This window comes from Leucoraja erinacea, chromosome 20 (genome assembly GCF_028641065.1).
Source record: "Leucoraja erinacea ecotype New England chromosome 20, Leri_hhj_1, whole genome shotgun sequence".
NCBI lineage: Eukaryota > Metazoa > Chordata > Chondrichthyes > Rajiformes > Rajidae > Leucoraja > Leucoraja erinaceus.
This window is the reverse complement of record NC_073396.1, coordinates 22,938,888-23,185,286: the sequence shown is the minus strand read 5'-3', so window position 1 is coordinate 23,185,286 and position 246,399 is coordinate 22,938,888. Positions and strand designations below refer to the sequence as shown.

Genomic DNA, 246,399 nt, shown 5'->3' with positions numbered 1-246,399 from the left:
GGGAAGAAGCTTTTCCTGAGTCTAGTGGACGAGTTTTCAACCTTCAGAATCTACTGCCCAATGGGACCAGGGCGACAAAGAAATGACTGGGGTGGGACAAGTGTTTGATCATGTTAGCTGCTTTCTTGGGGCTAACATAATCAAGGATCTAACGTACCATGATCATTCCTTCTTCTCCTTTCTCCAATCCAGAAGAAGGTACAGCATCCTGAGGTGCGTGCCAACAGACTTAGAAACAGCTTCTTCCCCTCTGTTGTCAGACGTCTGAACAATATTCCACACGCCGGAGTATTGTCCAACCTACCTCATTGCTGACAATTGATGTTTTCTCTCGAACTGTTACACTACAATAATGAGAACTATATTCTTTACTCTGGTATCATTTCCTTCACTACCTTTTACATGTGTATGACTTGATAGTCAAGGGCCGAAAAACCCGGGGGGGGGGTGGGGGGCAGAGGGGACACGTCCCCCCCATGTTTTGAGAGGTGGGGTACATCCCCACCAAGTTTTTGTGATCCGGATTTTAAAATCTCCGCTTTCCGCAAGACAGTGGGGGTGAGTCCAGACAGGGCTATAGGTTAACCCGGTGAGACAGGCAGAGTTGAGCTGCATTTAGCACTGGATTGAGCCTCCGAAGCCTCGCGTGTGTGTGTGAGTGTGTGCATGCATGCGTGGCCGCCAAAAAATTGTGTCCCCCGTCCCCTCCATGTTTTGATAGCGAGTTTGTATAATATTATCTTATTTGATTACTTAGCACACAAACGAAACCCTGTGACTGCACCTCAATACATAAGATAACAATAAGCCTAAACCCAAAATAGGAGTATGTAGAAAAAATGTCACAAAGTGCTGGAATAACAGCAGTTCTCTGGAGAAAGACACGTAACTCAAGCTTCTGTAACTGGCAGCAGAAGGAATGGGTGGCATTTAGGGTCGAGACCCTTCTGGAGAACATGGATAGGTGATGTTTCAGGTCGAGGCTCATCATCAGACAGTTCAATTGAACCTATAAATTTTCAATAAAACTGAAATGGAATTATTATCCTGAACTTACTGGAATATCATACAATACTACACTCAAAAGGTCATGTTTAACGGTTGTCAGAACGGATTGCAATGTTGATTCAAAAGAGACAGCTAGGTTCATCAAAGTTAAATTATAGAAAGGATTTTTCAACAATAGTCCATGTGATCTATCCTTGTACACAAGCTGTTCCAACTGATCAAATGGACAGAGTTTCAATGGGAGTCATTTTTTGGTTGCTGCCTTTTTGTCAACACAAGTTCCTTCAAAGCACTAACAAAGGCCTTTAAAAAAGATGTCAGCAGTAGGAGCAAAATACAGAGTTGCATTCAGGTGAGAAGCAAAAGCGCAATCATTGGAAGCTAGTTGAAAATAAAAAAATAAAACTGCAGATGCTTGAAAAATTGAATTAAATGCTTTTCTGTTTATATTTCATAACGATTCCAAGCTTGCTTGAAACTCACAGTAATAAATATTATTAAGCTTCTGCTTAATGCAAATGGATATCTGTGTCTCTCTTACATATAACATTGAAAATGCCTCAGAAGTATTTAATTTGTGGTAAAGGAGTTTAGGTCATCCTAAGGTCATGGCAGACAGTGCATAAATCCGTTCATGCGTCACATAATTTCAATCCATTTAAATTAGAGGATTCAATGTCATGCTGTGTGAGCATACAATTTACAATAGTCCATGTGATCTATCCTTGTACACAAGCTGTTCCAGCTGATCAAATGGATGTTGGCTGCAGCTAGATCAGGAAGACACACTCAGATAACTGATGCTTTAGAGTATATATTTCTCAAGAATACAATAAAATCAAATGAATGGGAAGAAAGTGAATATTAATTCGATGAGAAAGAATATTCAGCCTTTTAAGATCATATACAGTTTACTTTTGAATACAAAGTGTTGGAGTTACGCAACAGGTCAGGCATCATCTCTGGAGGAAACGGATATGCGATGTTTCGGGTCGGGAGCCTTCTTCAGATTCTTGGGAACAGATGTGGCAAAATTGTGAGGATGCAGCAGAGACTGGGAATTTGAGAAATTAGTTTAGTTTAGTTTGGAAAAGCAGTGTAGAAATGGGTCCTTTTTTCCATGTCAACCATCGATCACCCATTCACACTAGTTCTATATTATCCCACTATGTTATCCCACTTTCTCATCTACTTCACACACATTAAGGGCAATTTTGTTTTTACCTAGGCCTACAAACCTGCACATTCGTGAGATGCAGGAGGAAACTAGAAAACACAGAGGAAACCCACACGGGCACAGCGAGAAAATACAATCTCCGCAAACATAGCATCTAAAGTCAGGATCAAACCTGGCTCTCTGGTGCGGTGAGGTAGTAGTTCTAACAGCTGTGCAAATGTGCCAACCAAATGACATGTTTATCGTCTGTACCTTCCAGATGACATGAGATTTTTGTTTTTTTTATTTTTCGCACACTATTTATTTATTTTGTCTTGTGGAATTTACATGTCATTTAGGTTGAATTTACCTATACTTTTTTTTGTGTTGTCCGAGTCCATTTGCCTGTGATGCAGGTGCAAGCAAGATTTTCTTTGTACCTATTCCTCACCATATTTGGGCACGACATTAAACTCACCTTGACTTGATTTAATTACACAAAGTCATCCTTACTAACATTTAGTTTTGTTTATTGTCACGTGTACCAGGGTATAGTGAAAAGTTTTTTTGTTGCGTGCTATCCAGTCAGAGGAAAGACTGTACATGATAACGATCGAACCATCCATAGTGTACAGATACAGGATAATGGGAATAATGTTTAGTGCAAGATAAAGTCCAACAAAGTCCGATTAAAGATATTCTGAGGGTGTCTAATGAGAGTAAATCAGGTCCTTGAATCTGGAGCTCTGCGTTTTCACACTTCTGTACCTCTTGCCTGAAGGGAGAGGGGAGAAGAGGAAGTGACCGGGGTGAGACTTGTCCTTGATTATGCTGGTGGACTTACAGAGGGGACGTGAAGTGTAGATCAAGTCAATGGAAAGGAGGTGGTTTGTGTGATGGTCTGAGCTGCATCCACAACTCTCTGCAATTTCTTACGGTCTTGGATCCCCAAACCATGCTGTGATGCATTACTCCTCTACTAATGCATCTTAATCTTCCAATCCAGAATTGGTTGAATGGATTCAGAACTGGCCTATTGATAGAAGATAGAGGGTTGTGATGGAAATTGTGATTTTCCCATTACAAGAAGGGTGTAGAGGCTTTGGAGAGGGCGCCGAAAAAGTTTAGCGGAATGCTGCCCTGATTAGGGGGAATTAGCTCCATGCAGAGGTTGGTCGAACTTGGATTGTTTAGACATTGAGTGTCAAAATGTCAAAGACTAGAGTATAACTTTATGGTGGGATTTAAAAGTGGAATAACATAGAACTAGTGCGAACAGGTGATCGCTGTTCAGTGTGAAATCGGTAAGCCAGAGGGCATGTTTCCATGCTGTATCTTTCAATCAATCAATCAATCAAGAGTGTTATGCTTGAACAGTCTTATGGACTCAGGATGCACGGAAACAAGCCATACAGCTAAACTTGCCCAAGACGACCCATCTACCCTAGTCCCACCTGCCTATGTTTAGCCCATATAACCCCCATTACTTGTCCAAATATGTTTTGATGTTGCTCTAAAAACTGCCACAACTCCTCTGGCTTGTTTCTATGCTGTTTCTGTAAACTAAACTAAACCAGGCATTTCATTAAACTTCCCCCGAGCTATTATTATAGTAACAGTGAATATATTCTAATAGATAGTGTGGATAAAAGAAGCATGGGCTGTGTGTACAGGGATAGCGCAGCAGGGGGAGCAAAGAGTCTTTGCACCGGCTTAGACTGGAAGAAATCAGATTCCGTTCACAGCCAAACATCTTGGACGGGAAGAGACCATTCGGTAGCGATAGATGCTTCTTCTCCGTGTTGTCCCTCTCCTACTCCTTGCTTGGCAGGAGACACTGCTAGCCAGTCAGCGCCCGGGAGGGGAATCTCCGACACTGAATCGAACGTTGCAACATTTCTGAATGTTGTAACATTTCACCGAGTCGATACATTTCACCAGCGCGGGAATTAAAGGGGCCGCGACCGCGAACTTTTGCCTCATTCACCTCAAAGGGAAACCCACCATGGCGGTGTCTCCTTACTTTGCACCGGGGGTATTGACTCGGAGCATGAGCCGGGGGCCCTGCTGGCCCGGCAGAGGTAAGGACCGCGGCTTCAGGTTGGGAAGGAACCTCAACAGGTTAGCTCAATCGGGACCAGACAATTCCCGGGACTATGAGACAGAGGGGACCGCCGCAGAGAGCCAGGTGACGCAGTCTGTCCCCAAATGTACGCGGAAGAACAAGAGGAAGAGCGTGAGCAATTCCCAACAAGTTAGCCTGGAGGCGAAGGCCGAATGGGAACCGGAACGCTGGAGCGAACAGTTGAATAATATCAGGGAGATGAGGAAGGACAGGAATGCGCCCGTGGATCACATGGGAGCAGAACACTGCTTTGATAAAACGGCTGCCCCCGAGGTAATGTATTGATTATAAAACATCTAAGTCCATAACTCACTGAAAATGGCAACACAAATCGAGTGGTAAAGATAATGTATGGTATGTTCACCTTCATTGGTTGGTACATTGAGTATAAGAGTTAACAAACTGAATTGCAGCTTTATAAACATCAGGAATTGCAGATGCTGTTTCACAAAAAAGATACAGAGTGTTGGAGTAACTCAGCGGGTTAGACAGCATTAGGGTTTCCAACTGTCCTGTATTAGCCGGACATCCCGTATTTTGGACTAAATTGGTTTGTCCCGTACAGGACCACCCTTGTCCCGTATTTGACTGCTACTACTCGGGTCGAGGGGACTGTCGAGTCGGAGCACCACATCCGGCCCTGCCTCAGCTGTCCCGACGTAGTGCAGCCTATGGAGTGCAGCAGCAGCGCCTCGCCCGTGGCCACGTCGGTCGGCAGCCCGGCCAGCTGTTTGTCCTTCGGACCTTTGCTTACCGCCGACACCACCACCCCTCCTCATGCTTGATCATCGGTTCATGAGTTGGATGGGGTGCCGGACTTTGCGAGCGACATCACGCAGCCAGGGCCAAAACGTTTCAGCTGGCCCGCCGGCTGGGCTTTGTGTAGAGTCCAGCACCCGGGCCAACTCATCATTCACCCAGCCATGGCCAAGTCAGTCAACGAATTGCCGTCGGGAATTAGTCCCTTATTTGGGAGTGAGAAAGTTGGCCCACTCCGACCAGCGATCACCCCATACGGTACCACTATCCTACACACTAGGGAAAATTTACAATTTTTCCAAAGCAATTAACCTACAAACCTGTATGTCTTTGGAGTGTGGAAGGAAATGGGAGCACCCAGAGAAAACCCACGTGGTCACAGGGAGAACGTACAAACTCCATATAGACAGCACCCGTGGTCAGGATTGAACCCAAGTCTCTGGCGCTGTAAGCGCAGCAACTCTGCCGCTGCGCCGCTATGCCGCCCCTGTAGAGGAAGTGGGTAGACGACGTTTCAGAAGGGTCAAAATGTCACCTATCCATGTCCTCCAGAGACACTGCCTGATCAGGCATAATTTTAAGATGAAAAGGCAAAAATCAGGGGAGATGTGTCGGACACATTTTTACACAGAGAGTGGTGGATTCCTGGTGGTGGTGGAGGCAGATACCATAGTGGCATTTAAAAGGCTTTTGAAGAGGCACATGAATGTGCCGGGAACATGTGGATCAAATGCAGACAGTGGAGATTCGTTTAACCTGGCATCATGGCCTGTTCAGCATGGACATTATGGACCAAAGGGCCTCTTCCTATGCTGCATTGTTGTATGTTCTATGCAGCTATTTTCATCAGCTTGGGTCTCCCCAACTCAAATGTAACTGAGAGATTAATGATAAGGTGTAATGGCACCAGAATACTACAGTACAAACTTCCAGACAGTAGTAAATGAAGAGATGATTAGTTTCACACAAACATAAATATAACTTAGGAGCAGGAGAAGGCTATTTGTCATTCATGCCGATCATAGATTCTGAAATACCCATTACCTCCAGTAATCATTCACTCCCTTATTATCCAGTCTCTACGTCTGCCTTAAAAATACAAAATTCATCCTTCGTCCACAGCCCTTGACGAAAGAGTTCCGAAGACTCACGACTGCATGAGAAGAATAACAGTTGCTTCGTTTCTGTCTTAAATGGGTGACCCTTTATTTATTTACAGTGACCCACAGTTTTAACTCGTCTCAGTAGAAAAAAATTATAGAGCCCTGGAGTCATACAGCAGGGAAATCAGCCCGACACATCCATTCCCAACAAGATGTCAATCTGAGCTGGTCTCATTTGACTGCATTTGGCCCATATCCCTCAAAATCATTTCTATCGATGAAACTGTCCAAATATCTTTTAAACATTGTAATTATACCCACCCTTCTACAGCTTCCAACATTGCTTCAATATCCTCTCCTCGTCCAACTTGTCAAATTATTTGGAATCCTGTAGAGACAAGGAACTGCAAATGCTGGTTTATACAAAAGGACACAAAGTCTTCTTCTTCTTGCGTATGGCGTGCACAGGCTTGTTCTATACGATCTTATTTGATTGTGCACATCAGGTTGATTGCATTCGTCGAAACAGGACGGACCATGTGAAGGTTGCAATCTCCCACCCCTAGGACACAAAGTGCTGGAGTAACTCGGTGGGGGTCAGGCAGCATCTCTGGAGAACATGGTTGGGTGACATTTAGGGTTTTGACTCTTCTTCAGGAAGAAGGGTCCCAATCTGAAACGTCACCTGTCCATGTTTTGCAGAAATGCTGCCCGACCTGCTGAGTTACTTCAGTACTTTGTTTAGTTTATTATTGTCACATGTACAGTGAAAAGCTTTTTTTGGAGCGTGCTATCCAGTCAGGAAAGACTATACATGATTACATTCAAGCCGTTCAATAAGGTACACACACGATAAAAGGAATAACATTTAATGCAAGACAAAGACCAGTGAAGTTCAATTAAAGACAGTCTGAAGGTCTCTGAGGTAGATGGTAGTTCAGGACAACTTAGTTGGTGATATGATGGTTCAGGTGTCTGATATTTGCAGGGAGAAAATTGTGTCTGAATCTGGAAGTATGCGTTTTGACAATTCTGTACCTCTTTGCTAATGGGAGAGGGGAGAAGACGGAGTGGCCGGAGTGAGACTCGTCCTTGATTATGCTGCTGGCCCTGCCGAGGCAGCGTAAAGTGTAATGTGCCGTTTCTTTGGAATGTTACCTGCTTCAATCAAGTCCTTCCTCACTCCTCCGAACTTCAGCTATACAAACCTGCCTGTTCTTTCATCACAAGGCAATTTCCTTTTTTTAATGAGCCAATTTCAGGTATTAGTCCAGAACTTCAGAAAGAGCTCATAGACCAGGAATTGCTGGAGTTACTCAGCGGATCAGGTAGCATCTCTGGAGGACTTGGATAGGTGGCATTTCAGGTCAGGACCCTTGTATCGTCAGAAAGACCTTTCGACTTTAGAGGTGCAGGTGAAAGGCACTATCCTACACATTGTGGAAAACTTACAATTTTACCAAAGCCAATGAACCTACAAACCTGTACATCTTTTGGAGTGTGGGGGGAAAGTGGAGCACCCGGAGAAAACCCACAAAGTAACGGGGAGAACGTATAAACTCCGTACAGACAGTAGGATTGAACCCGGGTCACTGGGCTGTAAGGCAACAACTGTACTGTGCCACCCAGTTGTACTACTGCTGCTCTTAAAATATTGCATCGCAGGATGCACCTTGGGGAGCATTGGTTCGATGGATCAACCAAAAGATCCTATTTCCAACTGTGCAAAACACAAAGTGTTGCAGGAATGTAGCACGTCAGCCAGCATCTGTGGAAGGAAAGGACAAACAATGTCTGGGTCAAACCTGTCCATTCCCTCCACAGTTGCTGTCAGACATGCTGAGTTCCTCCAGCACTTTGCATTTTGCTGAAGATTCCAGCATCTGCAGTTCCTTGTGTCTCACTTCCACTGTGCTGCATTTTTTAAACACAATCGCTGGTTTGTTTAGGTCATCCCAGTGAAGACATTTAAATTCTCTCTACCAGTCACTGAGGCACAACCTCCTCATGGTATTTTTGATGCTTTTCCCAAATCTTGGCTGTTGGCTTGAGAGATAGTGGGACCCATTGGGAAGATGTTAGCTTGTCTGAGAGTGGCGCGCCCCTAGAGTTACTGCCTTACAGTGCCAGAGTTCTGGGTTCGATCCTGACTACGGGTGCTGTCTGTATGGAGTCTGCACACATTGCCTTCAGGAGATTGGGGATGGGAGGAATATCGCTTGTGGGTCATTAACTTCAGATGTTTATCAAAGATCAATTCTGATATACGGTAAAAGTTGAAGATCGACACAAAAAGCTGGAGTATCTCAGCGGGAGAGGCAGGTTTCGGGTGGAGACCCTTCGTCAGTCTGAAGAAGGGTCTCAACCCGAAACATCACCCATTCCTTCTCTCCAGAGATGCTGCCTGTCCCGCTGAGTTACTCCAGCTTTTTGTGTCTAAACCAGCATCTGCATTTCCTTCCTCCACAGGTAAAAGTCGATGGTTAAAATGGAACACTCTGCTTCATATTTAGGAGATTGAGAGGGGATCTTATAGAAACTTACAAAATTCTTAAGGGGTTGGACAGGCTAGATGCAGGAAGATTGTTCCTGATGTTGGGGAAGTCCAGGAAAAGGGGTCACAGCTTAAGGATAAGGGGGGAAATCCTTTAAAACCGAGATGAGAAGAACTTTTTTCACACAGAGAGTGGTGAATCTCTGGAACTCTCTGCCACAGAGGGTAGTTGAGGCCAGTTCATTGGCTATATTTAAGAAGGAATTAGATGTGGCCCTTGTGGCTAAGGGGATCAGAGAGTATGGAGAGAAGGCGGGTACGGGATACTGAGTTGGATGACCAGCCATGATCATATTGAATGGCGGTGCAGGCTCGAAGGGCTGAATGGCCTACTCCTGCATCTAATTTCTATGTTTCTATATTAAGTTGACACTGACTATTCGTTTTTTTAGTTTAGTTTAGAGATACAGCGTGGAAACAAGCCCCTCGGCCCACTGAATCTGTACTGACAAGCGATTCCCACACACTAACACTATCCTACACACACTGGGGACAATTTACAATTTCACCATGTCAATTAGCCTACAAACCTGTACAACGTTGGAATGTGGGAGGATAACGGAGCACCCGGAGAAAACCCATGCAGGTCATAGGGAGAACGTACAATCTATGTGCAGACAGCACCCATAGTCAGGATCAAACTCTGATCTCTGGTGCTGTAAGGCAGCAGCTCTACCGCTGCGCCATCTGATCTGTCTTTTTTGGAATTCTGCAGGTGATGAGATATCAGGTCCTTCTGTCGCTCATGTTGTCCAGTCAGACCAAAGACCAAGTGACTTTTGCCGCGATGAAACAACTGAGGGAACATGGCTTGACTGTAGAAAATATTCTCAAGATGGACGACAAGACACTGGGACAACTTATCCATCCAGTGGGATTCTGGAGGGTGAGTTCACCAGTTACAGCTGCTTAATTACAGTATTATAAATTAAACCTCCTCAGTACAGTGACACAATCTTCATGGCTTCATCATGGCAGCTGTAGTTTAGCTGTCCAGACCGTCAGCTGTGGAATTCCCTCCCAATATCCCTCACTACTTCCCTTCATAAACAGTATAGGAACAGGCCCTTCAACTCACAATATCCGTGCCGAACGTGATCCCAAGTTAATGTATTGTCTTTCCGCTGACTGGTTAGCATGCAATAAAAGCTATTCATTGTACCTCGATACACGTGACCTTAATCCTAACTCGACTAATCCCCTCTGCCTGCACTTATTCCATATCCATAACACTCCATTCCCTGCATATCCATGTGCCCATCTAAATGCTTCTTACATGCCACTATTTTATTTGCCACAGCCACAACCACTGGCACCACGTTCCAGGCACCCATCACTTTCCGTGTAAGAAAAACTTGTCCTGCACATCTCCATAAACTTTGCTACCCATTTTAACTCCCTTGCCCATAATGACCTTTCTGTCCTTGGCCTCCACCATTGCCAGAGTGAGGCCATACACAAGCACCTTATTTTATGTTTGGACAGCTCACAACCCCAATAGTATGAACATTGAATTCTCCAATTTTAAGTGTCTAACCATCAATAACCCTTTTGAAGAAGGTAACTCAGCGGGTCAGGCAGCATCTCTGGAGAAAATGGATAGGTGACATTTTGGGTCTGAATTTAGTCTGAAGAAAGATTCCAACCTGAAATGTCACCTATCCATTTTCTCCAGAGATGCTGCCTGACCCGCTGAGCATCTTGTGTCCATCTTTTGTATAAACAAGCATCTGCAGTACCTTTTTTTATTACAGCAATAGCCCTTTCCTCTTTTCCCATCCCCTTCCATCTATATCCTTCCTCTGACTTCACATTTTGTGCCTCTTCCCTCCTTATCTCCTAGCCATTTGCCTTCCCCTCTGTGGCCTCCATCCACCCATCTATCTATCTCATCACCTGTATCCACCTATCACTTGCCAGGGTTTGTCCCACCCCACCTCTCTTCCAGCTTTTCTCACCCACTCCCCTTCCAAATTACAATCAGTCTGAAGAAGGGTCCTGACCCAAAATATCACCTTTCCATGTTCTCCAGGGATGCTACATGACCTGCTGTTACTCCAGCACTTTGTGTCTCTTTTTGTTTTTTAATCATTGTCGGCTATTTTCAGCCATTCATCAATGGATTCCTTGACAATGTTCCCAGCAAGGCAAAAGAACTTGGTCAATAAATTGCCTCAGAGGCAGAGGTGTTCCAGGCAGTAAGTGTGGTCTTTAGATAACATAATTAAAACACAGATGAACAGCAGAATTACGAATGTCCTTCTCCACAATATATTGTCGTTCAAAATGTCGCCAGGCACAACAACAAAGAGATTATCAAGGAGATGTAAAAACAAGGAACTGCAGATGCTGCTTCACAACTGCTTGAGTAATTCAGTGGGTCAAGCAGCATTTCTGGAGAACACAAACTATCAAATAACATCTTGTGGCCTGGGATACATGGAAGATACATGCCCAGTCCATCATGTAACTTCCAGGTTCAGGAGCAGCTTCTTCCCTACAGTCATCAGGCTTTTAAACACTACAACCTCCAAATAAGGTCTGAACTACGTAGACTTGGGAGCATTGCTTTTGTTGCTAATTTTGTTTGTTTGTTTGTTGTATGTATATCTGTATCATGTAATATACACAAACACATGTTTGTGTGTGTATGTCTGTATATATATATATATATATATTGTGAATTTTTCATTTATTATTATATTTACAGAGTACTATGTTTACATATTCTGTTGTGCTGCTTCAAGTAAATATTTCATTGCCCTGTTTGGAACCTATGACAATAGACCATTTTTGACTCTTGAATATTTAGACAGGCGACATCTGCTGACTTTGAATATACGGGATTTACTAGTTAGATGTACAAATTAAATCGCTGTATCTGACTCCTGCTCTGGGCAGTGGATGGACCAGCATTTAAGAAAGCCTGGTATCTTGGAAAGCCATTTGCCTGGGAATCAACATTTTCCCTCTACCCACCCCTGTGAAACTTCTTTTGTGCATATTGCAACTGAATGGTTCAATCATGTTTTAATTTAGAGATACAGTGACGCAGCTGTGGAGTTGCTGCCTTACAGCACCAGATACCCAGGTTCGATCCTGACTATGGTGCCATCTGTATGTAGTTTGTATTTTCTACCTGTCACAGCGTGGGTTTTCTCCGGGTGCTGCGGTTTCCACCCACACTCCAAAGACGTACAGGTTTGTAGGTTAATTGGCTTAGATAAAAATTGTGAATTGTCCCTAGTGTGTCGGAAAGTGCTAGTGTACGGGGTGATGGCTGGGCGGCGCGGACTCAGTGGGCTGAAGATCCTGATTCCATGCTGTTTCTCTAAAGTCTAAAGCAAGGAAACAGATCAATGGTCGGTGAGGATCCTATACAGCGATACAGCGTGGAAACAGGCCCTTCAGCCCACCCGAGTCCATGCCGACCATTGATTACTCCTTCACGCTAGTTCTATCTTCATCGACATTATCCAACTTTCTTATCTACTTATACATTAGGGGCAATTTACAGAGGCATATTGTCCGACAAACCCGCACATCTTTGCGATGTGGGAGGAAACCGAAGTACCCAGAGGAAACCCACGCGGTCCTAGGAACATACAAACTCCACGCAGACTGTGCCCGAGGTCAAGATGGAATACGGGAATCTGGCGCTGTGAGGCAACAGCTCTTCCAGCTTCACCACTGTACCGGCCAACTCTCTTATCTAACTCCCTGGTGTGATTTACTTGCGCAGAGCAAAGTAAGATACATCAAGCAGACCACGGCGATCCTGAAGGAACGATATGGCGGCGACATTCCCAACACCGTCAGTGAATTGCTTCACCTGCCAGGAGTGGGACCAAAGATGGCACATCTCATCATGAAGTTAGCCTGGGACCATGTGTCTGGCATCTGTAAGTACTTTTGCCAACAGCAGCAATGCAAAACCAAGGACTCGGGCTGCTAACTGCATACTTTATACGAACCAGGAGGTCTGAAATCTACTTAGGACCAGGTCTCAGCCATCCAAGTCGGGCAATGTCGATTCATATAGGAAGTCTAGGTACAACCTTGATAAGGCCATCAGAAAGGCAAAAAAGGTAGTTTCACTCTAACTTGGAGGGTCTAAACAATGATATTATACACCTCTGTATCTCCCCTCGGGTGTATTAGAGTCTTTAGACTTCAGAGACACAGAGGCCCTTCGTCCCACCGAGTCCACGCCGAACAGCAATCTCCTCGTACACTAACACTATCCTACACACTGGGGACAATTTACAATTTTACCAAAACCAATTACCTTACAAACCTCCACATCTCTGGAGTGTGGGGGGGAAACCGGAGCGCCCGGAGAAAACCCATGTGGTCACAGGGAGAACGCACAAACTCCATACAGACAGCACCTGTAGTCAGGATTCGAGCCAGGTCTCCGGCATTGTAAGGCATGAGCTCTACTGTGACGCCCCAATCCCAGAGACAGAGTTACACAGCATGGAATCAGGACCTTCAGCCCAACTTGTCCATGCTGGCTAAGATGCCCCTCCCTCATTAGTCCCCGTTGCACGCCTCTAAACCTTTCCTATCCATGTACATATCCTAATGTCTTTTATATATTTTGAGAATGAAAGGGGGCGGAATTTAATAGGAATCTGAGGGGTAACCTTTTCACACAAAGGGTAGTGTGTGCATGGAATGAGCTGCTGGAGGAGGTAGTTAAGGCAGATACTATTGCAACGTTTCAGAAACATTTAGACAGGTAGGACAGGTTTAGAGGGATACGGGCTAAACATAGGCAGCTGAGACTAGTATGGACATATTGGTCGGTGTGGGTAAGGTGAGCCCAGGGCTTGTTTCCACACTGTATGACTCTGACTTCCCATCCCACTAGTGGAGAATTCAAAACCACCACTGTCATCTGGATGACGCAACTTATTCTCATTTCTTCTCTGAGCGACTGACCCCTTTATTTTGAGACTGTTACCCCAGATTCTAAAGTCCCAGGTGATGCGAGATATAAATTCTGCATCTATTGTGTCGAGCCCCTTCAGGCTGCTGTGTCTTTCGATGGGATCAAATGTCACTGATATCTAATGTGCTGTGTGTGTAAACTATACCATTGGGTGGAGCTGCAGTGCAGACTGACTACAGAGATAAGGGGATTGATCCAGCGAACTTTTGCTAACCCAGTGAAATGCAGAAACACATCAGTAAACAAACAGCCTACAATGTCTATTTGAAGGCACAAAGGGGTGTAGACTTCAGGAAGTTCCTCTGCTGCCTGAGATCAAAAGCTTAGAACATTTTCTCCAATCTGCCTGGAGGCTGATTAATTCTATCACAATAAATAGTCTGTAAAACAACACCATGATTCAAAACGATCACGTACTCTGTCCAAATTTTGCACCGGCTTCTCTCTGGATACTAATTGGAAGGTTGGCACAGAGCCGCAGCTGTTAGCCGCTGCCTCACGGTGCCCGCCACCCGGGTTCAATCCGTACCTCGGGTGCTGTATGTGTGTGGAGTTTGCACATTCTCTCTGTGACCGCATGGGTTTCCTCCGACATCCAAAAGAACGTCCGGTTTGTAGGTCAATCAACCTCTGTAAATTGCCCCTAGTGTGTCGGATAGTGCACGGGTGATCGTTGGTAGGTGCGGACTCAGTGGGCCGAAGAGCCTGTTTCCACGCTGTATATCTAAACTAACCATGTATTGAGCCATCCTGCATAAAAACAGGCCCTTTGGCCCAACTCAACCATGCTGACCAAGATCCAGTTTCCTCCCACATCCCAAAAAACGTGCAAGTCTGTAGGTTAATTGGCCCTCTGTGCATTGCCCCTAAAGTGTAGGGAGTGGATGGCTGATCAATGGTCAGCATGGACTCAGTGGGCCGAATGGCCTGTTTCATGCTGTATCTTTAAACTAAACTAAGTGAGGTGAATCCTTAGTAATTTCACACAGACGTTGAAGGCATAAACCAGGGTCCCTTCAAAATATTTAGAATTATTTGGCAATAAATGTTTCAAAAATTTGGAAAGAAATATTTAGAATCGTCAAAAATTGGAGTTTGGAGATTTAGAGTTCTGTTTCTTCTTGTCACCGAGGTACAGGGAAAAGCTTCTTTGTGGCGTGCTATCCAGTCAGCGAACCTGGAGTTAACTATTTCACTTCATCAAAAAGTCTGCTGGCTCTTTAATGATAAGTGCTGCCATTTATTGGTACACTGGGACTAGTGAATGTAAACTAAGATTACTAAGTAAACTAATTAAGTAATCTCAGTGAAAAAAATACAAACTGTGGCAGTCTCCCAATAAAAGTGCAGCAATTTCATGAGAGAACAACTGCATGTCAATTAATGAGCATAAAATTAATGAGAGTAACGTCCATGCGTTTGATTGGGTAATTACTTAATCATCTCCACCCTAGTTGCCTATTATGTTTTGACTAAATGCAACCTTTGATACATTAGGTGATTGGTAATTTTGCAGAAGACAATCCAGATAGGGGATGTAGGAAGGAACTGTGGATGCTGTCAAACCCTGACGATAGACTAGTGTAACTCAGCGGGAAGAAGGGTCTTGACCCAAAACGCCACCCACTCCTTTTCTCCCGAGATGCTGCCTGACCCGCTGAGTTACTGCAGCATTTTGTGTCCATCCAGAATTTCAGGGCAGCACGGTGGCGCAGCAGTAGAGCTACCAGAGATCCAGATTTGATCCTGACTACGGGTGCTGTCTGTATGGAGTTTGCACATTCTCCCTGTGACCGCGTGGGTTTCCTCTGGGTGCTCCAGTTTCCTCCCACATTCCAAAGACGTGCGGGTTTGTAGATTAGTTGGTTTCAGTAAATTGTCCCGAGTGTGTCGGATGGAACTAGTGTACGCTGTTCGGCTGTGGACTCAGTGGGCCGAAGGGCCAGTTTCCACGCTGTATCTCTAAACTAAACACAGAGGGCTACAGTAACTATGCAGATCAGGCAACATCTGTGGAGGTTGATAGGCATTCCCTCCGCAGATGCTTGCCTGAGTGACTCCACCATTTTGTGTTTCACTTCAAAAGCAGTATTGAGAGAATGCTCCACTCCCAGAGATTAGCAATGTGAATGATACTGTATAATACACAGTGCTTTTCTGGTAGCCGGTATGCACAATTAATCTCCATGTGTGCCAAATGGCTGGTAAATATAATAGGGATGTTTAACTTTTTAGAAGTGCCGATATGCTGTACCAGTACGTAACGTCACAAAAACAAGCACTGATAACGCATGCCTTTATTTACAATTCATGAGGATGTTGCCAGCACTCGTGGGCCTGAGCTACAGGGAGAAGTTGTTCAGACTAGGACTTTATTCCTTGGAGCGCAGGAGTCTAGGGGATGATCTTATAGGTGTATAAAATCATGAGGGGAATTGATATCCTGGCCAGGGGAATTAATAACCAGATGACATAGGTTTAAGGTGAGGGGGAAAAGATATAATAGAAACCTGAGAGACAACTTTTTCACTCAGAGAGTGGTGGGCACATGGAGCGAGCAGCCAGGGGAGGTAGGTGAGGCAGGTACTATAAAAACATTTAAAAGGCAGGTACATGAATGGGGAAGTTTTCAAGGGATGTTGATCAAATGTGGGCTACTAGGAATTGCTTAGTTGAGGCATCTTGATTGGTATGGACAAGTTGGGCTGAAGGGCCTGTTTCCATGCTGCACGACATCTAGGACTCTATGGCAACCCTGCAAACTGCTGGCTCTGCATTTTATCTCAAAACAATGATCACTAAACACACCATCAATCACATAAGTTGTTTGTGACGGTTTAATCTTCCAGACTGGCTAGCTGTAGTATGACCTTGACAAGAGAAATTGAGCTTAATTTTGTAACCTTGTTCTGAGTCTAAAAAGGAGAAAGAAGGGTGTATTTGTATCGCATTATTTCTAACCTCGCACTGTTCCAATTATGACTAGTAAAATTATTTTGAAAAATAGCGAATGTGTTGTGAACAGCCATCAAATCTTTATTTAATCCAAGTGGCATACTTCAATTCATTTGTGCTATATCTCCCTACTTCACTGTCAATATCTCTCCCTTCCCTTTTGCCTGACTAGTCTGAAGAAGGGTCTCGACCCGAAACGTGGCCTCAACAGATGTCTGTGGCAATGAATTCCACAGATTCAACACCCTCTGACTTAAGAATCCCCACCTATTCTCCTTTTTAAGTTATGTTCTTTTATTCTGAGGCCATGGCGTCTGATCTTAGACTCTCCCACTGGTGGAAACATCCTCTCCACATCCACTCTATCCAGGCCTTTCATTACTTGGTAAGCATCAACATGGACCCGGCCCCCTCATCTTTGTAAACTTCAGCAAGTGCAGGCCCAGTGCCGTCAAACACAATCATTCCCACCATCATTCTCGTAAACCTCCTCTGGTCAATTGTCTAGAATGTTCTTAGTAAATATATTTATAACATTATGAATTGGTCCTTTCTTTAATCAGGATGCGAGACATTAGGTGTGTCAATTCTCAATCAACAATATTTAATTGTCACCTGATTATTTTAAATCGGACTTTACTGGACTTTATCTTGCACTCAAAGTTATTCTGTTTGTATTGTATCTGTACACTGTGGACGTCTCAATTGTAATCGCGTATAGTCTTTCCGCTAATATGTTCGCTATACCTCGGCACACAAGACAAAAAAGCTCATTTCATAAGTTTATAGGAGCAGAATTAGGCCATTCGGCCCATTGGGTGTACTCCGCCATTCAATCTAGGCTGATCTATCTTTCCCTCTCAACCCAATTCTCTGACCTTCTCCCCATAACCCTGACACCTCAGAGGCGAACAAGGGGGGAGAGAAAAATCAATGAAGCAAGCAAACGTGCATTTACGTCGCACCTTTCGCATCGGCCCGATAGTCCAGTGGGCTTTTGCAGTGGAGTTACTTTGGGTGAGGTGCCTCGGTTTGTAGCCGAGCATTTTGATTGCAGCAGAACAATGGCTGGTGCGGATCTGCACACAATCAAAGGGCTGGGAACAAATTGTTTTTGCCAGCAGGAAATAAGTGGTTATCAACATGACAAACCTATTGTCCTTCGTGGAAGAATTCCAACTCACGTCCACCATTGGGAAAGTTTCTATTCCATTTGCAAGGCTGGGTTGTGCAGTCTGTCACGATGAACTTGTTTTGCTTGAAGTTTTTGTTTTAAAGTTCCCCTCAGGACATGTATCGCGGGTGATGTTGACACTTATAGTCTATCCCAAATCGAGAACACGTTTAAGACCTGACCACATCAACACAGCAGAGTGCCACAGCTGCCTCACAGTGCCAATAAACTCTCTGCAGCCCAAACCTCAGTCCCTCGAGTCCTGGAAATACGCTTGTGAAATTTAGGCTTGACGTTCACCTTTGGCCCTTGCACGCCTTCGTCCAGCTGACTTTAATCCTCGACCCTTCTCCTTTACAGGTGTTGACACCCATGTACACAGGATCGCAAATCGGCTGCAGTGGCTCGGAAAGGAGACCAAAACTCCTGAGAAAACCAGACTGGCACTGGAAGAATGGATGCCACGGTAAGTAGGGTTCGGGGAGCCCACATCCAAACGCAATAGGGTGGATGGTGCCCGGAATGCAGCCACATATAACGCAAACAACATTGTAAGCAGGGGGTACAGGAGTTAGCAGCAATATCATCCATATACAGTAGCCATTGATTCAGTATCAGACTAGGTAGAGACTTTACTTTAGATTTTAGAGATGCAGTGTGGAAGCAGGCCCTTCGGCCCACCTCGTCCACGCCGACCAGCAATCACCACATACACTAACACTATTCTACACACCAGGGACAATTTACACTTTGTACCAAAGCCAATTAATCTACAAGCCTGTGTCTAGAGTGTGGGAGGAAACTAGAGCACCCCGTGTAAACCAACGCCTTGATGATAATTGTCCAAGCCCTCTATATCAGCCATCAAGCAACGGAACTGAACCGTCCTATTGCCAACTAGAGAGCCATCCAGAGCTACCATCCTCCTAATTGGAGACCCTCGTATGATCTCAAAACAGTAAATCAGTACAATCTCTAAAGTACGACTTTATCTTGCTTTAAACATTATACCCTTAATCAGACACTGGACGGCTTGATTGGATGGTTCAGTTTCCGGATAACAGCTGAACCATCCTCTCACCAACTAAGAAACGGTCCTGACCTCCCATATACCGCATTGGAGACCCTCAGACTAACCATCTTTAATCAGACTGGCATTTATCTTGCACTATATGCTATTCGCTTTATCTGAACACTCTGGACGGCCTGATAGTAATCATGTATAGTCTTTCCGCTAACTGGATAGCACGCCACAAAAAGCTTTTCACTGTCACAATAATAAACTAAACCAAATCCCCACCTGTATTAATGATAGACACAAAGTGCTGGAGTAAGTCAGCAGGTCAGGTAGCATCTCTGGAGAGAGAGGATGGGTGACGTTTTGGGTCTGGACCCTTCTTCAGACCCTGTATTCAAAGGTTCAAAGGGTATTTTATTGTCACGTGTACCAATTAAGATACAGTGAGACTCGAATTACCATACAGCCATACTAAAAGAAAAAGCAACAAGTCGCACAACTGCATAAAAGTTAACATAAACATCCACCACAGTGGATTCCCCACATTCCTCACTGTGATGGAAGGCAATAAAGTCTTATCTTCTTCACTCCTTCGAACCATCTGCAGTCGGGGCGATCGAAGCTCCTGCGGCCTGGAGCTCCCGAAGTTGATCTCTAACCAGGGACCGCGAGCTCCATGATGTTAAGTCCGCAGGCTCCCATGATTGTAGCTCGATCCCCAGCGAGAGGCCGCAACTCCTCGATGTTATGCCGCAGCGCAGACGGAGATACGATACGGAAAAAATTGCATCTCCGTCGAGGTAAGAGATTTTAAAAAGTTTACGCCAATCCCTCCCCACACATAAAACAAAGCTAAAGAGCACTAAAACACACATTTAACACATACTAAAAAAACAATAATAGGAAAAAAGGACGAGACGGATTGATGGTGAGGCAGCCAATGATGCCCCTCCATGAGGTACATATGTTGCCCCCTCCTATTTCTCTTCCAGGGAACTGTGGAGTGAGACAAACTGGCTGCTGGTGGGATTTGGTCAGCAGATCTGCCTGCCAGTGAATCCTCGCTGCTCTGGATGCCTCAACAGAGATATCTGTCCCGCAGCCAAGAACAACCTCGGGAAAACAAATCGCAGGCTCTCTCCCAACTCTCCGCAACAGCCGTGCCAATAGCAGCAATAATTAAATCCTTGTGTTTAAAATGTTCGGCCCGGTATAAATTATTCAGAGGATGGGAGATGTTTGTCCCATAGTCAACTCAAACAAAACTGTGCCTGATGTTGCTGATGGATTCCAGTCGCTGCCAGAACATTGAAGACAATAGAATAATGACGTTCACAATGAGAGCAGCATGCAGGACTTAAAGAGGCATCCTTAGACTGACTGGGTTTCACAGCCTGGTAGAAAGAGTCTCACACTGACACAGCCAGACTTGTTTCTCACACTTATCAGTCACTGCACAATCCCTTACGAGGAAACCGACCAATGAAATACTGCTGAGCCAACTCTCTGCTTCACAGTTAATGGGATAAATCCTTGTAACTTTTGTGATTCGTTGCATTAACTAATGTTTCTAGTGATTTACCCACGTATATTAACCAGTGCTTTGCAAAGGAGAATTTCAACCATTGCTCCATGCACCAAAAATAGATACAAAGTGTTGGAGTAACTCAGCGGGTCAGGCAGCACCTCTGGAGAACATGGTTAGGTTTCAGTCCGAAGAAGGGTCCCGGCCTGAAATGTCACCTATCCATTTTCTCCAGAAACGCTGTTGGACCCACTGAGTTACTCCAGCATTTTGTGTCTATGTTTGGTGTAAACCGGTATCTGCAGTTTTATTATTCAATGCACCTATTAAGCTTGTTTGGAATACATTTTTGTTTAAGTATGCAGAAGTATAAATGTAATGACTTTTGATAGAGATGTCTTTTGAGTTGTGAATAAAACATTTAGCAGTTTCTTCCATCTCCCTCATCACATCATTCTTTCATTGTTACGTCTCCCGTTCTCAATGTTCCATCTGGGAAGAGCTTAAGACCTGACTTCAGGCCTCTGCGTATCTTTTAGTTTAGTTTAGAGTTACGGCATGGAGACAGGCCTTTCGGCCCACTGAGTCCACGCCGACCATCGGTCATCCGTTCACGCTAGTTCTATGTTATCCCACTTTAGTCTCCACTCCTTACACACGGGGCAGTTTTACAGAGGCCAACTGACCTACAAACCCGCACATCTCTAGGATGGGAGGACACATGGTGAACGTGCAAACTCCACACACAGCATTTGATGTAAAGATAGAACCTGGGCCTGGCCCTGTGAGGCAGCAGCTCTACCAGCTACACCACTGTGCCATCCCAGCTCAGTCCAATGGCAGGAGAATGTGAGCAACTTGCTGTAGGCTGCCAAGTTTGCCTTTATTTCTGGAGCTCTCCTTCTCACGTGCTGTACTTTTCTTGTTTCACAGTACATATAACTGTACAGGAGTGAAATGTACATTACAGGAACAGGCCCGTCAGCCCATGGATTGTTTGAGTTGACCCAAGGTGAGGAGTTTAGAAGAATGAGGGGAGGGGGACCTAATTAAAACGTACAGAACAGTGAAAGACTTGGATAGAGTGGATGTGGAAAGGATGTTTCTACTAGTTGGAGAGTCAAGCCTCAGAATTAAAGGATGTTCTTTTAGGAAGAAGATGAGGAGGAATTTATTTAGTCAAGGGTGGTGGATCTGTGGAATTCTTTGCCACAGAAGGCTGTGGAGGCCAAATAAGTGGATATTTTTAAGGCAGAGATTGATAAATTCTTGATTAGTACGGGTGTCAGAGGTTACGGAGAGAAGGCAGGAGAATGGGGTTAGGAAGGAGAGATAGATCAGCCATGATTGAATGGCGGAGTAGTCTTGAATGGCCAAATGGCCTAATTTTGCTCCTATCATTTGATGATATGACAAACATCTCCTGTCTTCACTCATCACCTCCAGCCTCGGTTACGACATCCACCCTTCTCTCCCACAATTGCCTCCCGACCGACGTGGATCCACCTAAAACTTGGCAGCTCTTGCATACTTCCCACCCCCTCCCCCCATTTTCCTCACCAGCACCCTCTACTCCAGTGTCGAAGAAGGTTCCTGATCCGAAACATTGAGCGTCCGCCCCTCTCCGCTAAAGCCGCCCGCTCTTTCTTTCCACCCCTTCCCACGATGAGTGCACTTACCTCGGAGTTGGTGAAGCAAGTGAGACTTCTTCTCCTGTAGGAAGCAGGTGCAGAGAGGCTGGAGGTGGGGAAATTTAAGCGGAGGGTTACAGAAGGGACAGAAGCTGTCTGGAAAGCAGAGCTACAAATATCCATCTACTGGTGGAAGTTGCTCTGCATTCAATGGTTCCTTTATCCCTCTCAAGAGAAAATATAAGCTAAAAATGTCTTGGATAATACCGGCCAGTGTTCGGATATTTTTCCTTAGCTATTTTTTTAATGCATTTGGCCAAACCTTTATTCATTAACAATTCATTAACAGGATGAATATTTTAGTCACATTTGACTTTCTTTTGCCGGTATCATTGCGACTGATTTCTAGTCCATCATTTGATTAACTGGTGGATTGTCTATATTCTGGAAGTAAGATTTAACAGGAATCCGAGGGGCAACTTCACCACCCCAAAGGTGGTGGGTATACGGAACAAGCTGCCCGAGGAGGTAGTTGAGGCAGGTACTATAACAGCATTGAAAAAATACTTGGAGAGGGGCATGCATTGGAAAGGTTTAGAGGAATATAGGGTAAACGAGGGCAAACATGACTAGCAGAAGAATAAGTTGGGCCAAGGAGTCTGTTTCCACGCTGTTTGACTATGTGACTAGTTAAGTTAAATGCAGAGGGTTTTTTTTTTAAAGTGTATCCATTGCTGTAGATGGGCAAAGCAAATCAGCTGGAGGAACTTGTAGTGTCAGGCAGTGTCTGTGGAGGAAGATGGACAGATGATATTTCGGGTTAGGACAATTCTTCAGCCCATTTCCCCCCACAGATGCTGCCTGACCTGCAATGTTTGTTTTTTTTACCTGTGAGGAGAGTTTTTTTGAATGGCACAAAGGCCAGAGTTGAAAAGATAGAAGGTGCGAGACAAACAATTTGAAGAGTTGCAAATTGTGAAGCTAGAGGAAGGAATGTAGGTTTAGTTCAGAGATGCAGCGTGGACCCAGGCCCGTCAGCCCACCGACCAACGATCACCCATACCCTACACTAGATCTATCCCACATCTAGGGGCATTTTACAGAAGCCAATTAATCGACCAACCTGCACGTCTGGGATGCGGGAGGAAACCGGAGCACCCGGGGGAAATCCCGCACGGTCAAAGGGAGAACGTACAAACTCCGTACAGACAGCATCTGAGGTTAGGATCGAACAGGTCTCAGAGGATTGTGGAGGCTGGATCGTCGTAGAATAAATATTGTAAAAAACCAATTCTGCAATTGTAGTAAATCTAAAATCAAAACAGAAAATGCTGGTCAGGCACATCTGTGGGAAGAGAAGCAGTCAATTGAGTCATCAAAGGGAAAAAGGTAAAAGAAGGCCTGGGTTAGATCAGCAAAGGTCATATTGAATGACGGGGCAGGCTTGATGGGCCTTTGGGCTTTCTATGTATCATACTTTTAAAGTTCCATACTTTGTGGCCAATATGAATTGATGTTACTTTGATTCTAGTTGTACTGTACTTTCACCACTTTGACCGTTTTAACTCTTTGTAATGATGTAACCATAGGAATAGGGTGATTTCACCAAATGTCAAATGAGCGTAGATCCCCCCTCACGTGACCGAAAATTTTAACTGGAGGACATATCTCAGTTTGGTACATGTTAGTGAATGGGGAAACATGCACTTTCCCACCCGTTAAAAACATGGAAAACGGCCGATTTTGGAGCTGAAATTTTCTGTGCTAGTCGGGGTGACCGTGAAGCACAACGACCTAAATTGTCAGGCAAAAAAAAAGATAGAAAGTGAGGTAATTACAAGAGGGAACTGAAGGTAGAAAACAGCGGAAGTGAACAGCCGACATTTGCCGTGATGATTTACAGGTCCAAAATATCGGGAATTATCGCGTTTGCTCGCTGAATTTCATCAAAAGTAAGGAACTTACAATCGGCCGTTTTCCATGTTTTTAACGGGTGGGAAAGTGCGTGTTTCCCCATTCACTAACATGTACCAAACTGAGATATGTCCTCCAGTTAAAATTTTCGGTCACGTGAGGGGGGATCTACGCTCATTTGACCTTTGGTGAAATCACCCTATAGACGTATGGACCTGTGTCCTCTCTTCCCGTCCAGATCAAAGATCACTTTGTTCCAGACGCATGTTCACACCACGTGGTCCGCTGGACCCTCTCTCCCATTCAACTCCACTTCATCCGCATGCCGCCATATTCCTCCCAGGTCCGCTGGCCACCTCGTCTTGCTTCACAGGCAGTAGACAAACAAATGCTGGAGAAACTACGCGGGTGAGGCAGCATCTACGGAGAGAAGGAATTGGCGACCTTTCGGGTCGAGACGCTTCTTCGGTCGTGCTTCGCGTTGAGTGGCGCACTCCTTGGTTGGACATCACTCAGTCCGCTCCGCCTTCTCTCGTTCCAGTCTGAAGGGTCTCGACCCGAAACGTCTCCCATTTCTTCTCTCTAGAGACGCAGCCTGTCCCGCTGAGTTACTCCAGCATTTTGTGTCTACCTTCGATTTAAACCAGCATCTGCAGTTATTTCCTACATTGCTGTTGTGCTGGTCTCTGTTCACTTTCACATTTTACTATGGGTGGGGGGGAGCTACTTCAATTTTGAGAAGACACTAGTGTTGGAGCGGGCCACGCAGCATCACTGGAGTAAACTATCACAAATAAATGGGTCGGGATGGATTTCGTAGTTATCATTCTCTAACGCATCGCGTTTATCTAATAGAATCGTAGCATGTGAAAAATGACTGGGTTCGGCCTGTTGGGATGAGACGAATGCCTATTACCCTCATTCTTTCTGCCTCATAATGTCTGTAGCAAAAGCTCTGCTCTATAATCTTTGGTCTGTAGCGCATCACTTTGCTCCGACGCCTCCGCTCTGTCCGCCCTACTCGGTCCGCTCGCCCTTCTCTCTTTCAGGTCGGCTCCAGCTCCACTCTGCCGGGTCCGCACCCTGTCTTCCAACTCCACTGCGATCATCTCGCCGCCTCTACACTGTCGTCACCGTGTCCCGTGTGTCATGGTAATACAGTAATACAGTGTGGAAACAGGCCCTTCGACACCGGGGAAGTAGAAAGGGGAGAAGTTGTTTATGGGGGGGGGGGGGGGATAACTAGGGTATGAACCACACGTATAGACCCTTTACTGTAGCGCACCCCTCGGTAGTGGTGTCCTCGCACGTCCATCCAGTCTGCTACTCATACCACGTGGTCGGTTAGGCCCTTTCTCCTTCAGGTCCGCTTGACCATCATATTCCTTTCAGGTCCGCTTTTCCAGTGGCCAGTCCACCCTACTCGGTCCGCTCCCCTGCCTAAGACCTCTATCTGTGCTTTGTTCCGACGACCCTTCCCCCTATCAGGTCGGCCCCAGCTCCACCCTGCCGGGTCCGCACCCAGTTCGTCTGTAGGAGGGACCAAAGGTAGGAGGGACCCGACCCAAAACGCCACCCCTCCATGTCCTCCAGAGATAGCAGCTGGCCCAGTAAGTTACTCCAACACTTTGTATCAACCTGCAGTTCCCAGGGGAAGCCCACAGGAGCCATAAGACGACAGCTCTAGGCTATTTGTAAGTGAGAACATTTCCAAATAAACATGTTTTAAGAAAGATCAAAATAAAAAGTCTGTGATAAGGCATGAAGGCTGGATAGATAAAATGACAGAGCAGGGGTGAGGGGAGTCGAAAGTAACAAAAAGCTTTTCTCTGTTCCTTGGTACACATGACTAAACCTTGAGAAATTAATTGGCCACTGCAAATCACCTCTGATGTGCAGGCAAGGGGGGAATTGAGGGGAAATACAATGGGTTTTGTCTAAATGAATGCTTAATGGTATGAGAATCTAATATACGGCTATTTCAAGTATTCAATGTAATGGACTCTACTATTACCTTTGTCCACAAGCTTCTCACTTGCTTCACTCCCAGTCAGCATTCACTTTTCCATCAGTTGCTTCCCCTCAAACTATCACAGCCTAATTCGGCAACTCCAGGGGCTGAGAAGAAGATTCCAAAAAGTGGTTAAGACTGCCTAGTCCATCACGGATTCTGACCTCTCCAACATCGCGTGATCGACAGGAGTCACTGCCTCAAAAAGGCAGCCAGCATCACACCACCGGCCACACTCTAATTTCACTCCTGACATCGGGAAAAGTGTATCAGAGCCTGAAAACTAACATCCAGGTTCAGCAACAGTTTCTTCCCCAACAACCATCAGGCTATTAAAATAGGCTCTGAACTTTATTGAACTAATTTGCACTATTATTGTCTATGTATCTGTTTTTTTTAAATATATATATATATATGAAAATATATATATATATGAAAAAATATATATATATTATATCCTAAACATTGTTGTTTATCATGGATTTTACAGAGTACTATGCTTACAATTTTGTTGTGCTGCTGCCGGGAAGAATTTAATTGTTCCGTTTCAGAAACTCTCTTGCCATTTTCCGCAACCACTACCTATTGTGGCCAGTTGCATAGCCTCAGAACTATCGGTAGATTGTTCCTCTGCAACATCTATTAGAAACATAAAAAATAGGTGCAGGAGTAGGCCATTCAACCCTTTGAACAAGCACCACCATTCACTATGATCATGACTGATCATCCAACATCATTACCCCGTTCCTGCTTTCTCCCCATATCCCTTGATTCCATTAGCCCCAAGAGATATGTCTAAGACTCTCTTGAAAACAGTGAATTGGCCTCCACTGCCTTCTGCAGCAGAGAATAGTTGAATTGCTGCATGTTGATGGCTCTATTATATTTACGAATAGAAACAGCTGTTCAGTTCTGTACTAATTTTAAAGATCTCCCTTTTTCTCCAGAGCAAAGTGTCACATCCTGATCAGTTCTTCCTGAGCGTTTATAACCTTCATTTCTGGCAACACCCTTATGATCTAACAATGTCCAGTACTCTTGATTTCTACAACATTGAAAGGAACGGACAAGGAAGGTGATGTCTGAAGGAGGATTCCAACATGAAACGTTACCAATGCATGTTCTCTAGAGATGGTGCCTGACATATTGAGTTAATCCAGCATTTTGTGTTTTTCTAAGGAATTGCAGATGCTGGTTTACAAAAACAAACATATTCTCCAGCATCCCTGGACAATATGGTGGAAGGGTCTTTTAGAAGGATTCCAACCCAAAACCCAGTTTGAAGAGGGGCCCCTGAAACGTCACCTATCCATGTTCTCCAGAGATGTTGCCCGACCCACTGAGTTACTTGTGTGTTTTTTTTGTAAATATGCATTTGCAGTTCCTTGTGCCTCCGTTGTATTGCTCCTCTGCAAAATATTCTCAAGCTATGCCTACTTTAAAGTCTTCCTCCTGTCTCCAAGGATCCTCGCTCACTGCTCCCACTAATTTCTGCTGCTCTTTGACCAGGTCGAATGGAAGATCTCGACCCTGTAATTGAAAGGCACTAATGGTAGCATCTAGGACCAAAGGGTACAGAATAAAAGGACGTACCTTTAGAATGGAGATGAAGAGGAATGATTAAGTGTTTCATTGTCCTGTTTAGGACATGACAATAAAACACTCTTGACTCAGGATTTCTTTAGCCAGAGGGTGGTGAATCTGTGGAATTCATTGCCACAGACGGCTGTGGAGGACAAGCCATTGGGTATTTTTAAAGCAGAGATTGATAGGTTCTTGATTATGAGGGCATCGAAGGATACAGGGAGAAGGCAGGCAAATGAGTTTGAGAGGAAAAAATAGATCAGCCATGATTGAATGGTGGAGCAGACATAATGGGCTGAATGGCCTAAATCTATTCCTATGTCTTTATGGTCACCTATCCGTGTTCTCGAGAAATGCTGCCTGACCCGCTGAGTTACACCAGCACTTTGTGTCTTTATTTGTAAACCAGCATTTGCAGTTCCTTGCCAGTCTCTCTGATATATTTGCAGCTTCTGGAGACAGTGACAGTTCAGTGAACTGCAGCAACAACCGGCTTTCATACAGGAAGTGGAAAGTGGGATCTAATCCACCCCTCAAACCTGCATCGCCATTCAATGTCATCATTGTTCCTGAGCTCCAAGCCCACGTTATTCTATGGGACCCACTAGAATTCCAAAGTCTATTGATTGTAGCATCTATAACATGGCATATGTCCCAAGGTTTGGTACAGGGGTAATTAAGTTATGCCTTTAAAGGCTGATTAAGAAAGATTTACCAAATGAAAGAAAAATGCACTACATCTCTTGTAAATGATATCAGTTGCCAAAACCTCGTACCTTTCAAAATTGGACAAAATTATTAATGTCACATGCACCGAGACACAGTGAAAAGCATTTGTTCGCATGCTAGACAATTGAGAGAAACACTGTACATAAATACAATGAAGCAAAGATATCCACAGTGCAAAGATAAAGGATTATGCACCCGAGGGGCAAGTTATTTTTTTAAATAAAAGAATGGTAGGTATATGGAATGAAATGCCAGAGGAGGTAGTTGAGGCAGGAACCATCACAATGTGTAAAAAAACATTTAGACAGGTAGACAAATAGATAGATTTAGAGGGAAATGGGCCAAATGCAGGCGGGTAGGACTAGTGTAGATGGGGCATGTTGGTCGGAGTGGGCAAGTTTGGCCAAAGGACCTGTTTTCACGCTGAATTACTCTATAATTATGATAAGTGGGACAACATTTAGTGCAAAGATGTAACATTGAAGTCTGTTAATTAGATAAAATAAAGTACAGCCTGACATGATACTGAAATGTTCTCAAAGACTCACAAGGGTCTATTTTCGGCTTTGTTGCTTCCAAGTGTTGTTCTGACACTGGCAATAGCCAGAGGCTGTTGAAGGGGAATGTAAACCAGAGGAACAATAAGTCCATTTAGATCACTCAAATTTGCCAAATGGTCTAGTTTGCTCAGCTCTCACATTCGGTTAGACGGATTAGAAATTAATTGTCAAGAATCAACATGTGAGATTTTCTGTCGTACAACTACCATTTCATAGAAAATATACTGTCGGGTAGCATCACAACTTGGTTTGGGAACAGTTCTGCCCAAACAGACTGCAAATAAATTACAGAGAGTTGTAACAGCAGAATTAGGCCATTTGACCCATCAAATCTACTCCGCCATTCAACCATGGTAATCTATCTTTCCCTCTCAAACCCATTCTCCTGCCTTCTCCCCATAACCCCCGACATCCGTACCACTCAAGAACCTATCTCTGCCTTAACAATATCCATCGACAGTCTCCACAGCCTTCTGTGGCAATTAATTCCACAGATTCACCACCCTCTGACTAAAAAAATTCCTCCTCATCTCTCCTTCCTAAAGGTACGTCCTTTTATTCTGAGGCTGTGGCCTCTGGTCCTAGACTCTCCCACTCATGGAAACATACTCTCCTCATCCAATCTATCTGGGCCTTTCACTATCAGTAAGTTTCAATGGGCTGTGGGAGGAAACAGTGCCCAAAGAAAATTTGTGTTCACAGGGAGAATGTACAAACTCTGCACAGACAGCACCTTCCGTCAGGATTGAACCTGGCTCTCTGGCACTGTAAAGCTACAGCTATCGCTGTGCCACTGTGCCATCCTAGTTTACAAAATAAAAGACAAATGCTGGAGTAGTTTTACAATATATGTAATGCTTTCCATGTGATCGTTGATTGTTGGTCTCAACACTGCCAGCTCCCGTAACTGTGGTAAGATAATCTTTTTTACACTTGTTAATGGGGAGATTAGGTATAGTCCAGAACACCAGGGAAAAATGCCCCCAGTTCTTCAGAATATTAAAAGTTTCCCCCAACTCTGAGGCCAGAGAGGTGTCTCAGTGCGCAGAGGCAGTCAGGCGAGGAGAGGGACGTGGGTTTGCAGACCAAGCCGGTCAAGGGTGACAGAGGATGCCCTGCAGGAGTCTGGGTTTACCTGGATCAGGGCACTCCAATACTGCCAGACTGTAGACTTTGGACTTTTTATTTTTGTAAATGGTGCCAAAGTATGGCTGCTGTGCATGTGTGAGCTGTGCAAAAATAATTTCACCGCGCAGTGTATATGTGACCAAGGGCGGAACTCACTATCAAAACATGGAGGGGACGGGGGACACAATTTTTTGGCGGCCGCACGCGCATGCGCACACTCACACACACACGCGCGCGAGGCTTCGGAGGCTCAATGCAGTGCTAAATGCAGCTCAACTGTGCCTGTCTCACCGGGTTAACCAACAGCCCTGTCTGGACTGACGGGATACCAGCGTTGCTTCTCTGCGCTGGCCATATTTCCCGCAAGCCCAGGCAGGTTAACCTGGCGGGGATGTCCCCCACTTCTCAAAACATGGGGGAGACGTGTCCCCTCTGGCCCCCCCGGGTTTTCCGCCCCTGTATGTGACAATAAACTATTGAAGCACAGTAACACAGTGGTTGCATTAATACTTTACAGAGCCAGAGACCCGGGTTCGATCCCGACTACACGTGCTGTTTACAGATTTTGCACGTTCTCCGTGATTGCGTCGGTTTTCCCCAGGTGTTTCGGTTGCCTCCTACATTTCAACCACGTGCAGGTTTGTAGGTTAATTGGCTTTTCCAATTGCCCTCCAGTGTGTAGGATAGAACTTAGGGGTGATTGTCGATCGGGAAGGACTTAGTGGGCCAAAGGGCCTGTTTTCACTCTGTAGCTCTAAACTGCAAGAGACGTGTATTGAGGTCTCCTTTGAAAGGGAACACCCCCAATTTTGCAGTACTTCCTCGATTTTGCTCTGGAATATGCTGACGGGATTTGAACTCTCAATATTCTGACTCAAGAACCGAGGTTGGGTTGCCAGCTGAGCCACGGCTGACGTATCACAATAAAAGACTGTGAAAAGAATGTTAAATTGGACAGTGCGTACTCCAAACTAAAAGATTCTGGCTGTTAAACCGAAGCTGGCAATAAGCCAACATTCCTGACCTATCATAATATGGAAAAGACCTTAACAGAGTCAGCTGGTGACAATCTCCATGCCAATAAAAATCAAAGCCATGTATCCCACAGCACTTTCACACAGCTAAAGATTGAGAGCACAACATACAGTGCCCTCCATAATGTTTGGGACAAAGACCCATCATTTATTTATTTGCCTCTGTACTCCACAATTTGAGATTTGTAATTTAAAATCACACGTGGTTGAAGTGCACATTGTCAGATTTTATTAAAGGGTATTTTTATACATTATAGTTTCACCATGTTGAAATTACAGCTGCGTTTATACATAGTTCCCCCCCATTTCAGGGCACCATAATGTTTGGGACACATGGTTTCACAGGTGTTTGTAATTGCTCAGGTGTGTTTAATTGCGTCCTTAATGCAGGTATAACAGAGTTCTCAGCACCTAATCTTTCCGCCAGTCTTTCCATCACATTTGGAAACTTTTATTGCTGTTTATCAACACGAGGGCCAAAGTTGTGCCAATGAAAGTCAACCAAGCAATTTTGTGACTGAGAAACAAGAATAAAACTGTTGGAGACATCAGCCAAACCTTAGGCTTACCAAAATCAACTGTTTGGAACATCATTAAGAAGAAAGAGAGCACTGGTGAGCTTACTAATCGCAAATGGACTGGCAGGCCAAGGAAGACCTCCATAGCTTGTGACAGAGGAATTAACTCTCTATAATAAAGAAAAATCCCTAAGCACTTGTCCGACATATCAGAAACACTCTTCAGGAGTCGGGTGTGGATTTGTCAATGACCACTGTCCGCAGAAGACTTCATGAACAGAAATACAGAGGCTACACTGCAAGATGCAAACCACTGGTTAGCCGCACAAATAGGATGGCCAGGTTACAGTTTGCCAAGAAGTACTTAAAAGATCAACCACTGTTCTGGAAAAAGGTCTTGTGGACAGATGAGATGAAGATTAACATATCAGAGTGATGGCAAAAGCAAAGTATGGAGGAGAGAAAGAACTGCCCAAGATCCAGAGAATACCACTTCATCTGTGAAACACAGTGGTGGGGGTGTTATGGCCTGGGCATGTATGGATGCTGAAGGTACTGGCTCACTTATCTTCATTGATGATACAACTGCTGATGGTAGTAGCATAATTACTTCTGAAGTGTATAGACACATCCTATTTGCTCAAGTTCAAACAAATGCCTCAAAACTGATTGGTTGGCAGTTCATTCTGCAGCAAGACAATGATCCCAAACATACTGCTAAAGCAACAAAGGTGTTTTTCAAAGCTAAAAAATGGCTAATTCTTGAGTGGCCAGGTTAATCACCCTATCTGAACCGAATTGAGCATGTCTTTTATATGTTGAAGAGAAAACTGAAGGGGACTAGCCACAAAAACAAGCATAGGCTAAAGATGGCTGCAGTACAGGCCTGGCAGAGCATCAACAGAAGACACCCAGCAACTGGTGATGTTCATGAATCACAGACGTCAAGCAGTCATTGCATGCAAAGGATATGCAACAAAATACTAAACACGACTCCTTTCATTCACATGACATTGCTGTGTCCCAAACATTATGGTGCCCTGAAATGGGGGGGGGGGGGGGGGGGGGGGGGGGGGGGGGGGGGACACTATGTATAAAGACAGCTGTAATTTCTACATGGTGAAACCCAAATGTATAAAAATGGCCTTTATTAAAATCTGACAATGTGCACTTTAACCACATGTGATTTTTGTTCTATTACAAATCTCAAATTGTGGAGTACAGAGGCAAATAAATAAATGATGGGTCTTTGTCCAAAACATTATGGAGGGCACTGTAAACAGACAGTTAGCAGGCATTTTCTTTGGGCTGGATATCTAGAAATAGTTTATTTGACAGTGCTTAATAGAGCTGTTACATAGAACGACTGCAATGCAAAATTGGCTAATTAAAAACAAATTAAATATTAACAGGGCAGTATGGAATGCAGATGAAATGATTTCATAGTGATTTCATACACAAAGAACTGCAGATGCTGGAATCTTGTGTGGAAAAAAGTGCTGGAATAACACAACAGGCCAGACGGCATCTCTGGAGAAAATGGATAGGTGATGTGTCAGGTTGAGACCCTTCGTCAGTCTGACCCAAAACATCTCCTATCCATGCAGTCTGAAGAGGGGTCCTGACCCAAAGCGTCATGTATCCTTGGTCTCCACAGATGCTGCCTGATCCACCGAGTTACTCCAGCATTTTGTGTCCCATCCAAGTTAATCCCATTTGCACACTTTGTCTCATAACCCTCTTAACCTTACCTATCCATGTGTGCTGTTATAACGACGACCAGGCATATAGAGAGGAGGTGGAACAGCTGGTGAGCTGGTGCAGCAGGAACAACCTTCTCCTAAATGTGAACAAAACCAAGGAGATTGTCGTCGATTTCAGAAGGAAAATTTAGCCCAGTCACACTCCACTTTGCATCAACAACTCAGCAGTGGAGCAGGTGAAAAGCATCAAGTTCCTGGGGGTGCATATAACGGACACCTTAAACTGGTCCACAAACATTACATCTCTGGCAAAACGGGCACAGCAGCGGTTGTACTTCCTCCGCAGGTTGAGAAGTTTACACCTCCACCCTCCCATCCTCGCCACTTTCTACAGAAGCACAATTGAGTCGGTCATGACCAGCTGCATCTCTACGTAGTGCGGCAGCTGTACAGCTGCGGACTGGAAGTGCCTTCAGAGAGTGGTGAGGACAGCGGAAAAAATCATTGGGACTTCTCTTCCTTCCATCATGGACATGGGGTACAAGCGCTGTCTGATTAAGGCATTACCAGAGCCCCCATCACCCACAATTTGGACTGTTTATACTGCTTAACTCTGGGAGGAGGTACTGCAGCATGAAGAGCGGGACAACCAGGTTCTGCAACAGCTTCATCCCCCAGGCCATAAGATTACTGAACAATCAAAAAAACCGAGGCTAGAACTTTTTAAATATCGACACTTTTTAAAAACTTTTTATATATATTTATTTTACAGAACCATGCACATGAGGCATTTTTATGGACGCACCTAGCACTTTTTACTATTACCTGATTTTGGAGAGTCAAATGCAACGAAATTTCGTTCAAGGTGCACTGTGTCTAGGTGTATATCTGAATGACAATAAAGTTTTCATTCATCCATTCATCCATTCATTCATTCATTCATTCATGCATCCATCCATCCATTCATCCATTCATTCATTCATTCATCCATCCATTCATTCATTTATTCATCCATTCATTCATTCATTCATTCAATCATTCATTCATTCAATCATTCATTCATTTATTCAGTTATTGTACCTACCTCTACTTTCTGTAGGAACGCACTGCAGATGCTGGCTTACACCATATACTGACATAAAATGCTGGATCAGCAGGTCAGTCAGCATCTGTGGGGAATAGGAACAGTCCACGTTTCAGGTTGAAGGTATTCGACCTATTCCTTTTCTCCAGAGATGCTGCCTGACCCGCTGAGTTACTCCAGCATCCGTATACCCGCCAACCCAATTCTTCTCTTGCACATCAGTGTCATTGAATATTTGACCACATTTAAGATGAGAGCCAAATGCAATGCGGTCTGGATCACACCCGACCACGGATAATTAAAAATACCTAAAATAAAAGTTAAATAAATCCAAAACAGACGTCCATCATGCCGAAGTACATTTATTAACAATATACAGTATGCACAAAGCACAATCTATAATACAAGTTACTGAAATGTGTTTATTTGAGACTGAAACTAAATTAAGTGTAAGGCATAATAACGGCACTGGAATCAGAAATCTGCAGGTTTATATCAATGTTTATATGCTTTCCTTTAAATGGCTAACCATCTTACGTTATTAACTGCAAAGTATTCAGCAAGAAAGCAAAAATAATTCCTGTCCGCAGAGATGGTTGAGACGTCACTTTAAACATTTCAGCGCAGAGTCCATAATTGTATACCTTCCACTTAAAAAAAAAACTTTTTTCCTAGCTTTTTTGTTTTGTTTTCAGGAGTACACTTCCAGCATTTCATACAAGTGTCAAAAAGAAGAGGAGGGGAAATTGCAGATTCACAAAATCGGAGACAAGCAAAGGAAAAGAAAATGCTAGAAATACTTTACCCGCTGTTGGCTATGGAGGAGGAAACCAAATTAACATTTCAGGTCTACGACATAAAATTAAAGTTGGACGGAGAGGTTGGAATGCAAGACAATTTACCTGAAATGTTAGCCCTCATTCTGCCCTCAAAGTTTCTGCTGTGTATTTCCACCAATTTAATCAAACAATTTTCACAGTTCGTCCACTTTTTCAGCACTAAATGCTAAAAAGGTCTTGTCTAAACTGGACATATAATCCTCAACTCACCCCTCCTGTGTGATGGTCCTAGTTGATCAATAACAGCGACTCCTACATGTGGCACCTAGATTTGGCCTTGGGTTAAAACAAAATAAGTGGTTCAGAGATTGCGAGATGCAAGAGGCAGAAAGAATGAAGCACAGTCCCCTGGAAAAAATCGTTAATCCACAAAGTGCCGATTACTGCACAAGAAACCTCTTTTCAGCGGGAACAGAAGTGAAATGAATGATTTCTTACAGCATAATATTGCAGCTGTAAAATTCGGAGAAATTAGCAGTGACAAGGGACTGATTAGACCAACAATATCCTCTTAAATGTGGAAATCCATCCTCTTTACAATTTGCAACAATTCCAACAAATCCATCAACAACAATCCCAATCGCTTGTTTTTTCTCCCCTCAGTTCTCCCCATCTCAAATGGTCACAGACTCGCAGGGATCACACAAAGTGTCAATAAATGTCACCATTCCATTCAATGGGTAACAACTTGAGTATTGACTGAATGTTATCAAATTTGGGTTAATGCCAAGATCTTTCCTCTTTGAGCTACCAGATTGAAAAAAAAGTGGTCAAATTAAGCTTACTTCTGGATTTTCTATTACTCTAAATACATTGGGTGATTGAGCGTTTATTTATTGATAACCAGTAAAAGAATCAAACGCATTTTGCCAACTTGTGACAGTGTCTACCAATAGGCCAACATTTAATCTCAATGAACGCTCAAATGTGCTCCCTCTCGAAATAGTTCACTTCATAACTATCAATAAAAACCGAATGAAAACATTCAAAGGGAAAGAGTGTAAAAAAATATTTTCGGTGCTGCTTAAAACAGCAGTTAGCATACAAAGAAAAAGTTAATACATGTCTTATGTGCAGTAAACTGATCATCTATATAGTGCCTTACATTAAGGCTGTAATGCTGAGGGATAACCAACTCTTTTCTTACCCACCTCACAATATCTAAGTTGTCATTAAATTTAATAAGACTTTGCAATTAAACCACTGTCTGGTGAAATGAACTTGTGACAAGATGAAAGACAAACAGTAGGTAAGCCAAGATGTTGCAAACCAAGCATCTCGTCAGACACTTAAAAGATAAAGTCATACACTGCCTCTGCAAATGGTTTCATAGCCTGCAGGTCAATAGGATCAAACGAGGGTTTTAAATGCTCTAAATTCATAAAATACTTTACAAAATGACACCCCCCCCCCCCCCCCCCCCCCCCCCCCCCCCCCCCCCCCCCATACCATATAATAACAGAATAATTCTATCCCATTATCCTGGCCACTTAGTGTATCAAAATCTGGGTCAGGAACACAAAAAGAAGAAAAATAATGGATGGAAGACAGACCAGATCTCTGGCGTGTATACGGTATGTATCTTAAACCCATACTACAGCAGATCTGTTGCTAGTCGTATTCTATGCACAAAGCAAGTAGCTAGCTTGAAAATAAAGAGTAAAGCTTTGGTCACAGTGTTCTATCAATCACGTTAACAGGCAACGTTTACTCTGCCGTGACAGCAAGTGGATGAGTGAAGATTAATTAACTGAAGATCAGGGTCACTGAAGAGTTCCATGGGATAGTCCGTTAAAAGTTGCTGAAGATTTCATGCTTCTTGCTCCAATCCATCGGAGGTGCCCGCTTGTTCCTGCGCTTCGCTTGGACTTTCTCCCTGGTCTCAGCTGCTGTGGGGCTCAAATTCAATCCACTCTCTACGAATGGGTCGCTGTTCCCTTCTCTTTTCACCTACAAGATCAAGGAGAACAAGGTGGGGTGGATGGGGAGAACAGGTAAATAAACAGAGATAAACATTGTATAGGATAAAAGGTGGAGAGGGGACTAACATGAGGGGGTCTTTAAAACTGGTGACAAGGTTGAGGAGGGTAGATATAGAATCATGGAGTCATACAACTCAGAATCAGGCCCTTCAGTCCAACTCATCTATGCCGAACAAGATGCCCCATCTAAGTGAATCCCATTTGCCTGCATTTTGAAAGTTGAAAATTGCCCTTAGTGTGGAGGATATTGCTAGTATATGGGAAGATCACCGGTCGGCATGGACTAGATGGGCCAAAGGACCCGTTTCCGCGCTGTATCTCGGATGTCCAAACTCTAAAGACCATCAATTCCCCATTCTCACCAGTTCTGTGTTATCCCACTTTTACATCCACTCCCAACAAACTCGGAGGGAATTTACAGGGGGGAATTAATCTACAAACCAGGGATATGGGAGGAAACCGGTGCACCTGGAAAAAGCCCACACGGTAATAGGGAGAACGTGCAAACTCCACATGGACAGCACCCGAGGTCAGGATCGAACCCGAGTCTCCGGCGTGGTGATGCAGCAGCTTTACCAGCTGTGCCGTCCTATCAATCAAATGAATGTATCAATTCTGATGAGCTGCTGATCTCTTATTAAAAAAAAAGCCATTCTGAAATGCTTCGGGGGGCACTGGGGAGGAGTTGGGAACCACTAATCTAATCCTTCTACACCTAACCTGTCTTTTAGACCTCTCTACCAAGAGGAATCCTTCCTACCATCTTTGCACTCATCCTAACCGTCCACTTTGAGTGTTGGAAATGCTGTGCTATGCAGCTGAGAAAAGGGCCCATTCTAAACAAACTTGCAAAGTAGAATTTGATAATGTTCCAAGAGATCAAAGTTTCCAATTGTGACGCTATTCATAGAAGCAAACTGCCTGAACACACAAGCTGGTTTTACAGCTTTAATTAGGGTGCTGTTCCATTAACATACATATCGCAAATGTGTTACATTTTTAATTAAGACCCTTCGACAACCCAATTCATATTATTAGTGTATCTTTAGGTTATAATTGCTATAATTTAGCTATAAGAAGAATATGAAAAACACGCTCAGAAATAATCACTCCTCCCCATACAGTATGAAACGCCTACAGAGAGCTGAGACTGCCAAGGGCTACAATTATATTTGCTCCGATTCTAAAATAACTGGGCTTTTAGTGACACACTTGTTACTGCAAATATGCACCTCAATTTACAAGACAACGTGAGATTATCCACCCTCAGGCTAAACGTTAAATTGGGAAAAGTATCGCAAAACTGCCACCGTTTCAGCATTTCAGATTTTTTTTGTGAAACACTGGAAGGAATTGTTATGTAAAACTCCTGATCAAATAGATACATAGAAAATAGGTGCAGGAGGAGGCCATTCGAGCCATGCTCATGGTATTAATGTGAATTAGACCAAGATGGCTTCTCGCTGCAACAAAACTTCCTTCAAACCAAAGATGCAATTGTATTGCAGATATTGAAGATAAGTCGCTGTAGTAACTCAATGGGTCAGGAGGCATCTCTGGAGAAAAAAAGTGGGCGACATAACGGGTCGGAACCCTTCTTCAGACTGAAAAGCTGGGAGTTGCTGGGGGTGGTGGTGGTAGGTAACAAACCAGGGTTGCAGATACGATAGGCACATGGATGTGCTGGGGTGGAGGGGTATCATAAGACACAGAAGAAATAGGCCATTCAGCCCATCGGGTCTGCTCTGTACACAGTGGGCAGCTTGATTTTAAGTCGCGTATAATCTATTCACTAACTGGATAGTACGCAACAACAAAAAAAAGCTTTCACTCTCCCTCGCGACACTAATAAACTAAACTGATATATTTTTCCCTCACAACCCCATTCTCCTGCCTTCTCCCCTTAACCTTGGATCACATGCAAGCGGAAGGGATTAGTATAACTTGGCATCTTATTCGGCACAAACAATGCAAGAGTGTGGATGAGCAAGTGGGATAACGTAGAACTAGTATGAAGGGGCAATCAATGGTCGGCATGGACTTGGTGGGCCGAAGGGCCTGTTTCCACACCATTTGACTAAATAGAAAATCTTTGATAATGACGGCATTTGACCCTGCCTCTCTCCAATTAAGAATGTGACACTAACATATCTGTGCCAAACAGTAGGAAGAATCATAATAACACATTTCTTTTAGCAAAATGGTCAATTCCCTAGATCACAGGAGGGAAGATCAAAAGTTTACCTCTGTCCCCTCATTGGGGCTGTAGTAGCCATGGTTGATGGATGCGGGAGATTCTCCATTAACCTGTTGAGAAATAAATAAAAGCAGCTTAAAGATCTTTGTGCACTGGGTTTTTTTAAACCTTTAAAGAGATGGCAGGTTACTGAAGCTGCTAATCTCCGCAAGGACAAATAATAACAGCAAATATGTGCTACATGCATGAACATAGAACATGGAACAGTGCAGCAAACAAACAGGCCCTTCAGCCCACAATGTCTGCGCTAAACATGATGCCAAGACCAACACTTGGGTGGCAGTGGTAGAGTTGCTGCCTCACAGCACCAATGACCTGGGTTTGACCCTGACTACAGGTGATGTCTACGGAGTTTATCCATGTTCCTGGTGACTATGGGTTTTCTCCAGGTGCTCTGGTTTCCTACCAAACTCCAAAGACGTGCAGGTTTGTTGGTCGATTGGCTTCTGTAAATTGACCCGAGTGTGTAGAACAGAACTAGTGTGAATGGATGATCGCTGGTTTGGGTGATCAGCCATTCGCTGTATCTATAAACTAAGCTAATTGCCTGCTCATAATCCCAATCTGTCCATTCCCTGCATATCCATGTGCCTATCCTAAAGCTCTTAAGCACCACTGTTGTAATCACCTATACCATCACCTCTGGCAGTGCATTCCAGGCACATAACACCCTCTGAGAAAAAGAAAAAACACAAAAAAAAACTTGTTCTGCACACCTTCAAAAAACTTTCCCCCTCTCATTTTAAAGATATGCCCTCTTGTATTTGATATTTCCATTCTGAGAAATAAGGTTCTAACCATCTATCCTATCCAAGCCTTTCATAATTTTATTTACTTCTATCAAGTTAACCACCAGCGCTCCACTGAAAACAACCCAAGTCTGTCCAAATTCTCCTTATAGCCAATTCCCCCTCAATCCAGGCATCATTCTGATAAACCTCCTCTGCACCTTTTCGAAAGCCTCCACATCCTTCCTGTATTGGGGTGACCAGAACCACAACCAAGACTCCAAATGCAGCCAAACCAAAGATCTATAACACTGTGTCATGACTTCCTAACTCTTATACTCAAAGCCTTGAGCTTTGAAGGCAAGCATACCACATGCCTTTTTTACCACTCTATCTATTGGATTTGCTACTTTCAGTGAGTTAAGGACCTGGACCACAAGATCTGTCTGTATATCAATGCTGTTAAGGGTCTCACTATTAATTGTATATTTTCACCTTTCTATTCAGAGACAGTTTCTTCCCAGCTATTATCAAGCAACTGAAGCATCCTATCACCAACTAGAGCAGTCCTGACCTACCATCTACCTCATTGGAGATCCTTGAATTATCTTTAAATCAGACTTTACTGAACTTTATCTTGCACTAAACATTATTCTCCTGATCTGTACACGGTGGACAGCCCGATTATAATAATGTATAATCATGCATAGTCGTTCTGCTAACTGGACAGCACGCAAAACATACACTTCACTGTACCTCGGAGGTTTCCAAAAAATGCTGGAGAGACTCAGCGAGTGCAGCAGCACCTATGGAGCGAAAGAGATAGGCAATGTTTCGGGTCAAAACCTTTCTTCAGGCCTGAAACGTTGCCCATCTCCTTCGCTCCATAGAAGCTGCTGCACCCACTGAGTTTCTCCAGCATTTTTGTTTACCTTCGATTTCCCCGCATCTGCAGTTCCTTCTTAATCACTATACCTCGGTACATGTGACAATAAAGTAAACGAAAGACAGACCATGCAGTTTGCAGCAATCAAATACTATGCTTCAAGCACCTCAGTAACCCTTCTACAAGACCAGAATCCTTCGCAGGTCAACATTCTGACCCCGCACTGCATCTGGAATGAATTTATTTAGAGTTGTTGATTTTCCCTCGGTACAATTGATGACCCAGCTGACAGCCTATCTGGGAAACACATTTATCTTCAGGGAAGGGGGTTGGGCAAGCGAGTCACCTCACTGACTGATCTGCAAACTAACTGGGTCACTACCATGGGGCATCTGTACATGCTCACCTTGGTTCTCCGAATTCTCTCTCAATCCCTTCTGCTGTGCGAGACGGACACAGAGAGCGAGAGAGCGAGAGAGAGAGAGAGAGAGAGAGAGAGAGAGAGAGAGAGAGAGATAGAGAGAGAGAGAGAGAGACACACAACGCCAGACACACGCATGCATAGACCCGCATGCAAACGATGGCTCACCGTGTCCGCACCAACCATCTATCACCCCCGTATCCTAACACTATTTGCACACTCGGGACAATTTTACATAAACTAATCAACATGTTGGTGGCTGCAGGAGTCAGTACTTTAGAAGCTATCCTAAGAAATCATATGTATAAATTCATTTGCAGGATAAATGACTCTAAAAATGTAATTATTGTGGCCTTGTCAAACATAAGGTTTAGCACTACACGCTACGAATCCCAGCTGTGGAGACACTGGTATCATTGTCTCGTTGTAGGACATTGATCATTCTTTTATTCTGGATTTTAATTCATGTATTGTGTTTTTTTTTTTAATATATAATTTATGATGCTTTTATAAGTGATATACTAAGATTTTATATGTACTTTATGATATTTTTTAATATGCAATGCATTTTTATGTAATGTTGCCCCTTGTCTGGACCTTGAGTCTGAAATAAAGTATTATTGTTTATTATTATTATTATTATTAACCTACAACCCTGTACATCTTTGGAGCATGGGAGGAAACCTGGGCACCCAGAGAAATGCCAAGCGGTCATGGGGAGAACGCACAAACTTCATAGAGACAGCACCTGTAGTCAGGATCGAACCCGCGTCTCCTGCGCCATGAGGCAGCAACAGCAGCCCAGTGGCACCCTGAGGGCCATGTCCCGGGACCTGCGAATTCTGCACCGCTACAAAATTCCTGTATTCTTTCCCCAAATAATCTAATCTACAGGTATTAGAATTTATGTGTAAGGAGGAACTTCAATTGCTGGTTTACACTGAAGATAGACATAAAATGCGTCAGTAACTCAGTGGGTCAGGCGACATCTCCGGAGAAAAGGAATAGGTGATGTTTTGGGTTGAGATCCAGAACTGCAGAAGTATTTGCCAGCCACAATTTCCCAAGGAAGTTATAGAACTGAAATGACTCCACAATTAGGAGCAAACACCTTTCATTGACTCACCTGTGTCCGTGGAGATCCGTTTGCAAGTGGCTGCGAAAACCCTAAAAAAAAATACAATGCTGACGTAAGATGAAAGCATTAAAACATTTCAGTAATGTTGCAAACGTTTGTCCTGAATCTCACAGGAGCTGCTGCCTCACAGCACCAGGGACTCGGGTTCAACCCTGACATCGGGTGCCATCTGCGTAGAGTTTGCACGTTCTCCCTGTGACCGAGCAAGTTTCCTCCGGTGATCCAGTTTCCTCCCACATCACAAAGACGTGCGGGTTTGCAGGTTAATTGGCCTCTGTAAATTGTCCCCAAGCATGCAGGTAGTGGATGAGAAAGTGGGATAACATCGAACTAGTGTGAGTGGGTGAATGATGGTCGGCATGCACTTGATGGGCTGAAGGGCCTGTTTCCATGCTGTATCGCTAAGCGCGAAATACTAAACTAAACACAATATGTCTCTGAATCATTATTTTGTTGTTGAGATGCTGATACAAAAGGGGGGGGGTGCTGAAAATATTACTAAACAAGTGCAGTGACAGCAGTGAACTCTTGACAGAGTAAATTATAGTGGTTCTATGGTATTTTGTAATAATTATAGCATTTGATCACCAACCTGGAGAAAATGCATCTCCTGTGTTTTCAGTGGGAAATGAGCAAAACTTAACAAAATTGAATTCCAGTGTATTATAGAAAATGGAAACAGCCATTCGGCCCACCTAGGCCATGCTGACCATCAAGCACCTATTTAAACTAATCGCATTTTGTTTTGCCCTCCAGTCCATTAACACCCTTCCAGACTGTACCACACACCTCCACACTTGGGTCAATTATCAGTGGCCTTTTAACCTACTCATCTACACCTCTTTGGGGTAAGGAGACAGACTTGAGCACCCACACAGTCACAGGGAGAACGTGCAAATTCCACACAGGCAGCAGCAGAGATCAGAGTCAAACATGCGTCACTGGAGCAGCTCTACCAGCTGCACCACTGAGCCACCCTCCAGGTCATGACATTGAACAGAATAAATCTCAAACAATGGGAATTGAAGTATGATTTAGTTTAGTTTATTGACACGTGCACCGAGATACAGTGAAAATCTTTTTTTGCATGCTATCCTGTCTAACCAAGATTACAATCGAGCCATTCACAGTGTACAGATGCAGGATAAAGGGAATAACGTTTAGTGCAAGATAAAGCCCAGTAAATTCCAATTAAAGATAGCCTGATGGTCTCCAGTGAGGTTGATGGAAGGTCAGGACCCCTCTCTAGTTGTTGATAGAATGGTTCAGTTGCCTGATAACAGCTGGGAGGAAACTGTCCCTGAATCGGGAGATGTGCGTTTTCACACTTGTGTACCTCATGCCTGATGGGGGAGGGGAGAAGGGGAAGAGTCTGGGGCGAGACTGGTCCTTGATTATGCTGGCGGCTTGTCGAGACAGCGTGAGGTGTAGTTGGACTCAATAGAAGGGAGTTTGGTTTGTGTGATGGTCTGGGCTGCGTCCACAATTCTCTGCAATTCCCTGGAGTCTTGGGTGGAGTTGTTTCGTACAATTTAGCTTACAGATAGAGCTTGGAAACCGGCCCTTTGACCCACTGAGTCCATGCCAACCAGCGATCGTCCATTCACACTGGTTCTGTTATCCCATTTCTTACACACGAGGGACAATTTACAGCGGGCCAATTATCCTTCAAACCCTCACGTCTTTGGGATGGGGGGGGGAACATGCAAACTCCACACACCCAAAGTCAGGACTGAACCCAGGTCTCTGTTGCCGTGAGGCAGCAGTTCTACCAGCTGTGCCACTGTGCCACCCTAGTAGTGTGGAGCATTAGATTGAACAAACAAACAGTGTTGCAGCACTGAGTGCTAACATTGTTGTGGAAACAGCCTTCTATTACAGAGCCGGCGAAAGCGACCAGTACAGCTGACTTGCCTCACTTGCACTGGCCTTCTAGATTTACATAATATCCTTAGCTCCTCCTAATCAGGTCTCTTGATTTGGTGGGGGGGGGGAGAGCTTATACTAAAGGCTCAGTGTGGTTCGATGGTTCGATGACCTGCAACTAACACTGTAAATCGTTGCACGTACTGCACGCTGGTTTCAATGCTGTCACAGAGTAAATGAGCTTAAGATGAGCGCTAAGATGGGAACAACACAAATCACTTGGCTTGTAACGTTAACTCTCCAACTGCATTTGTAAATAAAACATGGGCTACCTCACAGCACTAGAGACCTGGGTTCAATCCCAACGACGAGCGCTGCCCATAAGGAGTTTGCACGTTCTCCCCGTGGCCACATGGGGGGTTTTATCCGGGTGCTCCGGTTTCCTCCCACATTCCAAAGACGTGCGGGTTTAGAGGTTAATTGGAATCTGTAATCTAGTGTCCCTAGTGTGTAGGACAGAGCTAGTGTACACCTAGCCTGCCGGCGCAGACTCGGAGGGTCGAAGGGCCTGTTTTCACGCTGTGTCTTGAAACTAAACAAATGTCTGAGCTTTGATTCTTTCAAGAATGTTTTGATAAATGTGGTGCCAGTGTTGGGCTCGACTCATTTTTTTTATTTCTGATAAAACTCACTACAGTATGAACAAGGTCTCCGAATCTCACTGGGGCCACGTGCTGAGAGTTCTGAAGAGATTTAGAATAATCTCACTTTACTTTTTGCCACCAAAGAACACAACATAAATTTATTAATTGCAGATATGCTCTGAAACAGTAATTTCAATTAGCATCATAAAATCAGAGAGAGACACAGCACGGGAACAGGCCTTTGTTCCCATCATATCAACTATCAGGATTACCTGGATCGGGGGCACTCCAGTATTCCCAGCATGCGGACTGGACTTTGGACTGTCTCCTTTGTAAACGTGACCAAAATATGGTGACAGTGCATTTGTGGATTGTGCAAAAGAATTTCACCATGCTGTGCATACGTGACAATAAAGAACCATTGAGCCATTTTACAAGGTTCAGAGGCAGCTCCACCACAGGTGTTCCTCAATGAAACCCCAAAATTGCATTGGCCAAAGATCTACTAGGATGTTGCCAGGACTCGAGGGCCTGAGCAATAGGGAGAGGTTGGGAAGGCAAGGACTTTATTATTTGGAGCGCTGGAGGATTAAGGGTGATCTTAGAGGTGTACAAGATCATGAGAGGAATTGATGGGTTGAATGCATTGTTTTTTGTCCAGAGTAAGGGAAATTTAAAAACCACAGTAAGGAGCAAGGATTAGTATGGGTTTCAGGGGTTAAGGGGAGAAGGCAGGAGAATGGAGTAGAGAGGGAAAGAAAGATCAGCCCTGATTTAATGGAGTAGACTTGATGGGGCCAAATGGCCCCATTCTGTTCCTAGAGTTTATGAACACGAGGTGGTAGTTGAGGCAAAGGTATCATAGGTCTTTTATTGTCACATGTTCCAATTAGGGTTCAGTGATAAGCAAATTACCTTGGAGCCATACGAAAAAAAAGCAACAAGACACACAACTACATAAAAGTTAACAAAAACATCCATCACAGCAGATTCCCCACATTCCTCATTGTTATGGAAGGCAAAAAAAGTCCAATCTTATTCCTCTTTATTCTCCTGCGGTCAGGGCAGTCAAACCGTCCGCAGTCGGGGCGTTCGAAGCTGCCGCGTCGGGGCGGTTGAAACTCCCGCTGCTTGGAGTTCCTGAAGTCGGACTCTGACCAGAGACCGTGAGCTCCGTGATGTTATGTCCGCAAGCAGAGCTCAGAGATTGATCTCTGGCAAAGGGATCACGGGCTCCACGATGTTAGATGCAAGCACCCGCTGTGGAGCGCTCAAAAATCAGTCTTAAGTGTAAACAAATAAATAAATAACGCATCTTCGTCAAGGTAAGAGATTAGAAAAAGTTTCCACCCACCCCCACATAAAACAAGCTAAAAACAACATTTAACACACTATTAAAACACAAAGAAGGGTCAGACAGACTGTTAGCGAGGCAGCCATTGCTGGCGCAACCCGGTGGTCACCCGGAAGGTACCATTATAACGTTTGAGTGATATGGACCAAAAACAGGCAGGTGGGATTAGTATAGATGAAGCAGAAGATCGACACAAAATGCTGGAGTAACAGCTGGTTCAGCAGCATCTCTGGGGAAAAGGAGTACATGACGTTTTGAGTCGAGACCCTTCTTCAAATGGGACACATTGGTTGCCATGGGTAAGATGGGCCGAAGGGCATGTTTCCATACGGTGTGCCTATCAGGAGCTGTGGGAGAGGTGGAGTCTGAGGTAGAGGAAATCCAATTATATTATGAAGCTCAGGGGGTGTGGATTGTCACCTGTGGCTTCCTCCGTACAACACCAAACCCAATCAATGCCAACTCACCTTTCAGATGCGATTCGGTTGGAGTTATTCCCAGTTTCTTGAAGTATTGGTCGGTCTCTGGATCCACCACCAGCAGTCTGGCTTCCTCTTCACTGGCCTTGATACAAGCCACAACCTCGCTGTGTTTCTTCCCTTCAATGTTAACACCGTTCACCTACAGATAGAAGATGGAGGCATTATTCTCCCCCAAAAGCATCAAGGTCCCAACTTAGTTTAGTCCAGTTTAGACATACAGCGCAGAAACAGGCCCTTCAGCCCACCGAGTCCGCACTGATACAGCGATCACCCGTACACTTGTTCGATTCTACAAATTAGGGAAAATTTACAGATGCCAATTGTCCTACACACCTGCACGTCTTTGGAATGTGGGAGGAAACTGGGGCACCAGGTGAGAAACCATGCAGCCACTGGGAGAATGTGCAAACCTACCGATTAATCTGTCATTCAGCCCATCACACAGTGCCAGCTCAGAATCCAATGCCATTCACCAACCAATATACCCTGCGATCTATTCTCTCTGCATTCCTGTCAACTCCCTTCTCCATTCTACCACCAACCTACGCACGTGGGGCAATTTACAGCAGCCAATTGTCCTACCAATCTGCCCCCATATTTGGGAAGCTAAAGGAAAACCGAGCATCAAGAGGTGAAAATGGCCACAGGAAGAATCTCCACAGGAGCACCGGAGGTCGGGATGGAATCCCGGTCCCTGGCGCTGCAAAGCCATGAATCTTAGGAATTCTCTGCCTCAGGGGGGCGTGACGTTCAATGCACTTAAGCCGAGATTAATTGACTTTCATGGCGTGGGCTCTGGAGAACATCCATGAAAGTGGCCTCCTGACAGGGTCAACTGAATGATGGATGGATGCAAAGACCCGACTCCCACTTCTGCTGTTATAAATTCATAAGATACAGGAGCAGAATTAAGCCATGTGGTATCTGTACACTGTGGATAGCTCAATTATAATCACGTAAAGTCTTTCCGCTGACTGGTTAGCACACACCAAAAGCTTTTCACTGTACCTCGGTACATATAACAATGGGCTAAACTCAAATTAATCATGCCATGAATAATAAGGGCAATAGGCAAAAAGGTTTAAATTACATTGATAGGAAAGACTTACAGGACAAAAGGCAAGTTTACCAATAGTACAGGAGGAAATTATGAGGGGCATAGATATGGTAGACAGTCAGAATCTTTTTCCCTGGGGTGGATGAGTGAAAGAATGCAGGGCAGAGCTTCAAGACTGAAAACATTCAGTTGATTTTGATCATTGGGAAACGATTGAGTTACCTCCACAACTCTGTCCTGAGGGCGTAAGCCAGCCTTGGCTGCACAGGAGTCTGGATCGACGGATCGGATGTACTGTCCAGGCTTTGCTTTCTCACTGTGAAGATTAAATCCATAGCCATTAGGGCTCTTCTTCATGCAGCAGAGTCGTGGGCAGGGTTCCTTGGCTTGTCCATTGAGTTCCTGCAGTAAAATGAAACACAATGGGCGGCAATGAGTGACAACGTTATCCCCATCTGAGCGAAAACGTCCAGGTGATGCCCTCTCTGTAATTGCCTTGTAAACTGTGCTGCTCTAGGTGTCGGGCATCAACGTTGCGTTCAGCTATCCTCCACCCGCTGCATTTTTCTTGCTCAAATCACCGTGCGTGCACGTGGCGACATTTTGACTTGGCGGTGTCGGCACGATTAATCGGGCAGGGTAACGCAAGTTAGCTCTACTTTTGGCAGCCTAATGTCAGAGAGAAAAGGGAGTCAAGTGTTTAACTGTCACATGAAGTGACAAAGGAACAATGAATATCAGTTTTAAAGTGACATGAGAAAGGTTCATTATGAATGTGACGGGCACATTTTTCCCCCACAGAGGGTGCTGGGTATATGGAACGAGCAGCTAGAGAAGGCAGGTTAAATAACATTTGAAAGATATTTGGGTAGGTACATGGATCAGAAAGGTTTAGTAGGATATGGGCCAAACGCAGGCAGGTAGGGACTAGTGTGGATGGGGCTTCATAGTCAGCATGGACAAATTGTGCCGAAGGGCCTGTTTCCATGCTGTATATAACTCTATAACTATTTAGTTGCAGCAGCATAACAGGCCTGTAAACACAATACACATAGATAATATAATGAACAAAATGTAACAGTAATCCCAAAACTACTGAATAAAAACCCAAAGCCAAAACCAAAGTTCAATCTAAAGCAGCCCGTAGTTCATAGTCGTGGTCAGTGTCTTGTAGTGTTCAACAACCTTATGGTTGTTGGGAAGAAGCTGTTCTTTAATCTGGTGTTCACAGTCCACAGATTGCTTTACATTCTTCCTGATTGTAGGAGCGCAATGAGAGCGTGACAACAGACCTGCACATCCCTGCAATGAGGGGAAACAGGAGAAAACCCACTCCGTCACATGGAGAACGTGCAAGCTCTGCACGGGCAGCACCCATAGTCATGATTGAACCGTGATCTCTGGCGCTGCGTGGCAACAGCTCTACCAGTTGTGCCACCACTTAAAAAGCTAGAAAATCACTTATCAAACCACACGTCTGCGCATTTCCCATCTTGGACTCACACTCAGAAAACCAAGAGCACCTCCAAATACCTTTAAACTCTATGTGTAGGAAGGAACAGCAGATGTGGTTTTAAACCAAAGATAGACACAAAAAGCTGGAGTAACTGAGCGGTACAGGCAGCATCTCTGGAGAGAAGGATTAGGTGATGTTTCGGGTCGAGACCCTTCAGATTCCAGCTTTGTGTGCTTTAGACACAGCACAGAAACAGCCCTTTCGGGCCACCGAGTCCACACAGACCAGCAATCACCCCGTACACTAGCACTATCCTCCACCCTAGGGACAATTTACAGAAGCCAATTCGCCTACGTATAAACCTGTATTTCTGGAGTGTGGGGGGAAAACCGGAGGACCCGGAGGAAACCCGTGTGGTCATAAGGAGAACATACAAACTCCACACAGACAGCACCCGTAGTTAGGATCAAACCCAGGTTTCTGGCTCAGAGGCAGCAACTCTACCACTGTTACACCGTAAAGATCTGTGTGCCTTCCAATTATCTCACTTCTAAACATTATGAATTTTGATTAATTTGTTCAACGGTTGAAACGTCAGACGAAATGCATAAAATAGTGGATTTGTTAAACAAAATGAGGCAGCAACTACATTCTGCAGTACAGTGTGAGATCAAAATTAGTGAGTAACACACGGAGTCAGGCACAGCTTATCTGTGCAGTGCCTTATGTAATCACAGTCGCTTGAAATAAGCTACGAACCAACGCCGTTATGTGATTGCATTGCTCGTTCCCACCATTAATACTCAAGCTAATCCCATCTGAGATCAGCTAATGATGTGTGACCACTGCAGAGATATGCTCTAGCGCCAAGCAATGCTACTATCTAAAAGCAACAACACACCCGGTGGACCACGACCTGCAGGGAGGAAGCCGCTGAGCTGGCCCGTGTTAGTTTAACCGTGTTAGCCAGACGCTCCACCCGCCTAGACGGCCTCTGTTCCGCCCCCAAAGAGCCAGAGACCAGGAGGATGTGACGAACAAGGCTGGTGGGAGAGCTGAGGGAACAGGTTGCAATTGGTGCTGCCAGGGTGAAGGTGGACGGGCGAGGAGAGGAACATGGCATCCAAGGAAGATGCCCGCAATGGCCTGGAGCTCGTCTGGAACAGGCACCGCTCATAAGAACTAGAGTGCGGACTGGACTTTGAAAATGGCACCAAAATATGGCGCCTCTTGCATGCAGGATCAGTAATGAACTATCTGTACATGTTGCTAATCGATTATGTGCTTGGGTATGAGAATACTGTACTGGACTGTATGTAAGAAAATTATCTCATTGTGCATTTGCATTTGACAATAAATGTACCATTGGATCCCCACCATAAATTTTCAAAGCCAGTTCCCCATAAGGATGTGTTCAGTCCCCTACAATTACACACTCACAGCTCTGCCCTGAAATTCTACGATCTCCATGGACAAGTTTGCAGTGGATCACGAACGATAGCAAAAAAATGGCATCGGGACAACATCCTCTCCCTCAGTGTCAGCAAGACAGGTATCGACTTCAGGAAGCACAGTAGAGTACATGCTGCAATCAGCATTCATGGTGCTGAAATGGAAAGGCTGAGAGCATCAAGTTCCTTGGCGTTATTATTATTACCAATGTGAGCCAACCACATTGAAGCAACATCCTAGAAAGCACAGCACGCCTCGACAAATCAAGGGTTATGGGGAGAAGGCAGGACAATGGAATAAGGAGGCAGAGATCAACCATGATTTAATGGCAGAGTAGACTCGATGGGCAGAACGGCCTAATTCTACTATAACGTGAATTTCCTCAGGAAACTGAGAAAATTTGTCACGTCCCCAATGAGTCTTACAAACTTCTACAAATGTACCGTAGAAAGCAGACTGTCAGGTTGCATCACAGCTTGGTGTAGAAACAGCTCTGCCAAAGATCGCAAGAAATGACAGAAAGTCGTGGTTGCAGCCCCGTCCATCACAGAGACCGGATTCCCCACCATTGACAAAATGTGTATGAAAGAGCTGCAGATGCTGGTTTAAATCAAAGATAGACACAAAATGCTGGAGTAACTCCACGGGTCAGGCAGCATCTCTGGAGAGAAGAATGAGTGGCGTTTTGGGTCCAGAAGACAGAATCTGAAGAAGCGTCTCAAGCCGAAACGTTACCCATTCCTTCTCTCCAGAGATGCTGCCTGTCCCGCCGAGTTCCTCCAGCATTGTGTGTCTCTCCCCACCATTGACTCTATCTACACTTCACATTGCCTCAGGAATTAAACCAAAGGCCATTTCCACCCTGGTCATTTTTCCTTCTCCCTGCTCCCATCAGCCGGAAGGCACAGAAGCTTGAAAGCACGCACCGCCAGACTCCGGAACACTGTCTTCTCCTCAGTTATCAGGCTTCTGAATGGTCCTTCCATGAACTAGGGTACTGCCCCAATACTCCAAAGTACCTGATTGCTGACAGGGAGAGTTTAGTTGTTCGATTCATACCCCTGCTTAGGCTAAGGTATACATGGACAGTAGTTTAATTCAATCAGAGTACTTCTGGGAGTCAATCACGCACTACGGAAACAGGCCCTTCAGCCCGACTTGTCCATGCTGACCTTGCATTTGGCCCATTTCCCTTTAAAAACATTTCATATCTATGTTCCTGGCTGAGTGAGAAGTTGGGCAGAATTAAGTTCCAAAGTGTGTTTATGATTGACCCATATTTTGTATTGATCATTAAAGGGGCAGGTCATGATTTGTTGATTTAGGTCCATTGTCAAGGTACGTGAAGCCAACAGTTGTGAACCTGGGTTTTAGGATGGACAGTGACTTTAAATTAGATCGCCAAATATGCGCGGTGGTTAAGTCCAGCTTCTTTCACCTAAGGAAGCTGGCGAAGGTGAAGCCCATTCTCGAGCGGCAGCATTTTGAGACAGTAATCCATGCCTTTATTACATCTAGGCTGGATTACTGTAACGCGCTCTATTTTGGTGTTGCTCGTTCTTCACTGGCTCGTCTCCAGTTGGTTCAGAATGCTGCTGCTCGCCTTCAGGGACTCGAAAGAGGGAGCACATATCGCCAATTCTGGCCTCCCTACACTGGCTCCTGGTGCACTTTCGGGTTCATTTTAAGTTACTGTTATTTGTTTTTAAATCTCTGAATGGGCTCGCCCCGCCTTACCTCTCTGAGCTGCTCCACCCATACACTCCTGCCCGGTCCCTCAGGTCAGCTGGTCAGCTGCTCCTGGAGGTACCGAGGTCTAGTCGGAGGCTCAGAGGGGATAGAGCCTTCTCTGTTGCTGCTCCGGCACTCTGGAACACCCTGCCGCTGCACATCAGACAGGCCCCCTCACTGTCCATCTTCAAATCCAGTGTTAAAACGCATTTGTACTCCCTGGCTTTTGACCATGCCTGAGGCTTTGCTTCTGTTTGTGGTGTTTTTGATGTTTCTTTATTTTACATGTCTTTTCCTACTATTTCTTTTGATTGTTATTTTTGGTGTGTATTAACTTTTTTGTCAATGATTAGTGATGTACAGCACTTTGTTGCAGCTATGTTTGTTTTTAAAGTGCTCTATAAATAAAATTATTATTATTATTATTATTATTATATGAGTATTGGAGACACAAGAGGCTGCCGATGCAGAAAATAAATTGCTAGAGTAATTGCAAGTAAGGCAGTGTTTAGTTTAGAGATATAGGTGGGCCCCTCAACTCACTGAGTCAATACCGACCATCGATAACCCATTCATACTAGTTCTATGTTATCCCACTTTCACATCCACTACCTACACACTAGGGGCAATTTACAGTCAAATTAACCTACAGACCAACAGATCTTTGGAATGTGGGAGGAAACCAGAGCACCCGGAGGAAACCCATGCGATCACAGGGAGAACGTGCAAACTCCACACAGAGAGCAGCTAGAGTCGGGATTGAACCGGGGACTCTGGGGCAGAAAGACACAAAGTGTTAGAGTAACTCAGTGGCTCAGACAACATCTCAGGAGAATGCGAGTAGTTGATGTTTCAGATCAGAATCCTTCTTTAGGCTGTTAGTAGGTGTGGGGGAGGGGGGGGGGGGGGGGGGGGGGGGGGGGGGGGGGGGGGGGGAAGGAGGGGAGGAGGGGTTACACAAGAAAGCTGGAAGTGAGGAAGGCAAATCCTGGCAGGCTTTAGGTTGATACAGATGGGGGGTTGATATGCAGATGGTTGGACTAAGGCTAAAGATGAAAAGACAGAAGGTGCTAACAAAAGGTCACCTAGCCATGTTCTCCAGAGATGCTGCCTGACCTGCTGAGTTACTCCAGCATTTGCAGTCTCTATTTATGGGTAATGAATGCTAGCTTTGAACTTTTGTCAGCAAAAAATAAAAATTCCCCCTTCTCTATCCTACATGTTTACCAAATCACAGATAGCCGAGAACCTTCCCCACACCCTTCTGTTTCCTGGAGACTGCTAAACAATTCTGCAGAATCGGAAACATTCAAGATCGGAAATTTTCAGTTTCCGATAATAACAAGGGCGGCAAAGTAGCGCAGCTGGTAGTGCTGCTGCCTTGCAGCGCCAGAGAGCCAGGTTCAATCCTGACCTCAGGTGCTGTCCGTGTGGAGTTTGTCTTTTCTCCCTGGGGCCATGCATGTTTTTTGCTCCTGGTGCTCCGGTTTCCTTCCACATCCCAAAGACATGCGGGTTTGTAGGTTAACTGGCTGCTTGTAAAATTGCCCCTAGTGTATAGGATGCAAAAGTAGGGTACCATAGAACTAGTGATCGATGGTTAGCTTGGACTCGGTGGGCCTGTTTCCACTCTATCTCTGAACTAAACATTATGTTTTGCTCAAGGGCTAAAGTGGCATTGGCGTTAAAAAAAAAAGCTCTTGGTGATGGTCAGTGCAGACCCGATGGGCCGAAGTGCCTTTACTGTGCTTTCTCACTCCGCGATAATCGGATTCCATGAAAACACTACCCCACCTCATTCTCCCTCCTCCACTGATGCAACTGTTAACAAAATGAAAACTCAATTATAATTTTGGAAATCGTGCCCGTTTGTGTTTTCACTCCCAAGTTAGTTAATTTGATTTTGGAGAACTTTCAGCATCACACCATTCTGTGGTTGAAAAATAAATCTGGTCAGCTTATTGTTGGTGACGACTCCTTATTGAAATAGAAAATCAGCCAAGACTGTGCTGTCATCCTTCTCCTCACTGCTTGGTGATTCAGGATTAAAACCTTTGCCTTCACTGACGTTGATTTATAGCACCATCCTACCCTTTCACAGAACATTGCTGACTTCACTGGACTGACCCAAATTCCTCTTTCTTTCCTCCTTTTCAATAAAAAAGTTGGCATCCTTTGCCGATTTTTTTTTGCTGCAGGATGCATCGTTTATAATTTTGATTTGCATTAGCGACGCTCAGCAAACTGCACGGTTTTCATCTGCAGAATAAAATAAATCTAGTCAAAGCCAGAACGTATTGCACTCTCAGTAAACAGGAGGTCACGACCTATTTCATGGCTTGTGTCCCATCTCATGTTGTCAATCTATTGCCACTGATTTCCGGTTACATAATATGTTCATTTTAAAATTCCCATGAATTCAAACTTTCAGATTCAGGGACAGTGTCTTCCCAGTTGTTATCAGGCAATTGAACGGCCCTCTCACCAGCCAGAGAGTGGTCCTGACTTTCCATCCACTTCCGTGGAGATCTTTGACCCATCTTTAATCAGACTTTATCAGACTTGCACTATATGTTTTACCCTTTATCTTTTTAGTTTTAGTTTAGAGGTAGTGTGGAAACAGGCCCCTCGGCCCATTGAGTCCGCACCGACCATTGATCACCCATACACTAGTTTTATCCCACATCTTTGGATTGTTGGAGGAAACCAGAGCCCATGCGGCCATAGGGAGAATTCCATACGGACAGCACCTGTAGTCAGGGTCGATCCTGGGTCTCAGGCGCTGTAAGGAGGCAACCCTAGCAACTCAATCTTAACATTGGTTTCAACTGGAGTAGTTAGCTCCAACAGTATTTGTATCTTTTGTACTTGTATGCTGAATTTTATTCTCTCTCCAACTTTTGCTAGTTCATCAACATGAAGCATTTTTCTCTCCACAGATGCAATATGTCCGACTGAGTATTTACGGTGTTTTTCACTTTTATTTCAGATTTTCCGTAACTGCCGTTTGATCATTTCTATTTCTGTAGCTGAGATTTATTTAAGGCAAGTTTATTTTTAGATAGAGAAAAAGTTAAATGTTGAAACATAGCAACAAAGTGGTTGTATGATCCAAGGACACAAGAATTCAGGAAGAACAAGAAACAGCAATAACTTTTGTTCCAATACAATTAATGAACTATATATTCTGGACGGCACAGTGGCGCAGCAATAGAGTTGCTGCCATACAAGCCTGAGACACGGGTTCAACCCTGACCTAGGATGCTGTCTGTGCAGAGTTTGCACGTTCTCCCAGTGAGCGTGCAGGATTTCTCTGAGTGCTCCAGTTTCCTCCAACATTCCAAAGATTGGCAGGTTTGAAGGTTAATTAGCTTCTGTATATTATAAATTGTCCCTAGTGTGTAGATAGAATTAGTGTATGGATGATCATTGGTCTGCAGAGACTCGGAGGGCCAAAGGGCCTGTTTCCACCTCAGCAGGTGAGGCCGCATCTCTGGAGAATCTGGATGTTCAAACTGAAGAAGGGTCTTAACCCAGAACGTCACCCATCCATGTTCTCCAGAGATGCTGCCTAACCTGCTGGGTTACTCCAGCACTGTGTCTTAAAATGAAATTTTTACTTGCAGCAGCATAACAGGACTGCAAGCAGAATACACATGGATAATATATAACTGACAAAAAATCAATAAACTATTAACTCAAATACTGTTGCAAAAATAAAGGTTCAAAATGCAACCAAAAACAGTCAAAAATTCATAGTTGAGGTTAGTGCTGTGCAGTGTTCAAGAGCCTGATAGTTGTTGGCAAGAAGCTATTCTTGAAGCTGGTAGTCATGGTTTTCAGATTCTTATACCTTTTTCCAAATGGTACGAGAGAAATTAGATAATGGTCAGGGTGGTGTGGGTCTGATGATACTGGCTGCCTTTTTGATCACTGATGAATGGAAGCTTTGGGATATCCTAACGGTACACGAGGCACTACAGATATGCAAAGGTAGACAAAAATGCTGGAGAAACTCAGCAGATGAGGCAGCATCTATGCAGCGAAGGAATAGGTGACATTTCAGGTCGAGACCCTTCTTCAGACTGAAGACTTCAAATTTCTTAAACACTGTCTACAGATAAGCAAGATGGATTGATTCAGCATTGAAACTGGCCCCACGACCCACCGTCCACGCCGACCATCGATCACCCGTCATCTACATTATTTCTACGTTATCCTACTTTCTCATCCACTCCCTGCAGTTTTACAGAGCCAATTTTAGAGCCCAATTAATCTACAAACCCGCACGTCTTTGGGATGTGGGAGGGAGCTGGAGCACCCAGTGGAAGCCCACACGAGAACATGCAAACTTCATGCAGAGGTCAGAATCGAACCCAGATCTCAGACGCTATGTTTAGATGGAAAAATTTACTTGCAGTGGCATCACTCATCGGAACGCAATGTATCAATGATTGGCTGATGTAGTTGTAACATGTTTGGCAAACAGATTCAAGGCAGCTACATAGGGAGAAATAATAATGTGCTAAAAATGTCACTGCATAAGAAAATAGCCAACGGAAGCAATCTGATCTTCCGTAGGGAGTTAAATGTTACACTAAAGACCTGTTGTCTTTTCAACAGCAGACTTTTGCCATTCATTTGGTTTGGTCGAAGCACTGGACATACTCCAGAAATTCCAGTCCAGAAAGGTCACTGCAGCAGAGGGGGGTGTGAGCTGCATATCTTCAGTATAATGAAATACCATTCTGCGGCCCGCAGAATGTCCAAACATAAACGGTGCAGTGAATGAGAAAATACTGTGGCCCCAACCACTGTAAACACTCAATGGCGGAAGCTAAGAAGTTGCCCGACTGAGATTTATAAACCCAACGTTTCGGTTTTGAACAAGGTGGCACACAGTGCCACAGCTGGTGGAGCTGCTCCCGCATAAGTCCATGTTATAGAAGCAGAATTAAGCCATAATCAAGTCTACGCCATTCAGCCATGGCTGATCTATCTCTCCCTCTCAACCCCATTCTCCCCATAACCTCCGACACCCTTACTAATCAAGAATCTGTCAATCTCCACCTTAAAAATACCCAATGCCGTGGCCTCCACAGCAGTCTGTGGAAATTTATTCCATAGATTCACCACCCTCTGACAAAATTAATTTCTCCTCATCTTCTTTCTGAAGGTACATCTTTTTATTCAGAGGCTATGGCCTCCAGACCTGGACACTCTCACTAGTAGAAACATCCTCTTCACATCCACTCTATCCAGGCCTTTCACTATTTGGTAAGTTTCAACGGGGTTCTCCATGTCATAGAAAGATAGAAAATAGGTGCCAGAGTAGGTTATTTGTCCCTTCGAGCCAGCACCGCCATTCATTGTGATCATGGCTGATCATCCACAATCAATAACCCATGCCAGCCTTCTCCCCATATCCCTTGATTCTGCTAGCCCCTAGAGCTCTGTCTAACTCAAGCAAATACAGGCCCAGTGCCATCAAATGCTCATTATGTGTTAACCAATTGATTCCTGGGATAATTCTAGTACACCTCCTCTGGACCCTCTCCAATGCCCACACATCCTTGCTCAGATATGGGGTCCAAAGACTCACAATACTCTAAATGTTGTCTGACCAGTGCCTTAAAGCATCAGCATTACATCTGAGACCATCCACCTCACAGCGCTGGAGACCCAGGTTTAATCCTGATCTCGGCCATTGCCTGTGCAGAGTTTGCATGTTCTCCCTGCAACCGCAATCGGTTTCCCCTGGGTGGGCGATCCGGCTTCCTCCCACACCCCAAAGACGTGGGTTTTTATGTTACACAAAATGCTGGAGTAACTCAGCGGGTGCAGCAGCATCTATGGAGCGAAGGAAATAGGTAACGTTTCGGGCCGAAACCCTTCTTCAGAGGGGTTTTTATGTTAATTGGCCCTCTGTAAAATGAGGATGAGGAAGTGGGATGGCAGAGCTAGTGTGAATGGGTGGTTGATGGTCAGCATGGACTCGATGGGCTGAGGGGCCAGTTTCCATACTGTATCTCTAAACGTAAAACAGTAAATGGAAGCGTCATCACAGCAGTGTACCGTGCAAAGATGCTGCTGATCTGCTGAGTTAGTTTACTTTATTATTGTCAAGTGCACTGAGATACAGTGAAAAAATGTTTACTTGCATGCTATCCAGTCAAAGAAAAGACAATACACAAAGGCTACACATGCTGGACACAAAATATGATAAGGGCATAGATACAAAGTGCTGGAGTAACTCAGTGGGTCAGGCAGCATCTCCGGAGAAAATGGATGGGTGACATTTCGGGTCGGGCTCCTTCTTCAGACTGATGATACAATTAAGTCTGAAGAAGGGTCCCGACCCAAAACATCAGCCATCCTTTTAACCCCCAGAGAAAGCAGCCTGACCTGCTGAGTTACTCCAGCACTTTGTGTCAATCTTTGGTATAAACCAGCATCTGTAGTTCTTTGTCTCAACAAGGTGATAAGAGGAACCATTAGGGTGGACGTGAAGGAAAAGCGGAAACAGAAGCCAATTTGAAAGTGGACAAAAATGGGAGGAACAGTGCAAACTGCTGTCAGCACACTACAGAATCACTCAACATCATTCGTTGTAGGTCAATCACACCTCATTACAAGGCAAAGGCCTTTTGGAATATAATATCCTCCACGATCTGTAACCCATGTACAACCTGGTCCATTCCTCCACAGTACAATTGCCTCATCTACACCAGGGATACCCAAGGGATTACTTATGGAGGAGTTTCGTGAAGGGTGATCTTACAGAGGGGTACAAAATCATGAGAAGAATAGATGGGGCGAATGCATGGAGTCTTTTACCCGAGGTAGGGTGCCTTGCAAAAGGATGTCATTGAGCTGGAAAGAGTGCAGAGAAGATCTCTCTCTCTCTAGTGAGAGATAGGCTATCGCTCCCTGTAGCTCGGGGCCTGAGAGGGAGTCAAAATCATGGGAGGAACTGATAGAGCGAATGCACAAAGTCTTTTACCCGGGGCAGTGCCTTGCGAAAGGAAGCATGTCATTCAGCTGGAAAGAGCGCGGGGAAGATTTACGAGGACGATACCAGGATTTGTGGGCCTGAGCTATAGGGAGGGGTTGGGCAGGCTTGGACTATATTCCGTGGAGTGCAGGCTAAGGGGTGATCTTGAGAGGACTGGATAGGGTGAATGCACAGTCTTTTACCGAGGGTAGTGGAATCAAAAACCAGTGGAAGTTTGGGGTCAGGATGTTGAGAGTCTGAAGAAGGTCCCGATACAAAGTGTCACCTATCCATGTTCTCCAGAGATTCTACCTGACCCGTCGAGATACTCCAGCACTTTGTGTCATTTTTATTTTGCAGGCAAATGAGACAATCTTATATCTTGGATGACATGGAATAGTTAGGTGAAAGAGCCCGTTTCTTTGCTGTATGATTATCATTATCTCCTCTGACTTGTTTGCAACCAATGTACACATCTGGCATTAATTTGTCATTTTAGCCGGGAAGTTCACCCCCCCCTTGTCTAAACGGTAACTACCTACTGCACAGTATCAGGCTCCGTGAATGCCCACTGACCTATAAATTATAAAAGTAATTAGACAATGTATAAAAGCGGTGCTCTCATTTGGATACATTTAACATATGGGTCCCTAAAGCTTTAAATAAACATGTGTGTGTGCATTTCCTGTGTGTTGATCTAAATTCATAATCAAAGGCTGTGATTACAGGACAATGGCTGGTCACTGTCAAAACACGCACGCAGAGCAGGAAACCAAACTGAGCAGTGAATCACTGGAATTCATTTAGTTTAGTTTGGAGAAACAGTGCAGAAACAGGCCTTTCTACCCACCGAGTCCGTGACGATTGGCGATCACCCCATACACTAGCACTATCCTGCACCCTAGGGACAATCTTACCAAAGCCAATGAACCTACAAACTTGTACATCTTTGGAATGTGGGAGGAAACTGGTGCACTTGGAAAAAACATGCAGTCACAGGTAGAACGTACAAACTCCATCCAGACAGCACCCGTAGTCAGGATTAAACCCAGGTCTCTGGCGCTGTAAAAGCCCCGTCCCACGGTACGAGTTCATTCCAAGAGTTCTCCCGAGTTTGCTCTGATTTGAACTCGGAGATTTACGGTAATGGCCACTCGTCGGTACTCGGGGCTCTCGTGGACATTTTTCAACATGTTGAAAAATCTTCACGAGTCTTCCCATGCTTACCTGCCGTTAGCGAGGCTTCCCGAGTACCTGCAGTTAGCGTTACGAGCCGCTAAGAGACGGTCCCCGAGCTCCGACGTACCCGCTACGTTCATTCTCCGGGCTTACCACGAGTTTGATTTTTTTTAAACTCGGGAGAGCTCTAGGAATGAACTCGTACTGTCGGACAGGGCTTTAAGGCAGCAACTCTAATGCTGCACCACCGTGCTGCATACTGTTCCAAGATATTTATAGGAGTCAGATTCATTCAGAATTAAAGGCCATTCGGCCTATTAATCTATCCAAGCTCCATCCATCCCTCAGACCGATGTTTTCCTGCAAGTGCTGATATAATTGTCTCCATTGCCCTTACAGACTGAGTACCCAATCATGGCTACACTCTGAATAAAGTTGGAGTCCTGGAGAGATATAGCAGGGAAACATCGAGTCAATATTTGTATTGTTATTAGTATTATTTTATTATTGTCACGTGTACTGAAATACAAACGATAAACAATCAAAACCATACAAGAGTACAACTAGTGCAAAGAGGAATGAAAGAGGGTAGAATATAATGTTACAGCCACAGAGAAACCCATTGAAACCAATCCTAACCTGACCCATTTTATTCTCCCCCTGATATTCCTATCAACTCCCTCCCTTCCCGACAACCTGTAAACCAGGCGCAACTTGCCTACCAACCCATACATCTTTGGGTTGTGGGAGGAACATAATCAAATATCCAACATAATCAAAAGACTCGCCACACCCTAATCATAGCCAACGTAATCAAAAACTTATCCCACTTCAGTCACTCCTCCCTGCTCCCACCAGCAGACGGTACAGAAGCTTGAAAACGTGCAACACCAGACTCGGGAACAGGCTTCTGAACAGTCCTTCCATTAGCTAGGGCACTGTCCGATTCACCTCAGCGGGCATTGAACTTTGTCTATGGCAATTCTGAGAACCCATATTCTACACTGTATCATCCCCTTTGCTCTACTACTTGATTTTATTACCAATGAATCGTCCAATCTGGTCCGATTGGAGAGCATGCAAAACAAAGCTTTTCACTGCATCTTGATACACGTGCCAATAATAATAATAATATTAATAATAATAATAATATCATTTATTGTCATTGCACATAAGTGCAACGAGATTTGGTATGCAGCTTCCATCTGATGTCATAACTTAAATAACTAATAAAATTTAGATTTAGATACCCCTAGAAACATGGTTTGTAAAAAGAACATTACAACAGTCAAAACAGTTCAAACAGACTAAAGTGCAGATGTGTCTGTGCGACGTGACCATCCGAGGGAGACAGTACATGGGGGGTGGGGGGCACCCAGAGAAAACCCACACAGTCTCAGGGAGAATGTACAAACTCCGCACACAGACAGCACCCAAGGTCGGGATTGAACTAAGGTCATTTAACATGAGGAGGTAACTCCATTAGCCACACCAGTTTGCTGCCACAGATTTCCTTACCTGCCACAAGGTCTTAAATCTGTGCCCTCTGGTTATTGAGCCATCCAGTGTTGGGTACAGCTTGCCTCTGCGCACTCTATTTAAACCACTCATCATCTTGTCCAATATTCGCTCCTCAAGGAAAAGAACTTCAGCCTCTCCGGACAAAATCCCACATTCCACGAAGCGCCCTCCACCCTCCGAGACCTTCAGATCCCAATGAAGACCGAGGTCACCAGGACCGAACGCAGTGCTCCAACAGTGACCTAACCCGCGTTCGACGTAACCTCCCCGAGTTCAGAGGCCAGATAAGAGTCAGCTAAAAGGGGAACTGCTCCAAGCCTTGAGCAAATGTGCTAACTGTACAAAACACCATGTACTGCTGATCACAGCATCTCACACCAGGACGGAAACTTTTTCACAAATATAGCAAGTTACTTTCAGCCCGGCTCCCGCTAACTAACCCAGTCATTAATTCAAACCAAATTAGTTATTTTGCTATATTCAGCTAGATATAGCACAGTGAAACAAAAGTAAATTCCTGTGGATGGTGACAATTGCGAAAACATAACATGCTGGAAACACTCAGGAAGGTCATGCAGCATCTCTGCAGAGAAACTGTCAACACTTCACTAACATGGGGGAATCCAGAACCAGAGGAAAGAGACTTGAGGTGAGGGGGAAAAAGATTTAATACAAATCAGAGGGGTAATTTTTTCACATGAAGGATGGAGGGTGTATGGAACGAGCTGCAAGAGGAGGTAGCTGAGGGAGGGATTATCGCAATGTTTAAGAAACATTTGAACAGGTACATGGATAGCACAGGTTAAGAGGGAAATGCAGGCAGGTGGGACTAGTGTAGATGGGACATGTTCGTTCATCAGTGTGGGCATGTTGGGCTGAAGAGTTGTGGGAACTTTGAATGCCAGGGGTGGTGGAAGAAGCACGTAGTTTAGTTTAGAAATACAGTGTGGAAACAGTGTGGACCCTTCAGCCCACCAAGTCCGTGCCGACCTTCAATCACCCCCGTACACTAGCTCTATCTTAGACACCAGGGACAATTTACAGAAGACCAGTACAATTGACCTACAAATTTGTATATGGGAGGAAACTGAAGCACCCAGAAAAAACTCGCGTGGTCACAGGGAGAACCTACAAACGTCATACAGGCAGCACCCGTAGTTAGGATCGAACCCGGGTCTCTGGCGCTGCAAGGCAGTAACTCTACCACTGGGTCGCCCCTGTTATATGATAGTTATACTCATGTACCAATCCAAACAGCTTTTGGATTGGCCCATCAATATGTGGGGAATAGTGGCAAAAGTATCAGGTAGATGAGACTGGTTTGACTTGGAATCATATTGATGGGCATGGACATTATGGGCCGAAGGGCCTAGACTTGCGATGCACTGTCCCACATTCTACATTAATATACTTTGAGCAAAGGAAACGATTAAGTGTTTCATCCCCTTATTTATTAAATCCATTCATAACCCGGGTTGAACTCCAATCCATTAATATGAAAATTTAAAAAAAATAAAAAACCTTTAAGCAAAATTGCTTGCTGTCCTATTTGATGTTATTGCAATTTAGTTTTAATCAGAAAAGAACTTTCCATTAATTAATTGACACCATGAAGAAAATCAGAGCATTCAGGAAGAATTGGACTTGGCCATAATCTTGAAGAGTCTCAATATAAATGATGAATTAATCCAGAAGATGAAATTAATAATTTAACCTATGGGGTATGCAAAAGCCATTTGTATAATCATAGAGTCATACAGCATGGAAAGAAGCTCTTTGGCCAATTCCTTCCTGCCGATCAAGATCTAAGCTAGTCCAATTTGCCTGCTTTTGCCATTTACCTGAATTTGGTCCCTCTAAACCTATCCATGTACCTGCCCAGAAGACGACACAATGCTAGAGTAACTCAGCGGCTCTGGCAGCATCACTGGAGAACATGGATAAGTGACATTTCGGGTCAGGATCCTTCTTCAGACCATTCCTCGTTTATGTTTATATACATATATATATATATACACATATATATACACATATATATACACATACATACATATATATACACATACATACATATATATATACACATACATACATATATACATATACACATATATATATATATATACACATATACACATATATACATATATACATATATATATATATACACATATACATATATACACATATACATATACACACATATATATATATATACACATATATATATATATATATATACACACATACACATATATATACACACATATACATACACATATATATACACACATATATATATATACACACTATACATATACATATATATATACACACATATATACATATACATATACACATATACATATACGCATATATACATATATACATGTATACATATATACGCATATATACATATATACATGTATACATATATACATGTATACATATATACATGTATACATATATACATGTATACATGTATACATATATACATGTATACATGTATACATATATACATGTATACATATATACGCATATATACGCATATATACATACATATATACATATATACATACATATATACATATACATATATACATGTATACATATATACATGTATACATATATACATACATATACACATACACATATATACACATATATATATACACACGTATACATGTATACATATATACGCAAATATACAGTATACATATATACATATATACATACATACACATACACATATATACACACATATATATATATACACACATATATACACACATATATATATATACATATATATACACATATATATACACACATATATACACACATATATACATACATACATGTACACACATACATATACATACATACATATACATACATACATATACATGCATATACATATATACATACATATATACACATATACATATATACACATACATATACACATATACATATACATACACATATACATACACACATACATACACACACACATACATATATATACCTGTCCAAGCTGTTGTTATAGTGCCTGCCACAACTACCTCCTTTGGCAGCTTGTTCCATAGATCCACCACTTTTGCTTATTGTGTTTCAAGACTACATAATATCTCAAAATATTTTTCACACAATTAAATACTTGGAAGCATTGTCAGTGTTGCATCTAGGGGCGGAACAGTGGCGCAGGGGCAGAGTTGCTGCTTCACGGCACGCAGAGACACGTGTTTGATCATGACCATGAGTGCTGTCCGTACACAGTTTGTATGTTTTCCCTGTGACTGTGTGGCCCTGTTTCCACACTCATTCTCTCTCTCTAAACTCCAGGGCCCTTGTTCCAGCCGCACCAATTAATATCATGACTAACTCTGAGCTTCAAGCCAACATTTTAATTAAATTCCCATAAAATGCATTGTGCTTGGCCTCAAACACAAAATGACACAGCATCCAGAGTCCTCAGGGAAAGAGCCCTGAAGTTCATAAACTCTGAAGTCAAAAGTCCCCACATTCTCAAGAGCAATAGATTGGAAGTGCCAGAGGATTCTTCTTCCAAGGACACCATTATGTTGACTGGAGCATTACACGCAAAACCACAAGGTCTGGGAACACAAAACCACATGCTCAGCTTAACCAAAGTAGAAATAAATGTAAAAGTTGTCAGGTTAAGAATAAAATAGGCTGAAACTGAATGAATTCCATTGATTGATCACTGGATTTTGGCTCGGGTGCTTCCAACTATGCCTTGTTTGACCTACAGATGGATTGCAGCTGGTAAATCTTCCTTTTGCTTCATTGCTCTGAATACAGAGTAGAAAGAGGCCCTTTGGTCCAGAAAGCCCATCCTAACAGGGCAGTGGCAGAGTTCTGTCTTACAGTGCTGGAGACCCGGGTTCTATCCTTACTGTGGGTGCAGTCTGTACGGAGTTTGTATGTTCTCCCTGTGGCCACATAAATTATCTCCGGGTGCTTCAGTTATCCATTCCCTCCACAGGTGCTGCCTGACCCACTGATTTCCTCCAGCAGTTCGACATTTTGCTCAAGATTCTCGCATTTGTAGTCTCGTGTGCCAATATTCTTTAATTGAAATATACATCATGAGCTAGATGTTATGTTGAACAATTGCCATGACAAAATGTTAAAATTCATTTTCAATTTGTTTATCTCATCGCAATTTTCCCCATCAGCTTAAATTCTTAATAATTTTTGTTGTTGGAAAATTCTATGCAGCTGTACATCCAATCAAAGATGCTCAACATGACGGACAATATCGTTTACATAAATATTTTAAATAGCACAAATGGCAGAGAATGATTTTCACTGCATGCATGATGGGCAGAGTTCAAATATTGTTTATGGAAATATGGTGCAGGGTTAATCCAATTAAGGCATTTCAGATTTTCATTAGGACAATTACAGAAGAGTTGAAAGTCATTTGTATCCAACAATATTTTTCCAGGTAAATAAGGAGGGACTGGGGAAGGAAGGAGAGGCAGGGTGGTGGAAGGGAGGGAGGAGGGGGAGTGGGATAAATGAGGAAGAGAGTTGAAAGGTCATCCATCACAGGTACAGAAGATAGACACAAAGTGCTGGAGTAACTCAGCGGATCAGGCAGCATCTCTGGAGAAATGGAATAGGTGACATTCCGGGTTAGAACCCTTCTTCAGACCCTCTCCGGACAGGTACTGACCTCCCCACTTTCAAAGACATCTATAGGAGTCACTGCCTCAAAAAGGCAGCCAGCATCATCAAGGACCCACACCACCTTGGCTAAGCTCTCACTTCACTCCTGCCATCTGGAAGATGGTATAAGAGTGTAAAATGAGCAGGTTCAAGACCAGCTTCTTCCCCAGCAACCATCTGACTCTTGAACACTACAAACACCAACTAAACTATGAACTGTCTTTCTTGCACTAAGGACTTTGAGCTGTTTGCAATAATATTCAGGTTTTCAATTTATTGAATTATTTTCTTTATTGTGTTTTTTTATGAATATTATGTTTACAGGCCTGTTATGCTGCTCAGAGTAAGAAATTCTTTGTTCCATATTCAGTATTTATGCCAATTAAACAATCTTGACTCTCAAAGAAGTGGGAGGAAACTTGAGCACCCAGAGAAAGCCCATACAGCCATAGAGAGAACGTGCAAATGCCACACAGACAGCACCCACAGTCAGGATAAAATCCAGGTGTCTGGCACTGAGGCAGCAACTCTACCACTGTGCCATCCTATTATTAATGAAGAATAACAAATACTTATATTCATCAACAAAACAATTATCTTCCAGTTACTTCACAAACACACAAGGAATTCAAAACTAAGCATTGACATGGAAGGTTTCAAGGGTAGTCCAATGATCACAGTTGAGTTTAAAGCAGGGTTGTAGAAGTTGAACGAGATGAGGACTGGATCGTGAAAGCCAGGTGGCTAAGCTCGAGATACAAGAAACTGCAGATGATGGAATCATGAGCCAAACACAAAACACTGGAACAGCATCAGTGGAACGGTTGGACAGGCAACGTTTCAGGTCGGTACCCCACTTCAGACTTATTTGCAGTGGGGTATCTGATTCACAGTGTCACTTTGCAAATGTTATAATTAAAATACAGAGAACATAATTCAATAAAATGCAATAATTTATCTGCTCAATCATGGTACCGGTGAACATTGGTTGGGGCGGACTCAGTGGGCCAAAGGGCCTGTTTCCACCCTGTATGTCTAAACTAAAAGGATGCAGAGCATATTTTACGAGAACGTTGCCAGCAATCGAGGGCCTGAGCTATAGGGCGAAATTGAACAAGCTGGGAATCTTCCTGGGAGCACAGGGGCAATCTTATATACAAAATCATGAGTAGAATAGATCAATTAGATGCACAAAATCTCTTACCCAGAGTGGGGGAAATCGAGAAACAGATGGCATAGGTTTAAAGAGGGGGGGGGGAGGGGGGGGGGGGGGGGGGGGGGGGAGAGAGAGAAGATTTAATAGGAATCCGAGGGGTAACTTTCTCCAGACAAAGAGTGGTGGGTGATTGGACAAGCTGCTGGAGGAGGTAGTTGAGGCAGGTACTATCACAATGTTTAAGAAACATGTAGACAGGTACATGGATCGGACAAGCTTATATGGGCCAAACACAGGCAGGTGGGACTAGTGCAGATGGGACATGTTGGCCGGTTTGGGCAAGTTGGTCTGAAGGGCCCTGTTTCCACGCTTTGAAACTATACCAAACCATAAAACCTTTATTAGATAGTAGTTTGTTTCCTTTATACATACTTTGAAATTATAATGGTGACTTCACCTCAGGGGTAGCTTGTTGGTTATTGGAGAGCTTAGGAATTTGTGAAAGGCACTGCATTTAGTCAAGACTTCTCTGGTAATGGAGAATACAGCTTTATTCAATGTCCCAAACAGATTAAGAGATCAGATTGGATAGTTTACTCAGGAAATGCATCAGGCTGCAAAAACAAGGCGGTAGGTTCACTAAACAGAACTGCCACTTCGTCACCAGAGAATTACAAAGCTAGGCCTGTTGAGGATAACCTAGATTTATGGCAGTCCTTGGTACACAATACTGTTTGTTAGCTCCTGATCTGCTGCCAAAGTCCATGAACTGACCAAGACATTGAAGCCCGTGAGAGAGTTGCACAAGCACATGAATTAGTCAACTGCATGCAGTCATGATACTGCCTTTCAATGCAACGCAAGTCAGAGCAAAAAAAAAACAACCCGTTCAGATTTCACCCTCTGCAGCTCAGAGGAGGGGGAGGGGGGGGTGGGGGAGAAGAAGACACAGATTGGAATGGTTAAATGAATGTCAACATCAACATGCTGGGAAATTCAAATTAAAAATTACAGCTCCATGTAAAGGAAAATCAAAGATCACAACTACTGTTGTTAAAGAACTAAAGGAGGACCCAGCTTGGGGGGGGACTGCCGTGAGGGGGGAGAAGAACAATGAAGGACCCGGCTTGGAGGGACTGCCAAGAGGGAGGTGTGGTGGGGGGGGGGGGGGGGGAATACAATGGACAATGGGGGGGGGGGGGGGGGGGGGGGGGGGGGGGGGGGAGGGGGAGGAGGGGGGGGGGGGGGGAAACAAAGGGACCCAGCACGGGGGACAAAAGAAGGAGCCGGCGTTCTTTGTAACTTTGTCAGTGCCGTAGGTGGCTGCTATTTGTATATATATATTGTGTATGCAAGCAAAGAATTTCACTGTGCCAAGTCACATGTGACAATAAAGTATTCCTATTTCTATTGCTATCCCAAAGGATGCAACAAACTAAACCAGTCACTCCCATTCAACTGTCCCTATACTGGCACATTCCACCTAGTGCATGGAACAGGTACAACTACCTGTCCCACTGAGTTACTCTGGAGTTTTGTGTCTACCTTGGGTAAAACAAACATGCTTTTACAAAAAAAAAATCTATCAGCCCTTGTGTCTGACTATCAATCTATGTGTAGGCGTGTGTGCATGCACGTGCACACACTTTGTGCGTGTGTGTGCACCCATGCATGTGTGTTTCTGTGTGAATGTGCATGTGCGTGTGCATGTGCGTGTCATATGTGTCTGAACGTTACCTGCATTATACGTGTGTGACAATGTAGAAACAAGAAACTGCAGTTGCTGGTTAATATAGAAAATGACACAAATTGCTAATGTAACACTGCAGGTCAGGCAGCATCTCTGGAAAACATGGATAGGTGATTTTTCAGGTCGAGACTGAAGACCGATGTATTCTGCTCTATGCGCGCCAGTGTGCAAGTGCTGTGAGGAAGACAGCCCCTTCTCCCTCTGAACGCAGGTAAACTCAAGAACAAAAATGGACAGTGATCTCCAGGCAGATTAAATTCTGCGACACTTTCATAAATTATGCACACACACAACACAGCACCTTTGGAAACCACAGAAAGCAGTTCTGTGGGATACATCAATCGGACTGTACAACAATTCCCCAAAGCCAGAACATTTCTACATCAGATACTGGGCTAGTACCAGCTGGCTTGGTTTAGCTTGCATATGTAAACACACTAAAACTGCACTAATCTGCTTAACTGAATTTAAAGCAGAGACCTTCATCAATTTGGTAATCACTTTGAATTAAAATTGGATTAAGATGTTTAATCTTTGCAGAACAAGGACTGGACCAGATTTAAAACAAAATACTGAAGCAGGCAAATTTAAGTTATTTAGGGTGTGATTACATTCTCCTGAAACTGTCTAGATTATTCTACTTCAGTTTTCAAAAGGTCCATTAGTCTTTGAAAGTTTCATTGTAAAATACCAGCAACAGAATTCAGGATTTTATTTTAAATCGTAAAGAGCACTCACTTTCCTTCCCATATTACTTCAATTAGAAATCTGTCACCTACAAGAGTCGTATAGCACTGAAACAGACCCTTCAGCCCACATGTCCCAACCAACCAACAAATACAAATTCCATTTCCCAAGCGCTTGGTCCATAGCCTGCTACACCTTGGGTAGCACAGTGGCGCAGCGGTAGAATTGGTGCCTTATTGTGCCAGAGTCCCGGATACGATCCTAACTATGGGTGCTGTCTGTACGGGGTTTGCACGATCTCCCTGTGATGGCGTGGGTTTTCTCCTGGTGCTCCAGTTTTCCCCCACACTCCAAAGATGTGTGGTTTTGCACGTTAATTGGTTTCAGTAAAAATTGTAAAATTGTGCCTCGAGTGTAGGATAGTGCTAGTGTACGGTGTGGTCGCTGGTCGGGGCGGACTTGGTGGGCCGAAGGGTCCGTTTCCACACTGTACTTCTAAACTAAACTCTATCGTACCGTATCATATCCCCTCTGGAACAGAGGGAGTACAAAGATATCTGACCACATTGGAAGTACTTTGGGAGCTTGTGAAAAGCAGTATAGTAATAAGAGTTTATTTTTCCTTTACTGAGTTTCCTTTCCTCTTCCGTCCAAACACCAGGTGATAAAAGTTTTATTGCATCGAATTAACCAGGGAGTGTTGGATTGAATTTCCTGGCTTGATTATTCCCACATCTATTGCGTTCTACCAACAGCACACTTTCTATTTCCAAAAATAGCACAATAGACTGCAGGAAATCCTCAGTTTTCATGACTGATGTAATGCGCACAAATTAAAAAACAAACCTGAAGTGCACTATAACCACATTTGACCCACCTCGCAATGTTGCAAATTCAGGAGTATTACATTGCCCATGTTGGCTACAAAGCTCCACAGATGCGGAACCCCCCCCCCCCCCCCACAAACCTGGATCCCAAATACTTACATTTAATTTTGGATGTATTTGGGGCCCAAATTTGTGTTTTAGCCTTCCGGTCATATTTGTCACTGATGTGCTACAATGCGAGTACATTCTGCAACTTATATCTTCCCCTTCGTTCTACTTATTGAACTCGAGTTTGATGAGTGTGATACAAAATGCTGGAGTCACGTAGCAGGTCAGGCAGCATCACAGGAATAAAAAAAGTGACATTTTGGATTGGAACCTTTATTCAGACAGTCTGCAGGAGGGTTCCAAAATGAAATGTCACCTATTCTAACAAATCGCATCTTTGGGATTTTGTGTTTAGTTGAGAGAAACAGCGTGGAAACAGAGTCTTCGGCCCACCCAGGTCTTTGGCGCTGTGAGGCAAGGCATCTACTGCAGCGCCACTGCGCCCTTATACCCTTCTCCAAACCTGACCAGAATTTAATGCAAAGGTAATCTCACAAGTCTGCTAGTGTACGTTACTTCTTGCATACTTCCCAGAGCCCCACATACCCGAGGGAAGTGCATACCAGAGTTTAAGGACCTCTGACCTTGTGTACGTTGGATAAATTCTAAGTTTTCGTGCAGGAAACCAAGAGGAAAAAAAACAAACCTCAAGAGCCTAATCCAAACACGAGAGAGTATCTGTGTATACATTGGGGCAACATCAAATATACAGCTGCACTACATTCTTCTTAATGTAAAAATGATCCTAAGGGGAGCTGTACTTGTGATTGTAATGGTTGCTATGGACCAACAGGGTGGTCAAGCCCAAAAAAACCCCCATCTCACCTGCACCCAGCGTGGTGCATGCAGCGATCTATATAATTACATTCAAGAACAAGAGGACTGTCATTAAAACCAGCTGCTTTTACACTGCTTAGCAGCAGCTTTCAATGATGAATAAAGATGAATATTAAAGCCATAAGGTCACACAGAATGCACACAGGCTCAGACGGTACTGACCATCAATCACCCAATTACTATCACAGCATTTCAAAGGAAGGTATATGGATAGGTGATGTTTAGAGGGGTGTGGGCCAAACACAGGGCAAATGGGTCTAGAGGCACAGTGGCCTCACAGCGTCAGAGCTGGGTTCGATCCTGACTATGTTGTACATTCACCCTGTGACCAAGTGGATTTTCTCCAGCTGCTCTGGTTTCCTCCCACACTCCAAAGACATGTAGGTTTGTAAGTTAATTGGTTTCTGTAAGTTGCCCCTTGAGTGTAGAATGCAAAACTGGGATAACATAGAACCTGTGCATGGGGGTGGGTGGCACAGGCTCGATGGGCCGAAGGGCCTGTTTCCATGCTGTATCTCTAAACTAAACAAACCCTCACGTTTTTGTGAGGTGGCATCCAGAGGAATCCATCGCAGTCACGGAGAGAACATGCAATCCCCACACAGGGAGCACCCAAGTTCAGGGTTGAATCTGGGTCTCTGGTGCTGTGAGACAGCAGCTCTGCCAGCAGTGCCACTGTGCTGCCCCCTTTTGTATTCTCCCTACATTCTCATCAACTCCCCCTCCATTCTACCACTCACCCACACAAAAGGGGCAATTCACAATGGCCCATTAACTAAAGCAACTCATGTCCTTGATAGACAGAAGAAAACTGGAGCACTTGACGGAAACCAGTGAGCTTGCACCGAGAACGTGCAAACTCCACATTGACAGCAGAGGTCAGTATTGAACAGATTTCTTGAGCCTTTTATTATTATCTATTAGCAGCACATGTCTTTGAAGTATACAAAATTAGAGCCAGAGATAGGACAGAGTCCGTATTTTTTTTACAAGGTGGAAATGTCACAGACAAGAGAGCAAAGCTTCATGGTGAGCGATGCAATGTTTAAAGGAGATGTGTGGGAGCAGGTTTTCCCCCCACACACAACTCACACATTCAGTGTCGGGTGCCATAATCCCACTGCCAGGGATGGAGGTGGTGGCAGATACGATGGTAGCGTTTTAAGAGGCTTTTGGATAGGCAGATGGATTTGCATGTAATGGAGGGATCTGGATAACAGGCAGAGGAGATCAGTTTAATGTGGCATCATATTCAGCGCCTGTGCCTGTGCTGTAATCTTCCTCATCAGTCTGAAGGATCTTAACCCGAAACCTTCAACCATTCCTTCTCTCCAGAGATGCCCCCTGTCCTGTTGAGTTACTCCAGCATGTTGTGTCTATCTTCTGTAGTGTTTTTTTTTTCTTCAACCTGGATCTCATGGCAGTACCAACATTTACCTCCCATCCTAAATTACCACTGACCTGCTTAGGCAAATAAAAATCAATCATACTGGCAGGGCTGTGACAGAATGGGAATGTATTCCAGATTTCCTTCTCTGCAAGTCATTTAGGAATCAAGTGTTTTCACAGTAATCTGGTAGTAACATTTTATACAAAATTTATCTTGCAGATTTCCCCAAGTTATTTGTATTTAAACTTCACAGCTGCTAATACAAGATTTGAACTCAAATTATCAGATTAGGCTCTGGATACAAGACCAATTAGTTAGCCACTACAGCACCCCATTCATTAATTCAATTAGATGAAGGTCTAATGCGTGAAAATATTTAAAAAAATACTGCAGATGCTGAAAATCTGAGAACAAAATAGAAACAGCTGGAAGCACTCGGCAGGTCAGGCAACATCCATGGAAGGAGAAAAGGACAGAGCTTCAGATCAAAGATACTTTGTCAGGACGGTCCGGTGGTGCAGCGGTAGAGCTGCTGCCTTACAGTGCCAAAGACCAGAGTTTGATCCTGACCAGGGATGCTACCTTTGCAGATTTTTACGTTCTCCCTGTGACTGCATGGATTTTACCCGGGTGTTCCAGTATCCTCCTGCACGCCAAAGACAAGTTTGCAGGTTAATTGGCTTCAGTAAAGATTGTAAATTGTCCCTCGTGTGTAGGATAGTGCATGTGTAACGTAAATCACTGGTCGGCAAGGACTCGGTGGGCCAAAGGATCTGTTTCCGCACTGTATCTAAACTAAACTGGAAACAATGCCCGTTGGGACTCATTTGGACACCTTCCCCAAGTCAGAGGGCTTGAGGCCTAAATGGTAGAGCTGCTGTCTCACTCTGCCAGTCATCCAGGTTCAATCCTGACCTCGGGTGCTGTCTGTGTGGAGTTTGCACCTTCTCCCTCTGACTGTCCAGATTTCCTCCTGGTGCTCTATGCGTTGGTGAAACATCTGAAAGACATGCCATGGTACGAGTCAACCCCCCTCTCCCTTATGAAATTTATTGAGTTAACAACCAGTATATATCAAGTTTGGACCAATTATATCCCGTTTCATAAATAAAAGGGATCAACATGGCCCAACTATGATAACAAATAAAGCAAAGAGGCCTCCTTTAAAATCAGAAGGAAAAAAAAAAATCAAAGTGATTTTGTCTGTTTTGTGTTGAAAAGCATGGAGGGAGTGACAGCTATAGGAAAGTGGGCTGACTAAATACTGGACAGGCACAATGGAACGCTTTGTATTGGGATGCCTAGGGGAAAAACACATTGTAAATATATTTTGGTTTAAAAAAGTCTTTCAGAGACCCAACTGGATTTTAAAAATACATTCACAGCTGTGCCATATTGTAAATTCAAGTTGATATGCAAGGAACATTCCTTGGGTCGGACTTCAAGTTTTTTCTTTTAAAGGCCCTTCAGCCCACTGAGTCCATGCTGACCATCGATCACCCTTCACACTAGTCCTATGTTATACCACTTTCGCATTCACCCTCTACATACCAGGGGTAATTATGCTGCAAACCTGTACTTCTTTGGGACTTTCAATGGAAAGCTGTTTCCCTTTATTCAGCTTTTACAGCACCGTTACCTAGAGAAATAAAAATTAAGAAATCTCCACTTCTATGCCAAGAAAACAATCTGATGCTGTTAGGTTAATTGTTTGAAAGATATGGCATAAAAACAGGTCCTTTGGCCCACTGAGTCCATGCTGACCGTCGAACACACCAGGTCTATGTTATCCCACTTTCATATCCACTCCGTACACACTCAGGACAATTTTTACAGAAGCTAATAACTTACAAACCCGCACATCTTTGGGATGTGGGAGGAAAGTGTAGCACCCAGAGGAAACCCAGGCAGTCGCGGGAAGAACGTGCAAACTCAACACAGACAGCACCCAAGGTCAGGATCTACGCCCAAATCTCGGGCACCATGAAGCAACAGCTCTACCAACTGTGATACTGCGCCGGCCTTTTTCAATTCTCAAATCTAAAAGAAGTTTTTCAGGAAGGGTTGCAGCGATCGCTGCCCCACTGCTAAATCAGTAATGGGGGAAACAAAAAACAAAACTGGGATTGCATCAATCTTTTTTGGACAAGAGCTCAATGTTAACCCACTTGCACAACCACTCCCTACACACGAGAGACATTGTTTACAGAGGCCAATTAACCTACAAATCCGCACATCTTTTGGATGTGGGCGGAAACCAGAGCACCCAGAGGAAACCCACATGGTAACGCAAAATGCGCAAACTCCACACAGACACCACTAGAGGTCACAATTGAACCCCAGGTCTCTGGTACTGAGGTAGTGGCTGTACCAGCTGCACCACTGTGCCGCCCTGATAAAGATAAATACGTACTGAAGGCAGCCATAGAGCCGTTCAATTAAACCACGGCAAGCCCTCACCATAAATTATCGTTCCCAAAATCACTTGATCGTCATATTCCTCGATTCTACTCTTGTCCAAATCTCCATGAACTTGAACCTCGATTATGCCGAGTAAGCACGTACAGCCCTCGGGAGTAGGTGAACTCCAAAGATTCAGAACTCCGCAAACAAAGGACGTCTCTCATCTCAGGCGACATGGTGGTGCAGCAGTAGAGCTGCTGCCTTACAGCCCCAGAGACCCAGGTTTGATCCTGACTATGGGTGCAGTCTGTACGGAGTTTGTACGTTCCCCCCCCCCCCCCCCCCCACCCATTTTTCCCCGGGTGCCCCCACACTCCAAATTAGGGTTTGTTGATTAATTGGCTGCGGTAAGAATTGTAAATTGTCCCTAAGTGTGTAGGATAGTATTAGTGGTCGGCGTGGACTCGGTGGGCTGAAGGGCCTGTTTCCGCACTGTATCTCTGCACTAAACCAAACTAACATTCAAGTCGTAATCCCAAGTTCAATTCTGGATTTGAGAGCCAGTGAGAAACAGGTTGCCCAGCATCTAGCAATCAAACTCCCCTGGAATTTTAACAGTTTCTTTAAAATCAACTCTCATTTTTCTAAACACCAGGGAATACAGGAGCAGCTTCATCAAATTTTCTTCATTGGCTATTCCTCGTCAGACGAATTAACCTCAAGAACTAGGTTTAGGTTTACTATTGTCACGTGTACCAAGGTGCAGTGAAAAGCTTTGTTTTGCATGTGAACCAACCAAATCAGATAATCTAATCCATGAATACAATCGAGCCAATCAACTATTTGACTCGTGGATCAAGACTTGTCCAAAAATGTGGCACTTGAAGTCAACATCTTCACAATTAATTAGGACTGTCATTGGATAAACTTCCTAAGAACTTTGTGTTGCCATTCTAAGGCGGGTATAGTTCTATAAAAGCTAAAACTTACAGAACAGGTAATAACACATTAAATGTAAGTGATACACAAATGACCCAAGTGGAGCAAAAATATTTTATAGGTTTAAGTTTATTATTGTCACACGTACCGAGGTACAGTGACAAGTGTTATGTTGCATGTTATCAAGCAAATTAGATAATACTATATTTAAATACAATAAAGTCAAACTCGAGTACAATAGGCATAGAGAAGAGGAAGATACAGAGTGTAGAATATAGTTCTCAGCATTATAGTGCACCAGTTACATAGTCCAATGTCCGCAATGTGGTAGAGCTGAATCAGACAGTACCCAAGCTTATGGAAGCCTGTGCCTTCAAGCTTCTGTATCTGCTGCCTCACAGGAGCATAGAGAAGGAGGAATGACTGGGGTTGAACAGGTATTTGATAATATTGGTTGTATTACCAAGGTAGTGTGAAATGTATATGGAATCAATGGTGGAGCGTTGCATACTAGGTCAGACGATCCTTGCTCGGGTAAAGAGGTAGCCAACTGACAGATAAGAATCATTGAGTTGATCACCAATGTTGCCTCTCCTGCAGAGTTCTTTAGACTTTAAAGATAAAGTGCCTTTCGGCCCACTGAGTGCGTGCCAACCAGCGATCACCCCATACACTAGCACTATCCTACACACTAGGGACAATTTACGATTTATTTACTAATGCCAATTAACCCTCAAACCTGTACGTCTTTGGAGTGTGGGAGGAAACTGGAGCACCCAGAGAAAATCCATGCAGTCACAGGGAGAACATACAAACTCTACATAGATAGCACCCGTGGTCAGGATCAAACCCGGGTCTCTGGCGTTATAAGGCAAGGGTTGCTCCAGCTCTTTGTGTATTGCTCAAGGTCCCAGCATCGTGCCTCACCATCCTACTGCTCCACCGTGAAATCCACTCAAAGTATTGCTACTTTGAAGAAGTTATCCTCATTAAAGTTTGTTTAAACATTGTTATTGTATCTGCCTCAACCACTTCATCTGGCAGCTCATTCCATGTGTATTTTATAAATCCCAAGGAGTACATGAGAATTTACTTGCTTTGGACTTTAAAAGGATGAATTGTAGTTGTGTCGTTGACAGGTCAGGGTTCAAATTTACAGCGTTGAATGCCGTTAGAACCATCAGCCCAACGTCAATTCAAACAAAATGCCGGAAACACATAGCAGATTAGGCAACATCTGGCAAGAGAAATAGAGTGAAGGTTCAGGTCAAAGATTCCTCATCAGAATTGGAAAAGTAAGACAACTAGTTTTAAGTTGCAAGTTTTGGGGGAGGGTGTGAATAGCTTAAAGAGAATGTCTCCGGTTGGTTGAATCCACAGGTTGCCAAGCTAATACTGATGTCTGCAGAGCTTATTGGTTGATCGATCAATGTGGAGTTATTTATTCCGGGTGCTCAAATTTCCTCCCACACTCAAAAGACACACAGGTTTGTAGGCTAATTGGCCTCGGTAAAAAAAAAGTGAATTATCCCTAATATGTAGGATAGTGCTTGTGCATGGGATGATCGTTGGTCGGTGAGGACTCAATGGGCCAAAGGGCCAGATTCCACGCTGTATCTCTAAAGTCTGAAGTCTAAAGAAGAAACAAAGAACTGCAGATGCTGGTTTATACCAAAGATAGATACAAAGTGCTGGAGTAACGCAGCGAGTCAGGCAGCATCTCTGGAGGATGGGTAACGTTTTGCTTCGGGAGCCTACTTCAGACGCAAGTTAAGTCTAGTGAATTGCGCAAGGTAGAGAATAAAGGGTTATGACAACAGATCTAGCCATCAAAAGACGAGGAAGTTGAATGGAATAAAACACCCAGCATGGACATGTGTAGAATGACTTATTTATACACAATTAATACAGAATGAAAGATACAGTGAGTAAAGCAGAAAGACTTGCCCTGGGCCTCAAAGAGGGCTCTCGACAAGGATCCAGGAGTCTCTACGCTAAGATCCTCCCCCCTTATCTATGCCAGATGTCTGATTTCAGTTCTAGAGATCACTGGAACACCTCAGCTGTGTTTCATACATCTGGACGAACAACCAGTCACGTTAAAGAACACTTGCAGACAGGAAACTAGAAAGCAAACTTTAACTAACTATTATATATTGCTATATGTGCCATATATTGAAGCACACACAAACAAGGGAGGAGCCAAGATTTATGTACCTACATTATATAAAAAATAGATTAATATTACCATCCACTTGCATAGAGTTGGTTCAGGAGTTTGCGGGACTGTTAAAGCACCATCAAAAATTCATTTAGACTTCCGGCCAAATTTTAGGCTACTGAAAAACACGGCCGATTGTTACACACCTAGGTTTCATGTAAATTCAACAGATTATCTTTGACTGTTGCAGTGTAGGCATCAAATAATACAACCAATGGAGGAATTACTGACACCGATTTTGACTGGGTGATCACTAAGCAGTGTACTACCCTTCCTTTAAAGTGGACAAAAGTGCATAACGATCAATGAGTGAACGGCAGGGAGTGTTATAGAGTAAAGCGATCTTGGAATGCATGTATATAGTTTCCTGAAAGTGGCATCACAGGTAGATGGGTCGTCAATAAGACGTTGGTGAGGCCACGTTTGAACTATTGTGGTCAGATTTAGTCACCCAGCTATAGTGAAGATGTCAAAACAAGGAACTGCGGATGCTGGTTTACAAAAAATACTGAAGGGTCCTGAACTGAAATGTTACCTATCCATGATTTCCATAGATATTACTTGACCCACTGAGTTCTTCCAGAATTGTATCATTTTATAGGAAGACTGTTAAGCAGGAAAGAATGCAAAGAAGTTATAGGAGGATGTTGCCAGGACTTGATGCCCTGTGTTATAGAGAGAGGTGGGGAAGGCTAAAAGCTATTTCCTTGGAGCACAGGAGGCAGATGAGTGACCTTGTGGAGGTGTATAAAATCCTGAGGGGAATAACTTGATAAAATATTCTGTGCTTTCACCCCGAGTAGGGGAATCAAGAACCAGAGGATTAGGTTTAAGGTTAGGGGGGGGGAAAAGATTTAAATGGAACACGTGGAAACTTCAAGTATGATGGGCATATGGAACGAGCTGCCAGAGGAGGTAGTTGAGGCAGATACCACAACAGCATTTAAAAGACACTTGGACAGATAAATGAATATATTGAGGGATATGGAACATTCGTGCTGGTGGAATGTGTCGATGGGGCATCTTGGTCAGTATGGGCAAGTTGGGCCAAAGGGCTTGTTTCCATGCTGTATGACCATGTGTGAATGCGTCCTCTGATCTCATCTTCGTTTAGTTAATCTCACCGCACAATGGATTGAAGAAAAAAACAGCCAGTCTTTCATCGATCCACAGATAGGTCAATTCTTTGTTTACTGGAGGCAACCACCCCATAATATATTGGAACAACAATCAAGGGGAGGTCACAGTAACCAAACCAAATCAATTACCACATTTCAAGCTGTCAATGACCCCATTTTGGCTTTACTCCAGCATTTGTATTATGCCATACAATAGCTTGTTTGTTGGATAACGCTTGGCACTGCGTGTTTCAAAAAGTATCCAAACACAATCCAACTATCACAAAATCGGATTGGAATCCAACAAGGCACTGCAAACCTTCCGAATGGCCAGAGACTTTGTTTCACAGGGTGATCAGACATTTCCTTCCAAGATTTGCCTCAGTTAAATTTCTTAGCAACCAAATAGGGAACTTGTTGCTCAATTAGTGCCTCCTTGTGCCAAGAAAAAAAATAGCTCGATTACCTAGCATGTAATTCCATACCAGCTTGCGCTTGGTAATTCAGTGAAGCTTCGTTTACTTTAGTTTAGAGATGCAGCGTGGAAACGAGCCCTTTGGCCTACCGAGTAGGTACCGGCTGCCGGTTCTGTCCAACACACTAGGGACAACTTACTGCATTACAGTGCCACCCTTTCTTACAAAAGCCTTAGCACTTAGCAGAAATAAACTAATTATTTGTGCCTGGTGTTAATCAATCCACAGACTTGGGTTCGTAAACTAGAAATTAACTGTTTTTTAATATTGCACAACTCAATAAATCCAATACTGCAGAAATAAGTAACTGCGGATGCTGGTTGACCAAGGAAAGGTGCAGGTCAGGCAGCATCCCTGGAGAACACGGGTAGGTGACGACCCAGGTTGAGACAGATCAGTCAAGTTCTCCAGGGATGCTGGCAGGCCAGCTAAGGAAATCAAATATTGTTCCTTTTAATAGGCCACAAGCAAACTTGAGGTACAGCACCTCATATTCTGGGGGCTGCTTCTTGCCCCCCCCCCCCCCCCCCCCCCCCCCTGTTTTCACCTTTTACGTGCCACATTTTGGTCTGCCCCTCTATTCTTAGCTTCTCTCTCTCCCCCCCCCCCCCCCCCACCCCACCCGCAATCAGTCCAAAGGGTCCCAACCCAGAACATAATCTATCCATTTTCACCAGGGATGCTGCCCGACTTGTCGAGTTACTCCACTGTTCATTGCTGGATCGAGGACTTTTGCCCAACCTTTAGTTTTCATTCATTTTAACGTTTAATCTGGGGTAGAGCCAGACTGAATCTAGCCGCGTATTTAAAATAATGAAAGGGATTGATTGGTTAAACATATAGAGAAAAAAAAAATTCTTGGGAGTTGCCCAAAATTAGGGTGCCATAAAATAATCACGGCCACCATTAAATTCACACTAAAGAAACCGCACATGTATGGAAGTATGGAAGTTATTACATTGAAGTGCAGTTGAGACGTCTTTGTAAAGAAGTACAGAAGTACATGAGGGAAAAAGGAATGAAGATAGTGTTAGACGGAGTTGATGCCTGGCGTAAGGAGGCTTGAGGGAAATGAATGACCAATCTAGGAGTTATCATAGTTTTCATACACAGCCTGAACCCAAAAGAGATGAAACCAAAACACATGCACCACCATAGCCAAAAAAGCACAGCAACACCTCTACTGCATGGTGGCACAGCGGAACAGCTACTGCCTTACAGCACTGAAGACCCAGGTTCAATCCTGACAACGGGAGCTTATCAGTACGGAGTTTGCAAGTTCTCCCCGTGACCTGTGTGGATTTTATCTGAGATCTTCGGTTTCCTCCCACTCTCCAAAGACATGCAGGTTTGACAGATAATTAGCCTAGTATAAAAGCAAATTGTCCCTAGTGTGTGTAGGATGGTGTAAGTGTGCTGGGAATAGCTGGTTGGTGCGGTCTTGGTTTCCACGCTGTATCACTAAACTAAAACTAAAAGCTAAACTAAAGACTAAAGGAAATTCAGCACGTCTCCAATGACTTACCAATTTCTACCGATGTAACGTTAAACATGGTGAAGGAAATCCCGGCGAGCCGTGGCCACATCACAAAGGCAGATCTGGTTTTGTTTAAACCAGTTTAGTTTTACACAAAATGCTGGAGTAACTCAGCGGGTCAGGCAGCATTGACCTATGCTACCTGACCCACTGAGTTATTCCATCATTTTGTGTCTATCTTTGGTGTAAAACAGCATTTGCACTTCTTTCCTAGACATAGTTTTTAGATTAGTTTATTATTATTGTGTGGCGAGGTAGAGCAAAAACCTTTGTGTTGCGTGCTATCCAGTCAGCACAAAGATAACGAGAAGTCTCAAGAAATGTTCTGACCCGACAAGTCACCCATAATTTGTATCCAGAGATGCTGCCTGATGTGCTGAGTTACTCCAGCACTTTGTGTCTATCATCAGTGAAAAGGCTATAGATACTGTAACTACACTCAAGCCATAATGGAGAAATACGGGATAAAGAGTATAATATTTAGTAAATAAGATAAAATCCGGTAAAATCCAATTAAAAATAGATCCAGGGTCTCCAATGAGGTAGTTGGGAGGTCAGGACTGCTATCTAGTTGGTGAGAGCTCAGTTCAGTTACCAGATAACAGCAGGGAAGAAACTGTCCCCGAATCGTAAAGTATGTGTTTTCACATTTGTGTTTTCGCCTCGCCTCTTGCCAAATGGACGAGGAGACAAGAGGGGGTGAAGGAGTGAGACTCGCCCTTGATTTTTGCAGGTGGCCTTGCCGAATCAGCATGATGTGCAAATGGAGTTGATGGAAGGGAGGTTGGTTTGCACTATGGTCTAGGCTGCATTCACAACTTGGATGGAGCCATTCCCAATGGGTGCTATTTATTGGTGGAACAAAACCTTGGGCCGGGTAATCTAAACTAACATTTAACATCAACACCCCATCCACACACTCCTTCAAGTTCCATCCCTTATGATCAGCAACCTCCCGTGTCCCACAAACTGCAGAAATGCAGGAAACAACACACGCACATAATCGGGAAGTGAATTCCACCAACTCCTTCAGAGGAATTTATGTTTATTTCCTCCGTCATAAACATCTACATGGCTGTAATACAGGATTGATGAATGGGGCGGCATAGTGGTGTTGCAGTAGAGTTGCTGTTTTACAGTGCCAGAGACTCGGGTTTGATCCTGACAATGCTGTCTGTACAGAGTTTGTACCTTCTCCCTGTGTCTACATGGGTTTCCTCTGGATGCTCCAGCTTCTAAAGACAAGTAGGTTTGTAGGTTTATCGGCTTTTGCAAATCACCCCTAGTGGGTAGGACACAAAACTGGGATAACACAAATAGTGGATGGGTGATTGTTGGTCGGCATGGACCCAGTGGGCCGAATGTCCAGTTTCCACACGGTATCTCTAAACTGAACCAGTGAAAACCCAGGCGGTCACAGGGAGAACGTGCAAACTCCACAGAGCCCGCAGCCAAGGCCAGGATCGAACCAGGGACTTTAGTGCTGCGAGGCATCAGCTCTACTAGCATGAGCAGCTGCCGATCAAAGCTCCTGACACACAGCGACAGCTATGAGGAGCACACCGACATACAAGGCTACATCCCACATCTGCATCAGGCCAGGAACATCTTGTTTGTCCAAGGCAGGCGGCACGTAGCAAGGCCACTAGACAGGCGTGGCTTATCTATCAGCCCAAGCATATGGGTTTAACCGGTTAACTGGTCACACCCAAAAGAAATTCAAAGAATTCCACTGGAGCAGAAAAGGGTGTCAGCGGATTCTTTCCTGCTTAAATGTAGGGGTCATTCAAGCAAGTTTTCCAGCATCTGTAGTTGCCTATGTCTCCATTCTACAAACCAAGAGCAGCAGCTATTTGTGAAATAAGGTCAAAAGCAAGTCTCATGAGCTGAGACTTCAAGCCCTCATTACTCCTTCAGTGGAAATAAAGTTCTGGGAGGGTTGTTTAAAGGGTAGCCAAGTAGCGATTGCCAAAATGTATACCGTAACCAAGAGATAAAACACTCAAGAAGGACTCAGACCCAAAACTTCACCCAATTTCTCCAGAGATGCTGCCTGACCCACTGAGTTACTCCAGCCTTTTGTGTCTATCTTTGGTGTAAATCAGTATCAGCAGAGGCTTTTTTTTACATTTTGACTGCTCCACTGCAAAGTCTCTTCAGGGTATGCCTACTTAGAAGAAGTTCTCAGAAGAAAGGCCGGGACCAGAAACGTCACCGATCCATGTTCTCCAGAGATAGTGCCTGATGCGCCAAGTTACTCACTACAGCATTCTGTGGCTGTCTTCGAAACACTCCCTCCCCGATTCAGACATCAAACTTAATTTAGCTCTGAAAAGACTAAACACTGGCGGTATATGAGACCTGAACATAAAGAGGAGATTTGAGAAATATTTACAACATCAGTCAGCATCTGTGGAGAAAGAGATTCAGCCTTCACTACACCTTTCATTTCCTAATCTTACTTAGTTCTGATGCAAGGTTATCAATCTGAAAATGTTCTCTCTCTCAGACCCACTGCCTGACCCTAATATTGTGGATGGAGCCCAGTCCATCACAGACCATACTCCCCACCATTGACTCCATCTACGCCTCACGCTCCATCATGAAAGCAGCCGACATAAGGGGCGCCGAACGATGGCTGCCTCGCCAACGGTCCGTCTCGTCTTTTTCCTTCTTTGTATTTTTAGTTTGTTGTAAAATGTATATTTTAGTTTATCTTTAGTTTTGTATTATGTGGGGGTTGGGGGAAACTTTTTAAAAATCTCTTTCCTCGACAGATGTGACTTTTTCCATGTCGTATCTCCATCTGCACTGCGACCTAACCGTGGAGCTGGCAGCCTTTTGCCGGAGCATCAACCACGGGAGCCTGCGGACTTTAACATCATAGAGAGCGCAGTCCCTAGGTTAGGGACCGATTTCGGGAGCTCCAAGCTGCAGGAGCTTAGACCACCACGATCACGGAAGCTTCGAACGCCCCGATGTGGAAGCTTCAATCACTTCGACTGCGGATGGTTCGACTCCCCTGACTGTGGGAGAAAAGGAGGAAAAATAAGGCTTTATTGTCTTTGATCACAGTGGGGAATGTGGAGGAGCCGCTGCGGATGTTGATGTCAAATTTTTATGTAGTTGTGTGTCTTGTTGCTTTTTTGGTGTGACTGTATGGAAAACCAAATTCCTCATATGTTGCAAAACATACTTGGCTAATAAATTAGCATTATGATAATTAAGGATCTTTCCCTCCCCAGTCATTTTTTCTACTCCCCACTCCTGTCAGGTAGAAGGTACAGAAGCTTGAAAATGTGCACCACCAGATACGGGAACAACATCTTCCACTCTATTGTAAGACTTTAGATTAGTTTAGAGACACAGCCCACTGAGTCTGCACTGACCAGCGATCACCCACACATTCGTTCTCATCCTACACACTAGGGACAATTTCATCATCCAGTTCATCTACAAATCTGCACGTCAGAATATGGGAGGAAACCGGAGCATCTGGAGAAAACCCACGTGGTCACAGGGAGAACCTACAAACTCTGTACAGACAGCACCCAAGAGGAGAATCGAACCCGGATCTCTGGTCCTTTAAAGGCAGCAATTACCGCTGCACCACTGTGCTGTCCCCTCTCCTAGTGGTCCTTCTATAAGCTAGGTGACAGTCCCAAAATACTTTCACTGCTCTTCAGTACACATGACAATAAACCTAAACCTATTTCTTGCAGTTTTTGATATGGTTTCATCTTGTGTTCTGCTGTGCTTGTCCTGCCTCATGTTCATTAACCCCACTGAGTTACTCCAGCACTTTGTGTCCAACAGCATCTGCAGTGTTTAAGAAGGAACTGCAGATGCTGGAAAATCGAAGGTAGACAAATGTGCTGGAGAAACTCAGCGGGTGCAGGTGCAGCACAATGGGGGGGGGGGGGGGGGGGGGGGGGGGGAGAAGAAAGGAGAAAGGAAGAGGAGTCCCGAGGGCTGAGGAAGAGCTGAGTAGGAGAGGAGACAGCAAGGGCTCCCGGAAATTGTAGAAGTCAATGTTTATGCCGCTAGGGTGCAAACAGTCCAAGCGGAATACGAGGTGCTGTTCCTCCAATTTCTGGTGGTGCTCACTCTGGCCATGAAGGAGGCCCAGGACAGAGAGGTCGGATTCAGAATGACAGGGGGAGTTGAAGTGCTGAGCCACCGGGAGATCAGGTTGGTTATTGCAAACTGAGCGGACATATTCAGAGACTGACATCGAGTGCTGCTGGAGGGTCATCAACTTGGTCAAAGACGCTCTTTGGTCTGCCCGAGCGTTGCTCACCACCCAGCAGAGCGAGATGTCCGTCAGGGAATGTTGCCGACTGGCCCACTGCAGACTGCAGGAGTACGTGCTAAGGGACTCGCTGAAGCTTGGTGCAGCCAACGCCAAGGCTCGGTGGGGGAGGACCACAGTCTAGGGTCCTTCCGCTGCTGGACATAGGGGGCACGGTATGGTGGAGACGCCCCTCAAATTAAGGGAAGGTATCCCACGCCAGGGGACCACATGAGTGGCACGAGTGGGGGACATTATTTGTGGAAGTGAAAATGTCAAATGGAATTTTCGCACTGTATACACTGTATATATATATTTTTTTAAAACTTGTATAGTCTCCGAAAATGTCGGATGAATTTTGTTTGTTTGAATGGTTCAGGAATTGTATATATTTATCAATGAATAAAGTCTATTTTGAAATTTAAAAAAAATTGCAAACTGAGCGGAGGTGTTCGGCGAAACGATTGCCAAGCCTACGCTTGGTCTCACCGATGCATCTTTGCGGAAAGCAGACAAGGGGGGGGGGGGGGGGGGGGGGAGATGGGAAGATGTGGCGAGTGGTGGGATCATGTTGGAGGTGGCGAAAATGACGGAGGACTATTTGTTGTATGTGACGGCTAGTGGGGTGAAAGGTGAGGACTAGGGGGATTCTGCCCTTGTTACGAGTGGGGAGAGAGTGCACTGTTATGGGGTATTGAAGAGACCCTGGTGAGAGCCTCATCTATAGTAGGTGAGGGGAACCCCTGTTCACTGAAGAATGAGGACATTTCTGATGCCCTGGTGTGGAGCGCCTCATCCTGGGAGCAGGTGCGGCGTAGAAGGAGGAATTGGGAGTAGGGGATGGAGTCCTTACAGGAAGCAGGGTGGGAAGAAGTGTAGTCTAGATAGCCATGGGAGTCAGTGGGTTTATAGTGGATGTTGGTCAGAAGTCTATCACCTATGATGGAGATAGTGAGGTCAAGAAATGGTAGGGAAGTATCGGTCCAGGTATATTTGAGTGCCGGATGGAAGTTAGTGGTGAACAGCATCTGCAGTTCCTTGTTCCTACATTCTCCCTCCTTACCCATGTGCCTATCCTAATGTGTATCTTAAATGTCACGATCATATATGCCTCCACCACCACCCCCGGCAGCATGTTCCAGGCACTCACGACCATCTATGTAAAAAAATAATAATAAACTTGTTTGGTATGGTTCTTTAAACTTTGCATCTCTTTAAACTATCCGTCTCTCACCTTAAAACTGTCTTCTAGTATTTGATGTTTCTATCCTGAGAAAAAGGTTCTGACTGTCTACCCTATTTATGTACCTCATAATCTTATAAACTTCTATCAGGCAACTTCTGGCAGCTGAATAGAGGGAAAACTGTTCAAATAAGCAGTCAAGAATACATGGAGGAACTGTTTTGTTTAGAGATACGGCACAGAAACAGGTCCTTCGGGCCATTGAGTCAGCATCGACCAGCGATAACCTGGGTCTCTGGCGCTGCAAGGCAGCAACTCCACTGCTGTGTTACTGTGCCACTCTACAACTGTTGAAATAGCAATGATGAAGTGTCTCTTATCTTAAACCATTACTGTAGTAGGTATAGATCCATCTTCAATTTGAATTGTAATGACCAGAATGTAAATCAAAAAGAAATGGGAGAGAGCTTCAGAACATAGAAAATAGGTGCAGGAGTAGGCCATTCAGCCCTTTGAGCCAGCACTGCCATTCAATATGATCATGGCTGATCCTCCAAAATCAGTACCCCGCTCTTGATTTCTCCCCATATCTATTGATTCCATTAGCCCCAAGTCAAGTCAAGTCAAGTTTATTTGTCACATACACATACGAGATGTGCAGTGAAATAAAAGTGGCAATGCTCGCGGACTTTTGTGCAAAAGACAAACAACAAAACAACCAAACAAATTATAAACACAATCATAACACACATATTATTTTAGACCCAAGACCTATAACTAACTCTCTCTTGAAAACATTCAGTGAATTGGCCTCCACTGCCTTCTGTGGCAGAGAATTCCACAGATTTACAACTCTCTGGGTGAAAACGTTTTTCTTCATCTCAGTCCTTAATGGCATACCCCCACATTCTTAAATTGTGACCCCTGGTCTGGACTCCCCCAACAAGGGGAACATTTTCCCTGCATCTAGCCTGTCCAATCCCTCAAGAATTTTATATGTTTCTAAAGTATAAGACCCCCTCTCATCCCAAATTCCAGTAAACGCAAGCTGCTAACTCATTGCCTCACAAGTAAAAAATCAGTCCCAGTGAAACTTTACAAATGCAGCCAAACTCAGAGGAAACTCTTATCCAGAAACATTTCTGGTCTATTAAATAGTGACTTCACATCTGTTACTACTTACCAAGAGGGGTGGAGGGGCAAAAAGATATCAGATTTCTATCAAGTATAGAGGAATCAGACACAGGAAGTTAAAAAAAGGCTCAATGCTCTTAGACAAAGTGGCCGATGCAAACAAATCGCACTCCGAGTCTTAATGCAAGACTTGTTTGCGAAATTTCAATTCACATTTGCTGCAAGTTGGTTACATTTTGCAGCAGTTTGCAAGCACCCAGAGAGGCAGGCTTAGCATCTGTTACTCGGGAAAACCCACGCAAATGATCTTTGAGGACCTTGTGTGCAAATGTGGAATAGCTTAATTTAGCAAAAGGGCAGCATGCATGTGTTCAGGAAGAAGAGATCACATTTAATTAGCCCACAGGAGGGCGATTTTAATTTCAGAAAGGAAACGGTCTCGTGGAGTGGCAAATCCAATCAAATACAAGATTAATTTTTGGAAAGTTTGGCGCCACTTCACAAAAGTAATTTGTAATTGAGGAGAGGGGTGGGGGAGGGGAGGGCAGAGAGGAGAAGGTTGCATGGGATGAAAAGTAGCATTAAGAGGCGAAAACCAAAAACATTTTTCAGCAGAATTTTTCAGGTTGCAGACAGTAGACCAACAAGTTGAGCCTTCTCAGCGAAGGTCGCCAAAATTAGTGATCTTACTCAGAACCTGCAACATAGAGCACTTTCAAAGCTGCAGGAAACACGGCAGCCAATATGTGCACAGCAAGATCCCATTACAATCTCAAAACAAGAGATACAAAGTGCTGGAATAACTCAACGGATCAAGTAGCATCTCTGGAGAACATGGATAGGTGTCATTTCGGGACCCTTTTTTAGATAGAATGTGGAGTGGGGGAGGGGGAGTGGAGAAAGAGGAAAGAAAGCAGGAAAATGGGAGTTGACAGGGGGATGTGGAAAGGGGGACGGAATAGTGGGAGACATGGGTGCAAAAATCCAGTTCTTCCCCCTACTACAATTAGTATGAAGGGTCTTGATCAGAAACCTCACCAATGCAGTTCTTCCAGAGATGCTGCCTGACCTGCTGAGTTACTCCAGCACTGTATTTTTTTTTAATGAACCAGCATCTGCAGTTCCTTGTGTTTACATTATATAACAATGTGGTGTGTGGATGATAAATAGTATGGCACTAGATAATATACATCCACATCAAAGCAGACAATCTGATTGACAGGTACTTCTCCCCCCCCCCAACAATCAGGCTGAAGAATCCCAACCCAAAACATCAGCTATCCACATTCTCCAGAGATGCTTTCTGATCAGCTGAGCTACTCCAGCACTGCGTATTTTTTTATTTTGTAAACCAGCATCTGCAGTTCCTTGTTTCTTCACTATAACCCGTTACATAAATCTATTTAAGCGAGGTTGATGGAGCCTCAGCTGGTGAGGTCTTCCCGACACCAATTTGCTCCGAGCAAACCAGGATCTAGTTTTTATTTTTCATTCATGTGAAACGCCAGCATTTATTGTGTGTCCCTCATTGCCCATGAACTTATCACAGTCAACCATGTTGGAGGGCCTATTCTGTCACTTAGATTGGAGACCCTTGAACTGTCCAATCTTTTATCCACTGGGACTCGGACAATCTTTAATCAGACTTTACCTTGCACTAACCGCTATTCCATTTATCCTGTGGACAGCTTGATTGTAATCACGTATTGACTTTCCGCTGACTGGATAACACACAACAAAAAGCATTTTACTTTATCTCGGCACACGTGACAATAAACTAAACTGATAATGCAAGAGAAACAGGAGAAAGACACTCGGCCCCTCAAGACTGTCCCACCATTCAATGTGATCATGGCTGATCAACTCCAGGCTTCAACTCCTCTCTGTGCCAGCTCCCCATTGCCCATCTACCTACCACGGTGAATACTAAGGAGTTTATTTTCATTTGCTAAAATGAACATTACTCAGGATAAATATATACAAAATAAAAACTGCACAAAATCTTTTCAGACTACCCCAGACATGGGCAATTCCAGAGATTTTCTACCATGTACAAGAAATATTTTTTACATTCATAGGTTTTAAGTCCCAACCGATGAGCGATTTTTTCTCTGACAATTGTGAACCATCTGGGTTTTTAATTACAAGCTATGAATTCCATGGTTACATATACCAAAACTAGCATTTATCCCAGCTTTATTTACTCAAATTTAAATTCCCTCGATGCCGTTGTAGGATTCGACCTCTTGTTTAGGGATCCGAATGAGAAGTCGTGGGATTGTCAGCCTGGATTTCAGATTAGTGTCTCCAGAAAGGAACTCGAGATCATGTCCTTTGGCCTGGGAGCTGGCAGGCACCAAGCGAACCCTGACGGACGCAGGCGGGGAGAAAATGACAACAATGTTGACGGTGAGGGCCAGATAAACAAAATAAACCAAGTCTGAAGACTCAAAACAGTGGGCAGGGCAGACAATTAAACAACAGTACAGTTGGTCTGTAGTACAGTACAGTCTGAAGAAGGGTTTCGGCCCGAAACGTTGCCTATTTCCTTCGCTCCATAGATGCTGCTGCACCCGCTGAGTTTCTCCAGCTTTTTTGTGTAAACAACAGTACAATTCTGGTTGCCCCAATACAGGAAGGATGTGGAGGCTTTGGAAAGGGTAGGGAGGAGGTTCATCAGAATGATGCATGGATTAGGGTATTAACTACAGAGAGAGGTTAGGCAGACTTGGATTGTTTCCTCTAGAGCGAAGGTTGTGGAGAGACCCAATAGAAGTATGTATATTTATGAAAGGCATAGATAGGGGAGACAGTCAAGATCTTTCTCCCAGGATGGAAATACAGTATCATATACTAGAGGGCATAGTTTTAAGGAGAGATGAGAAAAGTTTAAAGAAGGTGTGTTGGGATTTTTAATTTTTTTTTTAAAGGACCGGTGTCTGGAACGCGCTGCAGGGGGTGGTTGTGGAGGCAGAGGCGATAGTGGCATTTAAGACCTTTGGTTAGGGGCATGGATAGGAGGGAATTGTTGGGATATAGTGTGGAGGGATATTGACCAAACACAGCCAGTTGGGACTAGTGTAGGTGGGGCATGTTGGTTGGCATGGGCAAGTTGGACCGAAGGATCCGTTTCCCGTTGTATGATTCTACAATATGAATAATTAATTACAATCCGAAATATATTTTGTTTAAAATTTGCCATTTGTAAAAACTTGTCCTTGGCACAGTGGAGCAGCGGTAGAGTTGCTGCCTTAGTGACAAAGACACAGGTTTGATCCTGACTATGGGTGTTATCTGTATGGTGTTTGTATGTTCTCCCCATGACCACGTCGGTTTTTCCCGGGTGCTCCAGTTTCTTCCCACACACCAAAGACATGAAGGTTTGTAGGTTAATTGGCTTCGGTAAAAATTGTAAATTGTCGCTAGTGCGTGCTAGTGTAACAGGGATCGCTGGTTGGCAGGAACTTGGTGGGCAGAAGGGCCTGCTTCCGTGCTGTATCACTAAACTGGTCAATAAATGACTGATCTCAAGTTTCATCAGAGTTCAATTTCAGGCACATACATAGTTAATCCTTAGTGTATAATTTTGTTTTTTAATAATTCAATAGGAAACGTGATAAACTGTCCAACTGCTTCCTTCAGATTTCATACTGCCGTTTTATTTTTTAAAAAAACTCTGAAACTTTTGTAAAAGGAAAAATCTGCAGGGGAATACTATGATGAGGAAAAAGCAGGCAGTCCAAAATACTGCAATGCCAAAATGCAGCGGAATTGGAAGATGCAAAGGGAAAAAACACCATCCCGAGGGTGGTGCAAGGATCTTGCCGAGGCAGTGGGAAGTGAAACCACTTTGTCTGGCTCATTCATTTACTAACGCAGTCAGGCACGAACAGCCTCTTATGATGACACCTCATCTTTGTTTGGTTTAGTTTAGCTTTGTTCATTGTCACATGCACCGAGGTACAGCGAAAAGCTTTTTTTTTGCATGCTAGAGTCGACAGCAAGGGTATTATATGATTATAATCAAACAGCCCACATTGTACATATAGGATAAAGGGAATATTTAGTGCAAGATGAAGTACAGGAAAGCCAAACAAATAAAAATATTACAAAACATCATCGCCTGAGGCAAAGAACAAAGGAGGTAGAAAAAAAAGCACAAAATCTCACTGGAAGAGACATTTTTTCCCTCCCTCCCTCCCTCCCCCCCCCCCCCCCCCCCCCTCCCCCCCCCCCTCCGCATGAAATATTGCAGCAAATTTAGACTGCACCAGAATAAACTGTAAATACAAGGAACTGCAGATGGTGGTTTTACAGAAAAGGACAGAGTGCTGGAGTAACCCAGCATAGTCAGCATCTCTGGAAAACATGGACAGGCAATGTTTCAGGTCTTCCTCAGCCCTCAAAGACATATCCCGAGGTCAGCATCAAACCTGGGTCTCTAGTGCTACGAGGCAACAGTTCTACTGTGCCAACCCTTTAGTTAATTGCAAAGTTACCCAGCAACCTGATCTGCCAACAAAAAACAAAGTGCTCGAGTAACTCAGCGGGTCAGGCAGCATCTCTGGGGATCATAAATAGCCCCATTTTGGATCATGTCCCTTCTTCAGACTCAAGATAGACACCCTACATGAACAATCACCGATCCAGAGGTGCTGCCTGGCCTACCAAGTTAATCCAGCACTTTGTACTTCTTTTGGTAAACCAGCATATGAAGTTCTTTGTGTCCACATAAAGATGAGAGAACTGGGAACAATGAAGTAGGGGTCTATTCGGCACATCAAGTCTACGCTGGCTCTTTGAACATTGAAGTGTGGTGGCCGGAAATAGGCGTAATACATTAGAAGAGAATAAACCGGTGCATGTTAGAGGTTCAATGTTAAACTGTTTTGTGACACAAATCATGGGAATACACACTTGTGATTAGGAACCCAGATTACGAGTGCTGAGGACCTTTAGTTTAGAGATAGTGTGGACACAGGTACTTTGGCCCGCTAATTTCACGCCAACCAGCCATCCCCGTACACTAGTTCTATCCTGCACACATACGTACAATTTACAGCAGCCAGTTAACCTACAAACCTGCACATCTTTGGAATACGGGAGCAATCCAGAGAAAACCCATGCAGTCAAAGGGAGCATGTACGGACTGCGCCCGCAGTTAGAATCAAAGCTGTTCTATGGCACTGCAAGGAAGCAACACTTACTGCTGCGTAACTGTGCAGCTATGTTATGGGTGGGTGTTTTGAGGGTGTCCATTTTTCCCCTCACATTCCCTTAAAATTAGCATATCACGCAGTCTTGAAAAAATTCTAGGAAAGGTAGCCAGTGGGAACAAAGAAGTCCTAACTTTCAGAGGAAGCACAGGAACTTTGACAAACAAGAGCCCATAACGAGCTGCTCATCGACCAATGGTTCTGCCAAGGTCTGCTCCAGCTAGCTCTTACACAAAAAGCCTCCATGCCAATCCTTTGGGAACTTAGATTTTGTGCTAATCAACAATGGGAAAACATTTTAAATAAAATTAAATTGTACTCGCGTCCCAAATGGTTGGGTGGGGGAAATACTTTCAGCTACACCCAACAGGAAATAGAAATTGGACAGAATTTCCTCTCATGTTAGTTATGGACACCAGATTCAACTACCCAACCAGCTTTGGTTGGTCAAACCAACACAGTGGGAGGTTTTGATATGCAACAAACTGCATTCTTGATAGACACAAAGTGCTGGAGTAACTTAATGGGTCATGCGGCATCTCTGGAGAAAAAGGATGGGTGACATTTTGCGTCGGCACCTTTCGTTAGTTTGAAGAAGGGTCCTGACCCAAAACATCCATCCATTTTCCCCAAGAGGTGCTGCCTGACCCACTGAGTTACGCTAGCACTTAGTGGCTATCTTTGGTATAAACTAGCATCTGCAGTTCTTTGTTTCTACAAGAATTTCATTGTTCCGCTTTCGCTACATATGACAATTAAACACTCGTGACTCTCGTTATTATAAATGCGGGGGGAAAAAGTTGGTCAAAGAAACAGCTCGAAAACCGGCCCTTCGACCCAAAGTCGTCCATGCCAGACCCATTTGCCCATCTTTGGCCTGTATCCATCTAAGCCCGAGGCATCTCAGAGAATCACAAAACTGGAGGTTACAAAGGTGAGACCATGGATGAAAATAAGGACTGAATTGTTAAAATGGAGGTAGCAGAAAGAAGCTAACATTGGTACATGGGACAGCAAGCACTGGAATAGCAGGGAAACAAGATGGTGTGGATCACAAAGTGGGCAAGCTCGTGTTTATTGAGGCTAGGAGAAGTTTGAAAAAATTAGTATTCATCTGTGCTCCAGAAGAAAGTGTTTAAAAACCTTATATTGATTCTTTATTTAGGTCCATAGAATGAATATGAAACAGTGCAGCACAGGGATAGGTCCACATCCAACCTGCCAATCAGCACAGAAGTCCCGATAAGGTTGGGATTGGCCACCTCAGGGGGACTGCCAGAGGGGATTTCAAGTGCACTCGAAATTTTGTCTGGATTATAGGAAGTGCCAGACTACCAGTTGCTGGAAAAAAAGTGGTGGACTTATAGTAAGAATATCATTGAATTGTATGCCAAAAAAAAAAAAAAATCACTGAACATGGGTGCATGAAAATAAAGTACCATTAAACTATTCGCTGCTTGCACATCATCCATATTCCTCCATCCCCTCTTTATCCAAGTGCCAATCTTAAAGTCCATTAAATACCACTATCATATCCGACTTCTCCACAACCACACCTGGCAATGAATACCAAGCACCCAACTGTGTAACTACATCCAGATCCAGAAATAACTCCCCCCCCCCATATCTCCCTTAACTTTGCCCCTCTCAGCTTACGACTACGTCCTCCAGCATTTAATTTAACCATCCTGGGAAAAAGGCTCTGGCTGTCCACCCCATTGCAGACATTGAACTTTGTCTATGGAAGGGCCGTATGTTGGTGCCTTACATACCAGAGACCCGGAATCGATCCCGACTACAGGTGCTGTCTGTACAGAATTTGTACATTCTCCCTGTGACCACGTGGATCCCCCCCCCCCCCCCCCCCCCCCCCAAGTGCTCTGGTTTCCTCCCACACACCAAAGACATACAGGTTTGTAGGTTAAATGGCTTCGGTAAAAGTAGCAAGTTGTCGCTAGTGTGTAGGAAAGTGCTGACCCCTGGTCGGTGCAGTGTGCTGAACTGCCCAATTCAGCACTGCATCTCTAAAGTAAAGGAACTGATGCGCTACAATGCTCAGAACCATATTCTGCACTCTGCATCTTCCCCTTGTTCTATTTATTGTCTGCAAGTTTGACTTGATTGTATTTATGTACAGTATTAACTATGGATAGTATGCAAAACAAAGCTTTTCACTGTACCCCTGTGCAAGTGACAATAATAAACCTTAAACTTGTACTAGGAGCTTTAATTCAAGCAGCAGTGTACAAAACACACACACACTCTTCAGAATTGAAGCTCCCCATGGCCTAGAGTAACATTTCAGGAGCTTCAGGAGATCTGGCAAGTTAGATTGCCCTCCTAAGGTCAACATCAGAGTTAAGTTGTTAACATTCCAGCTTCCCCTCTCCCAGCAAAAAACCTTATTTGCCTTTGAAATCCAGTCACAGCTACTCAATAGCACGTTTTTCAGCTGGGACCTTTATGCTTTTGGGTGGTTTAATTCACAGTGCTCTCATAACTAAACACAAGCTCTTGCACAGATCAAATTTCTTCCGCTCCTTTCCATATATTTTCAGTGGGATTTCTCTGGTGCTTTCGCACCAACATGTATATGAATTGAAAACTCATGGACTGCCGATCACAGCGCATTCTCCATGCAACCATGCGTATGCTCACTTTCTTTAAAAAAAAAGTAGTATTTGTAACTTTCCATCGAAAGCCGTTTGCCTTTGCTCAGCTTTTACAGCACTCTGTAAGCATTACAAAGAGAAATGAAAATTGAGAAATGCCCACTCCTTTGCATAGATAACAATATGATGCTTTTAGGTGAATTGATTTTAGGGGCAGCACAGTGGTGCAGCACCAGAGACCCTGGTTCGATTTTGACTATAGGTGCTATCTGTATGGAGTTTGTACGTTCCCCATGACCTTGTGGGTTTTCTCCAGGTGTTCCGGTTTCCTCCCACCCAAGGACGTCCAGTTTTGTAGGTTAATTGGCTTCGATAAGATTGTAAATTATCCCTAGCGTGTAGGATAGTGCTACAAGCGAGGGTAATCGCTTGTAGCCACAAACTCATTGGGTCAAAGGGCCTGTTTCCATGCTGTACCTCTAAAGTCCAAAGTCTAGATTAAAACATACAGCATGGAGTCCAAATTGATAGTAAGGTTACATGAGAACTTACCAGTTTGAAGTTTGATTTTTATTTTATGAGGAGTTACGATGAGGGATTACGTGAATGCCGTCAGCTCGCATGAGCGTCAATCTTCAAAGCAGCGGTGTGAAATCACAGATAGTAGTAGTTGACCTGAACATGGTAAGATTAGAGAGGACTATAACCTACCAGATGACCTGTATAATATGAGAGTGGGAGCGGAGGGCACGTAATCCCTCATCGTAACTCCTCATAAAATAAAGATCAAACTTCAAACTGGTAAGTTCTCTTTTAACCTTAGATTTCACTTTGGAGTCACGTGAGTGACTAGATGCAAGATGGCAGCGCTGGCTTAACAGCTGCGGCCCAGCTGCAGTCCGTCTGTTTTTTTTCTTTCTCTTTGTTCATTTGTCATGTTTTAGTTAATTTTGTTTTATTAAGTTGTGTATGTGTGTGGGGTGGGGTGGGAGAAACATGTTTAGGTCTCTTCCTTCGGAGGATGCGACTTTTTTTCTGTCGTATTCCCCGTCCCCGTCGAGTCCTAATGGTGGAGCTGGCTGTGGCGGCGGCAGCGGTGACCCGACTCGGCCCCGGAGCTGTGGCGGCAGCAGCAGCGGAGACCCGACTCGGCACCGAAGCTATGGCAGCGGCGACAGTAGCGGCAGCAGAGACCCAACTCGGCCCCAGAGCCGTGGCAGCAGCGGCAGCAGAGACCCGACTCGGCCTCGGAGCTGTGGCGGCGGTGGTTGAACCGCGGGATTTGCCATCACCGGTGAGATCACAACATCTGAATGGATCGCCTCGGCGCAGAGGAAGAACAATAGAGGGAAGAGACAGAGACTTCAAGATTTTGCCTTCCACCACAGTGAGATGTTTGGTGAACTCACTGTGGTGGATGTTAAATTTGTGTTGATTGTGTGTTTGTCATTTTTTATTATATGTATGACTGCAAGGAAACGAAATTTCATTCAGACCAAAAGGTCTGAATGACAATAAACAAATCTAATCTAAAGTGAAGACTTTGAAGCTCTGTGATTTCATGCCGGAAACGAGTCCAAGCTTCACACTGCACCAATTGACCATGGATGAGTGAGAATTATTTAAGCATTCAGACATGACGAGATTGTTAAAAATAATTCTGATGCTTTAATTATCAAAAAGAAAAATAATAGTGACCCCTCCCATCCTTTGGGGAAACGATAAGACAGAACTTAAAACGAAGCTGGCAAAGACTCCTGGTCGGCAATGGGTTGATTGTAAAATCTCTGAAACGTCTGTTCATTGGCCCATCCTGCAGCCGCTAGGATGACGTCGAAGGAGATGTTCATTGCCCTTGCTGCTGGCGTAGATGTAGCCCTGGTGGCGTGAGATTTAAGTGTCAGTGTCCACTCCTGTATTGGCCAGGACCTCTTAGCCATCTAGAGATGGTTTACACAGATACCTTTTTGTACGGTTTTTTGAAGCTAATGAGTACAGATAACGCTGTGCCTCTAAGGTTCTTGGTGACATTGATATATTGAAGAATGTGTGTTACCACACACACACAACCGTGGGTCCATGGGGTATGCTAAAAACACTAATTTGAGTCCTGACACCCCCGGTCTTCTCCGTTTAACTAAATCATAAATGTAAAAAGTAATATTATTGACAGGTGTGGCCATGTTGTCCAGTTGTAATTTGTGTAGCATCTGGACACATTGTGCTGAGACCAGCGCCTTTAGCATGACCATCTTGAGGGTGAGTTTGGATAAAGGGAGGGACGAAGCTGGTGCCCACTGGCGAAGCAGTGTTATCTTTAAGAGGGAGTTAGATGTGGCCCTCATGGCTAAAGGGATCAGGGGGTATGGAGAGGGCAGGTACAGGATACCGAGTTGGATGATCAGCCATGATCATATTGAATGGCAGTGCAGGCTCGACGCTCCGTTCTGATAATCCGAGCCTCAGGTATGGTCTCCTCAGAATCTGCAAAACAATAAATTGATCCGGTCATGAAGTGGATGGCTATTCCCCATTGCTGGGTGAACCAGCAGATTCCTGCTTTTGGGAACAGCCACAAAAGGCTATGTCATCATAGCCAGGACTAGTGGAAACCAAGACTGTGTCGGCCAGTCATGTACTACTAAAAACACCTGAGGCGTTGACTTGCTTGATTTTGCCTAACAGCGACTGAAGCATACAGAAATATTCCTCCCCAGTGTGGTGAGAATGCATCTACTGCCACCGCTCCTGGGTCTGCTTCCCACGATACATATTTGGGTAGCTGGTGATTTAGCCTGGATGCAAATAAATCAATATCCGGTATGCCATACCGAGCAACAATGTTTTGAAATACTTCATGACTCAACATCCATTCTGAATCGTCATTAAATTTCCGTGATCTAGTGTCCGCCACCATATTGTATCTACCTGGTAGATAGATGGCTGAAACCCAATTGTTCCTCGTAATACACCAGTGTCAAATAAGGTTAGCCAATTTGCCACCAGATATAGTCTTGATTCCACTCATGTGATTAACATATGCCACCGCTGTAGTATTGTCCATTTGTGGTTGAACATGCACATGCTGCATATTAGTGCAATCAGCCTTCAGCCCATAGAGTGCTCCAAAACCTCTAAGTAGTTAATACCATGTTGCTGAAGAATTAGTGACTCTAGCACATTCCACCTACCACCGCAGCTAGAGGTGGTATTGGTAGCTCCCCAGCCGAGGGCGCTTGCATCGGTTTGTAAAATAACAGATGTTGAATTGATTAAAACCTTCTGGCGCAATCACAAATATTCGTTACCCATCATTGTAATTCAGTAGTGGCCTCTGCTGGCAATCGCATCGGTCTACCGTAGTGACCTGCACGGAGTTTGAGTGCCTGCTCCTTGGCACATTGTAAATATGATAGTGCAAAGGCCCGAAATTGTTCTGCTGGAAAAGGCAGCCACTAGTTTGCCAATTACACTAGCTACTTGTCTAATCGTATGCAGCTGTTTTAACAATGAGATTGTTACAAGCTTTTATCAAATCTGATCGCTTATCCCAGGGCAGAGTCACTGACATGTTAGTTTAGTTAATGGTGAATCCCAGGTAATCAATTACCCTGGCAGGTATCAATTTGGACTTAACTGGATGGATGAGACACCCCAATCTTTCAAGCACGAGCTTGGTGGCTGAAGCAGATGATTCAGCTAATTTCATAGTTTCCCTTATGACAAGATGTCATCCAATATGCCATGACAATATGATTCTGGGTTCGAAGTAGTCCCAGTACTGGTTTCAATCATTTGTGAATAGACTGGGGCTGAGGTTAGGCCATTAGGCAATGCTTTAAAAACTGCCACAATTGTCCCATCCAGTTAGACTTCAAATATCTCCAATGCTCCCTGTGAACGGGTACCGAGTAGTATGCATCTTTAAGGTCAATGCATGCCATATAACCTCCTTTAGATATCAGTTGTATGGCAGTAACAAAGTTTATTCATTTTAAAGTGTTTAAGCTGCACAAAAGTTGTTGAGCTCAGTCAAGTCTAGGATGATACAGCATCCTCCAAATTGGCAAGGTTCATGAGATGACCTCTCAATTACCTCTTTCTTATGTAAAGTTTTCAATTTCAGTTTGTACCTCCAAACTTTCTTATTGTGAAAAAACACGTGTGGTGGGGTGAAATTGTGAAGGGATTCTATTTGGAACCTTGTATACTGTGCGGTATAAACGGGTCTAGAGAGATCCAACGCCATTTTTGCAGAATATTGCAATCTTCCCCCAACTTGTGACTGAGCCATGTTTGACGTGTTCCATAAGGAACTAGATTGACCTACCGCCGATGTTAATGGTGGTAGGGGGCCGGTTTCCGCTCCTGAGATTTGGGGGTTAGTCCTGATAGCGGGTGCCCTCCCGCGCATCCTGGATGTTGCCCGGCTTGGGCCTTGCTCTAAAAAAAGGCTTCTGCGTCTTCCACCGGTGTATCGCCTGGTGTTGTAGGGAGCGTAGGGGTGTTGCCGCTGGTATGATGAGACTCTAGGCGTGGTGGGGACTTTCATTAGGCACACCGTCTTTGCCTCATCTAGCTCCCGGATCCGTTTAGTCAGGTCTTCCCCGAACTGATAGTTTGCCGGTTGGATGTTGCTGGCCTTGCACAGTGCAGCAAATTTGGGGTTTAGTGCCGGCAGGATGGCATTCTTCCGCAGGCAGTTAATTTCAAAATATGCATTGCACACGAGACCCATGGCGTCTTGCTGAGTGTCTGATAGTCTCCCCATCCACTGACCTGGCGAACGCCGTTATGCCCGAGGCGAGCAACTTTAAAATCTTTTGGAGCCTTATGTCCTGGGCTCTGATGCCCGCTCTAATGATGCCCCAGATAGAGTGGTTCACGACTGGCACATTTAAAGGTGAACAATTGGCAGGAGCATGATATTTATTTATTGTCTCCTCCATGGCCAGGTCTTGTAGCTGGTGAGATGCCGGGTAATTTATACCACTGGCTAGGTCTTCGTCGAGTGGTTCCCCAGATTGCGACGGGATGGCAAATTTTGATGCCAATACTGGCACTTCTACCTCGTGCCCCGAACTCAGAGTCAGCTCGATACTGACCTCCTGTGCTCCCTTCCCCAGAGAGGGAGACAATGTGCAGCCCTGTGACGGGTGCCGCTGGTGCAGTCCTCCATGGAGATCCGCGCTGATACAGCTCCCTCCTTCGGAGCATATCATTTTGGAACCACCTCTCCAATAGGTGCTCCTTGTGGGCGAGTCGTCCACTGGCGCTCCCCAGTGTAGGAGGGGAATCCTCCTGGTCCGAATCATCCGAGTCCATGGGCCTGGCAGACTTATGTGTGGCTTTCCGCCCAAGTGGTACTGCCACGGTGCCATCTCCTGGCACCAAGTTTGCTGTCGTAAACTTCAGCATCTGAGCCATCGAGGAAGGCTGGGCAGGCTAGGACTTTATTTCATGGTGTGCAGGGGGCTGTGGAGATCTTATAGGAGTGCATAACTGTTCCTGCTATAATTTTTGATAATCATCTTCACTGTCTGCAAAACCACCCAGTTTATTGTCATCTGCAAAGTTCTCTCTCTGGCACGAAATTAAGCATGAATGAATGCAGGCTGGGCCACATGGAGATTGAAAGGCAAACCACAGGTTTGATCTGTGATATTGAAGTCAGTGGGAGGCATCAACCCATTTACTCTGAAGTAACAAATGGAAATTTCAAACAGCACTTTCAGCCGAATACCATTACACCACAAAACCATACCATGACAGCCAGACTGTTGGGGGAGTCCAGAACCAGGGGCCACAGTTTAAGAATAAGGAATAAGCCATTTAGAACAGAGATGAGGAAACACTTTTTCTCATAGAGAGTGGTGAGCCTGTGGAATTCTCTGCCTCAGAGGGCGGTGGAGGCAGGTTCACTGGATGCTTTCAAGGGAGAGCTAGATAGGGCTCTTAAAAGTAGCAGAGTCAGGGGATATGGGGAGAAGGCAGGAACGGGGTGCTGATTGGGGATGATCAGCCATGATCACATTGAATGGAAGGGCCAAATGGCCTGCTCCTGCACCTATTGTCTATTGCATCTTAACAAGGACTTTAGTTTCCCTCCATATGAAAAAATTCTCCACTTTTAGGTCTCCCCCCCCCCCCCCCATCCCCCTCCATCACTTGCCTCATCTCCACCTCCCTTTTAGCTTCCCCCCCCACCACCCCCAAGTACCTTTCTATCTGAAGATCCCTTCATCCAGCCCAAAACATCAATTATCCTTGTCCTTATTTCACAGCTGACCCTCCGAATTCATCTCCAGCCTTTGTCTGTCCATCTGCCAATTAGCCCCTCCAAATCTGCTGTTCCTCGTGTCAAGGAAATTTATCACTACAGGTCCACCACCGAATTTCTGGCCCCCCCCCCCAGCACCCCCAAGTAATCCGGTCCGAAAAAGACCCACCCCAACACTTCAAATCTCCCAACAGAACCATCTCCCCCACCCTCCCCCCTTCCCCAACCTCCCCACCCAGGGATGTTCCCCTGAAAATGTGGCACCTAGGCCAAGTGGGGCAACCGACTTTACCTAATCGGAGCTTTTGCACCATTGACGGGTCACGTTTGCCCCCTGCGGCCGGGGCTCTGGAACTCTGTCCCCATAGCCGAGTTCGGAGGCCGACTGCGGGCCGTTCTGGTAACGTTGGACTCCTGAGGCTGCGACTTCTGTTGGCAAAATGAATAACCCAGACAGGCTCTGAAACCAAGGGTGCCAGAGAAACCAAGGGTGCCAGAGAATCGGTGGCGGATCTGTATTGTCATTGTACCAAGATGCAGTGAAAAGCTTTTGTGAAATACTGTTGGTTAATGAGAATGTTCATTTACATTGTAACTTCATACTATTTTACTGTGGAGAGACCAGAAATGCATTTGGCAAAAGAAAACATTGAACACGTTTCTCACTCACAGGAGAATCTGGAATGCTGTCTGTATTAATCACTGAAGTACATCCCATTTCCTGTACAGATGGCGGTAACAGCTTCCAGCAGAGCACGTAGTTTTATTCACATTCTCCAAGCCTTGTGTTTCCATTTCATTACCTTAATGCAAAACTGATGGAGTTTATCTTTCTCAGTCTTGCTTCAGCATCCCCAACAAATGCAACTAGTTCCCATTACATTGCAGACAACTGCAGTAATTGGTGGAGCTTGATATTGACGTTAGAATTTAGAGATATAGAATGGAAACAGGCCCTTCGGCCCATCGAGTCCGGGCCGACCATCGTTCACCCTTGTACACCAACAAGCATACACTGGGGACAATTTTACAACTTACCGAAGCGCATTAACTTACAAACCGAAACATCTTTGGAATATGGGAGGAAACTGGAGTACGCGGAGGAAACCCACGCGGTCACGGGGAGAATGAGCAAACTCTAACTGACAGCACCCATCAGGATCGAATCCAGGTCTCTGGAGCTAAGGCAGCAGCACTACCAGCTGCGCCATTGTGTCGCCCCTTGAGCCTGACCGACAGTTTAAACTCCGCAGTTTGTAAAATATCAGTGCGAAGGTCGTCACTGTGGACGGGCGATTGATGGTCAGTGTGGACTCCGTGGGCCAAAGCATCCTTTTCCATGCTATATCTCTAAACTTAACCAAAACTTTGGATCAAGTATATTCCTCAGCTGTAAGAAACAGAACTTTAAGTAAAAATATCAATATCAGGAGAGGGTTCAGGAGAGGGTTCAGTGAAATTGCTAACAATGCAAACATTTAGACAAAAACCTGAACCATGACTCAGATAAATAGATACAGATAAGCTCTTCATTGCATCCTAAACATTGGTCAATGACGTAGGACTATTGTATCTTTTTAAATGCTTTGTCCTTTATTTGCAAAGGATCAAAAGTTCCGCCTCCTTAGAGCCACCTCAGATAGCAACCATATTAAAAAAAACACTTGCAACTCAAACTCTTTCACAAAAAATAACTTGAGAGAGCACATTGATAAAAGTCACACATGTACTGGCATGCCAAGACTGTCTGTTTTCACTCCTGCTTTTGATTCTAGCCTGGAATCAGTGATGAAAAAGGATTAGCATGAATGGGTGCATGATGGCCCACATGGAATCAATGGGCTGAAGGGCTTCGTCTCTATGCTGCCAGACTCTTATGACACCAACTGCAAACCACATTACTACAGTTTTTGCACATAGATAAATGCAAGACACTTTGTAACCTTCTGAAAGAGAGTTGTGGATGGAACCCAGTCTATCACACAGACAAACAAGAAATTGCAGATGCTGGTTTATACCAAATATACACACAAGGTGCTGGAGTAACTCAGCAGGCCAGGCAGCACCTCTGGAGAAAAAGGATGGGTGACGTTTCTTCAGACTATGGATCAATTCATTTTCACTCAGACTTGCATCAACCACACAAAGAAAATTGTACATCAATCAAAAACTGACCTTGAAAGGCAGTTTATCTATCGTGTTATCAACCATCAGTCCGAGATAGCCAAATGAAAAAACGTTTCAGACATATCGACGTCAGAGTCACAGAACATCAAACAGTACAGCATTGGAACAGGCCCTTTAGCCCACAATATCTGTGCTGAACATGATGCCAATAAACTAGTATCTGCCTGCACCATGATGCATATACCTCCATTCCCTACACATCCATGTGCCTATCTAAAAGCCTCTTAAATGCCACTGTCGCATCTGCTTCCACAACCACCACAAACAGCATGTTCCAGGTAATTACCACCTTGGTTAAAAAAAAACTTGCCCGCAACACTCCTTTAAACTTTGCTCCTTTCAAGTCTAAAGTAAAGTCCACCTCCAGAAAGAATTCAGATATTTTTTTTCTTAAATCACTCAATTCAAGGGCAATTCAAGGTGACGGACAAATGACAGATTTGCCAGCAAGACCCACATCCCACGGTGGAATGATTAAAAAATACAAACAGGATTTGTGTCCAAGGGCACGATGAAAAAACAAAACGATCACCCATTCTAAAGCCAAGCAGTGGCTTCAAACAGGAGCCACATCTGTCAAATGTCCTTTGGACCAAACGATTACACAACTTTTTGGAAACATCTGCATTTCCAAGCAGATGCATGTGAAGCCAGTAACCATTGTAAAAACACTGTAATAAAACATAAGGGAGGAGATAGGGCCATTTACCCCAGTTAACACGTTATTTACCTCAAGCTAATTACATCCCCAAGTTAGTGACTAGTCTCCTCCAAAATATTTGGTTCCTCTTGAAATACACTTACCCTGCTCACCTCCAATTCAATTTTAAAACTGAATCTTAATTTTAAAATACCTCCAAGTTAAAGTAATGCAAATTTCTGAATGGTCGTGTCAATATTTTTAGCATTACAGTGTATCGCAAATGTAGTGTTCAGTATTTTTTCCAAAACAGATGCACAATTGTCCTTCCTACCCTTCTCCCAAAAGAGTCTGGACAAGGGCCCCGAGGTGTAGGGAGTGGTTGGGCCGACATGGACTTATCATCATCACAGGTACCAAGACAGAGTGAAAAGCTGTCCAGTCAATTAAAAGACTATACATGAACACAATCACGTCATCCACAATGCACAGTTAAAGGATAAAGGGTACAACATATAGTGCGCATAAGATACTGAAGGGTGATCTTTTAGAGGAACATAAAATCACAAAGTGCATCGATAGGTAGGCAAAATACAGTCTTTTCCCCAAGGAATTGAGAAATGGAGGATAGATAAAAATGCTGTAGAAACACAGCGGGCAAGGCAGCATCTATGGAGCAAAGGAATAGGGGATGTTTCGGGTCGAGATCATTCTTCAGACCCTGTCTGGGTGTAGCTTTAAGGTGAGAGGAAAGATTTAATAGGAACCAGAGGGTCACATTTTTCACGGAGTGGTGGGAATATGGAGCATAGAAGTTTTGATAAGCAAGAAAGCAAGGCAAAAAGTAGAGTTGAAGTGACATGAATTCAAGATGCTTTTTGGATATGGAAGGAATGGGGGAAATATAGGATAACATGCAGACTAATAAAAGTTTGTCTTGGCACCACGTTCAGCACAGACATTGTGGGCCAAACGGCCTGTTCCTGTGCTGTACTGAGCAGATCAGATGCCATCTTATTTAATCAGATAGCATGCTCAAGGGACCGAATGGTCTCCTGCCATTGGAAGAGAACAGGTTCCTGTTTAATGTGGTGGCCGTTGGTAACGATGATGGAATTGTTGATCAAAACAAGGAATTGCAGATGATAGTTTACGCTCAAGGGTGGCGCAATGGTAGAGTTCCTGCCTTACAGCGCCAGAGACCGGGTTTCGTTTAATGACTAAGGGTGATGTCTGGGACAGAGTTGGTACGTGTTGATCCCAAACATGGGTTTTCTCCAGATGATGGTTTTTCCCACACTCCAAAGCTATGGCGCAGAGGGAGTTAGATGTGGCCCTTGTGGCTAAAGAGATCAGGGATTATGGAGAGAAGGCAGGTCAGGGACCGAGTTGGTATGATCAGCCATGATCTGCATGGCAGTGCAGGCTCGAAGGGCCGAATGGCCTACTCCTGCACCTATTTTCTATGTTTCTATGTACATGTCTGCAGGTTTTTTGGCGTTGGTAAATTGAAAAAATTGTCCCTAGTATGTAGGATAGTGCTAGTGTACAGGGTGATAGCTGGTTGGCACCGGCTCAGTGGGTTGAAGGGCTCATTAGAAACATAGAAAATAGGTACAGGAATAGGCCATTCGGCCCTTCGAGCCAATTCAATACGATCATGGCTGATTATCTAAAATCAGTACCCCGTTCTGCTTTTTCCCCCCGTATCTCTTGGTTACCTTGCCCCAAGAGCTAAATCTAATACTCTCTTGAAAACTTTCAGAGAATTGGCCTCCACTGCCTTCTGTGGCAGAGAATTCCACAGATTCACAACTCTGAGCAAAAATGTTTCTCCTCATTTCAGTCCCAAACGGCCTACCCCTTGTTCTTAAACTGTGACCCCTGGTTCTGGACCACCAACATCGGGAACATTTTTCCTGCATCTATCCTGTCCAATCCTCTAAGAACTTTACATGTTTCTATAAGATCCCCTCTCATCCTTCTAAATTCCAGCGAATACAAGCTTAGTCGACCCATTCTTTCATTATACGTTAGTCCCACCATCCTGGGAATTAACGTGGTGAACCTAAGCTGCACTCCCTCAATAGGAATAATACTTCCTCAAATTAGGAGAGAAAAATTGCATACAATACTCCAGGTTCCGTCTCATCAGGGCCCTGTAAAATTGCAGTAGGACCTCCTTGCTCCTAAACTCAAATCCTCTTGCAATGAAGGCAACATGCCATTGGATTTCTTCACTGCCTGATATACATAGAAACATAGAAAATAGATGCAGGAGGCGGCCATTCGGCCCTTCGCGCCAGCACCGCCATTCATTGTGATCATGGCTGATCATCCCCTATCAATAACCGGTGCCTGCCTTCTACCCATATCCCTTGACTTCACTAGCCCCTAGAGCTCTACTCAACTCTTAAATACCTGCATGCTTACTTTTAGTGACTAATGTACAAGCACACCCAGGTCTCGTTGCACTTCCTCTTCTCCTGACATCATTCAGATAATAATCTGCATCTGCCATGCTTCTGCCCACTCACCAGGCTGTATCTCTAAAAACTAAAGTCTAAAAGAACACAAAGTGCTCCAATCTGAAGAAAGTTCTCCACTCGAAACAGCACTTAGCCATGTTTACCAGAGATGCTGCCTGACCCGCTGATTTACTCTAGCACTCTTTCTCATTTAATGTCTCATTTACCGATGGAACATCCAACATTCCCTCATGGACTGACACTCCCATCTCTGAAGTTTAAAATCTCAGAAGTCCCAACTTGGAGGCAATCGCAGTCAAAGAGTCATAGATTCTAACAATCATTCAGCATGGAAACGGGTTACTTTGGCCCAACCTGCCCACGCCAACTAACATGCCCCATCGACACCAGTACCTCATGCCTGCATTTGCCCTATATCCCTCTAAACCTATCCTATGTACCTGTCCAAACCATTTTTAAAAAAAGTTATGATAGTACCTGCCTCAACTACCTCCTCCAGCTAGTTTCAAATACCTACCCACCTTTGTTAAAAAATTGCCCCTCAGGCTCCTATTAAATCATCCCCCTCGCCTTGAAAGCTCCCAGCTAAATAATTGTCACTGCTTAAAATTCAAAGCGTATCTGTGATTTACTGATTCACACGCCACAATGACGGCTGGATCGTAAACTTTTGACCATCCGTACGTGCAAATGCTTTGCTGACATCAAATCTATCTTTGAATAAACAGGGGGCTTCCTTCAATTCAAGAAATCATCAAGATTGAAGCTATTATTTTCAGCTGCTGCCAAAAACACTGAATGCTCGCCTGTCCCCACCCAGTCTACCTCACCCAGCCCCATTCCCTGAACCTATCTACATCCTCTTCTGTGGCTACACCGAGGCTGGGGAAGATGAGTAAGGAAGTCTTGCTATAAACCTACTGAGCTTTAATGAGACCACACCTAAAGTACCCTGTGCCTTTTTGGCCTCTTTATTTGAAGGATGGATATAAATGCTCTGGGAGCAGTTCAAAGGAAGTTCATGAGATTAACTCTATGGTTTAAGTCAATGACTTTAAGGAGAAATTAAGCAGATTGTCCCTATTAGAGCTTAGACAGACAGCATGGAAACAGGCCCTTCGGCCCACGTTGACGATCGACCAACCGCTCACACTAGGGGAAATTTACAGAGGGCCAATTAACTTAAACCCGCACGTCTTTGGGACATGGGAATAAAAAACGGAGCACCTGGCGGACACCCATGCGGTCACAGGGAGAACGTGCAAACTTCATACAGACAGCACCAGAGGTCAGGATCGACCCGGGTCTCTGGCGCGGTGAGGCAGCAGCTCTACCTGCTGGTTTTCTTGAGCTTGGAAGAGCAAATACTGGGAAAGGGACAGGAAGAAACGTGTTCTGTATAAGAGCTGGAGTTTAGTTATAGGAGACAGTGAATTAAATCATTCAAAAGCCATAGAGGTTCAGTGTGAAGACTGCAATTGAGTGGATGTTTCCAGATTGCAAAGGCAGATAGGGGTTTTTGCTGTTCCTTTTGGTGGGAGTGGGGGTGGGGCAGGAGAACAGAGATAGAATGGGAACAACTCAACTCTGAGTGGAGGGGGATTTAACTTGCCAAAGGTTCAGTGAAAAAAATAACTTTGTTTTGCATGCTATTCAATCAGATCAGATCCCCCACCCCTCCATACATACATACAATCACGCCAAATTTCAAATGCAATAGGTAGAGTAAAGGGGACTTTACAGAGTGCAGAATATAGTTCTCAGCATTGTAGCGTATCAGTTCCAGAGACAAAATCCAGTGTCCGCAATGGGGAGGGGTGAATCGGACAGTACCCTAACGGAACTAAGAGGTAACCTCAATGAAACATGCAAGTTTCCAGTGGAAGCTTCCAACACAGATACAGCGGGACAAGAAACTGCAGATCTTGGAACATTGGGCAAAGCACAAAATGCTGGAGAAATCAGTGGGTCAGGTAGCATCTCTGGAGGGAATAGACAGGTGATGATTTGGGTTAAGACAGATTGATTGTAGTAGAGGGGAGGAAGCTGGAAGAGGGGGTGGGAGCAGGACAATGCATGGCGAGTGATAGGTGGATACACACGAGGGGGCTGGTTGGATTGATAGATGGGTGGAGCAAATGAATGAGAATGTTTTCTTTTGACAAGGGATTCTGAAATGAGGGGGCATGGTTTGTAGATAAAGTTGGTCATAAGGTAGTCTGTCTAGCTCCAAGATAAGAAGGAATTTCTACTCAGAGGGTTGTACATATTTAGAATTCCCAAAGAATTGCAGATACAGAACCACTAAATGCATCTAAAGAAGAATTAGATAAGTGAACAACAGGAATTCAAAGGTTCTGGGATCAGGCAGGAGTGTTTTAGTGTGGATATAGTCCAGTCCATCACACATACCAGACTCTCCACCACTGACTGCATCAGCACTTCAAGCTGCTTGGGAAAGCAGCCAACATCAACAAAGACTTGTCCTGCCCTAGTCATTCTATCTTCTCCCCGGTGCCATCAGGTAGAAGATGCAGAAACCAAACAGCATGCACCACCAGGACCAGTCTTTGCCACTGTTTTAACAGGCTTCTGAACACAAGCTGGGGTACAGTTCAATTCACCGCTACCCCATTGCAGACATTAGACATTGTCTATGGAATTGGCTCGCTACAATGCTATTTCCTGTGGTCACGAGGCTATTTCCTGTGATCACGAAGATGCCATATCCAAGCTAGTCCTACTAGTCCTCTCCAGGCCCACATCCATCCAACCAAGCCGTTTCTATCCATTCAATTACCTTCCAAATGTATTAAGCTTACAGTACTGCTGAATGTTCGCAGAGACCACAAAAACCTAATGGCCAGCTCCCATTGTAATTTCTTATGCCCGTAAAAGACTAGGTTATGACTTTAAAAAGGGTTAAAAGCAAACCAAATTTCCACATATGGATCTTGACAAGAGAGTTCTGCCTTCATATCAAACTGCAAACAGCAGCCTGGCATTCTACTGGAACAATGCGAACAATTAAGTCATAATGAACAGTTCACCTTGGTCCACATAACACACAAAGGATCTTGGTTCCAAATGGATGGTTCGGTGTGTCAGGGACAATTACGCTTCACAGAGCAACTTAATTAGATTCACAATAGCCAGGAATATTGCTGGCGTATGACCGCGGTAAAAATAAAAGTTAGCAAATGAAAATCAATACTAGAGAGAGAAACAAAAACATGCCTGAAGGAGAATTCTGAGCCACCTAGTCCAGTGGCTCTCTGTGTTATATAGGGCAATAAATTCAGAAGTGTAGATTTTGACTGGAAAGTGATAAATGCCAAACCACGTAATTCGCTAATTGAGGTAATCAGTTTGTTTTAGAGCTACTGCGCGGAAACAGGCTCTTCAGCCCACCGGGTCTACGCCGAACATCGATCACCCGTTCACACTAGATCTGTATCCCACTTTCCCATCCACTCCCTATACACTTGGGGCAATTTTACAGAGGCCAATTAGCCTACAAACCTGCTCGTCTTGGGGAGGGGGAGGAAACCAGAGGAAAACTTTGTAAACTGCACCACAATATGGCGACTGTGCATTTGTGGGTTGTGCAAAATAATGCCACTGTGATGCGCATACGTGACAATAAAGAACCATTGAAACCCACACAGACACCACCCGAGGTCAGAATCGAACCCAGTTCTCTGGCACTGCGAGACAGCAGCTCTACCAGCTGCACTTCCCTGCACAATGTGCCAACACAAAAACAAACGCAAAACAGCGCTGGGGTAACTCAGTGGGTCAGGCAGCATCTCTGGAGATCAGGGATAGATGACGTATCATGCCAGTACCCTCTTCAAACTAATCTGCCAGCCTGTTTTGATCTGAAAGTAAATTTCTTAGCTAGTTAACATTTGCATCGTTTTGCTATTAATATTCAAGATACAGCCACATTTCATTATGCCTACAGTTACACCGATGGGGAAGGGTAAAGGGGAATAGCTTTACTGGAGGGATTTGTCTGAGAATTGAAGAGTTGCCAAAATTGGTTGCAGGATCTAATCGAACATTCCATGCTTGCACAGGTGAGAGGAGAAAGATTTAATAGGAACCTAAGGGGCAACTTTTTCCACACAAAGGTGGTTGGTGTATGGAACCAGGTGCCAGAGAGGTAGTTGAGGCAGGTACTATAACAGCATTTAAAAGACATTTGGACAGGTACATGGATAGGAAATATATAACTCTAAATATGGGCAGGAGGGATGAGCACAGATGGGACGTTCCTGTCAACATGGACAAGTTGGACTGAAGGGCCCGTTTCTGTTCTGATTGACTAAAAGGACACAAAGTGTTAGAATAACTCCAGTCTGAAGAAAGTTCTAATCTGGCTCGTTTCCACTCTCTAAAGTCATGGTTTTAAGATGCAAAGGAATGGAATTGCCTGCATTTCTATTGCATCTTTCAACATAAAATGTGGAAGTACTTTGGAACAAAGTTACTACTTCAATGTATTTTTTTTTGTTTAAGGATGTGGTCATCTCCAACAATGCTGAAGTTTATAGTTCCTCCCAAATGGTCCCTGGACTGGGGAGACAGTCAGGAGCCTAAATACTAGCCATTGAAGGACCAGACAGGGCAAGGACTATGGACTTCCTTCCCCATAAGAATATTAATAAACCAGGTGGGGCCTTTCAAAAGGAAACATCATTTCAATGACTTCATGATATTCTTTACTTTGCATGTCAGCATTAGTTTAGTTGATTTAGTTAATAGATGCAGCGCAGAAATAGGCCCTTCGGCCTACCATGTCCATGCCGACCAGTGATCCCACCACTCCTACAACCAAAAGCTCCAGCCACATGGCACCAGTTCATTGTATAACTGGCAGATGTGGGGGGGGGGGGGGGGGGGGGGGGGCAACGATGGTGCAACAGGAGCCTTAGTCCACTATAACAGAATTCAGCTATAGAGAGGTGCATTATTGTGAGGGTTTACTGTACTTCAGGGATCGACAATTACACAGTACTCCACCGGAGTGTTAATCATCATTGTATCGATGTGCCCAGAATGTTTGAAATTGCATTTTCCTTTCCCCACCCCACCTTTCCAAATTTAATCAAAAACCATGATCCACATATCGGTGACCTTAAAACTGACTGGTATTCACCAAAATATTTCTCCAGCATAACATATGCTTCAAAAGAACAAAGGTGACAAAATATGCCCAGAAAGAAGCTCTGGAAAACACGACAAAGGAGGGGAAGGCGATGAAGGCTTGAAAGCAGGAAGAATATAAAAAATACCACAAAGTGATCAACCTATATTCTTGGTTGGATTTTCAAAGCTTTGACGCCACATTTACACAAGACTGCAAGGAGCCATTAAGCAAAATTCCTTTGGGGAAACCTCAGCATTAATAAAAGCCTGACACTGGTCCTTAGTTTAGTTATGCAGCGTGGAAACAGCCAACCATCGATCACCCGTCCTCACTAGTTTTATGTTATCCTACTTTTGCATCTGCTCCCTGGGGGGCAGTGTTAGCTGTGAGGAGGATGCTAGGAGACTGCAAGGTGACTTGGATAGGCTGGGTGAGTGGGCAAATGTTTGGCAGATGCAGTATAATGTGGATAAATGTGAGGTTATCCATTTTGGTGGCAAAAACGGGAAAGCAGACTATTATCTAAATGGTGGCCGATAGGGAAAGGGGAGGATGCAGCGAGACTTGGGTGTCATGGTACACTAGTCATTGAAGGTAGGCATGCAGGTGCAGCAGGCAGTAAAGAAAGCGAATGGTATGTTAGCTTTCATTGCAAAAGGATTTGAGTATAGGAGCAGGGAGGTTCTACTGCAGTTGTACAGGGTCTTGGTGAGACCACACCTGGAGTATTGCGTACAGTTTTGGTCTCCAAATCTGAGGAAGGACATTATTGCCATAGAGGGAGTGCAGAGGCGGCTCACCAGACTGTTTCCTGGGATGTCAGGACTGTCTTATGAAGAAAGACTGGACTTGGTTTATACTCTCTAGAATTTAGGAGATTGAGAGGGGATCTTATAGAAACTTACAAAATTCTTAAGGGGTTGGACAGGCTAGATGCAGGAAGATTGTTCCCGATGTTAGGGAAGTCCAGGACAAGGGGTCACAGCTTAAGGATAAGGGGGAAATCCTTTAAAACTGAGATAAGAACTTTTTTCACACAGAGATTGGTGAATCTCTGAAACTCTCTGCCACAGAGGGTAGTTGAGGCCAGTTCATTGGCTATATTTAAGAGGGAGTTAGATGTGGCCCTTGTGGCTAAGGGGATCAGGGGGTATGGAGAGAAGGCAGATACGGGATACTGAGTTGGATGATCAGCCATGATCATATTGAATGGCGGTGCAGGCTCGAAGGGCCGAATTGCCTACTCCTGCACCTAATTTCTATGTTTCTATGTTTCTACACACTTGGAGCAAATTTAACCTACGAACTCACATGTCTTTAAGATGTTGGAAGCTACTGGGGCACTGGTATAAAATAGAGTAAATTGCCCCCAATGTGCCCCTAGGGAGTGGTTGCGAACGTCAGATAACATAGAACTAGTGTGAACGGGTGATCAATGGTCTGTGTGGGCTCAGTGGGCTGAAGGGCCCGTTTCCATACTGTACCCCAAAGCAGGTTTTACAGAAGAGAATTAACTGACAAACCTGTGCATCTTTGGAGTGTGGGAGGAAACCAGAGCACCCAGAGGAAACCCACTTGGCTAAAGGGAGAACATGAAAACTCCCATACAGATCCCGAGGTCAAGATCAAACTCAGGTTTCTAGTGCTGCGAGGCAGAGCTCGACCGCTGTGCTTTTTATTAAGTCCTTTTAGGAAGCTCAGAGACCATGTGACGGCATTCTTTAACTGTAATCAGCTTGTGAAACACAATATGAACACAAACAGATCAAAAACACACAGTACTGGAAACTTGGAAAGCATAAATTTCTTCTGGTCCGGTTCCAATTAAAATTTAAAAAAATGCCACAAGGAATATTCAGTGAAGGGGCTGTGTCCCAGATTTGCAGCATCCCGAAGAGATTTGCAACAAGCAGAGCCAACAGGATTAGCAGCTCTGATGCTTACCATACTTCTAATCAAACAAAAACATTTTAAACAAATAATCTTGTGATGTCTAATTAATGCCTTTAGCACAGCTGAATATTCCAGGACAGTGCACAGCTCATTTAATGATATTGGTTAGTGATTAATTTACTTTGTTAGTTTAGAGATAGAGCATGGAAACAGGCCCTTCGGCCGACCGAGTCCATGCCGACCAACAATCACTCACTCGTACACTAGTTCGACCTTACACACGAGGGGCAATTTACAAAAGTCACTCAACCTACAAGCCTGCACGCGATCCATATCCTTCCATTTCCTGCATATCCAATTCTTCTCCTCTCACATTTATTCATCAGCAGAAAAAACATGCATACCCATTTTTATCCGATTCAAATTAAAAAGTTCACAAGAAAACAAACCTCAGGTTCATAGCCCTGTCCCACAGTACGAGTTCATTCCAAGAGCTCTCGAGAGTTTAAAAAAAAAACAAAAAAAACTTGTGGTAAGCACGGAGAATGAACGTAGCGCGTATGTCGTAGCTCGGGACTTCTCTTAGCGGCTCGTAACGCTAACGGCAGGTATTCGGGAAGACCCGCTAATGGCAAGTAAGCACGGAAAGACTCGTGAAGATTTTTCAACATGTTGAAAAATGTCCACGAGAGCCCCGAGTTAGTACCGACGAGTGGCCATTACCGTAAATCTCAGAGTTCGAATCATGGCAAACTCGGGAGAGCTCTTGGAATGAACTCGTACCGTGGGACAGGGCTTCAACACTCCATATTCCATATAGCATTTACACAGGTTAATCATGTGCATGGGTTATGGTTGACAGTCAGTGCGGCTGCTCACAAGAGAAGCATGGGCACACTTATAATTTTACCTCTTTCCGAGTTTTGTGCAGCATTTGACAATTCATAAGTGATTGGAACAGAATTGGGCCATTCGGCCCATCAAGTCTACTCCATTCAATCATGCGGATCTATCTTTTCCTCTCAACCCCATTCTCATGCCTTCTCCTCACCCCCCCCCCCCCCCCCCCCCCCCCCCACACCCATACTAATCAAGAATATATCAATCTCTGCCTTTAAAATATTAATTGACAGGCCTCTGCAGCCTTCTGTGGCAATGAATTCCTCAGATTCACCACCATCCGACTAAAGAAATTTCTCCTCATCTCCTTCCCAAAAGAACGTCCTTTTATTCTGAGGTTATAGCCTCTGGTCCGAGACTCTCACTAGTGGTAGCATCCTCTCCACATCCACTCTATCCAGGCCTTTCACTATTCGGCAAGTTTCAATGAGGTCCCCCATCATCCTTCTAAATTCCAATGAGTACAAGCCCAGTGCCGTCAAATGTTCAAAAATTGCCCAAATATCATAAATTCCCTGCACCGTGAAAATGCACCCCGCCCCCAACCCAAGAACAACATCATTCTGAACACATCTCAGACAGCCCGAGATACAAACTAGTGAAAGGAATTTACATTATATCATTCATTACACCGTTGGACTGATGACAACAAACATTTATTCACAACAGCAAGATCTAATAATAAAGTAATGCATTTTTTCCCTCTCCTTACATATTCTCGCTAACAAGACCATATTTTCCTACATTCTTGACTTCAAATTTGTCCATTTGGTGACTTCAAGTCGTGGTGCTGAACAGTACAGAAATAGGGCCTACTGCCAAACGGGTCCACACCAACCAATTTGCCGAATCAAGTTGCCTATGCCTGGTCCATATCCTTCTAAACCTATAAAAGCAACTGTTTAAAAAAATGTTTTAATGCCATACCTATACACAAGTCTGCCACCTCCTCTGGCAGCTATGTTCCAGATACACTCCTCAGGTCCCTTTTAAATCTTTGTCCTCTCATCTTAAAGCTATTCCCTATAGTTTTGGGTTCTTGTACCCTGGGGGAAAGGCTTTAGCTCTTCACCTTATCAATCCCTCTTATGATGCAAAAGTGGAACACCATAAAACTAATGTGAACACTGTTCAGTGTATTCGGTGGCCTGAGAGGCCAGTTTCCACGCTGTATCTCTAAACCAAACTAAAACTGGTAAGATTCTCAATCCTTTAGAATAGAATAGTTTCTTTATTGTCATTGTAACATGAACCATGTACAACAAAATTTAAAATGTCAGCCAGTCAGTGCAGCATTCAAACATTTCTAAAAGCTAACGATACATACAAGGTAAAATATTAAAAGATAAACAACTAAATAAATATCACGAACAAAGCACGCATACACCCCCAACCCTCCATCCTTCTGTCGATTTCACAGTGTACCAGTCCCTTAGTCTGTATCGCCCCTGCGTTCCTTGGCGGCTACATTTAGTGCTTTTATAGCAGTGGGGTAAAAACTGTTTTTTAGTCTATTTGTCCTTGTCCTTGTAGATCTGTACCGTCTGCCTGACGGCAACAGTTCAAACAGGGAGTGTCCGGGGTGGGAAATGTCCTTTATGATATTCTGGGATTTTTTGGTGCAGCGGGAACTGTGTAAGTCCTCCAAGGTAAGGAGAGGGCAGCCGACAATCCTCTGGGCGTTGTCAATGGCCCTCTGGAGCGCTTTCCTCTGAGCCGCTGTGCAGCTGGTGTACCACACGCATACACAGTATGTTAGTATGCTCTCAATGGAGCACCGATAAAAGGACAGCAGCAGTCTCTGAGTGATGTTATTCTTCCCGAGCACCCTCAGGAAGTGCAGTCTCTGCTGGACCTTTTTCAGCAGCGCAGTGGTGTTCACGCTCCACGTCAGGTCCTCCTCAATATGGATTCCCAGGAAGCGGAAATCCGCCACCCTCTCTACACAGTCCCCTCTGATAGTCAATGGTACCATGTCCGTTTTATTCTTCCTGAAATCTATTATTACTTCCTTTGTCTTTAAGGTGTTGAGGAGCAGGTTATTTTCTTCACACCACACTGTCAGCTGCTCCATCTCATCCCGGTAGGCGTACTCGTCCCCCCCGGAGATTGCATCGTCTCTAGTTAAAATGCCATTCTTCCCAAAGCAGGATTACCAGCATGGTACGCATTACTCCAAACATAGCCTGGCCAAGGTCTTGTACAGCTTTAACACGAGACCAACCCATGTACTCAATAACCTCATCTGTGAAGGCAAGAGAGTTAGATTTAGCTCTGAGGGAATCAAGGGATATGGAGAAAAAGCCAGAACGGGGTACTGATTTTGGATGATTAGCCATGATCATTTTGAATGGAGGTGCTGGCTCCAAGGGCTGAATGGCCTACTCCTGCACCTATTTTCTATGTTTAAGTATATCAAATGCCTTCTTACCAACCTGTCCAACTGTGTCACTACCTTCATGGATCTATGTACCTGGACCCCTTGGTCTCTTTTCTATAACATTTCACTGGGTACCACCATTTACTGTGGTTTGCCCAACTAAAACACAACATTTATCCGAATTAAATCCATCTGTCATTCCTTGGCCCATTGGCCCAGTTAATCAAAACTCACTGAAAGCATAGATGACCTAGCTGTTTTTTTTACCTTGACTGTACATTGCAAATTATTCAGTGCGCTCTTTTGAAGGGAGCAAGTAAATCAAACAGTACAATACCGTATTTTTGTCTTCCTAATCCCCAGGTTAGAGGTAACATAATAAATAACATAGGGATGCAGTACAGTGTATTTGATAGTGGAAAGTTCCTTCAAATATATTCCAAAGCCAATCCAACATCACTAAAGAAAAGAGCATTGGAAAAAAACATTGGGAAGCCCAAACATCCAATAGCTCAGTGATCTTTCAATAAATTTCCTACCTTCTTGGTCCCATCAATGGACCTGATGGATAATCTTGTGGGCTCCCCGCTGGTTATTACAACTTGCTGCTTCCACACCAGCCCATTGCCCTTGGAGGCATCTGCAGGGAGAGTCTGGTCATAGTCCCCTGTGCTAGCAAGGTGCTGACTACGCAAGTACTCATCCGTCTCCTTATCCACCACCAGCAGCTGCGTTTCATGCTCCATGGCTTTGATCCGCTGCACAACCTGGGGAAAGAGGTGGTAGCAACCCATCAAAAAAATGCTCGGAAGTTGTGGCAAGGCCTCCAATGCAAAACAAGGACTAAAAGCTTCATTCAGAATAAAAACACACACAAAACAAAAAACTGCAAGAACTCTTCAGACATTCACACTGTCTACACATTCCAGTAGTGTCATACTCAATAATGTTCGCACCTACCTTTAACAAAAAATCACCCTCGAGACATTTCTGAACACATCAACTAAAATAACTATTCTTCGCATGATTGCAATGAACCATTGCAAGACCGAGGGTGCACCATGCAGCTGGAGTGGTAATTTTTGTATTAGACATTGAATTTTTTGGTAAACATGGCATGGTGGCGCAGCGGTAGAGTCATTGCCTTACAGCACCAGAGATCCGGGTTCAATTGTCACATTGGGCGCTGTCTGAATGGAGTTTGTACGTTTTCCCAGAGACAATGTTGGGTTTCTCCGGGTGCTCCAAAGACGTGCGGGTTTGTAGTTTAATTGGCTTCTCCAAATTGCAAATTGTCTCCAGTTTGTAGGATAGCATTAGTGCATGGGGTGATTGCTGGTCGGCACAGATTTGGTGGACTGAAGGGCCAGTTTCCATTTTGTATCTCTAAAGTCAAATAATTTTTCCATCTCAAAGTACAACAGTTCATCTCAAAGTCAAATTGTGATTGGTCCTCCGTAATTCTCTTGAGGAATAAGTCAATAGAAAATAGACTCAAAACAGGAAAAAAGTTACTAGCAGGTGCAGCAAAACCTAGAGTAAAATATTGTTGCATCTATATCGAATACTTCCCCTTACACATGGAATCATCCGCCACCTTACAATAGTAACAGCTAGACTCAGTGTATGGTACTAACATTTGTAATCGTTGCTACTTGTTTAGTTTAGAGATACGGCATTGAATCAAGTCCTTTGACAAACCAAGTCTATGCTGACCATCGATAACCCATTCACACTAGTTCTGTGTTATCCATCTTTCTCGTCTACTCGCTACACACAAGGGGACAATTTACAGAGAGCAATCAACCTACAAACCCACACAACTTTAGGATGTGGGAGGAAACCAGAGCACCCAGAGAAAACCCACGTGGTCACATGGAGAAGGTGCAAACAGTACAGACAGCACTCGAGGTCAGATTGGAACCAGAGTCTCTGGTGCGGAGACAGCAGCTCTACCAGCTGTGCCGCCCCACTACCATATGGTCATAACCCAAAATGGGCATTGAAGAGTCCTTTAAGATCACACAGACTATAGATCTCACTCTCCCACTTACTTTGGGTTAAAAGTTTACATAAAATAAAATTGATGAATTGAGATTCACGCAACCAAGTCTCTCATTCACAAGACTCCTATTCACCAAACCTCCCAAAGACTTCTTTCAGTAGAAACAGCCCATTGTGTGCTTTTTTTTGCTGCAGGAAAACACATTTAAAAAAGAAAATATGATTATATGCAAGACGCTCCCAATCCCACACACTCAACCCTGATCTGCATGGAATCACAAGTTAAACTCCTCCTCCTGACGACTGGGATAAAGTTCACACAAATGGACAGTTCCAGAAATTTAGTAAAATGTACTAAAACTCCACACTCCTCAGCTGCATTGCAATACACTGTCTTTTTATGCATTTTTCCACTACAAATCATAAAAGTGCATCCATTCCAAATCAGATTTGCAGCATTGAAATATACACGTGATCTCATCATGATAAAGAGATTTTGATAATTTGAAATTCACACGACCAAATTAAGTCAAGAGTGTTTTATTGTCATATGCTCCAAACAAAACAATTAAATTCTTACTTGCAGCAGCACAACAGAATATGTACACAGAGTACTCCGTAAACAATATAACAAAAATAAAGTTCAGTGTATAAGGATGGTATATTAGGTTGGCGCAGCGGTAGAGTTGCTGCCTTACAGCGCTAGAGACCCGGGTTCAATCCTGACTACAGATCCTGTCCGTATGGAATTTGCACGTTCTCCCTGTGACCTTTTTCCAGGATCTACGGTTTCCTCCCACACTCCACAGACATAGATTTGTAGGTTAATTGGCTTTCCCCCCGTTTCCGCACTATTTCTCTAAACTAAACAAAAAATCAAGTATACACAAGGAACTGCAGATGCTGGTTTACATAACAAGTTCAACTTTGATATTGACTGAATTTTAGGAATCAAACTTGTCAGATTGTATTTGATTGTGACAGTATACCACATTTCACAGATCAGAATGATCCAAAAGTAAATCACTCAAGCTTTGGATGAGACTGGAGAAAAATCTATATCCAGGAACCCTCTTGAACAAAATATGTTCATCGACCCATTAAGGTCCCCAATGCCTTGTGGCAAACTTATATATTCAGTTAATAAAGTATACATGAAGTTAAGGAAGACACATTTATGAGAAACCTACATCAGTAAATGATGGCAAGATAGAAACAAGGAACTGCAGATGCTGATTTATACAAAAGGACACAAGGTGCTGGAGTAACTCAGCGGGTCAGGCGGCATCACTGGAGAACATGGAATAGGTGTGTTTCAGATCAGGACCCTTCTTCAATTTGAAGAAGGGTTCAGACTCAAAATGTCACCTGAATAGTTTAATGGCTCATTTACTATCACGAGTACCAAAGTACAGTGAGGTTTTTTAGACTTTACTTTAGATTTTAGAGATACAGCACAGAAACAGGCCCTTCAGCCCACTGAGTCCATTCTGACCAGCAATCACTCTATTCACCAGCACAATCCTACACTAGGGACAATTTACAATTTTTATAGAAGCCAAATAAACTACAAACCTTTATGTTTAAGAAGGGACTGCAGATGCTGGAAAATCAAAGGTAGACAAAAATGCTGGAGAAACTCAGCTGGTGAGGCAGCATCTATAGAGCGAAGGAAATAGGCATTGTTTCGGCCTGAAATGTTGCCCATTTCCTTCGCTCTATAGATGCTGCCTCACCCGCTGAGTTTCTCAAACTACAAACCTTTACATCTTTAGGATGTGGGGAGAAACTGGAACACCGCAGAAAACCCATGCAGTCACAAATGTGCAAACTCCGTACAAAGTAGTCAGGATGGAACCCGGGTCCCTGGGGCAGTAAGGAAGCAGCTCTACCTCTGTACCGCCCTTATTTTTGTCATACAGGCCAGAAAGATTATTGCCATACGCATGTACAATCCTCAGTTAAGTGTATAATGCATAGAAAAAGCCCACTGAGTCCACTTACAAGAGTCACCAGGTTTTGGTGACTTGTATCGTCATCCCACTTGGAAACTAGTTCCACCTCAAATTTGGAGTTCAGAGTCAGTGCAAGGAAGGGTCCGAGTGTGAACTCTATAATGATCATCTCTTGGAATGAGAGTAGTGAAGGGGCACTGCACTGTTGGAGCAGATACTTCTTGGACGAGTTTGTTAAGTTAGCAGAAAGGATTAAGCTGAAGAGGAGGGTTATTGAACGGTGGTATGTTTATCCTTCAACTAAGAATTCAAGAAATACAGAACATCAAAAGATTCTTGGGACCCAAAAGAGGGGCCAGAGTTATCGAAGTGGGACCCACCGAGATCAAAGGGGGCCATGTGCGACAGCAGGCCTGCTTCGCCATTGCGAGCAGAACACGTCTGTTCATATAACTTTATCAGTGCCAGAAACATGGCAACTCTGGGTACTGCTTGGGTGAGGTCTGCTTTATGATTTTACCAGGTTGCATGCAAAGCAAAGCATTTCACTGTACCTGGGTACATGTGACAATATCATTGAATCAATAAGGTTATGGCTTAACCCCCACCTCAACACATCTCCCTTTATTCCTGAACATCAGTGATCCCCAGCTCGCCTCCAGTTTATTTCCCTCCCTCTACCTTCAATCTGAAGTAGGGTCCTGATCTGAAACATCACCTATTCTTTCTCTCTCTAGAGAGAGAGAGAGATGCTATCCGACCCGCTGAGTTACTTCAGCTTTGTGTGTCTATCTTCGGCACAAACCAACGTCTGTAGTTCCTTCCTTTCCATTTCAGTCCTAGAGGACTGACCCTTCAAACCTCAAACTTACCAGCCAGAGGATAAAGCCCCTCAGTGTCTGCCCTTGCCAATCTCTCTCAGCAGAACTAACTCACACTGAACATGGAAAGTTATTGGGAAACACATGTCACTACTTCCCCTACATTGTACACCCGTCTCTCGCTCCAAATCCCTTCCGCTTCAATGAAACGCCATCCCATTTTCCTAAAGTTCCAGAGTTTGGAACAATCAGACTCGCTCTCCCATAGGCCAACCCCTCATCCCAAAAAATCTGAACAGTTAACACTTCACTGACTCCAAGGCAACTTTAGATATTGAGACCAAACAGAGTCATAACACATGGAAACTGGCCCTTCGACCCAACTTATGCCAGTCAACATGTCCCATCTACACTAGTCCCATCTGTCTACGTTTAGCCCATATTGCTCTACAACTATCTGATCCATGTGCCCGTCTAAATGTTTCTTAAATGTTGCAATAGTACCTGCCTCACCTACCTCCTCTGGCAGCTTGTTCCATACACACATCACCCTTGGTGTGAAAAAGTGACCCCTCAAGTTCCTATTAAACCTTCCATTCCCCCCTCAACCCATGTCCTCTGGTTCTCGATTCTTCCTACTCTGGGCGAGTGTATCCACCCAATCTGCTACTCTCATGATTTTGAACATCTAAATAAAATCACCCCTCATTCTCCTATACTCCAAGATAGAGTGTCTTAGCCTGCTCTACCTCTCCCTATAGCTCAAGCCCTTGAGGCCTGGCAACTTCCTAAAACTTCTGCAGGTAGAACTCACTAAACCCTTACAACAAGACCTCCTATCTTGCACTCAAACCCTACCGTAATAAATCACCACTGCATTCAGAACGCAAACTCACATCATCCAAACTGCCCCTATGACCACAGAGTTCTCCATTCTACAAACATAAAGCCAGATGGTAGCCCATCCACGTTGATAGTTCACCCCTAAAAGGGTCGAGAAAGAAGCAAAAGAAATGGCAAGTCTATCAAAGAAAGGTCTCGACCAAAAACATCACCCAGTACTTCTCTCCCGAGATGATGCCTGTCCGGTCTTCAAAGTAGACGGCAGCTTGGGTTTAAGTTTCTTACCACCATCACAGAATATTGTCCTTATATTTTACTCCCACTGACCAAAGCCGGCCAGGCAACATCTGTGTGGGGAATGGACAGGCGACGTTTCGATGGGTAAAATAAACTGCAAATGTAAGTTTACAGTAAAAGACACAAAGTGCCCGAGTAACTCAGCAGGCCAGGCGGCATCTCTAGAGAACATGGATGGGTGACGTTTTGGCTTGGGACCCTTCCTCCAGTACTTTGCATTTTCCTCAAGTCTAGCATCTGCAGTTCCTTATGTTTCCATTAAATTCACACACAGATTTAGATTCAATTTTAATTGTCATTGTCAGTGTACAGTACAGAGACAACGAAATGCATTTAGCATCTCCCCACAGAGAGAATGTATCGATTATTCAAGACGAGAGGCTACAATTTCACTCCCTCTGGGAACAATTAAAACAAACTTTATAACCAAAAAGGCAATAACAGATAAATTACCTGATGATGCGTTTCTTTCTCCACATTGTGCCCGTTAACTTCAATAACCCGGTCCCCCGCGGACAGACCCGAGGCTTCTGCCGGGGATCCGGGCTCCACTTTGCGGATGTATTGACCGGGCTTCCCCCTCTCGCCGTGCAAGTGGAAACCGTAACCACCTTCCTCCTTTATCATATGGCACAGACGCGGTTTCAGGTGATCTTTCGCCATCGTTTTCTACTTTAACCCTCCTTACAAAAAAAAAAGAGAAAATTTCGCCAAAGAAAAGTAAATTTTGCAAAAAGGAAAAAATTTGCAAAAATAAAAAATAAATTAAAAAATTCACTCGAGGGTTATCTTCTCTCCGGGCCACTTTGGTCTGCCGAAAGGATGTGTGCCTCTGTGTGTGTGAGTGTGTACGCCGATACAGCGCCCACCAAAACCGGAGTTAAACTCCCATTGCCGGCGCTCCGCCGCAGTCGCAGCTCCCTAGGCGAAGCTCGCTTCAATTTCCTTGCAAACTTCCAAGTCCCGTTCGTTGCGACTCAAACTTACTCCGCAGAATCCAGTCCTTCGTTCTCCCCCCTCTCACTCCACCTCCAAACTATCACAGAAGGAAAGATTTAAAGTAAGTTCATCGATTCATTGAATAACTGGCGCACACACCGAGTGCATTGCAGGCCGACGATATAAACAATGACACTGGGGTCTATTGCAAGCTCGGTTTGCAGAATTGCTAGCCTTTAATTGACTGCCATCTGCCGAAAGATAACGGAATGGGAATGCGCACCAGACGCGCTCGGCAGTCCAATTCAATTAAAACGAATTCAGATTAGTTTATTGTCATGTCGACTAGATTGCAATTAAGTTTCTCGTTTGCGTGACGTTAGCTACAATATGACTACAAAACCTTACGATAGTACGTAGAAACAAGGAATTACTGGTCTACACAAAAGGAGACAAAGTGTGCAGTCTGCACGTTCACCTATCAGTCTGAAGAAATGGTTTCGGCCCGAAACGTGTCTATTTCCTTCGCTCCATAGATGCTGCCTCACCTGCTGAGTTTCTCCAGCATTTTTGTCTACCTTCGATTTTCCAGCATCTGCAGTTCCTTCTTAAACAACTCCCTGTAACTGCCCTCCCACATCTCAAAGACATGGAGATTTGTAGGTTAATTGGCCCTCTGAAAATTGCCTCTAGTGTGTGAGGAGTGGATGAGAAAGTGGGATAGCATACAACTAATGGGTTGAACGGCCTGTTTCCATGTAGTACCTGCAAATGAAACTAAAGTGCTGTAGTAACTTAGCGGGCCAGGCAGCATCTCTGGAGAACATGGATAGGCAACTATCCATGTCAGGACCCTCTTCGGAGTTCATGTTCGTAAGTTCCAGGAGCAGAATTAGGCCATTCAAATCTACTCCACCATTCAATCATGGCTGATCTATCTTTCCCTCTTAAACCCCATTCTCCTGCCTTCTCCCCATAACCCCTGACAGATGTACTAATCAAGAATCTGTCAATCTCCACCTTAAAGTTATGACGTTATTTGAAGAATAAATACTAACCAGCACTTCCGAGCAAATCTCCACGCTCTACATAGAATATAGAACAAAGCAGCACAGGAACAGGCCCTTCACCCCATAATGTCTGTGCTAAATGATTCCAACTGTAACTAAACTCATCTGCCTGCATCCATGTGCTTATCTGAAAGCCTCTTAAATACCACTCATATCTGCCTGCATCACCACCCATGGCAGTGCTTTCCAAGCACCCTACACTGCCTGTGTAAAAAAACAAGCCTCGCCCATCTCATTTAAACTTTGCCCTTCTCCCCTTAAAGATATGTCCTCTGGTCTTTTTAGTTTAGTTTTGTTTATCATTGTAATGTGTACTGAGGTACAGTGAAAAGCTTTTGTTTGCATACAATCCACTGGGGCCGCAGAGGGTTTTTGAAAGTAGGGTGGGTGGGGGGGGGGGGGGGGGGGGGGGGGTTGAGCGATCACTGATACCGGCCTCGGGGGCACCCGGAGAGGGAGCGGAGCGGGAAGAGGGTGGCACAATTATTATTTTTTCGTTGTTGCTCGACCTCCAAAAACTGGGGGATAATACAGGCCATCCCCCAACTCAAAAAGTGGGGGATACATCCCCCATCCCCCCTCTCTCTCCCTCCCTCCCTCTCTGAGCCGACTCTCTCTCTCTCTTTCTCTCTCTCTCCCTCCCTCTCGGAGCTGATACTCTCTCTCTCTCTCTCTCTCTCGGGACGTCTCTCTCTCTCTCTCTCTCTCTAGGCCCACTCTCAATAAAGAGAAAAATACACCTGCGGGCCGGATAATTTCGGGTTATGAAGCATGTCTCGCTAAAAAAATGGAGTGGTTGCAGCCCCCTTCGGTTCCACGGACCATGTCTGGTGAAGGAAAAGACTGTACATGATTACAATCAAGCCGTTCACAGTGCACAGATAAAGGATGAAGGGTACAATAGTCAGTGCAAGTTATAACATTGGTCTGTTTGTCTGATTAATGAGAGTTCAAAGGACTCCAATGTGGTAGATGGGAGATCAGGACCACACTCTAGTTGATGAGAGGACAGTTCAGTTGCCTAATAACAGTTTGACATTTCCACCTTGGGGGAAAAAGGTTCTGACGGTCTACCTTAACTATGCCTTTCATAGTTTTATGTACTTCTGTCGGGTCTCTCCTCAGCCTCTGAGGATTATTCTGAACCACTTGAGAAATACGGCAGCCTTCAGTTTAAAGTGTCTTTGGAAAAGGTTTCACAGTGCAGTATTCTGTGGTATCGGACTGGAGTGTTAGATACACTAACATAATATAGTGATAGTGGGGCGGTACAGTGGCGCAGCGGTACAGTGCCAGAGACCCGGGTTTGATCCTGACTACGGGTACTGTCTGTACGGAGTTTGTACGTTCACCCTGTAACCGCGTGGGTTTCCTCCAGGAGCTCCACTTTCATCCCACACCGCAAAGTTGTGCAGGTTTGTAGATTAATTGGGTTTAGAAAAAAATTCCCAATGTCTAGGATAGTGCTGGTGTATGGGATGATCGCTGGTCAGTGCGGACTTGGTGGGCTGAAGGGCCTACAGATACAGTGCCGTCAGCCCATCGAATCTAAACCAACCAGTGATCCCCGTACACTAGCACCATCCTACACACTAGGGACAATTTACTATTTTTACCAAAGCCAATTAGCCTACAAACCTATATGTCTTTCGAGTGTGGGAGGAAACTTGAGCACCCAAGGAAAACTCACACTGTCACAGGGAGAACAGCGTACAGACTCCGTACAGAAAACCCCCATAGTGAGGATTGAATACGGGTCTCTGCTGCTGTAAGATAGCAACTGTACTGCTGTGCCACTGTGCCATGTTGCCCCTGCAGAGCAGCACACAGTAGAATGTAAGGATTGAGCCTTCCACAGACGGAGGTCATAGAACAGTACAGCATTAGTACAGGCAACGGGCTCGTCAGCTCACCATATCTGTGTCTAACACAAAAGCAAGACCAACTCTTATTTGTAATTAAAAGGAACTGATGATGCTGGTTGAGACCAAAGGTCGACTAAAAATGCTGGAATAACTTAGCGGGTCAAGCAACATCTCTGGAGAAAATGGAAAGGTGACATTTGGGGTCAGGACCATTCTTCAAACTTCAACAATCTCATATCTTCCCAACTCAAATCTACCTCCACATATTATCCCTCCATTCCCTGCATATCCATGTGTCTGTCCAAAATCCTCTTAAATGGCACTGTTGTAAAAAGCAGGAGTGGGGTACTGATTTTGGATGATCAGCTGTGATCATATTGAATGGCGGTGCTAGCAAGGAGGGCCGAAGGGCCTACTTCTGCACATATTTTCTATATTTCTATGACTCCTATAGATCCCTTCAATGGTGAGGATGTTAGTAACCTTGATGGTCCTGACTGTGTACGATAGAGAGCACACTGATGGTCACATATAGGTCTGGTTTGGCAACTCAAACACCCAGGAACAAAGTAATTGGCAGAGAGTGGTAGACACTGCGAGGACCATCAGGGGTACTAAAATCCTCACCTTTGAAGGAATCTATCGAAGGGGTTCTCAAAAAGGCAGCCAGTATCAATAATCCACACCACCCTGGCCATGCTCCCATTTCACTCCTACCATTGGGAAGAAGGTAGAGAAGGAGCCAGAAAACTGTGACCAGATGCCTGGGTAGAGTGGATGCGGACAGGATGTTTCCACTAGTGGGAGCTTCTAGGAACAATGGCCATCACCTCAGAATAAAAGGACATACCTTTAGAAAGGAGATGAGGAGGGATTTCTTTAGTCAGAGGGTGGTGAATCTGTGGAATCCATTGCCACTGGCAGCTACAGATCCCGAATCAATGGATATTTTTAAGGTGGAGATTGACAGATTCTTGATTAGTACGGGTGTCAGGGGTTATGAGGAGATGGCAGGAAAATGGGGTTGAGGGGAAAGATAGATCAGCCATAATTGAATGACAAAGTAAACTTGGTGGGCCAAATCACCCAATTCTGCTCCTATCACTTATGAATCTATGACCACCAAGTTCAAGAGCAGCTTCTCCCCAACAACCATCAGGCTCTTGAACACTACACAACACTAACTTCAGCAACTATGAATATGAACAATGAAAACATAATGTAGGAATTGTAGGCTTGATTTTCCAAATTTGTGGCATCTGCCTGACTGCCCTCGTTGTTTCTAAACATCCTCATTAACAGGGAGCAAGAGAGACCAAAAGGGAATGAACTTCTGTATTGCTTCCAAGCTTTGCAATCCTCCCATGTCAAACCTTGCTGGTTTAGATTTTTGTGGAAAATAGAGTTGGAGAAAATGCAGTCTGTGCAAGGGATCCAATGTATTTTCCTCTGCATCTGCCTCCAGTTTATTGGAAAGAAAAAATATCTCCAGCTGGCCTCCTAGTTGCAATAGTCCATGTTTTTATTTAGCTGCTTCTCGCATTACAGCAGCAACTACACTTTGACATATTACCTCATTGTGTGGAGAGCCTCTCGTGGCTGTGAAAGTCACTATAGTAACTCAAGGCTTTCTTTCTAATGAACCTGCACAAGTACCAGGCACCATATGTGCTCTGTAATTCCTCTTGTGGCCAGGAGCTGTGAAATTGGACCTGATTAAGTGCGGGGCAATGTGAAGTCAATTCTTGCCTATTTATCTTTTCAATCAACCTCATTAAAGTTAATGCCCCTTCCATCCTCACCGACAACGACAACGGCACGGACAATTTTCAGGCAGAAACAGAAGATTGGTCAAGGGTCAAGGGTCAATGGTCAAACGTTTTATTGTCATATGTCCTGAAATGGAACAATGAAATTCTTACTTGCAGCAGCAGCAGCACAACGGGATGTGAACACAGTACCCAATAGATAATATAATGAACAAATAAAACAAAAACAAGATCAATAAATTACAAAAACAATATAGTGCAAAAACAAAACAAAGCCCAAAGTCCCAAATGCAAGCAAGAAAGTCCCTAGTTCACGTGTTGATGTTTGTGGTGTTCAAGAGCCTAATGTTGGGAAGAAGTTATTCTTGAGCCCGGAGGTCACGGTTTTCAGATTCCTACATATCTTTTTCCCGATGACAGGAGTGAAATGAGTGTGGGTCCAGGGTGGTGTGGATCCTTGATGATGCCAGCTGTCTTTTTGAGGCAGCGCCTCTTATAGATCCCTCCGATGGCAGAGACCTCAATACCTGTTTTGGACTCAAGGGTTAGTGTAAATATCTGATGGCTGGACTAGAATAAGCTTACCATTTTTACCTTTACAAGGGTGGGGACATACATATTTTAAGTATATCAACTTGATACATTGTTTAAGTAAAACATAGTCTTTGGTGTCAGTCCTACTATGGTGGTTACAAAACCAATATAAAAGATCACCTCTATTAACAAGAAAACTGGTCGCAGTAATGTCTGTATTTTTATTTTGCTTTGGATTTTACACATGGGCCGTATACACGAATTATACAACGTCATCCTACAGCTGCCATCTGCTGTTTTAAATCATAGGTCTTCTAAGATGCAAAGTTAGACTGGTGCACGATTTGAACCAAGTAGCAAGCAGAAGAATTGCAGAACTGTAAAAATTGGTTTAATAGTTGGCTCATTTCTGCCACCTGCTGTAAGAATGACTTTAATTTAATGTTTGCTTGGGTATGCAATTAAAATCCCAGCCGGCAATGATTATTCCAAACCTGAGCTCATTAATCCACCGGTCTTAAACCCAACACACCTGGTCATATCTCATTGTAAGGTCCAGGAGCAGAATAAGGCCATTCGGCCCATCAAGTCTAATCCGCCATTCATTCAAGGCTGTTTCCCCTGTCAATCCCTTCTCCCCATAACCCCTTCTCCCCATTCTCCCCAACATCAAGAATCAAGAGATATGAGGAAAAAGCAGGAACGGGGTACTGGTTTTGGATGAACAGTCATGATCATATTGAATGGCGTAGCTGGCTCGAAGGGCCGAATGGCAGATTCCTGCAGCTATTTTCTATGTTTCCATGTTTCTAGGAATCTGTCAATCTCCTCAAGACTTTTCAGCGGGAAACTGCAGGTATGTAAAGGTACAGAGAACAAAAGAATGGAAGGTATGAAAAGAACAAATCAGAGCCGGCACCAATGATCAAGGAAAGGTGGAGCCAACAGTGGTCCATTGTTGGCTGTGGAAGTCATAACGAGATGATGCCAATAGTGAAACAGGACGACAGTGAATCATATAACTATCCAATTTATTTTTAAATTATAAAATCGAACCTGCCTCCACCACCTCCACTGGAAATTCATTCCACACAGCTACCACTCTCTGAGTAAAGAAGTTCCCCCTCATGTTACCCCTATACTTCTGTCCCTTAATTCTCAAGTCATGTCCTCTTGTTTGAATCTTCCCTACTCTCAGCGGGAAAAGCTTATCCACGTCAACTCTGTCTATCCCTCTCATCTTTTTAAAGACCTCTATCAAGTCCCACCTTAACCTTCTGCACTCCAAAGAATAAAGACCTAACTTGTTCAACCTTTCTCTGTAACTTAGTTGCTGAAACCCAGGCAACATTTTAGTAAATCTCCTCTGTACTCTCTCTATTTTGTTGACATCCTTCCTATAATTAGGCGACCAAAATTGTACACCATACTCCAGAATTGGTCTCACTTGTACAATTTTAACATTACATCCCAACTTCTATACTCAGTGCTCAGTTCCATGCTGTATCACTAAAATTTCAAGTCTAAAGTAAATATATATATTTTTTAAATATTTTTATTAGAAGTAGACATATTATAAAGTATAGTTACATATTATAGTAAAAAGACTTTTCATATACATCAGTCATACATTATTAAAATTTTCAATTATCAATTACTTCTGCTTCTAGTGTTTTTATTTTTTTATAGAAAAAGAGAAAAAGAGAGGGTAGAAAGTTACAAATAAAAAAAATAAAAAAAAAACAGAAAAACAAAGGAGGTGGAATGGATTACCTGTAATACGTCAATGGAGATAGGTTCGTAGATTATAAAATATAGCTTTTCATCTGATCCTGAGTTCAAGTTTCAGTTGGGTCCTCATGCTGTGCCAATCTATCCCTTCAGATAGTTAATGAATGGAGCCCAGATTTTATCGAAAAGATCTTGTTTGTCCATTAAGACAAGTCTAATTCTTTCTAAGTATAGGGTCTCCGACATTTCCGTAATCCACATTTTAATTGTGGGGGTTGTAGGGCCTTTCCAAAATTTTAATATTAATTTTTTCCCGATGATTATACTGTAGTCGAGGAAATTTCTTTGGTTTGTTGTGAGTGTTCTTTGTTCTGATATTCCAAGTATTTTAATTTTTGTGGGGTCCAGTTTTGTGTTAATAACTTCTGAAGCCTTTCAGTCCAAAATTTTAAGTTTTTATACAGTTTGCAAACGTGTGTGTTAAATTAGCCCTAGATGTAGACATTATCACAAATAGGAGAGATTTGTGGGAAATTCTATTTAGTTTTGTTTTAGGTAGTGTAGTCTATGTAAGACCTTAAATTGTATTAAAGTATGTCTGGCATTTAATGAACATTGATGTATTTGTTGTAAACTTTCGTCCCACAAATCTTTCGTTATAGGGTGACCTATTTCATTTTCCCATTTGTATCTATATGGTTCGGTCGGTGGTACCTCATTGTTTAGTAGGGTGTTATAAATATAAGCTATTAGTTTTTCAGTATTAGGATGCGTGTTCAAACATTCATCAAGAATTTCTGATTCCCTACTCCTGTAGACTTGTGTATTAGATTTAACATAATCTCAAATTTGTAGATATCTGAAGAAATTATTTGAGTGCAGTCCATAATTCTGTTGTAAAGTCTAAAGTAAATCTAAAGACAGTTTGAATAATGGTTAAAATCTTACAAGGAATATTTTCAGTTCAATTCTTGCCTCTTTTCAAGACTTCATCCAAATGCTCAGCCAGACGGCTTGAAGGTGTTCAGTGAAACGATTGCCCAGTCTGCGCTTGGTGTCGCCGATATATAGGAGTCCACATCTAGAACAGCGGATACAGTCGATATGGTTGGAGGAGGTGCAAGTGAACCTCTGGCATGCATTGACATGTGTGTTTAGCATAGACATGGAGGTTACATTATTAACAGTGGTATTTTTTTTTAATGTTTCAATGGATTTGAACATTGCATCTATCTAAACTAACAGCATTTATATATATTGCAAAGTTTAGCAATTTAATATGTGAACACCTGCTCATTAGTCTCCAGAAATAGAGGCAGCACAGTGGCGCTGGAGGTAGAGCTGCTCTCTCATAGCACCAGAGATCTGAGTTCGATCCTAATCTCTCACGCTGTCAGTGTGGAGTTTGCAAATTCTCCCTGCGACCGCTTGCGTTTCCTCCGGGTGCTCTGATTTCCTCCCATATCCCAAAGACTTGTGGAGTTTTTGAGGTTAATTGTCCTCCGTAAATTTTCCCAATGTGTGTGAGAAGTGGGTGAGAGAGTGGGATAATATAGAATTAAGGTGGTTGATGGTCAGCGTGGATTTGCTGGGTCGAAGGACCTGTTTCCATGCTGTATCTTTCAATCAATTCAATCAATACTAGAAATCTAAAATTTAAAAAAATTATGTGGGGAAACGCTCAGCATCTGCAGATAAGTTTTCCGTATCCACCTTTTTCCATGCTGTATCTCTAAAACCAAAACTAATATCAGTGCGGCACGTAGTGCAACGGTAGAGTTGCTGCCTTACAGCACCAGAGACCCAGATTCGATCCTGAGTACAGAGTCTATCTGAACAAAGTTTGTACCTTCTCTCTGTGATCGCGTGGGTTTTCCCTGGGTGCTCCGGTTTCCTCCCGCACTTGAAAGACATACAGGTTTGTAGGTTAATTTGTAAATTGCCCCTTGTGTGCAGGATAGTGCTAGTGTACAGGGATCGGTGGTTCGGCGCAGACTCGGTGGGCCGAAGGGCCTGTTTTCACGCTGTGATTCTAAAACTAAAAACTAAAACTAAAGCTGAAAGCAATTGCCTCAGAACCAATAATGGCTCCTCTTTGATGGATTGTTTTTCTTTCCCATTTGATAAGAGTTACACAACCAGGATGGATAAATTAAGTTAAAATACGGATTAGACAAGATATAGCATGGTCAGAAGGCTAAATGGACTACTGCAATTTCTATAGCTTTGTGGCGCCTTCACGCCCACGTTGGTTTTGCATACAGCCCGTCACCGCAGGCGACTCGCCAGCAGCCTCACGAGAAGTTCCAGCCACAAGAGCTCAATAACAACTCCATGCTCAGACGCACTAATTGGCCTTATCTGCACACGGGTTATGATTGGTGAGAATGTAGGTTGAGATCGTTTCGGCCCCAAGGCTTCTAGTCATTCGTTTTACCAGGTAAAATTGCATGCGGAGCGAGTGCCAGCTATCCTGAGGGAAACTTGAGACTAAACTAGCTACTAGATGGTTCGATTAGTCTTTCATCCCAATACCCAGGTCAGACGACCGATTTGCACATCAGGATCGCTGCGAGCATCCACCAGAGTTTCCTCTCACTTCGCCCTGCCCGGGCATAGTTCACCATCTTTCGGGTCGTAGCACATACGCTCCTGATCCACCTCCACACCAGAATAGGTGAGACGGGCCGGTGGTGCACCCGCCGCACGGCCCGTCTCACCCGTTCCGGGATCCCACCTCAGTCGAACCTTCACCTTCATTGCGCCGCGGGGTCTGATGAGCGTCGGCATCGGGCGCCTTAACCCAGCGTTCGGTTCATCCCGCTGCGCCAGTCCTGCTCACCAAAAGTGGCCCACTGGGCACTCGCATTCCACGCCCGACTCCAAGCCAGCGAGCCGGGCTTATTACCCATTTAAAGTTTGAGAATCAAACGACTCCCTCACCCACCGAACCGGCGAAGTCACAAGACCCCAACACCTCCTGTCAAAAACCTACCAGACAAGATCAGGCTGTAAAATCAACCCGCCAGACCAGTACAGGGCAGGGCAGTGCAAAGCCAGGCAGTCGCCACCTTGTATGACTCGGTGGCTGAGGGGGGAGCTGTGACGCCTTCCAGCCCACGTTGGTTTTGCATACAGTCTGTCATCGCTGGTGTAAATCCTACAGCTTAATATCAAAAGTTTGCTCATCTCTTAAACTCTCGTAAAAGTGTCCTTAGGAAGTGTTTTTCTTTGGTGTAGTCCCGTTTGTTTAGCAATGCCATTTATCCATCTAAAATCGGGCCTTGCAATTCAAGATCATGGTGTTCGGAGGCAAGGTCCTGCATGTCTGCAGATCAGGAAAATGCTGGAGAGAAGAAAAAAGAGGTCATTCTAAGCTTCTGGACAGAAATATACTCCATGTCTTATTAAGACACCATCTATCACAGGGCTTTATATTAAAACTTTACTCTTTGGAGCGCAGGAAGCTAAGGGGTGATCTTATAAATGTGTATAAAATCATTTATTGATAGAGTGAATGCATGGAGTCTTTTACACAGAGAACTAGGTCGTACAACTATCCTCAGTACAACTATCCTCAGTACAACTATCCTCAGAAAAATAATTGTGAATGGCATGGAAAAGCTTGCTTCTTGCTGTAGGCAGCCCACATAGTGCTTATGGTACATTCAATTGCTTCACCTTCACAATAACCAGTTGTAAATTAGTCTAGCTGATGTAACACATAATGCCGAATCGATTGGAAATGTACATTTGGTTGTACAATCTTCCTGGCAAAAGTTATTGCCAACTGTATGAAATAGCATTCTAGTGAATGCAAGCAGTCCAGTTAGGTGATTCCAATACAGGGTAGCTATGTTATGAAATATTGGCTTTCTTTCAACAAACCTTCACAAAAACAAGTTGCAAGGTCATTAATGGCACCAAATTATTTTGAAACATTTATTTGGTTGTTCAACTTACTAGGAAACGTTATAACCAACTGGATGGATGGAGATGTGTTAATGAATGGATGTGTTATGAATGGATGTGTTAATGGAAGTAGTCCAGTTAGGCCATTCCAATACAGGGAACCTATGTTATAATGAATTGCCGTATGGGAATCAAGAACCGGAGGACATAGATTTTTAAGATGAGAGGGGAAAGATTTAATAGAAAACAGGGACAATATTTTCAATCAGAGGGTGATGGGTATATGGAACAAGCTGCCAGAAGAGGCAGTTGAGGCAGGTGCAATGACATTTAAAACTTGGATAGAAAAGGTTTGGATGGCTAGGGGCCAAAAGCAGGCAAATGGGACTAGTGTAGATGGGGCACTTTGGTTGACATGAACAGGCTGGGACGAAGGGCCTGTTTCCACGCTGAATTACTCTGTGACTCTGTGACTCTCTACGACACAGAGAGAACCAACTTCAAGAAAGATATTTTGCCCTGCAGTCAATGTAAGTGCCTGCTAATATTACAGATATATATAAACATAAATAACTATTATTTAATTTTGTAAGCATCTTTTTTATTATTAACATAGAAGATTATTAACATGATTATTAGTAAGATTAGTAGCAAGATTATTAACATAGAAGATTAACATTATTAACATAATATAACTTGTCCTGGCCTGCTATATCGAAGCAATGGCCAAGAAAACACACCAACGCCTCTACTTCCTTGGAAGGCATTACTTATCCATTGTCCATAGATGCCACCTGGCCCACTGAGTTACTCCAGCACTTTTGTCTTTTGAAAACCAGCAGTTTCTTGTTTGCACATCAATACAAGAAAATAGCACTAATGTTAAAATAGATTTTACCATCACTTATCATGTTTCCTAGTTCTTCATGTGCAGTTCATTTTGCTTTCCCTATTCCTAGCTTTTCATCTCATATGGATCCTTTCCAATGGAGAGTTTGCTTCTTGATAGATCTCCAGTCAGTGATGGGTCCTTGGTTCCATCAGTGGGTGGACCACGTGCATCTTTGAATTTGTGTCCAGTGCGAGATGGCTCCACAAACATGGGTAAATGTAGGTGAGGTAGAGCTCGCCTTGTGTAGGGAGATTGGTGGATGCCTAGCAAGATTCCAGAGGCTCGTCCCACCACGAAATACCAAGTTTTGGCCAACTGTTTGTACCAAGCCTGTGTTGGATTCAAGAGCAGTAGCAGAACCATGAAAGAAACTAAGAGGAGGAGAGGATCATGGCACCGACTTGACAAAACCATTCTCTAAGCTGACAGAGAGGTTGGGAAGTTGTGAGAGAAAAATGCCCTGGACTATCCTCTCATTACACAACAGACTGGGATTTATACAATTCCACCATTGACTTAGCACCCTCTTGAGAATACTCAAAAATCTGTAAATGCTGAATCTTTTAATGGCATTCATGCATTGATTGAAGTAAGGAGAATGTAATAATCTTGTGTTGACACAGAGAGAAATATTGGTAATTCTGGAATGATTGATAATTTTTATCTCCGCTGTGTATCATCTTCAAATCTATTTGACTTCATTGGATCAAACTTTGAATCGAGGCTTTGGAAAATGCAAACCAACAATGAATACAGGATATTTCAGACCAACAATTATTACAGGATATTTCATAGGTGGAATAATTTAACCATTAATGGATCATGAGCAAAACGTGTCATTTTGTTTTGGAAATGAGGAATTAAGGGATATTTATTTTTCAAAATAGCCCACAGCTTTCACCTTGAATTCTGTCTGTAAGATTACAGTTGAAACATTTCATCACAGTGTGTTATGGTAACGTTGATGCAACTTGATATAAGGAATATTGAATAAAGCACATGATGTAATATTCTGACCACTATATTATTTATGGCAATGTACTTAAATTTCCCATGACAAATTAATATTTAATCTATAGGACAAAATTGTTATAATGCCCAGTATATTAAAACCCTATCTATTAATGACTTCTCTAATTCAATTTTGCCTGGTTTATTGTTCCAATTACAATTTTAATGACTCATATTGTGTAATACTTTGAAGTTGTGAACCTATTGTAAAGAGTATCTTCTTCCTCAATGAAATAAAGATTACTTTGATTCTATCTAAGATCGTAATAGAAAGTGACATGATAATATTTTGACATTATTGGAATAAAATATATATTGGACTGAATCATTCAGTGAATGCACAAATGTTTAGTTTAGCTTAGTTTATTATTGTCAAGTGCAATGAGGTACAGAATAAAGCTTGTGTTTGCCCGGCTCGCCAGTCAAAGAAAAGAATACACATGATTACAATCAAGCCGTCCACAGTTTACAGATAAAGGATAATGGGTACCATGTTTAGTGTAAGATAAAATCTGATTAAATATAGTTCTTCTTGCGTGTGGCGTGCCCAGCCTAAAGTTGTAAGACAACTTGTTCTGTTTGATCTTCTGTTTGTGCACGCCAGGTTGATTGCACTCGTCGAAACAGGGTGGACGACGTGAAGGTTGCAATCTCCCACCCCATAAAATATAGTTGAAAGTTTTCCAATGAGGTTGATGGTAGGTAAAGACAGCTCTCTAGCTGATGAGAGGAAGATTCAGTTACCTGAAAACAGATGGGACGAAACTGTCCCTGAATCTGGAGGTTTAAATTTTCAAATGTGTGTACCTTTTGCCTAATGAGAGAGGGGAGAAGATGGAGTGACCGGGGTGAGACTGGTCATTGATTATGCTGGTGGCCTTGCAGAGGCATCGTAAACTGTGGATGGAGTCACTGGAAAGGGAGGTCGGTTTGCGTGATGATCTAGTCTACTTCCGCAACTCTCTGCAATTTCTTACGATCTTAGATGGAGCTGTTCCCAAACCAGACTGTGACGCATCCCAATAAAATCCTTTCTACAGCGCATTTGTAGAAGTTGGTGTGGGTTGTTGGGGACATTGCTGATTTAACTAAACGTTCTAAGGAAGTAGAAGTGTTGATGTGCTCTCGTGGCCATAGCTTCATTGTGACAAGACAAATTGCTGGTAACATTTATGCATCATAAAATAATTGGTACTTTTCCCTCTATTTTTCTTTCAAACGTCTCCAGGATGTTTAGATTTGGCTAAATGATTCTAAAGTGGCCACAGCTCGGTTGATGAAATATTGAAGCATATTTCTGAAATGGGATTTGTACTATGCAAATACTGATGCAGCCTTCATTTGCAAAACCAATATTTAAATAAACCCAATTGCCCTTGGGAACATGGAGGGTACACCATTTTCTGAACAACAGTGGCGTTTAAGAGGCTTTTAGACAGGCGCATGGATATGCAGGGAATGGGGGGATATAGATCATGTGCAGTCAGATAAGAGCTGGGCGTCATCATATTCAGCACTAACATCGTGGGATGAACGGTTCTCGTCTAGACTTCCATTCATTTAGATCATGACTGATCTGACTATAATCTAAGACCATACCCCTCCCCTCTCCCGACCTTGGTAACCTTTCACTCCCCTCGCTTTTCAAGAATCTATTTCTTTCTATCCAATTTCTCAACGTGTAATGGAAGCAAGTTGCAAAGACCCAGGACCCTCCGAGAGCAAAAAATATTGCCTCCTCTCAGGTTAAATGGGTGACATTTTACTTGTAAGCATGATACCAAATTCTACATTCTCCAAGAGGAACCATCCACACAGTGGTACAGCAGCTGAGTTACTGTCATACAATGCCAGAAAACCAGGTTCGACCATGACTACGAGTGCTGTCTGTGTGGAGTTTGCACATTCTCCGCGACCACGTGGGTTCTCCCTGTGACCACGTGGGTGCTCTAGTTTCCCAAAGATGTTGTAGGTTACTTGGCCTCTGTCACCATTACATCTCTGGCCTTTGTCGGCCTATCTGCCAATCAACCCCCTCACCTGGATCCACCTATCACTCGCATGTAGGGAGGAACTGCAGACGCTGGTTTACACTGATGATACACACAAAAAGCTAGAGTGACTCAGAGGGTTAGGCAGCATCTCTGGATGTGACGTTCGGGGTCAAAGATGGGCCTCGATCCGAAACATCACATATTCATTCTCTCCAGAGATGCTGCTTGACCCACTGAGTTATTCTAATTTTTTTCCCAGGCTTTGTCCCACCCCCACCTCCTCCACCTCCACCCCCCCTCCCCCCATCCTACTAGAATCAGGGTCGCTTCCTGAAGCAAAACCTATTCACGTCCTACAGAGATGCTGCCTTACTCCACCACTTTGTGTATTTTTTGTAAACCAGCACCTGCAGTTCTTGGTGTCTACCTTTCCGTTGGTTAGCCTTGTTGACTCTGTCTCCACCACCCGAGGTGGCAACCATTCTCAAGCAAAGATATGTTGTCCTCAGGACCCTCCCTGTTTCTTCTTCCAGTCCCTTTGATCCATCCCTGGGTGATCCACAGAGCAATGGTAATATGTTTTTTAACATATTGACCTCTTGATTGTAAAGCAACAGGCTGCGTTTAAACAGAAGGGGGAGACGGAGCGAGGGAGGGGAACGGACAGGAAGGAGATACCTCCACATCCACGCGTTTCGTAGCGAAACGTTCTCCCCATGGTAACGCCTGCGGGTAACCTAGCAACGTCCACAACAAACCCATGTAACCAAAGTTTGGAGGGAGCGATACAAGTTACTGGAGAGTGTTGACATTAGTTCCGGGACTACGGGATTAATGAGGCAAGAGTTCGAACCCAACGTGGTGGCCATCGATATATTTCTGCGTTTGTGATATATTTTTGTTGGGGAAAGAAGCGAGAAAGAGAAGAAAAATAAGACAAAGGAACTATCTCCCTGTATCTCCAAGAAACCATGTCTGTTGGAGAGGTTTTGGTGTCCCACCCTCAGATAGCGCGATGTATACCCGAGGAGGAATTGCCTTGCAAACCCTATTGCATGATCAAGAACTTGGGTTTGCATTCCTCGGCGGGACTGGCCACTGCCGGGTTTCGCACGGCCAAGTACATCCCTGAAGAATGGATGCAAAACAACTATTCGAAGTACTACCAGTCTTTCGCCGACCGGGACACGGCGGAGAACTTGCGCAACGAGTCCAAATCTCTGATCGTGGAGAGGGAGAAGTTGACTCAAGATACCCAAGCCAGCTCCACCAAGAAGCTGGGCGAGAGGTTGCAAGATATCTTCTTCTGGAAGTCGGAGCTCAAGAGGGAAATCGAAGACCTGCTAGCCGAGACCGAGCTTCTACTGGAGAGGAAGAGGCGGCTGGAAATTGCCCTGGACGCCACCGAGATAGCTATGTTCATCTCCACGGACAACTTGCAGAACAGGGAGAGAAGGCAAGGTCCTGACCTGGTCAAGGATATCGTGGAGGATGAACTACTCAGGGTGAGAGGACCAGCCTAGAGACCTTGCACGCTTTGGGTCCCCCACAGTGCAAGATCCCAGGCACCTGAATGTAAAGGGTGTCTGGTTAGGATCAATTTTATTTTAGTTTAGAGATACAGCGCGGAAACAGGTCCTTCCGCCCACCAAGTCTGCGCTGGCCAACGATCACCCCGTACTATCCTACACACACTAGGGACAATTTACAATCTTTACCGAAGCCAATTAACCTACAAACCTGTACGCCCTTGGAGTTTGGGAGGAAAACGGAGCACCCGGAAAAAGCCCACACGGTCACAGTGAGAATGTACAAACTCGATACAGACAGCACCCGTAGTCGGGATCGAACTCGGGTCTTAGACTCTGTAAGGTGGCAAATCTACCGTTGCGCCACTGTGCCACCCCTAGGTAAAATGTTCTGACTGTCTACCCTATCTATCTATGCCTCTCATAATGTTATATACGTCTCTCTTCAAGTCTCCCCTCAGAAAACAATCCAAGTCTATCTAACGTCTCCCTGAGACTGAACCCCTCTAAATCCAGGCAACATGATGGTAAACCTACATTTTTACACTTCATTTTTAATGATTTTTTGTGCAGGTTGTCTATGGTTTGCATATGACCGGAATGCTTCATATCACAATGGCCGCTCCATCAGAAATGCACCTTTACTGCAACAACATGTTTTTTTTTGTATTCCAGGAGGTTGATCTGAATCAGAATGTCCAAGGAGTTTTGAAGCGATCTTTGGATCAGGTCAATATTCAGATAAGGTCAGCAAATTTAATTAGGGATAAGATGTCACCAATCCCTCTCTCATTCATTGTTCTCCCAATGACAAAAGGACACAGACTGCTGGAGTAATTCAGCAGGTCAGGCAGCATTGCTGAAGATGCTGCCTGGCCTACTGAGTTACTCCAGCACTTTGTGTCCCTTTGTGAATTAACCAGCAACTGCAGTTCTTTGTTTCTACATTTTTCCCATTGACAACTTCCATTACAAATTACAGGTCCGCCATCGATTATTCGGGCACCCTTGGTTCTAGAGCCCTTCTGGATCGTCCATTTTGCTGGACCAACAGAGGTCAAGGCCAAATATACTAGAGGAGCAGGTCATGGCCTCTGCGAGGTCCAACGGAATCAGAATGGTTCGCTTAGGCTGTCATGGGACCGAGATGCTGACCCGTAAAGTCGGCCTCGGAAGTCGGCTATGGGAACAGATCTGCCGGCTCCGGCCGGGCTAGAGTTCGAGACCCCCGGTCACAGGCGGCAAATTCAACCCCCGAACGGCCGGAGAAGCCCCGAAGAGGTCGAGGTCGGCCGCCTCATCCGGCCTAGGCACCATATTTTCAAGGGGACTTCTGGTGGGAGATTTCAAGTACGCTCTCCTAAATTTGTCCGGATTAAAGGAGATGGCAGACCCCCAGTTGCCAGAAAATCAATGGTGGGCCTGTACCTACTTATCTCCAGTCATAATCACAATTATTTGGAACGTACAACTCTTTGGTGGGGCCAGATTAGTAAATTCCCCAGACTATTGGACTAATACCCCAACACATTGTTAATTCACCTTTTTTGATATTACATTGTATTATAATCAATGTCCCACTGTGCCAGGGATGTTTAAAGGGAGCATCGGAAATGGTTAGTTGAAAGACAATGTGGGAACGGCAGAGTGGTAGAGCTGCTGCCTTACAGCACCAGAGAGACTCAGATTAGACCCTGACTACGGGTGCTGTCGGTACAGAGTTTGTGCGTTATCCCTGTGACCGCCTGAGTTTTCTCCAGGGGCTCTGGTTTTCCCCCACGCTCCAAACACTTACAGGTTTGTGGGTTAATTGGCTTTGGTAAAATTTGTCCCTAGTCTGTCGGATAGTGCAAGTGTACAGGGATCGCTGGTCGATATGGTCTCGGTGGGCCTAAGGGCCTGTTTCCCTGCTGCATCTCTCTAAAGGCCCTGGCAAATTGGAAGGAAGAAAGGGAACTGGGGCCCCAATGGGTCAGAAGGGAGTTGGGAACTGGGACCATGTAAGTTAGAAGGGACAAATAGTGATTAGTCAGTGTTGGCCCAGGCTAAAATGGTGAAATAATATTTCAACAACCTCTCTCTAGCCCACAAATGATAGTGGCTGCCTGGAATAAAATGTAAACAGAGGCAAAATATTGGGGAGACACAAGGAACTGCAAATGCTGGAATCTTGAGCAAAACACAATGTGCTGGAGGTTACACAAAAAAGCTGGAGAAACTCAGCGGGTGCAGCAGCATCTATGGAGCGAAGGAACATCTGGGGAGGGAATAGACTGGCGACGTTGCAGGTTGGGATCGTTCTTCAGATTGGGGTTGTTGGTCATCTGAAATGGAAGCAGAAAATGCTGGAGCTGCTCAATCAGATAGTCGGCATGACAGGCAGGCTTTGTTACATCCATCTGCCTACCAAAACCACCCTTGCCTGTGTTGATCTCTTACTTGCCACACGTTGTCCTGCCTCTCCCCTCTTCCAGCTTTCTTCTTCCAGACTTCTCTCTCTCTACAATCAGTCTGAAGAAGGATCCTGACCCAAAATGTCACCTATCCTTGTTCTCTGGATATACTGCCTGACCTACTGAGTTACTCCAGCGCATTGAATCCTATGTTGTGGTCTTGTTCTTTGTTACGAACCCAGTCATATGCTCACTCCGGACCCAATTTAGACCCAAAGTTGGCTAGAAATATATTTTTTATTGTACTCCAATAATTTGTCATCATAGACGTAGTTTATTTTATAACCTGCATTTAATTAAAACAACTTTAATCTAAATGTGCTCTATTTGTTGTGTTTCAGGAAGAACAGAGATGCCAAGGAACTTTTGGAGATGGACTGGTCTGACAAATATGAAGCCTACAAAATTGATGTCAAGGCTGGTGGGCTCAATAATCAGAGCACAAATATTCAGTTCCATCCAAACTCCTCCAAGTTTGAAGACAAGTAAGGCAAATTCAAACTCAACTTTGGAAGTCAAGGAACATTGAAGTGGCCTTCAAATGCATCAGCATCTGTCCAGTGAAATTTAAACTAAATAGAAGACTTGTTACTGCTGCCTCACAGCACCAGAGACCCGGGTTAAATCCTGACCTTGTGTGCTGTCTGAATGGAGTTTGTACATTCTCCCTGGGACCGCGTGAGTTTCCTCCGGGTGCTCCGGTTTCCTTCCACATCCCAAAGATGGACAGATTTGTAGGTTAATTGGTTGATGTACATTGCCCCTTGTGTGTAGGCGACTGGTAGAATCGATAACACTGTGTAGAGAATAAAATTGGATTAGATTAGTGTAGGATTTGTATAAATGGGTGGTTGATTGTCTACATGGACTAGATGGGCCAAACGGGCAATTTTCCATGCTGTATTTCTCTATCTCTATCTATCTAGCTAGCACTTAAAATTAACCTTCTTTGACTTTGGCAGCAGTCTGAGGCTGAAGTAGATGCAGGTCCTTTGGTCTCACTTTCATCTGTCGCATCAGTCAGTGAAATCATACCTCTCAACGCCACACTGGAGGCAGCACGGTGGCGCATTGGTAAAGTTGCTGCTTTACAGTACCAGATACCCGGGTTCGATCCTGATTACGGGTGCTGTCTGTATGAAGTATGCACATTCTCCCTGTGACCATGTGGGTTTACCCAGGCGCACCAGTTTCCTCCCACATTCAAAAGACGCACAGCTTCGTAGGTTAATTATCCCTAGTGTGCAGGATAGAGCTAGTGTACGAGTGATCACTAGTCCGTGCGGACTTGGTGGGCTGAATGGCCTGTTTCCATGCTATATCTCTAAACTAAACTAAACCATTTTCTTGCATTAATCTCGTATCCCTGGTTTTCCATGAAATCAAAAAATCTAACAATAACACTATTGGATACAATCAATAATTATTAGTTGATATTAATCAATAATTGAACTGCTGAAGACCTCTTGAGTATAGAATTCTAAAAATTCACTATATTCTGGGTGAAAATATTTCTTCTTATCTCTATTCTGAAAGACTGACTTTGGGGTGTTTGAATTAACATTAAGGTTTCTAATTCATTGTTTTTTTTTGTTTACTATTACCAAGACCCCCAATTGTATACACCTCAGCCAGAGAAGACAATCAGAATAAGGGTCCTGAGCAACAACATGGCCCATCCATGTCCTCTAGAGATGCTGCCTGACCCGTTGAGTTACACCAGCAATTAGTGCTTTAGTCAAGACACCATCCCTAAACACCTTGCTGAAAATTTCCTCTGTATTTTTAATTTCAGGATACACTAAACAAAGGTGTTCAATCCCTTCTAAGTGAAGTTATACCATCTGTAAGTGACTAAGGTACTCTGACCAAGTGTTCTGCTCCACAAACAACTGTAGACAGTCTCTAATCATTGTCTAAGTAATTGACAAACCAGGCTTCCCACTATCAGACTCAATGCTAGTACAATTCTTCACATCAGGAATGTGAAATGCACTAACGCGTGGCAAAAAGGAAATTGAGCCAAACAACATGGAAACAGCAGGTCCTTCAGCCTAGCTCGTCCATGCTGACCAGGATGGACCATCTAAGCCAGACCCATTTGCCCACATTTCTCCCATATTCTTCAATCACTTTCCTATCCATGTACCTGTCCAAGTGTCTTTCAAACGAAATAATGGAAATTAATATAAATGGTGACACAAGGAACTGCAGGTGCTGAAATCTTGCATAGAACACAAAGTACTGGAGTAACTTAGCTTGTCAGGCAGCATCTCTGGAAGATGTGGATAGGTGACGTTTCTGGTCGGGACCCAGCTTCAGACTGATTGTCGTGGGTGGGATAAAGCTGTGGGTGGGGGCGGGGCGAACAGGACAACGTCTGGCAAGTGATAGGTGGATACAGATGAATGACGGAGAGTGGGTTGATTGGAAGATAGGTGAACAAAAATTAAAGATGAAAAGATGACAAAAGGGTTCAAAAGGGGACAAAAATGAGACAAGAGGGTGTCAGATAAGGAGGCAGTATAAATGTAGAAGGGTCCCCACCCGAAATGTCACCTATTCATTTTCTCCAGAGTTGGACCCTGACCCGCTGAGTTACTCCAGCATTTTTTGTCTATCATTTTATATCAATAAATATTGTATTGTCCACTAGATGGCGCCTGATCACTAGTTACATCCACTGAGCAGGAAACTAGCAGAGCTTATCGAGCAGCTTAGTGGCAGAGCTGGTAGAGATGCTGCCTCACAGCGCCAGTGGCCCGGGTTCGATCCTGACCTCAAATGCTGTCTATGTGGAGTCTGTACGTTCTCCCAGTAACCACGTGGGTTTCTCCCGGGTGCTCCAGTTTCCACCCACATCCCAAAGACATGTGGGTTTGTAGATTAATCGGCCCTCTGTAAATTGCCCCGAGTGTGTAGGGAGTGGATGAGAAAGTGGGATAACATGGAACTAGTGTGAACAGGTGATCAATGGCAGAGAGTGGCAACATGCAAACTGGAGGAACGGCACCTCACATTCGCTTGGGAAACCTTCAACCTAATGGTATGAATATTGAATTCTACAATTTTAGGTAACTAACCTACAGACAACCCCTACCCCCGAGTCTGCGTCAACCAGCAATCACCCCGTACACTAGCACTATACTACACATTAGGGAGAATTTACAATTTTTACTGGCCAATTAACCTACAAACATGAAGATAGACACAAAATGCTGGAGTAATTCAGTGGGTCAGGCAGCATCCCTGGAGAAAAGGAAGTTTTGGGTCGAGACCCTTCTTCAGACCCAAAATGACACCTATTCCTTTTCATCAGAGAAGCATAAATATAAACATTTTTAAAAATGTGTAGGTGTAGGCCATTCGACCCTTCGAGACAGCACTACCAATCAATATGACCATGGCTGTTCATCCAAAATCAGTACCCCGTTCCTGCTTTTGCCCCATATTCCTTGATCCCTTTAGCCCTTAGCTAAATCTAATTCTCTCTCTTGAAAACAACCAGTGAATCGGCCTCCACAGCCTTCTGTGGCAGAGAATTCCACAAATTTACAACTCTCTGGGTGAAAGTGTTTTTCCTCATCTCAGTCCTAAATGGCCTATCCCTTTTTCTTAAACCATGAACCCTGTTTCTGGACTCCCCCAACATCGGAAACAATTTTCCTGCATCTAGCCTGTCCAATCTCTTAAGAATTTTACATGTTTCTATAAGGTTCCCTCTCATCCTTCTAAATTCCAGTGAATACAAGCCCAGTCGACCCATTCTTTCATCGTATGTCTGTCCCACCATCTCGGGAACAAACCTGGTGAACCTATGCTGCACTCCTTCAATAGCAAGAATGTCCTTCCTCAAATTAGGAGACCAAAACTGAACACAATACTCCAGATGTGGTCTCACCAGGGCTCTGTACAACTGCAGTAGGACCTCCTTGTTCCTATACTCAGCTTCTCTCGCTATGAAGGCCAACATGCCATTTGCTTTCTTCACTGCCTGCTACACCTGCATGCTTACTTTCAGTGACTGATGTACAACAACACCCATATCTCGTTGCACCTCTTTTCCAAATCTGACACCATTCAGATAATAATCTGCCTTTTTGTTCTTGCCACCAAGGGGGATTATGAGGATAGCCTCATAGCATCCTCTTTGCAGCTCACACTGCCACTCAGCTTTGTGCCATCCGCAAACTTGGAGATGTTACATTTAATTCTCTCATCTAAATCATCAATATACATTGTAAATAACCGCGGTCCCAGCACAGACTTGCGGCACCCCACTAGTCACTGCCTGCCATTCTGAAAATAACCCATTATTTCCTACTTCTTGTTTCCTGTCTGCCAGCCAGTTCTCTATCCATGTCATTACCATACCCCCAATACCATGTGCTCTAATTGTGCACACTAATCTCTTGAGTGGAACCTTGTCCAAGGCTTTTTGAAAGTCCAAATACCCCACATCCACTGGCTCTCCCTTATCCATTCCACTTGCAGCCTGACCCACTGAGTTACTCCAGCATTTTGTGTCTATCTTCGGTGTAAACCAGCATCTGCAGTTTCTTCCTACACATCCTACAAACCCGCACGTCTTTGGAGTATGGGAGGAAACCGGAGCATCCGGAGAAAACCCATGCAGGTTACGGGGAGGACATACAAACTGCGTACAGAGACAGCACTTGCGGTCAGGATCGAACCCAGGTCTCCGGCACTGTAAGGCAGCAACTCTACCACTGCACCACCCCAGAGTTCTGATACTGATATTTCTTTTTAATCTCTCAGTTCTTCTACTCCAGAGACCTGGGCCCAGTTCACTCACTGTAACATCTACAAGGCTGAACAGGAGCGGATGAATTCTATTAGCCTTCGGGCTCTGGTTGACAATGTGCTACAGGAGACATCCGAGGATCTACGTGCGCAGTACGACAGAGTCAACGCTGCCTTTAACAAGCGCTTGGAAGAGCTCTATGATGCAAAGGCCAAGTTAGACCATCATCTGAGAAAGGTCACTGTCTCAAGTGGCTAATTCAATTTTACTTTTCCAAAATCATATAAATATTAGAGTGCCACAGTGGCATGGCTGGTACAGTTGGTGCCTCACAGCGCCAGTGACCCGGGTTTGATCCTGACTTCAGGTGCTGTCTGTGTGAGGTTTGCACGTTCTCCTCGTGACCATGTGGGTTTCCCCCCGAATGCTCCGGTTTCTTCCCACATCCCAAAGACGTGAGGGTTTGTAGGTTAATTGGCCTTTGTAAATTGTCTCTAATGTGTAGGAAGATGGGATATCATAGAACTTTTGTGAACAGGTGTAAATTGCCGCTCATGTGCAGGGAGTGGATGGGAAAGTGGGATAATCAGTGGCAACTTTTCACTGAGAGTGGCGGGTAATATGGAACGAGCTGCCACAGGAAGTAGTTGAAGCAGGTACTATATCAACATTCAAAAGACATTTGGACAGAGACATGGATTGGAAAGGTTTGGTAGGATATAGTCCAAACACAGGCAATTGGGACTAGCTTCGAAAGGGCATCTTGGTCGGTATGGACGACTTGGATGAAGAGGTCTGTGTTGGTGCTTATGACTCTATTTAGTTTTTGCAACACTTCGCTGTGTTTAACAGATTCAGGAGCAGCTTCTTCCCTACAAATATCAGGTTATTAAACACAATAACCTCCAAATAATCTCCAAACTACATAGACTTGGGGGCATTGTTTTTGTCTTTGCATATATATATAATTATATATATCATTATTTAGTTGTTTATTGTGCTGTTTCGGGACTTATGGCAATATAATGGTCTTTGACACTTAACTCTTGTTATTGTTGACTTAGCTTTTGTTTGCCTTGGGCAGTTACTTGAACAAATTGCAGCTCAGGAGAGAAACATCGCCAATCTGAAACAGGCCATAAAGGACAAGGAAGCTCCACTCAAGGTGGCTCAAACAAGACTGTACGAGAGGACCTACAGGCCAAACGTGGAACTCACCAGAGATCCGGCTCAAATGAAGTAAGTTACCAGAATGTTTGAGAGACATGTTGAGGTGACAGTACAATGGTGGTGCGACTGGCGGAGTTATTGCCTCACAATGCCAGAGACGCGGGTTCGATCCTGACCCTGGGTGCTGTCTGTGTGGAGTTTGCACGTTCTCCCTGTGAACCGTGTGCGTTACCTCCGGGTGCTCCATATCCCAAAGACCTGTGGGTTTGTAGGATATCTGGTCTCTGTAAATTGCCTCTAGTGCATAGGGAGTGTATGGGAAAGTGAAATTGCGTAGAACTGGTATGAATGGGTGGTCGGTGGGCGGCGTGAACCTGGTAGGTCAAAGAGCTGTATTGCTCTAAATCCCAAACTGCCCTCTGACACAGCTTATCCTGACCTCGAGTCGATCCTGACCTCGGGTGCTATTTGTGTGGAGTTCGCACGTTTTCCCTGTGATTGCATGGGTTTCCTCTGGGTGTCCCGGTATCCTCCCACTTCCCAAAGATGTGCGCGTTGATGGTTAATTGGCCTCTGTAAATTGCCCATAGTGTGCAGGGAGTGGATGGGGAAGTGGACCGAAGGGCCTGTTTCCATGGTGTATCTCTAAATTAAACGAAAGACAGGGTTCAGTGAGCTGGAACTTGTTATTTAATTCAGTGGAAATGTCAAAGACTAGCGGGCATAGCTTTAAACAGGGAGGGGCAAAGTTCAAAGGAGATGTGCAGGGCAAGTTTTTTTACACAGCATAATCAAGGATCTGTCTCACCCCAGTCACTCCCTCATCTCCCCTCTCCCATCAAGCAAGAGGTGCAGATGTTTGAAAATACATACCTCCTGATTTAGGGAAAGTTTCTTCCCAGCAGTTATCAGGCAACTGAACTATCCACTCACTAGCTAGTGATCAGTCCTGACCTCCCATCTACCACATTGGAGACCTTTGAACTATCATTGATCGAATTTATCTTGCACCAAATGTTCTACCCTTTCTCCTGCATCTGTGCACTGTGGACAGGCAGCTTGATGCAACAAAAAGCTTTTCCCTGTACACGTGACAATAATAATGAACTAAAATAAACATGATCAGCATGAACGAGATGGGGCAAAGGGACTGTTTCCATGCTCTACAGATGTATGACTCTATTTCCACAGCTTGATTTGTGAAGTTGGGGAAATCTCGGAGTCCATCGCACTCCTGAAGGAGAAGCTCAGGGATGCCCAAACGTCGCTGGAAAACATGGAGAACACACGGATGACTCTTGAGAAGGAAATCGCGATAAAAGCAAACAGTATATTTATTGATAGCGTAAAGTGCTTGAAACACCGTGACCGATACCCGACTGTAGTTAGATTGGCAGGTTATCAATAAGCAAATTAAGAGTGAACGTTTACTGTTAGTAATTGATAATACTTCGATCCTCTTCGCATACAGAATCTATTCGGTACACTTGGGTAATTTAATATATATTGGGCATTTAGCTGAAAGCAGAACAAGTGAAGTAAAATTACTACAGAATCGTCACGACTTTGTCTTTGTGTCTATATATCTGAAACTGACATCATTTTCTATGTTATCGCAGTCAGAATTTTCAAAATTGTGGTTCAATAAACTTGCAGGAACAAGAAAGATTTGGTTTGTATCCTGTATCATCTGTTAATGCAAAGATTTGCTGGTTGTTTTATTATTGACTTCACCTCATATTTAGTGTTATTGATAAATTCGCTGGTGTCAGATCATCAGTAACTTAAGCAGGATTGAGTGGGATCATTTTGTGTTGTCATTTAACTCATTTTTAAAGTTAAATATTTAACGTAAGCGGTATAGGTCCTTGTATCATTCTCAGTCACTTGTTTGTGTTACAACACAAGGCTATGACGCACACTGGATAAATCAATTCGATTCTTCACTTCTTTAAATGAGTGTTGTTTGCAAGCAGATCATTAATTGCCCTTGAACAGAATGGATTGTTGTGATATTTCAGTGGGTAGTTAGTGGACAGCACTGTGGCATATCGATAGAGTTGCTGCCTTGCAGTGCCAGGGATCTGGGGTTGATCCTGACTACAAGTGCCTAAATGAGTCTAAATGAAGAAATTAGATGATCAACTCTCCTCTGCCTGCTCCTAATAATTTATGTTAAGGTGTGCATTAAAGAAACCAAGAAGTTCCTATTCCAGAAAACGACTGCTCAATGAATCAATTTATTTTAGTTCTCCCCCTAACTAAACCTGTTTCTGGTAGATGTCCATAGATATTGTGTCTTTGACCTGATATGTTAGAGTACACTCTCCAAAGACCTGACCTGCTGAGTGTTTCCAGAATTTTTCTTGTTTTTACTTCAGATTTTCAGCCCTCTATCTCCCTCTTCAGTGGATTTAAAGACTCCCACAGGGGCGGCAGGGTGGCACAGTGATAGTGTTGCTGCCTTGCAGCATCAGAGACACAAGTTTGATCCTGACTACGAGTGCTGTCTGTACGGAGTTAGTACATTCTCTCTGTAACCGCATGGGTTTTCACCGGGTGCACCGGTTTCCTCCCACATCCCAAAGATGTGCAGGTATAAAGGTTAATTAACTTCTGTAAATTGTCCCTAGTGTGTAGGATAGAATGTGTGTATGGGTGATCGCTGGTTGGCACAGACTCTGTGGGCTGAAGGGCATGTTTCCACACTGTATTTCTAAACTAAACTAAACTAAACTGAACTCCACTCTAGCACGTATAAAATGGCTCAATTTCCATTCATACATGTGGACATCTTTGCTAATGTCCACTCTTTATTGTTCCTCAACTGAGGAAAGAGCTAAGTTACTACATTCAAGAATGTGGAGTTGTACATCAACTGGACTGGGATAGGATGGCAAATTTCCTCTTTGAAGAACAATAGTGAACCAGATGATTTTTAAACAACAATCTCATCATCACCATCACTGATTCCAGTATTCAGTTTCAGATTTATTTAGTTGATCGAAATTCTATTCTCTAGTTCTATTGCCAGAGAACTAATTTCAAATACTTTCCTGACAAACATGACATCCCAAGTTCTGCACTTAATGACCATACCCATGAAGGGCCAAAATCCCCAAACCCTTCTTCACCACCATGTCCATCCCTGTCATCTCTATATGGGACCTATGTATTTGTACCCCTTGGACCCTCTGTTCTACAACACTCCTCAGGGCCCTACCATTTAGATTAGATTAGATTCCTTTATTGTCATTCAGACCTTTCAGTCTGAACAAAATTTCGTTGCCTCCAGTCATACATAATAATAATAAATAACAAAACATACAATAAACACAAATTAACATCCACCACAGTGAGTTCACCAGGCACCTCCTCACTGTGATGGAAGCAAAAGTCTTAAGGTCTCTGTCTCTTCCCTCTTTGTTTTCCCTGAGGCGATCCAGGCCAAAGATGCCGCCCTCCAGTCCAGCGGACGCAGCTGTAGTTGCAGGAGCTCCGGAAACAGGTCACCAACCTGTGACCTGCGAGCTCCCAGTCATCCACTGGGCCTGCAGCCGAACCTCCGAAGTCGTGTGTGTAACACAATTTATTGTGAATTCCCTCTCAACCCCATTTCTTCTGCTTTCTCCCCGTAAACTTTGACATACTTACTAATCAAGAACCTGTCAATCTCCACTTTAAAAATACCCAAAGACGGCCTCCACAGCTGCACGTGGCAATGAATTCTACTGATTCACCACCCTCTGAGTAAAGAACGTCCTCCTCATCTCCTTTCTAAAGAAACAACTTTTACGAGATCTAACTTGAAACAATAACATTGCAAGAAATCAGATGGCATTGCTACTGGGATGAAAATGGATTTTTATTTCTCATAATTGATCTTACATTTAAAGGGAAAAGTTCATCTCGAGAAAAGTGTTTTCCTAAAATTGAAATCATCAAAAGGTGGACAAAAGGGACAGGAAAGGGCTTGTACATCAGGGTAACTTCTAAGTGCCCATCCAGTTAAATGTCTTATGATGATTAACTACACTAAATGTACTATAAGAAGCCACATTGGCATCTCACAGAGCTGTGGTGATAGACTAGAATAGATAAATAATGGGGTCTTCTTTCAAAATGTATCCCTCTGCCCCTTAATGACACATTGGGGCAAGCTTGATTAAAAACGGAAGTCTTGAGAAGGATCCTTATGGTGGGTGAGGGGTAGAGAGACAGAGGTTTCGAGAAAGAATTCCAGAGGTTAATGTCACTGAGGGTGAAGATGCTGGCAGTGATGGAAATTGGAGGTGTGTGAGAGGTGGAAGAGTGGAAATGCTGCCAAGATTGTTAATTCCTCTTCAGTGGACATATTTTCACAAATGCTTTTCAAACAGAATAACAGCGATTGTAAATTATATTTTCACCACACTCCCGTGATCCCATTACTGACCTCGGTGCTTTTCGATAAAACTCAGTTGGAAAACCCGAGATCCTTTAATCCTTCCAACTTTCTGGATGCTGATGGGAAGTTTGTGAAGAGAGATGCTTTTGCTCCATTCTCCATGGGTAAGATATTTCTCCATGTTTGCACCATACGCTGGTGACATTTCCCCTCTCAAAGGTTCAAATGTACTTTATTGCCACATGTGCAAATGCACAATGAAATTATTTTCTTACATACATTCCAGTACAATATTGCCATACCTAAGCACATTCTTGATTAGCAAAGTATACAGAAATAGTCTACTGAGCCCAGGTTTTGGAGCCCTTTTCTAAGTCCAGTCCAGTATTCTGGCGTTGGCCCAATGGATGGAAGGAATGAAGGGAAGAAAATCTTTCCCCACTCACCTGAAATCTATTTCCTCTGGATCTTGGTTCCAATTCCCTGGGTGAAAGATTCCGTGCCTTTAAGTGGATAGAGTTAACTTCTTGCATTTGGAGCCGATTGAGCAATGTTCCTGGAGTCTATCCAAACTCTACCTTTCATACTTTTATTACCTCAATTATAGATTTATAGAGTTATAAAGCATGGAAGCATTGCTGAAACACAAAGTGCTGGAGGAACTCAGTGGGTGAAGAGTCAAGAGATTTTATTTTCATGTGTCCCAGATAGGACCATGAAATTCTTGCATTGCTGCAGCACAACAGGATATTGTAGTCATAAATACAGATCAAATCAGTGTGTCCATATACCATAGAATGCATGCAATATAGGTGTGGTATCACCAAGACACAACTCAGTATAAACAGATAAAGTGCAATATTTGCTTTCTTTACTAGTTCAGCGTTTGTGTGTACCATGACAGTCTTGTGCATCTCCCCCTTTAATACAGTAGATCTGATGGCTCCCGTTTTTTGGGGAAGAAGCTGCATCTCCTGAATCTATCCAAGTCACCTTGCAGTACCAGATTTCAGGCTCCTGCCTTCAATTCCTTCATCCCCTGATGGGGCAGCTGAGAGAGATGTCACTGCCTGTGTGAGCAGGAACTCAGCGGGCCAGGCAGCACCTGTAGATGGAATGGACAGGTGATGTTTTGAGTCTGACTGTGGAAAGGGTAAAAAAGCTGGGAAAGAGCGGTTTGAGTGGAGAAGGTGAGGACGGTTCGTTTGGCAGATGGGTTTGAGCAATGACAAAGGTCAGAAGTGAAAAAGAGACAAAGAGTGTCAAGTAAAGAGAGGGGAGGCGTGAAATGTAGAGCCAGAGGGAGGGATATAGATGGGAGGGGACAGAAGGGAGTGGGAAAGACAGGTGGATGAAAGGGTATTGAGGAACTTGGGATGGGAGCTGATTGGGCAAAGGAGGAGAAAGGACTAGGGTTGCTGCGTGGGTGGGAGAATGGGAGAAATATGTGCACATTTGGGATCATAAGATTGTAAGTGATAGGACCAGAATTAGGCCATTCGGCCCATCAAGGCTACTCTGCCATTCAATCATGGCTGATTTATCTCTCCCTCCCCATAACCTCTGACACCTGTACTAATCAACTGGGAGGGAGACAGGGGGATAGGATAGAGAGAGGGGTTGAAGGGTTGAATGTTGATAATGTTACCCAAGCGGAATCTGAGATGCTGTTCCTCCAGTATGCATATGACTTCGCTCTGACAATGGAGGACTCCAAGGACAGTTGGTATGGGAATGGGAAGGGGAGTTAAAATGATTTTTAATTGGCAAATACCTTGCGTTACCATTTAAAAAAAAATATATTACTGTTAAATAATTCTGGGTGACTTTTGGGGCGGTACAGTGGCACAGCTGGTAGAGCTGCTGCCTCACTGCCCCAGAGACCCGTGTTCGATCCTGACCTCGACAGCATGGAATTTGCATGTGTTCTCACTGTGACCACATGGGTTTCCTCCAGGTACTCTGGTTTCCACCCATATCCCAAAGATGTGCTGATTTATTGGTTAATTAGCCTCAGTAAAATTGCTGCTAATGTGTAGGGAGTGGATGCGATAGTGAGATAATGTAGAACTGGTGTGAACGGGTGATTGATGGTTGGTGTGGACTCAGTGGGCTGAAGGGCATGTTTCCATGCTGTATCTGGCAAACAATCAAACGTTGTTTTTTTTGTGGAGCAACGTTGACGTGTTTGTGCCTTTGCGGGACGCAGGCCTGTGTTGAAGAAACCCTGGCCAGGGTGGAGCTCTTCCTGTTCTTTACAATCTGGAGTTTGTGCCCGTTGTGGGCTTCACATTATCCCCAAAGTACATAAACGTGTCGCTGATGTCAACACATCTTTTGCTTCCATTTTACTTCTTTACATTATTCTCAGAATAATTTCAAAGAATGTGCGTGTGTTTTTATTGTGGAATGTTGCATTTGTCATGGGCCTGAATCTAGCAACCAATGGTGTCTCCATGACTTCAATGGAAATTAGCCCTCAAGTCCTGGAAACTGGGACACACCAGGAATGGTGAAACTCCAGAACTTAGTGGATGATCTAATCAGTCACCTGACATTTGTCCTTCCGAATCTTGCAGTCCATTCGCCAAAAGTCTGACAAAAGCATTCCTTCAATCTTTTCGATAATATTTTTGTGATCAACATAAATGATGCAAGCAAGCCTAGAATAGAGTGGATGTGTAGAGGATGTTTCTAATAGTGGGAGAGTCTGGGACAAGAAGGCACAGCCTCAGAATAAAAGGATGTACCACGGGAACCTGTCTGCCGTGCCTGCGCAGTTGGGGGCTATGGGTCTGTGGTGGAATATTGTCTCGGGCAACGGGCCCGACGGGTCTAGTTTACACTAAAATTGATTATTTGATCAATACCATGTTGTTTCTGGGATCTTTCTGTGCACAAATTAGCTGCTGTTATTTTTCCACATTACAAGGGTGACCACACTTCAAAATGCTGTTTAATTTATTGGAACACAGTTTGTATTGCCGTGATGAAATTTATTGCATCAAATATGATTGAACATTTACAGGCGTAGTTTTAATAAACTACTGATTTCAAAATGTTTTATTGGCTTTCTTTGATCTTTTTAACCAAGATTGCTTATTCATTGCTTCACTTGCTCAACTTTGTGCACACACCTGCGACACTTTTAAATGTAATATTTAATGTCTAATAAAAACAGAAAAATTATGGAACCACTCAGCTACCAGGGTCGGTCCCACTTGGTCTCCCTATTCCGCTAGAATGCTTGGGTTTTGTATGGAGGCGGCTGACAAGGTTCAAGTGGGCAGCCAATATCATCTAATTGAACTCAGCTATTATCAATAATGCTGAGGATTGGTATCTCCTGGTCAGTCAGCCAGTGATAGGGATCAGAGCGGTATCCAAGGGAAGGGGTGCTGTCGGACTTCTAAATGAAGTTGTCTCGTCTATAAGTGATCAAGTGACTGGCCAGGTTTCCTGCTCCATTAACAACTGGGGACTGTCTAATCAGCCACCAAGTCATTCAGCAGCCAAGCTGCCCGCAACAGACTTATGACTTGACCATTCTTCACATCGAGAATATGAAAGTCACTAACTTGTTACAAAAAGAATTACAGGAAAACAATATAAGTGGTGACACAAGGAACTGCAGATGCCAGAATCTTGTGGAGTACACAAAGTGCTGGAGTAACTCAGTGGGTCAGGTAGGATCTCTGGAGGACATGTACAGGTGACATTTCTGGTCAGGGCACTTCTTCAGGCTGATGGGGGGTGTGGGAAGGTGGAAAGAGGTGGGAGCAGGACATAGCCTGGTAAGTGATAGGTTGATTGGCAGGTGGGTAGGCAAAGGTTAAAAATGAAAAGGAGATTAAGATGTGACAAAATGGGTCAAAAGGAGATGAAAATAAGGCAAAAAAAAAGTCAGGTTTGCCCAGGATAAAGGAATCAAACACTAGAGGGCATAGATTTAAGGTGAGAGGGGTAAATATTAAAAGAAATGTGCTGGGTAACTTTCTTACACAGAGGGGAGATGGTGCCTGGAACACGCTGCCAGGGTTGGTGGTTGAGGCAGATATGATAGTGGCAATTCAGAGGTTTTTGGCTTGGCATGTTCGGCACAGACATTGTAGGTTGAAGGGCCTGCACAGTTCTATGTTCTAGTAGACTAAGTGGGACCCGTTGGGTCCCAGCATCACACGGGAAGGCTGGTCCCCCAATTCAATATTCCACCTCTCCACCAATTCCAATATTGGTGGCCAGTAGTAGGGAGGGGGAGGGGAGGGGGGGTTGGAGCACTAGTATAGGTGTTGTGGGCTGGAGGGACTGGTTTCCAGGGGGCTAGTATGGACATTGTGGGCCAAATGGATTCTTGGGCTGGCAGCTCAGTCACTCAAGTCTGTTATGCTGGCAGCTCAGTCACTCAAGCCTGTTGTGCTGGCAGCTCACTCACTCACTCACGGCTGGTAGTTGAATCACGGCTATTCTTGAAATTCCATTTCAAGCAGGCATGGCCATCAAATTCAAGTGCAGTTTCTTACCACTTCAAATAGGGTGCAAGGCCACCAAATTCAAGTGCAGTTTCATACCATTTCAAGCAGGGTGCAAGGTCACTAAAGACAGCGAGTCGTGACCTCTCCATCTTGCAGAGACTGAGCCATGCCCACACTTCTGGGTTTTATAGTCCTTCCCCGCTCACACCAGAAGGGGCGTGGACTTCATGGCGTGATTGACAGGAGAGAGACTCTCAACATTTTGGAAACACTAATAACTCTTTTATTTTTCATCGATGGGAAAAATCCTCAGCACCTGATGGGCGGAGGGGGACTGAGTATGATGACCAAAAATCACAGCCGAACATGGTAGCGTTTTTCTAAAATCAATATAAAGCACAAACGGGGTCAAGACTTTTAATTATATCGCAGGCAAGGCAACTTTAATTAGGCAAGGCAACTTTAATTAGGCAAGGCAACTTTAATTAGGCAAGGCAACTTTAATTAGGCAGCACAGCTTCAGCACAGCATGTCCAATCCAAAGGCAACACAGCTTTAGCATTTCCAAACTATAGTGCCCCCTCGCTGCCTCACTTGGGGTCCTCGTAACAGTGCATGGTGGGGAGGTTGCTGACGCTCTCTGCCTCTACCCGCTACCTCTGCCCTCTTCCTCTGACCTGCCCTTTGCCTGCCTGCCCTCACTCTCTCTACCCCCTCCCTCTCCTTCTCTAGCCATGTCTGCTAGTTTGGGGCTATGCGTGAGTGGAGAGGATGGGGATGGGGTAAAAGGAGCGAATTAACAATATTAATATAATATCAAGGGGGTGGTTAGTGTGTGTGTGACGCTGCAGACCCCTATAACCACCTCCCCCCCCCCCCCCCCCCCCCCCCCACGCAACGGGATCCACTTGGTCTAGTGCATTTATAAAATATTTTGCTATTGGCCTTAGTGCTTCCCGCCAGAGCTATCTCCTTTTGCCCTCTGATATCCTTTTTCAGTTTGCCCCTTAGTTCCCGAAACTCCTCTTGAGCTACACTTGATCCCAGGTGCCTATACCATGTCCCATGCATCCTTCCTGTTTTTGACCAACGCCTCAATTTTCCTCGTTAGTCAAGCTTCCTTGTAGTCTGAAGAAGGGTTTCGGCCCGAAACGTTGCCTATTTCCTTCGCTCCATAGATGCTGCTGCACCCGCTGAGTTTCTCCAGCATTTTTGTGTACCTTCGTTGTTTGCCTGCTTTGCCCTTCACTCCAACGGGGACGGCTCCACCAACGTTAGTTGCACTGGCGCCACTTTACTGAATCCGCAGCCTCATTCGTCGCCGTCGCCCTCGCCCCCGCTGACACATTTATTAACTTTCAGGTTTCAGGAGGAGGGTTTAAACAGAGGCGAGTGGGGCTGAAGGTGAGAGACACTGCGGCCCGGGACTCCGCTCTGGGGCGCTGACAGGAGCGAGAAGTCAAGGGGAGCCCAGAGATGACGTTGGGCAGCGCCTTCCCGCTGGACGCAGCCACTTTACTGATCCTCGGCGCCCTCTCCCTCTTGCTCCTCCTTTACTTTCGCCGCGGCTCTAAGTGCCATGGAGCGCTCAACCTGCCCCCGGGACCCCCGTGTCTGCCCATCATCGGTCACCTGCACCTGATGGATCTGAAGAAACCCCACGAGAGTCTCATGGAGGTAAGAGGGAGCGGGAGGAGGCAGCAATGGGGGCCCGTTCTGTTCCCCACTTGCACCCAGCGCTTGAGAGAAGCATCGCTGTCTCTATGTTGCTGCCGCTTAGATTCATCGCCCCAGAAATCTCAGCACTCCTGAGTTCAGTTTCACAACGTCAATCATTCACTCCTTTTAACCCGCTATTGTCCGAAATGGTCTTCCTTGCACAACCTGTTGTACTTGTGTACGGCTTGATTGTGCTCGTGTGTGGTGTGACTTGACTCGACAGCACGCAAGCAGCTGGGTACACCTGGCAATTTGGGGCGACACCGTGGCGCAGCGGTAGAGCTGCTGCCTCACAGACCCAGAGACCCGGGTTCGATCCTGACTACGAGCGCTGTCTGTGTGGAGATTGGACGTTCCGACCGCCCCGTTAGACACATTTATTTGCCTAACTGCCAGACTGTTATATGGGCCAACTGTTTTTCATATAGTCATGGTGGCACCGCTGGAACACAGCGCCAGAGGCCCAGGTCCGATCGTTGGACCCAGTTGGCACGTTCTCCCTGTGACCCCGCCGGTTTCCTCATACATCCCAAAGGTGCGCGGGTTCATTGGCCTCTGCCTATTGCCGTCTAAAATGTAGGCAGTGGTTGAGGATAACATGGAAATAATGTGAAGATAGATCGAAAATAGAAAATGCTGGAGTAACTCAACGGATCAAGCGGCGTCCCTGGTGATTGTTGGTCGGCATGGACTCGTTGGGCCGATGGGCCTGTTTCCATACTGTGCCGCTTTAAACATCGATCACGTTAAAGAAAAAGCACAAAGTGCTGGAGTAACAGCGGGTCAGCCAGCTGGAGAAGATGACCCTCCTTCAGACTCTTTTATGTAAACCAGCATTTGCAGTGCCTTGTTTCTTAAATTAAATTTATACCGGCACCTATGATCATCTTAGCCATCCAGTCTACAAGTATCAGTGTATTTACAATTTACCAGAATGTCCCGGTACACAGTGCCTCGACTGTAACATTAAACGCAACAACGCTGTAACACGATATACCACGGTATTGTCCTCCAAACACACCCCGTTGTATTGTATATGGCTTGATTGCACGAATGTGTGCTGTGATTTATCTGGATAGCACGCAAACAAAAACCTTTCACCGTGTTGGCAAAAATAAACAATAAAAGATTAATAACAGCAGGGGGAGGTTCAGAAGGCTGGAGAGAACGTCCCAGGGAAACGTTTCCACCGCAACACTCTCAGAAATGACATGGAAATGCTGCTTATTGAATAATCTTGACAATTTCCCTTTTAGTTTAAAGATAGAGGTGTATAGCACAGGAACAGGCCCTTCATCCCACGATATCAGTGCTGAGCATGATGCCGTCAACTCTACTCCACTGCCTACATAATCTTAAGCATACTTTATTATGACGTTTTGCAACATACGAGGAATTTGATTTGCCATACAGTCATACCAATAAAAAGTAACAAGACACACAAAATACATTTTTAACATAACATCCACCACAGTGACTCCTCAACATTCCTCACTGTGATGGAAGGCGGAAAAAAAGTTCAATCTCTTCCCTTCTTTGTTCTCCTGTGGCCCCTTCCGTTGACGGAATGACCTTGGGTCCCATTGCCGGCGGTCGGGGCGATCAAGCTCCCACATTAAGGTATCTTGGTTCTCCCGCGCCGAGCGATCGAACCCCGGATCGGGGCCGGTCGAACCTCCTGCGGCTTGGAGTTTCCTGACACCAGTCTCTGCCCGAGACTGCGAGCTCCTGGACGGTGAAATCTGCAGGCCGTGGTTGGAGCATCGATCCCATGCAAGGGATCGCAGACTCCATTGGTAAGTCCACGGCCCTGCGGTGGGGCAAAAAATCATCTCCGGCGAGGTAAGAGATTGAAAAACAGTTTCCCCTGACCCACCCCCCCGCCCCCCCCCCCCCCTCCCCACATAAAACAAACCAGAGAACATTAACACAAACATTTTAAAACGCACTAAAAATAACAAATAAGACAAAAAGACAGACAGACCGTAGGCGAGGCTGCCATCACTGACGGCACCACCTGGTGATAATGCACATTCCTCCATTCTCTGCATATCTACAGTGGCTTGCAAAAGTTTTCATACCCCTTGAACTTTTCCACATTTTGTCACGTTACAACCACAAACGTAAATGTATTTTATTGGGATTTTATGTGATAGACCAACACAAAGTGGTGCATAATTGAGAAGTGGAAGGAAAATCATACATGGTTTTCAAATTTTTTTACAAATAAAAACTGAAACATGTGGTGTGCAAAAGTATTCAGCCCCCTTTACTCCGATACCCCTAAATAAAATCCAGTGCAACCAATTGCCTTCAGAAGTCACCTCATTAGTAAATAGAGTCCACTTGTGTGTAATCTAATCTCAGTATAAATACAGCTGTTCTGTGAAGGCCTCAGAGGTTTGTTAGAGAACATTAGTGAACAAACAGCATCGTGAAGCCCAAGGAACACACCAGACAGGTCAGTGATAAAGTTGTGGAGAAGTTTAAAGCAGGGTTAGGATATAAAAAAAATATCCCAAGCTTTGAACATCTCACGGAGCACTGTTCAATCCATCATCCGAAAATGTTCCATCAACATGTCTCCTGTCCAACCAGAGGAGACAATATTCTGGATTTAGTGTACACTAACATTGCTGAAGCCTACAAAGCCCTCCCATTCCCCCACTTGCGACAGTCTGACCACCTCTCTCTGTTCCTGCTCCCCAAATACACACCTCTCATCAGACGTGTGAAACCAACTGTGAGGACAGTGAAGGTTTGGCCTGAAGGGGCTGTCTCTGTACTACAGGAGCAGTTTCAGCAAAAAGACTGGAGTTTGTTTCCCACTCAGGCCACCTTTGACTCTCAAGTGGACATTAATACATACACCTCATCTGTTTTGGACTACATAAAATCCTGCACCGACAACGTCACAACCCACAAACAAATAAAGACCTTCCCTAATCAGAAGCTGTGGATGAACAGAGAGGTCAGACTCTTGCTGAAGGCTCGCGATGCCGCTTTCAGATCTGGCGACGCTGAGGAATACAGCTCATCCAGGGCCAACCTGAAAAAGGGAATCAGGAGCGCAAAACTCAAATACAAACGGCAGATCGAGGAGCATTTTCAAAATAACTCCGACCCCACCAATTACAATAAAGTTAACACCCCCCCTCCCCCTCCCCCAGACAACGCATCCCTTCCTGACGAGCTAAACTATTTCTATGCTCGTTTTGATTGGGACAATAAAACACCAGCCATCAAAGCTGTCCCACCGCCGAATGAACAACCCCTCAGTCTCTCCACCTCTACTGTACAAGGCGCACTGAGCAAAGTGAATGAGCACAAAGCTGCCAGCCCCGATGGCATCTCCGGGTGTGTGGTCAGGGCATGTGCTGGACAACTATCCCTGGTCTTCACTGACATTTTCAATCAGTCAGTTGCCCAGGGTGTCGTCCCTACTTCCCTCAAGACCACAACCATCGTGCCAGTGCCCAAACAGTCAGCTTCAGGGAGTCTCAATGATTTCCGCCCAGTGGCACTCACCCCCGTCATCGCGAAGTGCTTTGAGAGACTGATCCTGGCTCACCTCAAATCCAGCCTCCCTGGACCCCCATCAGTTTGCCTATCGGCCCAATAGGTCAACAGAGGATGCCATATCTGCGGCTCTTCACTCTGCCCTGACCCACCTGGACAATAACAACTCCCACATCAGGTTGTTGTTCATCGACTTCAGCTCTGCATTTAATGCTGTCATCCCCGCCAGTCTGATCACCAAACTCAGCGGACTTGGCATCACCACCTCCCTCTGCAATTGGACACTGGATTTCCTCACTAACAGACCCCAGTCTGTTAGGATCAACAACCTCACCTCCTCCACTCTGACACTGAACACCGGCGTGCCACAGGGCTGTGTGCTCAGCCCTCTCCTCTACTCCCTCTTCACCCATGACTGTGTCCTTATGTATGGCTCCAACGCCATTATAAAATTCGCTGATGACACCACGGTGGTAGGACTGATCAGGGACAATAACGAATCAGCCTACAGGAAGGAGATCCAGCACCTGGCAGATTGGTGTACCAACAACAACCTTGTCCTCAACTCACAGAAGACGAAGGAAATCATCGTAGACTTCCGGAAGACCACAGGTGGCAGACATACCCCCATCCACATAAACGGGACTCAGGTGGAGCGCGTCTCCAACTACAAATTCCTCGGGGTACATATCTCAGAGGATCTGTCCTGGTCCCTCAACACCGCAAAACTGATTAAAAAGGCACAGCAGCGCCTCTACTTTCTGAGGAGGCTTAAGAAAGTTCACCTGTCCCCACAGATCCTGTACAACTTCTACAACTGTACCATTGAAAGCATCCTGACCACCTGCTTCAAGGTATGGTACAGCAGCTGCACCACAGCTGACAGGAAGGCACTGCAACGGGTGGTGAAAACTGCTCATCACATCATCGGTGCCCCGCTCCCTGCCATGGCTGCCCTTCACCGCACACAGTGTCTGAGATGGGCTGGGAAAATCATTAAGGACTTCTCACACCCCAACCATGGACTATTTGCCCTCCTCCCATCAGCGAGGCGCTACAGGAGCCTCAGGTCTTGCACCAGCAGGCTAAGGAACAGCTTCTTCCAAAATACCATTACCCTGCTGAACTCACATGCCCGACGCTAGCTATATTTTATACCCTTTTATCTGTATATATTTATTTGCCTATGTACTAGATCAAAATATCCACAGTGTACATATTGTTTTAACCAGTATTTTACTACTTTGCACTCTGATTAGATGGTAAACTGCATTTCGCTGTAATTATACTCGTATTTGTGCAATGACAATAAAGTTGAATCTAATCTAATCTAATATCATAGGCTTGGCCCCATCCAATTAATGAATACATTTAAAGAATAAAGAAAGTTATTGAATGTTCATGGAATCTTTTTCCTCCTGTTTAAGCTGTCTGAGAAGTACGGCCCAATCTTCACCATCAAGCTTGGAACCATGAAGGCTGTGGTCCTGACCGGCTACGAGACCGTGAAGGATGCTCTCATCAACCATCCCGATGTGTTTGGAGGAAGAGCTCACCTCCCTATATTTGATGACCTGAACATGGGTCATGGTAACTCTCATCTTCATTGTTGTTGAACTTTTAATAATTAGTTTCATCCTCATCTGGTTCAGTTAACTGGAGTCTTGCTGAAGGCTTGTTTTTACTAAGGTGTAAAGCTTTAAAGGACTTTGGCCAACGCATTATTCTTTAAGTGAGATTGGTAACCAATCGTCAGCAAACAGTGCTGAATTTAATCACATAATACATGAAACCAATCACTTAGTGATTTAATGTAAGACTGCTTTACAAACTAATAAAGCACCAGGCGGCAAATGGCGCAGGTGTAGAGTTGCTGCCTTACAGCGCCAGATATCCGGGTGCTGTTGGTATGGAGTTTGTATGTTCTCCCTGTGACCGTGTGGGTTTTCTGAGAGTGCTCCGGTTTCCTCCCACACTAAAGACATACAGGTTTGTGGGATAATTGTCCTCTGAATATTGGTCGAGTATGTAGGATGCAAAACTGGTCTAACATAGAAATAGTGTACGGGGTGATCATGGGTCAGCGCAGACTCGGTGGCCTGAAGGGCCTGTGTCTCATGCTGTATCTCAAAACTACTTACTTAATTACCAAAATTACTTTCTCACTTTCACTATCTTTGTCACACAATCTCTCGCTGAGTGTAACTTAGTCTGAAGAGGTATAGTATCTTTTGTATTTTCTTTCAACTATGACACCATTCAGCCTGTCTTTGCTGGCTCTCAGAACATTCCCGAAAATCCCACTATTTACGTAATCTATTCTCTTTCTTGGCTATTAGAAGAAAAAGGAAATATTTTTGAAGTTCAGGAAGTTGAAGGCATAGCTTTAAATGAGAGAAAGTTTAAAGGAGATGTGCAAGGCAAGTTTTTGTACACAGAGAGAGGTGGATGCCTGCAACGCACTGTGGGATGGTGATGGTAGCAGACACAATTGTGTCATGTGGAAGTTTTGCAGACAGACACATGATCGGACAGGGAATGGAGGGATACAGGTAGATGTGGTTATTTTAATTTGGCATCATGTTCGACACAGACACTGTGGATTGAAGGGTCTATTCCTGTGCTGCACTGTTTTATGATCTATGTTCTATGTTCTGCACTACTTTAAAATAATGATTTAATTCTTGGTCCACGGTTTTCTATTAAAATTGTGCCATTTAAAATAGAGGTTCACTTTTACCTTGGTTGCAAGTTGCTTTGACAAGTTGTCACATTGATGGATTTAATTACAGGTATCATCTTTGGTCATGGAGAATCTTGGAAGCAGATGCGAAGATTCACCATGTCCACTCTGCGGGACTTTGGAATGGGCAGGAAATCTATCGAAGATAAAATCGTTGAAGAAACCCATTTTCTCATTAAAATGTTTGAATCGTATGAAGGTGAGTCTAAATGAAGAAGCAAAATGATCAACTCTCCTCTGCCTACTTTTAATAATTTATAATTGAAGATTCATAAATAATCCAAGAAATACCTATCCAAGAAAATGCCCGTTCAATTCATCGCTTTGTGTAAGTTGTACCCCTAGTTAATCCTGCTTACTGGTACACTCTACAAAGATGCTACCTGACCTGTTGAGCATTTCCAGATTTTTTCTTGTTTTTGCTTCAGCTTTTCATCTCTTTTCCCCGCCTCTCAAGTGAATTCAAAGACTCCACTTTAGCATGTATTAAATGGTTTGATTTCCATTCATATATGTGGATATCAATGGCAATGTCCACTTGTTATTGCTCCTCAACTGAGGAAAAAGTTACAGTGCATTCAGAAAGTATTCAGACCGCTTCACTTTTTCCACATTTTGTTACGTTACAGCCTTATTCTAAAATTGATTAAATTCATTTTTTAAAAATCAGCAATATATACACAAAGCCCACAATAAAAAAGGCAAAAACAGGTGTTTAGAAATATTTGCAAAATAATTTAAAATAAATAACTGAAATATCACATTTACATAAGTATTCAGACCCTTTACTCAGTACATTATAGAAACATAGAAACATAGAAATTAGGTGCAGGAGTAGGCCATTCGGCCCTTCGAGCCTGCAGCGCCATTCAATATGATCATGGCTGATCATCCAACTCAGTATCCCGCACCTGCCTTCTCTCCATACCCCCTGATCCCCTTAGCCACAAGAGCCACATCTAACTCCCTCTTAAATATAGCCAATGAACTGGCCTCAACTACCCTCTGTGGCAGAGAGTTCCAGAGATTCACCACACTCCGTGTGAAAAAAGTTCTTCTCATCTCGGTTTTAAAGGATTTCCCCCTTATCCTTAAGCTGTGACCCCTTGTCCTGGACTTCCACAACATCGGGAACAATCTTCCTGCATCTAGCCTGTCCAACCCTTTAAGAATTTTGTAAGTTTCTATAAGATCCCCTCTCAATCTCCTAAATTCTAGAGAGTATAAACCAAGTCTATGCAGTCTTTCTTCATAAGACAGTCCTGACATCCCAGGAATCAGTCTGGTGAACCGTCTCTGCACTCCCTCTATGGCAATAATGTCCTTCCTCAGATTTGGAGACCAAAACTGTTTGCAATACTCCAGGTGTGGTCTCACCAAGACCCTGTACAACTGCAGTAGAACCTCCCTGCTCCTATACTCAAATCCTTTTGCAATGAAAGCTAGCATACCATTCGCTTTCTTTACTGCCTGCTGCACCTGCATGCCTACCTTCAATGACTGGTGTACCATGACACCCAGGTCTCGCTGCATCTCCCCCTTTCCCAATCGGCCACCATTTAGATAATAGTCTGCTTTCCCGTTTTTGCCACCAAAATGGATAACCTCACATTTATCCACATTCTACTGCATCTGCCAAACATTTGCCCACTCACCCAGGCTATCCAAGTCACCTTGCAGTCTCCTAGCATCCTCCTCACAGCTAACACTGCCCCCCAGCTTAGTGTCATCCGCAAACTTGGAGATATTGCCATTCCCTCATCCAGATCATTAATATATATTGTAAATAGCTGGGGTCCCAGCACTGAGCCTTGCGGTACCCCACTAGTCACTGCCTGCCTTTGTGAAAAGGACCCGTTTACTCCTACTCTTTGCTTCCTGTTTGCCAGCCAGTTCTCTATCCACATCAATACTGAACCCCCAATGCCGTGTGCTTTAAGTTTGTATACTAATCTCTTATGTGGGACCTTGTCAAAAGCCTTCTGGAAGTCCAGATACACCACATCCACTGGTTCTCCCCTATCCACGCTACTAGTTACATCCTCGAAAAATTCTATGAGATTCGTCAGACATGATTTACCTTTCGTAAATCCATGCTGACTTTGTCCAATGATTTCACCACTTTCCAAATGTGCTGCTATCCCATCTTTAATAACTGACTCTAGCAGTTTCCCCACTACCGATGTTAAACTAACTGGTCTGTAATTCCCCGTTTTCTCTCTCTCTCCCTTCTTAAAAAGTGGGGTTACGTTTGCTACCCGCCAATCCTCAGGAACTACTCCAGAATCTAAAGAGTTTTGAAAGATTATTACTAATGCATCCACTATTTCTGGAGCTACTTCCTTAAGTACTCTGGGATGCAGCCTATCTGGCCCTGGGGATTTATCGGCCTTTAATCCATTCAATTTACCCAACACTACTTCCCGGCTTCTCCAGCTTTTTTGTGTAACCTTCGATTCTCCAGCATCTGCAGTTCCCTCTTAAACACTACTTCCCGGCTAACCTGGATTTCACTCAATTCCTCCAACTCCTTTGACCCGCGGTCCCCTGCTATTTCCGGCAAATTATTTATGTCTTCCTTAGTGAAGACGGAACCAAAGTAGTTATTCAATTGGTCCGCCATATCCTTGTTCCCCATGATCAACTCACCTGTTTCTGACTGCAAGGGACCTACATTTGTTTTAACTAATCTCTTTCTTTTCACATATCTTTATTGAGGCATCTTTGCAGTGATTACAGCCTCAAGTCTTCTTGGGTATGACACTACATGCTTGGCACACCTGCGGGTTTCTCCCATTCTCCCATTCTTCTCTGCAGATCCGCTCAAGCTCTGTCAGGTTGGATGTGGAGTGTTGTTGCACAGCTATTTTCAGGCTCCTCCAGAGATATTCGATCGGGTTCAAGTCCGGGCTCTGGCTGGGCCACTCAAAGACATTCACAGACTTGTCACAAAGCCACTCCTGCACTGAATTGACTGTGAGCTTTGGGTCGTTGTCCTGGTGGAAGGTTAACCTCTGCCCCAGTCTGAGGTCCTGAACGCTCTGGAGCAAGTTTTCATCAAGGCTCTCTCTGTACTTTGCTCCGTTCATCTTTCCCTCGATCCTGACTAGTCTCCCAGTTCCTGCCTCTGAAAAACATCCCCACAGCATGATGTTGCTGCCACCATGCTTCGCCGTAGGCATAGTATTGGCCAGGTGATGAGCAGTGTTTTGTTTCCTCCAGACGTGACGCTTGGCATTCAGGCCAAAGCAATCTTGGTTTCATCAGACCAGGGAATCTTGTTTAGGTGCCTTTGGGCAAACTCCAAGCGGCTGTCATGTGCCTTTTATTGAGGAGTGGCTTCCGTCTGGCCACTCTACCATAAAAGGCCTGTTTGGGGGAGTGCTGCAGATATAGTTGTCCTTCTGGAAGTTTCTCCCATCTCCACAGAGGAACTCTGGAGCTCTGTCAGAGTGACCATCGGGTTCTTGGTCACCTCCCTGACCAAGGCCCTTCTCCCCCGATTGCTCAGTTTGGCCGGGCGGCCGGCCGACTCTACGAAGAGTCCTGGGGGTTTCAAAGTTCTTCTATTTAAGAATGATGGTCACTGTGCTCTTCAGGACATGCAATGCTGCAGAAAATGTTTTATATCGTTCCCCAGATCTGTGTCTCAACAAAATCCTTTCTCGGAGGTCTAGACATTTCCCTTGTCTTCATGGCTTTGTTTGTGCACTGATATGCACTGTCAACTGTGGGACCTTATATAGACAGGTGTGTGCCTTTCCAAATCATGTACAATCAATTTAATTTACCACTTGTGGATCCCAATCAAGTTGTAGAAACATCTCAAGGATAATCAATGGAAACAGGATGCACACGAAGCTCAACTTTGAGAGTCACAGCAAAGGGTCTGAATACTTATGTAAATGTGATATTTCAGTTATTTCTTTTCAATTATTTTGCAAAAGTTACTAAACACCTGTTTTTGCTTTTATATTATGTATTATGTGTAGATTGATGATTAAAAAATGAATTAAATCAATTTTAGAATAAGGCTGTAATGTAAAAAAAAGGGGGTATAAGTGAAGGGGTCTGAATACTTTCTGAATGCACTGTAAGTGTCAACTACATTTAAAAAATGTGTTGTACATCAACTGGACTGAGAAAGGAGGGCAAATTTCTTCTGTGAAGGTCATCAGTGAACCAGAAGATAGACACAAGATGCTGGAGTAACTCAGCGGGATAGGCAGCATCTCTGGAGAAAGGAATGGGTGACATTTAGTGTCAAGTTCAAGTTTAAATTTATTTGTCAGATGCGCCATAAGGTGCAGTGAAATGTAATTTGCCATGCAGCATTACAATTAAAAAGGACACAATACACAACATAATTCAACATAAACATCTACCACAGCATTCTTCACTGTGGTGGAAGGCAATACCGTTCAGTCCTCCTCCTCCTCCCTTGTTCACCTGCAGTTGAGGCCCTGACCCTCCGTAGTTGCTGCTATGGACAGGCTGATGTTCAAGCCCTCTGGCCGGGATGGTCGGAAAGCCAACATCGGGACATGTCGAGCACACCCCGTGGCTCAGAGCTCCCAAACCAGCCACCTCCTTACCAGAGACCGTGGCTTCCAGATGTTGTAGGCGCAGGCCGGCGGTTGGAGCTCTTCTTCGGCGACCCCCGGCGAGGGATCGCCTGCTCCACGACAGAAGGTCCGCTCCACACCCACTGCCACAGACAGAGGCTCCAAGATGTTGTAAGTTGCAGGCCAGTGTTTGTAGTGCTTCTCCGGCGGGGGGGTCCGCGATGTTAAAGTCCCTGATACGCCGCTGCTGAAGCTCTGGGCCCGACTCCGGGAAAGGCCGCACCAAACCAGCTGTCAGGTGCGAGGGGGGTGAAAAAGCGACAAGGAACAAAGTCGCATCTCCGTCGAGGTAGGTGCCTGAAAACGTTTTCCCCCTATTCCCACCGCAGAGAAACACTAAAACGTACTCTCCGACATACTAAAAGAAGCAAAAAAAGTCGAAACAACGAACCAGTTGCAGACGAAGTGGCCGACTCGCAGTGCCACTGAAACAGGTCGAGATCCTTCTTCAGACTGAGATTCGGGGAAAGGGAAATGAGATATATAGATGGTGATGTAGAGAGATATGGAACAAATGAAAGAAGATATGGAAAAAAGTAAAGATGTTAAAGGAAATTGTTAGCTGTTTGCTAGGTGGGAACGCAAAGCTGGTGCAACTTGGCTGAGGGAGGGATGGAGAGAGGGAATGCCGGGGTTATTTGAAGTTAGAGTAATCAATATTCAATATTCATGCCACTGTGTTGTACGCTGCCCAAGCGAAATATGAGATGCTGTTCCTCTAATTTGCATTTAGTCTCAGATCCAGATGAGTTGTTTTAACAACAATCTCACAGTTTCATCATCCCCATTACTGATTCCAATCATCTGTTTCAGATTTATTAACTAAGTGAGTTTCTATTCGCCTGTGGGATTTGAACTCATTTCTCTGGCACAGACCTCCATGCTTCCAAATACTTCCCTGGTAACATAATCTCTTTATATGCACTCTTGATATGTCTCTTAGCCCTTTAAGAATTACTGCATTAAAAGCATCATATAAAACTTGCTGCTGAAGTCCAGTGTTAGACATCAGTAAAAAGGGACTGATCAGGATGCCTCATATATGTTAATTGGTTTACACTGTTTGACACTAATGTGAATGACGTGTATTTCTTCAGGCCAAGAATTTAATCCGACCTTCAAGTTGAACGCTGCTGTGGCCAACATAATCTGCTCAATAGTTTTTGGTGATAGATTTGATTACGATGATGAAAGGTTCAACACTTTAGTCGAAATAGTTAATGAAAACATAAAACTTGTTGGTCATCCTATGGTGCAGGTAAATCTTATCTTTCACTGAGATTGCAGATATTTTTCAGTAAATGTTCATTTGCAACAGGCCCCAGAAGAGTCATAGTCACAGAGCACACAGACAAACCTTTTTGCAAAGCTGGCCTAGACACCCTGCGAAGCAAATCCCATTTGTCCGCATTGGACTCGGATCACTCTAAACCTTTCCTATCCTCAAACCTGTACAGATAAGTTTGACATATTGTTATTATACCTGCAGCAACTACTTCCTCCAGAAGCTTGTTCTATAGACGTACCACCTTCTGTGTCAAAGTGTTACCCCTCAAGTGCCAGATACAGGCATACCCTGACTCTGCCTTGGAGCTCACCTCTCATGGTCTCCGCATCGCAGCTCCCACCTGGTCTCTGCATCTATGCCCCTCAAGATTTTAAATAACTCTATAAGATCAACTCTTAATCTTCAATGCTCCAAGGAATATTTTTTTCAAGAGCATTTATTTCAAGAATACAAAAACAGGGATGTAGACTTGATGGGCCAAATGGCCTAAATCTGTTCCTACTACTTATGATTTATGATCTATGAATAATGTCCTAGCCTGCATCGCCACTCCATTTAACACAGTCCCTTGAGTTCTGGCAACATCCTGGTAGCTTTTCTGCATAGTTTCCAGATTAAAGGCATCTTTCCAACAGCAGGGCCACCAAAACTGAACGTAATACTCAATATAGGCCTGACCAATATATTGCGTAAGTTCTATACTCAATGCCCTTACAGGTGAAGAGCCGACATGCCAAAAGCCTTATTCACCATCCTGTCTACCTGTTTCGCCACTATCGGGAACTATGCACTGGTACCCCTTGGTCCCTCCCTACTACAACACTCCCCAGGGCCCTAGCATTCACTGTGAAAATCCTACCCTGGCATGACATCCAAAAATCCAATACCTTGCACTCATCTGAATTGAACTCCACTTACCCGCTGATCAAGCTCTTGCTGTAATTGTTGATAACCTTCTCCACCACCTCTTCCAGTGTAATCTGCAAACTTACTAACTGTGCGTTCTAGCTTCTCATCCAAATCGTTGACGTAGATTTCACCTGTCCAGGAACAACACTGGGATTGTCAAACGGGCCCATCAGCGATTGCACTACCTGAGGAAACTCAAACAGGCCTCATTCCCTACCAACATCCTCAGGACTTTTTACAGGGGCACGGTGGAGTCTGTACTCACGTACTGCATGAACACGTGGTACTCCAACTGTAACTGCTCAGACAGGAAGGCTCTGCAGAGGGTAGTGATGGGGAGCAGAGAGGATCATTGACATATCCCTACCTTCGGTACAAGAACTGTTCCTGAGCCGCTGTCTGAAAAAAGCTCTGAGATTAGCTAAGGACAAACTGCACCCCCTCCACACACACCTGGATCTCCTGCCATCAGGCAAGAGATACCGTAGCATCAAAGCCCGGACTACCAGACTGCTAAACAGCTTCCTGCCACAGGCTGTGAGGCTGCGAAACAGTCACTTCACCTGATTCTGCGGCTTTGCACTGACAATTTAATAACTCTGGCACTGGCCACTCAAATCAGCTGTCCTGGACATTTTATGACTGTTTTTACTGTATTTTAATGTTGCTGTTTTACCTGCACTTTTAATTATTTGTACTGTTTCATCAGGGACTGGATTGTTTTTATTGTTTTTATTATGTGTGAAATGTTTAAGTTTTATGTGCGATGCTCCGGTATTCCCTGGGAAAGGTCTTCTCATTTTGCACTGTACAATTGTTGCTTTGCAAGATGACAATAAAGGTTGATGATGATGATGATGATGACAAACAGTGGGCCCAGCACCTACTACTTAGGCACAGCACTAGTCACGGGTTTCCAATCCGATAAACAGCCTTCCTTCATTGATTTGATTGGGGTCTCAAAGAATCTGTCCCTCAATTCACAAGAAAAAGCTGCTTGTCTGACTGACTCACCAACTTGTTTAAGACGCATGTTGCCTGAGGAGCAGTTGATAAACATTCATTGTGTCCCGACCCTGTGCTTTGACAGAGGGAGATGGTTGTGTGGACTTGACCTTTGGGACTCAATGGGACCTGGAAGACATTATATTCCTGATAAGCAAAACAATGACAATAAAAAATAAATACCAGATATAGAATTAGTCTTAATTAGTCTTAAACAATTAGCACGTAGGGCAACATGGTGGCGCAGCAGTAGAGTTGCTACCTTCCAGCACTTGCAGCGCCAGAGACCCGGGTTCGATCCCGACCACGGGTGTTGTTTGTCCAAAGTTTGACTGCGTGGGTTTTCTCTGAGATCTTTGGTTTCCTCCCACACTCCAAAGACGTACAGGTTTGTAGATTAATTGGTTTGGGTTTTCATACTTGGTATAAGTGTAAATTGTCCCTAATGTGGGGAGGATAGTGTTAATGTGCGGGGATTGATGGTCAGTGTGGACCCTAAGGGCCTGTTTCCATGCTGTATCTCTAAACTAAACTAAACTTAACCAGCACACTCAATCTTTGAATAATTCCTAAATTTTTAAGATTTCATATCTTTATTATCTGTTGATTTCAGATATTGGCAGTCTGTAGATTTCAGGACTGGCTATCAATTGTTTGCTTTGATGTTAACACTAGTGATTTTATTTTATAGATTTACAATTCATTTCCTATACTGGGATTTCTTCTTGGCACACGCAAGAAATTGCTGCAAAATAATACGTTAAGTCGTGAAATCATCAGGAAACTTATTAATGAAAATGATCAGACAGTAGATGCAAATAGCCCAAGGGGTTTCATTGATACGTTCTTGTTAAAACAACGCCAGGTATGGACTCCACGCCTCCGCTTTAAGAAGAGGTAGATTTTGTATAATGGGTTTGCTTCAAAGAAGCTGTAGCTATTCAACTGAGCTTGAACATTATTGATTTGCTGGCAATGGTAGCATTTAGCGAAACTGGTGGTGACAGGATAGGCCAGTACAGTGGCATTACCGGTAGAGCCGCTGCCTCACAATGCCAGAGACCCGGGTTTGATCCTGACCTCAGGTGCAATCTGTGTGGAATTTGCATGTTCTCCCTGAGACCACATTGGTTTTCTCTGCGTGCCCCAGTTTCCTCCCACATCCCAAAGACGCACGGGTTTGTGGATTATTTGCCCTCTGTCAATTGCTCCTGGTGTAGGAAGTGGATGCGAATGTGGGATAACATAGAATTGGTGTAAACAGGTGATTGATGGTCAGCGTGGACTCATTGGGGCAAAGGGTTTCTGGTTTGTACTCCTGGTCCCAAATTAATTTCTGTGTCTTTGTTCTGTTAATCTATTGCAGGAGTCAGGTAATCCAAACACATATTTCCATGAAAACAACCTGACGTACACGACAGGAAACCTGTTTGCTGCTGGGATGGAGACGACTTCCACCACACTTCGTTGGGCCATGCTGCTGCTGATGAAGTACCCCAACATACAGGGTGAGGAGCGGCCTGATTGATTACTGTGTGTCCCGTGTGTGAATCCCAGGATTCCCAGTTCTTGCCCTTGTGCTTTAACAATGCCCTTTGTTTCCAGAGAAAGTCCACAAGGAAATCATCAATTTTATTGGGTCAGAACGGATGCCCAGAGCTGAAGATCGGAAGAGTTTGCCCTATACTAACGCGGTGATCCATGAAGTCCAGAGATTTGGCAACATTGTCCCAATGAATATCATGCATTCAACAACAGCGGATGTAAACTTTAAAGGATATTTCATCCCTAAGGTAAATAATGGAAGTGGGTGGCTCATTGGCTCCTGATATTGTGATATTTAATCCAGGGAGGGATTGTCTTAGGCTCATACATATATTTGTGTAATTTTATATAACATAATCTCTAGTGTATTGTCTGCTTTTGAAAGAGAGTTGATGGAGTGAGAGGACTTGTACACTAGTGAAACCTTTATAGCAGAGATTACCTGATAAAATTCAGCCTGGTAGGATATTCATCTCTCTTAAATGGCAATTGATGTCTGTATGCTCCTGTCTTGTTTATTTACTGAATTTTCCTTGAAGTAATAACTTGTTAAAACATAAGCACATTATTACTGCAGTGAAGAGGATGTTTTATTAGTCATGAATGACATTAACTAAGGAAAGATAAATACAAGTTCAAGTCGAGAAAATGATTGTTGGTGTGGACATATACTTGGTACAGACGTCTCCACACAATAGTCATTGACTCCTCGCTGTTTCCTCGGGTCAGGGGCATCTAGGGATGGGCAATACCACCCGACCTTGCCACAATGGCCACATCCTGGGAACAAATAAATAGAAAAAAAAGGTAGTTAAAAATCCCAGGGCCTGTGTCTGGAACTTTACCTGCCAAAAATTGTCATATTGGGGCAATTAATATTGTCATATTAATGACATATTGGAACAAGCTGGATTATTCTTAAGGGGAGTGAGAGGTAGAGAGACAGGGAGGTTTTGAGAAGGAATTTAATGTCACTGAGGGTGAAGCTGCTGGCAGAGTGATGGAAGTTGGAGATGTGTAAGGGGTAGAAGAGTGGAAATACTGCCAAGATTGTTAATTCTTGTGGACGGATTTTCAGCAATACTTTACAAACAGAATAACAACAGCGATTGTAAATTATATTTTCAGGACACTCTCGTGATCCCCTTACTGACCTCGGTGCTTTTCGATAAAACTCAATGGGAAAACCCGAGAGCCTTTAACCCTTCCAACTTTCTGGATGCTGATGGGAAGTTTGTGAAGAGAGATGCTTTTGCTCCATTCTCCATGGGTAAGATGTTTCTCCATGTTTGCACCCCACGGTGGTGGATTTTACACCCTTTTGGACTTTATTTTTATTCTTTAATGTACCTTTTATCCTTTATCTGCGCACTGTGGATGGCTTGATTGTATTCTTATCTTTGACGGGACAGCATGCAGACAAAAGCTTTTCACTATAGGTACATATGACAATAAAAATCTAAACCAAATTTCAGCCTCTGCCCTAAGCTTAACTGATGGATGGAAATGAGTTAGGGCAAGTCATTTCCCTGAGTAAAATAAAGATCTGAGAATGGTGGAAATAGTCATAGAATCATACAGCATGGAAACGGGAAACAGGCCCAACATGTCCATGCCGACCTAAATGTCCAAACTAGTCCCTTTTGCGCTCATTTGGCCCATATCCCACAAAACATTTCCTATCCATGTACCTATTTAAATGTCTTTTAAATGTTGCTGCAGAACTTGCCTCAACTAACTTCTCTGTCAGCTCGTTCCATATACCCAATCTGTGTTAAAAAGTTGCTGCTGAGATTCCTATTAAATCTTAACCTAAAACATGGGAATTCGGTGGGTCAGGCAGCATTTGTGGATGGAATGGACAGCTGACATTTCAGGTAGGGACCCTTCTTCTTTCTAATGGTTTCCCTCTGGGTTCTTTGGTTTCTTCCCACATCCCAAAGACATGAGGTTTGTAGGTTAATTGGCCTCTGTAAAATTGCTTCTCGTGTGCAGGGAGCGGATGGGATAATATAGAACGGTTGTCATCGATGGTCGGCGTGGACTCAGTGGGCCAATGGACCAGTTTCCATGCTGTATCTTTAAATCAATCAATCAAACTTTATTTTTGTGGAGCAAAGTTAACATGTTTGTGTCTTTGCAGGACGCAGGGCCTGTGCTGGAGAAACCCTGGCCAGGGTGGAGCTCTTCCTGTTCTTTACCACTCTGATACAGAAGTTCCGGTTTCAAGTCCCCCCGAATGTGAACAATCTGGAGCTTGTGTCTGGTGTGGGCTTCACATCATTCCCAAAATACCAAAACGTGTGTGCTGTGCGTCGCTGATGTTAACACATCCTTTGCTTCAGTTGTACCCCGTTACATTATTCTCAGAATCATTTCAAAGAATGTGCGTGTGTGTTTTTGTTGTGGAATCTTGCATTTGTTATGGGGCTGAGTCTAGCGGAGCAATCAATGGTGTCTCCATGACTTCAATGGAAATTATTCCTCAAGTCACGGAAACTGGGACACACCATGAACTGTGAACCTCCAGAACTTGGTACCTGTAGATGATTTAGTCAGTCACCTGACATTTGCCCTTCCGAATCTTAGTCCATTCACCAAAATTTTGGAAAATAACATTCCTTCAATCTTCTTGATGATATTTTGTGATCAATATAAATGATCATCAGTGATATCATCTCTTTAACATTCAACTTGCACTGAATTTAGCAAGAATGACATGTTCATGGATATAAACATGCTTTTCAACATGAAGCAAATTTACAAAGATTGTCAGACTTATGTAACCTGCTCTTATTTGTATTACCTGTTGCCTTCAATGATTTAAAATTCTTCCACATTCTGAAATTAACATACTGTAAATGCTGTGATTTTTTTTTGATTTTTTTCTAATGATAATTTGTGGAAAGAAGCTGTTTCTCTTTGCAGATGGTTCAAGGTGTGACAGTGTAAAAATGGTGGGTGAATGATTCAAGGGAAATCTGTGGTAAAACATCTTTCTGTAGCAATTGGTTTTCTTCTTTGGAATATGGCACTCTATATCCGTCTGCCTTTCAAAAGCTTACAGACACTATTGTATCTGCCTCTACCACCATCATTGTTACATCCCTGAGTTTCCTAGCATCGTGTATTCATGGTAAATACAAATGAGAAAAGCTAATTTATACCTTGCCTATCTCCTGTGGTTGCACTCATAGACAGCCTTCTTGATCATTAAGGGTGTAGGAAAGAACTGCAGATGCTGGTTTAAATCGAAGGTACACACTAAATGCTGGAGTAACTCAGCGGGACAGGCAGTATCTCTGGAGAGAAGGAATGGGTGACTTTTCGGGTCAAGACCCTTCTTCAGACTGATCATTCTGAAGGGTCTCGACCCGAAACATCACCCATTCGTTTTTGCCAGAGATGCTGCCTGTCCCGCTGAGTTACCCCAGCATTTTGTATCTACCTTTGATCATTAAGGATCCCTATTCTCTCCCTAGTTACTTTTATGCCCTTATAACTTGTAGAATCTCTTTGGATTGTCCTTTTCCTTATCTGCCAAGGATGTCTAATGTGTAAACAATTTTATTTTGAAGACTCTTTGTCTTTTGAATTAACTAACATCTAACTTTATTCTATACCTCCTGAAGGTGTGTGCATTTCTGTAAACAATTTTCCTACCTTTAAAATTGAAATTAAAAATGTATGTAGGATTGCACAAGGTCAGATTTCCATGTTGTGTTTTCCATAACATGGGGAGTTTCCGTACTTGGAAAGGAGGAGATTAATCAAAGATAGTTGGCTTGGTTTTGGAAGTGGAGGATCCCGTCTGACCAATTCGGATGAGTTTTCCAAAGAGAAAAATTAGCAAAGTGTATTGATGAGGGCAGTATGGTTGATGGAGTCAATGTGGACCAGTAAGTCATGCACACTCATAGAGCCATGCAGCATGGAAACAGGATCTTCAGCCTAAATCGTCTATGCCCACCAAGATTTACAACCGAACCTGGTCCCATATGCCTAAGTTTGGCACATATTTATCTGGTTACACTAGATAAAGTCCAGGAGAAATATCCATCTTCATGCATTTTCAGACTTTCGGGAACTCTAATGAAACCTAACAGGAGAACACCTAACAGGAGAATGGACTGTTATATCTTCAACTTGAACCAAATGTGGGGCCTTAGATTGCCTCACACTGCCCCAGTCTAAGGATGGGTTTTGACACGAAAATTATAACTAGTGTGTAGGATAGTGCTAGTATACATGGATCGTTGGTCGGTGCGGACTCAGTGGGCCATAGGGCCAGTTTTCTAAATGAGCAACATCTCTAAACTATGTTAAATTAAACTCTCCTTATACCCTCTAATCCACACAGCATTCATGTAAACCTCTTCTGCATCCTCTCCAGAGCCTTCACATCCTTCCTGCACTGGGGTGACCTGAACTGCAAATGGGGTGGAAGCAACGTTTCATAAAGCTCAATGAATTCAATGTTTATTAGATTGTGTGATCCCTGACCGTTGTATTCAATGACAATTAAAAACTCTTGACTCTTGAATCTTTCCTGCACCTTACCCAGCTAGAAACGAGGCTCTGGATTTGGTTGAGATATGCCTTTGAATCTCTGGCCCTTGATCTGTCTGCCCACACCCATTATTGTCTGCTTCTCAACATGAGTCAAGTGGCAGGTGTTGGGACGGGTTGTTGCATGTGCTCAGTGCCCAGGAGACTTCACATGGTATTTGCAGCCAGTCTCCCATCCAAGTACTAACTGGGCCTGAGCCTGCTTAGCTTCCGAGATTGGATGCGATCGGGCATTTTCAGGCTAGTACTTCACTTTTCATGGGAAGGTGTGAGCTGGCAAAATAGAAGCAGTGGGGGTGAAATCAATGTAGACCAACCCACAACACTTTTCCCTTTGTACACGGCAATCACTTTCACACATACAAATTGGCGACAGTTTTGAACGTGGTCTTGATGTAATAATTTGCAGGTCCCCATACACATTTTTTTTGCCATACCTCTCTCTCGAGTGCTTCTTGTTTTATTCTCTGTCTGCCTCATTATAATCGGGCGCATTTGCTTTTATCATTGAAGTGGACTTACAGTTTCCCGTGGAGTGAAGAGGATGTGGATGGTCCAGGTTGTTCCCACCACCCCATTCTCCCCATTTGCCAAACCAGCTTTCACACTTTCCAGATCTTTTGTTCATCAGCTGGTTTGATGTTTACCTGAAAAGTGGCACACTTTTGGCATTCAGATCCATTAACATTAATGAGACCGAGAGCTGACAAATCACCAGGGGCTGATTAGCTGCACGCCAGGGTGCCTGAAGGATCCAGGAAATAGCAAATGTATCGGTTGTCATTCTGTGGATTATAGAACTGCTCAGACGGATTGGAGGATGGTAAATCTAACTCCACTATCTAAAGAAAATGAGAGAAATTCAGTGCAAGAGAAAGTTCAACAGGTTATTACAAAGGATGTGATAACAAGAGTCAAAGGGATAGGAGCCAAACGCAGGCAAATGGGACCAGCAGAGATTGGGCATCTTGATCAGCATGTATGAGTTAGGCTGAATGGCCTGTTTCTGTGCTGTAAGGCTGTATAACATAGAAAATATCCATGAGATGAAACAGTCAATGTAGATTTCAAGGAGATTTTTTTCTGAAGAGGAGTCCAGACACAAAACATCACCTGTCCATGTTCTCCAGAGCTGCTGCCTGACCTGCTGAGTTACGCCAGCATTTTGTATTTTTATCCAAGCCAGCATCTGCAGTTTCTTGTTTCTGTACGAGGAGATTCCCTCCCACCCCTCCCACCTCATCCACATACTCGTCCTTGCAAAGAAATTCCCTTCTGTATATCTCTCCCTCCCTTGCTGTCTCTGTAGCCCAGGTACACTACATACACTGGCTCTCCCTTGTCCATTCTACATGTTACTTCTTCAAAAAATTCCAGAAGATTTCTCAAGCATGATTTCCCCTATGTCAATCCATGCTGACTTGGACCAATCCTGTTACTGCTATCCGAATGCGCCACTATTTAATCTTTGATAATTAACTCCAGCATCTTGCGCTTGAATGCATTTCGTTGTCTCTGTACTGTACACTGACAATGACAATAAAAATTGAATCAGATCTTTCTCTTTCCCCCCTTTCTTGAAAACTGCGATAACATTTGCTACCCTCCAATCCACAGGAACTGATCCAGAATTTATAGAACATTGAAAAATGATCACCAATGCGTCAACGATTTCTAGAGCCACCTCCTTGAGTACCCTGGGATGTAGACCATCAGGCCCTGGGGATATATCAGTCTTCAGTCCCATCAGTCCACCCAACACCATGTCCAGTTGAGGTGACGGGCCTGTTGCTGTTCTGTATGACACTATCAACATAACACAGAAAATAAGTATGGGGTTAACAAAGTCAATGTGGATTTCAAGGAAGACATTTTCTTTCCTCTTTCGTGTCTTGGCATTGAAATTCTTGTCTTCGCCTGTTGAACGTTGCCGGGGTTGAATGCTTTGGTTTCACGGTCACACCGAGTAAGTGTCCGGGGACAGCTGAGTGCGGCTCCCTCCCACTTGCCACCAACGTTAGTTGCCCTGACGCCACTTTACTGAAACCGCAGCCAAGAGGTGGCTCCTCACTCGTCGCCGCCGCCCTCGCTGACACCTTTAACTTTCAGGTTTCAGGAGGAGGGTTTAAACAGAGGCGAGTGGGGCTGAAGGTGAGAGACACTGCGGCCCGGGACCCTGATCTGGGACGCTGACAGGAGCGAGTAGTCAAGGGGAGCCCAGAGATGATGTTCGGCAGCGCCTTCCCGCTGGACGCAGCCACTTTACTGATCCTCGGCGCCCTCTCCCTCTTGCTCCTCCTTTACTTTCGCCGCGGGTCTAAGTGCCATGGAGCGCTCAACCTGCCCCCGGGACCCCCTTGTCTGCCCATCATCGGTCACCTGCACCTGATGGATCTGAAGAAACCCCACGAGAGTCTCATGGAGGTAAGAGGGAGCGGGAGGAGGCAGCAATGGGGGCCCGTTCTGTTCCCCACTTGCACCCAGCGCTTGAGAGAAGCATCGCTGTCTCTATGTTGCTGCCGCTTAGATTCATCGCCCCAGAAATCTCAGCACTCCTGAGTTCAGTTTCACAACTTCCATCATTCACCGCTTGTAATCAGATGTTACCCGCTCAGATAAACCCGGCAGGATGTCCACTTCACACGGGCACAAAGTGCTGGAGTAACTGAGCGGGCCAGGCAGTATCTCTGGAGAAAAATGATGGTTGATATTGCGCATCGGGACCATTCAGACTGCTTTCTCTGGAGAATCTGCCTGATCGGCCGAGTTACTCAAGCACTTTGTGTCTCTTTTTGGTATAAACCAACATCTGCTGTTCATCTTTTTAACAGGAGGTCCACTTGACCAGATCATCTCCAAGTCCCTGACCCACAATTGTCTACTGATATTATTAACTCTAGATGTGAAGGAAGGAACTGCAGATGCTAGTTTAAACCGAAGAAAGATACAAAATGCTGGAGTAATTCACAAGGGCAGGCGGCATCTCTGGAGAGAAGGAATGCGGTGACGTTTTGGGTCGAGACCCTTCTTCTGAGCAGTTACCCATTCCTTTCCTCCATGGATGCTGCCTGTCCCGCTGAGTTATTCCAGCATTTTGTGTCTATCTTTAGTTAACTCCAGAGCTGTCTCCCTGATCATCCCTTTAGACACATTCCGATGCAGAACTCCCAAACTGTTTTCTGTTCACAAGCCATCTCTTTTTCGTATACTAGGTGGCCACAGTGGTGTAACAGAGACAGAGACCTGGGATCGATCCTGACCTCGGTGGCGGTCTGTTTGGAGTTTGTACATTTTCCCTCTGACCTTGCCTTTTCCACATTGCTAGCAAATTTGCCATACACTCATACCAAAAATGCAACAAGACGCACAACTACATAAATGTTAACAGAAATATCCACCGCAGCGGCTCCCCCACGTTCCTCCCTGTAATGGAAGGCAATAAAGTATTGTCTTCTTTCCTCCTTATTCTCCTATGGACGGGGCAGTCGAACCATCTGCAGTCTGGGCGATTGAAGCTCCCACAGTCGGCGATCGAAGCTCCCGCGATCGTGGTGGTCGAAGCTCCTACAGTTGGAGCTCCCAAAGTCGGTCCCTAACCAAGGGACCGCGATCTCCACGATGTTAAGTCTGTAGGCTCCCGCGGTTGGAGCTCCCAAAGTTGATCCCCAGCAAGAGGCCGCCAGCTCCACGATGTTGGGCCGCAGCGCGGACAAGATACAAGATACCAGATACATTTATTTGTCACATGTACCATTTGGTACAGTGATATGTGTGGTCGCCATACAGCCATACAAATAATAAAGAGCACCGAATACGATAGTCTTTAACACAGACATCACCACACAATGGGATCAAAATTTCCCACTTAACAACAGACTGAAAACAACAAAAGAAGAAAAGGACGAGACAGACTATTGGAATGACCAGGTGGGTGATACTGGCTTTTCCACTAAATGGTATTCATGTTATTCCCTTTATACTGTGTCTGTACACTGTGGATGGATCGATTATAATCATGTATTGCCTTTCCGCTGACTAGATACAATGCAACAAAAGCTTTTCACCTTACCTTGATAGACGTGGCAATAAATAAATTGAATTCATAAACTCAGCTTTAGGGGCTAGTGGAGTCAAGGGATATAGGGAGAAGGCAGGCACGGGTTATTGATAGGGGGCGATCAGCCATGATCACAATGAATGGCGGTGCTGGCTTGAAGGGCCGAATGGCCTCCTCCTGCACATATTTTCTATGTTTCAATGTTACAATGGGACCAGCATACGTTCCCTGTAATAGTGTCCAGATTCCAACTATCTACCGCTTAAGAGGTTTTTCCTCATTTCATTCTCCTCCTCATTTTGTACCTGTGCATTCTCCATCAACTAAATCAAAGGGAACACTATCCCACTATCCATTCCATCCACACCTCTCAACACATTCAACCATTCCTTGTGCTGCTCAACTTAGATTATTAGCTCCTGGTATGGCTGTGTTTCAGTTTAGGAATCTCATCCTTCTGCTCAATTCTCCTTCCATCCTTGCCCTCCCATATTTGGTGACCCTTCCCAACTTGACAAACTAATTACTCTCTCCCCCCCCCCCCCCCCCCCCCCCCCCCCCCACCCTATCATGCCTCTGCACGCCTCCAATTTAGTCCTCTTGGGCATCTGATGGTCAAGACTTTCACTATCGACTGCCCTGCGACGGTGTTGATATTGTGTTTAAATTGGAGATGCCCTCCCCAAAACCTCATCATCACTCCCTTCAAATCACTCTTTAAAGCCTACATTTGGTCTGCCTCACTCTTGGCCCATATCGTAGTCTGGATCCACAGCAATGTAGATGATCTTCAACCATCTTGAAAGGGCCTAACAAATTCAGATGTTAGAGACACAAGAGACTAAAATCCTGAGGAACAAAAAACAAAGTGCTGGAGAAACTCAATGGGTTAGGCAGCATCTGCGGAGGGAAATGGAGAGACGACATTTCCTGTTGGGTCTCTTCTTCAGATTGGAGTTTCAGAGGTTAATTAGGGATGGGCGGTATATCCTAGGATTGGCTACATCCAATGAATTAATAATTAAAAAAATAAAGGAAGGAATTAATTGTTCACGGAATCTTGTTCCTCCTGTTTAAGCTGTCTTAAGAGAAGTACGGCCCAATCTTCAGCATCAAGCTTGGAACCATGAAGGCTGTGGTCATGACCGGCTATGAGACTGTGAAGGATGCTCTCATCAACCATCCCAATGAGTTTGGAGGAAGAGGTCACATACAAATATTTGATGACTTATCAAAGGATCATGGTAACTCTCATCTTCATCGTATCCAAACCTTTAATTATGTTTGGTTGCATCCTCATTTGGTTCTGTTAACTGGAGTCTCGCTGGTGGCTTGTTTTTCTAAGGTGTAAAACTTTAAAGGACTTTGGACAACACCTTATTCTTTAAGTGAGCTTGGTAACTAATCCTCTGCAAATTGTGCAAATTTAGGAAGCTGAAATGAAACTGGGCTCTTAAGAAATATAGAGTGAGCAAGAAAAAAAGCCAAATTGGCCAAAATGGAGTCTTGAAATGGCTTTGGCAGATATGGTTAAGGAAAATCAAATGGCATTTTATACTTATATTAAGAACAAGTTGGTAGGTAGGGAGAGAGTAGGACCATGCAAGGACAAAGGAGGAAATTTGTTCTGGAGACAGGAGAAATGGGTGAGGGGTGAGGTACTAAATGAACACTTTGCATTGGTATTCACCATGGACAACATGGAGGTTGTGAGATCAGTGTGGCCGATGCTAATATTTGAGGACACGTTGAGATCTAGAACGGGGAGATGTTGGGTCTATTAAAGAGCATTCAGGTGAGATAATGTCTTAAAATAGCGGAGTTAGGGGATATGGGGAGAAGACAGGAATGGGGTACTGATTGGGGATGATCAGCCATCATCACATTGAATGGCGGTGCTGACTAGAAGGGCCGAATGACCCACTCCTGCTCCTTTTGTCTATTGTCTATGAGATTGATCCTAGGTTATCAAGGGAGACAAGAGAGGAGATAATTGGGGCCTCGACAAAGATCTTTTTTATCCTCTCTAGCCAAAGACGAGGTCTCAGAGGACTAGTGAGTAGCCAAGGTACACAAAAATGCCGGAGAAACTCTATGGGTGCAATTGAACCATTGAAACAAGACTTAATCTCTCCTCAAATGAAACAAAGTAATTTAATTTAAAAAAAAATTTCATGTGGTTACATGTAATTTTGCATGTGGTTTTTTAGGAATTTCTTTTGGACATGGAGAGTCATGGAAACAAATGCGAAGATTTACTTTACAGTGAATGTTCGCTACATAAGCCAAGGTCTGTCATGGTGTGCTGATCAGTTATGGTGTAAAGTTTTAAAACATTAACTCTGTTTTTCTTTCCACAGATGCTGCCTGATCTGCTGTGTGTTTCAAGCATTCTCTGATTTAATTCAGATTTCCAGCATCTGCAGTTTATTTGATTTTCTTTCATAGGTGCCTTTCGAAGGGCCTATTTCCTCCATGACTATGATGATTCTAAACCACTTTGTCTCCAATAGCTGGGATTTCAAACATGAATAGAGGATCACCATCTTGAAACATAAGATTGCCTTCATCATGCCTGGATCTTCCCTTTTCTTTAATTGTTGCAAAAGACCATTAAGTGTGCATAACATGCAAACGCAATTTAAAATAGTGCTTCACTTGTCAACCAACCTCATGGGTATGAGAAGGATTTTTGATTTCTGTACTTTGCTCTCATGATATAGAATAAAATGTCTAAAAGATTAACTGACATAAACGCAGTCTGACATGTGGTGCAGCAGTAGAGTCACTGCCTTACAGCACCAGGGACCCGGGTCCCATCCTGACTACAGGTGCTGAATGTCTGTACAGAGCTTGTACGTTTTCCCCGTGACTGCATGGGTTTTCTCTGGTTGCTCTGGTTTCCACCCACATGCCAAAGATGTACTGGTTTGTCGGTTAATTAGCTTTGGTAAAATTTCAAATTGTCCCCAGTGTGTGGGATAGCGCTAGTGTGCAGGGATCGCTGGTCTGCACGGACTCGGTGGGCCAAAGGGCCTGTTTTCGCACTGTATCTCTAAACTAAACAAAACTAAACTAAACATTTGGCATAGATAAGCATTTCACTTGCAACACACAATTTCAGAACGTGATTAGCCATTAAGTCAGTCTGTTAATTTTTGTCTTGTTGGTAATCTTCCACACAGCAAAACCTTCCAACTATCATGACTTTCATTTCTAAGAACATGTAATGGTCAATCTAAACCAACAGTCATCTAATGTTTACTTGTCCTGTTTTTACATTAATCGGAACTGTACAATGTCAATGTCCCTTGTGCATAGGGAGTGGATGGGAAGGTGGGATAACAGAGAACGGGTGATCGAGAGTTGGCATTGACCCGGTGGACTGAAGGACCAAATTCCATGTTGAATCTCTAAACTAAATCAATGTTTGCTTGTCTTCCTCTACTGCAAAACATTGTATGAAATGCACTTTGTAATTTTGCAACGGTGTCAGTTCTGTTTGTTCAATAGATTTGAAAGGCCAACCACTCAAGTCAAATGTATGACATTTCCACAACATCTCTGGACAAAATGTAGGTGGCCTAGCTTTGTGGTCATTGGAGATATTTGTGCTTAAAGAAACGACCATATTTTCTTAGAAACACCGTGCATCCAAGCATATTTCTTCAGAATTCTACCTGCTCCTCTTTTGAAATTTGGTTACGCTCATGGAGACAGAGAGTCATACAGTGTGGAAACAGGCCCTTCGGCCCAACGTGCCCATGCTGACCAGCATTCCCCATCTACACTAGTCCCACCTGTCTGCGTTTGGCCCATATCCCTCTAATTCCAGCCGGGTGCAGGCCATGGAGAAGGATGGGGACTGCCGAGGACAAAGGAGGGACCCGGAGAGGGGGAGGCTACAAAGAACAAAGAGGACCCGGCGTAGGGCGGTGGAGGGGGGGGGGGGGGGGGGGGGGGGGGAGGGGCAGTAGATAGGATAGTTCAGTGAAGTATTGTAACTTTGTCGGTGCCAAAACGTGGCGAGGCTTGTGTACTGCCTGGTGAGGTCTGCTGTATGATTTTACCGGGTTGCATGCAAAGCAAAGCATTTCACTGTATTGTGACAATAACGTATTATTGAATCATTGAATCATTTCTGCTGCTGTCTCTGTTTGGTGTCGTTCGCCTGACTGAGGTCAGTTGACAGGGCTCCTCACCACGGGGAGGTCGACAACATGAGGCATAGATCAACAAACAGCTCAGCACATAATTTTCTACTGCGCTGTCCTCCCGCCACCCTGGAGGAGGGGTAGACCTCACAGCCCTCGTCAACAGCACATTGAACTGGCTACAGCGCCTGGTGAGCGTTACATAACTGCTGCTGCCTCAAATGCAAGACAAAGATTGAATCATTGAGGACATTCAGAGAGCTGCAATGTATGAAACCTGAAATAAAAACAGGAAATGCCCCAGTAGGTCCGATAGCACATGTGGACTCATTGGTGAATCAGAGGTGAGATATATCAGTATCTGACCTCCAATGAATTCTGAAATTTCTTTCTTTATTCCAGAAATCAGAAACTATTAAAACAGAGAACAAACAGTACAGCTCAGGAATGGGCTCTTCAGACCACATTGCCTGTGCCCTTCGAATGGCTGGAACAGATAGAACACGTTTGTAGGGATATGGACCAAACGCAAGGGGATGGATCTAATGTAGATGGGATATGGAACGTGTTGGTTGGTGTGAGCAAGTTGGGCCAAAGGGTCTGTTTTCCCTCTGTGTGATTCTACGACTTTATGACACTATGAGAAGGTATATCTCTTGGTCAGGTTCATGGATGGGAAAGGATTGGAGGGATGTGAACCAAACACAGGCAAATGGGATCAGATCTAGTAGGCAAATAGATCAGCATGGACATGTCGGGCTGAAGGGCCTGTCGCTGCGCTGTATAACTCTATGAAGGCATCCAAACGTGAGAATTTGGTCCTTTGGACTACGTGTTAATGTTTAATTAATTAAACTGTGTAGCACTGCTCACAGTGAAGTGTAACGTCTTTGTCTGAGCCACGGAAGACCATTTACAGTGACGGGTCGAACTCATCTTCACTTCTTAAGTGAAAGGATTTCTGTTTGATTGTTAGAGTGCGAGTATAATGAATGAATCATGTCTTTCCTGAGCCTGTTTGTTACGGACACAGTCACACTAATCCTTTTCGCACTTCTGGCTGTGTCCTGTCTGATGTATTTGTACTCTGGGTGTAAACGCTCAGTCGTTTACAAGCTGCCACCGGGTCCGTCTCCTCTGCCGCTGATCGGGAACCTACACACACTCGACCTGAAGATGCTGCACAGGAGTCTCACCGAGGTAAGGTACTTATGTATTGGCCATTGTATCCCAGACTACTGTGGGCTGGAATGCTATGAAGGGAACAAACTTACTGAATCAACTTTTTGTGCATGTAGAGTTAAAACATGGGCCATAAGTCCATAAGACCATAATACATAAGAGTAGTGGACTTTAAAACTGTAGAATTAAACCATTCGACACATCAAGTCCACTTTGCCATTCAATCATGGCTGCTTTAATTTTCCCTCTCAACCCCATTCTCCTGCCTTCTCTCCGAAACCATTGACACTAATCAAGAACCTGTTGATCTCTGTTTTAAAAATACCCAATGTCTTAGCCTCCACTGCCATCGATGATGCTCACAGAGGCAAGTGGGGTTGGTGGGTTAACTGTGCCTGTCCTCTTCCAGCCTCGTGGTTTAATTACTCCACAATTTAGCAGCTCTCTCTTTCTCCCTCGCTCTCTCTCTCTCGCTCTCGCTTTGTGAGACAGCAGCTCCACCAGTTGCACTGTGCTGAATCTCTTAATGATATGAATCTCCAAATCATAACAAAGCTTAACGTCGGGGAGGGTGTGGTGGAGACACCCCTCAAACGAGAGAAGAGATATCACCCCAGTGGGGCCACATGATTGGCAAGGGTGCCGGGTATTATTATGGTTTTTGGGAACACTACACCGTTAATTAGTGTATGTATAGCCGTGGAGAATGTCAGAGGGATTTTGCACAGGTCTTGTTTTGTACAGGAAAGAACTGCAGATGCTGGTTTAAAATTGAAGGTAGACACAAAATGCTGGAGTAACTCAGCGGGACATGCAGCATCTCTGGAGAGAAGAAATAGATGACGTTTCGGGTCGAGACCCTTCTTCAGACTGATGTCAGGGGAGTGGGTGATACGGAGATAAAATGTAGTCGGAGACAGTAAGACTGGTGGGAGAACTGGGAAGGAGGAGGGGATGGAGAGAGAGGGAAAGCAAGGGCTATCTTTTAGTTAGAGGAGTCAATGTTCATACCACTGGGGTGTAACAAAGAGGAAGATGAATGAACTTTATTGCCTTTCCTCACAGTGGGAAACGTTGATTCTGCTGTGGGGGATGTTCATGTTAAATTCTATCGTGTATTGTGTTCTTTTTATTTGTATGGCTGTACAGTAACTCAAATCTCACTGTACCAGTTGGTGCATGTGACAATAAATGTAACTTGAACTTGAACTTGAAATCGAGCTATCCAAACAAAATATGAGGTGCTGTTCCTCCAATTTGCGCTGGGCCCCACTCTGACAATGGAGGAGATCTAGGACAGAAAGGTTAGATTGGGAATGTAAGGGGGAGTTAAAGTGCTGAGCAACTGGGAGATCAGGTAGGTTTAGGAGCAGAGGTGTTCGGCAAAACGATTGCCAAGCCTGCGCTTGGCCTCGCCGATATGCAGGAATAGACACCTGGAACATCAGATACAGTAGATGAGGTTGGAGGAGGTGCAAGTGAACCTGAAAAGACTGTCTGGGTCCTTGGACGGAGCTGAGGGGGGAGGTAAAGGGACAGGGGTTGCATCTCCTGCAGTTGCAGGGGAAAGTACCTGCGGAGGGGGTGGTTTGAGTGGGAATGGACAAGTCGACGTGGGAGTTGCAGAGTGAATGGTTTTGTACATATTTTTTAACCTGAATAAAGTTTATTTTGATTATTTAAAAAATTGTATTGATGGGATGCCCCTCATTCCCTTTCAGTTATCTGAGCAGTATGGACCTGTCTTTACCATTCAGCTGGGGCTGGAAAAAGTGGTGGTCCTGACGGGATACAAAGCAGTGAAGGAGGCTCTGGTGGATCAGGCGGATGAGTTTGCAGAGAGAGCAAAGGTCCCAGTGTTGGAAATGCAGGCAAACGGTTACGGTAATGGCCACCTCCTGTGCTTTCTGACAAAGCCCTGATGTTGTTTTACTATTGCCAAACATTGAAGCTGTTCATGGTCATAAATTCATAAGTCATAGGATTATTGATCGATTGGTTAATTGATCGATTGCTTAATACTTTATTATGAAATAGAATGGAATGGAATACGTTATTGTCACATGTGACAAGGCACAGTGAAATTCTTTACTTGCATACCCAATGTGTACAAATAGCAGCCACCTACAGCACTGACAAAGTTACAAAGTAACTCCTCCTTTAATTATTATCACGTGACGTCACAGAAATTCTATGTTTTGCTTCCTTTACACAAAGTATGCAAAAAGTATAGAAAGGGGGAATTTTCTTAGCCAGTGGGTGGTAAATCCGTGGAATTCATTGTCACAGACGGCTGTCATTGGGCATTTTTTTTAAAGCGGAGATTGACAGGTTCTTGATTAATAATAATAAAAATAATAATAATAAACTTTATTTCAGACTCAAGGTCCAGACAAGGGACAACATTACATAAAAAAACATTGCATATAAAAACATCATAAAATACACATAAAATCTAAGTATATAAATTATAAATTATATATTAAAAAACCCCACAATACATGAATTAAAATCCAGAATAAAAAAGAATGATCAATGTCCTACAACGAGACAACGATACCAGTGTCTCCACAACTGGGATCCGTAGCGTGTAGCGCAAAACCTTAATTACATTTTTAGAGTCATTTATCCTGCAAATTAATTTATACATATGATTCCTTAGGATAGCTTCTAAAGTACTGACTCCTGCAGCCACAAACATGCTACTAGCACTACACCATCTAGGTTTCGTTAAAAGTGTTCTCAAGGCATCATTGAAGGACACCTTTAGTCTCTGCAAACTTGTCTTTCCATAGTTCGACCTCAGGTGTGCAGTGTAGAGTGGTGTGTGTCAAAGTACGTTAGTAAGAGCGTCAAAGGGTTCGGGGAGAAGCCAGGAGAATGGGGTTGAGAGGAAAGTTAGATCAGCCGAGATTGAATGGTAAAGTAGACTCGATGGGTTGAATGGCCTAATTCTGCCCCTATCACTAATGAGCATCAGTGCAGAGCTATGTAAAATCAATTTCAGAGCAGATGAATTCCAATGCCAAAGTATTTAGTAAATTACTGCAGCGGGATAACCAAATGGAAACTATAAAAACCATTGAAACAAGACTTAATCTCTCCTCAAATGAAACAAAGTAATTTAATTTTTAAAAAAATTTCATGTGGTTACATGTAATTTTGCATGTGGTTTTTTAGGAATTTCTTTTGGACATGGAGAGTCATGGAAACAAATGCGAAGATTTACTTTAATGACATTACGCAATTTTGGCATGGGCAAGAAAACGATCGAAGATAAGATTACTGAGGAGGCCAAATATCTGGTGCAAGAAATCGAATCTCACCAAGGTTGGAAACGTAATTTCATTATTTTGATCACAGTAGTACCTTGTCTTGAACAAAAGGTAACACAGGGGCATAGATGGTCGAGCTGCTACCTCACAGTTCCAGAGAACTGGGTTCGATCCTGACCTTCGGCCCACTTAGTCTGCACTTGACCAATGATCACCCATACACTAGTTCTCTGTTATCCCACTGTTCATTCAATTAGGTTGAATTTAGTTTGGTTTAGTTTCGTTTAGCGATACAGTGTGGAAACGGCCCCTGCAGCCCACTGAGTCCGTGCCAACCAATGATCACCTGTACAATAGTTGTATCCTACACACTAAGGACAAATAACAAAAGCCAATGAACCAACAAACCCGCATGTCTTTGGAATGTGGGAGGAAATCGGAGCACCCGTGGATAAAACACACATGCGGTCACATGGAGAACATGCAAACTCCACACTGACAGGACCCATAGTCAGGATCATACCCAGGTCTCTGGCACTGTGAGGCAGCTACCCTACCACTGTGCAGCCCCAATGTTTTATAATTCTGTTTATGGTCCTGCATTAAATTGTACATTCATTGTACATCTCTCCCTCCCTTGCTGTCTCTGTAGCCCAGGTACACTACATACACTGGCTCTCCCTTGTCCATTCTACATGTTACTTCTTCAAAAAATTCCAGAAGATTTCTCAAGCATGATTTCCCCTATGTCAATCCATGCTGACTTGGACCAATCCTGTTACTGCTATCCGAATGCGCCACTATTTAATCTTTGATAATTAACTCCAGCATCTTGCGCTTGAATGCATTTCGTTGTCTCTGTACTGTACACTGACAATGACAATAAAAATTGAATCAGATCTTTCTCTTTCCCCCCTTTCTTGAAAACTGCGATAACATTTGCTACCCTCCAATCCACAGGAACTGATCCAGAATTTATAGAACATTGAAAAATGATCACCAATGCGTCAACGATTTCTAGAGCCACCTCCTTGAGTACCCTGGGATGTAGACCATCAGGCCCTGGGGATATATCAGTCTTCAGTCCCATCAGTCCACCCAACACCATGTCCAGTTGAGGTGACGGGCCTGTTGCTGTTCTGTATGACACTATCAACATAACACAGAAAATAAGTATGGGGTTAACAAAGTCAATGTGGATTTCAAGGAAGACATTTTCTTTCCTCTTTCGTGTCTTGGCATTGAAATTCTTGTCTTCGCCTGTTGAACGTTGCCGGGGTTGAATGCTTTGGTTTCACGGTCACACCGAGTAAGTGTCCGGGGACAGCTGAGTGCGGCTCCCTCCCACTTGCCACCAACGTTAGTTGCCCTGACGCCACTTTACTGAATCCGCAGCCAAGAGGTGGCTCCTCACTCGTCGCCGCCGCCCTCGCTGACACCTTTAACTTTCAGGTTTCAGGAGGAGGGTTTAAACAGAGGCGAGTGGGGCTGAAGGTGAGAGACACTGCGGCCCGGGACCCTGATCTGGGACGCTGACAGGAGCGAGTAGTCAAGGGGAGCCCAGAGATGGCGTTGGGCAGCGCCTTCCCGCTGGACGCAGCCACTTTACTGATCCTCGGCGCCCTCTCCCTCTTGCTCCTCCTTTACTTTCGCCGCGGCTCTAAGTGCCATGGAGCGCTCAACCTGCCCCCGGGACCCCCTTGTCTGCCCATCATCGGTCACCTGCACCTGATGGATCTGAAGAAACCCCACGAGAGTCTCATGGAGGTAAGAGGGAGCGGGAGGAGGCAGCAATGGGGGCCCGTTGTGTTCCCCACTTGCGCCCAGCGCTTGAGAGAAGCATCGCTGTCTCTATGTTGCTGCCGCTTAGATTCATCGCCCCAGAAATCTCAGCACTCCTGAGTTCAGTTTCACAACTTCCATCATTCACCGCTTGTAATCAGATGTTACCCGCTCAGATAAACCCGGCAGGATGTCCACTTCACACGGGCACAAAGTGCTGGAGTAACTGAGCGGGCCAGGCAGTATCTCTGGAGAAAAATGATGGTTGATATTGCGCATCGGGACCATTCAGACTGCTTTCTCTGGAGAATCTGCCTGACCGGCCGAGTTACTCAAGCACTTTGTGTCTCTTTTTGGTATAAACCAACATCTGCTGTTCATCTTTTTAACAGGAGGTCCACTTGACCAGATCATCTCCAAGTCCCTGACCCACAATTGTCTACTGATATTATTAACTCTAGATGTGAAGGAAGGAACTGCAGATGCTAGTTTAAACCGAAGAAAGATACAAAATGCTGGAGTAATTCACAAGGGCAGGCGGCATCTCTGGAGAGAAGGAATGCGGTGACGTTTTGGGTCGAGACCCTTCTTCTGAGCAGTTACCCATTCCTTTCCTCCATGGATGCTGCCTGTCCCGCTGAGTTATTCCAGCATTTTGTGTCTATCTTTAGTTAACTCCAGAGCTGTCTCCCTGATCATCCCTTTAGACACATTCCGATGCAGAACTCCCAAACTGTTTTCTGTTCACAAGCCATCTCTTTTTCGTATACTAGGTGGCCACAGTGGTGTAACAGAGACAGAGACCTGGGATCGATCCTGACCTCGGTGGCGGTCTGTTTGGAGTTTGTACATTTTCCCTCTGACCTTGCCTTTTCCACATTGCTAGCAAATTTGCCATACACTCATACCAAAAATGCAACAAGACGCACAACTACATAAATGTTAACAGAAATATCCACCGCAGCGGCTCCCCCACGTTCCTCCCTGTAATGGAAGGCAATAAAGTATTGTCTTCTTTCCTCCTTATTCTCCTATGGACGGGGCAGTCGAACCATCTGCAGTCTGGGCGATTGAAGCTCCCACAGTCGGCGATCGAAGCTCCCGCGATCGTGGTGGTCGAAGCTCCTACAGTTGGAGCTCCCAAAGTCGGTCCCTAACCAAGGGACCGCGATCTCCACGATGTTAAGTCTGTAGGCTCCCGCGGTTGGAGCTCCCAAAGTTGATCCCCAGCAAGAGGCCGCCAGCTCCACGATGTTGGGCCGCAGCGCGGACAAGATACAAGATACCAGATACATTTATTTGTCACATGTACCATTTGGTACAGTGATATGTGTGGTCGCCATACAGCCATACAAATAATAAAGAGCACCGAATACGATAGTCTTTAACACAGACATCACCACACAATGGGATCAAAATTTCCCACTTAACAACAGACTGAAAACAACAAAAGAAGAAAAAAGACGAGACAGACTATTGGAATGACCAGGTGGGTGATACTGGCTTTTCCACTAAATGGTATTCATGTTATTCCCTTTATACTGTGTCTGTACACTGTGGATGGATCGATTATAATCATGTATTGCCTTTCCGCTGACTAGATACAATGCAACAAAAGCTTTTCACCTTACCTTGATAGACGTGGCAATAAATAAATTGAATTCATAAACTCAGCTTTAGGGGCTAGTGGAGTCAAGGGATATAGGGAGAAGGCAGGCACGGGTTATTGATAGGGGGCGATCAGCCATGATCACAATGAATGGCGGTGCTGGCTTGAAGGGCCGAATGGCCTCCTCCTGCACATATTTTCTATGTTTCAATGTTACAATGGGACCAGCATACGTTCCCTGTAATAGTGTCCAGATTCCAACTATCTACCGCTTAAGAGGTTTTTCCTCATTTCATTCTCCTCCTCATTTTGTACCTGTGCATTCTCCATCAACTAAATCAAAGGGAACACTATCCCACTATCCATTCCATCCACACCTCTCAACACATTCAACCATTCCTTGTGCTGCTCAACTTAGATTATTAGCTCCTGGTATGGCTGTGTTTCAGTTTAGGAATCTCATCCTTCTGCTCAATTCTCCTTCCATCCTTGCCCTCCCATATTTGGTGACCCTTCCCAACTTGACAAACTAATTTACTCTCTCCCCCCCCCCCCCCCCCCCCCCCCCCCCCCCCCCCCCCCCCCCCCCACCCTATCATGCCTCTGCACGCCTCCAATTTAGTCCTCTTGGGCATCTGATGGTCAAGACTTTCACTATCGACTGCCCTGCGACGGTGTTGATATTGTGTTTAAATTGGAGATGCCCTCCCCAAAACCTCATCATCACTCCCTTCAAATCACTCTTTAAAGCCTACATTTGGTCTGCCTCACTCTTGGCCCATATCGTAGTCTGGATCCACAGCAATGTAGATGATCTTCAACCATCTTGAAAGGGCCTAACAAATTCAGATGTTAGAGACACAAGAGACTAAAATCCTGAGGAACAAAAAACAAAGTGCTGGAGAAACTCAATGGGTTAGGCAGCATCTGCGGAGGGAAATGGAGAGACGACATTTCCTGTTGGGTCTCTTCTTCAGATTGGAGTTTCAGAGGTTAATTAGGGATGGGCGGTATATCCTAGGATTGGCTACATCCAATGAATTAATAATTAAAAAAATAAAGGAAGGAATTAATTGTTCACGGAATCTTGTTCCTCCTGTTTAAGCTGTCTTAAGAGAAGTACGGCCCAATCTTCAGCATCAAGCTTGGAACCATGAAGGCTGTGGTCATGACCGGCTATGAGACTGTGAAGGATGCTCTCATCAACCATCCCAATGAGTTTGGAGGAAGAGGTCACATACAAATATTTGATGACTTATCAAAGGATCATGGTAACTCTCATCTTCATCGTATCCAAACCTTTAATTATGTTTGGTTGCATCCTCATTTGGTTCTGTTAACTGGAGTCTCGCTGGTGGCTTGTTTTTCTAAGGTGTAAAACTTTAAAGGACTTTGGACAACACCTTATTCTTTAAGTGAGCTTGGTAACTAATCCTCTGCAAATTGTGCAAATTTAGGAAGCTGAAATGAAACTGGGCTCTTAAGAAATATAGAGTGAGCAAGAAAAAAAGCCAAATTGGCCAAAATGGAGTCTTGAAATGGCTTTGGCAGATATGGTTAAGGAAAATCAAATGGCATTTTATACTTATATTAAGAACAAGTTGGTAGGTAGGGAGAGAGTAGGACCATGCAAGGACAAAGGAGGAAATTTGTTCTGGAGACAGGAGAAATGGGTGAGGGGTGAGGTACTAAATGAACACTTTGCATTGGTATTCACCATGGACAACATGGAGGTTGTGAGATCAGTGTGGCCGATGCTAATATTTGAGGACACGTTGAGATCTAGAACGGGGAGATGTTGGGTCTATTAAAGAGCATTCAGGTGAGATAATGTCTTAAAATAGCGGAGTTAGGGGATATGGGAAGAAGACAGGAATGGGGTACTGATTGGGGATGATCAGCCATCATCACATTGAATGGCGGTGCTGACTAGAAGGGCCGAATGACCCACTCCTGCTCCTTTTGTCTATTGTCTATGAGATTGATCCTAGGTTATCAAGGGAGACAAGAGAGGAGATAATTGGGGCCTCGACAAAGATCTTTTTTATCCTCTCTAGCCAAAGACGAGGTCTCAGAGGACTAGTGAGTAGCCAAGGTACACAAAAATGCCGGAGAAACTCTATGGGTGCAATTGAACCATTGAAACAAGACTTAATCTCTCCTCAAATGAAACAAAGTAAGTTAATTTAAAAAAAAATTTCATGTGGTTACATGTAATTTTGCATGTGGTTTTTTAGGAATTTCTTTTGGACATGGAGAGTCATGGAAACAAATGCGAAGATTTACTTTACAGTGAATGTTCGCTACATAAGCCAAGGTCTGTCATGGTGTGCTGATCAGTTATGGTGTAAAGTTTTAAAACATTAACTCTGTTTTTCTTTCCACAGATGCTGCCTGACCTGTTGTGTGTATCAAGCATTCTCTGATTTAATTCAGATTTCCAGCATCTGCAGTTTATTTGATTTTCTTTCATAGGTGCCTTTCGAAGGGCCTATTTCCTCCATGACTATGATGATTCTAAACCACTTTGTCTCCAATAGCTGGGATTTCAAACATGAATAGAGGATCACCATCTTGAAACATAAGATTGCCTTCATCATGCCTGGATCTTCCCTTTTCTTTAATTGTTGCAAAAGACCATTAAGTGTGCATAACATGCAAACGCAATTTAAAATAGTGCTTCACTTGTCAACCAACCTCATGGGTATGAGAAGGATTTTTGATTTCTGTACTTTGCTCTCATGATATAGAATAAAATGTCTAAAAGATTAACTGACATAAAACGCAGTCTGACATGTGGTGCAGCAGTAGAGTCACTGCCTTACAGCACCAGGGACCCGGGTCCCATCCTGACTACAGGTGCTGAATGTCTGTACAGAGCTTGTACGTTTTCCCCGTGACTGCATGGGTTTTCTCTGGTTGCTCTGGTTTCCACCCACATGCCAAAGATGTACTGGTTTGTCGGTTAATTAGCTTTGGTAAAATTTCAAATTGTCCCCAGTGTGTGGGATAGCGCTAGTGTGCAGGGATCGCTGGTCTGCACGGACTCGGTGGGCCAAAGGGCCTGTTTTCGCACTGTATCTCTAAACTAAACAAAACTAAACTAAACATTTGGCATAGATAAGCATTTCACTTGCAACACACAATTTCAGAACGTGATTAGCCATTAAGTCAGTCTGTTAATTTTTGTCTTGTTGGTAATCTTCCACACAGCAAAACCTTCCAACTATCATGACTTTCATTTCTAAGAACATGTAATGGTCAATCTAAACCAACAGTCATCTAATGTTTACTTGTCCTGTTTTTACATTAATCGGAACTGTACAATGTCAATGTCCCTTGTGCATAGGGAGTGGATGGGAAGGTGGGATAACAGAGAACGGGTGATCGAGAGTTGGCATTGACCCGGTGGACTGAAGGACCAAATTCCATGTTGAATCTCTAAACTAAATCAATGTTTGCTTGTCTTCCTCTACTGCAAAACATTGTATGAAATGCACTTTGTAATTTTGCAACGGTGTCAGTTCTGTTTGTTCAATAGATTTGAAAGGCCAACCACTCAAGTCAAATGTATGACATTTCCACAACATCTCTGGACAAAATGTAGGTGGCCTAGCTTTGTGGTCATTGGAGATATTTGTGCTTAAAGAAACGACCATATTTTCTTAGAAACACCGTGCATCCAAGCATATTTCTTCAGAATTCTACCTGCTCCTCTTTTGAAATTTGGTTACGCTCATGGAGACAGAGAGTCATACAGCGTGGAAACAGGCCCTTCGGCCCAACGTGCCCATGCTGACCAGCATTCCCCATCTACACTAGTCCCACCTGTCTGCGTTTGGCCCATATCCCTCTAATTCCAGCCGGGTGCAGGCCATGGAGAAGGATGGGGACTGTCGAGAACAAAGGAGGGACCCGGAGAGGGGGAGGCTACAAAGAACAAAGAGGACCCGGCGTAGGGCGGTGGGCGGGGGGGGGGGGGGGGGGGGTGGAGGGGCAGTAGATAGGATAGTTCAGTGAAGTATTGTAACTTTGTCGGTGCCAAAACGTGGCGAGGCTTGTGTACTGCCTGGTGAGGTCTGCTGTATGATTTTACCGGGTTGCATGCAAAGCAAAGCATTTCACTGTATTGTGACAATAACGTATTATTGAATCATTGAATCATTTCTGCTGCTGTCTCTGTTTGGTGTCGTTCGCCTGACTGAGGTCAGTTGACAGGGCTCCTCACCACGGGGAGGTCGACAACATGAGGCATAGATCAACAAACAGCTCAGCACATAATTTTCTACTGCGCTGTCCTCCCGCCACCCTGGAGGAGGGGTAGACCTCACAGCCCTCGTCAACAGCACATTGAACTGGCTACAGCGCCTGGTGAGCGTTACATAACTGCTGCTGCCTCAAATGCAAGACAAAGATTGAATCATTGAGGACATTCAGAGAGCTGCAATGTATGAAACCTGAAATAAAAACAGGAAATGCCCCAGTAGGTCCGATAGCACATGTGGACTCATTGGTGAATCAGAGGTGAGATATATCAGTATCTGACCTCCAATGAATTCTGAAATTTCTTTCTTTATTCCAGAAATCAGAAACTATTAAAACAGAGAACAAACAGTACAGCTCAGGAATGGGCTCTTCAGACCACATTGCCTGTGCCCTTCGAATGGCTGGAACAGATAGAACACGTTTGTAGGGATATGGACCAAACGCAAGGGGATGGATCTAATGTAGATGGGATATGGAACGTGTTGGTTGGTGTGAGCAAGTTGGGCCAAAGGGTCTGTTTTCCCTCTGTGTGATTCTACGACTTTATGACACTATGAGAAGGTATATCTCTTGGTCAGGTTCATGGATGGGAAAGGATTGGAGGGATGTGAACCAAACACAGGCAAATGGGATCAGATCTAGTAGGCAAATAGATCAGCATGGACATGTCGGGCTGAAGGGCCTGTCGCTGCGCTGTATAACTCTATGAAGGCATCCAAACGTGAGAATTTGGTCCTTTGGACTACGTGTTAATGTTTAATTAATTAAACTGTGTAGCACTGCTCACAGTGAAGTGTAATGTCTTTGTCTGAGCCACGGAAGACCATTTACAGTGACGGGTCGAACTCATCTTCACTTCTTAAGTGAAAGGATTTCTGTTTGATTGTTAGAGTGCGAGTATAAATGAATGAATCATGTCTTTCCTGAGCCTGTTTGTTACGGACACAGTCACACTAATCCTTTTCGCACTTCTGGCTGTGTCCTGTCTGATGTATTTGTACTCTGGGTGTAAACGCTCAGTCGTTTACAAGCTGCCACCGGGTCCGTCTCCTCTGCCGCTGATCGGGAACCTACACACACTCGACCTGAAGATGCTGCACAGGAGTCTCACCGAGGTAAGGTACTTATGTATTGGCCATTGTATCCCAGACTACTGTGGGCTGGAATGCTATGAAGGGAACAAACTTACTGAATCAACTTTTTGTGCATGTAGAGTTAAAACATGGGCCATAAGTCCATAAGACCATAATACATAAGAGTAGTGGACTTTAAAACTGTAGAATTAAACCATTCGACACATCAAGTCCACTTTGCCATTCAATCATGGCTGCTTTAATTTGCCCTCTCAACCCCATTCTCCTGGCTGCTCTCCGAAACCATTCACACGCATCAAGAACCTGTTGATCTCTGTTTTAAAAATACCCAATGTCTTAGCCTCCACTGCCATCGATGATGCTCACAGAGGCAAGTGGGGTTGGTGGGTTAACTGTGCCTGTCCTCTTCCAGCCTCGTGGTTTAATTACTCCACAATTTTAGCAGCTCTCTCTTTCTCCCTCTCTCTCTCTCTCTCGCTCTCGCTTTGTGAGACAGCAGCTCCACCAGTTGCACTGTGCTGAATCTCTTAATGATATGAATCTCCAAATCATAACAAAGCTTAACGTCGGGGAGGGTGTGGTGGAGACACCCCTCAAACGAGAGAAGAGATATCACCCCAGTGGGGCCACATGATTGGCAAGGGTGCCGGGTATTATTATGGTTTTTGGGAACACTACACCGTTAATTAGTGTATGTATAGCCGTGGAGAATGTCAGAGGGATTTTGCACAGGTCTTGTTTTGTACAGGAAAGAACTGCAGATGCTGGTTTAAAATTGAAGGTAGACACAAAATGCTGGAGTAACTCAGCGGGACATGCAGCATCTCTGGAGAGAAGAAATAGATGACGTTTCGGGTCGAGACCCTTCTTCAGACTGATGTCAGGGGAGTGGGTGATACGGAGATAAAATGTAGTCGGAGACAGTAAGACTGGTGGGAGAACTGGGAAGGAGGAGGGGATGGAGAGAGAGGGAAAGCAAGGGCTATCTTTAGTTAGAGGAGTCAATGTTCATACCACTGGTGTGTAACAAAGAGGAAGATGAATGAACTTTATTGCCTTTCCTCACAGTGGGAAACGTTGATTCTGCTGTGGGGGATGTTCATGTTAAATTCTATCGTGTATTGTGTTCTTTTTATTTGTATGGCTGTACAGTAACTCAAATCTCACTGTACCAGTTGGATCCTAGGATTGGCTACATCCAATGAATTAATAATTAAAAAAATAAAGGAAGGAATTAATTGTTCACGGAATCTTGTTCCTCCTGTTTAAGCTGTCTTAAGAGAAGTACGGCCCAATCTTCAGCATCAAGCTTGGAACCATGAAGGCTGTGGTCATGACCGGCTATGAGACTGTGAAGGATGCTCTCATCAACCATCCCAATGAGTTTGGAGGAAGAGGTCACATACAAATATTTGATGACTTATCAAAGGATCATGGTAACTCTCATCTTCATCGTATCCAAACCTTTAATTATGTTTGGTTGCATCCTCATTTGGTTCTGTTAACTGGAGTCTCGCTGGTGGCTTGTTTTTCTAAGGTGTAAAACTTTAAAGGACTTTGGACAACACCTTATTCTTTAAGTGAGCTTGGTAACTAATCCTCTGCAAATTGTGCAAATTTAGGAAGCTGAAATGAAACTGGGCTCTTAAGAAATATAGAGTGAGCAAGAAAAAAAGCCAAATTGGCCAAAATGGAGTCTTGAAATGGCTTTGGCAGATATGGTTAAGGAAAATCAAATGGCATTTTATACTTATATTAAGAACAAGTTGGTAGGTAGGGAGAGAGTAGGACCATGCAAGGACAAAGGAGGAAATTTGTTCTGGAGACAGGAGAAATGGGTGAGGGGTGAGGTACTAAATGAACACTTTGCATTGGTATTCACCATGGACAACATGGAGGTTGTGAGATCAGTGTGGCCGATGCTAATATTTGAGGACACGTTGAGATCTAGAACGGGGAGATGTTGGGTCTATTAAAGAGCATTCAGGTGAGATAATGTCTTAAAATAGCGGAGTTAGGGGATATGGGAAGAAGACAGGAATGGGGTACTGATTGGGGATGATCAGCCATCATCACATTGAATGGCGGTGCTGACTAGAAGGGCCGAATGACCCACTCCTGCTCCTTTTGTCTATTGTCTATGAGATTGATCCTAGGTTATCAAGGGAGACAAGAGAGGAGATAATTGGGGCCTCGACAAAGATCTTTTTTATCCTCTCTAGCCAAAGACGAGGTCTCAGAGGACTAGTGAGTAGCCAAGGTACACAAAAATGCCGGAGAAACTCTATGGGTGCAATTGAACCATTGAAACAAGACTTAATCTCTCCTCAAATGAAACAAAGTAATTTAATTTAAAAAAAAATTTCATGTGGTTACATGTAATTTTGCATGTGGTTTTTTAGGGATTTCTTTTGGACATGGAGAGTCATGGAAACAAATGCGAAGATTTACTTTACAGTGAATGTTCGCTACATAAGCCAAGGTCTGTCATGGTGTGCTGATCAGTTATGGTGTAAAGTTTTAAAACATTAACTCTGTTTTTCTTTCCACAGATGCTGCCTGATCTGCTGTGTGTTTCAAGCATTCTCTGATTTAATTCAGATTTCCAGCATCTGCAGTTTATTTGATTTTCTTTCATAGGTGCCTTTCGAAGGGCCTATTTCCTCCATGACTATGATGATTCTAAACCACTTTGTCTCCAATAGCTGGGATTTCAAACATGAATAGAGGATCACCATCTTGAAACATAAGATTGCCTTCATCATGCCTGGATCTTCCCTTTTCTTTAATTGTTGCAAAAGACCATTAAGTGTGCATAACATGCAAACGCAATTTAAAATAGTGCTTCACTTGTCAACCAACCTCATGGGTATGAGAAGGATTTTTGATTTCTGTACTTTGCTCTCATGATATAGAATAAAATGTCTAAAAGATTAACTGACATAAACGCAGTCTGACATGTGGTGCAGCAGTAGAGTCACTGCCTTACAGCACCAGGGACCCGGGTCCCATCCTGACTACAGGTGCTGAATGTCTGTACAGAGCTTGTACGTTTTCCCCGTGACTGCATGGGTTTTTTCTCTGGTTGCTCTGGTTTCCACCCACATGCCAAAGATGTACTGGTTTGTCGGTTAATTAGCTTTGGTAAAATTTCAAATTGTCCCCAGTGTGTGGGATAGCGCTAGTGTGCAGGGATCGCTGGTCTGCACGGACTCGGTGGGCCAAAGGGCCTGGTTTCGCACTGTATCTCTAAACTAAACAAAACTAAACTAAACATTTGGCATAGATAAGCATTTCACTTGCAACACACAATTTCAGAACGTGATTAGCCATTAAGTCAGTCTGTTAATTTTTGTCTTGTTGGTAATCTTCCACACAGCAAAACCTTCCAACTATCATGACTTTCATTTCTAAGAACATGTAATGGTCAATCTAAACCAACAGTCATCTAATGTTTACTTGTCCTGTTTTTACATTAATCGGAACTGTACAATGTCAATGTCCCTTGTGCATAGGGAGTGGATGGGAAGGTGGGATAACAGAGAACGGGTGATCGAGAGTTGGCATTGACCCGGTGGACTGAAGGACCAAATTCCATGTTGAATCTCTAAACTAAATCAATGTTTGCTTGTCTTCCTCTACTGCAAAACATTGTATGAAATGCACTTTGTAATTTTGCAACGGTGTCAGTTCTGTTTGTTCAATAGATTTGAAAGGCCAACCACTCAAGTCAAATGTATGACATTTCCACAACATCTCTGGACAAAATGTAGGTGGCCTAGCTTTGTGGTCATTGGAGATATTTGTGCTTAAAGAAACGACCATATTTTCTTAGAAACACCGTGCATCCAAGCATATTTCTTCAGAATTCTACCTGCTCCTCTTTTGAAATTTGGTTACGCTCATGGAGACAGAGAGTCATACAGCGTGGAAACAGGCCCTTCGGCCCAACGTGCCCATGCTGACCAGCATTCCCCATCTACACTAGTCCCACCTGTCTGCGTTTGGCCCATATCCCTCTAATTCCAGCCGGGTGCAGGCCATGGAGAAGGATGGGGACTGCCGAGAACAAAGGAGGGACCCGGAGAGGGGGAGGCTACAAAGAACAAAGAGGACCCGGCGTAGGGCGGTGGAGGGGGGGGGGGGGGGGGGGGGGGGGGGGGGGGGGGGGGGGGGGGGGGTGGAGGGGCAGTAGATAGGATAGTTCAGTGAAGTATTGTAACTTTGTCGGTGCCAAAACGTGGCGAGGCTTGTGTACTGCCTGGTGAGGTCTGCTGTATGATTTTTCCGGGTTGCATGCAAAGCAAATCATTTCACTGTATTGTGACAATAACGTATTATTGAATCATTGAATCATTTCTGCTGCTGTCTCTGTTTTGTCTCGTTCGCCTGACTGAGGTCAGTTGACAGGGCTCCTCACCACGGGGAGGTCGACAACATGAGGCATAGATCAACAAACAGCTCAGCACATAATTTTCTACTGCGCTGTCCTCCCGCCACCCTGGAGGAGGGGTAGACCTCACAGCCCTCGTCAACAGCACATTGAACTGGCTACAGCGCCTGGTGAGCGTTACATAACTGCTGCTGCCTCAAATGCAAGACAAAGATTGAATCATTGAGGACATTCAGAGAGCTGCAATGTATGAAACCTGAAATAAAAACAGGAAATGCCCCAGTAGGTCCGATAGCACATGTGGACTCATTGGTGAATCAGAGGTGAGATATATCAGTATCTGACCTCCAATGAATTCTGAAATTTCTTTCTTTATTCCAGAAATCAGAAACTATTAAAACAGAGAACAAACAGTACAGCTCAGGAATGGGCTCTTCAGACCACATTGCCTGTGCCCTTCGAATGGCTGGAACAGATAGAACACGTTTGTAGGGATATGGACCAAACGCAAGGGGATGGATCTAATGTAGATGGGATATGGAACGTGTTGGTTGGTGTGAGCAAGTTGGGCCAAAGGGTCTGTTTTCCCTCTGTGTGATTCTACGACTTTATGACACTATGAGAAGGTATATCTCTTGGTCAGGTTCATGGATGGGAAAGGATTGGAGGGATGTGAACCAAACACAGGCAAATGGGATCAGATCTAGTAGGCAAATAGATCAGCATGGACATGTCGGGCTGAAGGGCCTGTCGCTGCGCTGTATAACTCTATGAAGGCATCCAAACGTGAGAATTTGGTCCTTTGGACTACGTGTTAATGTTTAATTAATTAAACTGTGTAGCACTGCTCACAGTGAAGTGTAATGTCTTTGTCTGAGCCACGGAAGACCATTTACAGTGACGGGTCGAACTCATCTTCACTTCTTAAGTGAAAGGATTTCTGTTTGATTGTTAGAGTGCGAGTATAATGAATGAATCATGTCTTTCCTGAGCCTGTTTGTTACGGACACAGTCACACTAATCCTTTTCGCACTTCTGGCTGTGTCCTGTCTGATGTATTTGTACTCTGGGTGTAAACGCTCAGTCGTTTACAAGCTGCCACCGGGTCCGTCTCCTCTGCCGCTGATCGGGAACCTACACACACTCGACCTGAAGATGCTGCACAGGAGTCTCACCGAGGTAAGGTACTTATGTATTGGCCATTGTATCCCAGACTACTGTGGGCTGGAATGCTATGAAGGGAACAAACTTACTGAATCAACTTTTTGTGCATGTAGAGTTAAAACATGGGCCATAAGTCCATAAGACCATAATACATAAGAGTAGTGGACTTTAAAACTGTAGAATTAAACCATTCGACACATCAAGTCCACTTTGCCATTCAATCATGGCTGCTTTAATTTTCCCTCTCAACCCCATTCTCCTGCCTTCTCTCCGAAACCATTGACACTAATCAAGAACCTGTTGATCTCTGTTTTAAAAATACCCAATGTCTTAGCCTCCACTGCCATCGATGATGCTCACAGAGGCAAGTGGGGTTGGTGGGTTAACTGTGCCTGTCCTCTTCCAGCCTCGTGGTTTAATTACTCCACAATTTAGCAGCTCTCTCTTTCTCCCTCGCTCTCTCTCTCTCGCTCTCGCTTTGTGAGACAGCAGCTCCACCAGTTGCACTGTGCTGAATCTCTTAATGATATGAATCTCCAAATCATAACAAAGCTTAACGTCGGGGAGGGTGTGGTGGAGACACCCCTCAAACGAGAGAAGAGATATCACCCCAGTGGGGCCACATGATTGGCAAGGGTGCCGGGTATTATTATGGTTTTTGGGAACACTACACCGTTAATTAGTGTATGTATAGCCGTGGAGAATGTCAGAGGGATTTTGCACAGGTCTTGTTTTGTACAGGAAAGAACTGCAGATGCTGGTTTAAAATTGAAGGTAGACACAAAATGCTGGAGTAACTCAGCGGGACATGCAGCATCTCTGGAGAGAAGAAATAGATGACGTTTCGGGTCGAGACCCTTCTTCAGACTGATGTCAGGGGAGTGGGTGATACGGAGATAAAATGTAGTCGGAGACAGTAAGACTGGTGGGAGAACTGGGAAGGAGGAGGGGATGGAGAGAGAGGGAAAGCAAGGGCTATCTTTAGTTAGAGGAGTCAATGTTCATACCACTGGTGTGTAACAAAGAGGAAGATGAATGAACTTTATTGCCTTTCCTCACAGTGGGAAACGTTGATTCTGCTGTGGGGGATGTTCATGTTAAATTCTATCGTGTATTGTGTTCTTTTTATTTGTATGGCTGTACAGTAACTCAAATCTCACTGTACCAGTTGGATCCTAGGATTGGCTACATCCAATGAATTAATAATTAAAAAAATAAAGGAAGGAATTAATTGTTCACGGAATCTTGTTCCTCCTGTTTAAGCTGTCTTAAGAGAAGTACGGCCCAATCTTCAGCATCAAGCTTGGAACCATGAAGGCTGTGGTCATGACCGGCTATGAGACTGTGAAGGATGCTCTCATCAACCATCCCAATGAGTTTGGAGGAAGAGGTCACATACAAATATTTGATGACTTATCAAAGGATCATGGTAACTCTCATCTTCATCGTATCCAAACCTTTAATTATGTTTGGTTGCATCCTCATTTGGTTCTGTTAACTGGAGTCTCGCTGGTGGCTTGTTTTTCTAAGGTGTAAAACTTTAAAGGACTTTGGACAACACCTTATTCTTTAAGTGAGCTTGGTAACTAATCCTCTGCAAATTGTGCAAATTTAGGAAGCTGAAATGAAACTGGGCTCTTAAGAAATATAGAGTGAGCAAGAAAAAAAGCCAAATTGGCCAAAATGGAGTCTTGAAATGGCTTTGGCAGATATGGTTAAGGAAAATCAAATGGCATTTTATACTTATATTAAGAACAAGTTGGTAGGTAGGGAGAGAGTAGGACCATGCAAGGACAAAGGAGGAAATTTGTTCTGGAGACAGGAGAAATGGGTGAGGGGTGAGGTACTAAATGAACACTTTGCATTGGTATTCACCATGGACAACATGGAGGTTGTGAGATCAGTGTGGCCGATGCTAATATTTGAGGACACGTTGAGATCTAGAACGGGGAGATGTTGGGTCTATTAAAGAGCATTCAGGTGAGATAATGTCTTAAAATAGCGGAGTTAGGGGATATGGGAAGAAGACAGGAATGGGGTACTGATTGGGGATGATCAGCCATCATCACATTGAATGGCGGTGCTGACTAGAAGGGCCGAATGACCCACTCCTGCTCCTTTTGTCTATTGTCTATGAGATTGATCCTAGGTTATCAAGGGAGACAAGAGAGGAGATAATTGGGGCCTCGACAAAGATCTTTTTTATCCTCTCTAGCCAAAGACGAGGTCTCAGAGGACTAGTGAGTAGCCAAGGTACACAAAAATGCCGGAGAAACTCTATGGGTGCAATTGAACCATTGAAACAAGACTTAATCTCTCCTCAAATGAAACAAAGTAATTTAATTTAAAAAAAAATTTCATGTGGTTACATGTAATTTTGCATGTGGTTTTTTAGGAATTTCTTTTGGACATGGAGAGTCATGGAAACAAATGCGAAGATTTACTTTACAGTGAATGTTCGCTACATAAGCCAAGGTCTGTCATGGTGTGCTGATCAGTTATGGTGTAAAGTTTTAAAACATTAACTCTGTTTTTCTTTCCACAGATGCTGCCTGATCTGTGTGTTTCAAGCATTCTCTGATTTAATTCAGATTTCCAGCATCTGCAGTTTATTTGATTTTCTTTCATAGGTGCCTTTCGAAGGGCCTATTTCCTCCATGACTATGATGATTCTAAACCACTTTGTCTCCAATAGCTGGGATTTCAAACATGAATAGAGGATCACCATCTTGAAACATAAGATTGCCTTCATCATGCCTGGATCTTCCCTTTTCTTTAATTGTTGCAAAAGACCATTAAGTGTGCATAACATGCAAACGCAATTTAAAATAGTGCTTCACTTGTCAACCAACCTCATGGGTATGAGAAGGATTTTTGATTTCTGTACTTTGCTCTCATGATATAGAATAAAATGTCTAAAAGATTAACTGACATAAACGCAGTCTGACATGTGGTGCAGCAGTAGAGTCACTGCCTTACAGCACCAGGGACCCGGGTCCCATCCTGACTACAGGTGCTGAATGTCTGTACAGAGCTTGTACGTTTTCCCCGTGACTGCATGGGTTTTCTCTGGTTGCTCTGGTTTCCACCCACATGCCAAAGATGTACTGGTTTGTCGGTTAATTAGCTTTGGTAAAATTTCAAATTGTCCCCAGTGTGTGGGATAGCGCTAGTGTGCAGGGATCGCTGGTCTGCACGGACTCGGTGGGCCAAAGGGCCTGTTTTCGCACTGTATCTCTAAACTAAACAAAACTAAACTAAACATTTGGCATAGATAAGCATTTCACTTGCAACACACAATTTCAGAACGTGATTAGCCATTAAGTCAGTCTGTTAATTTTTGTCTTGTTGGTAATCTTCCACACAGCAAAACCTTCCAACTATCATGACTTTCATTTCTAAGAACATGTAATGGTCAATCTAAACCAACAGTCATCTAATGTTTACTTGTCCTGTTTTTACATTAATCGGAACTGTACAATGTCAATGTCCCTTGTGCATAGGGAGTGGATGGGAAGGTGGGATAACAGAGAACGGGTGATCGAGAGTTGGCATTGACCCGGTGGACTGAAGGACCAAATTCCATGTTGAATCTCTAAACTAAATCAATGTTTGCTTGTCTTCCTCTACTGCAAAACATTGTATGAAATGCACTTTGTAATTTTGCAACGGTGTCAGTTCTGTTTGTTCAATAGATTTGAAAGGCCAACCACTCAAGTCAAATGTATGACATTTCCACAACATCTCTGACAAAATGTAGGTGGCCTAGCTTTGTGGTCATTGGAGATATTTGTGCTTAAAGAAACGACCATATTTTCTTAGAAACACCGTGCATCCAAGCATATTTCTTCAGAATTCTACCTGCTCCTCTTTTGAAATTTGGTTACGCTCATGGAGACACAGAGAGTCATACAGCGTGGAAACAGGCCCTTCGGCCCAACGCCCATGCTGACCAGCATTCCCCATCTACACTAGTCCCACCTGTCTGCGTTTGGCCCATATCCCTCTAATTCCAGCCGGGTGCAGGCCATGGGAGAAGGGGGACTGCCGAGAAACAAAGGGGACCGGAGAGGGGGAGGCTACAAAGAACAAAGAGGGGAGGGGGGCGTAGGGCGGGGGGGGGGGGGGGGGGGGGGGGGGGGGGGAGGGGCAGTAGATAGGATAGTTCAGTGAAGTATTGTAACTTTGTCGGTGCCAAAACGTGGCGAGGCTTGTGTACTGCCTGGTGAGGTCTGCTGTATGATTTTACCGGGTTGCATGCAAAGCAAAGCATTTCACTGTATTGTGACAATAACGTATTATTGAATCATTGAATCATTTCTGCTGCTGTCTCTGTTTGGTGTCGTTCGCCTGACTGAGGTCAGTTGACAGGGCTCCTCACCACGGGGAGGTCGACAACATGAGGCATAGATCAACAAACAGCTCAGCACATAATTTTCTACTGCGCTGTCCTCCCGCCACCCTGGAGGAGGGGTAGACCTCACAGCCCTCGTCAACAGCACATTGAACTGGCTACAGCGCCTGGTGAGCGTTACATAACTGCTGCTGCCTCAAATGCAAGACAAAGATTGAATCATTGAGGACATTCAGAGAGCTGCAATGTATGAAACCTGAAATAAAAACAGGAAATGCCCCAGTAGGTCCGATAGCACATGTGGACTCATTGGTGAATCAGAGGTGAGATATATCAGTATCTGACCTCCAATGAATTCTGAAATTTCTTTCTTTATTCCAGAAATCAGAAACTATTAAAACAGAGAACAAACAGTACAGCTCAGGAATGGGCTCTTCAGACCACATTGCCTGTGCCCTTCGAATGGCTGGAACAGATAGAACACGTTTGTAGGGATATGGACCAAACGCAAGGGGATGGATCTAATGTAGATGGGATATGGAACGTGTTGGTTGGTGTGAGCAAGTTGGGCCAAAGGGTCTGTTTTCCCTCTGTGTGATTCTACGACTTTATGACACTATGAGAAGGTATATCTCTTGGTCAGGTTCATGGATGGGAAAGGATTGGAGGGATGTGAACCAAACACAGGCAAATGGGATCAGATCTAGTAGGCAAATAGATCAGCATGGACATGTCGGGCTGAAGGGCCTGTCGCTGCGCTGTATAACTCTATGAAGGCATCCAAACGTGAGAATTTGGTCCTTTGGACTACGTGTTAATGTTTAATTAATTAAACTGTGTAGCACTGCTCACAGTGAAGTGTAATGTCTTTGTCTGAGCCACGGAAGACCATTTACAGTGACGGGTCGAACTCATCTTCACTTCTTAAGTGAAAGGATTTCTGTTTGATTGTTAGAGTGCGAGTATAATGAATGAATCATGTCTTTCCTGAGCCTGTTTGTTACGGACACAGTCACACTAATCCTTTTCGCACTTCTGGCTGTGTCCTGTCTGATGTATTTGTACTCTGGGTGTAAACGCTCAGTCGTTTACAAGCTGCCACCGGGTCCGTCTCCTCTGCCGCTGATCGGGAACCTACACACACTCGACCTGAAGATGCTGCACAGGAGTCTCACCGAGGTAAGGTACTTATGTATTGGCCATTGTATCCCAGACTACTGTGGGCTGGAATGCTATGAAGGGAACAAACTTACTGAATCAACTTTTTGTGCATGTAGAGTTAAAACATGGGCCATAAGTCCATAAGACCATAATACATAAGAGTAGTGGACTTTAAAACTGTAGAATAAACCATTCGACACATCAAGTCCACTTTGCCATTCAATCATGGCTGCTTTAAATTTTCCCTCTCAACCCCATTCTCCTGCCTTCTCTCCGAAACCATTGACACTAATCAAGAACCTGTTGATCTCTGTTTTAAAAATACCCAATGTCTTAGCCTCCACTGCCATCGATGATGCTCACAGAGGCAAGTGGGGTTGGTGGGTTAACTGTGCCTGTCCTCTTCCAGCCTCGTGGTTTAATTACTCCACAATTTAGCAGCTCTCTCTTTCTCCCTCGCTCTCTCTCTCTCGCTCTCGCTTTGGGAGACAGCAGCTCCACCAGTTGCACTGTGCTGAATCTCTTAATGATATGAATCTCCAAATCATAACAAAGCTTAACGTCGGGGAGGGTGTGGTGGAGACACCCCTCAAACGAGAGAAGAGATATCACCCCAGTGGGGCCACATGATTGGCAAGGGTGCCGGGTATTATTATGGTTTTTGGGAACACTACACCGTTAATTAGTGTATGTATAGCCGTGGAGAATGTCAGAGGGATTTTGCACAGGTCTTGTTTTGTACAGGAAAGAACTGCAGATGCTGGTTTAAAATTGAAGGTAGACACAAAATGCTGGAGTAACTCAGCGGGACATGCAGCATCTCTGGAGAGAAGAAATAGATGACGTTTCGGGTCGAGACCCTTCTTCAGACTGATGTCAGGGGAGTGGGTGATACGGAGATAAAATGTAGTCGGAGACAGTAAGACTGGTGGGAGAACTGGGAAGGAGGAGGGGATGGAGAGAGAGGGAAAGCAAGGGCTATCTTTAGTTAGAGGAGTCAATGTTCATACCACTGGGGTGTAACAAAGAGGAAGATGAATGAACTTTATTGCCTTTCCTCACAGTGGGAAACGTTGATTCTGCTGTGGGGGATGTTCATGTTAAATTCTATCGTGTATTGTGTTCTTTTTATTTGTATGGCTGTACAGTAACTCAAATCTCACTGTACCAGTTGGTGCATGTGACAATAAATGTAACTTGAACTTGAACTTGAAATCGAGCTATCCAAACAAAATATGAGGTGCTGTTCCTCCAATTTGCGCTGGGCCCCACTCTGACAATGGAGGAGATCTAGGACAGAAAGGTTAGATTGGGAATGTAAGGGGGAGTTAAAGTGCTGAGCAACTGGGAGATCAGGTAGGTTTAGGAGCAGAGGTGTTCGGCAAAACGATTGCCAAGCCTGCGCTTGGCCTCGCCGATATGCAGGAATAGACACCTGGAACATCAGATACAGTAGATGAGCTTGGAGGAGGTGCAAGTGAACCTGAAAAGACTGTCTGGGTCCTTGGACGGAGCTGAGGGGGGAGGTAAAGGGACAGGGGTTGCATCTCCTGCAGTTGCAGGGGAAAGTACCTGCGGAGGGGGTGGTTTGAGTGGGAATGGACAAGTCGACGTGGGAGTTGCAGAGTGAATGGTTTTGTACATATTTTTTAACCTGAATAAAGTTTATTTTGATTATTTAAAAAATTGTATTGATGGGATGCCCCTCATTCCCTTTCAGTTATCTGAGCAGTATGGACCTGTCTTTACCATTCAGCTGGGGCTGGAAAAAGTGGTGGTCCTGACGGGATACAAAGCAGTGAAGGAGGCTCTGGTGGATCAGGCGGATGAGTTTGCAGAGAGAGCAAAGGTCCCAGTGTTGGAAATGCAGGCAAACGGTTACGGTAATGGCCACCTCCTGTGCTTTCTGACAAAGCCCTGATGTTGTTTTACTATTGCCAAACATTGAAGCTGTTCATGGTCATAAATTCATAAGTCATAGGATTATTGATCGATTGGTTAATTGATCGATTGCTTAATACTTTATTATGAAATAGAATGGAATGGAATACGTTATTGTCACATGTGACAAGGCACAGTGAAATTCTTTACTTGCATACCCAATGTGTACAAATAGCAGCCACCTACAGCACTGACAAAGTTACAAAGTAACTCCTCCTTTAATTATTATCACGTGACGTCACAGAAATTCTATGTTTTGCTTCCTTTACACAAAGTATGCAAAAAGTATAGAAAGGGGGAATTTTCTTAGCCAGTGGGTGGTAAATCCGTGGAATTCATTGTCACAGACGGCTGTCATTGGGCATTTTTTTTAAAGCGGAGATTGACAGGTTCTTGATTAATAATAATAAAAATAATAATAATAAACTTTATTTCAGACTCAAGGTCCAGACAAGGGACAACATTACATAAAAAAACATTGCATATAAAAACATCATAAAATACACATAAAATCTAAGTATATAAATTATAAATTATACATTAAAAAACCCCACAATACATGAATTAAAATCCAGAATAAAAAAGAATGATCAATGTCCTACAACGAGACAACGATACCAGTGTCTCCACAACTGGGATTCGTAGCGTGTAGCGCAAAACCTTAATTACATTTTTAGAGTCATTTATCCTGCAAATTAATTTATACATATGATTCCTTAGGATAGCTTCTAAAGTACTGACTCCTGCAGCCACAAACATGCTACTAGCACTACACCATCTAGGTTTCGTTAAAAGTGTTCTCAAGGCATCATTGAAGGACACCTTTAGTCTCTGCAAACTTGTCTTTCCATAGTTCGACCTCAGGTGTGCAGTGTAGCGTGGTGTGTGTCAAAGTACGTTAGTAAGAGCGTCAAAGGGTTCGGGGAGAAGCCAGGAGAATGGGGTTGAGAGGAAAGTTAGATCAGCCGAGATTGAATGGTAAAGTAGACTCGATGGGTTGAATGGCCTAATTCTGCCCCTATCACTAATGAGCATCAGTGCAGAGCTATGTAAAATCAATTTCAGAGCAGATGAATTCCAATGCCAAAGTATTTAGTAAATTACTGCAGCGGGATAACCAAATGGAAACTATAAAAACCATTGAAACAAGACTTAATCTCTCCTCAAATGAAACAAAGTAATTTAATTTTTTAAAAAATTTCATGTGGTTACATGTAATTTTGCATGTGGTTTTTTAGGAATTTCTTTTGGACATGGAGAGTCATGGAAACAAATGCGAAGATTTACTTTAATGACATTACGCAATTTTGGCATGGGCAAGAAAACGATCGAAGATAAGATTACTGAGGAGGCCAAATATCTGGTGCAAGAAATCGAATCTCACCAAGGTTGGAAACGTAATTTCATTATTTTGATCACAGTAGTACCTTGTCTTGAACAAAAGGTAACACAGGGGCATAGATGGTCGAGCTGCTACCTCACAGTTCCAGAGAACTGGGTTCGATCCTGACCTTCGGCCCACTTAGTCTGCACTTGACCAATGATCACCCATACACTAGTTCTCTGTTATCCCACTGTTCATTCAATTAGGTTGAATTTAGTTTGGTTTAGTTTCGTTTAGCGATACAGTGTGGAAACGGCCCCTGCAGCCCACTGAGTCCGTGCCAACCAATGATCACCTGTACAATAGTTGTATCCTACACACTAAGGACAAATAACAAAAGCCAATGAACCAACAAACCCGCATGTCTTTGGAATGTGGGAGGAAATCGGAGCACCCGTGGATAAAACACACATGCGGTCACATGGAGAACATGCAAACTCCACACTGACAGGACCCATAGTCAGGATCATACCCAGGTCTCTGGCACTGTGAGGCAGCTACCCTACCACTGTGCAGCCCCAATGTTTTATAATTCTGTTTATGGTCCTGCATTAAATTGTACATTCATGTGCTTTTATTGACAGACCAACCCTTTGATACCTCCGTGCCTGTTACCTCTGCCATGGCCAACATTATCTGCTCGATAGTTTTTGGAGAACGATTTGACTACAGGGATGAAGTATTTCTCACCATAACAAAACTGATTCGTGAAAATTTTAATCTGCTTGGATCTTCCAGAGTCCAGGTATACATTCAGAATTAGAACAGAATTCTGACCTTGTGACATGGTATATCTGTATTCAATGCTTCAATGGTTTCTTTATTATCACGTGTACCAAGGTACAGTGAAATGCTTTTTTTGCATACAACTCAGCAAGACTATAACCATACATGATCACAATCTCCCGGTTAGTCGGGAATGTACAGAACGGCCCACTGAGTCTATATGCAAGAGGTGCCATATTGGTGCCATCTTACAGTCCCAGCTCCAGCTGGCAACTAGGGCCCATTATACTGTTCCTAATTGTAATGCAGGTCCTCCACCGATTTTCCAGCAATGGGTGGTCCAGCACCTCCTTTAATTCAGACAAAATTACGAGAGCGCACTTGAAATCCCTCCTGGAAGCCCCCCCATAAATGTGCCGCCCTGGCTGGGTAAGGCGACCGATCTCGGTCTCCCCAGTACTTCCGCGGCCAATCGGCAGGTCGGATTTGCCGCCTGTGGCCAGGTTTCTAAAACTCTGGCCCGGCCCAGCCAAAGCCGGCAGATCCGTTCCCATTGCCGACTTCCACAGCCGACTTTGTGGGCCGGTATCTCGGCCCTCCAAGGCCGTTACCTCTGTTGATCCAGCAAAATGGTTAACATGGCAAGGCTTTGGAAGCAAGGGTGCTGGAAAATCTGTGGTGGTCCTGTACTCATGAGAGTTCTGAGGATCTCCAATTTCTTGACCTACTGAGAGCTACCAGTACTTTTCATATTTATTTTGGATTTACAACATCTCTGGTGTTTTGCCAAAGGGCTGATTCAAGGAAGAACTTGAAAGAATATCTTGCTCTCTATTAACATAGATTTGTAGCATGATATTAATTTACAGCACAGACATGTGGCCTTTCTGCCTATCTTTCCATATTGACCATGGTGCTCATTCCATTGACTCTGCTCATTCCATTGGACCCATATTCCTCCATTCCTATCCAAATACTGCCCAAATGCCTTTTAAATATTATAATTGCTTCTGTCTCTACCATGTCATCTGGCAGCTCGTTCCAGATATTCACAGCCCTCCATGTTGTAAACTGCTGCTGGTATATCCTGCCCTCCTGTATAGGTTGGAGATTTGGACAATTATTTGTGAAGCTTAATTTTAGAATCATTGAATCATACAGTCCAGAACCAGGCACTTCAGCCCAACTAGTCCATTTGGCAGGAGATACCAGCAAGGGACACACTGGTGAACTAGATGATGCACTGAATATGCTTTATATTCCTCAGATGTACAATGCGTTTCCTTTCCTTGGCTTTCTACCGGGCACGCACAAGAAAATCTTTCAAAATCGAACACAAATGGTTCAGCTCATCCTGAATTTCTACGAAGAGCATCAGAAAACTCTGAATGAGAATGATGTCGGGAGCTTGATTGATGCTTTCTTGGTAAAACGCGAAGAGGTACTGAAATACATTATTAAATATTTTTAGAGAGTCACGGGTTATGGGGAGAAGATAGGAGAATGGGGTTGAGAAGGAAAGATAATTAGCCATGATTGAATGGCGGAGGAGACTTGATGGGCAGAATGGCTTAATTCTGTTCCTACAGCTCATGAACTTATGACATAGCATCCTCGGTAATGAGATCAGAAAATGCTGGAAGTGCTTAGCAGGTCAGGCAGCATCTTTGGGAGGGGAAACAGTGTTAACGTATCAGGTCTAAGCCCTTCACCAGTTCTGATGAAATATCGTTGACCTGAAATGTTAAACAGTTTCTCCTCCCACAGACGCCGCCTGACCTGCTAAGTAGGTGGCACAGTGAGCCGGGTAAAATTGTGACCTTGGGTGCTGTCTGTACGGAGTTTGTACGTTCTCCCTGTGACCACATGGGTTTCCTCTGGGTGCTCCAGCTTCCTCCCACATTCCAAAAATGGGCAGGTTTGTAGGCTAATTGGCTTTTGTAACTTGTCCCTAGTGTGTAGGATAGCACTAGTGTATGGGTGATCGCTGGTCGGCGTGGACTCAATGGATGGAACCTGGGTCTCTGGCGCTGCGAGGCAGCAACTCTACTGTTGCACCATTGTGCCACCCATTTTATCCCACCATCTCTCACCATCTCTCACCCCCCCCCCCCCCCCCTATTCACCCTGCTTCCTACATGCAGAGGCATGATGGGTTGAATGGCCATTCACCCTTCTTTGAACTATATTATGCTTCCAACTCTATGCATTAAATGCTCATAATTTTTTTAATTATGAGTATTAATTGAAGAAGGTATATATTCAATAATATGTCTGAAGAAAGGTCCCGACCCAAAATGACACCTATCAATTTTCTCCAGAGATGCTGCCTGACCCGTTGAGTTACTCCATCATATTGTGTCTATATGAAGTACAGTATATATTCATGCATGTTTATGTCAAGTATGATTGTTCATGAGGACATATTTAAACCATCTTACTAGTACCATTGGTGACTGTCACAGATTAATTGAATGGGTTTTACTCAGTGGTGGAGTCATGGAGAGAAACAGGCTCTTCAACCCATTGAGTCCACACCACCAATCAACCATCCCTTTACTTTATTCTTACACTAATCCAATTTCCTATTCTCCCCACATTCCGATCAACTCCCCCCAGAATCTACTACTCACCTGCACAGCTGACCAACGATCACCCTAATACTAGTTCTATCCTACACACTAGGGACAACTTACAGAACCCAATTAACCTGTGGACATGCACGTCTTTAGAATATGTAAACTGGAGCACCAGGAGAAAAGCCACCGGGAGAACGTGCAAACTCCACAGACAGCACCCGAGGTCAGGATTGAACTGAGGTCCCTAATACTGTGAGGCTGTGAGCTCCACGGCCTGTGACACTGTGTTGCCCTAAGTTGTACTTTCGTAAACACTAGCCTGATACCACTGGTTCCAAATTAAACTAATTTCATGTTGTGTTCTTTTAATTTTAAAGGAATCAAATAATTTGGATTCCTATTTCCATGACAATAATTTGGTGACTTCAGTAACCAACCTATTTGCTGCAGGAACTGACACCTCCTCTTCCACACTGCGCTGGGCTATCCTTCTGATGATGAAGTACCCAGAAATTCAGAGTAAGAGAGTATTTAAATCCATCTGAATAACGTATAACATCAGCAAAGTTCATGCACTGCATTTCAATGGTGTAAAGCAATTCATAGCGGAGAGACGATGTCTTACATTAAGGACAGGGGCTTTATGGCAACTTATTTATTCATCTGTTCAATGCGTGTTGAGACCATTTTGAGATTTTACCAAATCAATTAAAATTAAATAATAAATGTTAAGTAGCTACAAAGCACAAAATGTAGTAGCAAAGGTGGCACAGTGGCACGGTAGTAAAGTGTCTGCCTCACAGCGCCAGAGACCCTGACTACGGGTGCTGTCTGTACGATGTTTGTATGTTCTCCCTGGAACTACATGGGTTTCTCCGGGTGCTCGAGTTTCCTCCCACATTCCAAAGACCTGCAAGTTTGTAGGTTAATTGGCTTCTTTAAATTGTCCCTAGTGTGAAGGATAGAACTAGTGTACGGAGTGATAACATAGAACTTGTGTGAACACGTGACCAATGGTCACCACGGACTCAGTGGGCCGAAGGGCCTGTTTCCACACTGTATCTTTAAGTTAAACTAAGCTAAACTCAACAGGTCAGAGAGCTTCAGAGCAGTCTGTAGAAGGGTCCCGACACAACGACACCTGTCCACGTTCTGCAGAGATGCTGCCTGACCCGCTGAGTTCCTCCAGCACTTTGTGTTTTCTTTTGTAAACCAGCATCTGCAGTTGTTTGTTTCTACATCTATGGACAGGCACCCTTTCAGGACAGGACCTTCTTCAGACTCATCGGTTGAGTCTGAAGAAGAGTCCTGATCTGAATCGTTGTCTGTCCATTCCTTCCACAGATGCTGCTTGTCGTGCTGAGTTCCTTTAGCACTTTGTGTTTTGTCCTTGATTTTGTTGGCTGCTTTTCTGAAGCAGCGTGAAGTATGGATGACTCGCAGTGGGGGGGGGGTGTGGGGGGTGGGAGGTGGGTTATGGATGAAGTCGACGGCTGTGGAGAGAGGCTGGTGTGTGTATTTCCTGGAACAGTCCTAGGGAGCAGTGAGACTGTAACCTCTCCCTATACACACTCATCCTGCTGCCTCCACAGACTCTGCCTAACCTGCTATGAATTTTCTATCATTTTTCTGTTTTTATTTCATATTTCCAACATCTCCAGTTATTTATTTCTTGATTGCAGTGGAAACTGAAGTGTTATTTCCTTTAGGAAATGTGCAAGAGGAAATTAATAAAGTTATTGGAACAGAGGTAGCGCCCCGAATGGTAGATCGGAAGGGAATGCCGTACACTGATGCCGTGATACATGAGGTCCAGAGATTTGCCAACATCCTCCCAATGAACATTCCACATGCAACAACCAAGGATACTCACTTCAGGGAGTTTTTCATTCCAAAGGTAAAGCCTTCAAAGAATGATCTTAAATGCAGAATTCAAGTTGAAAAACTGAATGTTCAATTTAATGTATAGCCACAACCTATAATCAGCGTAGGATCGGGTACAACAATGGAGGCTACCGCAGTCATGACAAACAGGTTGGGTGAATTCTCTGGAGATTCTGAACATCTAGGAAGGAGCGTCTTGGGGCAGCACAGTGCCTTACAGCGCCAAAGATACAGATTGGATCCTGATTAAGGGTGCTGTCTGTACAGAGTTTTTAAATTCTCCCCATGACAGCGTGGATTTTCTCTGGGTTCTCCAGCTTCCTCCCACATTCCAAAGATGTACAGGTTTATAGACTAAATGGCTTCAATAAAACATTTATATTGCCCCAAGTGCGTAGGACGGTATTGGTGTACAGGGTGATTGCTGGTTGGCGTGGACTCGGTGAGTTGAAGAGTCTATTTCCGCGCTATATCACTAAAGTCTATAGTAAAGATATTCAACTACTGATCCAGGACACTGAAGTGAGATCTTGAGCTTGTAGAATCTTAAGTTTTTAATCAAGAAAGGCAAGTGGATGAGAAGTAAATGACTACAGCCAGGGACGAGAGCGCAGGAACATAGTTGAGGTAAATTTGGAATATTTCTTTACTTTTTGGAAATTGGACGAGATGATTAATGCAGCCTGAAGAAGGGTCCCAACTCATTTAGCTCTGACCACCTAACACCCAAAGGTCTGGGAATCAAGTCTGGTATCTTTCTACCTGGTTACTCCAGCACTTTGCATCTTTTTTGGACATTATCTGGTCATTATTACATTGCTGCAAGCATCTCCAGTTCCTTGTGTGTGTGTGTGTCTCTCTCTCCCTCACTTGATTAGTACAAATTTGGACTTGTTAAGGTCTGCTATTAGGACTGGTATTGCTCATTTCTAAGACCCAGCTCAGCGCAGTAAAGACTTGTATTTGTATAGCACTTTTCTTTCAGTACTTCCCAAATGCTTTAAAACCAAGGAAGTATTTTTTTTTAAGCAGAGTCACTATGGTATTGCAGAACACAGGACAGTCAATCTACAACAGCAACTCTGATTGCAGCAATGTAATAATGACCAGATAATGTCCAAAATGACACAGTGGTGCAGCTTGTAGAGACGTTATCTCACAGCACCAGAGGCCCTGGTTCGATTCTGACCTTGGGTACTATCTGTGTGGAGTTTGCACGTTCTCCTGGTGACCTCATGGGTTACCTCTGGGTGCTCCGAATTCCTCCCACATCCCAAAGATGTGTGGGTTTGTAGCCTACTTGGCCCTAGTGTGTAGGGAGTAGTTGAGAAAATGGGATAAACTAGTGTGAACGGGTGATCGATGGTCGGCGTGGGCTGAAGGGCCTGTTTCCATGCTGATTCTCTCTAAACTTAAAAAAATAATCCTTTGATAAAGATCTTTTGAATATGTCCTCGCCAGGAAATGCCTTAAACTTATTGACCCCGCAAAGCAACGCTATAGTATAAAAACCTTGGGGTTTATCTTAGGGAATGAACTAAGATGGCCAAACAGCATACATCCATTGGTAGCCTAAATATCAGCCATGATCGAATGGCAAAGCAATCTCGATGGGCAGAAGGGCCTAATTCTGCTCCTATCTCTTGTGAACACAAAATTCTAAATATATTTTCTACCGGGTGGGTTCTGTGCAGGTGGACAATCTCATCTGTACTCACAGTGATGGCCCCTACAAGGCATTGTTTCTCCAGTTGTCCATGGAATGCTTCTTAATCATGCAATCGCATAAGTGTGCCAGGGGTTATGGGGCGAAGGCAGGAGAATGGGGTTGAGAGGGAAAGATAGATCAGCCATGATTGAATGTTGGAGTAGACTTAATGGGCCAAATGGCCTAATCTAGAACATGAATTTATGAACTATTAATAGGAACATGCTTTAAAGTTGTGGCTGTGGCATTCACTTTCTCTTTTGTTTCAAAGGGAATGCAAGTGATCCCCCTGCTCTCCTCTGTCCTCCATGATAAAACTCAATGGGAAACACCAAATGACTTCAACCCTTCTCACTTCCTGGATGCTGAGGGGAGGTTTGTTAAGAGGGATGCCTTCATGCCTTTCTCTGCAGGTAGCGACTCAGTGGAATAGTTTGATCAACACACTTGTTGCAACATCATCATTTCTCTACACGTGTTGGTCAAAACATTAGCAATTAGCCATGCAATCAACAACATTTCCCAATAGTCCAATGGTACTTTATCGTCACGTACACCTAAGTACAGTGATATTTGTTCTGGATACAGGTCAGTGACAATCCTCCTATACATTAGGCACAATCATACTAAGTACCAGCATGCTAGATAGTAGACCACACTGAGTCAGTACACAAGAGATGCTACATTTTAAGCACCAAATTGTACCCTTTAAGCCCAATTAAAAAAAAAAAATGTTAGAGTCCTAAATTGGCCAAGAAAGCCCGTTGTCCTAGCGACGACAGTGGTATACCTTACAGCAAGTTCAATATTTCCAGTAGTTTTCAATGTCAAACAGCCAGCATTTAAAGAAGATTTAAAGCATTTAAAGTCTGAAGAAGAGACCTGACACAAAATATTACCTGTCCATTTTCTCCAGAGATGCTGCCTCACCTGCTGAGTTGCTCCAGCACATGGTGTCTATCTCTGGTATAAGCCAGCATCTGTAGTTCCTTTGGATTATATTAATAATAATAATAATAATACATTTTATTTATAGGGCGCCTTTCAGGACTCAAGGACACCTTACAATTAAAACAAACATGACACCTTAAAGCATTTAAGTTGTGAATCTTCCTGAACTACTTGTTTTAGGTTAAACCTGGCACGGGACATGTTTGCAAAGTTCAAATATGTTTTTTTATACTGCTTCAGCTAATTTTAATTTAGAGGATATAGTTTTTTGTTCGTTTCTTTACATGCTTTTAATCGTTTTAAAGGTCGACGGATCTGCATTGGGGAAAGTCTGGCCAAGATGGAGCTGTTCCTCTTTTTCACGACGTTGATGCAGAAATTCTCCTTCCAAGCTCTGCCGGGAATCTGCTTGGACCTCACCCCGTTGGTTGGTCTTACCTTGTGCCCAAAGCCTCACTTAGTTTGTGCTGCACTCCGCTAGCTAACACGCCTAAGAGAAAGGTGGATGGATACACAGCAGGAACAGAGTTTCCCGGAGAAGCTTAGAGGCATTCACCTTTAGCTTCTTTGAACACTTTCACTTATTAATTATAGAAGTATCATCAATGAAATAGACCAATTGTTGGAGGTGGGAGTTTACGTCATTAACCCTTCAGAAATCTTCCCAGACTCTGTGGTGATGGGAAACTTGGGAGAAACTAGGACTCTGTGGTCCAGTGGACTCTATATTTCCATGATTTAGTTTAGTTTAGTTTAGTTCAGTTTAGTTTCATTACGTGTACTGAGGTACAGTGAAAAGCTTTTTTTGTAGCGTGATGTCGTCAGCAGAAAGACTACACATGGCTACAATCAAGGCATCCACAGTGTACAGTTACAGGATAAAAGGAATAATGTTCAGTGCAAAATAAAGTCCAGTAAAGTCCGAATAAAGATAGTACAAAGGTCTCAAATGAGGTACTGTAGATGGCAGGTCAGGACCACTCTCTAGTTGGTGATAGGCAGGGACAATTAATGATCACCTTGCCAACAACACGAATTTAAAGTAAAATGAACATTATTCAGTGTTGTTCATAGCCCTATGATGTAACACAAATAAAGTGACTGGGAAACATGTGAGGACATGTATCACTGACCTGCAACTTTAAAAATGAATTGAATCACAACATCTAATTATCTGTATCAATCCTATTTAGCACATGATCTATATAATTAAAAGTGTCATCTTGACCACTTCCTGTCTGCGCTGTATATTGATTTTAGAAAAAATGTTACCCTGTATCGCTGTGATTTTTGGTCATCTTACTTACAAGTCCTCCTCCACTGTCAGCCCCAAGGATTGTTTCCATTGATGAAAAATAAAACAGTAATGAGTGTTTAAAAAACCTTGAGATCAGCTGATTGGTCCTTTCGCCTGTAAATCACCGCAACGAAGGTAACACCCCTTCTGGAGAGGGGGCAGGACTATAAAACCCAGAATGCCTGGACGTGAGTCAGTCACTTTGGAAGATCGCGAGGGAGAAGCCACAACTGATTCTGCTGTGAGTCTAATGAACTGTGGGTTTACCCTTTATGTGCTTTATGTGGTTAAGTGGTTTATGTGGTTATGTGGTTATGCGCTTTGTGTGGTTAACTTTATGTGATTGCAATAAATGATTTGTTAGCCAGCAATGTGCTTGTAATGAATGATGATTTGTTAACCTTTTATGTGCTTGCAATAAATGATTTGTTAGCCCTTAATGAAATGAAATTAGTTATTTGGCCTGCCCTGTGCTTTTGCTTTGCCTTTGCTTTGCTTGCCCTCACCTGAAATGAAAGCATATGGATTGTATTGTTGGCTGGCCCTACCTGCCCTGTGCTTGACTTGACTTGACTTGACTTGAAATGGATTGACTTGTCTTGACATGAAATGGATTTAAATTAATTGTTGGCCCTGCACTCCCTGTGCTTGAATTGACTTGACCCACAACACCCATGCTAGCTCCAGAACCTCTCCCCCCCTCCCCACTGGCCACCAATATTGGAATTGGTGGAGAGGTGGAATGTTGCGTTGGGGGACCAGCCCTCGCGTGTGAACCTAGGACCCAACGGGTCCCACTTAGCCTAGTTCATCAATAAAATTAAATATGAAGTAAAAAATGAGTAAACTAAATTTAGTTTGCAGGTACAACATGGAATCAGTCCAACCATTAATATCAGATTCACTCTAGTTCTATGTTTTTCCACTTTCACATCCACTCCCTACACACTAGGGGAAATGTTACAGAGGCCAATTAAACTACAAACCCACACGTATGTGAGATGTGGGAGGAAACCCACTTGGTCACAGGGAGGATGTGCAAACTCCAAACGGACAGCACCCGAGGTCAGGATTGAACCCGTGTCTCTAGCGCTGTGAGGTGACAGATTTACCTGTAAGTTTATTGAACCACAAATCAGAATAATCCAACTGCAATAACTTTGAAACTGATGTGAGATTTACAGTAGATCTAGATATCAAAAGTCTAATTCTGTAGTCATTTTAGTTCACGTACTAATGTTAGCTAATGCCCAATATGCATTACATTACATGAGTGTAATAGGTAATTTCTGCATCTATTCTACATCTGATCATAGGGTGGCATTTGTGCGAATTGCTGCCTCACAGCACCAAAACCCAGGTTCGATCCTGACTCCAGGTGCTGCCTGTACGGAGTTTGCACATTCTCCCTGTAACCCCATAGGCTTACTCTGGATGCTCTGGTTTCCTCCCACATTCCAAAGACATACATGTTTGTAGGTTAGTTGGCATCTGTAAATCATCCCGTGTGTGCAGAATAGAGCTAGTGTAGGGATGATCAGTCTGAAGAAAGGTCCAGACCTGAAATGTCCCCTGTCCAAGTTCTCCAGGGATGCTGCCTGGCCCGCTGAGTTACTCCGGCACTTTGGGTCTTTTTTGGTCAACCAGCATCTGCCCTTTGCGTCTAGAAATACATTCACAATAGCTCCAGTAGTTTCATGTTTAGTGGACACTAGACCAAGTGCAGACCCGTTGGGTCTGCTCCCCCAATGGTGTGATCCCCCAACCCAATATTCCACCATGCACCCGTCTCCTCCAATTGAACTGAAGCCGTACTGAAAAGTAAGATTCCAGCACTGCCCTGCCTCTTTAAAAAAAAATCCCTGCCTGCTGCAGCAGTGAAAAGTTCAGTGTTCCCGGCTTGCAACTATATAGATAGATAGATAGATAGATAGATAGATAGATAGATAGATGAACCAGATGCAGGTAGGTAGGATATGGGTAAACGGGGCAACTTGGTTGCCATAAGCAAGTTCAGCCGAAGGCCCTGTTTGCTTGCAGCATAACTCCAAAACTTTAAATCCTATTGTTGATAATTTCAATTGATGAGCATGCAATACACAGCTCCATTCAGATTAGAAAGAGGGGAAAGAGTCGGGAGGGAGAGTGGAGGGGAAGGCGGAGAGAAGTGGAAGAGTGGGGAGGGAGGTGGAGAGGGGCAGCGGGAGTGATGGAAGAGCGACAGAGGGATAGGGGAAGGTGGCGGTGGGAGAGGGAGGGGGGGTGGGGTAGAGAGTGAAGGGGGTGGGGGAGAGAGAGATGGGTGGGAGAGGGAGAGGGGTGAGGAGAGGGAAACATAGAAACATAAGATTCTATAAGATCACCCCTCAATCTTCTAAATTCTAGCTAGTACAAGCCGAGTTTATCCAGTCTTTCTTCATATGAAAGTCCTGCCATCCCAGGAGTCAGTCTGGTGAACCGTCTCTGTACTCCCTCTATGGCAATAATGTCTTTGGGCATTGTGACATCACACGATGACACGGTCACCAGGGGCTGGGGCTGGTGCAAAGGCATATGTAAATGGATCCATCCCGATTGGACATCTGCGAGCATTGGGCATTGTGACATCACACGACGGGAACGAATCAAAAGGCAGGAAGGGATCCGTACTGCAGCCGGACGACGGCGGACTGATTTGAGTTTTATATATTACTAGACCAAGTGCAGACCCGTTGGGTCTGTTTCCCCAACAGCGTTTGCGGGGGGGGGGGGGGAGGGGGAGTAGGGGCTGCGGCATCACACTCAAATTAACCACCCCCCAAACTCACAGGTGGGGGGGAGGGGGGGGGGTGGGTGAGAAGAGGGGAGGGAGGGGAGAGGAGGAGGAGGAAACATGACAGATTTGGGAGGGAAAGGAGAGCGGGGTAGGGGGTGAGAGAGGGGATGGGGGAGAGGGGGATGTGGGGAGAGATGGTGGGATGGGGGATGGGGAGGGGAGGGGAGAAGGGAGAGAAAGGGAAAGAGTGGGGGAGTGCGAGGGAGGAGGAGAGGGGTAGGAGGAAGGGGGCGGGTGGAGGGAGGGAAGGGGGGGGGGGTAGAGAGGGAAGGGGGGTGAGGGAGAGAGGGAGAGGGGTGAGGGAGAGGGGTGAGGAGAGGGAGAGGGGTGAAGAGAGGGAAACATAGAAATTAAGTGCAGTAGTAGGCCATTCGGCCCTTCGAGCCTGCACCACCATTCAATATGATCAAGGATGATCATCCAACTCAGCATCCTGTACCTGCCTTCTCTCCATACCCCCTGATCCCTTTAGCCACAAGGGCCACATCTAACTCCCTCTTAAATATAGCCAATGAACTTGCCTCAACTACCTTCTGTGGCAGAGAATTCCAGAGATTCACCACTCTCTGTGTGAAAAATGTTTTTCTCATCTCGGTCATAAAGGATTTCCCCCTTATCCTTAAACTGTGACCCCTTGTTCTGGACTTCCCCAACATCGGGAACAATCTTCCTGCATCTAGCCTGTACAACCCTTAAGAATTTTCTATAAGATCCCCCCTCAATCTTCTAAATTCTAGCGTGTACAAGCCGAGTCTATCCAGTCTTTCTTCATATGAAAGTCCTGACATCCCAGGAATCAGTCTGGAGAACCTTCTCTGTACTCCCGACATTTTTCCGGTTTTCTCTAATTTAATAAAAATGTGCAAGTCTTATTCATATCGAGTTTCAGCAGTGATTTATATAAATATTTTTACACAATATGTGACAATTTCATGTAGTTTGGTGACTTGGGTCACGAAACTGCTGAATAAAGCTCCTCGGCCCACAGCCTATTCTCTGTACTCCCAATATGGCAACAATGTATTTGAGCATTGGGCATTGTGACATCACACAATGGAATGTTCACCATGGGCTGTGGCTCCTGCAAAGGCATATGTAAATGAATCCATTCCGATTGGCCATCTGTGAGCATCGGGCATTGTGACATCACACGATGGAACGTTCACAGGGAGCTGCTTGTGTGGGTGAGAATCCAGTTTCTTTTTGAAATATTGAGGTGGTGGGGGGGGGGGTGTAGGATTTGATTAAAAAAGCGTACTTAAACACGACGAAATGTAACGAGGAGCGGATACTTAGAAAGAAAAGCGAAATCTCTACCGAAATGGAAAAGACGTCGGCGATTCTGCGTCCGGTTTCGGAGTTGCGGAGCGTCAAAGGAAGAAACGCGGCGGACGCCGTACGGCGGCAGGCGGACTGATTTGAGTTTTATATATATAAGAGATATACTAGACCAAGTGCAGACCCGTTGGGTCTGCTCCCCCAATGGTGTGATCTGCCAACCCAATATTCCACCATGCACCCGTCTCCTCCAATGGAACTGAAGCCATTCCCAAATGTAAGATTGAAGCCCTCCCCTCGCTGCTGCAGCAGTGAAAAGTTCAGTGTTCCTCTCTTGCAACTTTGTTTCGAAGTGTGTTGGAAGATGACATGTAAATGGAGAAGCCTGTTTTATTTTTGAAATACCTGGGGGTGGGGGGGGGGGGGGGGGGGGGGGGGGGGGGGGGGGGGGATTTGGAGAAGGATTTGAAAAAAACATGTACTTCAACACGACGAAATGAAATGAGGAGCGGATACTTAGAAAGAAAAGCGAAATCTCTACCGAAATGGAAAATATCTCGGAAATTGAGCGTCTGGATTGGGCGTGGCAATGAATCAAAGGAAGAAATGCAGCCGTACTGCAGCCGGACAGCAGGCAGACTGATTTGAGTTTGATATATATACTAGACCAAGTGCAGACCCGTTGGGTCTGTTTTCCCCAACAGCGTTTGCGGGGGGGGGGGGGGGGGGGGGGGGGGGGGGGGGGAGTAGGGGCTGCGGCATCACACTCAAATTAACCACCCCCCAAACTCACAGGTGGGGGGAGGGGGGTGGGGGTGGGTGAGAAGAGGGGAAGGAGGAGGAGGAGAGGAGGAGGAAAGGAAACATGACAGATTTGGGAGGGAAAGGACAGCGGGGGGTAGGGTGTGAGAGAGAGGGGGATGGGGAGAGAGAGATGTGGGGGAGGGTGGGATGGGGAGGGAGGGGAGGAGGGAGAGACAGGAAAGAGTGGGGAGTGCGAGGGAGGAGGAGATGGGTAGGGGGAATGGGGCGGGTGGAGAGAGGGAAGGGGGTGGGGTAGAGAGGGAAGGGGGGTGAGGGAGAGAGGGAGAGGGGTGAGGGAGAGGGGTGAGGAGAGGGAGAGGGGTGAAGAGAGGGAAACATAGAAATTAAGTGCAGTAGTATGCCATTCGGCCCTTCGAGCCTGCACCACCATTCAATATGATCAAGGATGATCATCCAACTCAGTATCCTGTACCTGCCTTCTCTCCATACCCCCTGATCCCTTTAGCCACAAGGGCCACATCTAACTCCCTCTTAAATATAGCCAATGAACTTGCCTCAACTACCTTCTGTGGCAGAGAATTCCAGAGATTCACAACTCTCTGTGTGAAAAATGTTTTTCTCATCTCGGTCATAAAGGATTTCCCCCTTATCCTTAAACTGTGACCCCTGTTCTGGACTTCCCCAACATCTGGAACAATCTTCCTGCATCTAGCCTGTCCAACCCCTTAAGAATTTTGTAAGTTTCTATAAGATCCCCCCTCAATCTTCTAAAATCTAGCGAGTACAAGCCAAGTCTATCCAGTCTTTCTTCATTTGAAAGTCCTGACATCCCAGGAATCAGTCTGTTGAACCTTCTCTGTACTCCCTCTATGGTCTGTTTCCCCAACGGCGTTTGCGGGGGGGTGAGAAGAGGGGAGGGAGGAGGAGGAAACGGGATAGATTTGGGAGGGAAAGGAGAGCGGGGTAGGGGGTGAGGGATGGGGAGAGAGCTTTGGGGGAGGGTGGGGATGGGGGGAGAAGGGGGGGGGGGGGGGGGAAGAGAGGGGAAAGAGTGGGGAGGGAGGAGGAGAGGGGGGTAGCGGGAGTGATGGAAGTGGGACAGAGGGATAGGGGTAGGGTGTGGGGGGGGGAGAGAAGGTAGGGGGGGGGGGTAGAGAGGGAAGGTGGGGGGGGAGAGAGGGATGGGAGAGAGGGGTGAGGAGTGGGGGAGGAGAGAGTGGGAGAGAAGTGGAAGAGTGGCGAGGGAGGGAGGGAGGGGGGTAGGGGGGGTAGCGGGAGTGGTAGAAGAGGGACAGGGGGGTAGGGGGGGAAGGGGGGGGGGTGGTGGTAGAGAGGGAAGGGGGGTGGGGGAGAGAGATGGGTGGCAGAGGGAGAGGGGTGAGGAGAGGGACACATAGAAACATAGAAATTAAGTGCAGTAGTAGGCCATTCGGCCCTTCGAGCCTGCACCATTCTCCATTCAATATGATCACGGCTGATAGAAACATAGAAACATAGAAATTAGGTGCAGGAGTAGGCCATTCGGCCCTTCGAGCCTGCACCGCCATTCAATATGATCATGGCTGATCATCCAACTCAGTATCCCGTACTTGCCTTCTCTCCATACCCCCTGATCTCCTTAGCCACAAGGGCCACATCTAACTCCCTCTTAAATATAGCCAATGAACTGGCCTCAACTACCCTCTGTGGCAGAGAGTTCCAGAGATTCACCACTCTCTGTGTGAAAAAAGTTCTTCTCATCTCGGTCACAAAAGATTTCCCCCTTATCCTTAAGCTGTGACCCCTTGTCCTGGACTTCCCCAACATCGGGAACAATCTTCCTACATCTAGCCTGTCCAACCCCTTAAAAATTTTGTAAGTTTCCATAAGATCCCCTCTCAGTCTCCTAAATTCTAGAGAGTATAAACCAAGTCTATCCAGTCTTTCTTCATATGACAGTCCTGACATCCCAGGAATCAGTCTGGTGAACCGTCTCTGCACTCCCTCTATGGCAATAATGTCCTTCCTCAGATTTGGAGACCAAAACTGTACGCAATACTCCAGGTGTGGTCTCACCAAGACCCTGTACAACTGCAGTAGAACCTCCCTGCTCCTTTTGCAATGAAAGCTAACATACCATTCGCTAACATACCTCACAGCTCCCCCCCTCCCCACATCTCCCCCCCTCTCCACAAGGGCCACATCTAACTCCCTCTTAAATATAGCCAATGAACTGGCCTCCACTACCTTCTGTGGCAGAGTTCCAGAGACTCACCACTATCTGTGTGAAAAATGTTTCCCTCATCTCAGTACTAAAGGATTTCCCCTTTATCCTTAAACTGTGTCCCGCGTGTCCTGGACTTCCCCAACATCTGGAACAATCTTCCTGCATCAGACAAATGCAATTCAGGACTTTTCACTTCACAAGCAAATCAGAAATGACAGTTAGTGAAGAATTTGAATAATCGCTGAGCGTTCTCTATGGCAACAATGTATTTGAGCATTGGGCATTGTGACATCACACGATGGAATGTTCACCGGGGCTGTGACCAAGTTTCGCCAACAGTGTTTGCGGGGGGGGGCGTGAGGTGTGAAGAGGGGAGGGAGGAGGAGGAGGAAACGGGATAGATTTGGGAGGGAAAGGAGAGAGGAGAGGCGCAGTAGGGGGTGAGAGATGGGGAGAGGAGAGATGTGGCGGAGGGGGGATGGGGAGGAGGGAGGGATGGGGAGAGGGTGGGGGGGGAAAGAGTCGGGAGGGGAGAGGGAGGGGAGGGGGGGGGGAGAGAAGTGGAAGAGTGGGGAGGGAGGTGGAGAGGGGTAGCGGGAGGGAGTGATGGAAGAGGGGCAGAGGGATAGGGGGAAGGGGGGGGGGGGGAGAGAGGGAAGGGGGGTGGGGGTAGACAGGGAACGGGGGTGTGAGAGAGAGAAGGATGGGAGAGGGGTGAGGAGAGGGGGAGGAGAGAGTGGGGAGAGAAGTGAAAGAGAGGGGGGGGGGGGGGAGGGAGGGGTAGAGGGGTAGCGGGAGTGGTAGAAGAGGGATGGGGAGTGGTGGAAGAGGGACAGAGGGATAGGGGATGGGGTGGGGGAGAGTGGGGAAGGGGGGGGGAAGAGAGAGGGGGGTGGGGGTGGGAGAGGCATGGGGTAAGGGGATAGAAGTGGAAGAGTGGGGTGGGGAGGGGGGAGAGGGGGAGTGGTGAAAGAGGGAAGTGGGGGTAGGGGGAAGGGGGGTGGTGGGTAGCGAGGGAAGGGGGGGGTGGGGGAGAGAGATGGGGGGGAGAGGGAGAGGGGGTTGGGGGAGAGGGAAAACATAGAAATTAAGTGCAGGAGTAGGCCATTCGGACCTTTGAGCCCGCACCACCATTCAATATGATCATGGCTGATCATCCAACTCAGTATCCTGTACCTGCCTTCTCTCCATACCCCCTGATCCCTTTAGCCACACGGGCCACATCTAACTCCCTGTTAAATGTAGCCAATGAACTGGCCTCAACTACCTTCCATGGCACAGAATTCCAGGGATTCACCATTCTCTGTGTGAAAAATGTTTTCCTCATCTCGGTCCTAAAAGATTTCCCCCTTATCCTTAAACTGTGATCCCTTGTTCTGGACTTCCCCAACATTGGGAACAATCTTCCTGCATCTAGCCTGTACAACCCTTAAGAATTTTCTATAAGATCCCCCCTCAATCTTCTAAATTCTAGCGTGTACAAGCCGAGTCTATCCAGTCTTTCTTCATATGAAAGTCCTGACATCCCAGGAATCAGTCTGGAGAACCTTCTCTGTACTCCCGACATTTTTCCGGTTTTCTCTAATTTAATAAAAATGTGCAAGTCTTATTCATATCGAGTTTCAGCGGTGATTTATATAAATATTTTTACACAATATGTGACAATTTCATGTAGTTTGGTGACTTGGGTCACGAAACTGCTGAATAAAGCTCCTCGGCCCACAGCCTATTCTCTGTACTCCCAATATGGCAACAATGTATTTGAGCATTGGGCATTGTGACATCACACGATGGAATGTTCACCATGGGCTGTGGCTCCTGCAAAGGCATATGTAAATGAATCCATTCCGATTGGCCATCTGTGAGCATCGGGCATTGTGACATCACACGATGGAACGTTCACAGGGGGCTGCTTGTGTGGGTGTGAATCCAGTTTCTTTTTGAAATATTGAGGTGGTGGTGGGGGGGGGGGGGGGGGGGGGGTAGGATTTGATTAAAAAAGCGTACTTAAACACGACGAAATGTAACGAGGAGCGGATACTTAGAAAGAAAAGCGAAATCTCTACCGAAATGGAAAAGACGTCGGCGATCCTGCGTCCGGTTTTGGAGTTGCAGAGCGTCAAAGGAAGAAACGCGGCGGACGCCGTACGGCGGCAGGCGGTCTGATTTGAGTTTTATATATATAAGACTAGACCAAGTGCAGACCCGTTGGGTCTGTTTCCCCAACAGCGTTTGCAGGGGGGGAGGAGGAGTAGGGGCTGCGGCATCACACTCAAATTAACCACCCCCCAAACTCACAGGTGGGGGGGGGGGGGGGGGGGGGGTGGGAGAGAAGAGGGGAGGGAGGGGGAGGAGGAGGAGGAGGAAACATGACAGATTTGGGAGGGAAAGGAGAGAGGGGGTAGGGGGTGAGAGAGGGGGATGGGGGGAGAGAGAGATGTGGGGAAAGGGGGATGGGGAGGGAGGGGAGGAGGGAGAGACGGGGAGAGGGAAAGTGTGGGGGAGGTGCGAGGGAGGAGGAGAGAGGGGTAGGGGGAAGGGGGCGGGTGGAGAGAGGGAAGGGGGTGGGGCAGAGAGGGAAGGGGGTGAGGGAGAGAGGGAGAGGGGTGAGGGAGAGGGGTGAGGAGAGGGAGAGGGGTGAGGAGAGGGAAACATAGAAATTAAGTGCAGTGGTAGGCCATTCGGCCCTTCGAGCCTGCACCACCATTCAATATGATCAAGGATGATCATCCAACTCAGTATCCTGTACCTGCCTTCTCTCCATACCCCCTGATCCCTTTAGCCACAAGGGCCACATCTAACTCCCTCTTAAATATAGCCAATGAACTTGCCTCAACTTCTGTGGCAGAGAATTCCAGAGATTCACCACTCTCTGTGTGAAAAATGTTTTTCTCATCTCAGTCATAAAGGATTTCCCCCTTATCCTTAAACTGTGACCCTCTGTTCTGGACTTCCCCAGCATCTGGAACAATCTTCCTGCATCTAGCCTGTCCAACCCCTTAAGAATTTTGTAAGTTTCTATAAGATCCCCCCTCAATCTTCTAAAATCTAGCGAGTACAAGCCAAGTATATCCAGTCTTTCTTCATTTGAAAGTCCTGACATCCCAGGAATCAGTCTGTTGAACCTTCTCTGTACTCCCTCTATGGTCTGTTTCCCCAACGGCGTTTGCGGGGGGGGGGTGTGAGAAGAGGGGAGGGAGGAGGAGGAAACGGGATAGATTTGGGAGGGAAAGGAGAGCGGGGTAGGGGGTGAGGGATGGGGAGAGAGTTTGGGGGGGAGGGGGGATGGGGAGGGATGGGGAGATGGGTGGGGGGAAAGAGGGGAAAGAGTGGGGAGGGAGGGGGAGAGGGAGGGTAGCGGGGAGTGATGGAAGAGGGACAGAGGACGGGGGTGTGGGGGGGGGGGGGAGAGGGAAGGGGGTGGGGGGAGGGAGAGATGGGTGGCAGAGGGAGAGGGGTGAGGAGAGGGACACATAGAAACATAGAAATTAAGCGCAGTAGTAGGCCATTCGGCCCTTCGAGCCTGCACCATTCTCCATTCAATATGATCACGGCTGATAGAAACATAGAAATTAGGTGCAGGAGTATGCCATTCGGCCCTTCGAGCCTGCACCGCCATTCAATATGATCATGGCTGATCATCCAACTCAGTATCCTGTACATGCCTTCTCTCCATACCCCCTGATCCCTTTAGCCACAAGGGCTACATCTAATTCCCTCTTAAATATAGCCAATGAACTGGCCTCAACTACCCTCTGTGGCAGAGAGTTCCAGAGATTCACCACTCTCTGTGTGAAAAAAGTTCTTCTCATCTCAGTTTTAAAGGATTTCCCCCTTATCCTTAAGCTGTGACCCCTTGTCCTGGACTTCCTTAACATCGGGAACAATCTTCCTGCATCTAGCCTGTCCAACCCCTTAAGAATTTTGTAAGTTTCTATAAGATCCCCTCTCAATCTCCTAAATTCTAGAGAGAGTATAAACCAAGTCTATCCAGTCTTTCTTCATAAGACAGTCCTGACATCCCAGGAATCAGTCTGGTGAACCGTCTGTGCACTCCCTCTATGGCAATAATGTCCTTCCTCAGATTTGGAGACCAAAACTGTACGCAATACTCCAGGTGTGGTCTCACCAAGACCCTGTACAACTGCAGTAGAACCTCCCTGCTCCTATACTCAAATTATTTTGCAATGAAAGCTAACATACCATTTGCTTTCTTTACTTTACTGCCTGCTGCACCTGCATGCCTACCTTCAATGACTGGTGTACCATGACACCCAGGTCTCGCTGCATCTCCCGCTTTCCCAATCGGCCACCATTTAGATAATAGTCTGCTTTCCCGTTTTTGCCACCAAAATGGATAGCCTCACATTTATCCACATTATACTGCATCTGCCAAACATTTGCCCACTCACCCAGCCTATCCAAGTCACCTTTCAGTCTCCTAGCATTCTCCTCACAGCTAACACTGCCCCCCAGCTTAGTGTCATCCGCAAACTTGGAGATATTGCCTTCAATTCCCTCATCCAGATCATTAATATATATTGTAAATAGCTGGGGTCCCAGCACTGAGCCTTGTGGCACTCCACTAGTCACTGCCTGACATTGCTGATTCTATGGGTGAGATGCCAGTTTTTTTTTTGAAATATTGGGGGGGGGGGAGAAGGATTTGATTAAAAATGTCTACATAAATACGACAAAATGTAATCAGGAGTTTCTATAAGATCCTCCCTCAATCTTCTAAAATCTAGCGAGTACAAGCCGAGTCTATCCAGTCTTTCTTCATATGAAAGTCCTGACATCCCAGGAATCAGTCTGGTGAACCTTACCATATAACCATATAACAATTACAGCACGGAAACAGGCCATCTCGACCCTTCTAGTCCGTGCCGAACACGTATTCTCCCCTAGTCCCATATACCTGCACTCAGACCATAACCTTCCATTCCTTTCCCGTCCATATAACTATCCAATTTATTTTTAAATTATAAAAACGAACCTGCCTCCACCACCTTCACTGGAAGCTCATTCCACACCGCCACCACTCTCTGAGTAAAGAAGTTCCCCCTCATGTTACACCTAAACTTCAGTCCCTTAATTCTCAAGTCATGTCCCCTTGTTTGAATCTTCCCTACTCACAGTGGGAAAAGCTTATCCACGTCAACTCTGTCTATCCCTCTCATCATTTTAAAGACCTCTATCAAGTCCCCCCTTAACCTTCTGCGCTCCAAAGAATAAAGACCTAACTTGTTCAACCTTTCTCTGTAACTTAGTTGTTGAAACCCAGGCAACATTCTAGTAAATCTCCTCTGTACTCTTTCTATTTTGTTGATATCCTTCCTATAATTAGGCGACCAAAATTGTACACCATACTCCAGATTTGGTCTCAACAATGCCTTGTACAATTTTAACATTACATCCCAGCTTCTATACTCAATGCTCTGATTTATAAAGGCCAGCACACCAAAAGCTTTCTTTACCACCCTATCTATATGAGATTCCACTTTCAGGGAACTGTGCACAGTTATTCCCAGATCCCTCTGTTCACCTACATTCTTCAATTCCCTACCATTTACCATGTAATTCCCTACCATTTACCATGTAAGAGCTCTCCTCTTACATGGTAAATGGTAGGGAATTACATGGTAAGTGGGAGAGTGGGGAGGAAGGGGTAGAGAGACTGGTGGAAGAGGGACAGAGTGGTAGGGGAAGGGGGTGGTGGAGAGAGAGATGGGTGGGAGAGGGAGAGGGGTGGGGAGAGGGAAACATAGAAATTAAGTGCAGGAGTAGGCCATTCGGCCCTTCAAGTCTGCACCGCCATTCAATATGATCACGGCTGATCATCCAACTCAGTATCCTGTACCTGCCTTCTCTCCATACCCCCTGATCCCTTTAGCCACAAGGGCCACATCTAACTCCCTCTTAAATATAGCCAATGAACTGGCCTCAACTACCCTCTGTGGCAGAGAGTTCCAGAGATTCACCACTCTCTGTGTGAAAAATGTTCTTCTCATCTCGGTTTTAAAGGATTTCCCCCTTATCATCAAAGACCCACACCATCCTGGCCACACATTCATCTCCCTGCTACCTTCAGGTAGAAGGTACAGGAGCCTGAAGACTGCAACAACCAGGTTCAGGAATACCTACTTCCCCACAGCCATCAGGCTATTAAGCCTGGCTCGGACAAAACTCTGACAGAATGACAGTTAGTGAAGAATTTGAATAATCGCTGAGCGTTCTCTATGGCAACAATGTATTTGAACATTGGGCATTGTGACATCACACGATGGAACGTTCACCGGGGCTGTGGCTCCTGCAAAGGCATATGTAAATGAATCCATTCCGATTGGCCATCTGTGAGCATCGGGCATTGTGACATCACACGATGGAACGTTCACAGGGGGCTGCTTGTGTGGGTGAGAATCCAGTTTCTTTTTGAAATATTGAGGTGGTGGGGGGGGGGGGGGGGGGTGTAGGATTTGATTAAAAAAGTGTACTTAAACACGACGAAATGTAATGAGGAGCGGATACTTAGAAAGAAAAGCGAAATCTCTACCGAAATGGAAAAGACGTCGGCGATTCTGCGTCCGGTTTCGGAGTTGCGGAGAATCAAAGGAAGAAACGCGGCCGGGAGCCGTACATGCAAATGGATCCATTCCGATTGGACATCCGCGAGCATCGGGCATTGTGACATCGCTCGGCGGGAATGAATCGAAAGACAGGCAGGGCTCCTTACTGCAGGCGGACTGATTTGAGTTTTATATATTACTAGACCAAGTGCAGACCCGTTGGGTCTGCTCCCCCAATGGTGTGATCCCCCAACCCAATATTCCACCATGCACCCGTCGCCTCCATTGGAACTGAGCCCGTTCCCAAATGTAAGATTGCAGCCCTCCCCTGCCTGCTGCAGCAGTGAAAAGTTCAGTGTTCCTCTCTTGCAACTTAGTTGCGAAGTGTGTTGGAAGCTGACATGTAAATGGAGAAGCCTGTTTATTTTTGAAATACTTGGGGGTGGGTGGGGGGGGGGGGGGGGGGGGGGGGGGGGGAGAAGGATTTGATTAAAAACATGTACTTCAACATGACGAAATGAAATGAGCGGATACTTAGAAAGAAAAGCGAATTCTCTACCGAAATGGAAAATATCTCGGAGATTGAGCGTCTGGATTGGGCGTGGCAATGAATCAAAGGAAGAAATGCAGCCGACAGCCGTACATGCAAATGAATCCATTCCAATTGGACATCTGCGAGCATCGGCCATTCCGATTGGACATCTGCGAGTATCGGGCACGAATCGAAAGGCAGGAAGGGATCCGTACTGCAGGCGGACGGACGGATTTGAGTTTTATATATATAATAGATAGATAGATAGAAGATATGATATGATAGATAGATATGATATGAATGATGATGACAAGCTCAGGCGCCATCTAAGACATACTGGTTTGTAGGTCTCCAGCTTTTTTGTGCTGCACCTGCTGAGTTTCTCCAGCTTTTCTGTGTACCTGGTTTGTAGGCTAATTGGCTTGGTAAATTTTTTAATTGGCCCTCATGTGTAGGATAGTGTTAGTGTGCGGGGATTGCTGGTCAGCGCGAACTCGGTGGGCTGAAGGGCCTGTTTCTGTGCTGTATCTCTAAACTAAATTAAGTCTGCTAAGTTCTTCCACTACTTTGTGTTTTGCCCAAGTTCAGCATCTACATTTAGGTTTAGTTTAGTTTATCGTTGTCATGTGTACCGAGGTACAGTGAAAATATTTTTGTTGCGTGCTATCCAGTCAAAGAAAAAACTATATATGATTGTAATCAAACTTACCACAGTGTATGGATAAAGGAAAAAGGGCACAACATTTAGCGTAAGATAAAGTCTGATAAAGTCCGATGAAAGATAGTTCAAAGGTCTCCAATGGGTTCCTTGTGTCTACATAGTGCTAACTCCCAGACAAAGCCAAGGGAACTCAAACCAACAACCCTCACACCCTAATACGAAAAGTATCAAGTCAAAATCAACCAATATACGGGGGGTCCTGACCCGAAACATCACCTATCCTGTTTCTATAGAGATGTTGCTTGACCTGCAGAGTTACATAGAAACATAGAAAATAGGTACAGAAGTATGCCATTCGGCCCTTCGAGCCAGCACCACCATTCAATATGATCCTGGCTGATCTTCCAAAATCCGTATCCCGTTCCTGTTTTTTCCCCATATCCTTGGATTTCATTAGCCCTAAGAGCTAAATCTAACTCTCTCTTGAAAACGTCTGTGAATTGGCCGCCATTGGCCGAAAATTCCCAGCACTTTGTGTCTATCTTTGGTATAAATCAGCACCTGCAATTCCTTCCTAAACATACAAAGGATCTTTTCCACGTTGGGTGTCAGAGCTTTGGTTTTTGAACAATCTGCAGCACGGAAGGAGACAATTTGGTTCTTCCAATTATGCCTAATTTCAATGACAAGGATTTTAGGTTGATTATTAACTGTTTACTGAAATAATCCAATTATTGACATAACTGACTATATGCTAGAGCGCAGGACCAAAGTTCTTTGATCTGCAGTAAAATGAAACCTGTAACCTTGTGCACGCTCGGCAGGTCAATCAGCATCTGTGGAAAGAGAAGTACCGTTAACTTTTCAAGCCAAAGATCAGTCCTATTTGCAGGGTCTCCAACTCAAAGCATTGATCCTGTTTCTCTTTCCACAGAGGCTGCTTGACTTCCTAAGTGTTTCCATAGTTTTCTGTTATTATTAGACACAACATAACGCACCTAAAGGTATTGGAAGTGTGCATACAAAGTTGAACAAGAAGTAAATAAGCAGCTCTGATTAAAAAAGAACTAAGATAAAATAGTTCGCAATCAGTAATTTATTAAAAGTACATCTGTAAGTGTTCAATCATGAAAGTATGATATTTGATGCATTAAATGTGAAGTAGTCATGGAGACACCATTGATTGCTTCCGTATCAGAGTTGTAAAGAACAGGAAGAGCTCCACCCTGGCCAGGGTTTCTCCAGCACAGGCCCTGCGTCCTGCAAAGGCACAAACATGTCAACGTTGCTCCGCAAAATGTTTGATTGATTGAATGCAAGATGCAGCATGGAAACAAGTCCATCAGCCCACTGAGTCCACGCCGTCCATAGATCACCTGTTCACACCAGTTCTACATTATCCCACTTTCATCCACTCCCTACGCACTAGGGGGAATTTACAGAGGGCCAATTAAACTACAAAACAGCACGTCTTTGGGACGTCTTTGGAGCACCTAGCTTGGGAAGCTAGGTGCTCCAAAGCTTCCACTTTGGAGCACCTAGTGGAAACCTACTCGGTTACAGAGAGAACGTACAAGCTCCACAGACAGTACCTGTGTCAGGATCAAACTCAGGACTCTGGCGCTGTAAACCAGCAACTCTACTACTTTGCCACTGTGCCGCACCACAATTTCCACAGATATCGTGATAGGATTTAAATACGTAGCCATAATATCCTTATTATGGTAATGCCACATTAAACAAATGTTTAACTCCCCTTCCCATTCCCATACCAACCTTTGGCCTCCTCCAGTGCCAGAATAAGGCCACACACAAAGTGAAGGGTTCTGTTTTGGATTATCTTACAACCCAACAGTTATAGTACCAAAATCTCCAGTTTGGGAAGGAAAGGTTTAATGGGATATGGGCCAATCGTGGGCAAAGGGGATTAGCTTAGATTGGGCAACTTGGTTAGCATTGACAAATTGGGCCAAATGGCTTGTTTCTGTGCTCTTTGATTCTATGCTTCTACATCAAAGATCAAAGGGATGAGCGGGCATTGATTTAGGGTAAGGAGTAAGAGAGATAGAGAGCTCAGAGGGACCTTTTTCACGTGAAGAGTGGTGAGGAGTTGGAAGACACTGCGGGAGGGATTGGTGGAAGCAGAGTTGCTGAAAACACTTGAATCACAAACAGGAACCCAGTGGTCAGAATGAACACGTTGGGCCACATGGCCGGCTTCATTACTATATGATTCTATGACTCTATTTCCACCATCCACAGATATTTGTTTTACTCAGCGAAATGACTAGCCCTTAATATTGCATTTCCTTCCATCCACTGGGCCAAGGGCAGAGGGGAAATAAAGTGCAAACATGGAGAAACATCTTACCCATGGAGAAAGGAGCAAAAGCATCTCTCTTCACAAACTTCCAATCAGCATCCAGAAAGTTGGAAGGGTTAAAGGCTCTCTGGTTTTCCCACTGAGTTTTATCAAAAAGCACCGAGGTCAGTAAGGGGATCACGGGAGTGTCCTGAAAATATAATTTACAATCGCTGTTGTTATTCTGTTTGAAAAGCATTGCTGAAAATATGTCCACTGAAGGGGAATTAATGAATGAGAATGGGGTTGAGAGGGAAAGATTGATCAGCCATGACTGAATGCTGGTGTAGGCTCTGTGTTTCTGTGTCTCTGAGATGGCGGATGTGTGGGAGTGGGCGCCGTCTGTGTATGGCAGCCTGCCCGCAGTCCGTCTCTACACCTTTTTTTATTTTACGTCCTGTTAAAAAATGTTAGTGGAGGTCTTCTATGTGGGGGGTGGAGGTGGGGAAGAGGGAAACTTTATTTCTTAGTCCCCTACCTGGTCGGAGAGGCAGCATCCCTCCAAGCTGCTTCTTCGCCCCGTCCTCGCGGCCTACCATCGAGAATGGAGCGGCGTTTCCTGTCGGGACCGGCCGGGACTACAGCTTCGGCGGTGGTGGCGCAGCGCTGGGATACCAACACGGAGCGGCGATGCCTTGCCGGGTCGCCGTGCAGCGTTGTGGCCGTCGATCCCAACATCGCGGAGCTGGGGCTGCGGGCGTCTGGCCGCGGGTGGCGCTGGATTTGGTGCAACGCAGAGCCAGGGATCGAGTTCACCGGGGTCGGAGCTCCAGCCGGTGCGGCCTGAGGACTACGAGTGCCCCGGTCTCCAGGGAGGGATGCAGCCGCTTCAGACTTTTCCAAGCCGCTGAGGAATGTTTCACCCGACGACGAAGTTCCATCTTCACGGCAAGAGGGCCCTGAAAATCATCGGACTGGCTGCACGGCCACAAATGGGCCCCGACCTCAGGTGTTTCACAGAGGAAGAGGACTTAACTTTCTGGTGCCTTTCCCCACAGTGGAAAGTTTTGATTCTGCTGTGGGGGGACGTTTGTGTTGAACTCTATAATGTGTTGTGTCCATTTTATTCATTTTTTTTAACCTTTTTCTATGGTTTGTAATGGAACTTACTATTTAATTTTTGTAAAGCGCTTTGGTGTCAATGCGAGTTGACTTAAAACGTGCTATATAAATAAAACTTACTTACATTTTATCAGTTGAACTGTAGTCTTTAAGCTGCACCAGCTTACAAATTGTCCACCCTTTCGATGTCACCATCAACTCCCTTCCAAACGCACACAACACACCAGTTATTATTATTATTATGTTATATAAAATTGCACAACAAAACTTATTAGTTTAAGACATCAACAATCCACTTGCTCCCTCCCTGGAGCAAATAGCCAAACATCAGGAGCCAAAGAGCCACCCACATCCCTTATCTACCTTTGGGATGAAATATCCCTTAAAGTTTACGTCCGCTGTTGTTGAATGCATGATGTTCATTGGGACAACGTTGCCAAACCTCTGGACTTCATGGATCACCGCGTTAGTGTAGGGCAAACTCTTCCGATCTTCAGCTCCGGACGACCGTTCTGACCCAATGATACTGATGATTCCTTGTGAACTTTCTCTGGAAACCAAGGGCATCGTTAAAGCACTGGGCGGCAGGGCTAGAGTTGGGATTCACACACGCGACACACAGTAATCAATCAGACCGCTCCTCACCCTGTACGTGGGGGTACTTCATCAGCAGCAGCATGGCCCAACGAAGTGTGGAGGAAGTCGATTCCATCCCAGCAGCAAACAGGTTGGATGTCGTTCTTATCCCTTTCTTTTCATGGAAATATGTGTTTGGGTTACCTGACTCCTGCAATAGATTAACAGATCAAAGACTCTTGACAAGTTGTCCTGCCCTAAAACATCACCTATCCATGTTCTCCAGAGATGCTGCCTGGCCCACTGAGTTACTGCAGGACGTTGTTTCACACTCTTGAATGCAGTTAACACCTAATATTACAACCATGTTAAAGGTGAACCTCACTTTTAAATGGCAAAATCTAGATGGAAAACAGTGGACATAGAGCTATGCAACCAAATATTACCAAAGGTTTGAGAGTAAATGAAGATGAGAGTTACCATACTTCTTGGCAAGGTCATCAAATATTGGGATATGAGCTCTTCCTGCAAACACATCAGGATGGTTGATGAGAGCATCCTTCACGGTCTCGTAGCCGGTCAGGACCACAGCCTTCATGGTTCCAAGCTTGATGCTGAAGATTGGGCCATACTTCTCAGACAGCTTAAATAGGAGGAACAAGATTCCACAAACAATTAATTCCTTCCTTTATTTTTTTTTAATTATTAGTTCACTCATAAATTCATGTTCTAGGAGCAGAATTAGGCCATTTGGCCAATCAAGTTTACTCTGCCATTCAACCATGGCTGATCTATCTTTCCCTTTCAACCCCATTCACCTGCCTAGTCCCGATAACCCCTGACACCCTCACTACTGTGACCATTGGATTGTGGCAATATGATGTGCCCAAGCCTAGACCAGTGGGACCCAAACCCTTCTAATCAACGCGCGGTTGTGGGGGCAGGAAGGGGGGGGGGGGGGGGCGGCCTGCTGCGCCACACATACACACTAACCACTCCCACACACACCTGCGAGTTGGGGGCTATGGGTGAGTTGATAGGTCGGGGGATGGGGTAAAGGGAGGGAATTAATAATATTAATATTAACCACGTGGGTTTCCTCTGGGTGTTCCACTTTCCTCCTGCGATCCAAAGACGTGCAGATGTGTAGGCTTCCATAAATTGTCCTTAGTGTGCAGGATAGAACTAGCATACACAATGAGTGACGACCCCCGCCCCTCATGGTAGGCCGTTGGGCCTGTTCCACGCAATATCTCCAAATTAAACAAACTAAACATAGATTTGATGAGGATAATGCAGTGCAAATGGTGTACATAGCTTGCTAGAAAGCTTTTGACAATGTGCCACAAACTAGGCCTATCAGCGAGTCTGCATCGACTAGCGATCCCCGCACATTAACACGAGCCTACACATATTAGGGTATGTATATTGGTAGGTATACATAGACCAAGTACCAAAAAATCTTTGGAGTGTAGGAGGAAACCAAAGATCTCGAAGAAAACCCAGGCCGTCATGGGCCACAAACTCCGTGCAGACAGCACCCATAGTCGGGATTT

At 44.5% G+C, this 246,399-nt stretch overlaps 8 protein-coding genes and 1 long non-coding RNA gene across 14 annotated transcripts in view; 6 read left to right on the top strand and 3 right to left on the bottom strand.

The window, feature by feature from the left end:
* The first annotated feature begins 3,852 nt into the window (after window positions 1-3,852).
* On the top strand, window positions 3,853-20,771 carry nthl1 (nth-like DNA glycosylase 1). The gene is made up of 5 exons (XM_055651657.1): window positions 3,853-4,562; window positions 9,421-9,591; window positions 12,448-12,607; window positions 18,152-18,257; window positions 19,802-20,771. The coding sequence occupies exons 1-5, from the start codon at window positions 4,170-4,172 to the stop codon at window positions 19,977-19,979; spliced, it is 1,008 nt and encodes a 335-aa protein (XP_055507632.1). The 5' UTR covers window positions 3,853-4,169; the 3' UTR covers window positions 19,980-20,771.
* Window positions 20,772-22,013: 1,242 nt separating this feature from the next.
* Window positions 22,014-25,412, bottom strand: LOC129707102 (uncharacterized). The gene is made up of 3 exons (XR_008725144.1): window positions 25,165-25,412; window positions 23,089-23,275; window positions 22,014-22,071 (listed from the first exon to the last, which is right to left on the bottom strand). It is a non-coding gene; the product is annotated as an uncharacterized LOC129707102 (long non-coding RNA).
* An 11,093-nt stretch (window positions 25,413-36,505) lies between these two features.
* On the bottom strand, window positions 36,506-126,057 carry LOC129706966 (Na(+)/H(+) exchange regulatory cofactor NHE-RF2). The gene is made up of 8 exons (XM_055651656.1): window positions 125,632-126,057; window positions 125,098-125,327; window positions 119,264-119,491; window positions 48,107-48,286; window positions 46,813-46,966; window positions 42,470-42,510; window positions 39,296-39,358; window positions 36,506-37,019 (listed from the first exon to the last, which is right to left on the bottom strand). Exons 2-8 carry the CDS (start codon window positions 125,305-125,307, stop codon window positions 36,861-36,863), a joined length of 1,035 nt encoding a protein of 344 aa, XP_055507631.1. The 5' UTR covers window positions 125,308-125,327; window positions 125,632-126,057; the 3' UTR covers window positions 36,506-36,860.
* Window positions 126,058-141,104: 15,047 nt separating this feature from the next.
* On the top strand, window positions 141,105-153,900 carry tekt4 (tektin 4). Its single transcript, XM_055651655.1, has 6 exons — window positions 141,105-141,866; window positions 142,566-142,636; window positions 144,685-144,828; window positions 149,123-149,345; window positions 150,193-150,347; window positions 151,470-153,900. The coding sequence occupies exons 1-6, from the start codon at window positions 141,333-141,335 to the stop codon at window positions 151,684-151,686; spliced, it is 1,344 nt and encodes a 447-aa protein (XP_055507630.1). The 5' UTR covers window positions 141,105-141,332; the 3' UTR covers window positions 151,687-153,900.
* A 6,579-nt stretch (window positions 153,901-160,479) lies between these two features.
* On the top strand, window positions 160,480-180,193 carry LOC129706961 (cytochrome P450 2K1-like). The gene is made up of 9 exons (XM_055651646.1): window positions 160,480-160,814; window positions 165,803-165,965; window positions 167,168-167,317; window positions 172,841-173,001; window positions 175,637-175,810; window positions 176,312-176,453; window positions 176,551-176,738; window positions 177,619-177,760; window positions 178,634-180,193. Exons 1-9 carry the CDS (start codon window positions 160,614-160,616, stop codon window positions 178,810-178,812), a joined length of 1,500 nt encoding a protein of 499 aa, XP_055507621.1. The 5' UTR covers window positions 160,480-160,613; the 3' UTR covers window positions 178,813-180,193.
* An 8,806-nt stretch (window positions 180,194-188,999) lies between these two features.
* Window positions 189,000-205,549, top strand: LOC129706963 (cytochrome P450 2C5-like). Of its 4 annotated transcripts, XR_008725116.1 has the most exons (6): window positions 189,002-190,470; window positions 192,174-192,336; window positions 193,633-193,782; window positions 198,224-198,389; window positions 203,749-203,914; window positions 205,031-205,549. XR_008725116.1 is itself a non-coding variant. In XM_055651652.1 (4 exons), exons 1-4 carry the CDS (start codon window positions 190,270-190,272, stop codon window positions 198,298-198,300), a joined length of 591 nt encoding a protein of 196 aa, XP_055507627.1. In that variant the 5' UTR covers window positions 189,002-190,269; the 3' UTR covers window positions 198,301-199,295. The 4 variants fall into 4 exon arrangements, 2 of the variants coding, with proteins under 2 accessions (XP_055507626.1, XP_055507627.1); XR_008725115.1 differs by lacking the exon at window positions 205,031-205,549 and having other exon boundaries at window positions 203,749-204,877; XM_055651652.1 differs by lacking the exons at window positions 203,749-203,914; window positions 205,031-205,549 and having other exon boundaries at window positions 198,224-199,295.
* Window positions 205,550-206,866: 1,317 nt separating this feature from the next.
* LOC129706964 (cytochrome P450 2E1-like) lies at window positions 206,867-211,778 on the top strand. The gene is given in 3 exon segments (XM_055651653.1): window positions 206,867-208,050; window positions 209,299-209,464; window positions 210,581-211,778. Coding segments are annotated over 3 exon segments (378 nt in total). The 5' UTR covers window positions 206,867-207,849; the 3' UTR covers window positions 210,592-211,778.
* A 388-nt stretch (window positions 211,779-212,166) lies between these two features.
* On the top strand, window positions 212,167-226,153 carry LOC129706962 (cytochrome P450 2K1-like). Of its 3 annotated transcripts, XM_055651647.1 has the most exons (9): window positions 212,168-213,568; window positions 215,271-215,433; window positions 216,730-216,879; window positions 217,460-217,620; window positions 218,869-219,042; window positions 220,558-220,699; window positions 221,890-222,077; window positions 224,044-224,185; window positions 225,029-226,153. In XM_055651647.1, exons 1-9 carry the CDS (start codon window positions 213,368-213,370, stop codon window positions 225,202-225,204), a joined length of 1,497 nt encoding a protein of 498 aa, XP_055507622.1. In that variant the 5' UTR covers window positions 212,168-213,367; the 3' UTR covers window positions 225,205-226,153. The 3 variants fall into 3 exon arrangements, with proteins under 3 accessions (XP_055507623.1, XP_055507622.1, XP_055507624.1); XM_055651648.1 differs by lacking the exons at window positions 224,044-224,185; window positions 225,029-226,153 and adding an exon at window positions 222,250-224,037 and having other exon boundaries at window positions 212,167-213,568; XM_055651649.1 differs by lacking the exon at window positions 224,044-224,185.
* Window positions 226,154-242,008: 15,855 nt separating this feature from the next.
* Window positions 242,009-246,399, bottom strand: part of LOC129707123 (cytochrome P450 2K1-like) — a 72,904-nt gene continuing 68,513 nt past the window's right edge. Inside the window, exons 2-4 of the mRNA XM_055651912.1 lie at window positions 244,631-245,486; window positions 243,215-243,356; window positions 242,009-242,103 (exon numbers count right to left, since the gene is read on the bottom strand). Of these exons, the coding sequence (XP_055507887.1) occupies window positions 242,009-242,103; window positions 243,215-243,356; window positions 244,631-244,834 (441 nt within the window). The 5' untranslated portion in view covers window positions 244,835-245,486. The remainder of the gene's footprint in view (window positions 242,104-243,214; window positions 243,357-244,630; window positions 245,487-246,399) is intronic.

Excerpts from the sequence above, each read along its gene's own strand:
- LOC129706961 (XM_055651646.1), top strand. The coding sequence starts at position 160,614 with ATGACGTTGGGCAGCGCCTTCCCGCTGGACGCAGCCACTTTACTGATC. Across the intron at positions 160,815-165,802 it reads CCCACGAGAGTCTCATGGAG|CTGTCTGAGAAGTACGGCCC; the intron begins GTAAGAGGGAGC and ends CTCCTGTTTAAG. Across the intron at positions 165,966-167,167 it reads TGACCTGAACATGGGTCATG|GTATCATCTTTGGTCATGGA; the intron begins GTAACTCTCATC and ends ATTTAATTACAG.
- LOC129706962 (XM_055651647.1), top strand. The coding sequence starts at position 213,368 with ATGTCTTTCCTGAGCCTGTTTGTTACGGACACAGTCACACTAATCCTT. Across the intron at positions 213,569-215,270 it reads TGCACAGGAGTCTCACCGAG|TTATCTGAGCAGTATGGACC; the intron begins GTAAGGTACTTA and ends ATTCCCTTTCAG. Across the intron at positions 222,078-224,043 it reads GGGAGTTTTTCATTCCAAAG|GGAATGCAAGTGATCCCCCT; the intron begins GTAAAGCCTTCA and ends TTTGTTTCAAAG.
- LOC129706963 (XM_055651651.1), top strand. The coding sequence starts at position 190,270 with ATGTCTTTCCTGAGCCTGTTTGTTACGGACACAGTCACACTAATCCTT. Across the intron at positions 190,471-192,173 it reads TGCACAGGAGTCTCACCGAG|TTATCTGAGCAGTATGGACC; the intron begins GTAAGGTACTTA and ends ATTCCCTTTCAG. Across the intron at positions 192,337-193,632 it reads AATGCAGGCAAACGGTTACG|GAATTTCTTTTGGACATGGA; the intron begins GTAATGGCCACC and ends GTGGTTTTTTAG.
- nthl1 (XM_055651657.1), top strand. The coding sequence starts at position 4,170 with ATGGCGGTGTCTCCTTACTTTGCACCGGGGGTATTGACTCGGAGCATG. Across the intron at positions 4,563-9,420 it reads ATAAAACGGCTGCCCCCGAG|GTGATGAGATATCAGGTCCT; the intron begins GTAATGTATTGA and ends GGAATTCTGCAG. Across the intron at positions 18,258-19,801 it reads CTGGAAGAATGGATGCCACG|GGAACTGTGGAGTGAGACAA; the intron begins GTAAGTAGGGTT and ends TTTCTCTTCCAG.
- tekt4 (XM_055651655.1), top strand. The coding sequence starts at position 141,333 with ATGTCTGTTGGAGAGGTTTTGGTGTCCCACCCTCAGATAGCGCGATGT. Across the intron at positions 144,829-149,122 it reads TCCTCCAAGTTTGAAGACAA|TTCTTCTACTCCAGAGACCT; the intron begins GTAAGGCAAATT and ends TTAATCTCTCAG. Across the intron at positions 149,346-150,192 it reads TAGACCATCATCTGAGAAAG|TTACTTGAACAAATTGCAGC; the intron begins GTCACTGTCTCA and ends TGCCTTGGGCAG.
- LOC129706966 (XM_055651656.1), bottom strand. The coding sequence starts at position 125,307 with ATGGCGAAAGATCACCTGAAACCGCGTCTGTGCCATATGATAAAGGAG. Across the intron at positions 42,511-46,812 it reads AACCGAATCGCATCTGAAAG|GGTTTTCGCAGCCACTTGCA; the intron begins GTGAGTTGGCAT and ends ATTTTTTTTTAG. Across the intron at positions 39,359-42,469 it reads ACGGATCTCCACGGACACAG|GTTAATGGAGAATCTCCCGC; the intron begins GTGAGTCAATGA and ends ATTTCTCAACAG.